The sequence below is a fragment of the Vicugna pacos genome, chromosome 16 (assembly GCF_048564905.1).
Source record: "Vicugna pacos chromosome 16, VicPac4, whole genome shotgun sequence".
NCBI lineage: Eukaryota > Metazoa > Chordata > Mammalia > Artiodactyla > Camelidae > Vicugna > Vicugna pacos.
In genome coordinates this window covers 35003876-35275338 of record NC_133002.1, presented here as the reverse complement: position 1 = coordinate 35275338, position 271463 = coordinate 35003876, and the positions used below count along the sequence as shown (strand labels likewise).

Genomic DNA, 271463 nt, shown 5'->3' with positions numbered 1-271463 from the left:
AGTGAGGAAAGAACGTTGAGTGAATTCATTACATGAGCCACTTAAACGGACTGAGCCCAAGAGCTTAAAGGCACATTCCTCAAATATGTGCATACCACAAAACTGTCACTTAGTGTTGGGAAATCAGGCTGGAGAACATTCTTGAGCCAAAGAATCTAAACAAGGAAGAAATGCTCTCCAAGTATGCATTGGCCAAGTATTACTTTGTTCTCAAGTCACCTTTGGTGGTGAGCCTCATGATTTAGAGCATGATATCAGGGGTCACAGGTTTGATCCTGGCGCACTTAGCTTCATAAGGCAAAGACTGAAAATGTGTGGCACTGGTTACAAAGGGGAGCAGGCCAAGGGGGCACAGCCTGTCTTCGTTACTAAAAATAATTAAATGCGTAAACTAGAGTATGAGAACATAGCTGGAAGCATATGCCCCAGACTTACCTGTTACCCATAATTGTCTGTAGGAGGTGGGTTTATAAAAAGGGATAGTCACTTTCTGTGGGTTTTTTTTTTTCCTTCAAAATTTGGAAAATGGATATGTATTACATTTGTGAACAGAATTAAAATTTTAAGTGGTAGGGGTTAGTGATACAGCATTCTTAGATGAATAGCAGATTGTTACAATGAAGTTGGTAGAGAAAAGCTTATAGACTGTGTAAGTATTTTCTACTATACACAAAAAAAATGCACTTGGATCTACTAGATGTAGAACAGGGTGGTTGAGTAGAACTTTCTTTGGTGATGGAGAAAATCTTTATCTGTGGTGCCCAGGACAGTAGCCACTAGCCATGTGTGGCTGGTGAGCGCTTGAAATGTGGCTAGTGCAACTGAGGAACTTAATTTTAATTTAAACTTAAATAGCTGCATATGGCTAGTGGCTACTGTATTTAGACACGCAGATGTAGAATCTTCCATTTATAGGGAAAAAGAGTGTCAGCAGAAGCAGGGAGAAAAGACCAGATTTGGTAGTTTGAAGATCTTATGTAAGTCATGTACTGTTGTGTTGTCTTATGAGGGGTAGGTAATTAGGTTTCTTCATTGATTTCCACTTGGAAGAGGTACTGGGGATTGAACCCCTGACCTCTTGAGTGCTGAGCATGCGCTCTACAACTTGAGCTATACCCTTCCCCTACTGTTATGTTGTCTATCCAGTAGAGAGTGTTCATGTACTCTTTTATTTGTATAAGAATGAAGTGAGAGGAGGAACCTCTTTGCACTTGTAAAGGCCAAAGCATTAACTTCATCATACCACACCCCTCCACATATGCCTGACTTTCAAGTGCTCCACTGATAGACAAGGAGCTGACCTTTTGGAAAAGCAGCAATCATCTCATCCATCCTTATCTATCTCAAGCATTTTAAATGTTTTGTACTTTTTCTCATACCTTTTTCTCCATCTCTTCTCCATTATCTTGTATTCTGTGTTGTCTGGAGATTACTCCCATTAAACCATCAGCCATTCAGTATACTGTTTTCTTCTTAATTTCTTTAGAAGTTGTCTAACTAATAAGCATTAGGAAGAGTATATCCAGTCTGTGGCCATACCACCCTGAATGGGCCCGATCTTATCTGATCCCAGAAGCTAAGCAGGGGCGGGCCTGATTAGTACTTGGTTGGGAGTATATCCATAAGATTAATATATATATAAAAGAAGGTAGATAATCAGTCGCCTAATAGAGTGGATTAAAATTGCAGCATAATGTAATATACCTGCACAATTTGTCAAATTTATGATAAAGGTTGGTTGAGGATGAGAGGAGGCAGATGTGTCAGAGGACTATACTGGTATGATCAGCCAAACCATGGCAAGATTTAATTTCTTTTTCTTCCTGGTTGTCATTTTAATTGGTGTATAGTATGTCTGCTGTCAGCTGCTGGCAACTTCCTAAGAAGGCACAGATTATGATACTAAGCTATGTTATGTTCGTTCTTTATTGCCAATTCCATCCCAGTGTTGGAACCAGAAGCTCAGTAGTGAAAGTTACCACTGCCAGATACCAGCAATGAAATCGCAGAAGCAGAGTTCTTTACAAATGGCAGTAAAAACCCAGTCGTCTTTCCTTCCTGACACTGCCACCTCTCACAAACTTTGCCATCAGTTGTACTATTACAACAACCAATCCTCTGATTTGGTTTCCTCAGGAAAGCGGTTTAGTCAAAATGTTTCATTAACATCAAGGTCGCCTGTCTCACTCTTGGATTTGAAACCAAACACCTTGACCACTTTGCTGGTACTAGGGTTAATAGAAGGTATGGTCATCTTGGGTGGGTATTTTGCATTACCACAAAAGATAAGCGAGCTTTATTAAAACATCATCAACAACAATTCTGAGATCCTAAAACAAGTATCTAGTAAGAGGAAACTCAGTTCTCGGCACCTAATTTATTATTTAGACAAAAATGCTGCTGTAAGTATAGATTCAACATTATAAATGTATCAATAAAAGCTTGTTTTTATTTCCTTGCTGAGAAAAAAAAGTACTAATCCTACAAATGTGGCTCCAAGTCCAGGACTCATTTGGATAGGGTTGAAATATTCAATTTAAACCTGTAATGGGGGAAGGGTGTATACCTCAGTGGTAGAGCACATGCTTAGCGTGCACAAGGTCCTGGATTCAATCCCAAGTACCTCCATTAAATTGTTTTTTAAAAGTGCAAAATAAAATATAAAATTCTCTATAAAGGAAATATCAACACATTCATCTTTCTTTCTAACCTTCTGATTTCCACTAAAAATTTTAACCAAAGGCTTTTAGGGAAAAGGAAACCATTAAATATCTTAAATATCTTCAAAGCTATTGCCTGGGTCTAGTCTGACTGTATGATCTTCTAGTTCTGGAGACATGACAATTAGCTAGCTGGAGGAACAGATTTCTGCAGACTGGCAAGCTTGGGTTTGACTACTAGAACTGAGAGTTATTTGCTGTAAAACTACTTTACCTAACTTTTCTGAGCCTGTTTCCTCATCTATAAAATAAGTATATTACCTATGATAGGCAGCTATTTGGAATACAGTAAGTTAAAACATCTGACACGGAAAAGGCTGAATTAAGACCTTGAGGAACCCAAAGCATCAGAACTATGGTGCTCAAGTTAAAATATTAGTAAAAAACAGAATACACTCAAACTGGGTAATCTGAGAAAAGTTTTAATGGAGGGACTATTTACAAAGACATGGGCAGAGTTCAGAGAAACCAACAGGGAATAATGAATTATCCAGAGCTAGTAAAGGAATAGTCTTTTCTATCCCTAGATCTGAAGGGGCAAAGAGAAGGAGCTAGAAGCTAGAGTGGGCTGCTTGATAGGAGTTGCAGTCTTTGGTAGAGGGACACAACCTAGTGACACGGCAATTTAGAAGCCAGGGGAAAAATACCCTGACCATCTGTCCCTCAGCCTTTTGATCTTCCGAGGGTGTTACTGATTGGATCAACACAACCTGAAGTCAGAAGGCAAAGGAGCCTGTTGATGCAGTCCATGTGGGACAGCACCTCCCAGGGTGCAGAGCAGGATGGAGAGCAGTTCTGAAGGGGAAATGGAAGATATCCAGCACGACCTCTTCCCTGACATAATTCAAACTGCAAAACTGTTATATACAAAACTTACATGCCGAAACTAAAATAACTTCTTTCCAGAATTTGATTGTAAGATTCTGTGAGTTCTTTAATTAAGAAAGAATTTCTTTCAGTCTCTTTGGTGCCCCTGCTTTGCTGGTGCCTTAAGCACATGCTTCGAGAGCCTACAGGGCAGCCCTGAGCATGGCACCTGGACAGGCAAGCCTCCGTAAGTGGGAAGCTCACTGGTAGGCTCAAGTGAATTCCTAATGCTGACTCTGAGGAGCTGTAAGAGGCTTTTGAGAATCCAGAACTAATTTAGAAGGAAACTTAGGATTTTTCTAGTTAGGTGCTTAGTCATTAGGTATTCAGGAACTGGATTTTCTTAGACTCAGAAAATCCTATGGTAGTAAAACTCCTTATAATACTACTGAATGGTGGGGAAAGGTTTTAGTTGCTTATCAGAGAGAATAAAAGAAATCAGGACATCAGTTTCACATTGACATTTTTATTAACGCCAACTGTTTTTTAATTATTATTTTTTAAAACAATAGCACAAAAATGTTTCAAGGAAGCAGTCTCACAATCTGATGACCTTCTGAAATACAGTTAAGCCACACCAAATATGAATTCCTGTTAATAACACACAAAAATATTTTTTTTAAAGAAAAGGAAAAAGAAAAAAAAGGAAAGGAATGAGATTTAAGAGTTAAAACTCACTGGATTAGGTAGGTGAAGCTTGTTAGTAGGATACACTGTGGAAGCAGAGTGGCACACACAGGTTTTGAGTCTGTTGTTTTTTAACCAGTTACCACTAATATATAGGCCCTGCAGCAGTTACCACTGACTTCTTACATGCCCAGAATGAGCCAGGAGGAGCCAGTGTTGATACTGTCACAAAGAGGTTCAACAGTTGGCCTGTCAGACAACCAAGACCATTTTCAGCAGAGTAACTCCTTCAGAAAGGCCTGGCTGAAAACATTTAATTTCTATTATCTCACCTACATGCATTTCAGGGTTCTTAAAAGTCATCTTAAAAAAGAAAAAAAAATAATGTATATCAGTTTCTCTTATTTAATGTGGCTATAAAAGATGTTTCCTTATTATTTCTTTATCTCTAAGAAGGACACCGGGGTGGATGTTGGGGATGGAACTAAGGGGAGGAAAAAACCCAGACCAGGATAGGGTGTTTTTTTAAAACTTTTTTTTTTTTTTTTTTTTTTTTGCCAAGGGGTCACACAGAAGGGAAGGCAAAGAGGGAAAACTACAATCCTTGGTTCAGATTGAGTTATGCAGGAAAATACATCTTCCTGATCAGTCCCCATGCCAAAAAAAAAAAAACAACCCACTTGGGATTATGCACAGACTCTATGTTATACCAGCTATCAGCCTTTTATGTTTAACCATTCCCAGCAACGTACACTGCCCTTGGCTTGTAGGCTGCTTGCAGAATCCACTTCACAAAAATCCTCTTCACCCAGAAGCCTCTAGTTTCCTTTTGGTAGGTTATAAAAACAGAATCTGTCATTAACAGGAGAGTGTTAAATACTTTGAACCACTGACAAGGCTTCAGAAAGTTTCACAGTTTCGTTATGCTCTATTTTATTACTATCATATTTACATTTTTATTTTTTACTTTAATTTTTTTGCTGAATTGCTGATTTTCCTTTTTCAATAGAATTTAATTCTGGAGTGTGAGCAGGGGCCAGTTAACTACATTCATTGTCCAACCCCTACTGGTTTGAAAGAAGACTCCAAATTCTTGGCATATGAATCAGCTGTTCGGTTGCTCCCCGTTTTCCCTGCACGAGGCAGCAGAACTGCAGCGGCGGCGCGCTCTCAGGGTTCACGCTGTGGGGGGTGAGGCCTTTCGCTGAAGTAGGTACTGGTGGATGCTCTCAGCATCACGCTTTAGCCAAGCAGCATTCAGCAGGATATTTTCACAACACTGCTGGATGGTACGCTCAGCTGAAGGAGCTGGGTGACTCTCGAAGAAAGCCTGGTATAAAACAACCCAGAATGTGGCATCATTTACTAGCAATAGTAAGAAGTTAGTATCACAGGTCATGAAAAAATCCCCACTGGTCTGTAGAATTCATAAGCTTTACTCATGAAAATTTACCACTGCCCTTCCCAGGCTAAAAGGAAACAAGCAGGCAGCTCTTTGGACTTGCCTACAGGAATTCTCCCCCAAATACTATATGCTTAAAACCTAATCAAGAAAGTAAAAGAGAACTAATATCAAGGACCTACTCTGTTCCAAGGCCCCTATGTTGCTTCATCTCAATGACAATCTTATCACCTCATTTTACAGATAAGACAGGCTCACAGGGGTTAAAAAACCTGCTGGAAGCCTAGGCTTTGGAATCAATCTGGACTCCATCATGTACAGCCTGTGACTGAGTAAATTAACTGCTCTAAGTCTATTTTCTCATCTATGAGAAAATATTTACTACAGAAGATTAAAGAGATAACCCATTTAGTAGACAGCATAATACTTTGCACAGAGTAGTAAAGGACTCAACACATTTTGGCTGCTTCAAATAAAGACTAATTTGTAAGGGAAGATAAAACTAAGAAGCTTGGGTTTGGGGGAGGGTATAGCTCAGTGGTAGAGCACATGCTTAGCATGCATGCGGTCCTGGATTCAATTCCCAGTACCTCTATTAAAATAACCCACCAAAACTAAGAAGCTTAAATTGTAGCCACGCCCTAATAGTTTAATACTCCAAAGACACATTTTTCATACAATAAAACTAGTTCAGAGTTTATTATAATTATCACAATGCTTATTGGTATTGATTAAAGGTTGAATAAACCATTTTCTAATGAAGTACACCTGATTTCACAGAAAATGCCAACCAACAAAAGGATGGGGGTCTTTCCTTTGAACAAGTCATCAGAGGTATGTAAGAGAGAATGACTAATTCATCAGATTAAGCCTAGACCTTTTAGAAATCAGTAACTTTATTTACATGGAAGACAATGGCTCCTGCTTCAAGGCTCCTTATCACAGTTGGGTTCTTAGGGCCTGAGTGAGATGTAAGACTTCTTCTCATTCTGTCTCAACAAATAACACCACTACTTACATTTGAGGAACCTGGGGATTATCCTTGACTTGTCCTTCTTCCTCCCCCAGAGATGTTCACAACACAGAGAAGCCACTCAGTAAATATTGGTTGAATTAAAGATTAACAAAATCAAACCCCTGAATCTCTTTCATTACTCCATCATTTCTGCTGGAGAGTTAGCTTCCCGGCATCTTCTCTTCCCAATTTTTAATTATGTATTCTCCCCACTGCAGCCAGACAGAAAATTTCATAATATACACCAGATCAAGTCACTCCTTTATTTATAAGCCATTCGAGGGCTTCCCATTCTTAGGAAGATTTTTTAACATGTCCTACAAGACCCTCCTTGGTCTGGCCTCTATCTGCTTTACCAGCCCTAGCTTCGCCACTGCCCTCCCCTCAAAGTGATTAGATGAATTTCTCCTTCAGTGTACTTATTACCTTTACACTAAAGTAATTACTGATACAATACAATACACAATGTAAAGTAAATGAAGACAGAGATCAGTCTTTCACTGTTTTCTCAAGATGTGAAATCTTAAAATCTTACGTCTATAACAATGGCTCATAAAGTGAACCAAACATTATAGTTCTCAGAATTTCCAAATTCACACTTAAAAAATACTTTGCAGTTAGGTGCAGTGAAAGGCACCTTTAAGATTTTCCTCATCAGTGTAGATTTGTCCCTCAAATGCTGAACTTTACCACTGAACTGATCATCAGTTTTTGTAAGTCACCTTGTCTCTCTGCGTATACAAAAGACCTCTGAAGGTTATTAGAAAGGGAAAAAGAACTAGTATCAAGGACCTACTATGTTACAGGCCCCCTGTTTTACTTAATCTAAATAACAATCTTCTCACCTTATTTTATGGCTGAGGAGACAGGCACATAGGGGTTAAACTTGCTTGAAGTCACATAACTAACTAGGGGCATAGCACAGATTTATACCCATGTCAACTGACTTCAAGTTCCACATTCTTTCAACCACATTTCAGTGCTCTCAGAGATGATTCCAACTCTAAATATATTCTTCAGGCATCAAAGATAAAAGCTAACCTGTCTTTCTCCAAGCAAAAACATTACCCCAACACTCTATGATTATAGCTTGGTTAGTGTTTTTTACAGTTTGGTTAGTTACTAGATTGAAAAGTCAAAAGTAAACAGTACTTTCCTTACCTTAACCTCTCCGGCCATTTTATCAACTGCAAATCCCTCAACTGACAGCTGAAAAAACAATGGTTTATAAACAGTAAGTACAACTAAAAGGCTAGGAACAAACTTCCATTTACCCTAAAAACAAGTCATTCCATTCTCTCCCAACTTCAGTTTATTTCAGAGGGTGCAAGATGGGTGATGAAGGAACCCTTTAGTAAAGCTAATAACTACTTAAGGAAATTCTTAAAAAGCAAAGACCATAATAATCTATGAGTCTAGTGAATTATGGATGGCTCTCAATAATATCCATGATAAGCAAGCTACTGACAATAAACATCTTCACCTACCTTTATTAGTCTGGATATTAAGAATCCTCCCTGGTATCGATTATAAAGTTCTTCCCAGTTGTCCTTTATAAATTTCCAAGCAGCCTTCCGTCCATGCTTGCTGCCTCCAGCCACTCCACCAATTACTGATACAGTGTCCTGTGGACGTACCTCTTCCTAAGAAAAAGAAAATTAGAAGTCTGCTGTATCCAGAACATCTTCTGGTGCCAGGAAGGGCAAATGCTGTTGGGTCTTCAAGTAATCCCACTGAAGACACTCATTCATTGCTAGGAATAACTGGCACGAGAAGCTTCCAGCAAAGAGGAGAATGTTTAATCTGAATATCAGCCAAATTGAGAATGAAGCATTGGGATGGGTACAAACAGGCTGCTCAATACATACTTGCTCTAGGGTAGAGAAAGGAAAAGACAGAAAGCAGGCACAGGGATATGTCAGCTTTTCAGTTTATTTACTTTCCCAACTATTCTGATTCTCACCATTAGAGGGAGATACAGTGGTTAGTAACAAAAGCTCATTCCAGTTTTCCAGGAAAGAGGAAGTCTTTAGGGTTAAGGCAGATCAAGAGGATATTGAATGAAGGGACACTTGCTACAGATCAGTGGGTAAGAATGCCCTTTAAAAGCAGTTATCATTGTAACTTACTGAAAGTGCAAACGTGAGGACTTTTTGAATCAATTCAGGTGAAAGAGTAGCCCCAAGGACTCTTTCAATTCGGTTTTTCTCTTCCTGCATATCTGCCTGTTTGTGAAGCTATAGTGAAAAAATAAAGATAGAGATAGTTAACTTTCCCTGGAAGTTATGCATATCATTATATGAGCTTCTCCCCCAACAGGTGAAACTTCTGCTCTACATTCTTGTTGGCTAAGATTGCAGGATGTAAAATTAACAAAATATTTTTCAAGATGTTTGGGCACTAGGGGGAGGGTATAGCTCAAGTGGTAAAGTGCATACTTAGCATGCACAAAGTTCAATCCATTATAAATAAATAATTATAAATTAAATAAATAAATAAATCTAATTATCTCCCCTCCCCCCTCAAGTGATGTTTGGGCACTAACTTTGTCATTGTGCCATTATGGTAAGTCACTAGATGTTAAATGCATACTATATGACTAGCTTGTCATCAGTTCGGAGCAGTTCAACATCAAGATCTAAGGGTAAACCTGTTATTACCAAATTCTTTACTCACTGATGTCTGACTAATGTTAGATGAACAAGATAATCATTACTAATACCACTGAAGGTCATCAATTCAATTTTTAATAGGGGAAAATATATAAGAAGCATTACTGAAAGTAACATTTTAAGAATGATGACAAACATGCTCTTGATATATAAAGTGAAAAAAGACAATAAAATGATTCTACATTTAAAAAATTTAACATAAAGGGGAAAAAACCTGAAAACACATCAAAATGTTAATAATAATGGTCTCTGATCAATGGGGTTATGCATCATTACATTTCTTAACTGCAGAAGCAGCACATGATGAATGCAGAATATTAAGAAAATAGAAAAGCATAAAGAAAAAATCATTACTATATGTACATTACCAAATCAGATATACATCATATTATACATGCTGTATTTGTGTCCTTTTATAAATTACAGGTGAGTTTTATTTTCTTTATACTTTTCTAGTCTCTAAGTCTTCCATAGTGAGTATATAAAATTTTTTTCATAATTAGAAACAGAATGCTACACAAAAATTAGAACTACAAATGTATATGAGATACTTCTCTAAGACAACTTAATTTATAGACTCTCTTGACCTTTTTTCCCCTCTGAAGATTTAACACTGACCAGTGTCTGGAGACCCCTTCACAGCTCCCAGTTTCCTCTTCCTTTCCTTTGGACTCTTTTGAGCAGCAGTGTAGTAAAATAGATAGGAGGTCAGGCGACCTGGGTTCTAGTCCCAGTTTTGCCTCTAACTAGCTGTGTGATCTTGACTAAGTCCTTAACCTCTCCGGGTCTCAGTTTCCCCATCTGTAAAATGAGCGGGTTGGACAGATGATTTCTAAGGTCCTTTTTCAGCTCTAATACTCAAGGTCTGAACTCTGACTTTCAGGAAGCATTCCCATACCCCACCCCCAGGAGAACGTGTTACACTAGTCTGCTAGATGGCCCCATAATGCCAGATTTCAAATATACTTTAATTTAAAGTTATTTATTTATCCTTCCTCAGTATTCCTAAATTACCAACCGAAAACAATCCTTCTCATGTCTCAGCAACTGGTTTCTTAAAGAACCCTGATTCTGCCTGCCTTCATTAGAGCTCTTTCTATAGTAAAGGTGAATGATTGTGAGCTCCCTTGTGTTAAATGGATACAAACTCTTATTAAATAAACATATTAGTATAAAATCTTAAAGGTATGCCATGACATGAAGATGTCAAGGTATCTGTCATAAAATTTTCAGAACCCCTATTTTCCCCATACCTTTATGGAATAGACAAAAAAACAAACAAAAAACAAACCAAGCATGCCATTTCATATACAAAAAAACCCCACATGATTTCTCGTACACAGGTTCACAGAATATTAAGAATGAGAAGAGACCGTAATGTCATTTAGTTGAAAGGTAAAACCAAAATATAATTTTTATGTTATTAGAAAAGAAACTCTTGTACAAGATAGGTACTTGAAGCAGTATATTTTGTGATGCAGTTTCTTATATAAAGTTTATAATATATTTTTCAAAACATTCTAATCATTTATATAGGATTTGTTTCAAATACTAAAATACTAGAAATCAGATTTGCAATTCTGATCCACTTGGGATCAGAAAAGTATTCTGATTAAAGGTAGAAGTATTAAAAAAGCACATCCCATTCCTATCCTGTTTGTCTCCCTAAGTGTGGATCTTTTAATGAATGGGCTTTTTAGGTCTGATAGATGATTTGGGTATTTATGCATATTCTGCATGATTTATTTGATGGTAATAAGTAAAATCAGCTCCCTCCATCTCTAATGCAACCAGATTGTCAGATTATTTCTTAGATTTGTAAATGCATGGACAGGGACTGCAGATAGCACTGGTTCCACAGATCATTGCCATTATAAGGACATGGAAAGTTTTACCTATATTTTTTCTAAGCCAGAGTTTAATTACATGCCAACCACCTTGGGAAATTATAGAGGCTATAAAGGCAAATGAATTAATTCCCTGTCCATTCATAAGAGGCACTGGCATAGTCCAACCCTTGAGATGCCTAATCATCTCTCTCTTTTCTAAGCACAGAAACAAACCTTTTGTTTAAAATGGTTTTAAACCCATGTAAGTTTACATTGAAGGGAGAAATTTTAAGAACTTGACTTTTTAATCAAAATGAACATTTCAGTATTAAAATTTAAGATGCATAAACTTGTGAGAAAAAAAGTGAAAAAATTAGATGACTTTTGGCATTTTTATTGGTAGTACACACGAACAGATAAGATTTCTCCCATAGTTTCCTAATATTTGCATGTCTGCAATATGCATATCTGCATGTATTTCTTTTGCCAGGACTTTCTTTTTAACTAGTTAAGCTCATACTCTGTGTCAATCCAAGTTCAAAAGCAGAAAATGAGAGCCCTTTCCAAATTGACTCACCTTTAGCATAATGTCCAAGGTAGTGCCATCACCGTGCTTCAAAACAGTCAGATAGACCTACAAGGGAATACAGGAACAAAAAAGAAGGCATCTGGATAAATGTATCACATTCCGAATATTCTAATGTTAAGAAAAGACAAAGCAATTTTAAAAAGTTGTAAATAGTTGCATGTGGATGTTACATACAAATTGTGGCAAGGATCTAAGAGGCCACGTGAACAACCAGAAAGGCAGGTGACAGGTAGTAAGTAACAGCAGAGCATACCAGTCTCTCAGGAGAATGTGCCCAGATAATCAATTCCCTTTCAGCACCACAGTGCAGACTGAGAAACTGTAAACAAGTGAGAAGCTGGCTACAGACCCCCTAAATGGCATATATTAAAATAGAGTCAGACATGATTTGTGGGTCAGTACTGAGGTCATTTTTTTTTCTTACTATTAACTACATTCCACACTACACAGTCACCCAGAAATCACGGTACTTTATTATGAAAACCTACTGGACTCCTCAGATCAGCGGAGAGAATCTGTTTGCCTTCCACATGGTCTTTAAACCGACGACGGGCTTCTTCTAACGTTGCCTTATGTCCTGCTTTTCCTAGTTTACCCAGAACCAAGCCCCTTAGGAGTGCATCTAGATGACCTGATTAAGAAGAGATACAAAACTACTTTAAAAGCTTATTTTTACAAATATGCCACCTGGATATTTTATAATTGTGTTATACCACGTCCACAATCTTGAACAAGCATAACCACTTGCCTTAGTACTTGAGAGAACACTTGATGTAAATTTATCAAGTCATAAGAATGAAATAAAGTGCTTAAAAGACCAGATGAGCAAATATGCTGACTCTATCTGGATTTATTAAATGTTCACTCTATCTAGGTAATTACTAAGAATTATGTGTGAAAGGAACTGGCTTAGATCATGCAGTTTTGAGCGAAGATTCAGAGAAAAGTCACATACAGAACTAGTATGCTGGATATATTAATTTGAAATCTTTGATGTTTTTAAACCAAAATATGATGGATTACTCCTAAGATATGCAAATGTTCAATATGCACATGAAACCAGTATCACTGGCTATTAGGGAAATGCACCTCAAAACCACAATAAGATACTGCTTCACATCTTTTAAGATGTCTAGGATAAAAAAGACAGACAATAATAAATGTTGACAACCCTCATACATTGCTGGTAGGAATGTAAAATGGCATGGCCACTTTGAAAAACAGTCCAAACAGTCGTCCAGCAACTCCTCAAAAGGTTAAACACAGAGCTCCCATATGACTCATCAGTTCTACTCTTAGGTATATACCCAAGAGAAATGAAAGCATATGTCTACACAAAAACTTGTATTAAAAATGCTTATAACAGTATTCATAATAGTAAAAAAGTAGAAACATTCCAAACAGACATAAACTGATGAGTGAACTAAGAAAATGTGGTATATCCATTCAATACAATGGAATATTATTTGAGTGTAAAAAGGAATTAAGTACTGATACATGCTGCAATATGGATAAACCTTGAAAACATAAGTGAAAGAAGCCAAATACAAAAGGCCACAAAGGGCATGATTCCATTTATATGAAATGTCCAGACAATGAGACAGTAGATTCGTGGTTGCCTGGGACTGAGGATGCCAGGGAATAGGGAGCGTCTGCTAATGGGCATGGAATTTCTTTTAAGGGTAAAGAAAGTTTTCTGGAATTAGATAATGGTGATAGTTGTGCAACACTGTGAAAAAAAAGATTGAACTATATACTTTAAATGGGTGCATTTTATGGTATATTGATTATATCTTTTAAAAAAGTTAACACTCACGCACCGACTGACGGATTGCAGTAGCACAATGGACAAATAAATTGTGGTATATTCATACAATGAAATACTACTTAGTAATAAAAAGGAGTGAACAACCTAGGTGTAGCTTTAGAACATTATACTGAGAGAGAAGCCAGATATAAGAACAGAATATATATTATGATTCAATTTATATAAAGTTCTAGAAGAGACTATATTAATCTAGGGTGAAAGAAGTCAGAATAGTGTTTGCCTGTGGTGGGGGCAGGAGATTAGGGGGATGGGTAGAGTGCCAGGGATTGACTGGGAAGGGGCCTGAGGCAACCTCCTGTGGTGATGGAAATGTTGTATGCATTTGTCAAAGGTCACTGAACGGAACATTTAAACTGTGCACTTTGCTATATTTAAATCGTAATAAAAAAACAAGTTTAAGAAAACCACAGGAGGGGAGAGGGCACAGCTCAGTGGTGGAGTGCAGTGCTTAGTGTGCATGACATTCTGGGTTCAATCCCTGGTACCTCCATTAACATTTTTTTTTTAAATTAAAAAAATTTTTAAAAAAAGAAAGAAAACCACAGGAGATCAACAGATAACACAACTAGACACTAGTGAAGGTTTTTAGCAGAACCAATTTATAATTCTGATACTGATTTGCTGTGTTGATACAGGCAGTATTTTTATTATTTTGCTATGTTTGATTCTTTCATCTGTAAAGCTAGGACATTCTTCCTATTTCATAAAGGTGTTTTTAAGCCCACAAAGTTTCATATATTATCATCATGAAAGAAGAATGCATCCACCAGTTTACCTGCATCTGTGCCATATGCTTCCTGTCTGCTGTGTTCCTACCTAAAGTCAACTCCTCCACTTGTGCAGTAGATCCCAACTCCTCTCAGTTATCCAGCCATCACACCAGCAATTACCTTTCTCTTTCGCATCATGAATTTTTCTATTACTATTGCATCATTTTCATCAGCACAAAAACATGTTATAAAATCTCTCACCTTAAAAAAAAAATGCCTCCTTGACCCCACATCTCTCTCCTCACTATCTCCTTTTATCTGATCCTTTTTTCAGCAACTCTTTAAAAAAGTTCTCTAAATATGCTGCCTCCTTTTCCTGTCCTCCCACTCCAGAGAATCCACTGTTGTTCTTCACCACTCCATAGAACTTGGCAAATGCAATCATCTGTTCTCCATCATTCTATCTGACTTAAAGTAGCATTTGTCACAGTTCATCACTTCTCCCCTTCTACTGCTCTTTTAAGGCTTCTAGGACACCCTTCTCCCTCCTGACTCTCTCACCTCACTGGCCATCCTGACTCTCTCACCTCACTGGCCAATCTCCCTTGCTGATTCTCCTCTTCCACCCAATCTCTGAATGCTGGACTTACCTTAGGATCCAGTCCTCACACCTCTTTTCTCCACCTACACTCAAGACCTAGGTGATCTCATCCAATCCTATGGCTGTAAATATCATCTATACACTTAATTTATTTATTCAGCCTGCTCCTCTAGGCATGATACTCTCCACTTGGATGTCTAAAAGGAACTCAAATGTAGTATGTCCAAAACCAAACTCCTGATTCTCTTTTGCACCCAAACTTCCTTCTATAGCAGTCTTCCCCATTCCTGTATATGATTATTCTTTAGCTTTTTCAGGCCAAAGTTTGATGACTCCCTTTTCTCTCCATCACAGTCAGGCCACCACCAAATATTTTCAATTCTACCTTCAAAACATACCCAGAGTTTACTACCAACAAGTGCTAGTCGCAACCAGCACCTTATGTGTATTACCTCAGGTCTTTTATGTTTGTTGTTTCCTGTTTGGACCATTTTCCCCCTAGATATCCTCATAGCTCTCTCTTTCAGGTCTCTTTCTTATGCTCAAGTATCACTTGTGTTTCCCTGTCCACTTCTCTATGAAATAGTGGCTTACTACTCCTTCTACTCTTAACCTACCTTGCCTAACTTTAATTCTTCTTCATGATACTGGCTGCCACCTAAAATATTATCTACTGAATTGTTTGCTGTGTCTTCCATCAGAATGTAAGCCACACAGGGCAATTTTTTTGTTCACTGCTGTACCACCAGTTCCTGGCATATAACCTGGTATTTAATGGGTGCATAAATATTTGTTGAATCAATCAAAGAAAGACATAGAGCTCTAGATAATTGTTACTATTGTTCTTATTGCAAAAAGACTCCCAGAACAAGACTGGGCAGGAGGAAATACCACCTTTAGTTATTAGCATACAGTAGAAAATAATTATCTTTAAAGCCCTGAAATCACTGTTCTCAATATTTAAATGGCAGCAAAAGAATAAATATATGATTACAGAAATAAAGAGGTGAGAACAACATATGCAGAAAGCAAATACTTCCTTAATTCAGAAAACTGTTCTCTGTGTTTCTCAGTACTTTTTCAAGTTATATATAAGGCGCCCAGTATTTATGGTAACAATAAAAAAAAATCCAAAGTTCTCTTTAGCTTTTCTTTACTATCAAAGGGCTTTTAAACTCTGTAGAACACTTTTACTTCTACCATTTGCTCTGTGCATAAGTCATATTTAGCAATGAATATACATAACCACCGTTTTTATGTTGGTGACTCATGTAACTTCTCCAGGAGGCTTAAAAGACCTAAAGCTTAATTTCTAGTTAGCTGAATATACAGTAACCATAGCAGATGCAAAGATGATGCTCTTGTTAGTGTCAACCACAGCTGAGTGAAAAAGGACCAATTTCTAATCAATTCTTTCCCCATTCAGTACATCCATTACCTTCTCCAGGTTTGGGGTCCCAGCCCAGTCTCTCCCCTATAGGTGAAAAGACATCTTTCACAAACTCCTGGATCTCCTCATAGAAGTCTGTGTGGGACAAGAGAGTTGAGAGAATCCCCAGGTTACAGCTCAGGTCGCTCCATACAGTATAATTGGGCTCATTCACAAAAGCCTCCATGACTTTTAGAACCTCTACAGTGCTAATGATTCCAGCTCGAGCCTGGGATAGGAAAAAACATAAATTAATCTAGTCTTCAAACAAAAACAAAAGACACAAGCATGCATTTTTGGCATTATCTTCTGCTAGTTAGTCATCCCTTTGGTTTAAGGAAGAGACTAGACTACATAAGCTCAGAACACTATAGAATTTTACAAAATAAAAATCGTATCATGACAACATTCCTTATTTACTTTTTCACTATTTGTAAAAGAGCCACTTTAAAAAAACATGTTAAAATTCCACCAATTTAGAAAGAACAAAAAGAAAACAGTCAACTTCCTATTTCTATTCAGTTTCTGGGGTCTTGGCATTTTCTTTTGAAAATTTTCCTATTTTCAGAAAAGCTGAAAAAAATAGTTGGGGTTTTGGTTTTTGACAGAGGCGCTTTCAAAACTGGACCTGCAAACTGTGTCAACTTCAGCCTGTCCTTTACTCATTTCTAAAAGGAAGCAAACTGGAAGGTACTACAAATTCAGTCCTTTCAGAATTAACTAACAGAGTTAGGAAAAAGAACTTCTGTTACAGCAGCCAACTGTCCAAACACACCACTCTCCTGGGTCCAAACACACCACTCTCAGCAATGAGATCAGCAGATGTGAGGTTTTGTGCATCAGTGCTAATCTGTGTTTATGCAAAGGAGGAATCCAAAACCAGTTACTGCAGAGGGGAATGAAAATTTGAAGTCCAATTAAAGAAACACTAGGAGGAGTCTGACAATTTTATCACAAAGATATCTAGAAATTATCTAACCTATGTTTTGGAGTCATAAAGATAATACTAGTAATTGCTCCTTTAAATTTTTTCTGGAACAAAGCCAAATATAAATATAACTCTAAAGCTAATGAGCTATTATAATCTGAGTAGTAATGAAAGGCAAAAAATTCTAGACTTTCCCAGCGAAGTACAACCACTATTTTAGAAAAAATGTAAATCACTCTAAATTATTTTAAAAAACCACATCAGTAGAGAAATTTCTTCAAGGTTCATATCCATTTCTATTGAAAAGAATTTTTGTCTTACAAAGGGTAGTTAAGTATAGATGCCAAAAAAAAAGTGTAGGAATAGTGAAGTGGGATTTGTTTCTGGTAAATTATATAGGTTCAATTTTGTCATGTTAATTAATAGTCATTAGCTCTACTCCCAAAGGCATTTAACCTGCAGGAAAAACTGTATTCTCCTAATTATATTTCAGTCAGACACTCCAGGAAAAACAGAATCCTTTAATCAACAAAATCTATCATACTACTTGAGAGAGGCTCACCAAGGAGAAGAGGTCATTTTGTAATCCAAGTCGATCCACAGGGGGCAGAGAAAGGTCACGAATGCCTGGTAATAAACTTTCCAGCATGGCTGAACTGTATTGGGTCCGATAAAACCCAACTGTTCCCAGGTTTAACTAAAAAGATATCCAATAGGTATTATTAAACAGTTGAATTTATTTTTTTAAATCAATCTTTGTAGGTACGAAAGCACTAGTTTTAGTATATCTGGATGAAGAATAACAAAGATCATGCATGCTAACAGACAGGGATTAAAATGAAACAATATATACACATAGAAATCAGCTGTCAAAGATGAACACAGAAGCAAAAGAAAATAGAAACTTGACACAGTGGGAGCAAAAGCGAGCGCCAGTAGAAAGAACATGGCAGAGAGGGGAAATAATGTGGGTAAGCTTCTATTTCTAATCTCAGTAGATAGTTTTAAGTTTATGGAAAATATTTACTATATATAAAAACACTTGGACAATAAACCCTTACAGACACTGATCTATTGAGCCCAGAGTCTCAACAGAGTAACAATTGTCAGGTCCTATATTTTAAAATTACATGGACTTAAAAGGCAATTCCATATGCTTTTTGGAGAGAGGTAATCACTATCACTATTTGAGGCTATTTACCAACAGTCAAAAAAATATTTTTGGTAATGTTTATATATAAAATATTTTAATGACAAAATGACAGTCTGAGATATAAATATTTTACTATTTTTATATATTTAAAAATAACTTCACATTTCTAATACAATAATTATTTCATTGATTCCCTTTATCTTTTACTATAGGAATAACACCTTTATTTACCTAATTGCAATCATAGTGTACTTTTTCCTTATAAGAAAAATTTCATATTGCTACATATGCTCCAGGTTATAATTTCAAATGGTAATATAATATTCCACTAAGAATATTTTAAAAATATATTCAAAAAATGAAAACAGAGAGAGAAATGGTTTTGCAAGCGTAGAAGTCTGAGACAATGTATAATTCCTATTAGGAACCTATAATTGAGAGAAACGTTTGTAGTAGATACTTTCATTAAGAAAGGTGGAGTACAGAATAATGAAAAATAATATTTACCCACTGGTTTTTTTGTGTGTAAAATCGCTTTAAAACACCAGCCAAAAGAATTTCATAATTCAGGGACACAAACTGATTATTTTACACCTGACCTCATCTGATTATAGTTGTACACACATGATGACATCATTGAAGTTAACATGTCATTTCATAATGACAACAGGGCAGTTTGAAGTTTTAAGACTACAAATGTTTTGGTTAATGTGACTTTACCCATAGACTATTTTTTCCCTCTTTAATCCTATCCCTTTGTAACTGCTCATTGACTACTCCCTTACCTGACATAAAGGCAAATATCTAGACAATACTATTTGAAAATTGGCCCTAAATTTCACACAAGAAAGTTTAGAAATGTTTTTTTCTTTGCAAGTCCTAGCCCTAATTGAAGCAGGAGAATTTAGAGCCAGTCATAAAATGCATAAAGGAAATAAAAAAAATCAATTTATGTAAAATAAAAATGGCCATGCATTTCTGGACTCACCTTCACCCACTGGTCTGGTTTGACATCTTTCAAAACCACACTCATCTCTGGTTTGTCCATTAGAATTTTCAGTTTGGCATGGTTGGGATCTTCACTAGTAGAGATTGTGATAGGAACCATCCACTGGGGACAGTCTTCTCCTTAAGCAAGAAAACAAATACAAAACTTGAAAAGTAACTTCTCATTGGAAGAAATGGAAGGTAAGGTAAAGAGAGAGGAATGGTGTCCTATGCATGGGCTTGAGTCTAACTGCTAAGCCAATAGTTCATTTTTAATGGCATATGAACTGTTCCAGATAACCTGGATAATAATAAGAAAGAGAGAATTTACTAACAAAATCACAATAACCTATAAAAAAGTTTATTTACTTGTAGAATCGCAATAGAGATACTGATTTTACTTTTAAAAGAAATTCAAAGTAGGTGAAAGCTCTCACATAGCACTTAAAAACAAATTCTGAGCTATAGTCCTTAACAGGTATATACACTGCTAAAACACTGAAGGGTTGATTTAGACAGGATACACCTTGGGAGCTGTTGGATTCCATCACCAAGGAGGCATCTCTAAAAGCCAAAGCTTTTGTAAGGCAAATACACACACTCTCTTAAGTATCAGACAGCAAAATAGATTTTGCATTAAGATGCCAAACAAAAGTGAGTCATTGCCTAGTACATTAACCGACCTGTCTTAATAATATAGCTTTATGCTACCAGGCTAAACCACAAATGGAAATTTCCCCCTGACACTGGGATATTTCAGGTTTTAATACTGCCTATACTGGTCACAGAGTATTAGAAATACCTGTAAAACCTGTCAGTCCCACAGTACAGATTGCAGGTATATGTGGAAAACAGCAACTGTGACACCACTTAGATAACAAACCTGTCATCTGACTTGTCAGATATATTTATTAAAAAAGTAATTCTTAATGCTAAGGCAGGCTAAGAGGGGAAGGCCTTACCTCTTAAACCTAGCAGAGTGCATCACACTTTGGTGGATGGAACATGAAAAGGCATTGGTGATTCTGATATGCCCCTCCCCCTGCTGAGAACTACTATTTTAAAGGAATTGAGAAAGATGGAGCAAAACATCTTATTTCTTGATTTTTTCAATTAATCTTTAATTAATGTCATGTAGAAATATTTGAGAAAGCAGAGTTGAGTGGTAGTTAAGGGTATAAACGTAATTCAATCATTTTGTTTGAATTTCTACTCTTTAACTTATTGTATAGGTGATCTTGGTCAATTTAACTAGCCTAGCTATGCCTTATCTCCCCCATTTGTAAAATGGAAATAACACTACCTACCTAATAGGGGTGCTAAGAGTATAAAATAAGGGTCAGTTATAGTACTTAGCACAATGACTGGTACATAATAAATCTAATCATTGGGCTTTATTGTTTACCTCTTTACTTAGCCTGAGAATTAAAAAAAAAAAAGCCACTATGTATACACTTGGTACACAAGTGCATCAAATGTACTTAGTATAGAAGTGCATAAGACTTAATACACAAATGCATACCGAATCTTCTTTTAGGGATTAAGGCTAGAGACATTACTTATTGGGTGTTCCTATCCTTCTTGATTCATTATAATCTCCAATAGCAGAGACATGGAATTTCAAAAATCTAAGAATATGTCAGTACTACAAATACCCCATGAATCTCCTTTTTTGGTTTCCTAGATTTCACTTTTATTCTATTACCACTTCCTTGTTTTTATTTAATTCTATTAAAATATTTTAAAATGGATAATTATTTATTAGTTGGAACGCTATTGGTTCCAACTAATTTACTCGTCAGCTCCCACTTACACCCATTTGCTTACCAACATATGGTCCACTGGCACAGAACTTCCTTTGAGACAACCTCAGTAATCTGTCATCTTCTACCTAAAGAAGCAAAACAAAACAAAGGCTATAGTAGTAGCAATAGTTTTTTTTTGGATGGGACAACTTTTCTGTGACAAAGTAGAGGTGAAACCAGTACAGCCAAATGGCTCATGAATATACAAAATGCAATGGTGATAAAGACGATGATACTACAGAATGGGAGAAAAGTCATTATTTCTCATTAAGGCCTCAAAACAACAATACCCTAAATAAAAGGCTAGGATCTATGTAATATTGCCCGTGAGATGAGATGTGTTCCCAGATAAGAACTTTAAAGTATTAAAGTTTTTAAAAGAGAAAAATAGTTATTTTAACCATTATAGAGGAACCATTATAGATGTCTTTAGTCTCTTCCACTTCCAAAAAGTGGCAACATTAATTAGCATGTGGACTCAATATTCAGAATTCAAAATTCTACATTCAGAATTCAAAGTCATTTTTAGAATGATTGACAAACATGAAAGCAGCACACACCTTGTCTCAAAGGATGAACTTTGCAATGAAACACACAAAAAAGTGGGGGGAAACTGCAAAAAACTAAAAAGCCAGAAGCAACAAAGTATGTATTTTTTCAAATACTTCAATAATATGCAATCATTCATTTATCATTTGTTACTATGCCCTAGAACATTTTAAATAACACAAGATATAAAAGATTTAAGATCACCTAAATCAAATGTAAAATTAGGCCAATAACTTTTATGGATAAACTGACTATAAGAGACAGAATTGAAAAACTAAAAACTGAGTGAGGAAGCAATGGCCACTTTGATGTCATAAGAAACTAGAAATGAATTAATACTACATCACTGACTGTTATTTATCATATAAATTTCCCTGAAAAAGTTATTAGGTGACTTTTAAATTGATTCAGAAATAAAGCAAAAATATTTAAATTTAGGGAATATAAAGTGAGAAACAGGTAATAATCAAGATATGATGTTGCAGACCTTGTAAAAGAATTGAGTTGTAGACCAGCTTTTTATTGTAATGTTAAAATGGAGGATGAGTTTGGCTATGCTTGTAGACAAAAAACAATGCAAAGAGAGTAAGACCTTGAAAGTTAACTTTATGGAAAAGTTAACTGAGTCTCAATAACATTGGGAGGAAGGGGGTATTAGTATTCTCTCTTCTGATTAACTTACGCTCTTAAAAGTATGCTCTACTTGAAAAAATTATGGCCTAATAGTCTGCTTTATGTATAATCATTAAATTGTTTTAAATTTTGAGGTATTGATAGTTTTTGAGGGATAGAAATCCCCAGAAGTGAAAGCAACAATCATCTTTGTATATTATTCTTCATTCAGGTAAGATAAAAACCACCTGTCAGCCTACATAGAGTGTCAATGTCAAGTTTGGTCAGTTATCTCCTATAAAAGACTAGTCCAAAATGGAGAAAGAAGACTAGAAAGAAAGAGAATGGTCATAATGATAGGTCACTAAAGTTTTAGATATCCTTTTCCATCAAATATGATTAATTGTGTTCCTTAAATTGCCTTTTCAAATGCATGTAGAGGTCCTTCAATGTGTATGCTTTATTAAAAAAAATTATTTTTAATCTTAAAAATACAATCATGTTTAATGTTAAGATGTGGGTCTAATAAGTTAACTTGCAAGCACTGTAATGTACCATGTAAATTTGGGTGCATTTTGAGAGTACAAGGGTTGGTTTAAATGTCACCTAGAATTCTTTCTTTTTAAATTATTTTATTTTATTTTTAAAAATTATTTTTCTTTTCTTTTTTGGGGGGGGGGGATTAGGTTTACTTATTTATTTATTTTTAGAGGAGATCCTAGGGATTGAACCCAGGACCTTACATATGCTAAGCATGCACTCTACCACTTGAGCTATACCCACCCACCTAGAATTCTTAAAGTAGAGAAAAGCAAATTTACTAACTTAAATTAGATTGCCACATTGTGATAAGTCTTTGTAAGACATAGTTAGCTTTATGGACAATGCAGAACCACAAGAACAAACACATACCCCCAAAAAAGAATTATGAATCCTCCTCCCTAAAAGTGAATGGTAATAATTTCCTATGCAGCTCATAAAACCATAGCAATTTAAAAGAATAATTTCAAAATTTCATACAATTAAACTAAGTTAAGACAAACTTTCTGGTATGCCTTATAAGCTGATGTGTAATTTTCAGTCCTGCTGGAGGACAACTCATTTTGAACTACATCTCTCTGAATTCAGATTAACAGTTCAACTCTTAACAATTCTAAGCAAAATCACACTGCCACCCAAACAACTTTAAAAACTAATTTTAAAGAATGGTATTATAAATGGATGTTGAATTTAAATAAATCCTTTTTCTGTATCTACTGAGGTGATTATGAGGTTCTTCTAACTTGATTCTGTTAATGCAGTGATTATGACCCAATAACATGGATTGTTGTTTTAATATTAAACCAACCTCAGGTTCCCAGAAGAAACCTCGCTTGGTGATTTTAGAAGTATATCAACAAGTTTACAGTGTTTTCCTTGGGGACAGTAAGAGCAGACAATATTTTGTTTTTTTTTACCATAAGCACGTATAATTTTAATGATGTGGGGGGCAAACTGGTTAGTATAGAGAAAATCAATCACTGAGAAAAGAGCATAAGGGTTTAAATCTTACCTAGAATACTTAGAGTACAGAAAAGCAAATTTGGTAACACTTACTAAAATTTTATATAATATAATATCAGACAAACTGAAGGGCTTTCTATAAGTTTACCTGTTCTGCTTCCACATAAATGAGAGGGAATCCCATTTGTTTGGTCCATGTATTCATCACAGCTGCTATAGGTTTACCACTAGTATTTTCTAAACTTTCCCAGAGATCCTCTAGAAGATAAATACAAACAATGAAAATCTAAAATGTTTACATTTTCATTTTCCAAAACAAACCAGAAATTTTATATAAATCTTGCCATTGCATCATTGACCAATTCTGTGGTTCTTTCAGGTTCAGGAATCAGTGGGCCAAATTAATGTCCCCCTTGCCTCCCCATTAAGTGAACTCTATTACAAAAACTGATCTTATGTTCTAAGATGTTCTTAATTGTCCCAATTTATTTATTTTTTTAAAGTTACAATAAGCAAAAGACAAACAGGTGAGCTGAAACAAAACACAAACAAATGGAAACATAGTCAAGATCATTACTAAACAATCATTCACAAATTTAAAACTATTATACCCATTCAAATAACAAAAGTTAAAAAATACTCAATCCTGATGAGGCTGACGTAAAACCCATATGGTCAAACAGCTCTGGTGATAGAATAAGCAAAACAACAGTACAACGTGGTACATACTATAATGGGGGCATGAACAGATGAAAAGCACTTAAAGGAAAATCCAAAGAATAAAGGCTTCACAAGAGTTGGTTTTTGGTCTGCATCTGGAGGAAGAGTTATTCATTAGACAGACAGAGGGGAAAAAGGCACTCCAGGTAGACCATAAGTAGTCGATGTACAAAGAGGAAAGTGTAAAAGGCAGAGAATATCAACAACAGCAATATGTTCAATTAGCTGAAGACAAAGGCACATATGTCGGAATAACAGGCAACGAGGCTAACAATGTAGGCAGGGGCTGACGTGTTTAAGACTGTATGCCTTACAAAGATGTACAGACTTTATTGTGAAGGGAATGTGGCATCTCAAGTGTTTTTAATCAATAGGGTGTTGCAATTAGATATTCATTTTAGAAAGATAACCCTACCTAGCCTCAGAGTGAGAGATGAAACTGAATAGAGTGGGACAAGGCAAGTAGGGACTCAGAAGACAACTGTAGAATTCCAGTGGAGAGATCATGAAGGCATGAATTGACGGAGGGGCAAGAGAACCAACAGAGGGCACTAAAACTACCGCAAGAGGATAAAAACCATGCATGGCAACTGAAATGTATTTAACTGCCAGCTGTCTTTCACAAATAACAAAAACAAACCAAAAAACAGTTACACGGTATATATTCTGTACCAGTTACCCTTTGGTAGGCTAAAGTATGGCCCATGAATCAGTAGCACTGGCTTCACCTGGGAGTTTATTAGAACTACAGACTCTTGTGCCCCACCCCACACCTACTGAATTAGAAACATTTTAATAGACCTCAGGTGATTAGTTGTACATTAAAGAAGCACAAGGTTCTTTCCTCATGTATTATATACATGCATGCCAAAGTCTCATAAAGCTTGTAAGGGTACATTTTTCTGTAGCCCTGCTTTAAGGAACAGAAAGCATCTCTATTTTACAATCTAAGATGGAAATTTACAAGGGGTGGCAAGAGGAGTCAAGGCTAAAAATCATGTCCTGAACAGAGAGGCAAATAACTGTATTTTTAACACACAGGTCACAAACCTAAGGACAAGCCAACGGCCAAACCTCTCTGAACTTTTATCATTCTATTAGACACTAATGACATCACACAAATCTTTTTGTTTTTTAAATTATTCTTGTTCACTAAAGAACTTAACTTCATATTTAATCAACTGTTACACCTTTATTCTTCCATTTGACTCTGATATCCAACAAATTAGACACCATCATAAAATCTTAAGAATTTACTTCATTGAAAATCGATAGTTCCACAAGTTCACTCCTAAAAATGGTTCATTGGCAGCTATTTTAATAGCCAATGGTCAATTGAGGGCAATAAAACCACAAATCACCAAAAAGAACAAGCTCTGATAAGGTAAACAGAACTATTCAGACGCTTTAAAGTGGCAAAACATTGAGCTGTGGCAAGGAGACTACTGGAGAACAACCAAAAGGATAATGGGTCCTGATTATGTTGATCTATGACATAACACATGTCTTCAGATAAGTCGCTTTATTTCCTATCCATCACATGGAAAATTAAATATTTTGAGAAAAATAAAATGTCACACTCTGGATAGTATGCCAACACTTTCCATTTCTATCTCAAGCTATTAAAGATTACCTGTGGCAGCATTCTTTTGTTGGAACTTGGTTAAATACATGTTCATTCCTTTCTTAAAGTCCTGAGAAAACACAAGTTTTAAAATCCAGGATAGTCAAAACTCAGAATTAGAGGTTATTTGCATATTAGTACTCAAAAACTAATTTACTCAAATTACTTGTGTGTTAGACTTACTAAAATACATATATTCCTCTAATGTCTGCTGCCTTTTGTTTAAGAATGCATACTTTTGCCTTCTACTTTTGCTTTTAAGTTTTATACCAGACTTCTACGAACCCCTAAACATGTTTGCAAGATCATTCATCTAAGAGACCACAACAGTTAACATAAAAATAAATAAAGACAAACCAGAGTAATATCCTTCAAGATTCTAAAAAAGCTACTTAGGAACTTAATCTGAATAAAATCAAACTTTTTCTTCATGCAAAACTCTAGATTTTAAAAATTGCTTCTTTTTACCTTATCCCCAATGTAGTCATGTAGCATTCGGATGACAGATGCACCTTTGCTATATGATATAGCGTCAAATATCTCATCAACTTCAGACGGATGGCCCACACTGACCTGGCAGACAGTGTGATTCAGGGTTATGACAGGAAGCAGACAGCCTGTAATACTGAATTACATAAAAAGCTTTCTAGGAAAACCCTTCTAACTCATAAGATACTTTCTGCCTTTAGGTGACTCATAATGTATAATGATGATCATTAAAAAGGGTGTAATAACTAACACTAATAAAACAGAATATATAACATGATGCCCATCATTTCTTAGGGCTTGGGTTCCAGTCTTCACTCTGCTTTGCTGGGACGCAAGTCACTATCGATCTGTTTGGGGATAGGGAGGTGAGGGTGAGGAAGGGAGAGATGAAAAACATTTGACTTACATTTGACTTCTTGCCTTAATTGTAATGGCTTACAATTATATAGGACCCTGGTTAAATATGTCAAAATAGACTATAAGTCTAGTTCTTTGAAGGCAAAATTTATACATATAAAGTAGCTGAGATAAGGATAGGCTAAGTCAAAACAATTAAAGTATATACAGAAACAGACAATGACAATAAAAGAGTACGTTCAGAATTTTCTTTGAAACAAATAGAATCATAATATTTATTACCCAACAGACATGGTTCTCCCATACTATTCAATAAAAATCTATTTAGTGAATGCTTTTGCTTCTACAAAGATCACAGATGTTTTAAAAGAAACATAATTAGAACTTAGTCTTGCTAGATTTTCAAGAACAGAAATATGAACTATAAAAGCAAATGACATCACCCATGCAATTTTCTTTTCAGAGTCCTAAGTATCTCTATAAAAAATTAGTTATTTCCTTTGCTGTACACCTAAAACTAATACAATATTGTAAATCAACTATACTTCAATGTAAGAAAAAGTATTTGAAGAAAAAAATTACTTATTTCATTGAAAATGAGAGAAAAGGCCAATGAATGAAAATTAAGTCTCACTTCAATAGGATGGCTGTTATCTAAGGCGTCAAGCTCCTGGGCACGGGTGTAATCAGCAGAAACAAACTGAGTCCAGATATCATACTCTGGGAAGCAGTGGTCTACACACAGATATTCAATCCATGATGCAAAGCCTTCGTTTAACCAAAGATGAGTCCACCATTCCTAAAGACAAAAGATGGAAATACGTAAAGAAAACAAAACACTTGTCATTACACTAATTTGAAAAACTTGTATGTCCCTTCCACTATACGCTAAAACTCTTAATGAACTAAAATTCAGTTCCGAACACTGAGTAAATAACTCACATCTCTGAATAAAAGAGATGCCAACAAAGGCCAACTGGTGACACTAGCATTATCACCATTGCTAAGTAACTTTTTAGTACTAAAGGTAGAAAAGGAGGAAGAAGTAGGGGGATGAAAAACACCCCAGTATGGAAAAGGAGAAGAGAGTGGATAAATGTAGGCAAGAGCCTACACTGTCATATAAAATTTAGTTCAATAAAGATTTCCCTTAAAAAAAAAAAAAAAAAAACACTAGAAAGCTACCAGGACCAAACAAGGAAAACTTGAAACTATTTCCATGACTGGGAAAAATCATTGTTGACTGACAAGTTAAATTTTCTAGATAAACAGAAAAGCAGTTCTGCTTATATAAGGATTATGTAAAATTAACAGAAATGTCATGGCAGTAAGTAGTTCAGTAATGAATGGTGTTTAAACATTTATGGAATAGAAAATTCTCACTTGTTAATAAGAATTAATAGAGGAGTGACAAAGAATATAATGGGCCACAAATAAAATCAACTTTTTAAAAAAGAAATCAACTTTTTTGAAAGAGATTTCAATCTAATTTTCATTAAAGTTGATTAAATCTCTTATGAATAGAAAGTAATACTTTATAAATTTCAGATAGATGCTAAAGGATTAATGCAATGGTGAAAAACAAAAGGGTATTTTCAAGTTCTTAGAGAATCAAATATTTTCAGTATTAAATGATAAATGGCTATTTGTCTATGTGCACTTACTTAACTAACAGCCTCCACTAGGATAAGGTGGTACAAAGCTAGTTATTTTCTACCTATCTCTAAGCCCTTGAATTTCAGTTAAAGAAACAACTGACACCTAATAACTACAGGTTACTCAAATCCAGTAAAAAGTTATTTAAAAGCAAAATGAGAATGTGCCTATTTCCCCTACTAAAATTTATTGCTAGTTAAAAAATTGGTAGCAACAAACTTGCTGCATTAGGAGAAAAAAACATTTCTGTACACATTTGAATACTGGTACTAGTATACTTAATTCCACATAGAATTACATTAAAATTTTTTTTTACCCCTAAGTAAAATTTAAACATCTAAAGCAAAAAGTAAAGGATTTATGTTCAAGGGCTAATTTTTCTCTAGAAACTCTCTCAGACGTGTAATAGTTGCTAAATGTTTTACTTTTTTATTTCTGTGATATGCAAGACTAAAGTAACATCCAAGTTGGGCTCTGCTCTTTGGGGAATGCCATCAGGGAATTTGGCTGGCTCTAGAATCTCCAGTTCTTTGTAGAGGTATTTCTAGTTCACTTTTAAACCCTGTGCTCTAACATAGTTGGCTGCTATAGATAGTACTTATTTAGAGTAAGAGGGAAAGGTCAAGACTAGAGGACACTGCAAACACTACAGTAAACAAGGACTTCAAAAGGACAATTAGAAATTTCAATACACTTCACAGTTATTCAGTAGTTTCTTTGCTTTTATTTCTGTCAAATTTCAACTTAACACTTTAGGCAATGAAGAAAATGACCCCTAACACATCTTTACCTAATCAAAAATAGTTTGTTATTTATCAGGTTACTTTACAGCCGGTGAACCACATAATATATATGATCCAAGAAACTACAGTTAGCCCAGAATCCAACTGCATGGAATCTCTCTACCCAAGCGAAATCTCTTTCTTTTACCCAAATTAGTATCATGACTTCCCCCATTTGCAGAAGTATTTAAAACAGTGTAGGAAGTATTTTCTGTTGACTAAAGACTGTCTACATGCTCTTGATCAACATGGATATTCTGATAAACACTTTTCAAAGTGGACCTTTTAAAATAAAGTTTTTCCATCAAAAAATTACTTTTTTGGCACACTGTTCCAGCCAAACCTGAAATACTATGTAGCCAAAATATGGTGCAGCAAGATGAAGATAAATATATTTGAGCACTTAAAAATATTAAATACCATAGTAACAAGATTTCCAAACCATTGATGGGCGAGTTCATGTCCCACAACCAGAGCAACCCACTGGCGTGATGAAGAACAGGAGTTTTTTGGATCAATAAGCAATGCAGTCTCCCTGTGTTTAAAAAAAAATTTTTTTTAATAAAAGTGTTGCAATAAAAGCAGGCATGCATAAGTGAGGATAAACAGTAAATAAGATGGTCAAGTTAGGCTTTAGGGATGTCAAGAAAACATTTCCTTAGGGTACACAGGATAGAAAAGTTCCAAGAAGATTAAAGACTACTCCAACAGAATTCATACAACAGAAGACCAAAGATGCGACATAAGTTTAAGTATCAGTTTGTTTATAGCTGTCTGAAATTTTAGAAAAATTTTTTTCTAAGGAATTAGGGATTATTGTGCAAGACAGAGAAGACAGTCTTTCCATTAAAAGAAAGGGAGCAGCAAATGGGGGAAAGATGCATTCCACAGTCCCCAATAGAACACTGAGCATGCTGTCCAAAACTTGACTCATTGAAGAAGTCAATTGAAAGTAGAAGGCAAAAACTTGTTTATAGATGCTGCTTTTAAAATTATACAACCCACATGTTTGTATTGTGATGAAAGACATGTAAAAACTTGGCTAAAAGATTATTAAATCAGGGAAGGTTCTTCAAGCTGGATATGGAACTATGGAACTACTGGGAGGAAGAGAAGGCACTGAAATGAGAAACAGCCAAAAATACATCTACAAATGTTACTAATGCCAGATGCTCACTTTAAAATCTTACACTCTCCGACAGTAGCAACAGAGGGTGTCCATCTGCATTCCTAAAATGTTCATGGAAGTGGGAGGAGGTACTAAAATTTATGGCAGATCATAAAGCAGAAGCTACTCAACTGTACTTAGGAATGAAGCTCTCATGAAATCAGTGATTAAAAAGGTAAGGCAGGGTAATAGATCATTAACATACCTATAAGTAACAAGGCCCCAGTTCTCCATGGCACCTTCATAAAATAAATATAAACATTTATTGATATGTATAAATATATCTTCTTCAAAATCATAAAATTCAAAAAAGTTATTACAGTTCATCAATAAAATGAAATTTACTTTACCAGCTGCAAAGTCTGCAATAGCAATGAGATCAATTTTAGGTAGAGGATAAGGAACATTGAAGTAGTCCTTATAAAAAGGCAGGGTTTTAGCAGCAACCTATAAAAGCATAAAGAAAAGAACCATCTGATAAATATTTTACCAATTCATATAGAAATCCACAAAGGAATCCGTTGCAAGCCAAATATCTCAAGTTACTAGAAATCAATCCTGGGGAGCCCCATTTCCAAAGACTGCCTTAGTCCTAAGCTTTATATACGTCAGCCAAACCTTAATCCATTTATAACTCAGTATGAAAAGTATAATCACATATTTTCCCACCTACTCTCTGGATAAACAAATTCTACTCTAGTATTTTCTGAATCACTATCTTGTAAAATATTAATACAACACCAAAGTTCCAAGATTCTACTAAAAGTAAAATCAAAGGTAGCATAACAAATTTCAGATTAAATTATAATAATTGCACTAATAATTGATCAGAAATGTAAATTCCCCAACCTGAAGTTATGGACTGTTGGAACAATCCTCTTCAAGTACATTTACCTCTAACGCAAATTTTCCTTGCTCTGCTTTGCCAACAGGGGTGTAAACACGGACACACACACCATCTTTTGACCTTGTTTCTACAAAGTCATATTCACCCACAACAAATGCCACCAGATATGTAGACATGACAGGTGTGCGAGCAAACTTCACTTCCACTACATTTTCATCATCAGGGTATGGTTTTCGCTCAATTACATTCTTAAAAAAGAAAAGAAAAGAAAAGAAAAAATTTAAACACACTGACATTAAACACCTTAGAGCAATCATTAGCCAAAAACTGTAGGCTTTGTTGCCTTTCCTACCCCCTTTCCAGCATTGCTTACTTCTCTATCCCAATTCATCCAGTGCTTTTTTGTAGTCAAGACCTTAACTATTAAGAAGGAAAGTGATCTGATAAAGCATTCACACTAAGAAGTTGGAGCCTAAAGTGTTAAAACTACCAAGGATTTACAAGAGAAAAGAAGCAACTTTTCCTGAATACCTATTAATATGCCAGGTACTGGGATGTTTTAAGTAAGATCTCAGTACTCTTCAAGTGAACTAAGAATAGGAGACAACAAATATTAATGAAAATAAAATATAATCGTGGAATCAGACACTTCAAAGGGTACAGATTTCTAGATTTAGAGCATTCTCTGTACCAAGGCTGGCTCTAAGCAAATTCATGACAAAGTCTCCGCTTTACCTTTGGAGTCCCTAATTTCCCTTTGGTGTTCTCCCTATTTTTCCTATTCAGGCTCTCAGTTTCCTTAAGTTCTCCCTGTTCTTTCTTCCAAGTGAGACTTATCCAAGAACTGATCTGATAAACTCATTCATACTACATTGTAAACAAACATTTATTTCAGTTTGAAATATAAGCCTCCTCTCTAAGAATATTTAAGAAGCGAATCTACGGAATTCTCTCCACCAATAAAGGAGGCAAAAGTCAGTTATTTTCAGGTACAGCAGGCATTCCAAGTTCCCTAGATTCATTATAGGCCACAGGGCACTTTATGTCTTAAATAAGGCAGTCTTAGACAGTACACGTCAAGTAGTGAATGTTTACCCTTATGGACGAGGATCAACGACAACAGTGAAGGGAGCATATTCCAATAATATAATCAGCCAAAAACCTAAATTCACTTCATTATGTGGCTATATTTTTTGGTGTTTAATAAGAATATCAGATTTTTTTTTCTTTCAGGTTATATTTGTTAGATTCATTGCTTATTTAGGTTTCCAAATTAAAGGAAGTAGATAATCTTGTTAATACAGTTTACAAGGAATTTCTTCCAGGAGAAGAGAAACTCCCCAAATAAGGCAATAAAGAAAAAGAGGGCTTATGGAATAGAGAAAACTAGCATTTGTGTCCCTGTTATGTGTCAAGCACTGTGCTGGGTGGTTTCATGCCATCCCATCTAATCAGCAAACCAAATATACTAAAGCTTATTCAAAATATAAATATATGCACAAGCACATACATACCATGTTTGATAAAGCTACTCTGTCTTTAGGAACAACCAATGAGATATCAAAAGTTGCTTTGATGGCAGGCTCATCCCAGCAAGGAAAAGCTCTCCGGGCATCAGTAGCCTTAAGAATAAGAAATACAGAGTATCACTGAATTAACCTACCAGAATATTTCATGAAGTAGCATCCATTTCTTTCTATCATTCATTCATTCCCTTGTTCAAATATTTACTTTCTACTCAGTGCCAGGCAATAAGCTAGGCACTGACTACAAAGAAAACACAAGGCTTACTCTCACTGCCACATCAGCAATTATCCAGGAACTAGGTCTGCTACAGAGCTTAACAATCTATAGTATTAGAATAACTGACAATTATATTTTTGTTTTTAATGAAACATTTCAATATTTCAAATTTAATGCAAATAGCTTCATTTATAATGTTAATACAACACAGAGCATAGGAAGGTCACCAAGTATACTACTATAAGGATTCAGAGTTGAGAAAATATGACTGGTTGCCTTTCTGGCTTTTATTTCAAAAATAAAAATGAAAATATTTTCAGAATCTTTGATATGCTTTGTTCTTTATCCATAATGGTAGCAATAGGAATAAAGACAGATGCTCTATCAATTCCAAACAGGTCATTTGTTTAAATGGCATTTCCATATACTACATATAAAACTGTCACCACTTGACCTACGTATTTTAAGAGACCTCATTCTTTCTTTAAAAAGAAAAAAAGAGCAAACTTGTTGAAGCACAATAAAATTTAGTAGTGCAGCAGAATATCAGTTATAAAAGAATCTTTAAAAAAACAGAAATAGAACCACTGACAAGATTCTGTATCTTAAAAAGAAGTAAAAAGTATGAAGAAGTAGAGGAGGCATGTACTTCTGAAAAAGGATTTCTCCAAGAAAAAATGTTAGACAGCTGACTGCACTCTCAAAATAATTAAATAAATTATTAATTCTGTTAAAGAATAAATAAGACATTTGGAAAAGTAGGCAGAGTATAAGGGAAAATATGGGAGCACAGAAAAATTTAAATTAGGAGCAGCAGCAGCAGCGGACAAATGAATTTATACCAGAGGAAATTAAATGAATGACACAAATAACAAGATTTAAGTTTCTAAAATATCCAGTGGACAAAGTGATAAAAGCAATTAAAGGTACATTTGGGGGACAGACACTAGAGCTAAACCTATTACTAACTGATGTTCTTGAAGAAGAGATCAGAACAGAAATCACAATGAAGATGCAATAGAAGAAAATACAGCTACACCGAAGACCTAAATCTGAATATCAACAGGGCTCACCAACTGCTAAAAGTTAATGAAAAGAGAACACTTGGTGAAATTTTTTAATTTTTATGTACAAAGAAACTGTTGAACAAGCAACCAGGAAGAAAATAAAGCAAAATTTTAAAATGTGCTACCCTACAAAGGGAGAAGAAACATTCTAGTCTGACTTCTCCCACTTGACAAAATGAAACGTGAATGACTCGATATTTAGGCACCTTTGAAAGAGAAAAATTATAAGTCAACTGTACCACTCTTATCATTGAAAAGCTGGGCTTATTACTCATTTTAGCAAGGGAAAACTCACATCAAAGGGAACAGAACCACAGGGTATCTCTTTAAGAGTGTAAGAAAGAACCTATTATGTGATTTGGCTGAATGATTTGGGGGAGAATTTAAGGAAGAAAAGATTCACTCTGTTTGTTTTTGTTTGTTTGTTTGTTTTTGGTGGGAGAGGTAACTGTTGTTCTTTTAACAGAGGTACCGAGGATTGAACCCAGGACCTCGTGCATGCTAAGCACACACTCTACCTCTGAGCTGTACCTGACCCCGGAAAGATTCACTCTGGAAAAAAAAAGATTCACTCTAAGTTGGGTGCTGTCAGAAAGTGGAGGCAATTTTATAAGTATCTCAATAAATCTTATCTATAGACAGGGCAGACTACAGTGAACCTAAAACTGCAATTGGTAAAGTAGTAGCAGTCACTCATTTTAACCAAAAGGGGGAGTTGTTTGCCTTTTGTGACCTTGTTTTTGCTTGGATGAAATTATGAAGTGCCCTTGTTTTGTTTCACTTTATCATGGTCTCGGAGTAGTAACCTTGTCTGATGTTGGTATTCTATGATACTATTTATGTCCAATAAGAAGATAACATGGGCTAGCTGTGAGTGCTAGGACTTCTGGATGTCAAGGGCTGTTCTTTATTATATGCTCAGTAAAAACTGGTCATGTATAAAGGCATATTTTTGGATGTGCAAAAAGACTCAAGAAGTATACTCCCCACATATCCGCCCTTAAAAAAAAAATCACTTGGAGACACACTCCAGCTAACTACTCCAGGATGAACAAGTGCTCAAAACGGCTAGAGATAAACACTGGAATCACACACACACACAGGTAACAAAATTATATCCAGCTAGATAGATCCATATATATCTATATATCTCTGTAATAGCTGCATAACATACATAGAGGTAACAAAATGTCAATACCTGAATTGCTTTTATACTTTGTACCTTTCTTAATTTGTATTATCCTCTTGGGAGATGACACCTGTGGCTTTTTCTACTAAATTAACAGTAATGCTGCTATAAATAAAATCATTCCCTAGCCCAAACCCCTAATTCTCTCCCTTCTATAACTGAGATAACTGGCTGAATATAAAATAAAAATTCCAAAATCATTAATATAATTATGGCCTAGCCTCAAATAATCACACAAATAATAGAACAGACCTTTGTCAGAATGTCTAATTTAAGATCATAATATTTTAGAGAATAACATACCTCAAACTGTGTGACAGCAGCATAGCGCACCTCTCCAGAAGGGGTAGTATATTTACTTCTATAGAAACCTTTCATTTTGTCATTCAGCTCCCCAACAAAATCTATCTTTAAGGTTCCTGTACCTGTGATTAAAGATAAATGAAAACACTTTTATGAAGATGTTAAGTACAAGTTATCAAAAATATGTCCTTAAGACACTAATTCAGCTGGCTATTTACAATGTTCAAATCATTCCTTCCTTTCTCAAATACTCCTGGCAATGGAGAGAATATAGTATTCACTAAAGTAAATGGCAGACTGATCTTAAAGTTAATCTTAAAGTCATGTTTTATGGTGACTGCTTAGACAGTACTTTAATTTTACTAACTTAGTCTCAAATTACCAATACATGAAGATAAAAGCAGGAAAAGAAATGAGCATTTATTATTAAATGCCTGAAAAGCTACTGTGCATTGGTGCTTTGAAAACATTTAGTTGGAGTAAGTACTGTCTCCATTTTTCCAGATGAAGAACCTGAGCCTGAAAAGTTAAATAACTTGCCCAAGGTCACACAATTACTAACAAGAATGAGATAAAAACTTAGGTCTGTTTAATCCAAAGTTTATGTTCTCTACCAATTATGCTATACAAATTGGTCCTTTTGGATGACTTCATGCCAATTATTCTATCATTAAGACAAGACACAGATTTTTCAATCCAAATGGAACACTGATTCCATACTTTGGTTAAGGAACTATAGGAATAACCAATGATTTGATCAGCAAAAGGGCATAAAATAAACTTTTATAGTCACCTCAGTCATTTGAAATCTGATAATATTAAAGAAATACATTTAATAAATAATTATTAAATGTAAATAAAAATGCAACCTGAATACATATTCTATGGTTATATAAGAGCAAAATCAATTTAGATAAAATGGGAGTTTTTATGAGTATATATACAGCTGACCCTTGAACAATACGAGTTAATACACCTATAACTCGTACTGGGCCCTGTATATCTGCAGTTCCTTCACATTCCCAGATTCAACCAATCTTGGATTGTGTGGTACTGTACTATTTACTATAAAAATATCTGAGTATAAGTGGGCCTGTGCAGCTCAAACCTGTGTTGTTTGAGCATCAACAGAAAAGATAATCACAATTATCTAGTAGTTATCTAGTAGTTATCTATTAAATTCAGGTGCATGACAAAACAATAATCCCATTCTACATTTTACAAATCCAGTCACAAAAAAACTCAGAAAAATGTTAACTTTGTAACTGATCCTTTTAAAGTACCTACTTATAAAAGGATCTAGAGCATGGAATTCCAACAAATCAAAGACACAGTATGACTATAAAGTAATTAGTCAACCATACCAAAACTTTTATATTCTAATGTTTCAAACTGTCATTTTGGAATGCTGTAAAACAATGACACTGACATTGTTCAAAATGTTCTTGACTTTCCCTCTGACATATCCTTTTGGATGTTCTCAAAGTCAAATCTTTACCTTCCAAAATTGAATTTGCTTTTTGGAAAATCACGAAGAGTTCAAGTCTACAAAATGTGATGACAAACTGCAATCTGTTTCTAGACAAAACACTAATTGTGTCTACGAAGTAATTAAACTGATTTTCTCATGTGCCTCAAACTGGTTCTGAAAGTAACTTCAAGTGAAAATTTCAGACCTTTGCAGCAAAGTCATCTCTAAAGAAAGTGCCACATGCTTAAAGAAATCATGCTGGGAAAACATAACAAAACAACACAACTCAATTGAAGCTCAACTGAACAGATGGTCATGATAGTAATCTTTTAAAAAACTATACATTTTGTCTGAAGGGGACAATAAAGACCTTTTTTCTTCTGAAGAGAATGACAGATCACTGGGACAGTAAATATGAATACAGTAAAAGAAACTGAAAGGATTCTAAATGATTGATACTAAGAAATTTAACTATAAATAATACAAAATATATGTCTATTTTCATTAGGAAATTACTGATTTTTTTAAAAGCAGATATGTTCACATTAATAAAGTTTACAAGGAATATCTATTAGATTATAAAAAACCCTTTAAAGACAACTGTTTGATGTAATTTTATGTTACAATTCCATAAGTGGAATTGGCCAGTCTGTTTTCACTAAGTCAACTGTTCAGACGTCTTTTCTGTAACTCATGTTCCATGGCAACTCTACTTTAAACTTTTCTTATTTGGAATAAAAGTGGATTTAAAACTCATAACTAAATAAGAAAGGCTGCTTACACTTTCACTTGGTTTTAAATCTCCCAGGTCATCAAACCATAACAAGATATTGACAGTGACTACTTCCAAAAAGTGGCATACTAAACAAAATACAAGTATTGGGAAGGGCTATTACCTGAAATTCAAACAAAACACAAGTTAAAGTTTTTTTAAATGTCTAATAAGTTTAATTAGTGTCACACTGTAGAATACTAATTACAAAAGTATTTGCTATTAATATAGTAGAATTTTAGGGCAAGAACAGGAGAAAAAAGGACTTCATGGTAATTTCATTTATCACATTTACACCATATTGAGGAATTAATTGCTAGAATGTCTGATTTTATACCTATTTTCACACATGATTGACATTACTTCCTCAAATTAGATACCTTATTTCAATAACCAATGTATGCAATATTTATATTCTTAGGGTGGTAAACCATTTAAAACCTATAATAAGCTCATTTATAAATTAAACAACTAAAAAATTAGGACTTCCTCCAAAAACCTTATTTGTTTAAAGCTTAGGAGAGTATAATACTTGTAAAATCTGAAGTAATAAAATTGCTAACAAATTATTAAAAATTTAATGAGTCTATCAAATGCCATGAAATTTAACACAGTTGTTTACATAAAAAGAGAATAAGTCTTTGCCTTTTTGTCACCATTTCTTATGATCCTGTTTTCCACTCTTCAAAATGTTAACATCTTCTAGTGTTTCTCCAAATAAACGTCACTCTCCAGGACCTTAATCACTGATTTTCAGGTTGTTAGGCCTTACAATGATTATAGTAACTTAACCACTATTCTAGAATGGTGTCAATTTCAGAAAAGAAGATGTTTTACTTAACAATATAATAACTGGCATGACTTTTAAGTTTGATGAGGCTAAACACAAAGGCTACGAATGTCCTTTTAATATATATTCAGTATCTACTTCATTACCAGAAGAGAGACTACTTAGTAAAATTTGAAAAAATAAGGACTTCATTCTTAAAGAAAAGAATGACCGACTGGGTAAGTCTGACCCAGACAATCTTGGGAAAATATGAAAGCCAATGATTTTCAAACATATTTATAGATATTCAATAATTTAACACAGTTATATTTGCAAATAAGATAATTTTTAAATTCTAATATTCATATCAGTTACTTAAATACATCATTATATTAGCTAAAAATCTCCAAAACTCTGTCAAATGATAGTATACTAATGGTCATAACTTTCACTGACTTGTTTCTGCTTTTATAAGAAATGACTTAACAATTTACCATGTCTGCTGTAAACAGTCCTTATCAAGAATGATGCAGCTCTTATATACTGAAAATAAATGACCTCTTATATATATAATGGGAAAAGAAGAAGGGTACAGAGTATTATGTATAACATACTAACTTCTGTGTTCTTAAATGGTATATACATAAATGCTTACAAAAGCATGGAATAGTTTTTAAAGGATACATGGGAAACTGATGGCTGTTGAAAGAGGAAGACAGGGATAGAATGACAAATTTTCAGTATATATCATTTGAATTTTAAACCACGTCCTAGTATTATATACTTTAAATATTAAATTAAAAAATAAAAAGAGCATAATGTGGTGGTTAGCAGTGCAAACTTTTGAGTTAAACTGCTTGGGTTCAAATCCAGGCTCTGCTACTTACTAGCTGTTGACCTTGGGCAATTTATTTAAGTTAAATAAACCATCTTGGTGCATTCGTTTCCTTATCTTGAAAGTGGAGATAATAGAATCTATTTCGGAAAGGATTAATACATTAGTATTTGTAATGCACATAAAACAATACCTGGCACAGATTGAGCAGTCAACAGATACATGTATTCATATACATGTATACATCACACACATACACACACTTTCTAGGAATTTGTGTCTAATTTTACCTGGTGAATTCTAGCTAATACATTCTGGCTTCTTTGATAAATACAGTATTTCAGATTTTTTGATTTAATAAATTATACCGAATTTCCTGATGCTAAACAACTGAATCTACGTTACCTTTTTTTCCCTACACATACTAGGTTTATGTATCCTCTTGGACTATTTTAAACCACCTGTAAATGTCTTCTTCATTTTTTATTTCATTTATTTCTGCTCTTAAATATTTACTTCTCTCTTCTGCTTCCTTCAAGTTACCTATTCTCTTTGTCTAACTTTGATCTTGATGTATCTCAGCTAATTAATTTTCAGTCTTTCTTCTTAACTAAATATCTTCTCTGAAAGTAATGTTTTACCTGCATCTCATATGCTTTGATATGGAGTAGTTTCATTATTCAGTTCTAAATATTTTCTAATTTCCAAAACAAGTCTTCTCTGACTAATTAATTCTCAGAGGTACAATTTTTCCAAATATATGAGAAGGAATTTTTTTGTTTCTCTTTCACTACTGACTCTAATCTTTTCACAGTATGAACACAGAATATAGTCTAATGATACAGATTTTAAGTTTTTAAAGAATTTTATGTTATTTCTATCAAAGTAATAGTTCATAGTTTAAAACCTCACATAGTTCTATAGGCTTACATACAGAAACTACAGGCACCTACCCAATGCTACCTTACTCCCTATACTGGCCCCAGCCACAACTCTGTGATTTCTAATAACCTTGCTTATTTAGCTATTTTTTCATTTTTCAAATTTACACATTATTTTCTTTTTACTATGAAAAGTGAAGTTTTAGCTAAACCACATCTCCACTCCTACATCTTTTACAAAGAATTAAATTTTCTATAACCAAGCATAGAATTCTATGCTTGAAAATCAGATTTACTCATGATTTTGAAGGAATGGCTTCATACACGTCTAGTTTCTATTGCTCCTGATGATAAATCTACTGTGATTCTGATCCCTGAATTTTGAAGGTAATCTGCCAGCCTTCCCTCCTTCTTCCCCACTCCCTCATCTAGGGTAGAAATCCTGACAGCCTCACTTTGTCCCTAAAAGTTTTAAAATTTGCTTTGGTGTGGGGCTTTTTACATTTATTGAGTTAGTCCCTCTCAATGTTATATTTTTTCAAACTTAAGGCTCCTGCCCCATGAGTTCAAAGGTATTTTCATGTTTTGTATCTTTAATAATTTCCTCTTCCCATTTTCTCTGTCCTCTCTTTTACCAGATGGATGTTGAGTCTACTAGATTGGCCTCAAATCTTCCTGTATGGAAGATGCCTCTATTTCACCTTCCAAACTTCTTTTGGTTTTTTATTTCTAATGTATTATAATTTCCAAAAGTTTTCTTACTCTAGTTCTTTCTGTTTGATGGTAGTCTATCCTGTCTTTGTTTAATGGGTGTAATATTAACAACATCTCTAAGAATATTATCTGTTTGGGTTTTTTTTTTTTTGAGGCTTTCTTTTCATTTTTTCATTTCTTTTTCATTTTCTTTTTTTTCTTCCAAGTTCTTATATTTCTATTATACTTATTGTTTTGCTTTTTGCTTTATCTTTCATATTAGAAGTTTTTTCAAATGTCTGGTAATTACTGCCCCAGTGACTTTGGGCTTGGCCATGCTATTTGCTTCCACCAATGAAATGTGCGTGGACATCACCATCCATGCATAAGTTTTAAATGTGTCTCTGTGGTTTGACTCTGTCCCTATTCTTGAGCTTTTCTGCCCTCTGCCAATGTGAAAGAACAACATACTGCAGGTAGTAGCTGTTCACTACAGATCCTAAAATGAGAAGACTTGTGAGCATAGTGGAGCTCAGTGAAGTTGATGAAATGGCTGCAGATGATCAGCAGTCCTCAGAGTCACGTGTAAGCAAGAAATATTTGTTGTAAGCTACTGACACTTGTGATCCATTTGTGGGTTAAAATGTACACATACACTTATTATACATAGAATATTTCTGGAAGGATTCACTAGACAATGGAAATAGAAGGGGTCAGAGAGAGGGAATCTCAATTTTCATGTTACATTCTTCGGTATCTTTTAATACATGTTCATGGTAATCATTTACTTTTATAATAATTTCACACAAAACATCCCAGTTAGAAAAAGACAAAGTGAAAGATCTTTAGGAATACCAAAATGAAAGACAAAACTTCTCTAATTTAAAATTTTTCTAAAAATACTTTTATATTAAGGGAATATACTCTCAATATAAAAATTATGGAAACCACAAAAAAGTATAAATGAGAATAAAAATCATCAATGATGTTAAAAACCAGACATATAATTTCATTTGTACCATTTTAGAGATATGATTCATCACCCTGTATATGTAATTTTGTATTCTGCTTTTCAGTTTAATAATAAGCACCTTACAATGTTAAGAATTCACAACCTCACTTTTAATTGCTATATATATTCCACCATACAGATATGTCATAATTAGCTTAATTATTCCCTTAGTGTTGGACAAATGTATTAATTCTAATTTTTTACTACCTTAAGTAATATCTCAATAAACATGTGTAGACATAAAGCATTTCCTGTATTTATGATTTTTCTTTAGAATACATTCCTATTACCAGAATTGCGGGGTCAAAAGACATGAACATGTTTAGGCTTTTAATACATACTGCCAGACTGCTTTCCAAATAAATTACATGGATTTCCACTCCTACCAGTAATATCAAGACAGTCACATCACTGAGAATCTTTTTTTAACTTCAGCTCACATGACAGGCAAAAACTGGTATATCAGTAGCTGTTGTTTCAATATTTCTCATTACTAGGAGGCCAAATATCTTTTCACATGTTTATTAGTTATTTGTATTTTCATTCACACAAATTATCTGTACCTTTTCACGTGCTCATTAATAAAAGTCTTAGTGCTTTACCAATTGATTTGCATGTAATTTTTTCTATTTTATTAAGCTTTATTGTCCTTTTATACAGCACACTACATAATAACATATCAACAACTCTTTCCTTCCATGCCCTAACTAGCATAATATCCATCTAATTGCTGGTTGTACCTCAAAATCATCCAGATTCAATTAATAGAAGATGGACCTAGACAGATGTATTTTTTAAAAAAGGAAACTGAAAAGGTGAAAACAATGCATTATATTCTAGGATAGGATGATCATTTTTTATTTTCTTCTGGTGGCCCAAAAGTTGCAATGAACCTGACTGTTTCTTAAATTCTATCTTCACACTTAAAGGCGGGGGGTGGGGGGGGTCATACAATAAAGAATTTTTGAAATAAGATGTCACTATTCATTATGGGATTTTATAAAAGCCACATCTCTTACCTGGTTGGAGAGTACTAGGAAAAGACAAGGTGACTTTTTCATCTTCATTCTGATAGTTGAATCCTGTAGCATGTATTTCTGGAATGGAAAAAAAAAAGTTACTTCACAAACCTGACTGGACTGATAAGACCAAATCCAGAATGCAACAATTAACATTTTCAAGAGCAAAACGTCTACTAAAACTAAATATTCTTAAGTTAAGTTCCTATTAACAAGCATATCATTTCAAACTAGTCTACTTTAGGCTATGTAACCTAAATTAAATATGCTCCTTAAAAACAATTACACATCCTATATTAATTTACAAAACTTTTATGACATAAAGCTACTATAAATGAGAAAAGGTTTTCTACCAGATTCCTAGAAACACTTCATTCTCATCTTTGTGTGACTATGATACTGCTTTATATGTTGCAGTCTTACTTAGGAACACTGAAAGATTGAGCAGATTGCCAAGATTCGTATAAAAAGATAGTTCAATGAAAGTTCTGTCCCCTACCCAAACATAGGTAACAATTCCACCAAGGTATACTTAATTCCAGGGAAATTCTTTGTTGTTACATTTTACAGAAATAAAAAAGGTATTAGAGGTGTGTGGATTAAATGAAGGCTTTGATTTACTCCTTACCAGGAGTGAGAAGAGAATGATTATTTAATTGATACTTCAGAATGCTTAGTTGACACTTCAGGAAAAGAGCAAAACAGATCAACTCCCAACCACATCACATTACCATTCCGAAAGAAAAACAGCTCAAAGAGGTAGCCTCAATAAACATATGAAAAGATGTTCAAGATCTTTAACCATCAGGCAAGTCAAAACCACAGTGAGATACCACTTCATACCCACTAGGATGAGTATAACCAAATAGATAGATAATAGTAAGTTTAAGGGAGGATGCAGAGAATTTGGAACCTTCATACATTGCTGGTAGGAATGTAAAAATGTTTCCAAATGCTTTGGAAAACGGCCTAGCATTCTTTAAAAGATTAAATACAGAGTTACCATATAACCCAGAAATCTCACCGCTAGGTATATATCCAAGAGAAATTAAAACATACATCCATATAAAAATTTATACACAAATGTTGTTAGTAGCATTATTCACAACAGCCAAAAGGTAAAAACAACCCAAGTATCCATCAATTGATAAACAGATGAAATGTGGTATACAATGGAATATTATTCAACAACAAAAACAAATGAAGTGCTGACATATGCTACAATATGGATAAGCCTTGAAAGCATCATGCTAAGTGAAAGAAATCAGACACAAAGGCCACATATTTATATGAAACATCCAGAATAGGAAAATCTATAGAAACAGAAAGTAGATTAGTGGTTGCCTAGGGCTGGAAGGTTATGCAGAAATGGGAAGTGATTGCTCATGGGTACTTTCTTTTTGGGATGATGAAAATGTTGTAAAATTGATTCTGACAATGGCTGCACAACTCTGTGAATATACTAAAAAACACTAAATTGTACACTTTAAGTGAATGAATCATGTGATATGTGAATATAATGTCTCAATAAAGCTGTTACTAAAAGAGAGGTAGCCTTATTAGTCACAGGGTTAAGTTTGATATGAGTTAACAGTGATTCAGATTTAATAACATTCTGTGAGCCAGGCAAGATGCCCACAAATCACTCTTTTTTAAAAAAATGAATCACACAAAGATTAAATTTCCAATGTTTCTAATACAAACATGTCTGTATAAAGCCAAAATCTTTACAAAACCAAAAAGAAACCATGATTTCAGATTTAAAAAAACTTTAATTAATTATTTCTCATTTTACAGATGAAGAAATGAGGCATATAAAACTAATGATTTGCCTAAGGTCACACAAGTGGACTAGAACTCAGTTCCCTTCCTACTCCAATTGCCAAAATTCTTTGTACTATATCATAGGTTAACTCCTAAATTTGAACAGAAACTCAAGACTTGGTATACATATATTACTGATGAAATATCTACTGAAACAATGACTTTTGCTGGCAGAAATCTGAGATATGCTCTAACTTGATCCCCTAAGAATAGAATTTTAGCCTATAGGGAAGCAAGAAACACTTCAAGGGTTAAGAATGAAACAATCAGGAATTGTACCGCTAGATTATATTCTATAGCAAGTGCTTCTGAATGTACATATTAACTATATTACATGTGTACAAAAGAGAGCAAAATTTCCTCCAAAATTCTATCTTAGTAAACAGAGAGTAATCATATATTTGAATTCTTAAGAAGTCTCTTGTATTATGGCATACTCTTCCAATTACTTCATATTAGACAACATACTACTTGGCAAATGTACATTAGAGTTTGAAATAACCTTGGTCAATTGTAGTTTTGGATATTCTGTAAATGGCACCATCATTTATCTAGTGGCTCAAGCCAAAAATATGAATCATCCTAACTCCCTCCTCTCTTGTCTGTCTCTTATACCACAATCCAAAAAGCAAATTCAACAGCCTACACCTTTAATTCCAGACTTTTCAACGTCTCCACCACTAGAGTCTAGGCCAATGTACCATTATTTCTCTCCAAGACCACGACAATAGCCTCTTAACTGGTCTGTTTCCACTTTAACTGCCTTATTATCTGTTCTTCACACAGCAGCTAATCAGTGAAATCAAAGCCTCTAATGAAGTCCTAAAATATTCAGAATGAAAAACTAAATCTGCTTGAGATACGCAATTGTTTCTCGCAGAGGACAAAAGAAAAAATTTGATAAATCAGATTTCATTAATATTTAAAACTTGAGATTATCAAAAGACACTATTAAGAAAATGACTAGACAAACCACAGCTCAGAAAAAAAGTTTATATTTATGACAATATCTAGACTATACATAAAAACTACAACTCAATGATAAAAAGACAATTCAAAACATGGGCAAGAATCTGACACTGGACTTAGCAATCAATATAATTCTAGATATGTTTCCTTAGGCAAGGGAAACAAAAGCAAAAATAAACAAATGGGATTACACCAAACTAAAAAGGTTCAGCACAGCAAAGGAAACCATCAATAAAACAAAAAGACAACCTACCAAGTGGGAGAAGATATTTTCAAATGATATATCTGACAAGGGGTTAACATCCAAAATATACAAAGAACACATATAACTCAACAATAACACACATAACTCAACAACAAAAAACCAAAACTACCTGATTTTAAAATGGACAGAGGAACTAAACAGACATTTTTCCAAAGAAGACACACATATGGCCAACAGGCACATGAAAACATATTCAACATCACTATTAGGGAAATGCAAATCAAAACCACAATGAGATATCCCCTCAGGCCTATTAGACTGACTATTATAAAAAGATAAGAAATAGGGGGGAGGCTATAGCTCAATGGCAGAGTACATGCTAAGCATGCACAAGGTCCTGGGTTCAATACCCGGTACTTCCATTTAAAAACAAACAAACAAAACTATTTTGCCCGCCCCCACAAAAAACAATAATAAAATTTTTTTTTAAAGGTGAAAAGTAACAAATGTTGGCAAGGATTTGGAGAAAAGGGAATCTTTATCCACTGCTGGTGGGAACATAAATTGGTGCAGCCCCTGTATGGAGTATTCCTCAAAAAATGAACAGAACTACCATATAATCCAGCTATTCTACTTCTGAGTATTTATCCAAAGAATACAAAAACACTAACTCAAAAAGATATATTCATCCCTATGTTCATTACAGCATCATTTACAATAGCCAATATACGGAAACAACCTAAGCGCCCATCAACAGATAAATGAATAAAGATGTGGTATACATAACAATGGAATATTACTCAGCCATAAAAAGACGAAAGCTTGTCATTTGCAACAAAAGAGTGGATCGTGAGGTTATTAGATTAAACTAAGTAAAATAAATAAGATAGAAAATGACAAATACCATATGCTATCACTCGTATGTGGAATATAAAAAACTAGTAAATAAACAAACAAGGCCAAAATAAAGGAACAAACTAAATAAACCAAACATACAGATACGGAGAACAGAGTACTGGCTACCAGAGCTGGGGTGTAGGGGTGGGTGGTGTCTGGGAAAGGGCAAAATGAGTAAAGGAAATGAAATTTTTGGTGGTGAGCACACAGGGTATACAGAAGAAGAAATATAATGGTGTACACATGAAGCATATAACAAAATGTTGTCAAGGATGTGGAGCAATAACTAGAACTCATATTTTGCTGCTGGTGCCTCTTTGTTGTTCCTCAAAGACCACAGGCATTCTCCAACCTCAGGGTTTCTGCAACTTCCTAGAAAGTTCTTTCCCCAGTTATCTACACATTTTATGTCATTCAGGTCTCTGCTCAAATCACTTCTTTAGAGATCTGTTCCATCACCTTAAAGAACAGTCTTCATTTGACATCCTCTTATTGAGATTTCTGAGTACTTATCACTACTTTACATCACATATTTGTTATTATCCCTTTTCAAATTGAATATATATGAATCTGGAATGTTGATTCTTGGTTTTGTCCACCACTCTACTTCCAACGCCAGAACAGTTTCTGGCACATAGTATGTCCAGTAAATATCAGCATAATAGATCACTTCAAAAAGCAAGAGACTAAGCAATTACATCATAGAGATCAACAATACTATCCAAATGATATATTAATATAAAACCAACTTTATTAATGTTATATGAATGGGGATTTATGGCTAGGGAGAAAACTTCCAGTTACAACATAATTTAGTGATTCAAGAAGGGATCTGTGTCAAATACCTTAGAAGATAATATTTGCTCTAGAACAATTAGATTGTTCAAAGAGTAGAAAGCCACATATTAAAAGTCTGAATATTATGCTTCCTTGAAGTATAGAAGAAAAGACAGTATTTCTAAATTAACATTTATATTAATTTAATACTGATATCAATAAGTTTATATTAACATTTATAATTTAAAATGTATACATGTAAATTGAGCATTATAAGTAGACACTTTGCTATGTCATTTATAAATGATAAAATTAAACCTAACCAAACTTAAACCTTGACTAAAAAACTTTCTAAAAAAAATCTTTAAAATGGGAGAATAGGAATCTTGTAATTGGGCATACGTGGTTATTCAACTCTCTAAGCCTTCGTTTTCATACCTATAAAATTAAAATCATTGCCTGCTCCTTAGTTATTTGAAGTTTATAAATATACTTTATGTAACGTGCTTAGCATAGTGCCTGGTTATGTTATTAAAAAATAAAACACTTTTTTCTAGATCATAATATATCTAACAAAGCTCTGTATTAATTCAACTACAATTAATTCATTATACCTATATAAATAAGGAACATAAAAATAATTTGCTGAAATTACTTATCACAGAGAGCTACATTTCAGAAAGAAAATTAAATAAAAAATTAATTAAAAATTAAATATAATTGGCATTTTCAAATCTGTAGACATATACATATCTGGATATAAGTATGCATGCACTAAAGTGTGTATGTTAGTAATCTACTAAATAGAAGCAGAACTTGAATACAACCATAACATATGTAAAGCCATAACAAGAAAAATCTTACAATCAAAACTACTACAATATTCACTTTGACTATTAAACTTTACTAATGACACTAGATACCTACAGAGTTTATTACAAGACAGACCTACAAATTGGATTTTAAATGTCTTGTTTTAAAAAGCAATTGAGATAAACAAGTTTCTACTGTATAGCACAGGGAACTATATTCAATATCTTGTAGTAACCTATAATGAAAAGGAATATATGTACATATATGTATGACTGAAACATTATGCTGTACACCAGAAATTGACACAACATTGTAAACTGACTATATTTCAACAAAGAAATAAATTAAAAAATAAAGCAATTAAGATATAATTTTGACTTACAATTTTAAAAAATTCAGAACTGTGTACACAGTATGCTATCATTTATGACCACACACAATACATATGTATATATAGATATATACACAAACACACATATATATATTCATATATCTATAGATATATGTAGCTATATAGACACACACACATATGAACATAGGTATGTAAATGCACAGAACATCTGAGGAAGGATATATACAAAACTCTCCTGTCTCTCGTCAGGAGAGCTGGGAGGCTAGGAAGGGGGAAAGCAGGCTTAGTTAGTACTGTACACCTTTTGAATCTGGCATCATGTGTATATATTGACTATGAAAGCTTTACATATTTACAAAATCTTTTAAAAAATATTCCCTTGGACCCTGGTCAAATTTTTATGACAAGCCCATTTATCAAACAAATCTAATGACTAAGTGCTCTCATTCTGGGTTTTCCAAGTATGACTTATTGATATGGAGGCACTCTTGCCTAGGTCTTTAGGATTCCGACCAACCATAATTCAAAAACCAGACTCATCCTTAGAGAACACAAAAGGTGAAGTGGCTCATCTTGTTTGCACAATCAGCCAATGCAAAATGCTCTTAACTATTAAAAAAAAAAAAAGCAAACAGTCTTAATCATTGTACCACTTAGTCTCTGCCAAAATTTGTGAACCTCTCTCATGTAAGTTCTTCTAGAATATATAGAGTTTGTTTTCTGTTCAGCATCTGTGTAGGCATGCTATTTGGTCCAGCATTTTTCCTCTAAATTACCCTGCTCACTTCCACAAATACTAGGATCTTCAGGAAACAAATGCATCAGTTTCCCTGGCCCCTTCATGAATCTAGTTCACTCACCTCATTGTAATTTTCCCCCTCTCTGCTGGCCTTTCCCACTCTGTCACTTAATATGTTATTAACTCAGGTTCTCCCTTCTGCCTTAACGGGCCTCAAGGGGGATACAATGCCTTCTATTTAGTAAGCACATACCTCTGTGAGGGAACCTATTGTTGTTTAAACCGATTTGTATTATCAACGAATAACACAGTGAGTAATTATAAGGTAATTTCTGCTTTCCTTATTTAAAAATATCTAGGTCAAAGTTTCTAAATGAAAATTTGCTAAATACATCCACATGTGCTTAAATCCTATATTTCAATTTAACCTTTTATTCAATCTGTACTATGCTACGTAAAGCAATAAACATAAAAACTAAAAAACAAATAATAGCTTCCTTCCTGTGACCCACAGGCTTCCTGTAAGGTCTCACTGATTCTCTGATCTCCTGGATTAACAACATAAGCAAAATTACCTTACCTAGATACTGAAGTGTCTCACATTTTTTCAAATTTAAATAATACCAGTTGTTATAAAAATAGAATATATTTTAAAATACTACTAAACTTATAGACTGTTGACCAAAAACTTAATCAATAGAGACTAAAAGTATCATTTCTACCTGTGAACTACCAAATGAAAAACTACAGAGCAGTGGGGAAAGGATAATGTTCTAGTAAGTGGTATTGGGACAAAAGAATTTCCACTGAGGAATAAAAAAAACCAAGCTGAACCTGGATTCATACCACACCTAAGAAGTAGATTATGGAAGTCAAAACAATAAAGCTTTTAGAAGATAATACAGGAAGATATCTTCATGATGCTGGAATAGGGGAAAACATTTTAAGGTCATAAAAAGCAATGATCATAAAGGAAAAAAATGATAAATTTGACCCCATGAGAATTAAGAACTCTGCACATTAAGAGGCACCATTAAGAAAGTGAAGATGCAGAAGATATCTGTAACACACAAGTGGTAAAGAACTTATATCCAAAACATAAAAAGAACTCCTTTAAATTGTAAGAAAAAGACAAAGAACCCAGTAGAAAAATGGATAAAAAACTTTAGTAGACACATCACAAGAGGAAATACTTACATCCAATATACATATAAAAGGTAACCAATCTTATTAAAATTAGGAAATAAAAAATGAAAACCTCAATCAGATACCCAACAGGTTAGCTAACAGTAATAAATCTAAAAATATCAAGTGTTAAAGAGTACATGAAACAGCTGGAACTTACTTCTGAAGGCAGTATAACTGATATAGCCTGAAGATAGGTTATACCCTACAACCTAGCAACTCCACTCCTAGGCATACGCTTTATGGAAAAGTGTGCTTATGTGCACCAGGCTAAACATTAAGAATGTATATATAGCAGCATTGTGCACAGTAGCCCAAAATGAAACAACCCAGATGTTCATTAATGTCCACCAAAAGGAAAATGGATAAGTACATTTGGTATATTCCTATTATGGAATACAAGAGAGTGACAATAAAAAAGAATAAACTCCAGCTACACAAAACATAGATAAATCTTTAAAACTTAACAGTGAGTAAAAGTAACCACACAGTATTTACTATGTGATTCCATTTACATAAAGTACAAAAAAAGGGCAAATTTTAAGCTACATCATTCAGGGATTTACACTTACATTGTCACACTACAAAGCAAGCTAAGAAAAGTATTACCTCAAAAGTCAAAGTAATGTAATCTCCTGGGGGAAGGAGAGGATGTGATCAGAAAGGGGCATGAGAGGTTTTTAGGGTTACAGTACTAAGCTATGTAATTGCTATATGTACTTCTGTGCTTGCTTCAGTGGCACATATATTAAAATTGTTATACGTACTTTTTGTTGTACATGATAATTTTCACAATAAAGAGTTTAAAATTTTTAAGGAGAGGGAGTCATACTAAAAACAGATGGATAACTTCTACCCTAATCCCAAAACATTTCTTACAGTGTTTTAAACATGGCTGGACAGATTGAGGGATGAAAGCAGTTTACACCATAGATGCTAAAAACAAACAAAAAGTCCATTAATCACTCTCAATAGAAACTCCTAATAAATAGATATAGATAAAAGTTCAGTGCTTGCAAGTGATAAGACTACAGGTCAGGAAAATCCAAGACAGTCAACTGAGAAACTACTAGAAATGGTAAGAAAATTTAGAAAAGGTAGCATGATAGAGAAATCAAGAGCCTTGTATATCTTATAACTAAAAGATATAATGGAAGATAAGACCCCATTCATAATACCCATCTATCCCTTCCCACCCTCCGCCCCCTTGGCAACCACAAGTTTGTATTCTATGTCTATGAGTCTGTTTCTGTTTTGTATTCATGCTTTGCTTGTTTTTGTTTTTTTAGATTCCACATATGAGCGATCTCATACGGTATTTTTCTTTCTCTTTCTGGCTTACTTCACTTAGAACGACATTCTCCAGGAGCATCCGTGTTGGTGCAAATGGAGTTATGTTGTCGGTTTTTATGGCTGAGTAGTATTCCATTGTATAAATATACCACCTCTTCTTTATCCAGTCATCTGTTGATGGACATTTAGGCTGTCTCCATGTCTTGGCTATTGTAAATAGTGCTGCTATTTGAACATTGGGATGCAGGTGTCATCCTGAAGTAGGGTTCCTTCTGGGTATATGCCCAGGAACAGGATTCCTGGGTCATACGGTTAAGTCTATTCCTAGTCTTTTGAGGAATCTCCATACTGTTTTCCACAGTGGCTGCACCAAATTGCATTCCCACCAGCAGTGTAGGAGGGCTCCCTTTTCTCCACAGCCTCTCCAGCATTTGTCATTTGTGGATTTTTGAATGATGGCCATTCTGACTGGTGTGAGGTGATACCTCATTGTAGTTTTGATTTGCATTTCTCTGACAATTAGTGATATTGAGCATTTTTTCATGTGCCTTTTGATCATCTGTATGTCTTCCTTGGAGAATTCCTTGTTTAGGTCTTTTGCCCATTTTTGGATTAGGTTGTTTGGTTGTTTCTTATTAAGTCGTATGAGCTGCTTATATATTCTGGAGATCAAGCCTTTGTCGGTTTCATTTGTAAAAATTTTCTCCCATTCCGTAGGTTGTCTTTTTGTTTTACTTATGGTTTCCTTTACTGTGCAGAAGCTTGTAAGTTTCATTAGGTCCCATTTGTTTATTCTTGCTTTTATTTCTATTGCTTGAGTAGACTGTTCTAGGAGAACATTTTTGAGATGTATGTCAGATAACGTTTTGCCTGTATTTTCTTCTAGGAGGTTTATTGTATCTTGTCTTATGTTTAAGTCTTTGATCCATTTTGAGCTGATTTTTGGGTATGGTGTAAGGGAGTGTTCTAGCTTCATTGCTTTACATGCTGCTGTCCAGTTTTCCCAACAGCATTTGCTGAAGAGACTGTCTTCATTCCATTGTATATTCTTGCCTCCTTTGTCGAAGATTAGTTGACCAAAAGTTTGTGGGTTCATTTCTGGGCTCTCTGTTCTGTTCCATTGGTCTATATGTCTGTTTTTGTACCAATACTATGCTGTCTTGATGACTGTAGCTCTGTAGTATTGGCTGAAGTCTGGGAGAGTTATTCCTCCAGCCTCTTTCTTTCTCTTCAGTAATGCTTTGGCAATTCTAGGTCTTTGATGATTCCATATAAATTTTATTATGATTTGTTCTAGTTCTGTGAAATATGTCCTGGGTAATTTGATAGGGATTGCCTTAAAGCTGTAGATTGCCTTGGGCAGTGTGACCATTTTAACAATACTGATTCTTCCAATCCAAGAGCATTGGATATCTTCACATTTTTTTTAAAGTCTTCTTTAATTTCCTTCATCAGTGGTTTATAGCTTTCTGTGTATAATTCTTTCACCTCCTTGGTTAGATTTATTCCTAGGTATTTTATTACTTTGGGTGCTATTTTAAAGGGGATTGTTTCTTTACTTTCTTTTTCTGTTGATTCATCGTTAGTGTAAAGAAATGCAACTGATTTTTGAATGTTAATCTTGTAACCTGCTACCTTGCTGAATTCTTCAATCGGCTCTAGTTTTTATGTGGACCTTTTAGGGTTTTCTGTATATAGTAACATGTCATCAGCATACGGTGACACTTTTACCTCTTCTTTTCCAATTTGGATATCTTTTATTTCTCTCTCGTCTGATTGTTGTGGCTAGGACTTCCAAGACTTCCAAGACTATGTTGAATAGGAGTGGTGATAGTGGGCATCCTTGTCTTGTCCCAGATTTTAGTGGGAAGCTTTTGAGTTTTTCACTGTTGAGTACTATGCTGGCTGTAGGTTTGTCATATATAGCTTTTATTATGTTGAGATATGTCCCCTCTATGCCCACTTTGGTGAGTTTTTATCATAAATGGGTATTGAATTTTATCAAATGCTTTTTCTGCATCTATTGAGATGATCATGTGGTTTTTGTCCTTTCTCTTGTTGATGTGATGTATTACATTGATTGATTTGCATATGTTGAACCACCCTTGTGTCCTAGGGATGAACCCCACTTGGTCATGATGTATAATCTTTTTTATGTGCTGTTGGATTCTATTTGCTAATATTTTGGTGAGGATTTTGGCATCTGTGTTCATCAGTGATATTGGCCTATAATACTCTTTTTTGGTAGTGTCTTTGCCTGATTTTGGTATCAGTATAAATCATCTGGGAATATATTTAATAAGTGTATAAAATCTTTATAAAGAAAATTTTAAACATTACTTACAGACACAAAAGACAGACAATGGAAAGGTAAATAATATTCTTAGGGATAATATCTTAGTGTTGTTAATTCTCTTTAAGTTACATATTATATGCAGCAACGTAAATGGACCTAAAGAATATTATGCCTAGTGAAATGTCAGACAGAGAAATAACAAAAACATTAATTTGAAAAGATACATGCACCCCAGTGTTCACAGCAGCACTATTTCCAATAGCCAAGACAAGGAAGCAACCCAAGTGCCCATCAACAGACGAACAGGTAAAGATGTGGTATATACACACAAAATAGAAAATTACTAAGACATAAAGAAGAAATTCTGCCATTTGCAGCAATGTAGATGGCCCTAAAGAATATTATGCTTGGTGAAATAAGTCAGACAGAGAAAGACAAATACCAGATGATATCACTTATATATGGTATCTTAAAAATAATACAATTGAATGTATATGCAAAACAGAAACAGACTCACAGATATAGAAAACAAACTAGTGGTTACCAAAGGGGAGAAGGAAGGTAAGAGGAGCAATATAGGGGTACGGGATTAATAGATACAAACTACTATGTATAAAATAGATAAGCAACAAAGATATACTGTATAGCACAGGGAATTATAACCATTATCTTGTAATAACTTTTAATGGAGTATAATCTGAAAAAATACTAAATCACTGCTGTATACCTGAATCCAATACAATATTGTAAATCAACTCTACTTCAATTAAATAAAGCTTTAAAAACGTTTAATAAATAAATATGCCTTAAGATCTATAAGTTACAAAAGAAACAAATACATTTAATGCAAAAATACTTCGGAATTACAAAAATAACCATAAACAAAAATCAAAAGATCAGTAAGAAATTAGGGAAATGATTATAAATCAATAAAAAATGTTAAAAAAAAAGAAATTAGGGGAAAAAATACTACAACTCATATTATGGAAAAAGTAGTATCAGTGAAAAAGGGCAGCATCCAATCAAAATGGGCAATGATATGAACAGACAGATAACAGAAAAATAAAATACAAATGGTTTTTTAAACATATGAAAAGATTTAAATTTTACTATAAAAAGAAATGCAAAGTAAAGGCACTGCAAAATACCCATTTTTTTTAACCTATCAGATCAACAAAGATAAAAAATTGAGAAGATATGCTGCTGAGCAGGGTGTTTGATTAACAAGCTGGTAGATATTGGTACAATATGACAACATAATCTGACAGTACAATTTGACAATATCAATCAAAATTAATGATTTACGATAAATATATTCCGTGGAATACTATTTCACCATAAAAAAGAGGAAGCTCTTTATGTACTGATTTATAACAAGCTTCAAGATAAGCAAAGAAAAAACAATTCTTCAGAAGATGCTACATTTATATTAAAAACAAAGTTCACAATCAACTAAAGTTGGTATTTCACAAGGAAAATTTAGCAGAAGCAGTAAGTTTTAAATTGAGAACAACTGCTCCTCTTCCTCACTCCATTTAACTTTTTAATGTTAGCTCTCAACACATATACTCTCTTTCTCCCTCTTCTCTGCATCAAAAAAGGCTTCCTATATTAATATTTGAGCATGATGATCTTGGACTGAAAGGTAATCATTAGTTGAGCTGTGAAACACTTTTTTCCCCTGAATGTTTAAATATGATGAAATTTCATCACAGAAAAGGAAATACAAAGAGAGAACTACAAGATGGTACACTCAGGAGGCCACATTTTTTAAAAGACTGAAACAGAAAAAATACATAAAGTCAGCCAAAGTTGTTATTGCTTAAGTCATCTAAAAAGACCTGTATTGGATTCTGCCCTTGTATTATATTGAGATACAAATGTAAAATCTTCTAAAAACTCCAATATTAGAAGTTCCAATTCAACTGTACTTCAAAAGTTTCTTTATAAACTGTCTGTTTGGAGCTCAGAATGTCATTTCCTCCAAGGCACTGCTGTATGTGTGTAATAGGAAACCTAGTCCACATAATTCTATACAGCCCACATATGCCTGTATAATTCAGTACTACATTAAACATGTGATGAGGTTTTATTTTGTTTTTTTTTAAATTGTTTTGTTAATTTAATTTTGCTTTTTAATTGAATATGGTAGGCCTACCTACCATACTGTTTCTATGGTTTTAGGAGCCATTCTGGTGTATGCACATAGTTCAAGCAGTACCTATATTCACAGTTCCATATTTTGAAATGGATTTATATAATGTAGTGATGATCCTATCCCATTAGGCTATCCAGAAAGTCTAAAGAGAATTAGCCACTTCCAAATATGAATCAGGTCCAAGAGAACAAAGAAATTCCATTTAGAATATGCCTATTTTTAACAAATGACTGTTGTGTATTTAGTTAAATGACTCATCAGCAGTACAAACATTAGAGTAACACAAAGACATGGATTCTAGACCTTCTCTTACACTATTACTTAATCTATCTGGATCTTAGTTTCCTCATCTGTAAAACAATTAGAAACTTTATTTCAAGTAATGTTACAGTATATAATTTAAACAAATTCTCCTTCTCTCTTAGTCAACTCCCTCAAAACTCAAAAAGCTAGATGGGGGAAAAATCCCTTCTTAAAAGCATAAAGAAGCAACAAGATAAGGAAGTCAGGATGAAGAAGAAACAGGATTTTAGAAAGAGGAAGCTTCTGCATGCCAGGCAACTTTTGTTCTGGAGTCATTTGTTGATCTGGCAGACATGCCTTAGAGGCTGAGTCTTGTGGGCCCCTGGGACAAAAGTTGGAATTCAGGGCCCATCAAGACTGGAGGGGTCTTGGTAAATCATTTCCTTCTCTGAATTCGAATCTCAAAAGGTGATAACCTCATCATAAAAGTGACTATGAAGAAAACTAGTCCACACACAGACTGCAATAAAACTTTAGAAAATGTGAAGCCCTGATATTAGAAAAAGATTATATCTGAGTACTAGTGACCCCTAGATGAACTCAACAAAAATCTCCAGATGAAGAAGAGGATCATCTTATTTTGACGATACAATTTTCCTAATTTAACATCCAACACTGGGTGAATGCTATACCAGAGTTATTTAACTAGTTTAGGAACTTTTGTAATATTCAAATTATTTCATAATCAAAAGTTAAAAAAAAATTTTTTAATAATCAAATAAACCCTGGCACACCAGAGAACAAGACAAATTAAATCAAACCACTTAAAACAATGGGCAATAAAATAAAACAGGAGCCCCTAGATATTAGCAGATATTTTTACACATTTTCTATGCTCAAGAAGATAAAAGCCTAAGCTTGAAAAACTTGACAGGGAATGAGAAACTACCAAACAAAAAAATAACCAAACAACCTGTGCACTTGGAAAAATAAATTACAGAACAAAAACATACAATAACAAAAAAATGAAACAAAACACCTTCAATGGACAATCTTAAAAGCAGATTAGACACAGCTGAGGAAAAGAATTAGTGAGTTAGAAGACAAGCCAAAATAAAAGATCCAAAGCAAAGCACATAATGACAAAAGGATAAAAAATACAGGGAAGGATAAAAAAGATGGAGGATACTGTTAGGAGAACAAACACACATTTAACTGGAATCCCAGGAGAGCAGATGAGAGGGCAGAATGAAGTAAAAGCAGTAGCTGAAGAGGTAATGACTGAGACCATTCTAAAACCAATTAAAAGATATTAAGTCATAGATTCACCAAGCCCTTCAAATCCCAAGCAGGCTACATTAAAAAGAAAGCCAACTAGGGGAAGTGGGGGGTAGGGGAGAGGGACAGATTAGGAGTTTGGGATTAACAGATATACATTACTATAAACAAATAAACAACAAGGGCCTACTGTACAGCAGAGAGAACTATATTCAATTTCTTGTCATGAGCTGTAATGGAAAAGAAACTAAAAATATACGTATGTATGTATATACATGTATGTATGTATATTCTGTACACCTGAAACTAACATTGTAAATCAACTACACTTCAATAAAATATAAGAATTTTTAAAAAAGGAAAAAAAAAAAGCCAACTACGTACAGTATAGTTAAACTGCAGAAAACCAAAGACTAAGAGCAGCTAGGGTAGGGAGGTTTGGGGGAGGACTAGTGTTAAAGAAATAACAGCCTGAAAGCTGACTTCTTAAGATTAGCAATGGAAGAAAGATGAAAGTGGAATAAGCCAATGTACTGGAAGAAAATAATTGCCAATCTAGAGTTTTACAGCCAGCAAAAATTAATCCTCAAAAATGAATGTTATAACCCAGGCATTTGTGGTTAATTAATTTATGACAAAGGAGGGAAGAATATACAGTGGAGAAAGGACAGTCTATTCAGTAAGTAATGCTGGGAAAACTGGACAGCTACATGTCACACAATGAGATTAGAACATTTCCTCACACCATACACAAAAATAAACTAAAAATGGATTAAGGACTTAAATATAAGACCTGAAACCATAAAACTTCTAGAGGAGAACACTGGCAGAACACTATTTGACATAAATCACAGCAATAATTTGGGGGGGGGGTCTGTCTCCTAAGGCAAAAGAAATAAAAGCAAATGTAAACAAATGGGACCTAATTAAACTTAAAAGCTTTTGCACAGCAAAGGAAACCATTGACAAAACAAAAGACAACCTATGGAATGAGAGAAAATATTTGAAAATGACATGACTGACAAGGGATTAATATCCAAAATATATAAATAGCTCATACAACTCAATATCAAAAGAACAAACAGCCCAATCAAAAAATGGGCAGAAGACCTGAACAGACAGGTCTTCAAAAAAGACATACAGTGGCTAGCAGGCACATGGGAAAAAATGCTCAAAATCTCTCATTATTAAAGAAACACAAATCAAAACAACAATGAGATATCACTTCACACCTATGTCAGAATGGCTATCATCAAAAAGTCTACAAATAATAAATGTTGGTGAGGATGTGGAGAAAAGGGAAACTTGCACACCACTGGTAGAAATGTAGGTTGGTGTAGCCACTATGGAAAACAGTATGGAGGTTCCTCAAAAAACTAAAAATACAACTACCATATGACCTGCAATTCCACTCCTGACTACTGATTTGAAAAAAATGAAAACACTAATTTGGAAAGATAATGTGCTCCAATGTTCAGAGCAGAATTATTTACAATAGTGAAGATATGGGAGCAACTCCAGTGTTCATCAACAGATGATGGAAAACTACTCAGCCACAAAAAGAATAAAATTCTGCTACTTGCAATAATATGGATGAGTCAGAGAAACACTGTAGGCTATCACTTATAGGTGAAATCTAAAAAATAAGACAAGTGAATGTATATAGCAAAACAGAAACAGACTCATAAATACAGAGAACAAACTAGTGGTTACCAGTGGGGAAAGAGAAGGGGGAGGAGCAAGATAGGGGTAGGAGATTAAGAGATACAAACTATTATGTATAAAATAGACTGTCAAAACTCATTGAATTGCAAAATGGACACTAAAAATTAATACATCTTACTGTAAATAAATTATACTTCAATAAACTAGGAATCAAAACGAAGGTTAAGAAAATAAAGATACTCTCAAAGAAACAAAAACAGACTTTGCCATCAGCAGACCCATATTAAACATTACAAATTGTATTCTTGAAACAAAAAAAACAATGATTCCAGAAGGATTGCTGGAATAAAGAACAACAAAAACAGTAAATATTTGGGTAAAGCTAAATGACCATTATACCACATAACAACAATAACATCTTTATTATTTAATAACATTTACTAACTAAATATATTTAAACTATACCACAACAATAGCATGTAATTCAGAGGGGGATAAATGGTGATTAAGTGCTCTAAGATCCTTGTATTACCAAGGAGAAGGGTAAAATGATCATTAACACTGGATTTTTTTTATAAGTAAGAGATGGCTCTTGTAATTCTTGAGGGTACTGACACATCCATAAAACAACAACAACAACAAAACAATCTTTTTAACTTGTCTAACTAAGAGAATGTGAGAAAGCACATAAGAAAATGGTAGGTTTAAAGCCAAATAACAGTAATCACTTTGAATGTAAATGGATTAAATGCTTTATTCAGATGGTAAAAATTCTCAGACTAGAATTATGAAGAAAAAGAAAGAACAATGAGCTGTTTATGTAAGATACCTAAAACATAAAGATTCAAAAAGAGTGAAGGTAAGGAATGAGGAAAAAATAGCATGTAAACATTAACCAGTAATTCTTAAAACAAGTAGGAAAAAATCAGTAAAAATGAAGATTTAAACAAAATTAACAAACAAACATGACTTCATAAGACATACATAAACTATTACATCCAAAAACTATACCTTTTTGAAGCACACAAAAGGATTTTAAAAGTTGACCATATCTTGGGCTATAAAACAAGTCTTAAAGTCCAAAGGACTGAAATATATAGTATATTTCCTGAATATATATTTCATTCAGGAAATATACTATATATGAAACTAGAAAATCTCCAGGTACACCTAAACATCCTATAGATCAAAAATCTGAAAATATTTTGAACTGAATGATAAAAATACAACACATCAAAAAATGTAGAGGCAGATCAGTGGCTACCTGGAGATGGAGGAGAAGGGGACAAATGGATTACAAAGGAGCACAAGAAAACATTGTGGGGGTAACAGATATGTTCATTATCCTTGTTATAGTCACAGATCAAAAAGTATCAAACTATACATTTTAATATGTGCAGTTTGTTATATGTCAATACTGCATATACCCTCATAAAACTATTTTTAAAAAAAAAAGAGGGAGGAAGAAGAGGAGGAAAGGAGGAAGAGGAGCAGCAGCAGCAGGCAAAAGCTACAGTCACTGCTTGAAAAATTTTCCTCCAAACAAACAAGCCAAAGGAAGTGGGGGATGCAGCTAAAAGCAGTATATTTTTAGGAGGAAAATTTATAGCTTTAAATGAATATACTAGAAAAGCAATTAATAAGCCAAGCATCCATCTCAAGAAGTCTTTTAAAAAAAAAAAAACTTAAAACAAACCCAAAGAAAGTAGAAGGAAATAATAAAGAGAAGTTAAGGAAATAAAAAATAAACATTCAATTGAAGATTTTAAAAAAATCAAAAGTTGGTTCTTTGAAAAGACTAATAAAATCAACAAAGATCTGAGGATTAAGGGGAGAAAAAGTGGAGGCATAAATAAATAAAATATATCAATAAATATGATAAATTTTAAAAATTATTTATATAGAATATATACATAGATAAATAAAATGATATTTTATTATAAGGTTTCTGGAAGCTAAGATCCTCTGTAATTCTACAATTTTGAAACTATATACAAGAGAGCTTTTCCAAACAATGTCCTGTGGCAGTTCTAAATATGAATTACTGGTTTACCAAGATACTGATTTCCTTGGCCTTTGGGTCAACCAATAGGTCTTGAGAAATGAAAGATCTCTGACTCCCTCCTCGTGTGAGCCTCTTCTTTCTGATGTACCAAGAAAACATTATTATTTTCTGCTAATGTCTTCGGAAAAAACTTAAGAAGCACTGATTTGGAGAACAAATAACTCTTCCAACTTAGCATTTAAGATCAGCATATATTTAATGAAAAAAGACAAAAGATGCTAATCAAGTGATGGCAAGGATGTAAAGAAAAGGGAACCCTTGCAATACTGTTGGTGAGAATGTAAACTGGTAGAGCCATTATGGAAAATAGTATGGAGGTTCTTCAAAAGAGTGAAAATAGAACTACTTTGTTATCCAGCAATCCCACCTCTGGGTATACATATAAAGGAAAGGAAATCATTATCTCCCATGTTCATTGCAGCATTATTCACAACAGCCATGGATATGGAAACAACCTGAATGTCCATCGATGACAGATGAATGGATAAAGAAAATATGCTGTTTTGTGTGTGTGTATATTATTCAGCCTTAAAAAGGAAAGTCCTGCCATGTGTGACAACATGGATGAAACTGGAGGACATTATGCTAAGTGAAACAGACACTGAAAGACATATACTGCATGGTATCATACATACGGAATCTGAAATAAATTCACAGAAGCAGAAAGTAGAATACTGGTTGCCAGGAGCATGGGGAAATGGGGAGACATTGGTCAAAGGGAACAAAGTTTCAGTTATGCAAGATGCCTAAGTTCTAGGAATCTGCTGTACATTTAATATGACTATAGTTAACAATACTGTATTATGTACTTGAATTTTGCTAAGAGGGTAGATCTTAAAGTGTTCTAACCATAAAAAACAAAATAAAACAAGATAAAGAAAATGGTAACTATGTGAGGTGATGGATATGTTAATTAGCTTGTGATAGTTACTTCACAATGTATCTGTACACCAAAATATCAAGTTGCATACTGTAAATATACATTTTTATTAATTATACTTCAATAAAACTGGAAAAAAGTATATAATACAATATTATATAATATTATGGAATCAGTTTTTCTCTCCATTTAATCTAAAAAGTACATAATTTACCATTTTTATGTTCATTTCCTTAATATTTAAAACACTGTACAGAACCGTACAATTAGTAAATATCTTGACTGTAAAATACAAATTAAAGCTAATGAAAAGTAATGCCAAATGTAATTTTGTTTGTTATACATAATAGAATAAGCATATGAAGAAATTCAGGCCTAACAAATATGACAGACTTACTCCATTTCTTCAGATTTTTGCCTCAGTTCACTCAATAAGTATTTACTGAACACCTACTATATGTCAGATACCATGGAAGACCATAAGTGAAAAAGAATGAGTCACGGCTCTTGATCCTTAAGTAACTTAGATTCTAATAGGAAGTAGTATAGACACAAACTAATAGTTAAATTATGGAGTGTTTACTCCTACACTGCTGGTGGGAATGTAAATTGGTGCAGCCACTATGGAGAACAGTATGGAGGTTCCTTAAAAAACTAAAAATAGTTACCATATGATCCAGCAATCCTATTCTTGGGCATATATCTGGAGAAAACTCAAATTCAAAAAGATACATGCACCCCAATGTTCACAGCAGCACTATTTACAGTAGCCAAGATATGGAAGTAACCTAAATGTCCACTGACTGATGAATGGATAAAGAAAATGTAACATAAATGTGTATATATATGACTATTACTCAGGCATAAAAAAGAATGAAATAATGCCACTTGCAGCAACATGGATGGACCTACACATTATCATATTAAGAGAAGTAAGTCAGACAAAGAAAGACAAACATCATATGATATCACTGATATGTGGAATCTAAAAAAAAATGATACAAATGAACTTATTTACAAACCAGAAATAGACTCACAGACAGAAAACAAATTATGGTTACCAAAGGGGAAAGTGGGGGAGGGATAAATTACAAGTCTGAGATTAACATATACAGCCTACTGTATATAAAATAGAAAAACAACAAGGACCTAGCACAGGGAATTATATTCAATATCTTATAATAAACTATAATGGAAAAGAATCTGAAAAAGAATACACACACACACACAAACACACACACACACAACTGAGTCACTTTGCTGTATACCTGAAACTAACACATTGTAAATCAACTATACTTCAATTTAAAAAAATTTTTAATACGATATGGTTAAGTTGACGACAGGAAGTAGACTGTGGTAATAAGTGCATGGACCTTAGGAGTCAAACTGCCTAGGTTTGAATCAGTTGCCAATTTTATGACCCATAGTAAGTTATATAACCTCTCAGTACCCAGGAATGTCTATATGATTATGTAATGCATTTAGTGCCTAGCACAGAATAAACAATGAATTCTTCATTATTTTTATTATTGTTATTATTAACATAATCATTATTATGAAAAATGGTACCCTTTGTTGGGCATCTAACCTGTTCTAAAGGTTAGGAAACCTAACTTAGGAAGACAAATACTGCCTTCTATGATCAAACCATAAGTCATCTAAATTCTTAAAACAACAGTCACTAAAGCAATCCATATCACTTTAAAGCTGTTGGAATAGTGTTTTAAAAGTTGCCAAATACAAATAAAAATTTAAAACTATAATATACTCATACATTCTATATTTGTACATAGCCATATGGAAACTTGGACTATTCCTCATCAGAGAGTCTTTGGCTATCATTCAAAAGCAACTAAAGCGAAAGTGAAAGAATGTAAATATGTGCAATTGCAAACTTCGTGTTCTTTATCTCTGACTTGTACTAAAAAGGAATAAAAGGGTTGACTAGTGGTATCATTTGGAAAGTTCCTTCTAATGGAAGGATTTATTTAATCTGACTCCAGTCTGAGCTAACAGTACTTAAAGATTACTTATTTTAAAATGGATCCTTTCTGCGTGGAAAGCAGAACACGGTTCACAGATAAACTCAGAAATCCCAACAAGATCAGGAATTAAAAGTATAAGATTTTATCTTAATTTTAATACTGTATAAATTTTTCCCTTTAAAAAATATGTCTTCGGTTTGTCTCTATTGTCTTTGCAATTGGTTTTAAATTTCTTGTAGATAAAGGATATTTCAGACATGCTTTCACACTTAACAAACTACTGCTTATAAATGGATATTAAATAAAATCTCCTTGAAAGACTACACAAATGACCATCTAAGCAAAAAGAAAAATCTTTCATATGGGGGGGAAGGGAAGGCCTCAAATAAACAATAAACTTCCTACAGCTAATTTTAATCTGAAAAGTGAGCAGACAGGCAGAATCTGGGAGATAGAAGGGGACTTTCTGCACAATATTACCTGAAGTTCCACAATAACTAAAGGTACTTGCTTCTAGCATAATTATGATGCTTACATAAATAACACAATTATTTCTGTATACACCAACAAGACGTAAATAAGCCAAAATGATAAATGTTTATAAGGCAGCCACATAATGTAGGTTAGGAATCAGTGCTTAAATGTTAGAACCATATATACCCTCAGAGCAAAGTTCCATTAAAATGGGAAATAGGAGAATGTAAGAAGGAAAAAAAAACCTACTCTCCAAAATTGTCCCTGAATTGCTTGTGGTTGTCAAAGCATGTCAAGATAGGACCTGCAGGGGGGAAGGGTATGGCTCAGTGTTAGAACACATGCTTCGCATGCACAAGGTCCTGTGTTCAATCCCCAATACCTCCATTAATAAATAAATAAAACTAATTACCTCCCTCACAAAAAAAAGAACCCAAAAATTAAAAAAAAGATATATATATAATTAAAAAGATAAGACCTATAAAAAATGGTGCAGTTCTAGTAAGAAACTGATACCAACTTCCATAATAAAGCTATATAGCCTCTTTTTTTAACATTTTTTTCATTGAGTTATAGTCACTTTACAATGTTGTGTCAAATTCCAGTGCAGAGCACAATTTTTCAGTTACACACGAACATACATATATTGTCACATTTTTTTTCGCTGTGAGCTACCACAAGATCTTGTATATACTTCCCTGTGCTATACAGTATAATCTTGTTTATCTATTCAACGTTTTGAAATCCCAGTCTGTCTCTTCCCACCCCCCACCCCCTTGGCAACCACAAGTTTGTATTCTATGTCTATGAGTCTGTTTCTGTTTTGTATTTATGTTGTTTTTGTTGTGTCTTTTTTAGATTCCACATATGAGTGATCTCATATGGTATTTTTCTTTCTCTTTCTGGCTTACTTCACTTAGAATGACATTCTCCAGGAATATCCGTGTTGCTGAAAATGGCATTACTTTGTCAGTTTTTATGGCTGAATAGTATTCCACTGTATAAACATAACACATCTTCTTTATCCAGTCATCTGTTGATGGACATTTAGGCTGTTTCCAATGTCTTGGCTATTGTAACTAGTGCTGCTATGAACATTGGGGTGCAGGTGTCTTTCTGAAGTAGGTTTCCTTCTGGACATATGCCAAGGAGCAGGATTCCTGGGTCATATGGTAAACCTATTCCTAGTCTTTTGAATACTCTCCATAGCCTCTTCATGTATAGTTGCCACAATTTCAGAAATCTAATCTACTGACAAGTTTCCTTACACCCAATATGGATCAATCATTAATATATCTGGACTAAACATATGAGAAAGTTTTAGTTTCCATTTAAAATGGTCTCAGTTTCATCTTTCTAAGGAAGAAAGGGTGGATAAGCAGACAAGTCATACTCAATATAATTAGTATAAATCCTATTAAGAATTATTTTAAGACAAGTTCTAATATTTCTGGAATAAGTCCCAAGATGACTCAGTAACCAAATGGTCAAAGAATATTACTTAGGAATTCTAATTTGTAGACTCATAACACCACATACTGAATCAAATCCAGAAAACATTAACTGGAATATGAAAATACAGAAAGACATCACAAAAGAGAATTCTAACTCAAAATGCAAAATCAAAATAGCCTTTCAGTAAGATGCGGATTATCATGGAGGGAGAAAGCTAATTTTAAAAATTCATTCAATTGACAGATTGAACTAGTATGGCAAAAGATATTATAAAAAAATTAAAACACAAAAGACAGACCTGATGAAACACTTGTAATATAGACAACAAAGGATGTATCTACTATATATCATGTATCTTCAAAGCAATACAAAAATAGGCCCAAAAGAATTACAAATGTACAACTGTTACCAAAAGATATTCAACCCTATTAATTAAAAGTTCAAATAAAACAATTTATTTTTCATTTCTCAGATTAGAAAAGAATAGAAAGACTGATAATAACATCCAGTGTTAATGGCAATATAGACACCCAATGTCAAAGAAATGAATATTCTCATATTCTTGATAGGAATGTATAATGATGCAACTTTTTAGGGGGGATATTTGATCATCTATAACAGATAATTTGATATCTATTAAAAATTCAACACAGTCCTTAGTTTTGACACAATTTACAGGTATAATCACAGTGGTGCACAAAGATGTCCTCTGCACTACTGTTTAATAGCCAAAATAGTGAGGGCTAACCAAAATGTGCAACATAAAGAAATGGCTTAACATTGTAAATCAACTATATTTAATAAAAAAAAAGTTTTTAAAAAATGGCTCTGTAAAATAATACATCTATACAGAAGAATACCAAACCTTTATGAAACAGATCTATACATGTTGCCATAAAAGATGTACAAACATTAGGTTAAAAAAAGCAAGCTGCAAAACATTATATATATATCATAATCTAACTTCTATAATTAACGGAAAAAAACTTGCATGTCTAAAAGAATTCATTTCAGATTATTAACAGTGGTTACTTCTGAGACTGGTGGGGTAGGAGGTATAATGAAGGGAGGGAAGAAGATTTTCACATTTCATATTCTATATTTTTTTATTTTATTATAACAAGTATGTACTCCTTTTATAATTTTAAAAGATAAGCAAAACAATATATTAAATACCATGTGACGAAGATAACCTATAACTGTTTTAACTGTTCATTTTAAAAATTATTTCTGTGTAATGTTTACAAAATATTTTAAACTTTAATAACAATCTTCAGATCATTAAATCATCATCTTAATACTTGCTAATAATGATAACTTATATCTAGCCAGTAACTTTTGTACCTATAAACAGCTGAATGAAAATCATCTCCTGCTACAGATTTCACAATGAAATACGTTTCACATTTTAAAATGATGTGTCTAGACTTCCAATTTGGCTATGACAGCTTAGCTGGTATCAGAACAACTATAAATACTAGAGTTTTTAAATGTTTTATGTGTTTGAATGAGAATCACACAAAGATCAACTCTAGATTCATGGGCTCTTTATTTCCTTGATGCATTTTGCTGACTTCTAAGCAGAACACAGAGGCCAATGAAGAAAACAGTCATAAGGCTTGCAACAGTCTCACTAGGCTGGGGATTCAAAAACTGGAATTCAGGACTACCAAGGCAGTCAGCCTTCATATGGCCAAGATCCCAGAAAAATGAAATAACAGATAAAATCTAACATTCTTCATTCAATTTCCCCACAAGGCATCTGCTGGCTCCTATATTTCAGCAGTTTTATGATGGCAGAGAACTAGAAATTGTATTTTAGGGCTCAGAAAGGAAGGGAAAACCTTAGCTAAGACCTCTAACAGGGCTATAAACCAGAAATAAGGGCAAATAGGGGGGTGAGGGAGAGATTCAACAGGATCAAGATGATCTTCCTTAATGAAAGACTGAAAGCTTTCTCCCTAAGATAGAGAACAAGACAAGGATGCTTGCTTTTGCCATTTCTATTCAACACTATACTTGAGGTTCTAGCTAGGGTAATTAAGAAAAAAAAAAAGAAATAAGAGGCATCCAAATTAGAAAGGAAGAAATATAATTATTTCTGTTCACAGATTAAATGATCTTATATGTAGAAAACCCTAAAGCTTACACACACACACACACACACACACACACACAGTTAGAACTAATAAATGAATTCAGCAAAGTTGAAAGATACAAAACCAACATACAAAAAAATTAGTTGTATTTCTATACACTAACAATGAACAATCTCAAAAGAAAATTAATAAAACCATTCCATTTATACTAGCATCAAAAATAATATAAAATACTTAGGAAAAAATTTAACCAAGGAAGTGAAAGACTTGTATACTAAAAAATACAAAACATTGCTTAAAGAAGTTAAAGAAGATACAAATAAATGGAAAGACATTCCTTGTTCATGGATTACAAGACTTAATATTGTTAAGATGTCCATAATATCCAAAGTGATCCACATATAGATTCACTGCAATCTCTCTCAAAAGTCCAACAGTGGGGTTTTTTTTGCAGAAATTTAAAAAATCACCCAAAATGCACAAGGAATTTCAGAGTACCCCATACAGCCAAAACAATCTTGAAAAAAAGAACAAAGTTTAAAGTCTCACATTTCCTGATTTCAAAGCTACAGTAATCCCAAAAAGTATGGTACTGGTATTAAGAAGATATATAGATCAATGGACTAGAACAAAGAGCCCTGAAATAAACTCTTGCATATATGGTCAAATGACTTCCAACAAGGGTGCCAAGACCTTTCAATGGGGAAAGGGCAGTCTTCAAAAAATAGTATTTGGAAAACTGGATATCCACATGCAAAAGAATGAAGATGGACCCTTTACACCATATACAAAAATTATATACAAAAAATGGATCAAAGATCTAAATGTGGGAACTAACACTGTAAAAATCTTAGAAGAAAATGTAAGCGAAAAGTTTCATGACATTGGATTTGGCAATGATTTCTTGGATATTACATCAAAAGCACAGGCAGCAAAAGGAAAAATAGTCAAGTTGGATTTCATCAAAATTTAAAACTTCTATGTGTCAAAAGACACAATCAACAGAGTGAAAAGGCAGCCTACAGAAAAGGAAAAAATATCTGCATAATATATCTGATAAGGGGTTAATATCCAGAATACGTGAAGAACTCCTACACATAAACAACAAACAACCCAACCTAAAAATGGACAAAGGAGTTAAACAGACATTTCTCCTAAGATGTACAAATATTAAGTGTATGAAGATGCTTAGTATCACTAATCATTAGAGAAATACAAATCAAAACACAATGAGATACAACTTAATACCTATTAGGATGTTATTACCAAAAAAATAAAATAACAAGTGGTAGCAAGGATGTGGAGAAACTGGAACACTTGTGTACTACTTACTAGTAGGAATGTAAAATAGTACAGCCACTACAGAAAACAGTATGGCAAAAAAATTAAAAATAGAATTACCATATGTTCAAGTCATTCACTTTGGGGTACATATTCAAAAGAATCAAAACAGAGTCTCAAAGAGAAGTCTGTACACTTCTGTTCATAGCAGCATTATTTACAATAGCTAAAAGGTGGAAACCAACCAAATACCTACTGACAGATATACAGATAAACCAAATTTTATACATAAACACCACATTTCCTTAAAAAGGAAATTCTGAAACATGCTACAACATGGATGAACCCTAAAGATACTATGGTAAACGAAATCGGTCAGTCATAAAATGACAATTGCTATATGATTCCACTTATATGAGGTACCTAGAGTAGTCAAATTCATAAAAACAGGAAGTAGAATGGTGGCTGCCAAGGGCTGAAGGATGGAGAAAATGGGGAGTTATTGTTTCAGTGGGTACAGAGTTTGGTTTTGGGTACAGTTTGGTTTTGCAGTGTTAGGTTTTAAAGAGTTGTGGAGATGGACAGTAGTGATGATTGCTCAACAATGTAAGTGTGTACCAATGAACTGTACACTTATAAATGGTTAAGATGATAAATTATATGTTATGTGCTTTTTACCACAATTTAAAAAAAGATAAAAAGATCATCTGGCTATATTGTCTGCCAAAAAACACAAAAGAAGAAGAGTCAATTCTTCCCTAGAATGAGCTAAAATCTGCTGAGAGAAATTAAGGAAGATCTGCATAAATAGAGAAATATGTATTTTTCATGAAGTGGTAAAGCTCAATATTGCTCTCCCCAATGGAGTCAATGCAATCCCTATGACAATATCAACAGATTTTTGTAGAAATTGACAAGCTGATTCTAAAACTTATATGAAAATTAAAGGGTGTAAAATAGCCAAAATCACTTTTAAAAAGAACAGAAATGGAGCACTTACAATACCTTATTTCAAAACTTTAAACAGAACAAAACATAGAGTACAGAAATTCAAAGGGGAAAGAAAAACCTGTATAACAAATGGTCCTAGAGCAAGTAGACAGCCAATAATTAATTAATTAACTAATTACAGAATCTCTACCCTTACCTCATACCATATACAAAATTCAACTGAAAATACATCAAAGACCTAAACATAAAAGCTAAAATTATAAAACTTCTAGAAGAAAACACAGAAGACAATCTTAATGTCCCTGAATTTTCCAACATCTTAAATAGGTCATGGAGGGAGGGTATAGCTCAGTGGTAGAGTGCTTGCTTAGCATGTACAAGGTTCTGGGGTCAATAAATTAATGAATTAATTAATACATAAACCTAATTACCTTCTCCCTATCAAAAATTTTTAATTAAAAAAATTAAATAGGTCATAAAAAAACATGAACTGTAAAAGAAAAATTCAATAAACTATAGTTCACTGAAATTTAAAACTTATGCTCTTCAAAAAACATTGTAACAAAAATGACAAGGCAAGCCACAGGCTTGGAGAAAGTATTTCCAAAACATAAGTTCGAGGAAGGCTTGTATGTGAAATATATAAAGAACTCTTAAAATTCAATAAGAAGATAAACAACTCCCTCCAAATGGCAAAAGGTCTGAATAGATATTTCAGCAAGGATGATATATGAATGGCAAATGAGGACATGAAAAGAAGCTTGACATCATTAGCCATTAGGGAAATGTAAATTAAAACCACAAGATACCACTATTCAACCACTTGAATAGCTAAAATTTAAAAGTTGGAATAGAACAAGTGTTAGCAAGGATTTGGAGCAACTGGAATTCTCACACACAGCTGATGGGACTATAAAATGGTACAAGCATTTTGGAAAACTGGCAGTTTCTTTAACCTTATGATATGATACAGCCACTGTATTCCCAAGTATGTATCCAAGAGAAATGAAAGCATATGTCCACAAAAGGACACAGATTGCATTTACATTTTAAAAATGCAATCTTTTATACTGGAAATAAAAATAAAATCACCAGGAGTATTTCTGGTATCTGGTCTTGCATGTAAGGAGCTTAGAAGTTGCCACTCCATCCTAACAAGTAAAAAGCTGGCAAAACTGAAAAATCAACAATTCTCCTTAGTTCCACCAGACGATAAAGGGCAAACCACTGCTGAAAAAATTGGAAACAGGAAAATACACAAAATCATAACTTACCAGAGCAGAAACCCACAAGAAGAAACCACCCCTGGCAACCAGTGCTAGGGTAGGAAAACCTGAGCTGTAATTGATGAAGTGGTGGAGGTTCAGTTTTGAGAGTTTAAAATTCCAGGGGGACCCTCATGCCTTTGTTGAGTTTTACCTCCAAGAGCACTACCAGGTCCTAATGGTGAACATCACAGAAAAATCCCCTCATGCTTCTGGCAGGGGGGAAGAAAGGAAACCATTTCGAAATATGCTAGAGCATTCTGTTATTCTTAACAAAACCTGCCCTCAGGAGAAACTATTTACTACAGCTTAACCTACTGGAGTTTTATCAGAGCCTAACCTACTTGGTTAAAGGAAATACCCAATTCCAGCCCCTCCAGCCATCCTGTTCCATCTAAGAGAGTAAGAAAATCTGAGAAGCACCAACGAAGCTCACAGTCCAGGAGCATAAACTCAACAAAAGACTAAGACTTGATCATAGGACTAAAGAATGCTTCTCCTCCCCTTTTAGGTTACCATTGCATTATTAAAGGCCTATTAATTGCAGTTCCTTTTACCCAAACATCATGTCTGCCTTTCAACAAAAAAACTGCATGGCATACTAAAAGACAGAAAACACAATTTAAAGAGACTGAACATGCATCAAAACCAGAATCAGATATGGCAGGAAAGTTGGAATTATCAGACCAGTAATTCTTTTAAAACTATGGCCAATATCTAAGAAAGGATAATGCAAGCAGAGAGATGGAAATTCTAAGAAAGAATAAAAAGAAATGCTAGAGATCAAAAACTCTGCAACAGAAATGAAGAATGTCTTTGATGGGCTCATTATTAGACTGGACACAGCTGAGAAAAGAATCTCTGAGCCTCAGGACATGAGAACAGAAACTTCCAAAACTAAGAAGCAAAGAGAAAAAGACAGAAAGAAAGACAGAAAGAAGGAAGGGAGGGAGGGAGGAAAGGAAAGGAAAGGAAAGGAAAGGAAAGGAAAGGAAAGGAAAGGAAAGGAAAGGAAAGGAAGAGAAAGAGAAAGAAGGAAGGAAGGAAGGAAGAAGGAAGGAAGGAAGGAAGGAAGGAAGGGGAAAGGAAGGGGAAGGGAAGGGGGAGGGAAGGGGGAGGGGAGGGGAGGGGAGGGGAGGGGAGGGGAGGGAAGGGAAGGGAAGGGAAAGGAAAGGGAAGGAAAGGGAAGGAAAGGAAAGGAAGACACCCAAGAACTGTGGGAAAACTACAAAAGGTGTAACATACATATAACAGGACTACCAGAAGGAGAAAAGGGAAAAACAAAAACAAACAAACAAAAAACCAGAAGCAATATTTGAAGCAATAATGACTGAGAATTTCCTCAAATTAATGTCAGACACCAAACCAGATCCAGGAAGTTCAGAGAAGACTAAGCAGGATAATGGGGAAAACAAAACAAAACAAAAAAACAAAACACAACTACAGCTAGGCATATCATATTTAAAATTAAGAAAATCAAAGCTAGAGGGAAAAAAAATCTTGAAAGAAGTCAGAGGGAAAAAACACCTTTCCTATAAAGGAACAAAGATGAGAATTACATCTGACTTCTCAGAAGCCATGCTAGCAAGAAGAGAGTGAAATTAAATCTTTAAAGTACTGAGAGAAAAAATTCTACCTAGAATTCTGTACTTTTCAAAATTATTCTTCAAACTGAAGGAAAATCTTTCAATCTTTTTGTGAACCTAAACTGCTCTTAAAAATAAATTCTTTTTTAAAAGTGAGGAGAAATAGACTTCCCCAGACAAACAAAATTGAGGGAATCTGTTTCCAGTAGACATGCTTTACAAGAAATGTTAAAAGCACCTTAGAAGGAAAATTACATAGGTCAAAAACTGAGATCTACATAAAGAAAGGAAGGGCATCAGAGAATGAATAAGTGAGAGTAAAATTAAAATGTTTACTTTTCTTATTCCCAATTGATCTAAAAGGGGGAGAATATAGCTCAAGAGGTAGAGCTCATGCTTAGCATGCACAAGGTCCTGGGTTCAATCACCAGTAGGTCCTCTAAAAATAAATAAACCTAATTATCTCCTACCACAAAAAAGAAAAAAAAAGTCATCTTAATTGATCTAAAAGATAATCGTTTGTCAAAATAGTAATAGCAGCAATGTATTTGACTATATTGGCTCCTGTGTGGATGAGTATGTTTAAGTGAAATGAATGACAGCAATGATAAAAGGGATGGGAAGGAAGAACTAGGAATATTTTGTTATTATAAGGTATTCACATTGCCTGTGAAGCAGTATACTTTTATTTGAAAGTGGACTGGATCAGTAGTAAATGTATACTGCAAACTCTAAGGATATCACTAAAAACAACTCTAAAAGAAGTATAATTGATATGCTAAGAAAGGAGAGAAAATGGCAGCATATAAAATGTTCAGTTAAAACCACAAAAGGCAGAAAAAGTATGGAAGACAAAAACAGGAACAAAGTACAAATGCAACAAATAGAAAACAGTAACAAATAAGGTAGATACCAATCCAACAATATCAATAATCTCCTTAAACATCAATGGTCTAAATACACCAATGATAAAACAGAGGTTGTCAGAGTAGATCAAAAAATAAGACCCAACTACATGTTGTCTACAAGAAACCCACTTTAAATATAAAGACACATATAAATTAAAAATAAAGGGATGGAAAAGGGAACCCTCCTACACTGCCAGTGGTAATGTAGTTTGATGGAGCCATTATGGAAAACAGTATGGAGATTCCTCAAAAAACTAAAAATAGACTTACCATATGATCCAGCCATCCTACTCCTGGGTATATATCCGGAGGGAACTCTAATTAGAAAAGATATACACATTCCAATGTTCATAGCAGCACTGTATACAACAGCCAAGACATGGAAGCAACTTAAGTGTCCATCAACAGATGACTGGATAAGAAGTTGTGGAATATTTATATAATGGAATACTACTCAGCCATAAAAAAGAATAAAATAATGCCATTTATAGCAACACTGATGGACCTAGAGATCATCATTCTAAGTAAAGTAAGACAGAAAGAGAAAGAAAAATACCATATGATATCACTCATATGTGGAATCTAAAAAAAAAAAGAAAAAAAGGACACTATGAACTCATCTACAAAACAGAAACAGACTTACAGACATAGTAAACAATCTTATGGTTACTGGGGGAAAGGGAGTGGGAAGGGATAAATTTGGGAGTTTGAGATTTGCAAATGTTAGCTACTATATATAAAAACATAAAAAAAAGTTTCTTCTTCTGCCTAATGCAAAGCAAGATATGTGGGAAGGAAATGTACGATTCTTTGATAAAATTGTTTCCCACTGACCTAAACTCGGAGTGTTTCATGGAAAAAGTAAATAAATAAACGTTCTACACCAAGAAAATAAAAAAAAAAGTTTCTTCTGTATAGCACAGGGAGCCATATTTAGTATCTTGTAATAACCTTTAATAAAAAAGAATGTGAAAAATGAATGTATATGTATATGCATGACTGGGACACTGTGCTGTACACCAGACACTGACACACTGTAACTGACTGTACATCAATTCAAGAAAAAAATACATCTTGGAACCAAAAAATAAAAACAAAAATAAAGGGATGGAGAAAGATATACCACACTAACATTAATCAAAAGAAAGTGGGAGTAACTATACTGATTTCAATCAGAGAAGACTTCAGAACAAGTAACGTTGTCAAGGATAAAAAGGGGCATTATATAACGATAAAGGGGTCAATACTCCAAGAAGACATGACAATCCTTAATGTGTATGCCTCTAACAACAGAATGTCAAAAAACATGAGATAGAAACTGATAGAATAGCAAACAGAGATATATGAATCTACTACTATAGCTTGAGATTTTAACACCCTTCTATCAGAAACAGGCAAATCCAGCAGCAGTAAATCAAGACGATACAACTGAACCAAACAGCACCATCAATCAACTGGATATAATTGACATCTATAAACTATTTCATCAAACAACTGATTACACACTCTCCTCAACCTCTCATGGAACATTCACCAAGACAGACCACATTCTGGGTCATAAAACACACTTTAACTAATTTAAAAGAATAAAAAATCATTAACTGTTTGCCTCAGACCACAGTGGAATTAAACTAGAAATCAGTAACATAAAAATAGCTGGGAAAATCTCAAAATACTTGAAGAATTAAACAACACACTTCTAGATAAGACACAGGTCAAAGAAGAAATCTCAAGATAAATTAAAAAATATTTTGAACTAAACAAAAATGAAAATACATTTTTCAAATTTTGTGGGGTGTCATGAAAACAGTGCTAAGAGGAAAATTTGTAATATTGAAACCATGTTAGAAAAGAAGTACACCCTAAATCAACCACCTAAGCCTCCTCCTTAGGAAACTAGGAAGAGAAGAGCAAATTAAATCCAAAGAAGTAGAAGAAAAGAAATAATAAAAATCAGAGCAAAAATTAATGAAATTGTAAACAGAAAATCAGTAGAGAAAAATCAACAAAACCAAAAGCAGATACTTTGAAAAGATCAACAAAATCAACAAGCTTCTAGCCAGGCTAAAGGAAAAAGAGAGAAGACACAAATTACTAAAATCAGATTTGAAAGAGGGGATATCACTGCAGATTCCATGGACATCAAAAAGACAACAAAGGAGTATTATGAACAACTCCTTGCCCACAAATTCGATAACCTAGATGAAATGGAGTAATTCCTTGAAATACTATCTGTCATAACACACAACAAGAAACAGACAATCTGAATAGATCTATATCTATTAAAGAAATTGAGCCAATAATTAATAACCTTCCAAAACAGGAAGCACCAGGGCCAGATGGGTTCCCTCATGAATTCCAACAAAAATTTAAGAAAGAAATTATACCCATTTTCTATAATCTCTCCCAGAGGATAGAAGCAGAGGGAATACTTCCTAACTCATTCTATGAGACCAGCCGTTACCCTAAAAATCAGACAGAGATATTAAAAGAAAACTACAGACCAATATCTCTTATGAAATAGATGCAAAAATTCTCAACAATATATTAGCAAATCAAATCCAACAATGTATTTTTTAAAAATTATATATCATGACCAAGCGGAATTCATCCTAGTATGCAAGGCTGCTTTAATATTCAAAGATCAATTAATGTCCTCCATCACATCAATAAGCTAAAGAAGAAAAAAATTACACAATCATATGAACAGATGCAGAAAAACATTTGACAAAATCCAAAATATCCCTTCATGACAAAAAACTCTCAGCCAGCTAGGAATAAGGATAAACTTTTTTTAAACAAATTTTTGTGGTATAGTTCCTGTACAGTAAACTACACATATTTCAGATATACAATTTGATTATTTTTGATAGATGTATACACCAATGAAACCACTACCATAATCAAGATAGCTAACATTTCCATCACTCCCCAAGTGATAAACTTCTTCAACTTGATAAAGAACATCTATAAAAACCCTACAGCTAACATCATATTTAATGATGAGACTCCAAGCTGTCCAGCTAAGATGAGGAACAAGTAGAGATGTCCCCTCTCACCTCTGCTTTTCAACATCATACTGGAAGTTCAACCAAATGCAGTAAGACAAGGAAAAGAGAAGGAAATAAAAGGTATACATACTGGAAAGGTAGAAATAAAAGTGTTTTTGTTGACATGGTCACGTAGAAAATTCAAAAGAATCAACAGAAAACTCCTGCAACTAATAAGCAATTAAAGCAAGGTTGTAGGATACAAGGATAACACACTAAAGTCAACTGCTTTCCTATATACTAGCAATGAGTAAGTGGTATCTGAAATTTTAAAAAACTTATCATTTACATTATGACCCATTAAAATGAAACACTTAGGTATAAATCTAACAAAATATGTACAACATTCATACAAGTTAAACTACAAAACTCTGATGAAAGATACCAAAGAAGAACTAAACAAATGAAAAGATACTCCATTTTCATGGATAATGAAGACTCAATATTGTCAATACAGCAGTTCTTCCCAACTAGATCTACTGATTAAATACCAACCCAATCAAAATCCCAGCAAGTTAGTCTGTGCATATTTTAAAATTGATTCTAAAGTTAAACAGAGAGGCAAACAATCCAACCAAATATTGAAGGAGAAGAACAAAGGCAGAGGACTGACACTACCCAACTTCAAGACTTACTATAAAGCCAGTAACCAAGATGGTGTGAAAATAGAGAAACAAGTGAAAAATATATCAATGGAACATAACACACAGCCTACAAATAGACCCACATAAAAACAGTCAACTGTGACAAAGAAGTAAATGCAATACAATAGAGTTATCTTTTCAACATATGGTGCTGGAAACTGGACATCCACATGCAAAAAAAAATTAATCTAGACAGACTCTACCCTTTTTATAAAAGTTAACTCAAAATGGATTACAGACCTAAATGTAAAATGTAAAACTATGATTCCTGGAAGATAAAATAGGAGAAAACCATTTGATCTTGGGTATGGTGAAGACTTTTTACATACACCACCACCAAAGGCACAATCTATGAAAGAAATAAATGATAACTTGGACATCCTTAAAAGTAAAAACTTCTGCTCTGAGAAGGACAATGTTAAGAGAATAAGAAGACAAGCCACAAAGTAGGAGGAAATATTTGCAAAAGACTTATCTGATAAAGGACTAATAGCCAAAATACACAAAAATTCTTAAAAATCAACAATAAGAAAAAGAACAATCCAACTAATATTGTGCAAAAGACCTGAACAGACACCTCACCAAAGAAGATATACAGATGGCAAGTAAGTATATGAAAAGATGTTCAACATCAAGTCATTAGGGTCCTGCATGTTAAAATAATAATAGCATACCACTACACACCTATTAGAATAGCCAAATCCAAAATACAACAAATGCTGGGGAGCATGTGGAACAGCAGGAACTCTCATTCATTGCTGGTTGGAATGCAGGATGATACAGTCACTTGGAGGACAGTTTGGCGGTTTCTTACAAAACTAAACACACTCTTAGCATAGAATCCAGCAATCATGCTCCTTGGTATTTAGCCAAAGGAGTTGAAAACTTATGTCCTCACAAAAACCTACACAAGGATATTTCAATACTTCTGTTCATAACTGCCAAAACTTAGAAGTAACCAAGAAGTCCAATAAGTGAATGGATAAATAAACTGGTACATACAGAAAAGGGAGCATTAATTCAGAGCTAAAAGAAATGAGCTAAGCAATGAAAACTCATGGAAGAAATGCATAAATGAAAAGACAACTACTGACTCCAACTAATGACATTCTGCAAAAGACAAAACTATAGTAAAAAGATGAGCGGTTGCCAGGGGGAAGGGAGAGGGATGAATAAACAGGCAGAGCACAGAAGACTTTTAGGGTAGTGAAAAGATTCTATATGATACTATAATGATACATTTGTTGAAACCCACAGAATGTATAACACCAAGGGTGAACTCTAATATTAAACTATGAACTTTAGGTGATAATGAGGTGTTAACGTAGGCTGTAACAAATGCACCACTCTGGTCTGGGATGTTGATAGTGGAAGAGGCTGGGGGGGGGGGGTGGCGTTGAAGACAGGGCTATATGAGAAATCTCTGTACTTTCTACTCAACTTTGCAGTGAACTTAAAACCCTAAAAAAAATAGTCTCTAAATTTAAAAAAGTCAACATTTAATTCAGAAAACAGGATGCTCTGATAGTTACCAAAGAACTGGAAAAATATTTGGTTCCTCTTTGTAGCACAGACACTATGATTAGCTTATGCATTAATTTACCCATTCTTCAGAAGAGTAATAGTACATATAATAGGCTTAAAATAGTGTCATTTGGGTGCTTGATAAACTCTAAAAGCTACCTAAAAAGGGGTTATCATGCTAGAGTCTGAATTTTTTTTAAGTACATACCATTGGAACTCACAGAATAAACTAAAACAATTTGCTTAATATATTTAATAGTAATATGGCAAATTATACATTACTTATATCAGTTTCAATTAAGAACCTAGAAGAATCTCATAAGGGTTTTTCCGCTTTTTAATGATACAGCTGTGCTAAAGTCTTATCTTCATGTTCAAGTGACAAAGACTATCCATAACACACCACAGTTCTCTGGAATCCTTCTTCAGAGGTTGCAAAATCAACACAACTCAATATGGCCCACAAAAATGTTCTGTTTGGCCAGAAAAGTTTTTTAAAATTTGAATATATTTATGGACTCTGCTTCAGACTCTGCCCCAGCATTCTTACTTTCCTATCTCCAGCCCAATTCATCCAAGTCTGTTATTTGCTTAACTGCGCCAATAATTTTGGTTTTAGGTCCCTAGCTTATATTGTTACATGTGTAACTAAAGTTATACACAGATTTCTTTCATTTAAAATTTCCTTATGAAATGTTATATCATATTTCAACACATTTGTTTCAGAAATGGGTATTTCCTTTCTCTTTCAATCTTCCTGATTTGAGAGTTAGCACTTAATTAGTCATGTATATATTTTCAGAATAACATAAACAACTTTATTGTAAAGAGATGGTGATTTATTAATGTTTTTGCCAATCCATACATAATTGTGTCACAGAATATAGATTACTAATAGTTGGACAAAAGCTTATGATCAAGGAACCATTCCTTTTTTCAAGTGAACGGTTTTGCTCAAAATTAGTATTTGGCAGTATTTCTAAGCTGTTTGTTTTACTTCATTAAACACACACACACACACACATATGTACACGCTGAAAAATACAACCCTACTTCAAGAATAAACGCGTTAAAATTTACATGCCCTATATGGAGAAACTAAAATGATGCTGGTGGATCTGAAACTATACATAAGAACTTTGTATGAAATATTATGTAACTGATGGAAAAACTTTCTTAGACAGCTAATTCTACAAACACACACCTGACAGAGTATACTAAGGAAAAAATTGGTACAAAACTTTCAAGTGATCATTCTATGTGTGGTTATACCCAAACCATCATCTATTAATGATAAATTAAAAGACTCTTTACCTGTCAGGACCTGAGTTCAGGCACTCAAAAGTTTCGTATTTCTCTTGCAGAAGCTGATGACAATACTAATCCCTGCACTGTGTAGGGAGGTGCATTCCTTGCACTGGCTTAAGTGCTAGTGATTTCACCAACCCTTGAAGTGCAGAACAGTAAAAAAACAGTTTTCAGCCGTTTTTCTTACTGACTTCTCTTTTTTTTTAAATATTACAAAATAAGATTTCAAATAGGTTTTTAAATAAATTATTTGTTTAAAGGGCACTGCCTTAGTTTAAAGAGACACATGCCAGTAGATGTTTCTGAGTTACTGCACGTATCACAAGATGGACTTTTCTATCAATTAAAAACTTACACAAGGAAGCAACAACTTCATGCCTTCAAATAATTTTCTGATTCTACCTTAAAGCACCAAGATTTTGGCTACAGATATGTAAAGCAGTCTTGCAAAAGGCGATAATAAATATTAATAGGTACTAGATCAGATTAGGTGGGTCAAAAAATTATCTCTCTCCTATTGACTCATTTATTTCCCCTGCCACCAGCATACATCCCTGGAAGAAGCTCACAGTCAAGTCCACAACCACTAGTTTCTAAAGAAACATACTCTGCCATAAGATAAAAATTAAGAAATACTACTATATTTAAGGGCAAATTTAAGCTAAGTATATATCTGAAAGGCTAAATCTATCTGTTTCTGACTCCTTAAAATACCAAATTAACATAACCTCCCATTCTCTTATACTCTAAAATTAAATGGACTTAAACATGACTCCAGGTATTTCCTACTGCTATAGGAGAAAGGAGTTGAGAAATGTACCTTAGCTAGTTCTGAAGAAAATCTTTTATATATCTAAAAAAGTTTAATGTTTTTTATACATCTCTCTCCAAGTCCTCTCTACATCCTATAAATTTTCATTGAGAATACTAACACTGCTTCCTTAAGATTCAGATCGTTATGAGTTTGGCACCATTCAGTATGCATATTCAAACATTTAAATTCTCTAAATTCTTTTCTGGCATTTTAGCAGAGGAGGATAAAAATCAAACCAGATCTGAAACCATGACAGCTGGAGGGTACACATTTATTTTACTAAATCTACCTTTTAAACTAGACAACATTTTAAAACCCTGCACTGAATTGAAATGTTCTCTACCTACAACAAAGAAAGCTTGGCCTTGAAATGCTTGGCTAAGGTGCTTCCATTTTTCTTCAGTTAAAGAAATTAAATAATCTCTCTTTCATTTACCAAACAATTTTTTTTTAAGTTGGCACTCAATCAAAGTCCATTTGAAAGATCTGTTCCTCTAACTTAAAATCGCAGCAGCTGATCTCATTTACAATCAATTGAAATAAGTACTTCCCGGCAATAATATGCTCAACTGCTACATAACATTTTTTTGCCTTTCTATGGATAAGATAATTTATGAAAAATCTATGAAATAAATATTTCCAGGCCTTAAAATGTTACTTGTATGCGTATTTTCAGTACAATGTAAAGAAGGGAAATAGCAATACAAAATATAAATTAAAAGGTCAAATTTCTAACTTACTTTGTATCAAATGAAAAGACTTTCTAAGAGGAAAAGTCTCAGAGCAGTAGAGACTAACCAATAAGCCATTTTGACAAAGAATGTCAAGAAGTCAAGAGTAAAATGCAATTCAGATCAGTATTAATATACTTGTGAGTTTATGCCAAACTTGATAACGTTTTAAAGTGTAGCTTTTGTGGGAATAAGAATTCAGGCCAAAACTAATTACTCAATGTAATCCTTTTTGTAATCACAAGGGCTAAAATATTTCTCATTTTAAAGATGCTAATTGAGTTCCTACATATTCTACACCATATGTTTTTTTAATATATTCTTCCCCTGTAACTAACTCCATCATCTAGTTTCTAACCTTCACACTCAATCTCATAAAGCAATTATTTTTCTCCCAATTATAAGACTTACTATTTCAAGTTTAATCTATTATTCAAAAGGAAAAAAAAAAACTTGAAGAAAACTAAGCCCCTTGATAAACCTTTCATGTTCAAAGTACTTAATTTTTAAAATAAATCTTCAGCTTTGTATGAATGGTATTACTCATTTTACACTTACGAAAATGCGATCTGCCTAGGGTCACAAAATAAGCTAATGTTTCAAGTAGAATTAAAATTGTTACATTTCATCTCATAGCACAGTCAGATTATATTATGAACACCTAAAAAATTTCCCAACTCTAAAAGTAACATTGATACCTTACTCTGAAAATGTATGTATTATACACACACACACACACAAGCACACACAAATACATATTAGACACACACAGAGAGCTCAAATTAAAACAGAAAACAGCTCTTACCTTCATCTCCTTCTGGTGCATATGAAGCTGTAATAATGTCAATATCAGCACAATTCATCACAATCTGATTGGTTGCCTGCCTCACCTAAGGTGAAAAAAGAAAACCAACAGTGTTAAAAATAGCTTAGATTCACAGAGAAAAAAAAAAATAGCTTAGATTAATATGTACATGTTTATCTTGGCCTAATGTATGTCATAGGAAATTTTTCAAAAACCCAGACGTCACTATAACCTACACTAAGTATTTACACATCAATGGTAGAAATAAATGATTAATTTTTAAATATCCAAAGCAGTTCACATTTTCCAACTTATATTAAAAGCAATAATAAATACTTAAGTATTTCATAGAATTTAAATATCTGACCGGGGGAGGGTATAGCTCAGTGGTAGAGCACATGCTTAGCACACATGAGGTCCTGGGTTCAATCCCCAGTACCTTCATTATATATAAATAAATAAATAAATAAATAAATAAATAAATAAATAAATAAATAAATAAATAAATAAATAAAATTCTAAAAATAAATAAATATCTGACCAATGAGCAAAATAAAACCCATCTTTCCTACTTAAACCTTGACTTAACACCACCTCTTAAATTTTTTTAATTAAAAACATTTTAATTAGAAAACATGTCTTATATGTTGCAACTAATTATGCATTTCAACCTGCACATCATATCCATCGTAAGGCCTTTCTGTAAGGATAGAGGAAGAAACATGGTATCATAGATTATGTCAAAACTTCATAAAACACACCTGAAATTTTTTCTTTTCCCAAGGAAACATTTTGAATATAACAGACACTAATGACTCATCACGAAGATTAAATAAACTTTTAAGACTTTGCCTTATTTGATTTAGATCCAAAAAAATAAAATACAAGCATAATGAAAGGCCTGTCCTCTTTTCCTTATTCCCTATCTTAATAACCACTATCCTAACCTTTTTCATGTATGTTTAGTACTTTTACTACATGTATAACGATCAGCAATGTTTTTAATCTTATACAAATGGTATCAAAGTGTTTATAACCTTTTGCAATCTGTTTTTTTTCTTCACTTAACATTGTTTCTGAGATGGATAAGATGGGTAAATGATGATACATGCAGATCTAATTCATTAATTTTACTTCTGCATAGTAGTATCCCATTCTATAAATTAACCACAGTTATTTATCCATTTCCTCCCTTCCTAAAGGAAGTTAGCTTATTCCCACTTTTTTGATGTAAAACAGTACTATAATAAAGACCTTGGTACGTGATTTCTTTACCAAGAATCGCCAAATTAGCCTCCAGAGTAGTTTCAACTGGCATTGCCATAAGCAAAGAATAAAGAAATCCCACTTTTAGCAACCTCCAAAAAACTTAAAAATTTTTGACAATCTAGTGGGTATTAAATGGAATTCCACTGTTGTTTTAATTAGAATGTTCCTGATTACTTGTAAAATTGGTAACTAAGCCTCTTTTCTTTCTTCCTTTTTTTTTCTCTTTCTTTCTTTTTTTTTTTTTTGGCCATTAAGTTTTCCCTCTGCAAAATGCTCATCCATAACCCTTGCCCATTTTCCAACCTGGCTGTATCTTGTTTTTATATACTTGCCGTGTTAAACAAAACCTCAAATTCATTTTCAGATATTGGGTCTAAATCAAAAATAACAAAAATACAGATGTCCTAAATCATAAACAAATGCTTACAGAGGCCAATGAAATAGATGAGAGCAGGAGGCAAAGTGGAGTCTATGCATAAAGGAAGGCAATACGTAAAGGAAGAAGTAGACATTTCTTGGAACCAACCAATTATTGCTGTGTATTAAAAAAAACAGACTTTGTGTTGACAGATCCTCCAATAAAAAAAAAAAAGCCACAAATTCAGATTTCTTGTTCAATGTCCCAATTTTTAATTGATGGCAACTAATTCAAACTTTTCAAAAACATGGTGTAGACCAAACAAAACCCTGTGTAGGACAATAAAGCCTTGAGATCACTGAACAGACCACAGAAATAGGTAAGAACACAGTAATATAAAATCTGTATGAAAAAGCTATACCTAAGAGTAATCATTTTATTAATAACAAACCATAAACTCTAAAACTACCTGGCCTAAATTATAGGTAGTGTGTTACTAAGCCTGTAACAGATTGTCCCAAAGTCTCTAACACATAAAGTGAAACTATCTTGGCTCATTAAAAAAAAAAAATTCTCATAAATCTTCTTGTTTCTAAACAAAAATGTCATTTAGTGAACAGTATTTTTATTTTGTAAGTGCTAATATTTCTTCACACTGTTTATTTCGCCAGAACATACCTAAACAGCACTAAAACTTTTATGTCCCAACTGGCTGTTTATAGCACTACATTTGAACAAAAAGAAAAAATAACTCTTTGCCTATTCACAAATCGACTTAAAAAATTCAGAAACACAGAACTGAAGCATTTACTGGGGTGTGCTCCAAAAGGTTAAATGAATAAAAATCTTCCAGAGTTTGAAGTTTATGCCAACAGAATAACAACAGTGGCTTAGTTACACATCTCAATCTTTACCTAGACAACCCTATTTTCATCCATCAGCATCTACAGTGAATTTCATAATGGTAGCCAAGCAGTTAATCTACCAATGTCAAGATACCTGTACAACACTACATATGCCAAATGACATTTATCTCACTACTACTATATCATTTTGAGGGGAAGTGTTTGTGTACCTTGGAAAGGCACAGAGCGTAACATCCAGTTACAAGTACATTATAATTCCTCCTGTGTTTAGGGAAAACCCACTTGTTTATACTAATAAATTAAGCTGCTTGTTGAACAGCAACTAACTTTTTTTTCAGGGTCCTGCCATTTCTGGAAGGGTGGGAGGGAAGAACCAAAGGAGAAAAAAAACTTAGTAACAGAACTCTACTCAAATTTTAAAAATCAGATTGTCTCATATTAGAGATGTTCTTAAACAACAGGATAATCCATAGAAAGTGTGTATCAGACACTGATACACAGTAATTACTTAATAGATGTTGTTACTATTAAGACACACGCACAGAGACCAAGATTAAATGTGCTCTAATCATAGAGATGTTACTCAGAATATCATTTAAACAGCATTCACCTAACAGTTTATAAAGTACCTGATCAGAATGATATAAAATTTAAGAACTATGTGCTATATTATATAGCACATACTATACATTACATTGGATATCCGCATGTTCTATGTATGTCCAAGGAATGTAATTTAAAATATCTGTGTAAACTTACACATATGCTTAAGTGCTCAACTACTACACTGCTCTTTTTGATGCTTTCCCAACAATAGCAATGATCTGATGATTCAGTATGATTTCTCATGCATTCACATCATCATGTTAGTGAACACAACCTGTAAGTCCCACTATCAAAAACACAGGTAATAATGTAAGTCAACACTACTTCAGATACAAGTAATAAATCAAAGGAATTTTAACATTAAGGTCTTCAGTTTCCAAGTCTAAAATAGAAGCAAAATGTGAAGGTTGGCATTTAAATTGTGTTGCTAACAAGCTCATTTTCAACTTTTCCATTTGATGCTATTAACTAATGGAATGTTTGTGTAGCCTTTGATTCAAACCTAGGGTTGGTTAAGGCTTCTTGGAGTCTTACACAGCCTGCACTTCAACTGAACCAAATGCTAAGTAATGGTGCTACTGAAGAAGCAGCTTGACCATTAGCAACAATTTTACAATGGAAGTTTCCTAAGGGTTAGGAAGACAGCAATTTTTTCCCCCAAATGAGTCTTTACTACAATTACTCAGGAATACACCGTACATGTACTAGTAAGACTCAAAAGGTTTTCTTCTGATTGCTATAGTTCTGAGATTTTAGTAAAAGGAAATCTCCACTGTGACAATTCTAAATACCAGTCAGTCTAAAGCCTGAGTCACTCTGCCTAACAAGCGATTTCACCTTTAATATTTTGTAATAATCACTGCCTTCGTGGAATAGGGTTCTAATTTCTAAAGACAGTAAGGAGCAAATAATTAGTAAACACATATTGAGCCAAGTTTTCTAACAAAGGAGACACTGAAAAGAGCAACTTGCAGAAAGTCAAACATAATATGTAAACATACAGAACATTACTATTCATAGTCTGTGGCTACTTTTATATACCATAAAACTTTAAAACTATACACAGGAATAATAAGAAAGAAGAGAGGAGTCACCCTTGGGGGTGAGGGTGTGAAGAGATGGAAATGGACTTTAATGGTATCTGTGACATTTTATTTTCCAAAAAACATTATGCACAATCTAAAGCAAATGGAGCAAAACATCAGTATCTGCTAAAACTGCATAGTAGGTTACTTCTCTGTATTTCTAAAATATTTCCTAACTTAAAATAAAATTTTAAAGCAATTACAAGTGGCCAGACAAACTGAGAACTACATATTCGTATGGTTTTCAAAATGGAATCTCCAAGACCTGGAGAACTAATCTCAGTTAACAAAACAGCTATCAGAAGACTCAGTCCTTTGCCACTAATGCATATACAGATTAGAGAAAGATTTACTTTACAATAAGAACAGGTTCATTTATGTAGCAAAGTTCAGAGAAGTTTCACAATTTACTACTCAGGACCACATTTATCCAGGTTGTATTGGACAATATCAATTATCAAGAACCAGGAAGTTAAAAAAAAAAAAAAGCCTGTATGGAAGCCAGAATGGATGATACAAAGTTCATACAATAAAGCTCATACCCTTCACTCAGAACAGGATCCATCAAACCCTCACTTAGAAAAAAATTTAAGCTCAAAAAAGGTTGTTTATTTGGTTACTCAGACCTCTTCAGATCAAGTTCAGTAAAATAGAAGAGGGAAAAAATTGCATGACAGGAAGCAACAGGCACAATAAGCAAGTAATAACCTGAGAGTAAGGAAAACAAAGAAACTTTAAAGAACAGGTATGAAACTAATAAATCATAGTACACAGTTTTGGGTAATCTATGGCTATAAGTATCAATGACATGTTCAGAATGCTGTTCAGTATTTAGAAAAACAAGAAGAAAAGAAACAAACCTAGATTATGAGGAACTACGGAGTTTAAAAAGATAAATATTTCCATCAGATCAGTAAATATTTTTTAAATTCTAAGTGCCTCAAAAGATAAGATTCATTTATCTGGAAAACTCACTGCAGAATTCATTGCCAGGTGATACTGGATAAAGCTTACCATAAAACAGTTTCTCATATGCAGGTGTTTTCTCATAGATTTCAAGAAACAGAATAGAAATTCTGAACAAATTCAATTTCTTATGACCAATCTTCAAATTTAATTCTTAAGATCATTTAGTGACCCAGCACAATACTGGACAAATTAATTTTATGATTTTAAAGTAATTTAAAAACTACCAAAATGTATAGAAAATACGCAAAATTTGGGCAGAAAATTCCATGACATGGAGCTGACAATAACATCCATTTAGGTGCCAAGGTTCAGCCTGCCAAACAATCTACCGTATCTGTAACTCTCCTCTAAGTGCCAATTTAGTCATCACCAACATGAATATTTTGTTGGTAGAGGCCAGGGATTGTTTAGTACATCCTGACTTCTGGCCTTGAAGGATGAAATTAATTTCTTTGGCTCAGGTAAAATATTCCCAAAAGAGAATTTCTGTATAAACCACTATAAGCTAATAACCAGAAACTGTAGCCACTCACATAAACTTGTAATCTATTTTTTAATTAATTATCCACAAAACAAGAGAGTCAGAATTTGAAACAGCTACAAAAATCTGTTGCTCTCAAATATCATAATGTTAAGGGAGAGGAAACGGAATGTCCCATTTCTGTAGGCCCATGATAACACACTTTCAAAACCTGCTGAATTAGACCACACTCACTTACGTAAAAGACAACTACTTTTTAAATCAGTGCACACTGAGTAATTTTCATCTTTCCCAGGAGTCCACACCCCAGGCTAGGTTAAAAATCCACTAGGTTTCTAATATGTAACCTGTACAAACACTCTGGGCTTATCATAAAATTTTGCAACTAAAGCAACCAAGCAACTTGCATACTTTGTGCAATGTAATTCCAAATTGTTAGGGAACTGACCCAAAACCAGTTATAAATCTAGGTTTCTAGAAATATAATTCTGCCCACATTTTGAGATTTCCACAGATACTACCTAATACCACAAGTTTAAATTTATTGCTCCAATCTATGGATTTAAAAAATATCAACATACGCTCTTCACTAGTTATATTAACTTTTTACTAATGTTAACTCCTGTTTACACTTCCAAAGGTAGTAATGTGTATAATTAAAAAGTCCAACCATCCTTTAATAAAACTTGTTAGAATCCATTATCATGCTATCTTTCATCTGTGTTGCCAACTAGCCTCAAAAAATTTTCTAAAAAGAAAGGCTTTGAAAACTTCATGTTACTAAAAAAAAAAAAAAAAAAAGCTTTATTCCCTTGTATCAAATTAAAAAGTCCCTGATAATACATTACCATGTGCTCCCTTAATGGCCCAAAACAGTCTTCCACCTATCTCTCATTTCTTTCGAAAAGCAAGCAGAAAAGGGGTAAGGAGGAGCATGTCACTGCTTATTGTTCTACTCTAACACTTAAATAAAACTGTCACTTCCCAATAAAATAATCATTTGAAAATCTTCATTCACAATTTTTTTCTGAAGTTTTTCTCTAGATACGTATACCTCTCAAAATTATGAACCCATTATGACAACTATTGGGGTAGAGAAACACATGATTTTTTTTAATGTTAATCTTTTCACACAATGAGAACTCATTCATTGCTAGGCCCTTCTTCCCGCAGGTTTGCCAAGTCACAAGACACACTACTGTTTACAATCCCTCCCATCTGCCCCTAGCCAATATATATCAAACACTCCAGTCACTTGGCTTAAATAGTCTCCCAAATAACCCTCTCAAATTCTAAATTAGACCCAAGATGCACTCATTCTGATTCATATTCTTCATGGAAAAATTTTAAATCACCTGACTTTCACAGGGATAAGTTTTGCCTTTTGATGGAGCCAAACCATAGGGTCCTCATGCTTTCACACAAGTGCCCCAAATCTGACAGCATACTTTTTAATTCTACACTTTAAGATATATTTTCAATCTGAGTACTCGGCTTTCAAAACCAACTGCCAACTTTCAATTCATTCGAACATTACGGTAGTCTACATTTCTTTCATTTCGTTGCTACATACACCCTGTTCTTTAAGGTTGAGTTCTACTGATTTTTTCTCCTTGACTGCAGGGGGAAAAGAAATGAAACAAAATACATTTACCATCATTCTTTCTGAAGATAACTACTAAACAGTTTTCATTTTTCATTACAGACTTCACGTAATACATCATATAACACGGTACCACAAATGTCTATTGTTTGGGACCTTCGCAGGCATCAATACTAATGATCTCCAGAATCAAACAATACTTTAGATAATCTGCGGGGGGAGGGGAGGGGAGGAGCATGATTCACCAAAAACTGCAATGAAGAGTAATGGAATATTTTCACCAGTGGTATGCTAAAACTACTAGCTTCTTTCAGAGGAGGGTACTGCTAAGCAACCATCGCTGTAGCAATAAATCCACCTGCTTCAAAGGCTGCAAAGCTAGGAAGATAGGAGGAAACGCGGAGATGGGGTCCTCCCTCAGCTTCTCCAGAGGTTAGGAGAGAACAAAGTCACTGCTGCACTGTCACTTGAGGGGAAGGGGGAGGAGGGCGGATCATCTTGGAAACCCAGCTTCTGGGCCAGAGCAGGCAAGGAGAATACAGCGAGACTGCCCGGGATTAACATTCTCCTTCTCACCCTCTTCCCCGTTCTAGAATCTCCCCTCCTCGCTAACGCGCGGCAGACTGAGTCCCAGATGACCGCCCCTTCCAATGTGTCCTCCGTGCGGCGTAGGGAGAACAGAAGAACTGAGTCCGCAGGTTGAACGTGGACTGCGATGACCCCTCCGGCTTCCCCAACACCCTCCAGTCTTCCAGAACACTACCAAGCCCGGAAGGGCCGCGTCGGGGGGAAGCCCCACACAGGTGTGCTCCACCCGGAGGGACGCACGGGCCGGGCCCGCCAGTTCCCCTGGCGCTCCCCGCAGTGCGACCCCGGCCCCAGCCCAGCAGGGCAGAGCACACCCCCCCGGGCGCCCCGCAGCTGCACCAGAGGAGCGCGCCAGTTCCCGAGACGGCCTCCCCAGTCCCAGGCCCGCCCTCTCGGCCGGGCCCCCAGCCCAGCCCGCGGGCGCGGCCTAACTGCTTGCCCGGCAGCTCGCCCCCGGCGCCCGAGGGTCGCCGTACCTGGGCGGCGGCCTCCAGCTTGCCCTCGAAGGTGAAGTCCAGCAAGTCGGGCTTGAGGCAAAGGCTGTAGTTGATGGGGGAGACATCGGTAGGCAGCCGCTCGAAGGGCCTCTTCTCTGGCATCGCGGCGAGGCCCAGGCTGTGGAGGCGGCGGCTGCGAGAGAAGCGGCTGAGGAGAAGGAGGAGGGGAGGAGGCGGAGGGCCGAGGAAGAGCAGGCGGCGAGCAAGGGAGGGGGCGGCGGCTGCTGCCAGCCACATCCACCGAGCGCGGGCGACCGCCTGAGGAGAGCGACCCGGGAAGCCTGGGGGCGGGAGAGAGACCCAGCCCGAGCGCCAGGGGCCAGGAGGGAGGCAGTAAGGGCGGGCGGGCTGGCTGCCTACGGGGAAGGGGGCGGAGGGGAGGGAAGGGGAGGAGGGCCAGCAGGGAGGGAAGGAGGCGGCGGCGGCAGCTGCGTGCGCGGCCCCGCCGGACGGGCGCGGCCCCGCCGGGTGTGCGCGCGCGCGCCGGGGCAGGGGGCGGAGCGGCGAGGGCGCGGCCGGCGGGGCGGGAGGGTGCGGGGTCGCAGGCGCGCCCTGGGGGCGGGAGGCGGCTCTCCGTGCTGCACCTGTCGGCGCCGCTGCCGAGCTGGGGCAGCGTGCGAGCCAGAAGGAGCCCGGAAAGGTTTGAGAAACGGAGCAAAGGCTTGAGGAGCTCGCCCCGATCTGTCTTTGGAAATTGAAGCCTATGCAGTTGGTCAGTGCAGTCAGGGCAAAATGTTAAAATATTAAGTCAGAGCAAAACCCCAAACTAGATTTTTACCTCCAGATCACGGAAAGCCTGACTGGGGTCTCTTTGTTCATAATCATTCCTGCTATTTTAAGTAGCAACTTCAAGGGATGATATGAAGAATTTTGTCAGAAAACCTTTAATAATCCAGGTTACTTAAACCAATGCAATTTGGACCTTTGAAGGAGTGATTTCAAAAGTTACAAGATTTTTGTTTCCATGATTTAATGTTCAAAATAAGATATGTTTCACCTTTTTAAAAATAAAAGACACTTTACCAGTTGTGGCCTTTTTAAAGGTAAATTAGCCGTGGCTTCCTCAATTCTGTAGCTATACAGCAAATTGAACTATGTATATATTAATATAAATACATATTAATCATATATAAATGTGTATAAATTTAAATATACATTTTAAAGTGTCAAGGACAAGATTTTATCTATAATCCCCATGCTCCTTTATAGAACCTTCTCATGTACAGCCCCTTAATTTCCAAAACTCAGTGCTGAAAGTGGTATTGGACTAGCATTGTCTAATAGAAATATAATGTGAACCAACTAAGTAACTTAAATTTTCTAGTAGTCACACCAAAAAAAAAAAAGAAAGAAAAAAGCTGAAATTGATACATCTTATTTAACGCAATATATCCAAAACATTATCATTTCAACATGTAATCGATATAAAAATATTAATGAGGTTTTTTTTTCCCTGTAGGAAGGCTTTGAAATCCAGTGTATATTTTACATTTAAAGCACATCTCAATTCTGACTAGCCAGGTTTGGGGTGCTTAAAAGCCCCATGTGACTAGTGGCTATTGTATTGGACAGTATAGTCCTATAGACTGGGCCTGCCCTCTTATCCCCCGAATCCTACACACGTTTTAGGAGAGACTGAAAAGCTGTCCTCAATTTTGTCCATTCAAGTCTTTGCAAACTAAGATGTGAGATGGGGCCTTTTGTTATATGGATGCATTTCTATGACTACTACTTGGTCATAGAAATAATCATCATCTAATAATTATTATTACATATTAATAATCTAATTAACTAGTAATCAAATAATAATGTATTGAGTGCTTACTAAACACTTTTCATGTGTAAATTCATTTAACCCATTCAACAATTCTGTTAGGTGGACACCATTATCCCCATTTTACAGATGAGAAAACACACACAGAGATTCAGTGACTTGTAGCTGGCTGGCATTAGGACCCAGCCTTTTTTTTTCTCTCCTGGAAAATTTTGCAGCAGCTCCTCTATTTTTTAATTTTCCAGTTTTGTGTTATTGTAATCCATCTGTATCTCAGCTTCTTGAAAAGTTATCTTCATTATGCAAGAATCCCTAAGGCTCCCTTTTCTCTGTTGAAGCAAATTTGATATATAACCTTTTAAGGCTCTCTGTGAACTGTCCTTACCTTTTTCTCAGATTTGTTTCTCCTAACCTTTTAACATAGATTCTCCAGTCTTAGCAAGCTAACCTGTTTACCATTTGGCCCTTAGAGTTTGCTCATTCTGTCTTGCTCATGCATTGTTGCTGGAAAGGCCTCCTCATTCTTTTTGACAAACCCAGGCCCCTCCCTTCAAAACTCACCTCTTCCAGAAAGTCCTCACAGACTGACTCCACCCAAGTCTAAACCACTTCCCATCAGTTTCCAAGCACTGGCTTTTGTGGACTTATTTGCTCTTATTTGTTCTGCAACTGTATTTAATTTGTCTTATATGAATATCTTTTCAAGATGTACTACCACCAAGAGCTTGACTTCTTATTCTTTTGTAACTATTGGTACTGAGCTCTGCAAAAGGACATCCCAAATGTTATTGACACAACTAACCAACTGGCCAAGAGAGAATATTTTACCCAGTCTGTAGCCTTTCCTTTGTGTATAAAGTGTATGCCCCATAAAGAAATTACATGAACCTAAGGCTAGAGGCAACTTTCTTTTATAAAATCACAGAAGTGATTCTAAAAACAAAAAACTTACTGGGGCCATAGACTCCATGGGCAGCAGTAATTTTGACCCTGCTGAGGATAAAGGGGAGAACCTTACTTGGTCCTCGTACCATGACCCAGGAGGTTCCAATGCAGCAAGTCAAGAGTGAACCCAAGCCTACTTGGGATAGAGGAATAGAAGGTAGCATATAGTTCCCATAAAGACTAACAATCTAACATATGCTCCAGGGAGGCTTCTCTGGAATAACTTAAATGAAGAACACAGGGCTGTTGGAAATTCATTTTCCTCCATGGGGCTTTAGGCCTCTCAGGAGAGGGGAAGGAGTGGGGAAGTCAGTAATATCTCAAAGTCATTAGCACTACTTCTAACATATTTCTAGGCTTTTCTGTTTAACGAAGCCCTTGAAAATCTGCAAATGAAGACTATGCAAGTTGTATACCTCAATAAAAAGTTAAGAAAGAAAAAAGCTAATCAAAGTCATTCTAACCTTAGTCACTTTTGTCTTTAGTTTTAAAGCAGTAGTCTGAGATTCTGAGGACATAGTCCCAATCTTTATCTATGACCTAGAGCAAGTCTTATAATTTCTCTGCTTCAGTTTCCCCTATTGGAAAGCAGATAAGTGCATAATGCATAGTTTTCTGAAAGAAAAGTATTATTATTTCACTTGTTGTTTGGGAATTTCTTTTTTAAAAAGTCTGTCCTGTTCATCATATCAAAATAATCTTGATACAAGTTGTACATAAAGAGTTAGCGTAAAAGATATACAGTCGGTCCTTGAATAACACAGGTTTGAACTGCATGAGTCCACTTACACATGGGATTTTTTTCAATAAATACAAACCATAGTACTACATAATCCATGGCTGATTGAATCCTCAGATGCAGAGGACAGACTGTATAGTTTTACACGAATTTTTTTTGACTGGAGGGAATGGTTAGCCTCCCTAAACCTCCGTGTTGTTCAAGGGTCAACTGTGTAGAGCAAATTGTAAGTCATTGAAAGAGATGTTTCAAAGCAAAGAGAATATAAAGGAATTGGATTAGGGAGCCAAAATATTCAGGCAGAAGGGCAAGACACACTGGCCATGAACCATTGAAAGGGGAAGAGAAAGATATGGAAGAATCTGAGAGGCCATTACAAAACCCACCATATTAGATGAAAACAAAGCATTACTGTTACTATTTAGCTGCACTTAGAAACTTTAGCCTCCGGTGTCAGTTTCAGGCATGTAACTCTAATTCCACTAATATGAGTCTTACCTCCAGAAGATGGTAAAGGGGTTCCAAAAACCAGGGAAGCAATAAGTTGGAGAGCAATCCATAGGCAGCTGATGCCATGAGATTCCAGCCTGGACTCTTCTGTAATTTAAAATGGCTGTTGGAAAGACCGTTGGAAATGTGGGGAGGGGATGGAATGTTGCCTGCCCAGCCTATGCTCTTCATGAAAGGGAGGTAGATTAATTCCATATGCTTCATTTAAAATGTATATTATATGGATGGTTAATAACTATATAGGATATAACGGTGATGTGTGTGTATATCTGTGTGTGTTTGTTTGTTTGAGGGTGGCCATATGACATTATATACATCCAAATATGGCCAAAGAAAGGTCCTCAGAGTCAGAAAGAGTTTCATTTCTCATGGTATCTTTCCAGCAGGAAGTTAGAAAAGTCATACATTTCTACCTATCTTACTTCCTTTCTAGCCCCTCCCCTTTTTCATTACTACTACTCCAGGATTATTTACCAATCCCAAGTGACTGGGCAACTACATGACTAAACCCAGGCTCTTTGTTGGTGATCTTCAAGTTGAAATGATTCTGTTTGACCTGGTCTTCTTATGAAGGGTTAGCCATCAGTGCCTTGCAGAACATGAGTCAGGGAGTAAGGCCAACACTCTCTGCTGTAGGGAAGAATGCATATGTCTGTGTCTGATGCGTGGGTCTCTGGAATGCTGCTACAACATTTCCCATGGAATCCCAAGTCTTTAAAGGTTACAGTGTTCTGGAGCCGGCATGCTGGAATTGACTTAGCAATGTTGTTGCCTTGATTTCAAATTCAAAAACTAACTGAGGGCTCCGGTTGAACCAGACTGGTGAAATGTCCAGGAGGATTAGTCTCAGCAGCTTGGCAATAGTCAGATAGCCTCAGTTTCTCCACCTGTGCCTCTATTTCTGTTTGTTTTTTAAATCCCTGACAAGAAGAATTTACATCAGAATTAGTTCTCCCTTAAGACCTGATTCCTTGCTTTGCAAAGAGTATAATCTCAACCTCTGTCCAACCCTAGGTTAAGGGTAGGGTGAAGAAGAGACCCAAGACATTAAGGCCTGCCAGCCTGGTGGATGTGATTTTATGAGAGCAATTTGCCTTTGAAGTTTTAGCCACATCTTAAATAACTGAAGATGACAATCTTCTGCTGCCAGCCTCCCTACAGAATTTACATAGGAGTCAAGATTAATAAACACTTCAAAAGTATAGGGAGAACTAGAAATTAGCTTGTGGCCTGCTTACACACAGGACTGAACTGAAAGTTATCTTGTCCTCAATTAAAAAATAATGCCAGAGCTGAAGAAAGACCAGAAGGTAAGCATCTAGGACCCTTTCATTTTCAGATAGTCTGCATTTTCTAGGCAAATAGTCTCGGTATGGAGACTAGCCTTGGGGCTCTGGTGCCTTATTTTTTCCCAAATAAAATCTAGATGGTAACATCTCTGTATTGTGAATTGACTCAAGAAGAAGCCAGAGAGACAAAAAGCAATTCAAACTGCTCGTATTCTTTAGTCCTTGGAAAGCCGTACCAGCAGTTTCTAGATATGGTCTATTTTAGTTCAAAGTGCGATCACACTGTATAAAATATACATTCACTGAGAATGAGGCAGAACACAGATACCCTAGGGACCTGACATCAGGAATTAGGGCAGGCCAAATAAAAAAAAAAAAGAGAGAGACAAAACTCTTTAGGCAAAAAGGCATAATTCAAACATTCAAGAGAGATTTATATTTTTCTTGCCCCAAACCTAGATTAGCTACAAAGTGGGACCCACAGTTTTAGGAACTCTGCATCAGGAAACCCTGAAGCCTCCCTACACTGTCCTGATGTGTCTCCATACCAAGAGATGCTGAAATATGACATATTTGTCTGACCCTATGTACTTTGCTAAGGTGATTCATTACTGTCTTATCTCAATTTAAGAGGATATCACATGTGGAAGGAAGGCTGACAGGATTAAAGGAACCAAAAAGGTGGAAGAGAGAAAAAGAAGTCACTATATTACAGATAGTGCTATTCTTACTGTCTGACAGGGTAAATCACTTTACTTTAAAGCCTCTTTTATTTTTTCTCTGGGAATTAGAACACTATAGTTCTATCCAGGTTGGGTTCAGACTTGAAGTTTACAAATTGCAGACCTGAGAGCAGACACTTGTTTTATCCTCCTGAACAAGAAATTTTAAATGGTAAAATCTTTATGGTTTTTGTTCTCCCTAACTTTCCCCAACTTCATGGGAAAGGGACGGAGAAGCTCAATATGCCATATTACAACACTAGGATTCAAACTTAAATCTTAAGGATAGGCAAAGTAAGTTGAAAATAAGTTCCTTTGGGTTTGTTCTTTTTTATTATTTTTATGAGACTTCAACTAAAAAGGATCACAGAGTGACAGAGATAGATGCAGTAATTAGCCCAAAATTAACCATAAAGCAGTGACAAAAGCTATGAAGACAATTTCTGACTCCCAGTCCTGTCTCCTTTCCAAGTATCCATGCCATCAAAGTTAACTGTCACAGGACAAGTGTTGAAATATTAGAGGGAACTACATGCCCTAGATTTTATTAGACAGTTCTGATTTCACTTATTCTCCACTGTTGTCATAGTCATGTAAATGTCCTAGAAATTGCAATATTCTGTCATTTGAGTTTAAAGAAAGTGAAAGAATTGTGTGCCTGGGATTCAAGGGGAAGAGGGCACATGATAGCTGGTGTAAAGGCCGGGTAGTAGGAAGGAGACAGAAAGATCTGATTGCTAGAATAACTGGGCAGCTCAAATGAGGGTAATAGAATCCCGTGCTGCAGAGCATCAGCTGATGCTAAAAAGAATGCTTCTCTTACATGAGTGCTCACAACAGACTCAGAGCAACATTGCTGTTTTCAGCCCACCTCTGGAGTGCTAGTATTCTAGCCTCCCTTAAAGAGGATGAGATCCGACAAATAAGGATATCTGCACAGTACAGGTCCTATTAAAAAGGGCAAATGGGGTTGGGTGGAGGGTATAGCACATGCTTAGCATGCAAGAGGTCCTGGATTCAATTCCCTGTACCTCCATTAAAAAAATAAATAAATAAACCTAATTATCTCCCCTGAAAAAAAATAAAAATAGATTTTAAGAAAAAGCAGGACAGTGGGTGTAATCCTTTAGTGAAAGAGGTAAAAAGAATAACTTCACTAGAAAGTTATTTTCATGTAGCAGTTTTGAAGTCCTCAAACTGCTTTACAAAATCAGGTTTGTTCATTCCGCACTAGGAAGAGCAAACCTAGCAAGAGAAACAAGTTCTCTAGGTTCATAAATCCATACAGTTAATCCTAGGCTCTTGGCCCCTATATAAACAAACCCTAGAGAGTCAATTGAAGTATACCCTTTATTTAGTGTAACTAAATATTCCATTGCCACTAGAAATAATCGGAAATACCTTTAAATGCTTTTCAAGTATTTTTCAGTGTGAAAGAGAGCAGAAAAAAGGTTCAAATCTTTTCCTTTTTTTTTTTTTTTAAATGAAGGTTCTGGGGATTGAATCCAGGATCTCGTGAACACTACACATGGGCTCTACCACTGAGCTACGCCCGGTTCCTTAATTCTTTTCCTTCGACCATGACGATCGCAAACCTCATAGTAATCCTAAAGCACATTTGCATCAGCCAGGTGGGGCCTCTTGTTCTGCAGAGTAGGACAAGTAACTCTCCCTAGTACTAGGATTGCCAGATAAAGAACAGAACACCTAGTTAAAAGTGATTTTCAGATAAACAATAAATTGTTTTTTAGTATAAATGCTTCAAATATTTCATGGGACATGCTCATACTAAAAATGCAATATTTGGGGGGAATACTTATTCTAAAAACTCTTCATTATTTATCTGAAATTCAAATTTAATTGAACATTCTGTATTTTTTATTTGCTAAATCTGGCAACACCACCAGAGTCTGCTTTCAGATTTTGAAGGTGGCAGCCAATGGCTTTTGAACTGTTTGATTTTATTAAAGGGAATTTTAAAATAGCTTTGCATGTTTGCAAAAATCTTTCTCTTGAGAGTCATTGGCATGCTGTTGTGTTTAGTTTTTTAGGCTATGAAACCCCTAAAAGGATTCTCTGACTCTCTTTTAATTTTTATATACCCCAGAGTATTAACGTTAGTGGAAAACAGCATAGGTTGATATCAACTGGCTCTGTAAAAATCAACTTGTCTCTTCAAATATTTCAAATATTGTAAATACTTTTTCTGAGATTAAATACCCATGTTCAAAATAGAGTGGTGGTTGTGCCATATTTTATAAGAGAAATTGCCTTGAGAGTGATGTTGGCAAGATTATGTGGAATAGCAGCCAAATGCTGATCTACCATACTGGGAAACCAATGATGGTTTTTGATTTCCTTCTCTTACCACCATTACTATCTTAATATCCTTTTAACATTTCCACTCACCTGCAAATGATACAGGCAGACATTATAGACCTGATTCTGCCACTTCTGTAAATATCAAAGCTTAAACATTTTAATGTGCGGGAGGAAAAAAAACACTGTGAAGAATAAATATTCACAGGGTTTTAATCAAGGAATATCCCAAGAGAATCACATTTTACCATAACCCAGAAGAGGGAAGTCTTTTCCATAATATTAATAATTTGGTTCTTTAGGAAAATCATCTCCTCCTCACTTGTTTATTAAGTATTTATTGAGTGCCTAGTGTATGCTACTCGTGTGTGTATATAAGTTTTGATGGAAATATAATTTTCATACAATAAAATGGACAAATCTCAAATGTTCATGTCAATGCCCACTGACATTTGTAACCACTGATAACTACCAGTCAAAACAATATATAGAATATTTTCATCACCGTGGAAAGTTTCCCCATGGCCTTTCATTCAGTCCTTACCCCTGCCCTGCCCTTCCTCAAGTAACTCACCTACTTTCTGATTTTTATCACCGTGTATTTGTTTTACTTGTTCTTGTACTTCATTCACATCAATGCAGTCATTTAGGATGTGTTTGGGGTGTGTGTGTAAGAGTGTCTTTATACAATATAACGTTTTTGATCTCTACATGTTATGTATATCAGTGCTCCATTCCTATATATTACTGAGTAATATTGTAGGCCATACTGCAATTTATTTATTCATTCTCTTATTGATAGACTTATTTGGGTTCTTTCCAGTTTGGGGCCATTATAACTAAGGCTACCTATGAGCATTCTTTTACAGTTGTATGCATATATGTCTTCATTTCTCTTGGTCACATACTTAAGAATGGAATTACTGGGTCATGGGTTAAATGTATACTTAATCTTATAAGAAACTGCCAACAATTCTCCAACATGGTGGTACATTTTTACACTCTCACCAGCACTGTGTGAGCGTTCCAGTTTTTTCACATCTTCACCAACATTTGGTGTCGTCAGTCTTTTTTCAGCACTTTAGTGGATGTGAAGTAGCATCTCCTTATGGTTTTAATTTGCATTTTCCTGATGATTTCTGATGTTGGGCATTGTCACAGGCTGGATTCCTTTGGAAGCAGACTCATCAGGAGATTAGTCGGCAGGAGGTTTTTTAGGGAGTGCCCTTGGGCTTAACATTGGTGGAAGGGAAGAGTTAGAAGCATGACTGGACAGAGGAAGAAGCTGAGCTACAATGAAGTCTCAGAGGCCTCCGCTGACCCTACAGAGAGCACTGAAACTGGGATGACCCTTCAGAAATTCTGAGTTTGAGGGGTAGGGTATAGCTCAATGGTAGAGTGTATGTTTAGCATGCACAAGGTACTGGGTTCAATCCCATTACCTCCATCAAAATAAATAAATAAAAACCTAATTACCTCCCCTCAAAATATTTTTTAACGTGAAATTGTGAAAAAGAAAAAAGAAAAAGAAAAAGACAATTTATTGTTTCTTATTATAAAAGTATTATTTGATCAATATAGGGAATTCAGAAAATTTACATCAGCATTAAGAAAAATCATAATTCAGAAATATCACCATTAATATTTAGTATACTGACTTCTTGTCTTTTTTATGCATATATACATAACACATGCACACATATACACACATATATACACACTTATGTTAGAATCATAACCTATTTGACTTAATATATCACTCAAGTATTCATGTTATTAAATATTCTTCAGTATGACTTAATGGCTATAGATAGGTATTAACTTATTTAATTAACTTATAAATTAGTTAACATCTTTATCTAATTTCCTATTCTTGGCTGTTTAGAGTATTTCTAATTATTTTTGCTGTTTTAAGTACAACTCAAATAAAACCAAGCTGACGGGTAGCCCAACCTAAGATTTTAAAGAAGCATCATTTCAGCATTTAAAAATAAAAGGAAGAATCAAAGAAAAAGAGGAGGAGAATGAAAATAAAGAAAAAGAAATGTAAGACTTTACTCCCTCAAGATAAAACCAAAGGGAAATTCCATTAATAACACATAGCAAAGTTTTTCAAAATCCTCTCTTCTCTTTTCCCTCTTTCTCCTAATACTTCACACAGAGGTCAGTTATTTGAAACTTCTCTCCCCACTAGCCCCTCTTTTCCTGGTTCCTCCCTTCCCATCTTTCCTTTTCCCATCATCTCTTCGTCTCCCTACTCCAAACATTCTGATAAAATTCTTTTCAATTTCTTGTAAATATCTGCCCTTTTCAATGTAAATTAAATTTAAGCTGTATTTCATTTCCCTTGGGACCTGATACCCTCATTTTACCAATCTAGCAGCAAAAGATTCTTTCTGCCTTCTGGGAGCGAGGAAGGTTGTGAAAATTCATACCTTATGTTTTCTATCATATAAAGAACCTATATGAACAAACTTATAGACATATAAATTAATATATATCTTTTTTTCCCCTACATGTGACTGTTTCCTTAGGCTAAATATCAAGAACTAAAGTCCCAGATCAAAGAGCATGAACTTTTTTTAAGGCTCTTAATGCATGTTCCCAAACTGACCTCCAATTTACATTCTTTGGAGCAAAATTGAGAATATCTGCTTCCACAGCCTCCAGCATTATGTTATTAATTTCGCTTTCTTTTAATCTTTGCCAGTTTGGTAGGTGAAAGTGGTATGCCATTGTTCTTTATTTGAATTTCTTTGACTCCTGGTTAGGAACAACTTTTTTTTTTTTTTTTAAGTTGGCCATTCTTATTGCTTTGGTGAATTGCTATGCACTTTATACCATGTATACTTTCATTTATTTCTCCAAGTACCATATGAAGCAAATGTTGTTTATTCTCATTTTGGAAGACTGGCAAATGCATGAACTAATTGACTTGCCTGGGATCTCGGTAGCTAATAACTGGCAGAACCACTCAGAACTAGAACTGAGTGCAAGAACTCAGGTCAACTTGACTCAGAACAGGCACTCTTTCCTCTTCATCACTGAGTCTTCCCATGATCTCTTTCTGTAAACTCCAGAACTGATGTTATTTAACCCAAAGAATGGCTAGAACAAGACAAGCCTAGAGTTTGAGTTCCCGTTTAATTCTTCCCTAACAGATGGTGCACAAATTGGCCCACTCAGGAGTGGATGAGTTTCCATCACCTGTTTCATTTAAATATTGAGAACTGTGAAAAGACATGATTTTCTCTTGATGGTCATTAGAATCTCCCGCCTTTCCAACAGTGCCACCCAAATCGTTTATCTGTCTCTAGAATCTCTCAGTACCTTGATTTCTTCATTTGTAAAATTAAGTGTTGGACTAGAGAATCCTTGAAGTTCTTTGTAGCTCTTAAATTATATTTTTCCACTAATTTTCTCTAGGGAAAGTGTGCTCACATCCATCAGCTGTGGCTAACGAAGGCTGCATTCAACAGTCTATGAAGTTTAGGAAATTCCCCTTAAGAATGCAATGATTTTTTTTCTGGCGGGGGGAGGGTATAGCTCAAGTGGTAGAGTGCATGCTTAGCATGCACAAGGTCCTGGGTTCAACTCCAGTACCTACATCGAAAAGCCAAATAAATAAATAAACCCACTTCCCCCTACAAAAAAAAAAAAAAAAAGAATGCTTTTTCCTTTCTGACCTGACTATTCTCACTGTCATCTCCCCTAGATACACTGCACTATTTTCAAGAGGATCTCTCCCCTATGTCTCTCTGTCTCTCTCTGTTCCCTGGATTTGGATACTTCCCACCAGTTTTGTGTGAAGGATCACACTGTATGTTTCTACTTTTTTACCCTCTTTTTTCTCTAGACTCTTTACTGTTTTCTTTGTATCTATTCTCTATGTCCATCTCTGTAGGAGCTACAAGATAGCCATAAAGCCTGGAAACATATATAACAGCTTTTTTTTTTTTAACAGATGGAACCCCCTTGATTACTTCTTCTGGAGTATGTTTGTGTATTCAGTGAAAATGAAAACCAAAGATAAATTATATGAGACAAGGCTCACAGACTCATTTGCAAGGAATGGTAGAAACTGCATTAGCACTGCATGCAGTGGCCCATCACGTTGAACTAAGCATCCCCGAATGAGGAACATTTCAAGTAATGTTACTGAATATAGCATGTATTTTATTATAATAGTCATAAACCTTTTATTATTATATTCACCCATGATTCCAGGCTTTATGCCCACCAGTGGATTTTTGTCCTTGCCTTTTCTCTATGTTATCCATATTTCTTCATAAGTATGCTCTTCATTAGAACTGACTTATGTTTGAATTACTTAACTTTGAAGATAGAACCAAGGAGGGAGGGGATAGCTCAGTGAAGACTAGCTATGTCTAGCATATACAAGGTCCTGGGTTCAATCCCCAGTACCTCTACATAAATAAACCTAATCACCTCCTCCCCTGAAAAACAAAAACAAAAACAAAAATGCTTAAGTGGAGTCTATTGAGAACCAGAAGTTGTTTAACAGTGGAGTTCATTTTGACACTTCTATGTTTCTGTCAATGGTCAGAATATCTGTCCCAATTAAGAAGAGGAGGTTACTCGAGAGAGGCCTCTTAGCAACACTCAGCATCCATTTAATAAAATAGCCTATCAACATGGCCTTTTTACTTTACTGAAACAATCTGAGAAATTACTAAAAACAATAAAATAGATCTCTATTGAGTACTATTTCCTGAGGCCTTAAAATGTTTACCTATTATTCCTTTCTTTCCTTTTCCACAATATCACTGAGAGACAAGAACTTCTTATTCTCACAACACAAACGAGAAATGAAAGTACAGATAGGTTGTGAATTCCAAAAGCTCACAGTAAATTAAACCAGATCTGAAACCAGAAACTGGGTCTCTCTGCTGAGTCTCTTGGCCAGGCCTTTTTATCCTACAAGAAGCTGTCTAGTTAACGGAGAGGAGCTTGCTTATTCATTGCTCTTGGAAAATAGACCTCTTTCTTCCTTCCTCCCTTCTTCCTACAAAGAAAGAAAGAAACAGGGAGGATGGGTGGGAAGGAGGGAGAGAGAGACAAAGAGAAAGAAAGAAAGAATGAAAGAAAGAAAGAAAAAAAGGGGAGGGTCTAGCTCACGTGGTAGAGTGCCTGCTTAGCATGCATGAGGTGGTCCTGGGTTCAGTCCCAACTACCTCCTCTAAAAATAAAGAAACCGAATTATCTCCCCCCGCTGGCCAAAATACAATAATAAAATAATAAATAAATAAAATATTTTTTTAAAAAAGGAAGAGAGAAAGACTTCCTTCACAGCAGACTGCCACCATCTGGAATGGCTCAGGTAGTAGCCAGCCACTGAGAGGCAGGGAAATGGCTGTGGTCAGTGGTGATTTCAGTGATTTTTCCCACCACCAGCTGTCATCACAATTTCCAGAAAAGCTGCCAAGGAAAAGCAGGAATTAGCATTTCACAAAACCCTGTCCCTGCCCCAGTATGGATCTTGGAAATTTTTCCTGACTGCTCTTTGCCCTCATACCTTCCTTCTCAAATCCAGATAAACAGGCCAAGGTATTTGACCTCACCTGCATTTGAAGACTGCACGACTCATGAAGGTGCCTCCCTTCTGCCAGACATCCCTACTGAGACTGAGTTATGATTTCTTTCCCCAACTGGGATTGTTTCCTTAAAATCAAAGCCCCCAGGGATTTGCACTTTATCAGTGCTTTCCCTTTTCCCTTTCTCTTCTTGCCCTCTCTCCAAACAATGCACTCAAGGCTCTAGCTATTGAGACACTTATCACACTGTCGGTATCTGGTAATTGAAGTGCTTATCGTCACCTCTAGAACACGTGACTTATGTATGTTGCACCCTTACCCAGCAAAGTGCCTAGTCCATTGTTGGGACTCAGTGAAGTTTTGTTGAATAGAACTTGCCTAAATTGGCCTCAGGCACCTCCTGAATTTCACAGTGTGCTGAGTTTCAGGGAAAATTGGACTGACTAAGCCAACTGCTCCCTTCCTGTCTGGAGAGACCCACCCAGAGACCAGAACCCGGAGGCCACACCTCTGCAGAGAGGGCTTGACTGATGCCCCCTCTGCCTGTGATCCCACCCCACACTTTTCCCTCTGTTGCAGGCTAAATAAGGCAGTCCTGAAATTTGCTTTTTCCAGATACATTTGCAGGGTAGAGCTGCTAATTGAACATGCTGTGTGCTAGATAGGGATCAGGGTGGAGACCAGAGCCTGAATTGTATCAAAGAATCACTAAGAAAATTGTTAGAATTGGATAGGGACCTAAGTAGACTAGTCTCTCAAGAGAGGTATCTGTCTATAGGGGTGAAGAGTGTGATCTTTAGAGACCTACTATCTAGGTTCAAATAGTATTTGTGCAATTTTTAAACTGTGTGTCTTTGGACAAGCTACTTAACCTCTCTATATCTCAATTTCCTTACCTATGATGTAGGGATAATAATGATACCTGTGTCATAATTTTGTTGAAGGATTAAATCGGTTAATACATATTAGTGCTCAATATTGTTATCACTAAGGACGGCTTTGGATGGCAGCAGATTTACATGCTGAGGTTTGTATGTGCAAATGCAGGGCTGGGCAGAGTTAATTATTAGGGTGTGGAGATCGTAGTGGAATTACTTTGTACCAATGAGTGAGAAGAATTTGCAGTTCAGGGTGGGGGAGCAATCAGAGAGGGTAAGGAGGAGAAATGAGAGATAAGGGAAAAATTAAAAACAATTTCAAATTTACAATAGCATAATAGCAACATATCTTTAAGAACAGGTATATTTAATTCAAAATTGCTTATGTCACTGAGATCTAAACTACCACTAAAGGCACATGGTACAACTCCTTGGAGAGTAATTTAGCACTATCAAAATAAAAAGGTACATATCTTTTGAACCTTCAATTCTATTTCCAGGAATTTATCCTACCTTGGTACTTGCAAACAGACTCATGGCCTCTTTGTAATACCAAAAATTTGAGAACTACCTAGCTTTCCATCAGCATAGTATATCTATGCAGTGGAATATTATGTAGCCATTAAAAAGATTAAGGCAAAGTTATACATATTATTCATGGAATGATAGCCAAGCTTTAAAAAAGAGAGCTGTATGGTAGGCACAGGGAGAGCACCAGGAGCCAACTGGAGAAGCGATACCAAAGTCCAGGCTAGAGTCTACATCCTAGTAGAATATAGAGACACCATGTATGGAGTGGCTGGTGGGGGCAATGAGAGTTAGGAATCACAAAGCCTCCACAGAGTTGCACGGATATCAGCATGACAGCAGGTGGAAACTAGCAAAGGGGAAGGTGCTTGATGATTCCTTTAAAAACAGCTGGTGTTTGTAGGCCCTATACAAATATCTGTAGTTGTGTGGTGCCTGAGTCTGACTTGCTTAATGGGCCAGGAACAGATCAGAGCAAGGCAGTAAGGGAGCAGGAAGATGGGGCTAAGAAAATGAACCTGGGGAGTTGTGGGTGAACAATCACAGTTGTGTAGATTTTTAACTAGCTTTTCAACTGAACTCAATGGATATTGATTTTTAAATTGACATTAATAAAGAAAGAGGCCTCACTGTCCTATTAAATATTTTTTAAATCAATAGCTTAGATGATGACTAGCTGGGAAGGATAATAGAATGGATGATAGAAGCAAAATTTAAAATCATCTTGACAGAACTAACTGCCAGAATCAACAAGGTGACGTTTGACAGGGATAAAGTGAAGACCCATAGACCCACATTTAGGTTAAAAAAAAATCAATTGTAGAGGAAGGAGTAGGATTGGCTTGACAGCATTTTATGTGAAAAACGTCTAGGACTCACCAAACACAGTGCAGTCACAGTTTCATGAAAAGACACAATGTCAGATCAAAAGAATAGTCTCGCTATGTGAGGATTTTGGGAGGGGGGGATTAGGTTTATTTATTTATTTCTAGAGGAGGTACTGGGAATTGAACCCAGGACCTCATGCATGCTTAACATGCACTCTACTGCTTGAGGAAGAATGTGGTAAATATTGGGAAAAGAAGACTAAGATACTTAAATAATAGCTGTCCCCAAGTGGCTGGTTTTTTCCAAGTACAAGGCTAACAACATGAAATTGCCAATATCCAATCATTTTGATCTATAAAAATGCAATTTTGTTTGGTTCAATCTAATAGAAAATGATGTGGACTCATTTTGTAATGCTGCAGAGGGCAAATGAGAATCACTGGTTGAAAAAGAGAAGCAAATATTACATCAGTGTAGGAAAGAATTTGTCACAATCAGATGCTCAAGAACAGAATAAAGCTGCCTTACAAAGTTCTAGGTTCTTTCTCATTGAAAGAACCCAGGCAGAGTTGGGTGACAGTCTGCTAGAGAAATTTAGAATTTTCTGCATTCATTGGGAGAATCCATGACCTGGCCTGAGTATCCAACCTCTTGGCAGAAGAGAAGCAACACTAGACCTCTGTGAGCATCTTGGTCAACCTGTGTTGTCTCGCACTGCTGTGTCTTTGTGCTTGTCAGTCCCCTTGCCTAGAATTTCACATCTCCTTCCCATGCACCCTGCAAATTCCTACTCATCTCCCCAGATGCAACTCAAATGTGGCCATACCTGAACTCCCTAATGGTATGTCATAGTTTTTTTTATACCTTGGACCTTGTGCCTACTTCTTCAGTGGCATTTAACGTTCCTTTGCAGTTTGGGACATACTTCTCTATTTCCTACTAAATGTGAGCTGCTCATGGGCCAGAAATATTCATCTTCCATATTCCCAGTAATTAGAGCAATAACTGTAGATACTCAAGAAATATTCATTAAATGAATGTGGTTAATTAAAATTGTTATTCATACGCATTTCGGTTTTTTGTTTTGTTTTGGTTTTGGGTTTTTTTGGGGGAGGGAGATAATTAGGGTTTTGTTTTTTTTTTTAATGGAGGTACTGGGGATTGAACCCAGGACCTTGTGCATGCTAAGCACAACACTCTACCACTCAGCTATACCCTCCCCCACTACATATGCATTTTGAATCAAATGTTAATCAAAACTAATATCCTTACTATGTGTGATACATATTGATATTTTCTATTCTATTTTATTAATTTTTTAAAATGGAAGTCATGATCTATTTTCCAAAATTAACTTGGGTTCTCAGCCTTACACTGAAACACACAGAACTGCATGGTCAAGAGCAAGAGATCTGAATGGAAGGTGTGAGAACTTGATAGAAGCTATGGGCCTTCTTGCCAGAAAGATGCATAGATGCACTAAACTGACACTCAATTTCAGAGGCTCCCTGGACCCACTTAAGTCCTGTACATCACAGGTGATGGGAAAGTTCTTCCTAACTCTGCAATCCCATTTTTGTGAGATACACTAAGAAAGATGTCTAGGAACCTCTCAGAGTTGTCCAAAGGGAGAGCACCAAATTGGAAGGAAGGTACATAAAGAACAAAGAATAGAGGGAAAATTCTGGGATGGGATAGGCAGGATGGATAAAGACAAGTGAAAGATAAAGGACTGGGGAGCAAAATAAGTCCTGGCTAAGGGTTAGGATGAAGGGAGAGGTGTGGTGCTGTTAGGCCTGCGGAATCTGATACTCTTCCCAGACAAAGGAGCTTGGGGTTCCAACCCTGTAACTTTCTTCTTCCCTCCCTATGGCTCACTCTTCCTTCCTCCCCTCTTTTTTAGGCAGCCCTTATGGAAACTTTGAAACTCTTTTTCTCTTTTCTTCCAGATGGGGAGCTCTGGCAGAAAGAATGTTCTGGCCTGTGTGCAATGACTCCATTCTCTCTGCCAAGGGATAAAGCTAAAATCTGCTTTCTTGGAAACCAGCTAATGTCTTTAGGAAGCATGACCTTAGTTAAGGGCAGATTGGGACCTTTGAGTAAAGGGGAGAAAAGAAAACAATTTTCAGCATCTACTGGTAGGTACAGTGACTTACGAGGATAGCAGGATGAGAACACCAACAAATGATTTAAAAATGGAATCTCCTGTCTCTAAGATCGAAGCTCACACAGACTACTACACTAGTCTTCTTTGAATCTTAAATAACTCTAAAATGTTTTCAACAATCTGTCAAGGAGGCAACAGACATACATCTCATATTTCCACAGGACAAACAGTGAAAGGGACATATATGAAGCCCAGGAACATAATACAACTGAGTTCCTATTGAGTCCTCAGGAATTTGGAGATTTCAAGAATTTCTGTGAGGTCCAGAGAGCCCAGAACATTACTATAGTCCCTAAGTAACTAGGCTGAGGCAAAGAGAATGGAATTTGGGGTGGGGTTAGGAAACCTGAGTTCTGTCCCTAGATGGGCCCCTGACTCACTACGTGATAATGGCCAGTCACTTCCTGGCTCAATGTTCCAGGGCCCGTCCATCCTCTCCCCAGCCCCTTCCCCTGCCCAAGTAAAATCAAATCACAATTTTATTCTTTCTTGAGAAACTTAAGCATGCTTCTTTCTATCAACCAATCTGCAAAATAGCCGATCTCTTAGTGTAGCGTTAGGAGACAATGTCATTCATTTTATAACCAATGGAATCTCCTGGGTGGTATATAAAGCCAGGAGGACTGTAAACTTATTTGTTGTGGGGATCCTCGGGTGGGGATGGAATAAATAGGTGGTCAGCTTTTCTTTCCTACCTCTTCTGTCTCCTGGGATGACACTGGTGTGTTGCTAACAGAGGCCTCTGGAGAGAGATTTGGGAGATAACTGGGTAAAACCCAACTAGGTCAGGGAATGAGTCAGGGCTCAAAGACTCGATACCAACCTCTCCCACTCCTGCCAGGAAACCTCTGGGTGAGACAGATGAGAGAGGAGCCGAGGGGCGGGCCTCACGGCCGCCTGCCCTGGGGCCTCTGGCTTGTGGTTTCACCCTGGTTTGCCCTGCAGCTGTAACGTGTCTGCTGACACGCAAGCCCTGACACGCTCGCCCTCCCCCTTTCCCAAACTCCTGCTCAGTCTCAGAAACAGATGGCACATTCCACCCTAGACGGGACTACAGGAGAGACGAGGGGAAAAGGAAGGAACAGAACCAGGCAGAGAGGTGGCTCTTCAGAAAACACAGGACAAAATACAAGGGACTTTTTGTCAAGGAGGGGAGGAGGAAGTAGAAACTAAACTCACCTCCAAGGAAACCAGGACAAGAAAAGAGCAGAGGAGTGCCATAGCTGGGCTGGGACAGAGAAGAAAATAGGGCCAAGGGCTAAGGCTGAGCAGGACCAAGCAGCACTAGCCTGGAAACCTGTAAGACTCAAAAGCAAAATGGCAGAATGGAGGTACTTGGCTCTGCCAAATCCATCTCTCTTTCCTCAACACTGTTTCCAATCTGTGGCAATTCTGAACACTCTCCTCTGACACAAAAACAGTTTTAGGCATCTACTGGGTACTAGTCACATGTTTGCAATATATGACTTCACTTAGTGCTCACAACAGCCCTACAAGGTAAGTAAGTTTTATTGTCCCCATTTCACAGGTGGGTACACTGGGACTCACAAGATTTAAGTAATTTGCCCATAGATTTTGGAAGTAGTAGACCTGGCCAGAGCCTAGGTGGATTACACTATACCAAACTGCCTTTGATTTGAAGTCAAATCAAATCAAAATAATGTTAAAACAGTAGAGACTTCTTAAGCCTTCCAGGAGTACTGAGGAGCACACCAGATAAGGAACAATGAATGGAGATCTCTAAATCTCTGAATGTAGGGATTCAAAGACCCTGGAATTATTGGGTTTGCATAGGCCTCCCTGCAATCTGAGATCCCAGTGCAACCTTGGTACCCTCTAGTGGAAGTTTCCTGTATTCACACAGATTTCCTGCCATCAGCCCCCAGGAGCTGGGAAGTCCTCATCCAGCCACTGGAGAGCATCCTCCAAAGAATGGTCAACTGGAAGATACATGTTTGTATGGCAGGGTCCATGGGGTTGGGGGTAGAGGAAAGAATACAGACCAGAGGGGAGATGTGCTGAGTATTTGGTTCACAAGTGTCCCCAAAGGGAGTCCTTGTCAGGCCTTTGTGCATTATTAATAGGAACTCAATACATATCACATGGGCTGTAGGTTTTTGGGCTCTAGAGAGTGACTTCTTTTTTCCATGGGGAAAATAAGTAATCAGAGATGCAAAGTGACTCCCAAGGTCACAGGGAAGTCAACGTGAGCAATGGTGAAACTAGAACCCATATGTCTCCTGCCTCCCAACCCAGAGTTCTTTCTGCTATATCACACTTCCCATTTGTTAGCTGATTGATTTTAGCCATAAATTTGTGTGCTTATAAGGACAGGAGGTTGTAGGTATATCCAGGGAACTGTTTTTGCCTTCATCTGCCCACAGTCTATACACTTCTCATTTCTTTTGTTCAACACATTTATAGAGTGCCTACTACTACCAAATGCTACTCTAAGCATTGCTTTTCAAGTTTGGGGACCCTTTTACATGGTACCCCAGCCTATGAGAACCAGCTCCCAGGCTCCCGAAACCCCATGCCTACAGCCATGCAGGCACTCCTAAAGCTTCTTCTCCAAGTTCCTAGTGCCAAGATGTCAGATTTATTTCTGTCACCCTCCTCCTGCAGACATAATCCTTGGGAATGGAAGTGGGTTAGAAACAGATTAATCTGATCCAGGGGCTTTGCTCTCTCCTCCCTGAACGTGGCACGGAGGGGGGAGAGGGGAAGTCACAAATAGCCTGAAATTCCCTTTTAGGATTATCGCTTGATTTAGCCAGCTGGGGAGAAAGTGGAGCAAGAAGAGGGGAGGGATTAATTCTAGACCTAGCTTGAGCAGCGGGATGCATGGGCTTCTTTTCTGGCTGAGCCAGGGTAAGCAATATCTCTTCCTAAACATACCTTTAGAAAAAGAATCTGAGGTAGGCAGCAAAAGATAAAGGAAAAGGCCTTTGTCTTCAGCAGCAGGGATGACTGGAAGGATGGATGAGAAAGAAGAGCAGCTAGGAGAAGAAAGTCATGCAGCACAGAAATAAGGAATCACTTTTGAGAATGAAAAACAACCTACATTTCAATGGTTTTAGCTTCAAGAGAAGTGAGACTTGCTCCTGAGGGGAAGAGAGCTAACCCTCTCTTCCTGGGCTTCCTGAGGATTTCCAATTCATATTCAGGTTATGGGTTCTTTTGCTTTAGGGGCACTGCACTGGGGTAGACTCTGGGGCCAGGGATGTTATCTGTGCCTAGCACAAAGAGCAGTTACACATACTAGCACTCGGCTAGGCTCCATGTATCCCTTCCAGGGCTATCATGGGGCTTAGAAGCAGTTACCGCAATTAACCTGAGTAGGAGAATGTAATTAACTCACTTAATGAGCTAATAACAATTCTGTGAGTTGGCTACTTAATTATCCCTTTTCTACTGTAAGGAAAAGAGGTGGAGCTAAGATGTAAATTCAGGCACTATGATATTCTTACCCACCACGTGGGAACCATAGATAGTCAATTTGCCAAGTGACAAAGAAGCTCTGCTAACATTGTTAGCTAAAAATCAGTTCAGAACATTTCTCAGAAAGTCAGAATTCTTGGCTTCTTCTATGTCACCTTATCTTGGACAATTCACTTCCCTTCCTCTTCATGCTCTCACTCAAGGAGGGAAGTATAAAACAAACACATGGCAAGCCTATTATTTGCTTCAATTCAAGTTATCATATTGTTTATTGGAATCACTAACATATTGTTAACAGATTCTTTCAATTCTCCAGAAGGATTTTTCTTGTTCAAATCAACTGTGTTTCTCCTAGAAGGTAAGTTAGGCAGAAGTTCCAATCTTTCATGTCATCTGCCACTGGGAGAAAAAAAAAATGCAAGTACAGTACTTACCCCACTGCTCGCGGGATATCCCATCCTCTTTGGATCCATTCAGAAATTTCAGTAAGACAAAGAGAGATTCCAGGAGCCCCCTGTATTTGGAGAAATAGGAAATCAACTTTGCTTTCTGCCTCATCATATTTAACCTGGGATTCTACTCATTCATTTATTGAATGAATATTTGAGTGTCTACTATGTGCAAGACTGTTCTTGGTAAGTCTGAGCCACTAATCACCTTATTCCTTCCTCTAATTACACAGTGAGCTCCCTTCTCTTGCTCTATGTTTATTTATTTGTTTATTTTTGATAGGTCTTTTTTTTTTTAGGGGGGTAATAAGGTTTCTATTTACTTATTTTAATGGAGGTACTGGGAATTGAACTCAGGAACTTGTGCATGCATAGCATGTGCACCACCACCACTGAGCTATACCCTCCCCACTCCTTCTCTTGCTCTTTTCTTGCTTTTTCTGAAATGTGAACTACTAGGGTTGTAGGATTAAGAAATATCGTTTTGGTGTTACTTTCCCAGCAGACAGTTCCCAATTTTCCATGGAGTAGTGAGATAGGAAGGTAATACGAATTTTCCAAAGAGCAGCTAATAAAGCCCACTTACAATTCATCTCAGAATGAATTAAACGAGATTACTTCCGTTGTTATTTCATCCAGGTTGATATGGAACAAGTTTGCATTCCCTGAGAAACTGATCAGTGGGCAGGCAGAGATGATGTGTGATGAGCTGGCTGCCATGTGAGGCAAATACAAAACTCAACAGTGAAGCAGAGAATCCCAGATAGACTATATCAATGTTCTGTATTCATAACCACTCATCATGGAGTGGGGATTCCTCACTTTGTCAGGAAGACCAGTTAAAAAAATTCACGTTTTATTTCTTGGGGGCATAGAGTAGATAGGACTCAATTATTAAGAAATAATTAAATACATCCCATTTAAATGCTTAATAATATTCTTTAATTAGCACTATACATATAGCACCTAATTTCAGGTCACTATCAGTGTGTCATGCAATAGGTTCAATGCTGTGGGTGGGACTTGTAGGGGAATTCTTATTCTTGAAGAATATACAGTATACTTGAAAAGTCAAGATTCAAGACAGTTCGTGTAATCCCCAAACCCAAAAGTAATCTCTCTCTCTTCTTTGATAGTCCCTAGCATTTTACCTGGACCTTTGTAGCAGTTCCATTCCAGCCTTTATGAACTGAATATGAAGCCATACAGCAGAGTAGTCAGTTTGCATGGGTTCTGGAATTAGACTGCTTGGAATCTGAATTCCAGTTCTGCCAGTGAGACCTTAAATAAATTATGTACTTATTTCCTATGCGGCCCAACTTCATATGAAAAAGGAAAATATTTCTCGTTTGTGGTGAGAATTGAGTTAATATATGTAAAATGCTTAGAAAATTACCTGGCACTCGGTAAACAATTTCTAAGTATAAGCTAATATTATTAATATTAAACTTGTGCCACTTTCCCCAAATGGCAAACAAATAAATGTTTTTGTCAGTCCACGTGTCTTCTGTTTCAATAAACATATTAGTCATTAATTACCCTAATTTGACACCAAGAAAGAATATTTTTCACCTGGTATAGACTGGGAAAACCAGGTCTCCGGCTTAAGTTGTGAGGTCGCACACAGATAACCAAACTAGTAATTTTTACCCTTTCCAGCATCCAAGTAGGCACTGAAGAAAAACACTTGTCTCAAGAGGAAAACACCTTTCCATTCTTCATGGAATGGAAACAAGGTGCAGCAATGTCCCAACCTCACAGGAATGCAGAAACTCCTGGCCACCAGACAACCCTGGCCACCAGAACCCTACTGCGCAGGCGCGGTTCCGGCTCCAAGTTCTCCGCCGGGCGCGTGACAACCGTGCTTCCACCCTGCCCCCAATGCCGTATAACTGCGCGTGCGCAGTTTGCACTCCCTTCACCCACCTACCCCCCTCCCCGACGGGCACGTGCGCGTTCTCGCCACTCACACTCCGGCGGAGGGCGCGCGCCCTGGAAAATTCCACACCCGAGCTAGCTCCGCCCAATGCGCCTTTTTCCCTGCCCCCGGCTCTTTCACTCTTAGTCCCATCCCGGCGGCCTTTGCGTGAGCAAAATGGCAGCCCCCATGCCGCGGGGCTTGTCTTGCTTATCCAGGGCTTTAGGATGGTGGTCTTGGCAGGTGGGTAGGGACGGGGTGAGTAGAACTCTAGGGACTGGAGGAGGAGGACGGAGTAGAGGGAAATACTTGCTTGGTGAACTTGGACGAAACGAGTCGTGCCTTGGCTGGGGAAGAGTTGAGGTAGATGGGACACAGCTATTGAGCTAAGGGACTGAGTGCGAGAGCTTGGGTAGGGCCATCAGGGCAAGCAGGTTCTCAGGGATTAAGTTTTTTTCGGTTGGTCTGAGTCTGCCTGGCGTGGAGGTGTTAAAGGGGAAAGAAGTAATGGTTTGGATGATGGGCTTGCTCCGTTTGATTTTTATAAATGTCCTAAATTGAACAGTAGCTGGAAAAAAGGGAGTCCTGTGCCTGCCTGAACAAACCTTATGGTAAGAGAGAAAAGAGACCTGGTCTCTGAAGAGCTTATTGATCACTTGGGAAGTAGAACGACAGAATAGTTTACAGTGAGGCTTCCAATAGAATGAGCAGAATGAAATCCGAGTAAATGTATAGGAGATGCCAAGAAGAGGACTTTTCTTTCGTTCATTTCAGTATTCGATTGGTGTTTAAGTTCCTCATCAGACTGAACGTTCTTTGAAAGCAGAAGACTTGCTATCGTCAACTGTGCCTCCCTAGGAGATGGCATAGTCCCGTACTAGAGAAAGTGCTAAGGGAGACCCTTTAGTGAATATTGAGTGATGTTAGTGAGAGTTGCTTGCTGGCTTAGTAAGAGTCTTCCATAATTGTTAAAATAGTGCATTTCACCTTGTGGTAAGTGGGTGGCTGTGATAAGATAAATCGCTTTATAATTGTTATAAGTCATTCTTTGGGTGGTGCACTTTCTATCTTTGCTTAGTTTGTACAGAATAGATTTTTCCCTCCAGATTACCTAACCTTTTCCTGCTGTTTTCCAGCCAGTCCTGGTGACTCAGTCAACAACAGTAGTTCCAGTGAGAACCAAAAAACGTTTCACACCCCCTGCTTATAAACCCAAATACAAATCAGAAAAGGAGTTTATAGAATATGCACGGAAAGCAGGACTGGTGATTCCTCCCGAACGTTTGGAGCGTCCTATACATCTGGCCTGTACAGGTGAGGCATGGTATTTCTGAGACCTTGATCCAATATCCTTCTGACAGAGATCTTCTTGGAAAGAGGAATGATTTGGACTATGATTGATAGCATTTAATTAACCACAAAATCAGTTCAGCCTCAGTAATTTACTTTATATACACTGTATGTATTTCATGAGGTCATCTTTGATCTTGTTTTCACACTTTCTAGAAGGCAAAGGTAAAATTTCTCCATTTTGTACAAGAAGCTGAGACTCTGAAAGAAGACTAAAATTATCTTATTCTACTTTTTATAACACAATAAAGTTCCCTCTACATGAAAGTCTATTTCATTAGTCTATTTTGTATCCAGGAGCCCTGTTGATTTTTTATGGTCTCAAGATGATTTCTTTTTCTCAGTCTTTCAATGCTTTCTTAGTTTTCTCCTTCTCTCATTACAGCTGGTATCTTTGATGCCTATGTTCCTCCTGAGGGTGATGCCCGAATATCGTCTCTTTCTAAGGAAGGACTGGCACAGAGAACTGAGCGGTTAAAGAAGAATGTGGCATCACAATTGTCGTAGGTTTCTGAGACAGCTGGGAGTCAATATTAGAATAAAAATTTCTGGTTGCTGCTTTATTCCAGAGAGGCCATCTTGGGCTAATTAGTTGGATCTAACTCCCTTGACAATATTTGCTTTCTCTGTAATAGAGTCTGTAGTTAATGTGTAATAATGTGGACATTCTGAATCTTAGCATCTTAGCCTTGATTGGTAGTTTTTGTCACATCGTTTAGAGAGTTGACATTGAAGTTCGTAGGACACTTTTTTGATCACATATTTTAAAATTTAAAGTAATAATAAGAGAGAGCATAGTTATGTGAGAAATATCTTAGAGTTCAAACCGAAGAGAGTAAGAAAATGCTTAAGAAGACAGACCTGTTCTAGGGAACTGGCTGGGCCTTAGTTAAGCAGCAGAAGCCAAAACCTTCATAGACTTTTAATGTCTGTCACTCTAGCTCTGACTGTATGTAAATTATAGGTTCTTTAGGGTCATATGTCGATTTGTATGCACAAGTATATTGAGTCAGTGTTAATTCTTCATGTGGCCATAACATATTTATCTAAATACAGATCTTCTCACATCAGTTCTTCTACCTCAAACTCCTTTGTGGCTCCCTAGTCCTGAAGGATAAAATCGAGATTTCTTCAGTGGTATTCGGGGCTTTTTATAATTTGAGTTTTGCCTTACCCTCCACCATCATCTTCTCCTTATTCCATTTTTCTCATCCTAAACTTCAGCATTTCCAAACTAATTGCTGGTTCCTTGACAATTGTTGTGTTATGTCTTTGTGTCTTTGCACGTCCTTTCCTTTGCCTGAAAGTGTCTTTCTCTCAAGGACTGTATCTGTTTTTTGTTTTTTTTTTTAATTTTTTTTTATTTTTAGGGGAGGGAGGAGGGAGGTAATTAGGTTTATTTATTTATTTTTAGAGAAGTACTGGGGATCGAACCTAGGACCTCGTGCATGCTAAGTATGCACTCTACTGCTTGAGCTATGCTCTCCCCTCTTGTATCTGCTTTTAAGCCTCCCCTGACTCTTTTTGGAGCTGCCTTTGTTATAATTGTAACTGTGCACTTATTATTACTACTTCTAATAACTATATACTGTGATGATTTCCTCTTGTGTATTTCTCTCCTGGCCTGTGAGCTCTTTGGTGGAAGGGTTCATGATGATGAACAGAATACATGTGGTTTTATCATGGAGTTCACATCTAGGGGAGGAAAACAGTCGTTAAATCCTGATTGTTCATAAATAATTATAGGTATGATGGAGTATAGGTGCTGTGGGAACATATGACAGGGAAAGATAACTTGGTCTGGGAGTTCAAGGAAGGTTTCCCTGAGGAAATGACATTTAAAGCTGGGACCTGAGGGGTTGCTTAGAGTTAGCTGAGTAGAGGAGTGTAGTGAGGAATAGCATTCGAGGGAGACGAAACAGTGTAAGCAAAGCTCTGAGGTGAAAAGAGTGTGAAGGAGGTGTTGGATTTTGTCAAATGCCTTTTCTTTTTGATCATGTGATATTTGTGTTTGATTCTATTAATATGGTGTATTACATTAATTGATTTTTTAGTGTTAAACCAACTCTGCATTCCTGAGATAAATTGCACTGGGTCATGGTGTCCCTCATCTTCTTAATATATTTACATTAACCATTGATTACATCGGAAATCCCTGTTTACATTATTATAACTATGAGAATACTATTGACAGCTGAGTCATGCAGCACATTATCATCACTTTTCTTTTCCTATGTAATATTTTTTTTCTGGCATTGTGTCTTTTTTCTCATTTGCTAACAGAATCCCTGGTTGTATTAATTTTCTCTCAGTAGGTGGAAAACATTTAAGTATTTTATCAATGTCATCTTCAAGAAGAAAGCCCTGTGGAGCCTTGATACCTATTTCAATCTGGATTACTTACTCTTTAGGCTCACTGTATATCTTGGGATCTACTTTTTATAATCATCCTCATACTCCTTTTGTCTTGCTCTTATGTTGTATTCCCCATTTCCTGGACTTTATGTCTTTCTCTTTCATGAATAACTTTTTATTCAGTTATTTTGGTGGTGCACATTCCCCAGCAGCTTCCTGAGAAAGGTTGGATAGTTGGTAAATGAGATCTTGCAAGGCTAAGAAAAAGTCTTTTACTTTCCCTTCTCATTTATAATTTTCCCAGGTATAGGATTCTGGGCTCGAAATCATTATTTTTTCAATTAAACGCACTACTCTATTTTGTCTAACTTCTAATGTTGGTAGTTAGAAGCCCTGTGTCCTTCTGACTCAAGTCTGTGTATGAAACCTGTGTTTTCTTTCATAATGCTTATAGGATGTTTTCTTTAATGCCAAAATTCTGAAATTTCACTATGAGAAATCCTGGTCCGTCTTTCGAATGACTGAAGTACGAGTTAGAAGGTTGAATTTATAGGACTTGGCACATTCAAAAAACGATTATTGAATAAGTGGACAGACATTAATGGAGGTTAATATAAGCTGTAAGTTATGGAAATTGTATAAAGTCTTCTTTAGAAATGGTTCTCATGCTTAATTTTACAGAATCCGGAAGATAAAAGAAAGTGATCCTAATTTTAAAATAAAGGACTTCCCTGAAAAAGCCAAGGATATCTTCATTGAAGCTCACTTGTGTTTAAACAAGTAAGTGATTTCCTTGTCTTAAACTCATTATGCTCTCAGCAGCTCTCAGTTATTCTACGCACAGATTTTTTTTTTTTTTTCTCTTCAGATAAGAGTTCTAGAGTGAGAGAACTCCTGTGTGGGAAGTAATTGGAGCCTGGAGCTGTTCTTGACTCCTCTCCGTGATTCAGGGGGTTTTTACCATTTGGTCTGTCTCAGCTCCACCAGCTAGTGTTGGGACTCTGCTGAATGGCTGCTGCTTTCACCCCGCCTGATCCCTGATTCACCCTGACCCTTTTTATGTGTTTGTCTTATGTATGTACATTTCTTTTCCTTAATTATTTTGAGTAAGTTTCTTTTAAAAATTTTCCAGCATTTTCTTGATCCAACCAAGGGAAAAGTCAGGGCTGCTAGGGAGATGAAAAATCAACATGAGGGGCCTGGAATAATCTTAAGTATCAGACTTGTTGCTGACATTCATTGAGCTGTGGCTGCTATGGCTCAGCTTCAAGTAGGACCCCAGACTTGAACTCTAAAATCCATTAATTTTATTTCTCTAAAAAAATGATTTTTGGGAGGGTATAGCTCAATGGTACCTAGCATGCACGAGGTCCTGTGTTCAATCCTCAATACCTCCATCAAAAATAAATAAATAAACCTAATTACCTCCGCCCTACAAATAAATAAGATAAGATAAAATAAAATAAACAAATAAAATTAATTTAAAAAAATTTTAATTGTAAAATATTTCAAACATATTAAAAAGTACCATTCAAGGTAATAGATGTTTACATTCTGCCAAATTTGCTTCTGGATGCCCGTTGGGGGAAGAGATAGTGATGAAGCATCATAGATACAGCTAATGCCCCACCTCACTATTCTTTTCCTTCCCAGAGGTAACCACTCCTCCCTGTCATTCCCATGCATGTCTTCATACTTCCACCAAGTGTACACATTTACGAACAGTGTACAGTATTGTTTTATGTACTGTGAAAATTTACATAAATAATGTTTTTTTGACACCTATTTATTGTCCAACGTCATTTTTTGTGTGTTTGATTTTTTCCTGTCATGTTATTTCGTGCATTCTATTTACCATGATTTTTCTTTGCTTCTTTTTCTCCTTTCATTTGTGGGATTGATATAATTTCCTTCTTCCTTTTTTTTTCTTCCACTTGTTTGGAAGTATTATGTTCTACTTCTATTCTTGTAGTAGTTATTGTTAAAATGTTTAACATGTATTGTTGACAATATCATGAGAAGCATCAAACACTTGAATTCCAATCACTGCCTCATATGTCTTCCATGTTATTATTACTTAGTGTTTTTAGTTCTGCCTTGTTTTTATTTCACTTGCATTTTTTGTCTGTGGTTCCCCACCAGCCCCCACTTCATTTTTAAAGGATGCTTTCTTTGGGTGGAGAATTCTAGGTTGGTAGTTAGATTCTGTCAGCATTTTGAAGATGTCATCTTTCTGGTTTCTCTTGGTTATGTTGAGAAGTTAGCTGTTTTTTCCTTGTTGTTCCTTTGAAGTTAGAATTTTTTTCTTCGGCTGCTTCTAAGATTTTTTTCCTCTACCTTTAGTGTTCAACAGTTTACTATGATGGATGTGTGTGTGTGTGTGTGTGTGTGTGTGTGTGTGTCTTTATCCTGCTCTGGGTTCCTATCCTTTAGTCTGCCTTCTTTTTTTAGTAGTGTTGAAAAAAATTCTTAGAACATCTCTTCAAATGTTGCTTCTGCTCCACTTTTCTGTCTCCATGTATAGCTCTGGATACACAGAACATTTTATCTTTTCACTGTGTGCCAAATGTCTCTTGTCTCTTTTCTATATTTTCCAGTCTTTTTTTTCCCCCTCCAGCTTCAGTCTGGATATTTTGCCATCTATCTTCCTGTCCTCTTTTCAGTTGTATCGAATCTGCTATTGAACTTATCTATTGAGTTCTTATTTCTATACTTATTTTCTGTTTTTCACTTTGAGAATTTTCATTTGATTTTGTTTGTGTGTGTGTGTCCCCCATTCTTTGCTAAAATTATCCATTCTGTCATCTGATTTCTTGAACATACTAATTACACTTATTTTGAAGTCTGTGTCTGATAAAAATCTGTATTTCTGTACATCTGTCTTATTTTTTTTGCTTCTTGCTTTGGTTAGTTCTTGTCTTTTTTACATGCCTGCATTTTTTTTACAATAGATTTCTTAAAAAAATAAAAAATGTAACTTTATTTGAAAATCATCAGTTTAATAAGGGCTTTTATTGATTGTGGTAAAATACACATAAAATTTACCACTTTAACCATTTGAAAGTATAGTTCAGTGGCATTTAAGTACATTCAGGATGTTACACAGTCATCACGGACTATCTATTTCCCAAACTTGTTCATCATCCCTAACAGGAACTCTGTACCCATTAAGCAGTGATTTGCCGTTGCTCTTTCCTCCCAGCACATGGTAATATATATTCTACTTTCTGTCTCTATGAGACTTTTAAATACCACATGTAAGTGGAATCTTACAGTATTTGTCCTTTTGTGACTGTCTTATTTCTCTTGGTATAATGTCTTCAGAGTCCACCCATGTGGTAACGTGTCAGAATTTCCTTCCTTTTTAAGGCCAAATAGTATTTCACTGTATGTATATACCACATTTTGTATCTGTTCATCTGTTGGTGGACATTTGGGTTGTTTCCACTTTTTGGCTATTGTGAATAATGCTTTTATGAACACTGGAGTATAGGTTTCAATTCTTTCACCTAGAATATGCACCTAGGAGTGGTACTGCTGGATTGTATTGTAATTGTGTTTAATTTATTGAGAAACCACCAACTGTTTTCCACAGTTTTCACCATTTTACATTCCCAGAAATGTTTTATCAGCAATGCCCAAGGGTTCCTCACATCCTCACCAACATTAGTTATTTTTCATTTTTTGGATAATAGCCATCCTGATGAATTTGACGTGGTATCTCACTGTGGCTTTGCGTTTCCCTAGTGGCTAGTGATGTTGAGCATCTTTTCATGTGCTTGTTGGCTATTTAGTATATCTTCTTCGAAGAAAGATCTATTCAGTTCTTTGTCCATTTTTCAGTTGGGCTGGTATTTTTAATTGTAGGAGTTCTTTATGTGTTCTGGACATTAATCCCATATTAGATATATGCGTTGCAAATATTTTCTCCCGTTTTGTAGGTTGTCTTTTCACTCTCTTGATAGTGTACTTAGATGCACAAAAGTTTTAATTTTGATGAAGTCCAGTTTATATGTTTTTTCTTTTGTTGCTTGTGCTTTTAGTATCAAATCCTACAAATCATTTCTAAATCCAATGTCCCCCTGTGTTTTCTTCTAAGAGTTTTATAGTTTTGGCTCTCACAATTACATCTTTGATCCACTGAGTTAATTTTTGTATATAATATAAAGTAAGGGTCCAACTTAATTCTTTTGTGTATAGATATCCAGCTTTCTCAGCACCATTTGTTGAAGAGGCTTTCCTTTCCTGTTGGAGTGGTCTTAGAGCCTTGTTGAAAATCAATTGATCATTTATGTGAAAGTTTATTTCTGGCCTTTCCATTCTATCCCATTGGTCTGTATGTCTGTCCTTACATCAATACCACACTGTAATGGGATTGTTTTCTTAATTTCCTTCTCTGGTTATTCATTTGCTAGTATATAGAAATAAAACTGATTTTTGTATGTTGATTTTTGTATCCTGCAACTATGCTGAATTTTTTTATTAGCCCTACTTTTTTGTGGAATCTAGGATTTTCTGCACATAAGATCATGTCATCTGCAATCAGATAATTTTTTACTTCTTCCTTTCCAATTTGAATACCTTTTATTTCTTTTTCTTGCCTAATTACTCTGGTTAGAAGTTCCAGTATTCTTAAATAGAAATAGTAAAAGCAGGCATCCTTGTCTTGTTTCTGATCTAGGAGGAAAGGCTTTCACTCTTTCACCATTGAGAATGATATTAGCTATGGATTTTTCTTATAAGGCCTTTATCATTTTGAGGAAGTTTCCTTCTATTCCTAGTTCATTGAGTCTTTTTATCACGAAAAGATCTACTGGTGATGAACTTTCTCAGTTTTTGTTTATCTAGAAATGTCTACAGTTCTTCATTCCTGAAGGATAGTTTTTCCATCATAGAATTCTTGGTTGACAGTTTTTCCTTCAGGGCTTTAAATACATCTTCCCACTGCCTTTTCACCTTCATAGTTTCTGATAAGAAATCAATTAGAATCTTATTGAGGATCCTTTGTATGTGACGAGTCACTTCTGTTTTGCTGCTTTTAAGATTCTCTTTGTCTTTTGGTTTTGACACTTGCACTGTAGTATGTCTCAGTGTGGATTTCTTTGAGTTTATTCTGCTTGGAGTTTGTTGAATTTCTTGGATGAGAATATTCATGTCTTTTATCAGATTGGGGTGTTTCCAGCTGTTATTTCTCTGAATGTTTTTTCTGCCCCCTCTCTCTTCTTCTGTGACTCCTACGATACGTATGTTACTGTACTTGACGTTGTCCCACATGTCCCTCAGGCTCTACTCATTTTTCTTCATTCTTTTTTCTTTTTGCTCCTCAGACTGGATAATTTCAATTGATGCATCCTCACGTTAGCTGATCGTTTTCTACCTGCTCAGATCTGCCATTCAACTCCTGAATTTTTTATTTCATTTACTATACTTTTTAGCTCCAGTATTTGTTTGGTTCCTTTGCATAATTTCTCTCTCTTTATCAATGTTTTTATTTTGTTCATGCATTGCTTCCTGATTTCCTTCAGTTCTTTGTCCATAGTTTCCTTTATCTCATTGAGAATAATTAGGACAATTGATTTAACATCTTTGACTAATAATTCCAACTTCTGGGCTTCCTCAAGGGTGGTTTCTGTCAAATTTTTTCCTGTGAATGGGCCATACATTCATGTTTTTTGTATACTTTGTAATTTCTTGTTGAGAACTGGACATTCTACATATTATAATGTGGTGACTCTGGAAATCAGATTCCTATACTCCTCCGGAATTGCTGACTTTGCTCATTAGTGCCATTGCCATCCATTTGTGAGTTTTCCAAATTAGTATTGGAAAGGGTGTATTCTTTATTGTGTGTAGTCATTGAAGTTTCTGTTCCATTATCTCTGCAGTCAGCCAGTGACCTGGCAAAGATTTCCTAAATTGTCTGGCTGAATAAAAACAAAACAGGTGTTCTTGTCCCTTTATCCCTTTAAATCTTCTGATTGATGTCAGTGGGAGAAGCTGCTGCAGCCAGCAGGGCCAAAACTGTGGCATCGTTTGCTCTGCCCTCTCTGCGATCCACCAGACTGACCAAAATATGCAGCCCCAAAGTTTTGGAGGGCAGGGTCCCCACTGCCTGGCCTTGCACCACCTGTCCACTCCAGGAACACAGGCCACTATCCCCACAGTCATGGCAAGGCTGAGGGAGGGAGGGTGGTAGATGGTTTGCATATGTTCTTAAATCCAAGATCACTGGCTTTGCCCTTCATCAAGCACTCCCTTGGTTGTTAAAAGTGTGCAGTCAATGTCAAGAGTTTTGAAACTGTTGTTCTGATCACTTTTTCTAATTTATCAGTTGTTTCAGTGGAGGGACCCATTCCTAGTGCCTCCTGTTCCATCATTCTGCTTGATATCTGTGTCTGTTGATTTTGTTAGATAGATTCCAGGTATGTTTTGTAATGTTTCATTGTAAGCTCGTCTTCAGTGGCGAGTGTTCTTCTGAGGGAATTCTAAACAACCTAAGTTGTGAATATGCTCCCAGAGAGGTTTTGTGTGTGTTTCTGCCAGATACTCTAGGAATATCATTGGCCAGGTGTCAGTTTCTGTGTTAATTTCTTAGCTTAGGAATTCTTGCACCATCCAGATACCATAAATTCCGTGTCTACATCTGAATATAATGTAAGCTTAGGGCTTTAGTTTTTTAGTTTCTGTGGGATTTTTTTGTATTTAAGATCCCCCCGCCACCCCACCCACTCAGAGCCCTAGACAGAGGGAAGCTTTATCTCTAGATTGGTGGACTCTTTTTCTAGTCTCCCTTTCCTGCAGGTACAGGACTCTTTTGAGGGTCATAGCTTTATGCAGGAATCTCAGTTCCAACTCCCTGTCCTTCCAGTGTCCAAGGTTTGGGGAAAAGTCAAACTCTAGCCTTCAGATCCTATTTCTGGATCCCTTAATCATCTCTTATGCTGTTGTGGTATCAGGTTGTATTCTTTCCATTCTAGTTTTAATTCCTTCTTCTTTTCTGGCATCTAGGGACTTAACCTTTCTTTCCTGTAAATGAGGCTAGAGATTTTTAAATGTATGTGTGTGTGTGTATTATATTCTCTCCATCCTTTCTAGATGTTTATAGTGGGAGTGGTTTCACATAAGCTCAGTTGATTTTGTTGCCAGAAGCAGATGTCTTCCTTTTATTTTTCAGGGTAAGTTCTCTTGCAAAATAGTAAATGAACTTGCAGAAGGGGGGATTTATTTCTACTGAAGATTTCTAGGCCAGGATAGTGATGAGGAAGAATTCATTCAGAGGTGCCAGGCCTGGTGGTCATGGTAGCTGTCAATACAACTCAGTCTAGTCTAGCGCTACAGTTGGGGAAATGACTAAGAATCTTTTGTATTAGAAATAGAGGTGAAAGGGAAGCAGATAGACAGATGTAATCCATTACCTACTCTGAGATTAGAGACCCAGTTTTTCAAAGGGCAAAGTCTTAAACTGCCCAGAAAGTATTAAATTGTGGGGAAAAGTCATGAATGTGTATCTGAAAGAAACTAATCTGTGTTCTTAGGTTGATTTGAAGCCTTTCAGTTAGGAACCTTCCTGAGGTCTTGTATGTACAGGAGCTGAGGTTTGCTGTCTGTTTTCTTACTATTACTGCATACAGTCAGCATGACTAGGTCACTCTGGCAGCAACAGAGATGGGGTGGGGGGTTGTGTGGAAAGGACCAGAAAAGACAGATGATTATCTTCTGGCTGTGTTCAAAGATAAGAGTGTAAGATACAAGGCCAAACAGTTGGTGTTGATGGTGTGTCTGTAGTAAGAGGAAATAAGGTGAACTTTTGGTTGATATTTATGTTGGATTTTGTCCCGGTAGCAGCTTAGAACAAAAATCAGTCCCCGTGTCCTAGTAAGGATCACTTGCCCATCTCAAGGATGTACAGTAATTTCAGAGAATTTCCTTCTGCTGCTGCGATTCAAAAATAACTTTACACTACTATTAGTTCTCAGGATTTTCTGGTAAATCATATTGTTCATTTTGTGTCCTTAGGACTGAGTATATTACCTGGCTTATAGTAGGTGTGCAGAATATGTTGGTAAAAATGAATGAAATTGTTTTCCATTTTCAGGGCCATTTTCAGCTTTCATACAGGGTGTCATAAAAGCAGGAGTCAATGATATGTATGTCTTTCCTTTTTAGCTCAGACCATGATCGACTTCATACTTTGGTAACTGAAAACTGTTTTCCGGTAGGTTCTCATCCTCCTCAGAACTGTGGGATGCCTGACTAGACAGATTCTAGATAGCACCTCTGGTTTTGAAAGTATAGGAAGTTTAAGGCAAAAAACTGAAGTTCCATTAGTTTTGGTTGAATGACAGTGATTTGAAATGGACTCTGGCAATGGCCATTCAAATGAGAAAAGAGAGGGTCCCTCAACAAGCAGTACTGAGACTACAGATCCTAAAATCAGGGGATGGGCCACATGAGGGCCGCCCTACACATGCCTGCAGTATAATAAAGGATTTAACAAGTGTTCATGAGGCTTACATTGTGTGGTAACAGGGGTACTAGATACTGTTGGAGATCCCCAAGAATAAAGACTTTGTGGTTCCGTTAGGGGTTCAAGAACAAGAACTTTAGTTTCTGTCAGTTTTGCCTCATCTCCCCAGGGGCAAGCATAGCTAACCTAGTCTTAGCAGTTTAGCCCTTGTAGCCCTGTAAGATCTCACCCATCACTGCCAAAAGGTGAGAGGAAAAAAAAGCGCAGTCAACAGAAATGCACGCAGTCATGATTATGCAGGTGTACTGGAGGGATAATGGTATTAGCTGGCAGTTTGAAGTGTAGCCTTCGTTGATTTGGAGAAGGGTCCTCAAGGAGGTAGGTGGGCTTCAAGTTGTGATTTAAAAATGAAAAGAGTTGTAAAGTGAGCTTGAGCAGTAGCTTAAGCAAATCTTGGAAAGGTAAGAGGAAAGAAAGGACAAAAAGCATTTGGTGGGAAATGTTGCATGTTGCCTACAGTATCACAAGAAATGAGATCAGATGGGGAAAGAAGTACCAACTGCCCTACATGGATGGGAAAATACAGTTGAACTTATTCTCTTCTGCCCTCAGGACATGGTCTGGGACATCAAATATAAGACTGTCCGCTGGAGCTTCGTAGAGTCTTTAGAGCCACCCCAGGTGGTACAGGTTCGCTGTTCAAATCTGCTGAACCAGGGCAACGCGTATGGCCAGATCACTGTCCGCATGCACACCCGGCAGGTAGAGGCACCAGTCTGCTTTCCTCCCAGCTTTTATTCACTCCCAGGTTGGGCACCTAACGCTGAGTCCTGGGTACAGCAGCCCAGGACTGTGAGTTCTAAGGGAAGGTTCTCCATGGTCTTTCTTGCCCTATCACTGCACCCTTCCCACTGCTGGATGTTAGCTCTGCTACTACGGGTGTGAGAATATTCTTTCTCACCCTTCCTGGACTACATCCCCACTCCACCCCGCCCCACCCTCACCCCAGTCAGAACCCTCTAAATGTAAATTGTTAGTGGTTCATCAGTCTACATTCAGAATTCTGGATACTTTGTTTCTCCCCATTAAGGTTTTTTGTTCTAGTTTCAAAAATGTTTCAAAAATGGTTGTGTGGTTACAAAAAAAAAAAGAAAAGGAGGAGGAAAAAACAACTCTGAGGACTAACAGACCAGATTTGCTTTCACCCGTGCAGACTCTGGCCATCTATGACCGGTTTGGCCGGTTGATGTATGGACAGGAAGATGTGCCCAGGGATGTCCTGGAGTATGTTGTCTTTGAAAAGCACCTGGTGAACCCCTATGGGAGCTGGAGAATGCATGGCAAGATCATTCCCCCATGGGCACCGCCTAAGCAGCCCATCCTTCAGGTGAAGCAGCTTGTATGGTTTAAGACATGGCATCTTAAGCCACTCCTGTTGGGCTCCACCTAGTGGAGAGAGGGGGTGATGCAGCACCAGGGAAGGGGAATCCTCCTTTTAGGGGTGGGCCTGGAGGGGAGGGTGATCTCTCCTGAATAAGCCATGGACTTGGATGGTAGATAACTCAGTTTCCTGCTCTTTCAGACGGTGATGATCCCTGGCCCCCAGCTGAAACCCTGGGAAGAGTATGAAGATCCACAGGGAGAGGCCCGTAAGCCTCAGCTAGCCTGATGGCAAAAATGACTCCAGGGGTGAAGCGTGGGTGGTCAGGTGGCTGGAAGCTGTGAAGTCTGGGAGTCTGGGAGCTGTGAAATCATCCATCTTCCTCATGCTCTAGGAAGAACTGCCTTTGTTCTCTCTTGACCTGCTTGGGTCTTTTTAGCAGTCTTGTCCTCAATAACCACTGCTGGTGGCTGGGCCCTGGTGGGTGGCTGCTATGCACAGCCATAGACCCACTTCTTTTTTAAATCTTATATCTAGTTTCTGAGTCCAGATAAAAGAAGCATGTTTCAGAGAATATCTGATAGCTTTTCCCACAGCAAGAAGTGTTGGGAGCAAACTGGTAGAATTTTCTTTATAATTACAGGGCAGTGATCAGAGTTTGAAATAAAGCTCTGTGGGGTGTTGGACAAATTATGGTGGATTCTGTGCATTTCTCCTGGTTCAGGCTGGAAGTAGACCAGCCTTCAAATGGCAGAAATGGAAGTTGTCTTAATTGTGAGTGATGTGATTTCCAGGAAATCCAGACTTGGGAAAAAGAATGTTTATAAAAGATGATGTCATTTAAGAGTGTCTTTTCTCATACACTGGCTCACTGAATCAACATTTGTATTTCAGAGAAGAATGTAAATCCAAAGAAATCATTTAACCCTCAGCCTTTGGATTTTGTTCTTAATTACCAGCTGCATCCTGGTGTGATCTCAGGAAAGGTCAGGGAGGTAAGGGCCATGGAAGTATTGATATATTTGGGAAATCTATAAGTAAGTCTTGGTTCCCTGATTTCTAGCACCTTTTGGAGATGGTGACCATTCTTTCCAGCCCACATTGGAGGCAAAGGTACCAGAATATGGACCTGTGCAGAGTAAAACAGCCCAGCCCCTCCTTATTCATTCCTTAGCTCCACTTGGGAGGACTGGAGGGAGGACGATGTGGGACTTCACATGCAGGTGTGTCCTGTGTCGTCTGAGGTATACAGGGGAAATCGCTCTGTCCCAGCAGCAAGCCTGGCTTATGGTACTATTACCTTGATCAGTCCATTTAGGTTCCCTTTAAAAATCAGGACCTTAATTCTCATATTTGTTTTTCAAGCCTAGCATTTTCTTTTAAGGAATTTATCACTTGGGTTAAGGATTAAGTACTGTTCTGACCTTGTCTTGAGAATAGAGTCCAAATAAACTAGAATCAGGTTGACAATAACCTGACTCTTTAGTCTCTGTAAAGCTACCATCTCAGCAAAGCAGCAGACAGACCAGGCCTCACTCGGGAAAACTGATGTTTTAATAACAGCTGCCGGGTGCTGACCATAGAAACAAGACATGTATGCTTAGGGAAGCGGCAGCACTGGTGGGTTAATCCAAGCAGCCACTCTCATCATACTACTTAGTCTCAACCCTTTTGGCTTAAAAATGTACATCAGTTTGCAGCATCACTGCCCAAGTGAGGTTTGGTCATATCCTATTTGCCTGAGCCCTGGATTAAGGCAAAATGAGAAGGGAAGTGCTCTGAGTAGGATCCACAGCTGGGGAGTATGAAGCAACGGGAGGCAGAGAAACCAAAAAAAAAAGGCACACTTTATGACCAAACGATACCTTGATTCCTCTGAATATGTAAAAAACACTGTCTCAAATAAGCTGTTTCACCTCGCTCCCCTAGATCTGTCTCAGGGGTCTCTAGATAATCCTAAATAGCAGCTAAGCACTAGCTGCCACCAGGAAGTCAGAGGATAAGTACAGTTTTCATTTCCCCTGGGAATCAAATCCAGCTGCGCGAATGGCCCAGATCTAAAGGATTGGCTCCAAAGGCCGGGCAGAGACCTTCTGCGGTGCCAGCCACGTAATGGGGCTTTGGCTGAGAATTACCAGACTGTCCCCACGGCCCTGAAGGCTGCAGTGTGGCCACCTGGGCTTTAGAGCGGGCATTGTTCTTATCTACTGTGAATGTTTAGAAATGTCAAAAATTACCATAATGAATAAGCTAGAACCAACTGCAGTGGTCAAGAAAAAGCATTCTTTATTCCACCTCCTCCCTGGTTTATTTTACAGCAGTGGGTAGAGGGACAACTTCTCTGTTCCCAGCCAGTCCAGACCCAATGGAATTGTTCTGGGTGCAGAATTTGCATTGGCTCAGAAGCTGTGGGGCCAACTAGCCAGAGCCCAGAGCAACGCACACACTTCAGCTACTGCTCTGAAAGCCTAGGGCAGGGGACCTCCATGAGAGGGAGGGCCTATATATGGGAACATGGGCATCTGGTCTCTGAAAGTGGGTTACTCCATCCCTTCTCCTCCTTTTTGGAAATGGAGCACTTAGCTACTTTTTCTGTGAAAACTTACGGCTGCCCAGAGTATATGCAGAATCATTTTGCCCCCCATTGGGTATTTGGTCCCCTTCTTTTGCCTTTTCTCTCCCTGTGAATGGGATCAGTACCTGTCAAGTTAGAAGGTGGGCCCCCTGCCCAGCTCTACCATGTTTAGTCTGCCTATTTCCACCCCCATCTCACCCCTGCCAATCCTTGGACTTCTGTGACCAATATTTCCCTCCTTCCTCAGTTCCATCTGGTAGTATCACCTAATTCCAGCTCTTTCTTATCTACGACCACTTAAACTAAGAGTAGCCTGAACTGACTTGAGAGAATAGAGCCAAGCTAAGAATGAGAGAGAGCTCCCTAAGAAAGGAGGCTTTGTATTTACACGATGCCCTTTCCCTGACCCTCAGGCCTCTAACCTGTCCTACAGCACTATTTCTGAGGGCTGTTAAAGTGTTGGCTCTAAACAGGACCACCTTTTTTCCTCAGGCTTCTCAAGATGTGGGCCTCTTGTTACTGAGCAAGTGATTTGGAGCTGTTCTTGCATCAGAACCAGAAACTCCCCAACTCCAGTTGCACTTGACAATGGAGAAGGGTCCCTTTGATGACAGCACTGAAAGGCCAGGAGGAGGAAGAGAATGAGCCAGTGGGATGAACTCTGGACTGGCAAAAGATGGGGCAGGAAGAAGGGAAGACCATCTGAAAAAGTTAGCAAGGGGAAGACTTCTTAAATCATGAGAGGGTGTCTGGAAGGGAGAATTCTCCCTTGGCCAGCATGGGAAGGATCCAGAGTGACTGCCTTGCCTTCTCTGCTCTCTGTCTCTGATGTAGCAGATGTTGACATGGACATAAGTGTGCTTGACTGGCTCTCCTTCAGTAGTCACGCAGGGCAGGTGTGAGGATCAAGAAAGCAGAAACTGGAGATCCAAAGGCAAAATTACAAGGTCTTTCAGGCATTTCAGGCACCTCTTGAGTCATTTAAGTTTTCCCCCTGATTTATCTTTGAACTTGAATTAAGTGGCTTCTAAGTTCCCATGGCAACCTTTATAACCTATAATCCTCAGTCCCTATGTTACCAATGCCTTGTGTGGTTTAGTTTCTTCTCAAAAAATGTCCTTTGTAGACTAGAGAAGAATGGGTCTCCCTTTGAGAAAATATGGGCTGGGCGCAGCTGACTTCCTTTTGTCACTAACATTGGCTTTACAAGTGAGTGTCCTGTAACAGATGGCTTGTGTTGAGTATTCTAGCTGGATGGGAGGATTTGTTAGAAGTAGAAGGTCTGGCCCTTGTTCTCTGGGACAGGAAGAACATGTGGAAGTAAAGAGACATGAGACTTCCTGTTGGGGGTCAGAGCTGCACTTTTCTTGTATAGTTTGTCTTTGGAATGAGTTGACTTCTTACTTTCTTGGAGAGGGAAAGTGGCCAAGTGTGTTTGATTCAATTTTTTGGGAACACCTAGGACTTGGAAAGGACCTTGGCTTCTAAAGCTAGCCACTCCTCCCCTGGTGGAGTTGTTACTCCCAGTCCCAAGGATAGACAGTTGGAAAGCTGAGTTCTTCGTGTTGAGCTTTAGAAGCTGCTTCTCCTTGGTTTTTAATTAAGGAGGAAGACTTCTGAGTCTCAGCTTCTTGGACACTTGGCTCTGGGACTAAGCTGGTCCTTGGCCCAAGTTCTGAAGGTACTTGGAGTTCTTTGACACCTTCCAGAGTGAAAGTACCAGTTGGTTTGCTGACTTCAGGGCAGGGGCTTTTGCTTTGTGGAAGGAGGTCACCTGGAGGTCTGTGGACTAAAAGGCATGGTGGGTTCTCAGGTGCTGCAGGGAAAAGTATTTCTGACCGAGTTGCTGTTAAAGCCAGGAGGCCAGGTTCCTCAGATGGGGCTGCAGTTCCCTCCCAAAGACAGATGTCAATGTCTGCCATGGTCCCCTTTATTTTATTTCCTTCTGGATCTGTGACTTCCCATTGACACAGCTCTGCCATCCTGCTCCCCACACTGCGTGCTCCGTAGGGGCTGACTTCGGCTTGGTCCGTGTCAGGAGCATCTGGCTGCGGGGAGAGCCTGCTCTCTGCTGTTTCCTGCTCTCTGTTGACTTTTGCTGCTGCTTTTGAAAAGTGTTCTTCAGTCCCTCCAGATCCTGCCTGTGGAAGGAACATCTCTCCTTGCCCTTGGGATTCTCTGTCCACCTCTTGTCCCAGTCGCTCTTTCTCTGCCGCTTCTTGACTTACCTCCCCAGGGCAGATTTCTGTTTTCTTATCAGATGGAGTCTCTTCTGCTTCCCATGGACACACTTCTGCTCCCCTGGCCCCGACACTGTCTGCTGCCTCAGAACTGCCTTTGCTCCCATCAGAAGCTTGTGGGGCTGGTTGTGGAGACAGATTCCCACCATCTTGACTCTCCTGGAGACACACAGCCTCCGGCTTCCCATCTGCCCTCTCTGGCTTTTTCTGAATCGCTGCAGCACTGGGCTCTGGTTTTCCTAGGGCTTTCCCCTTCTCCTCTCCAGGCTCCCCGTCTCCATCCTGTCTTGACACCCCTTCCTCAGGAATTCTTTCAGTCACCTCCCAGGAATAAGTCTCAGCTTTGGTATTGCTGTCAGGCTTGAGAGTGTCTGAGGCAGGAGCATCGCATGGGCAGACCTCAGCCAGCCTGCCCTCAACACTGGGCAGCATCTGCGGGCTGGCTTTAGGTTGGTCAGGGCACTGACTGTCTGGGTGGGAGACAGAGCCCGCCATGGCCATGGTCTCCTGTAGATAGATCCGTTGTAGCTCGCTGCTTGCTCTTTCCTCATCTTCAGCAGTGAACTCTCCTGTTTTTGAAGGTGGAGTTTTTTCTGGGGTTATGTGTTCTGGGAAGGAAACCGTCTTTAGGTCTTGTGCCACGTCCCCTTTCTCTGCTGCCTCATGGCTCACTTCCAAGGAGTGCCCCTCTGCCACTCTGCTACTCCTGCTGCTGGACAAGTCCGGGACCTCAGGGGCCTGAGCAGAGGGTGCCCTCAAGTCCTTCTCCCAAGGACAAAGAGCTTCCTGCTCTTGACTCAGTTTTGTCTCCCATTTTGATATGTCTTCTCCCAGGGAGGTGAGTCTCCCCTTTTCTGGAGTTTTCTCCCTCTGCCCTGCTGAGTCAATCCCCATGTCTTGTTCCAATCCATTCCTAGTGTCTCCTTCATTCACCTCCCAGGGACAGATTTTGGCTTTTTTACTGGTAGACACTTCCTCCGCTTCCCAGGGACACAACTCATCTGACCTGCACCCGACACGGTCCAGTCCCTGGAACCCAGCTTTTGGTCTGTCACTGCTCAGAATGTCTGAATGCTGAGAGGAGCCCCCTAGATCCAGGCTTTCCCAGGGACAGGCTGCCTCCCGCTTCTGGGCAGGGCCCTCTGGCTTCTTTGAATCAGTAACTGCTCTCTTGCCAGGTCCAGAATCTACGGAAGCCTTTCCTGTATCATTTGGAAGTTGCCTAATGGCCGCAACCCCCAAAGCCTTTTCCTCCCCTGCTCCAGCACTCACCGCCCAGGGACAGATCTCTGCCTTCCCAGCAGGCAGGGTTTCCTCTGCGTCCCATGGACAGATCTCAGCAGTTTTGCTTCCCGCACTGCCTGAGGTCTGCAAACTGGTTTTGGGTCTGTCTGTGTCTCGAGGACCAGGCTGTGAGGAGGAGCTGCCGGGGTCCACACTCTCCCAGGGGCAGACTGCTTCCTGCTTTTGGAGCCGTCCCTCAGGCTTTTCCCAAGTTGTGGGATCTTTGATTCCTGATGTTCCAGGCATCTCCTCCTTGTCCTTCTGAGATTCTCTTCCTTTTGGTGCCTGTCCCAATGTCCAGTCCTCTGTTGTTCTTTCACTCACCTCCCAGGGACAGATTTCTGCCTTGGCAGGTGTTTCATTTACCTCTGACCTGAGATCTTCCTGCGGACATACCTGCGCTGCTCTGCTTCCTCCGCTGCTGGGGAGTTGGCCTCCGGCTTTTGATGAGGAATTGTCTAGACATGGGCTGGAGTGCCCAGGGGCTGTGCTGTCCCAGGGACACACTGACTCCTGCTGTTGACTAAATGTCTGCACTGCTTTCCCAGTTTGTTCCCTCCTCTCTCCAAAGCTCCCTTTTCTGGAGGTTTTTCCCTTTTCCTGGAGAGATTCTCCACCTGTCCCCTGACTCAGCATGTCCCTCCCCATCACCTCATCACTCAACTCCCAGGGACAGAGCTCTGCTTTCCCGACGACAGCGGGAGCTGCTCCTGCCTCCCATGGACACACCTCAGCGACGCTGCTGCCCAAACTCCCCAAACTCCCGGGGGGTCCTGGGGCCTGAATAGACATTGCTGAGGGGCCACGGAAATCTGTCCTCTCCCACTGACAGAGAGACTCCAAGCCTTCACCCAGTTTCTGTTCTCTCCAGAAGGCTGCTTTCTTGGGAGTTTTCTGCTTTTCCTGGGGTAGCTTTTTTTCCCCCTCCTGGGACGGTTTCTTATTCTCTCCTCCTTCACTTGCCTCCCAGGGACAGAGCTCTGTCCTGGCAATGTCGAATGTACAAGCTCCCGGGCCAGCAGCTTCCCCCTGAGGCATCTCCATCTCTCGAGGCTCCCCAGTTCCCACTGCCTCAGACCTGCCCTTGGTTCTGTCAGAGTCCTGAGGGGCTGAGTGAGGGGACAGGCCCCCGGGATCAGCACTCTCCCAGGGACACACTGCCTCCTGCCCCCTGACCAGCCTCTCTGGCTTTTTCCGAGCAACAGCAACCACATCTTTGGACTCTGGTTTTTTTGAGGCTTTCCCTCTCTCTTTCTGGGAGTCATCTAGATCTTGCCTCAATGCCCCCTCCTCAGGAACTCCTTCACTCACCTCCCAGGGGCAGATTTCGGCCTTGTTGCTACTGTCAGGCTGACACGTTTCTGACTCGGTGACTTCCCAGGGGCATACCTGTGTCAGCCTATGGTCAGCACTGCCCAGGGGCTGGAGGCCGGCTTTGGGCAGTTCCTGCCACCCCACAGGGGCTTCTTTTGCTTGCTTAGCATTTTTGTCCCCAACTGTGCTCTGCCTGACTTGCCTCAGTGTGGCAGTTCCTGTTTTACCTGCTCTCTCGAGCCTCCCGTCCCCTAGACTCCGGGACGCCCTCCTGCCTCTGTCTTCTTGTTCCCTGCTGCCCTCCTGGTGACAGACCTGGAGTATTCTGCTGGTGTGAGCATTCTGTTGGTTCTGGAGGGACTCCTCATCATCACAGGGGGTGAGCGCGGCCTGCTTACTCACTGCCTTGGGCCGGCCTGGCCTGGGAGATCTGGGGCACACCCGCACACCCTCCCCTGAAGCTCGGCCCTTCTCCTCCTTCTCAGGACTCCCTTCCCCACTCTCCTTCTCACTGTATGTGCTCCGAGAACGGGTCAGAGCTTTGATAGCCAGTCCCAGACTGCGCATGGAACCCTGCTGAACAGGGGTCTTGAGGCTGTGAGATTTAGATAAGATCTTGGGCCTGTTGTCATCCACGTCATCAGCTTCCCCCTGGAGATGCCCTTCCTCTGTGTCCATCCCATTCTCCCTGGCCCCCCTTTTCTCTACTGCCACAGAGAGGGCCCTCCAGAGCCTGGCCCGAGCTGGGGCAGGGGAGTGGTTGCCTCCCTGGGGCCCCAAGGGGCTTTCTTGAGCCACATTTTCTTTCTTCACTGGCAGTTCTGCATTCTCCCAAGGGCAGATGAAGGTGAGTAGGCTGGGGCTTTGTGGGGGTACTGGGACAGGTGCCAGGGCAGGAGGCGGGGCCAGAGCTGGTATCAGAGCTGGAGCCAAGGTGGAGGTGGGAGACAGCATCCCTGGCTCCCCCAGGCCAGCCCCAGATAGGCCCATGATGGGTGTGGAGACCTGGTGCCGGATGGGCGGGTGGTGCAGCCTTCTAGCAGCCTCCTCATGCAGCTTTCCAGAGGCTTGGGAGCTGTCCAGGCTGCTGCTCTTGGCTGGGGAAGGTGGGGCCGACAGGGGGGCCGCCTGCGCTCTCTCCGGCCTCCTGGCCGACAGTCTCCGTGCCGGGCTCGCCAAGGCCGCCTCTGCCTTCCTTCTCTCCTCCCGCTCCCTCGCCTGCCGGTAGGTCTCCTCCAGGTAGGCCTGGCTGGCCACGAGCAGGGCCTTTTCCCTGGAGCCAGCCACGACGCTGAGCGACTTGTGCAGGGAGGCGGGCCGGGCCCGGGGGAGCCGCTCTCCCACCGTCAGGTTGTGGGCGCTGGCCGACCTGAAGCCCAGCGCCGGCGGCCCCGCTGCCGCCGACTCCTGGCTGTCTGATCGCGGGCCCTTCCTGGCCAGCTTCCTCCTCAGCAGTGAGTCAAAGACTGGGGGGTCCTGCTCCCCACGGGAATTGCGGTCCTGCTCGCAGATGCTGCGGGCCTTGCGCAGGCCCGGCGGCCCGGTGGGCTCCTCCTGGAGGCTGGTGCTGAGCAGCCGGCGGCGGGAGGAGCCGGGCAGGCTGCTGCGGCCCTGGGAGCCCGAGTCCCGGGAGTGCTGGCGGGCCAGGGCCTCGGGGAACTCTGCCAGGTACTTCATGAAGGAGCGGCCCAGGCCCTGGCGCCAGCTGGCCCGCTTCTTGGGCAGGTGGGGGTTGTTAGCGGCCATTTCCTTGGTCTTGTGGACCTCGAGCTGGGCGTAGAGTTTCTTTAGCTCATCCTGGGGCAGGGAGGAGAGGGCAGGGCAGAGCTGATGGTGAGAGCTAAGCCTCTCCATCCCCTGGCTGTGCTGTTCTTCCCCTCCACCCTTGTTTAGACCATTTTCTCAGGGGGATCTCTTTACCCACCAAGTCGTGTCCCTTCCCTGCTTTTTTTTTTAAAAATTATTTATTTTTTATTTTATTTTGGTGGGAGAGGGGAGGTAATTAGGTTTGTTTATTTTTAGTGGAGGTACTGGGGATTGAACCCAAGACCTTGTGCATGCTAAACACATGTTCTATCACTTGAGCTATACCCTCCTCCCTCCTTCCCTGCTTTTAAAACTCTCAGAATTCACCTCTCCATTCCTGTAGGCCCAGCACCAACCTAGTTGCAAGCCAGACCCACTCATCTCTGAGGATGCAGCATACACTGCCTTCTCTGTGGTCTGGTGCAAAGTCATCAGCTTGGCAGGGCAGGCACAGCTCAGGGGTTTAGAAGGACACAGGGGAAGACAGGAAACCTGGGTTTGAGGCTGCTGACCCACCATGTGCCTCGAGGCTTTTTTCTTGTTCTCTCTGAACTTCTATAAAGTAAGGAAAACTGGCTGCCTAGCATTCACTTTCTTAAGAGGATTATATGGTGGGAACAGACGGCATGAAGGCTGCCATTTTCAGGTGTAAGTGACGGAATGGGGCTTTGAAAGTCTTTTGTACTTTTGATCTTTCCCCACAGCCAGCATAGGGAGAGTACATTGGCTGCTGCTCCCCAAACTGGAGGGTCAAGATGGCATCACCATGGCAACGCGCCTCCATCTCTGGCCTGCCTGCTGGATCATGGTCTCAGTTCAGCCTAACTCCAGGGGGCAGGCGGCAGGGTAGGCACAGCTCAGGGGTTTAGGAGGACACAGGGGAAGAGACAGGCCTTTGAGACAAGGAAGGAATTAGGGGATGGAAACAAGTCAGGTGTGGAGGGGGCCCCAACAGAGGTGGAGGGATGGACAAAATGACTTCCTGGGATTGTTCCCATACCATAGGTTCTATAAAACAATGGGCTCTACCACCAGGTCTCCTTATTTCCTACCCACTGAGGTTCTCATTAGGGTTCCTGTGACTATAATGGTATCCTTAAGCAGAAAAATAAGGTAAGGATGCTCTCCTGATGTAAGACTCAGGAAAAACTTCCTTTCTCTAAGACTGCTGGGGTCAGGGAAAGGGGATCCAGGTGTGAAAATCTCTCATAGCCTGACCCTGCCAGCCCCATCTGCCCTAGGGTCTAGCTGTCCTGGTGTGCTGGGGACCAAGAGCCTTCTTAGCCCACGCCTCATGATGCCCCTCCTGTGTGGGTGGGAATGGAGGACACAGAGCGTTGGTGCTCCACTCATGGTTCTGCCTTGAACTTGCCCAGTGGCCTGGGCCTCAGGAATCTCGGTTCTGGGGCTTTGGGGGTCTTTCCACTTGTGTGGCCTCCTTTGAATAGAGTCAGGGGAAGCAGCTTAGGGCAGTGGTGGAGAAGAGAGGGAGGCAGGTCTGAGAGAGAGGAAAAGCTAGGGGAAGGGAGGGGGCCTGCAGTGGCACAGCCCAGGGGCAGGGCAGCACTGCCCCTGCACAGTTCCTAAGCCAGCATCAAGAGGAGGAGGGAGGGCAGCACCTACCCGGATGTCTCCAGGGTCCAGGCTGCGCTCGCTCCAGGCTGAGGCGATGCTGCTGTTGAGGTAGGAGCCTGAGCGCTGCAGGTCCAGCTCATCCTCATACACCTCGTCCAAGATCTCCTCTCGGGGAGGAGCCCCCGGCTTCCGGAACTGGCCAGGGTGGGCATGATTGGGAAAAAGACTCACCTTGGCTCCTTGCCCCAGGCATACATATTTACTCCATAAATCTTTACACCCCCCACCCTGATTTGGAATTCTAGGGGTCCAAGGACTTTTGTTCCCTCTCGTCCTGATTTTCTCTAGTTCAGAGACCTAGTTGGGGGGGTTCTCAACTCCCTGTCCCCACAATTCCTAGCCATGTCTTTCAGCTCCCCCTCCTATCTTTCTGTAACTGCTTCCGAATTGATTTTCAGAGTCACCAACCTTCCAATTGTGTTGTTACAAGGACCACTCCCGGCTCTAGCTCTTATTTCCCTTGCTCAAGGATGGGAGAGAGAGAAATAGTAGCTTCCTTCCCCTATACTCCTAAGTGGGCTTCTTGCTTAGGGCCCACTCACCCCAGGGTGTCATTCTCACCCTGGCCTAGGGAGGGCACTGCAGTGACAGTAGATCCACATTGCCCCTGGCAAAGGGGTGGGGTCTGCCTCACCTTGAGGATGGAGAAGACCTCACCTTAGGGATGAAGATCAGAGCCAGTGTGGTGGTGACCGTGCTGTGGGTGTGAAAGAAGAAGAGGAGGAGCGTCCAGTCTGGGTGCAGAGAGGGAACCAGCACAAACCTGAGGGTTGGTGAGGGGATCATTAGCTGTGGGTGGGAGTGGCCTCTTCCCTCTCACCTGTATCACTGGCTCTCCTCCCCAGCCCCAGCCCTAGCCCTGATTGCCTGGAGTGGAGTGAGGAGGGCACTCCTCCTTCTTCCTGCCCCCTCTAGGATGTAGGTCCCACCTCAGGGCTCATGTTAATTCCCCACCTCCAAGAAGCCCTCCCAGACTACTCCAGCTCGCCTTCTCTGGCTGCTTGTATAGCATATAACTGTTACGGACCACCCTGTTGGTTGTCTACCTTCACCACAGGGCCAGGTCCTTGTGGACTCTCATAGCAGGCCTGCTGCTGGGAGGGCTGAGGTATGAGAATGGAGCCTGTGTGGGGAGGAGGGTGGTGGGGTGTGGAGTGGGAGAGGAATTAGGAGTGGGGCGTGCTTCCTCTTCTCAGGTGTTGGGTGGGACATGGGGTACAAGAAGATCTGTGGGGTACAGGGAGAGCTGCGGGGGGCCTTCCTCACCTGGCTGAGGTGCAGCAGGTGCTGCAAGGAGGACTGTGGGATGGCAGTGCCCTCACCTGGGTGGCATTAGGGTCGGAGGAGTTGTGGGTAGGAGGGCCTGTCCTCACCTGGCTGCGTGGAAGGCAGCAGAAAGCAGCAGCTCATTGTGCAGGGCGATGCCCAGGTACCGCGGCTCGTGGAAGGCTGAGGGGACAGCCCGGGTGGCATAGCAGAGGAAGCTGCCCCAGCACAGGAGCAGCATCTCGGCTGTGGAGGAATCAGGAGGGTCAGAGCTGGGCACCACCTCAGCAGCCATGCCACTGCTTTCTCTGTAGGCTGTGCCAGGGAGGGGAGGGGGAGCCAGGGCCAGCGATCTGGGTCCAGGGCAGGGGTACCCCTGGAGGTACAGAGCCGGGGATCAGCTGAAGCAACTCACCCACAACCATGATGTAGTCCCAGCGGTCATGGTGGCAGAGGTAGAAGTGGCGGCCTGTGGGAGTGTGGCCTCGGGTCACCAGAGGTGTGTGCTGAATGCCCTGCTCCAGGACCCCCGCCGTCCACACAGCCAGGAAGCCCAGCACGAGCAGCAGGAGCAGCCCCAGACGCCGCAGCAGCCGCCCGCTGCTCAGGTGGGGGCCCCGCTGGGCCGACCGAGACAGAAACAGCTGGAGCACTCTACAAGGGTTAGAGTGTGGGTGCTGGGTGCATCCATCGCTTCCTGTCCATCACTTCCCTCCCCTCCACACATACCTGTCCTCCCATCCCTCCCCTGGTTCACTGCCTCCTCTTACCCCCAAAACAGTTACATAGAGGGGAGGCCATAGTGCTGGGGCCGGGCCTTGGGGGCACAGAGGAGTAGGGCTCACAGGGGTCTGGCTGTGAAGAACTACATTCCATAAATGAGCTGGGGTGGCCTGGAGTGAGCAGCGTCAGAGCAAGGTATGCCCCAGACCCTACCTATAAAGCTTGAGTATAACGGTGCCGTAGACAATGGCAAAACCCAGCAGCCGGACCCAGCGGAGAGCAATGCAGCGGAATACACTGGGCTTGAAGTACAGGATGAAGACCTGGTGGGGAGGGGGCAAAAACAGCTGCTCTCTACTGCACTTCCACTATGCGCCAGGCCTATGCTAAGCACATTGCCGATCCTCCTAACAGCTTTGTCATAGAGGCATCATCGCCTCCACTGTGCAAAGGAGGAGCTTAAGTATCAGAGAGGTTAGGTAACTTGTCCTAAGTCACACAGCGAGTCATAGAGCTCTTTTAAGCCTGGAGTGTTTGGCTCCAGAGCTCACTAGGCTGGCCTGTCATTTGTGGATATGAGTAGGGGGATTTTGAGGTCTCTGAATCTACCCAACAGGGCAGAGAAGAAGGATTCTGGGGTTTGGAGGGTGCCAGGTTGGGACTGTGGAGGATCCTGGGAGGTGGAATCAGCCTCTGGCCACAAACTCACAGGGAAGTAGAGCAGCAGGGATCCAAAAAGGATGGCTTCCAGCAGTACAACCCCAGATGCCCGGATCCTCTGTGAACCCAGGAAAGAGAGAGGCATGTAAACAGGGCAGCAAGAGGACAGAGCCTGCATGATGGTGCAGGAGGGTCTCAGGCCTGTTGGAGGGGTCACACTGTGGCCCTGGGCTAAAGCTTCACCCTGTAACATTAACTCTGCCCTCTCCATCCACAGCCACTCCGACCATGGGCTGGCTCTTAGCTCCATTGGCACTAGGCCTGGCTAAGTCCAAGGTTTCCCATAGCCCCTACCACCCCAGCCCCATGCTCCTCCCAATCCTGGGCCTTGCTGCAGATCTGGGCTAGAATCAGAGATTGCTAGAAACAGAAGAGATCTCATGCTTTCCTCCCAGCTTTGGGTCCAGCTGCTTCCTTGTCTAGATATTCCTTTCTCTGTCAGTTGACCTTTAAGCATGGCTCTAATGTCACATTCTCCAGTAAGTCTTACCACACCATCTCAGGCAGGATACTCGGTTTCCTCTCTGAGCTACCGCTGCAACTGACACCTCCATCCTTACCCCTATCTTGCTGCTCTGTCCTTTCATTTACATGTCTGCTTCCCCTATTCAGCTGGGAACTCCATGAGGGTCCAGATCACTTCCCCTAGTGCCTTCACAGTATTCTGAATCAAGTCCAATGCTTTCATTTTACAGGTGAGGAAACAGGTCTAAGGCGGTGAGGCCATTTGCTTAATGTCACATCATGAGTTAGATTAAGAATCAGGACCAGAACCCATTTCTCCCAAGTTTTAGTCTCATGTGGTCTCTGGTCTCCAGTTGGTGCTGGAGACCCCAGATGGGTAGGACACATGTGTAGAAGAGAACTGTGGGCCCTCCTTGCCTTGCTCTGGCGGCAGCGGTAGGAGACCAGCATGCTCAGGAAGACGGCCAGCATGCAGCAGGTCTGACAGGCCAGCACCACCGCCCGTAGTGCCAGGGCTTCCTCCACCAGGCACGGTGTGGCATCCAGGCAGCTGGTGCAGCCCTCAGCACATGGCTGGCACCGCAGCAGCCTCCCGGAGCTGCCTTGAGGGAACCCGAATTGCCCGATAGGTTGGGCAGCACTCTCCTCTGAGCCTGTAAAGAACAAGATGGGTGCAGAGAGAGTGTCATGGCTGGGGCATCCTGAGACCCCAGCCTTCTCTCCCAGTGGTCACCACAGTGATCTCCCTGTGTTCCTATGGTCTGTGACCCCTGGGGTAGGATTGAGAGGGGTAGGAATGAGGAAGTGTGTACTTTCAGAGGAGGTCAGGGTAACAGGAAGAGGTGGTGCCAGGCTAGGACACACTGCAGGGTCAGACTGACATGTTACAGGCTCATTCTCAGAAGGCACAGACACCTCCAAATTGGCCGCGCCTACCTCTCTTGCTTCTCTCAACCTTCTGCCCTTGCCCCACAAGTTTTCTCCCAGTGTCTCACAGCAACCTGCCTTTCTTCCCCAGATGCCCCCCTCTAATCAGCCCAGCCTGTAAAACACCAGCCTGGCCCTCACCATGCTTACATACCCCCAGAGCTGCTTGCCCCGTAGAAGCCGGGTCGGCAGCGGCAGAGGTAGCGGCCAAGGACAAAGCCCTGACTCTCCAGGGGGACACACTGTGGGACGACAAACACAATAGGTATTTATAGGGGGCTTTCCGTCCTGGGAAGAGACGGAGGCTCTGTCTACCTTCCTGTCCACAGCTCCTGGGTCTGCACTAGGAGCCCCACCAGAAAACTTGCCCAGTCCTTGGGGAGGTTTTCCTCTCGGGAAACTCTACTCTGCGCCTCCCCCTTGCCATATCCTCTCTTCTCAATGAGACCACCAAGCAGAGTATGGGGATGATTCACCCTTTTATTCAGACTGGCAGTGACAGGAGCCTCCCAGGTCCCATTACTCAGTGCCCAGCTTTTGCTTGAGCAAGGTGCTGGGGGAGGTGGAAGCAGGGAGAACTTTGAGCTCAACCATACCTGTGTGCCTATGTCCTGTTTCAAAGGGTCCCTATCAGTTGCCTTCTTTGGCACACAGGTGAGTTGAAAAGGCCCCCTAGAGGAGCAGCTTCCTGCATTGGGGCCATCTGACTTAGGTGCAGGACTGCTCTCCCCAGCCCTAATGCCAGGCTAACGCCAGGCTGGTGGGATGCCAAGGTCAGCTCTTTATTCCACCTCCGCCCATTGATGTTTGCCCAGCAGGGGATAGAGAAAACCTCAGAGCCAGGCAGGGAAGATGAACATGTGGATGAGGTCAGATCTACTGTGGGGAGTGGCTAGGAACAGAGAGCAGTGGGACAAAGGAAGGGAGATTCCATATCCAGTCCCTGACTTCACCTAGAAGGTGCTTCTGAAATCGCAGCCCAGCTTCTCCTTTCACTCGGACCACTGGAAAGGGCTCTGTTCCTGCCACAGTCTGCACAATCAGATGAATGCATGCCCAGAGACATGAATATGGCTGGGTTTAAAAGTGCACTGGACAATGGGAGTCCTTGTCCATCTCTGGACTTACAGCTCCAAACACATGTGCCCTGAAGAGCAACAGATGCCCAAACCCACCCCACCTCCCAGCAGGCTGCAGGGCTTGCCTTGGCTTTGGTTCAGCTCAGGAACAAGTATGCAGTCAGTGTAACTGTGGAGCGGATTAGTTCACTGGCCTCCCAGTTTCCCAGTACTGGGCTTGCAGGATTACCAGCCATTGCTTTCCATTATCTGGATTCTCCTGCATCCACAGCTTCTTTGATTTTGCCAGCATCTGGATTAGGTTCCATCACCTTCACCAGTCCCAGAACCCTTCAAGCTCCTTCTTTGGCTAGTTCTCCTACACCCTGACCAGCAATTCCATTTATTTCAACAAACACCCAACAGAGCATCTTCTATGGGTCAGAAGGAAACCAGATCTCTGTTGACATGGAAACTGTGGTTCAGGAGAAAGAAAGGGGATGATTAACAGTGGCTCAGGAGGTGGTCCTGGGAAGGAATCCTGGAGCACGCAATACCAGAAGGGAGAGCAGCCAGGGAGGCACACTGAGATTTCAAAGGCGTGAGGGTGGCTATCTCAGGTGGAGGTGGGGGTAGGCTGTAAGTGTCTTCACTTATAAAGCCTGGTATCTCATCTCTACTTATCTCATCATTAAGGACTCCCCTGAAGCCTTGAGAGGTTGGTGTGCCTTTGTCAGCTGCTCCTAAGAGCTGAGTGATGGCAGTGATGGGAAAGGGAGAGGGAGGCAAGACCCCAGGGCTCCCTCCCATCCTCCTTATCCTTACCTGGGTGCTGTTGAGGTCACACAGGTGTGTGTTAGAGTACCAGCCCGGGCTGTTGGCACACTGATTGATGTCCACGCTCTGAAGATCTACGTCCATCTGCACCTGCCCCCTAGGGCAGTGAATTGGCAGTTAGGGGAAAAGTGAAGGATGCCAAGGGGAACATGTGTCCTTGGACCCCAGATGAGGGGGCAAGGCAAGCTTTATAAACTTCAGCACGTTGGCCACAGAGTGCCAGGAGAGAGGGCACACTTGCATTCCATTTTTCAGTGCTATTAACCCTCACTGTCTCTGCACTGATAATCCTCCCCCTAGGTTTTTCCCCACCCCCACCCCCATCCTTCCAGCTTTTCAACATCTTAGCATTTCCTGGTTTCTATCAATGGGTGAAGGGAGGGGGCAAGACATACAGGAGGCTGTGGCTCTGATGATTTGTCTGAAATGGATCTTCACACTTCCCCACTGCATATATATATATATACACTCGCACACATGCAGACAAAGCTCAGCTATTAACCACCTCCTCACTCTGCCCAAACCAAGTCTGAATTGATCACAGCAAAGAAGATAGGGAATGGAGGAGTCCAGGATCAGAGGTGCTTGGCCCAAGGGCTCATAACCCCTGCTCTGGGCTGAGTGGGAGAGAGCTGGCAAGGAGCCAGGCTGCCTGCAGCCAGGAGAGGAACTCTGCTGGGGACAATGAATGGAGATACATAGCTGGGAAAACAACACTGACTGCTGAATGCACAGTACCTGTTTGTTCCCTCCTTCCAGTCAGGGCTCCCAAGCACCTCTTGGGTAGAGGGAGGAGGTCTGTTATTTGAGGAGTATCATCATCTCCTGGGTCAGGACTTGATGTGAGAATATAGCCACTGGGAGGGACCCCAGGGACCCAGCCAGCTCTTCAACAGAAAGGGCAATTGTTCAAAACTTCCCCTCAAGTGTTTCCTTCCCTTGGAGAATCTCCCTTTTTCAGTTCTAGATTGCTCGAGAGCAGCGGATTTCACTCCTGGGGTGCCCACCTGGCTCCTCTGAGAAGCCGGTGCATGGATTGTCACTGTCATCCACACCAAGCCCTCTCCTGCCTTGTACCCACTACCCAGATCTAGGGGCCAGGACCTATGCTCAGCTACATCCCCACATCTGTACAAACACACATGTGTATATAACGACATGTAAATGGATTGATTCATATATAGTGTGTACACACACCTGTATGTTTTAACATGCAGTTACAGATTCCCAGAGTCAACTGCAAATACATACAACCGAATGCAAATACAAACAGCTGAATGCAGACGCACACATCTGTGCCCCCCAGACACACATGTGCATGCCAAATGGCCTAAGCACAGCTGGCTGGACTTGGAGCCCCTGCCCCCACAAACTCACAAGAGCATCAAATCCTGCACAAACCCACTTACCTGACCTCCGGGCTGAGGTCTGGCTTAAGTCCATAGAAGGTGGCTGAGAGTGTGACAAGCCAGCCGGGACGGAGCCAGCCCTCTTGGCACTCCAGGAAGGGAGGGGACAGCCTCACGTGCTGCATGTCCCCCACGTATCCATCACCCTGTGGCCACTTGGGACTGCCAAGGCTCCCTAGGTCATTGGTCAGCACCCGCTTCTGCAGATCAGGGGTGTCCAGGACCCCGGTTGGGCTCTCCTCCTGCACCCTGTTCCCCGACAAATCCTGAAGGACAGTCTCCTCCCCAATCCGGGTGGCCTGCAGGGCCAGCTGCAGGTGGCTGGCCCCTGGTGAAGGATTAAAGGTCAGCAAAGCCCGGTAGGCCCTTGGGTCCCCCTCCGCCACGCTACGGACCAGTGCCTGGTACCACTCCACATCCTCCTCCACACTGGACTCCCGGATGTCGTTGGCTTGCAGCAGCATGTTGAGGAAATTGGCGGCCTGGGTAACGGTGCCCGCTGCCCTCCACAGGACTGGGGGGAGCCCTGGTCTGGCTCCTGCCCCATGGGCTTCATAGCGCTCACTGCAATTAGCCCCCGACAGCTGTTTGGCGTCTCCAGAGTAGAGAAAAACCAGGGCTGCCTCAGCTCCCTCCGAGGGCACCCACATGGGTTCAGATCCTGGCTCGACTTGTGAGGACAGTGCGGGCAGAGAGCGGAGGGGCCTCGGACCCCCTACAGCCCAGTCAAAAAGGAAACAGCAGCCCAGCAGCCCCCACACAGGAGGAGGCATGACCACTAATCCAGTGCCCATCCTCAGGGCAGCTCTCAGGGACCCTGGGGTCCAGGCTGCCTGGGGGATTTGGTGGCTCAGGAGATCCCAGGCAGAAGCTGGCTGCAGTCTGGGGCTACCTGCTTCCAAGCCTCCTATCCTCGCTTTCTCTCTTCCTCTCTCTCTCACACCCGCCCTCCGCTGTCTTGCCTGTTTTTCCTCCTCTCTAACGTCATAGGCACGAGGGCTCTGCTCCCTCCTCTCTCAGTGTGGCCCTCCATCACAAAACCTCTTAATCCGGGGCACACCACTCTTCCCTCCTGCTTTATCCAGTTTCCCTCCCCCACTCCCCATCCCACATCTGTTCCAAAGAGAGATAGATGGGAGGGGAGAGGAAGGGACCAGTCATTCTCTCTCTTCCTCCCTCCCTCCCTCTGCCCTTTGCTCCATTAGGAGAGATGGGCAAATCCAGGATGGGGTGCCATAGCAACCACATATGAGCCTGTGCCCCTCTCTCCACCCCTCTGCTCCACTCAGCCTCCTGGCAGCAATTTCGATGGGCATGATAAAGGGCCAAGCTGCAGCTCCTGGCAATCTGTTCTGGCTGCCTGTGCCCCCTGACACCATGCTGCTGAACTGGAATTTGAGACTGGGGACAGCTAGGGTGGGCAAGAGAGCCTGAGAACCATAATCGCTATTTGTACAGACTGTGCCAGATTATAAAGTGTTTTTCATGTGCATTATTTGAATGAATCTTCCCCACCCCTACCTATGCTGCATATTCTTATCCCCATTTCACAGATGCAGACAATGAGGCTCAGAGACTCACCCAAGATCACACAGCTGCTGACTTTGAGACTCAAACCCAGAACTCTGACTCCCCTGCACTGCCCTGTCAAACCCCTACAATCACCCTGTTATTCAACCTTAGAGACCTTAAAAAAGCCTCATTACAGAGGAGTAAATGGAGGCCCAGAGAGGTGAAGAGACTTCCCTAGGACCACACTGTTGCTCGTGACAAAGCAGGAGCCTCCGCCAGGTCTCCACCTCCCCACCCAGGGGAGACTTCCTTCTCCTGCACCACAGAGCCTGGAGGGGTTAGGAATGGTGGGGGCAGGGCAGGGGTGCAGGGAAGAGAGTAAACAGTTTTGCCTCTGCTTCTTCCACCTTCACTTTGACTAACCTCTCATCTCTTCCCGGTCTTCCTACCCCTCACATCTTTCCCTCTGTTGGACACAGTAACAGGGGAGCCCAGGGTTAGCCCTGAGTGAGGCAGCCTCCTTGGATCCAGAAGTGGGTGGATTCTTGAAGTCAGCCACACAACAAAGCCCCTGTTTTCCTCTCCCTCCTTCTTACACGACTTTCGCATCACTGATGTGCTCCCCACACACCCAGCGATTTAGCCCCACATGAGCATGCTACTTGTTGGTTTCTTCCCTTCTCACTTAAAGCTGAATGTCAGCTAAGTGACTTCCTGAAGGCCACAAAGCCAGTGCGTGGTCCCCGGGGACAGACCTGTGTCCCATGACCATAGTTCCCTCCCTTGCCCTCTGATTCTGTGTGCCAACAGAGAGAGGGAGGGAGGGGGCAAGTGCCCCACTCCACACTCTTGGTATTACTGATTACCATTAGTTGAGGGCCAACAGAACACCTTGGGTGAAGACATAATAGTAAGTTGTTTATCCCCCAAGAAGCCTTTCATAATGATCACTAATGCTTGCCTAGTGCTGTAGCATTTGCATGTAAATTTTTATTTAATCCCGACAATAGACCCATCAATGGCGGATTATTATTGACCTATTTTTACAAATGAAACACAGGTTCAAAATTGTTTAATTATTGACTCTTGGTAATATGAGTTGTTCTTTGCAAACTTTTAAAACTAGGGGCCTACTGCTGCAGGGACCACTTATATACCCCTCAGGAAAGAGGTACGTATAGACACAAAACCCACCCAACACACACACACAAATCCAGCTCACGCAAAGATAGACTTCATTTACTTGGAGCTTAATTTTCAATATTTTTTCCAGGAATTAGGCTACAGGCCTGGACACTTAAGGAAATGGAGAAAGGCAGCATTCCTCGCCCTGCCTTAGAAAGAGCCTGTGTGCGTTCCCCTGTGCCTCTGTCCTCTGGGCAGGTGGAGATATCCCATGTGGTGGACATGGTCAGCCTCCCTCTGGGGCCAAGAAAATGGCTGAACAGCAGAGGGCGCTGTGGAGCTACAGGCCTTGCATTCATGGAGGGTAATCTGTTCTGGAGCCAGTGGTTTTCCAGAGACAGCCAGAGATCTTGGGTGATCTTCTTAGGCCTCTGGTGTCCTGTGATCCTACAGCAGATTCTTTTCTTTTCTCCAAAAACCTAAGTGACACCAAAGAGGTAGCTGAGGGAGAGAGGGTAGAAAACATAATCTTCAGAGTCAGAGTTGGTTTTGAATTCCACTGCACCTTTTTGAACAGTTAGGTAAATAAATCTGAGCATCAGTTTCTTCATAGGCAAGGAAGGTTATTAATTCTGTTGTGCAGAATTAGAGGTGAATTTGTATCAGGAGCCTCTTACAAGTATGGAACAACTGTTCCACACTTGTGTATTAAGGGCTTCCTCTCTGCCAGGCAGTCCTTGGCACTGTGGTCCATGATGGACAAAAAGCAAATGTGGCCCCTGCCCTCATGGGGCTAAAAGCTTAGCAGGGAAGACAGACTAATCGGATAACCCTATAGATAGAATGACAAATCACACTCGTGCAATTCAGTGCAACAAAGGAGTGGGCTTGTGGCTGGGTGAGGAGGAAGTACCTGGGCAGGGAGATGTCCTCGAGGTAGAGGAGTGAGTTTAATTTGAAGGATGCGTAAGAGTTTATGAAGCAAAAAAAAAGGTAGGGACAAAGCCTTTTAAGAAAAGGGAATCGCTTATGTAATGGCCATCTGTGCGTGAACCTGACACAGGGCTAGTGGAACTGCAGGGCAGAGAGAACAAAGTGGAGTTTGGTGGGATATGAGGCCAGAGAGGTAGGGGTCAGATCACATAGGAACCCAAAGGCCTCCTTAAGGAGTTTTGTCTTTGGCCTAAGAACAATTATAACCATGAAGGGTTATAATCACAGGCTATCGTCGAATACGCACTTTAAAAAGGTCTTTCCAGCTGTAGACGTCATAGCAGACCCTTGACCATCTTCCCCTCACTGCACCCTCAGGTACTAAAGTTGCTAAATTCTGCTGGCTGATCCTTTCCCGTTATCCTTTGCATCCCTCAGCATCTCTTCATCAGATGATTGCAATGGTTTCCTAACAGGTCTCCCTGCCTCCAATCATACCTCCTCTACACAAGGTTGATCTTATTTGGTCTTCACCACATGCCTGCAAGAAAGCAAAGCAAAATCCTTATCCCTATTTTGCAGATGAGAAAACTGAGGTCTAATGGTTCTGTGGAGCTGGCTCATACAGGCTTATGGAAGTTAATTGTTAAAATTTCAGGAATTTTGCAAACCAGTTGTTAAACACAACCAACTATTAAAAATTAAATTATACAAATTTGTAATTAAATTGTATTAAAAACAAAGGTAATAAATTCTCAAAACTCATCACTTCCTAATAATTTTACTATTATTATTCACCTATGCTTGTGAGGTTACTTGTGTTATTGTATCTGCATGATGAAACTACTACATAATAGTACACTCTGTGTTCAGTAAAGTCAAGATGGCAGACTGAAATCAGCCTCGGTGGGAGTATTTACACTGCAGAAATTGGCAAATGCTACAAATTGGGGCTTGATTTTTTGCTCTGTTGATTACCTAGATTTAAGAAAGTGATGGAGAAAACGTTAATAATTCAGATTTAAAATTAATGTGTTATGTCTATAGCCATTACATTGTGTATAGCACAAATGTTGAGGAAATATTCTCTCAGTATTTGGAAACTGTTATCCGATTTAGCAAAGAAGTTGCTCCCATAACTGACTGTTAAGGTGTCTTTGTGTTTTCACTTTCTTCTTACATTGACACAGAAGAACATCAACCAATATTCACCTTGCAATTACATTTCCCAGTTAACTTAAACTACAGGTTGGCTACCCATACAGGAGTTTGGCAAAAATCAGTGAAAGCATTCTGTGAAAATCAATTGGTTATAAGGGATTTGCAATTTTACATTATTATTTGTAAATTCTGTGCTACACATCCTTTACATCAGTACAATTTATGATAAACTTATGTATATATATATATATACGTGTATATATATATGTGCGTACAGTCCCCTTTCCACCCAACAGTCGTCTGTTTAACATTTAACAGCACATCACTGGGTCTAGAACATGTTATCCACGTATCATTCCATAAATATTCCCTGGATGCCAAGATAGGGTACAGTTAGTCAATGAAGAAACGACTCGGTCAAGATCACACATCACAAGCAGCATAGGAGGGACCAGAGCCAGAGGTACTGTACTCCCAAGGCCAGCAGCTGTCTCCCAGGACTAGACCAGGCTTTCCAGGGCCACTCCCTCTCACCGTGGCAGAGGGGGAAGGGGGTTGTCTTCGACCTGAGCGCCCGGGAAGTGAAAAACCAAGGTCCCAGCAGGGTACCAAGCACCAGGCGAGAAGCAGCTCACCGCCAATAGCGTACCAGGCTGCGCGCAACGTCACGCTTTGTAGAGGCCGGCGCGAGCACGCCCCGGGAAGGGGGCGTGGCCACCATCTCCAGGAAGTGACGCCGTCCGGGGGCGGTACTCGGCGGCGGCGGCGGCGCGCGGCCTGGGCTCGCGCTGGGCTCCGCGCGCCCCCCGCCCCCTCTATGAAGCAGAGGCCGCGGCGGCCGTTAGCGCTGTTGCTCCGGGGGCCGCGGCGGGCGGGGCTCTGGCGGGGCCCGGCCTAGTCCCCACCCCAGCCCGGCTCCCAGCCGCCCGCCCTCCCTCCCTCTCCCCGATGCAGGGGGCCGAGCTCCGGGATGGCGAGGCGGCGGCGGCGGCCGCTTCGTACCGCGTCCTGAGCCGCCTGCTCGGTTACGGAGAGGCGGCCCCCGAGCCAGGCCCGCCGCCGCCGCCGCCGCCCCCGGGCCATGGCCCGGCGCCGCCACCCTTCCTCGCGCGGCCCGGCCCGCGGGGCTCCCGGCCGCCGCAGCTGATGGTGTTCCGCAACGTGGGTCGGCCGCCAGAGGAGGAGGACGCGGAGGCGGCCCCGGAGCCAGGACCCTCGGAACTACTGTGTCCCCGGCACCGCTGTGCCCTGGACCCCAAGGCCCTGCCGCCGGGGTTGGCGCTCGAGCGGACCTGGGGCCCGGCGGCTGGACTGGAGGCGCAGTTGGCGGCTCTGGGGCTCGGGCAGCCGGCAGGGCCGGGGGTCAAGACGGTCGGCGGGGGTTGCTGCCCGTGCCCGTGCCCCCCGCAGCCTCCTCCTCCGCAGCCCATGCCGCCTGCTGCCGCCCCGCAGGCCGGGGAGGACCCCACAGAAACGAGCGACGCGCTGCTGGTCTTGGAGGGCTTGGAGTCGGAGGCCGAGAGCCTGGAGACTAACAGCTGCTCGGAAGAGGAGCTCAGCAGCCCGGGCCGTGGGGGAGGAGGAGGCGGCCGGCTTCTGCTGCAGCCCCCAGGCCCTGAATTACCCCCGGTGCCCTTCCCGATGCAGGACTTGGTCCCTCCAGGGCGCTCGAGTAGAGGGGAGCAGCAACAGCAACCTCCCCCGCCCCCTCCTCCTCCTGGGCCCCTCCGGCCGCTCTCGGGCCCTTCTCGGAAGGGCTCGCTCAAAATCCGCCTCAGTCGCCTCTTTCGCACGAAGAGCTGCAACGGTGGCTCCGGCGGTGGTGATGGGGCCGGCAAGAGGCCTTCTGGAGAGCTGGCTGCTTCAGCTGCGAGCCTGACAGACATGGGAGGCTCTACGGGCCGGGAGCTGGACTCGGGGAGGTGAGACCGGCTGTGGGGCGGTGGGGCTGGCTGCAAACTTCCTTTTCTTGTTTCATTTCCCTTTTTTTCCCCCTGCTGCTAACACGATCCTGACAGTTCTTAAGATATAGCCTTCATAAGGAGAAACAGAGACTTGGGACTAAAGATGGTGACTTCGCCCTTTAGGCCAGAGCTAATTGTGGGAGCAGCCTTTGCTCTAAAAATCCAGTCCCCCTTGCCCCCTGCTCCGTGATACTTCTTAGCTGGTTAGCATCTCTCTAGTTGGGAGGTGATTTGAAACCATACCCTCATACCCCAACCCTGGCTCAGGTTTTAAAGTTTTTCCAAGTTGTTTGTCTCCTGTTACCCCTGGCAGGGAGCTTGCTGGAAATGTGTGGCCTTTAGGCAAAAAGTTGATGCTGCATTTTTGCTTATTCTTTCTGTGTATCAACACCTCACCCCCTTCACACTAACGCATACAAATGATGTGACAGACTTGTGCAGTATGCCAGCAGTCAATTGGGCATCTCTATTCAGTTTTAATGTTCTCTTAGTTGGTCTCTTACATATACTTGTTATCTCAAGACTGTGTACTGACCACTGTGAAAATAGAAAAAAGCTTTGCTCTCAAGCCCATATGAGAATTACGAGGTATGGACATGTGAGCTCTAGGCCAAATGATGAAAATTCCAAACTTAGCATTGAGTTTTTCCCTGCATCTCTGAAGGGTGGACTGCTCTCTGACATCCAGTGTTAGATCTGTATATCAGTTTAGAAAGCTGTCAAGTTTTGTGTCAGTGAAATGAAACCTCCCTTGTGGTACCAACCATCGTGGTTTGCGCTGTTGAATGGGTTCTTAGAACCACTGGAGTTGGTTTTGGTGCAGTTCATGTGATGGATTCTTGAGACACACTGATGGGTAGCCACAACCCAAGGCTGAAGAACAGGTAGACAAATAAGTTGAGAACTTTACTGTGCACCAGAAGCACATGGGGAGATTTGAGAAAAGATCAGAGGACCCAAGAATATGAATTTTTGAAAAGCTCCCCTGTTGATCCAGAGATGTGGCCTGGATGGGGAACCATTCATCCATGAACATTTCTTTTCAAGGGAACTTATACTCCAAGAGGAAAGTGTGGGGTCCCATTGACTTTGTTGCCTTTTCTGAACAGCTGTGCCAGGGGCTCATCCTGGGGATCAGACCAAACCCAGATTCCCAAAAAAATCAGTAGGTTGATGCATGTTGCCCCTTCAGGTAGGTGTATGTTTCTGCATTTGCCTCCCAATGAACTCATGCTGGGAGCTCAGGTCTGGAAAAGTGTGTGGCTGCTGAAACAGCTTATTTGTGGTAGGCTCTGCGTTTCGATGCTCCACTTAGCAGTGTAGATGAAATTTTCATCAGTTGGGGGAGGGCAGGATTGAAGCGGTGGGTAATTACATAGGATAGATGACTAATTTTCTTGTGGTTTGTCTTACCTTTGTTGCATATTGACCAGGACTTGGTCTAAGATTTCAGAGACACCAAATAAGAGGTGTGGCGTGAAATTAGCTGGTATGTCTAATAGATTAGGAAGAGGAAGAGGCGAATAACATTGTATGGTTTTTTGCCTTTGGAAGCAGAATTTAATGGTCATTGGCTGCTCTGTCACCAACCCTCACACTAAGCACAATACAGATTTCTGCTGCAGAGCAAATTGGGCTGTAGCTCTGCAAAGAAGCTTAGTTCAGGGCACTGGAGAATTACATTTTTTGGTCCAAGAGCTTTTTCTGATGATTTGGAGAAGAGCTAGGTATTCATGTATGAACGTTTGCTTGACTGCTGTTAAGAGGCAGCATGTTGTACAGAGAATGTGAACATCTAGATTGCTTTTGGGCTCCAACACCAGCTGTAGGGTGCAGACCAATTTTGTCTTCTTCATGCTTCCCCCCTTTTTTTTTCAGTCTGTAAAATGGGAGTGCTTCCGATCTTGTTCCTGTCCTTACGAATAGAGAATGAAGACAAGAGAAATTGAGATGCAATATTTTGTGCTTTTGGAGAAGTAATAAGATTGAACTGGTGATTTTTTTTTAAATGCTTAGGATTTGGTGCTGTTAGATTTGCTTGTTAGCTTTCCCACAGCTTACTATGTGCCAGTCTTGCTGGCAGCCTCGCAGCTGTGAGAATCTTGGGAAGTCTGGCCGGGGTAGTTGTGATTGCTATGGATCTGCACCTCCTTACTAAGTCCGCCCTATTGGGAGGAAGGCTAAGTTTGGATTTTTAGCTTGTTCTCTTATTTTGATTGGTAGGACCTAGAAGCCATGAGAAATGTCTATCTTTTGCCAGAAGGTATATGCCTGCCTTCTTATTGTTGGTTGGAGTTAATTACTAGTCTCTGCAGTCTTTGCTGTATAATTTTTGGCTTTTACAATAACCTCTGGGCATGATTCTCTTTGCTCTTCTCAGCATCTGCCTTTTCTACAGCTATCACTAGAAAATCCCTCATTCAGTCATTTTTATAAGGCTTAACAGTTTCCATATTTTAACATTAAGCAAAACTAGTTTATTTCAGATGCGTTAGAGTCTGCTAAGTTGACCTTCCTGGTTATACTGAGTCTTAGAGAACTCTTTTGAAGTGAAGGAAGAAATAGGCCCACCAGCTAATCAGGTTTCTGTTCTGGAGAACTGGGCGAGACCATGTAACACACATATGTTGGAATTCAAAGAGCTGGGCTTGATGCCTATGGGCTTCAGTGTTATATAGAACTGCTATTTCAGGAAAACCAGTGAAGTTCCCTTGTCTGTTTCACATATGCTGAGCTGATTGTCTTCCTTTGTATTTGATGAGAAATCACATTTGATCTGACTTTTTGGAATCATCACATAATACGTACTTGGTTGGAAATGGGTACCTTGTTTGTTTCTCAAGGTTTGCTTTTTTCCTACTTAACAGTTGAGGCTATTACTGGCAGTCTTCATAGTTGTGAGGTGGAAAAATGGAGAACAGTTCTGTAGTGGTTTCCTATCTGTTTGTTTGGGGAAGAAGATACAATTCTGGAAAGAGAGGCAGGCTGCCTTGGCATCAGTTTGGGGCCCTGCTGTCGTGGACAGACCTGGCAGTTACGAAAAACCCTTTTCTCTTTTTCTTGGGTCTTCACGTCTAAGGGGGTCTTTTTGAGAAAGAGCAGGACATGCTGAGAGCAAAATGATTTTATGGTATGGGGAGGAGTGTCTGACTTTATGTTTGTATTTTGGGCCCATGCTCCGTTGATCTTTTTGACTATTTTTCCATAAAGTGGTTGTGGTTGGCAGCTTTCTTTTGGAATAAGCAGCCTGGCTTCAGAAATCTCTGTCCGTTTGAGTCTTGTGTCTTTTACTCTAACATTTTGCCCACTAACATAATTTCTAAGGTTAGACCTTGAGCTGTGCCTCTGGGCTTTTCCCTGGAAGTTCGCTCCATAGGTTCTTTAGTTGGTTTACGATGGAGTTTTGGATCTGACCTTGTTGCACAGATGTCTGTGTATTGGAACTAAAAATGAACACATGGTTTTTGTGCCTGTAGCACATGAACAGACACTGGCTTATGGTATGTTGGAAATGGCACAGGCTGGCTGACTTGGCACTGTGTGCTTTAGCAGGGGCAGAGGTAAATTGTGGCTGCAAAACCTGATATTTGGACCTCCTACTTTAGAAGTTAGAAAAGGACATGTGTAAATCTTAGGACACCGTAAAGGAGATTAATGGATGAGAGAGAGAGCATTACTAATTCATTGTTTATATTTTAGGTTTCAAGGTATTTGAAAAGTGGCCAATGGATATATCAATGTGTTGTCAGCCTGTCTAGTCTAATGCTTTTAACTCCTTTTATCCCGCAGATCTGTTGCTGAACAATTAATTTGCAGAGTGGAAGTGGATAGAGGCCTCCTCTCTCTTTGTTGCTTGCAGCACAAGCAATGCATAGCTGACACAAAGGACTATTAGCCTCAAAGATGGCCTTTGCATAAGGTCTTCTCCTGCCTCTGTCCTGTTCTGCTACCTGAGGCATAGCCCACCAAATCCAACCCCACCCTACCCCTCAGGTCCTTCTGCTGCTGATGCAAGTGGCCTACTGGCAGAGTTACAGTGACTTAACTTTGTATTCTAATGCTTGTCAGGGTGATCTGGGGAGGAATAAAATGACATGGGAATGTAGTATAGAAGGGTTAGTTAAAAATGTTATCCAGAGCTGTAGCTTTCGCGTTGCTCTCCAAAAAACAGCACATCCAGCTTAGAATGGTTATCATTTAAAATGTTTCATATATTTATATATGGTGATATATGAAGTATATGTAGTGTAATAATAATGAAATGTATACGTAGGTATCCATCTCTAAACTTAACAAATAGAATGGTACCTTTGAAGACCCCTGTGTGTTACCTCCTGATTACATCTCCCCTCCCCCAATGTAACTGCTATCCTCAATTTTTTGTTAATCATTCCCTTGCTATGTTTTTTTATAGTTGTCTAGATTGGTCTTTTTATGAATGACTGCCATTAGAATGCTCTCAGGATCCTTGAGACAGAAACTGTTTTGGATTTTTAGTTATACAATGTCTCCCCAAAGAGTGAGGGAAGCACTCATATTTATTGTTAGCCTTTCAGCCTCTTAGACCTTCTATCTCTCTAAGCTTCCAGCTCTGAGACCCCCTTATTTGCCAGAAGAAGCCATTCCAGGGCTCTTAAACGGCTCTGCCTGGGTTTAGAATCAGATGCATTTCTTTTTCTAGATTCTGGAAACTATGATTTTCTCCTTCAGAATGCCGGGGGTGGGGAGAAGATGAGCTGGAGCGAGAAGGCCTCCGCAGGATGTGTGCATTTGGGTACTGCTGTTCTTCAGTGCTTGGCACTGAGGAGGCTCGTCCTCAGCATGGGCAGATGGCAGAGTAATGCAGCTTCCTTTGAAAAGAGGCAAACGGCCAAATGGCTGAGGTGTGAACCCTTTGAAAGGCCAGTGCTTTAGGTTTCTGCTTGCTGAGTTTAATGTTGTACCCACAAGTTATCGAATAAAAATCAGCTTGGAATCTCTTCAGTCTTAAAGCTCATGTCCAGTGAAATTAACTTTCCATTCCAGCCCTCTGGAGTGTTGGGACTAAGCTGCAGACGGCCATGAGCGACTTTTATAAATAGACTGTGTGTGCTTGTGTCTTGTTCTGATGCAGTCCCTCTCCTGTGTGTGCTGTGGGTGGGGCGTTCATGGTGGGCACCATCATTAGACTTCTCAAGTCGCAGCATGGAGGCGGCTGCAGAGGGAGTGTGATAGGTCAGGAGAGGGAATCCAGCATCTCGGCTATTTCTGAGGAAGGTCTTCACAGTATGGTTGTGAAATTCTGTTTGAAGTGAGTTTGAGAAGCACAGACTTCTTTTTTAAAACATAAACACATAAAGATCTTCCAAAATTAAATAATTTTAAATAGGATTTCATTTTGGATTTTCTTTGCTTCTGCCCCCGTCTACTGGTGCAGCTGAAGTTTTATTTAGTCCTTTGGGTGAAAGTACTTTTGGAAAGTGAACCAGCTACAAGGTGTAGAGTCAGGCACTTAATTTGGTGGTGGAATTTTTTTTGTTTGATTCATTGAGATATAATTTATATACCACCTAAAATACACCTTTTTCAGTTGTTCAGTTCTATTAATTTTGACAAATGCCTTTAGTCATCATAACCTCTAGTGCAGTCAAGGTATAGCATATTTTCATCACCTCCACAAGTTCTTTCCCTTGTAGTCAATTCAGTCATCCTGAGGTGAGTTTTTTGGTCTTAGCACGTTTCTAACTAGAAAGTCTTCGTCAGAGTCTTTTGGATTTCTTTCATTTCGCACTGAAAAGCCAGTTGAAATTGATGCAAAGTGAAGTTACTTCTGGTGTATCTTTTCACAGGAGATCTGGGTTTCCCAGCTGGTTTAGGGGAGGAGCATCAGGGAGAAGTCACGGGGCGAGTACTATGACTGGCAGCTCAGAGAGGGGAAGGTGCCACCTTCTTTGGGTGCCAGACAGAGCCCCTAACTGGAAGGGACCCCCTTGTTAGCTGATGGCTTTGACCCATGGCTTGGGGACATTTGTGCAGAAATCCGAGGTCTTATTAGTTGTAAATTGCAGGTGCATCCTGTAGTGCTGCTCTCAAGTCCCAGAGTTGTGCCTGGTTCACGGCCTCCTGCTCCTAAGGGTGGGCCCAGAGGGAAAGCTGTTGCCCTGAGATGGCACCTGTTTAGGTCAAGAACCTTTTTCTTGGCTCCTATATGAAAATCAACTCTGCATCTGACTTCCTCCCTCTAGAAATGGACATGCTAATTACCACTCAAGGTGTTTAATTTTTTTAATATGCTGGGTATGGGAAGATCTAAAGGGCTTTCTTATTGCTTTGTAGGCTGGTGAATTCTGTAGCCAAATCTATTTAAGGGATTGCCTTAATTATTTAATTCTCCCCCTTTAAATTTTAGGCTTTATTACAAAAGTGTGGCTGACAATGACTAGGGTTTGCTTTGTTTTTCGGTGCATCTGGAATTGAGTGTTGCAGTGATTTAAATGCATGTGTATTCATTCCCCGACTCATTCTCTCTGTGTGCTTTCTCACCCCTCCCCACCAGGAAACCCAGGTTGACAAGAACTCAAAGTGCCTTTTCTCCAGTCTCCTTCAGCCCCCTGTTCACAGGTAAGGGTGATCGCTTTCTTTTTCTTCTGACATCTGAAAGCAGGAGTGTTCTAAGACCTGTCAGTAAATACTTGCAGATGCATCACACAGGGAGCTTCAGGCATGTCTGCAGTTTTCTTCATTCCGTGCCTGCTGGGTTTGGGGTGAGGCTATTTTTGTGGTGTGGAATGTGTTCCTGACTTTGGATGCTGTATAGTTTGAGGTAGAGACTGCTTGCTGATAATTAGTGACCCTGGCAGTTAAGCAGTGCTTTAGTTCAGGGTCATCACGTATAAATTAAAAGTAGGAATTACAAATTTATAGGCTCATAATGCATAAAGGACTCTCTAGAAGTCATGCAATTTCTGTCCCAGCTTCCCAGGGAGTGGGAGTTCATGGATTATCTAATAAATACGATCCATGATGAGCTGGTCTATTTTTAAAGACTTTGGGCAAGGGGGATCACATGAACTCTTGTCCTACCCATTTTAGGGGCAGGCAGTTCTTGCAGCTGTTAAGAGTTCTTCATTGTATCTAATTTAAGACTCCTCTTGCAGCAGGGAACCCAGTTGCTAAAGTAGGAAAGCCTCAGACATCTTTTTGCCTTCTCCTTTAAAGGGGAGCTTTTTCTGAGAGGGAGGCCTTTTGTTATGTGAGTCAGGTGTGAAGCTCCTGCTGGAATGAGCTGTGGAGAAGGAGGTCTGGAGTGCGCAGCCTCAAGTCCCAGAAACTGAGTGCTCCTCGCTGGTCATGGCTGAGAAGCCTTTAAACCAAATCCCAATTTCAAACTCTTTTAGATATTGTGTCCCTCAAAAAGATGACTGCAAGAATTATGATCTGGGAATGGATATTTCCAGGAAAATGTTAAGCAGGCTAGTGGGAACCCCCCGTTACTGGGTAGATTGCCATGAGCTGTCAGAACAAATAGGCACAAATGGAGAAGGAGGTCCTCTGTTCTTACCCCAAGCAAAGAATTAAAGGATCTTATTCTGTAGCAGAATGTCTTTCTAGTTAGTAGTTGTTTCCTTTTTAAAGTAATGAAAACCACATTTGTAGTTTCAGGTTCGGTATTCTTGTTTCAAAGAGCCTTAGCTGTCTTAAATTATATTCTTTAAGTGCTGTGCTACCTGCAATCTAGACCTCTCTGACCCTCTGGGACACACAGTTGCCTGGGCTCATTGCATTGCTCTGGGCAGTTAGGCCCTCAGTTATTAAGCTATGTAATGAGTTCCTAGAACTCCCCCTGATGACTTTTGGAAGAGCTTTTCTGCTTATCTTAATTAATATTCAAGGCCTTTGCTAAAAAAAAAACTGTATTAGATTCTGAAAGCCGAGCTCCTGGCCTTTTTAGAGATATTTGTTACCTTGTTTTCTTAACTGAGAAATCTTAAAATTCTAGCTGAGGGGCTAATTCAGCTTCCTAAACAAGAAAAGGGTGTTGGAAATAACATCCTAAGGGCTAAATTAGAGAAATCCCAGGTTCTGACTTGTGGATCAGACCTACCAAAACAAACCAATTTTTGAATATGAACCTTTTGTTGATAAAATACCCTTCACTTTGGTGATTCAAATTTGAGAGAGGGTAAATGGGGTTGGGTGGCAAGAAGAACTGTATATGGCAGAGGATAGAACTGCATGACATGCTGGGAAGAGAAACCACATGCCACCCCCACTGAGTTCCTGTTGCGACTAGGCTTACCTGACTTTTGGCTGACTGTGGAAGTAGTTCATTATTAGAGTTGTAAATAGACTTTTCAGCCTTTGTAGCCTCAGTTATTAGGAATTAGTTGATATATGAAATAGTTCTCTTATGAGTGAATATTCTGGAAAATCTAGGTGTGGAAAGCCATTTAGAAAGAAATTGGGGCTAACGTTGGCACCTTTAAGCATTCAGCTAAGCAGTTCTTACATTTTTCTGGCACTTGCTTTCCATGTCCATTTGGGTTTGTAACAAGCTGCTTGCCTTGCTCCCCGAGGCAGAAATTGATATTCAAGTCTGTAAAAATAAATGTTGTGGGTTCCATTTGAATAAAGACTTCTTGTTCAAGGTTATATCCTCAGTGGCAGAGCCAACATTAGTTGGCTTTTCCAGTCAATCCCATGTTTTTGTTCTGAAGATCCTTGATCTTTAGCAAGGTAAAGGAGCAATAGAGTTTAAAATTGACCTCAGAATTTCTAATTGACTTCCCAGGTGTTCGGACTGGTGCCTGGGCTGGGAGGCTGGGGGGTACTCCAGCCGTGGGAGCATTGGATTTGAGCTTTCTGAGAGCCGTGGACCTCTAGCTTCCCTTGCTTGCCCTCTGCTTCCCCGCCTTGGCTTTGGGCAAGGTGCTTCTATAACATGCTCGCTCCATGAATCCCTCAGGTGAAACAGTGTCACTTGTGGATGTGGACATCTCTCAGCGGGGCATGACCTCTCCACACCCTCCAACTCCCCCTCCTCCTCCACGAAGAAGCCTCAGCCTCCTAGGTACAGTCTCCTCCCCTCTCTGCCTTCTTACCCTGGTGGGAGGGTGAACTCTCTGGACTTGTTGTTCTTTGCCAGGAGCCAAACAAGCTCCTGGGTTTCTAATGCTGACCCAGTTATTTCCTGTCCCTTTCTGAGCACCCCTGTCTCTCCTGAAACTTACCTGCGTACATAACATTTCCTGTCCATATGTTGACCAGATCTGTATTTATCTTGCCCTGAATCTACTGCTGGTGGGCAGCTTTAGGAATATGCTTAGTTGCCTACTTTTGAGCAGAGGAAACCAGATTAAGATGATTGTTGCCCTGTGTGCAAAAAGACCGGGTGAAAGTCAGGCCATCTTGCCTCAGCAGGCAGCCTGATCCTTCTCATCTCCACTACCTTCACCCTGCTCATTCTGCGCTCATATTTCTGAACCTCTTGCTTTTGTTCTCTCTTCTAGATGATATCAGTGGGACGCTGCCTACATCTGTCCTTGTGGCTCCGATGGGGTCTTCCCTGCAGTCTTTCCCCCTACCTCCGCCTCCTCCACCCCATGCCCCAGGTTAGCTTAGTTTAGCAGCAAGACTTGAAGCGTTGGGAGTACAAAGTGAGAAACTTTTGAAGGATGGGAGAAATCTATTCATGGAAATAACAGAACTTATGAGAAAGCTTAAATTTTATCCCTTTGGCAGGACCAGAACTCTTGGAAATGAGGCCGAGAACTGGTTTTTTTAACCCATTTTTTTTATGGAGGTGAATCTGATTTTTGTTAGAGATAACAGACCATTGGAATTTTTGTCTCTTTACTGCTGAGACTGTTTTGCAGTCCTTGAGTAGATGTCACTTAGGAAACTGCCTTAGTTTCAGCAGAGTGAGGTTTAATGTGTTGCTGTTTTTCAAAGTCCTGTGGTTTTTCTAAGCTTTTAGTATTTATTGCAGCCTTGTAAATAAGTACCAAGCATTTAGCCCATACCTGCTTTGCCAGCCTCCAGTACCCAAGGAATAAAACGAATGAAATCGACATTCTTTTCTACTTGCCTGGCAAAATCTACTTGCCGATACTCTTCCTGGGCAAGTAAACAAGTCACTATTTCCAAGGCTGCTTTACCGGCACTTCACCTCGTGGTGGGAGAAGTTGGAATCGATCTAGGCTGGTGAAGGCCCCGAAGTAGTCACCTTAGTCAGGTTAGTGAGCAGCTCCCGACCCCTTTCCTGGGGTTAAACGCCCCCACCCATCCTTCACAGCTTACACAAGCCCACACAGCTTTTTGTCCCAGCCCATCCAGCTCTTTCCACTGCTTTGGCTTCCCCCCTTTCCAGCTTAGCTTCTAATGCCTTGCCCGTCTTCAGTTAGCATCTCTGTTTTGGGGGGAGGGTCTGCTTGAGGTTGGGAACAATGACCACCACTCTCGCCCTGCAGATGCATTTCCCCGGATTGCTCCCATCCGAGCAGCTGAATCCCTACACAGCCAGCCCCCGCAACACCTCCAGTGTCCCCTCTACCGGCCCGACTCGAGCAGCTTTGCGGCCAGCCTTCGAGAGTTGGAGAAGGTAGGTGGTATCCAAGGACTGGTGGTTTGCCTCCTCTCCCACTCTCTTAATTCTGTACCAGGCTCCCCTTTTATTATTTTTAGAGGAAGAGTGGTTTCCTTGCCTCTGTATTTATAGTGAGAAAGCAATATATATGCTGCTATTATTAGTTCTATAAGAGATGTCATAAAATTGAGTCTGAAAAAAAATCTGAATGTGATGAAGAAAGTTTATGGAGAAGTGTTTACGTAGTCTAAGCTGATGGTGATACATTAAGTGACTCAAGTACCCCTCCTTTTCTTTGCAGGGCCTTGGTAATGGAATTGTAGAGTTATTCTGCTGTTGTTTTACAGGGCTGAGAGTATGATGAGCCTGATGTTCATTGCTAATGGTTGAGACACCCTTAGTGGCTTTTACATTCTGAAATGTTTCAGAAATGAGGAGTTTTTGTGGTAAGATAAATTGTGCTGCAGACTTTGACATTTCTCTGTTAAGTGCTTGACCGCTTCTTCTTTCATAGTGTGGTTGGTATTGGGGGCCGATGAATTGGGAAGATGCAGAGATGAAGCTGAAAGGCAAGCCCGATGGTTCTTTCCTGGTACGAGACAGCTCTGATCCTCGTTATATCCTGAGCCTCAGTTTCCGATCACAGGGTATCACCCACCACACTAGAATGGAGCACTACAGAGGTGAGAGGTGCTGGCATCTGAAGGAAGCCTTCTTCCCGCTTTGCCTTTCTCTACCTTTGCTATCTGACTGTTTCATTGGAAGGATTCATAGAAATGGAACTATGAATAGGGGGTGGAATCTCATAGACTCAGTTGAATGTTGATATGGCACTGGTTTCGATCACCAGAAGCAATATTGGCAGAAGTGGGGAGGAGAGTAAGGGCTCTATTTAAAAATATTCTTAGCATATTGTCTCCTAAATAGGAGAGTCTGAACAAGACTGTTGAACAAAGCCAGTAAAACTCCCTTGGTAGAAGGAGGAAGTAACCTAGGACCATTGGACAAATTCTCCCAAGCTTTGGTTCATAATTAAACCTTACCATCTAGAGAGATTTACTGCTAAATCATATATACAAAGAAGACAATTTCGTGTTGATCCTGTGTCTCGTCTGTTCTGGATGTCTTTGCCTGATAGTCACATCAGCTTTTCCTGTCAGGCAGCGTGGTGATGACTTCTTGTCAGTCCTGTAGTCTCATAGGAAATAGTCATCAGAGTTCTGAGAGTTCTCAGGATCGACGTGCTTTAGACCGTCTGCCTTCCTCCCTGGCAGTACCTCCTGCTCTGTGGTCAGGTAGTGCTTAATGTTCCAGTCACGTCTGGAAGCTGACTTGTTCAGCACTGCTCTCTGGATTGACTTAGCATCGGGGCATTCTGTGACTTGTGATGGTCATTGGTGTAGGGCTGGGTAATACATCCTGTGTCAAAATACCTGTGATATCTACAAATTTAAAAATTGTGAAGAACTCTGGAGTTTCAGGGACTTGCCCCTTCTGTCCCTCATTCTCTTCCCGCAGGTGATCCACCTTGAATGGGCTGTAATAGTTACTGCATTTCAAGTAAGAGTGTTTCATGCTCTTCTCAGGAACCACCATGTCTTTCCTGCTCTCAGTCATGTTCTGCTGTATTTATTTGGTTTGCTTCTCCTATGAGGCAGGAAGTAGCTGTTTAGGTCAGCATAGCTTTGTCCATAGTTCCCTCTGCCCCCACCTCTCCCTTAGAGATGCATGAAAAGAAAGGAACTTCAGTCCAAAGACCTGAGAATTACTTAGCTACCTATTTTCCTGCTGTTCCTAAAAGCAAAAATCAAACAAAGTGGGGAGGGATATAGCTCAGGGGTAGAGCACATGCTTAGCAAGTACAAGGTCCTTGGTTCAATCCCCAGTACCTCCATTAAAAAAGAAAAAGAAAAAATATTAATAAATTAAAAATGAAAAGGAAGGTTAAAAAAAAAAGACAAAAAAAATCAAACAAACGAAAAACCCAAAATGCAAAACAAAGCATTTCAGAGTGAAGTGCTTTTATAAATCTACTAAAATGATAAATGATGAGGCCAGGGGAATGATGAATAAATGCTTGACCTCTAGGTTCCTGAGGTGAGATGACAGGAATGAGGGAGCTCTTCCAGATGGTTCTCCAGTTACTTTTTGTTCAAAGGGACCTTTCTTCCTTGAATAAATGGAATTTTTAATAGAAGCCTCTGGGCCTTTCAGTTGCTAGTTTGCAGTGGAACATTTGTCTTCATCTTTTTAAGTAATCCTGTAAGAGGAGCTAGGGAGACTCAAATTCTGCAGTTCTCTTGAGTGATGAGTATCCCTTTTGTGACTCTCGGATTCAGCGGGGAGTTTTTTGTTGTTTTTTTAAGCCATGGGAGTTCAGATTCCCTTTTGCCTGTGGGATTCTAAAGTTTGGGGTGGGATCTTTGTAACATGTTGAGGCATGGGATTTTAGCAATTAAAGAAGAAAAGACTTAGAATTTAATTTTTTGTGCCTAACACACATGAATGAGTGGTGCCCACAAAACTGCTTCTATTTTTCCTTGGCTAGCCCAGGCATCCTTGAAGACTTAGATCTTCTTGAGGGGATGTCATTTAAATTCGCTTTTGCTATAGTAGTCTTTTCTTTATGGTTTATGGTCTAAAGATTAGTGTTCACGGTCAACAAAATCTTTTTGTATCTTTTTTTCTGACATTAATTTATTATTTACTTGTTTAACAAAAACCTTATGTCTTACTTAAAGGCAACATCTTTCTATTAGTTGTGGAATAAGCAGGAACAGGGACCTTTGTCTGACTCAGCTTGACCACAAACTACCCTCCCAGAAGTGAGAATCATTAAAATGTTCAAGCCAGCTTCTCAGATCTTTTTGAAGGAAGTTTTGCATTTTTATCTCTCCTTACTTTCCATGGCAGGAACCTTCAGCCTGTGGTGTCATCCCAAATTTGAGGATCGCTGTCAGTCAGTGGTGGAGTTCATTAAGAGAGCCATCATGCACTCCAAGAATGGGAAGTTTCTCTATTTCTTGAGATCCAGGGTTCCAGGTAAGGCTATAGTTACATTAATTATTTAACATACTTGGGTACGAGCCAGTATAGGATCTCCACCCCCACCCTACAAAAAACCCACACTTACCTGAAGTTTTTTTTCCTGGCTCCTATAGCAATCACTCTTCCTGCAGCCCAGTGCTTAATCTCTTGCCCTTGTACGTTAATCCCTCAACATGCTGAGAAGGAATCTTTGCTTCTCTGACCACATGAATGAAAAAACTGATTCCGCCTCTGATGTTCAGGCATCATGTGAATGTTTAACATTCAGAGGTATCTCCTTGTCCCTGATTTGGGCATCTCACACTTACATATGAAACAGGGAGCTCTCGGGTCATTTCCATGGGAATAGGGAAAGTAAAAGAGTGTTCACTGGAAAGGCAGTGGTGAGTGTCAGGGAGGCTGAGTTTAGAAGCAGTCTGCTCTGGATTCTAGCTATTTGTACTAAACTTACTATTGAAAAGTAGATATTTTTGTTGTCCTGTATCCCTGCCAGTGTTGAATACAGAGACTACTCTCTACTTGGAAACACTGGGCAGTTCTCATCCTTGCTGGTGTGGTTATATAGTCTTCCTGCCCACTAAGTAGGAAGATATCTGTGCAATCTCTGTTGAAGGGTGGGGAACGGGGATGGTTTGGAGAAATCTGCTTTTATGGGGTTGGAAAAACTGAAGAATTTGTAAGATCAAAACAGAATTAAAATGGGGGAGGGTATAGCTCAGTGGTAGAGTGTCTGCTTAGCATGCATGAGGTCCTGAGTTCAATCCCCAGTACTTCCATTAAAAAATAAACCTAATTACCTCCCCCTACTAAATAAATAAACAAACAAACAAACAATTGAAATGAGAACTTCATGCTTTTCCATTGAATCAAATTAAGATTCTTAAACAAGCTGGATGCCAAGAAATTGCTCTAAAAAGAAGTTATAGGGGAGCCCCCAGAAGAACATCAGTAACAGGATTGAGCTGGGATATAGGAATGTGTTTTATAATCTTAGTGTTTTAAATAAGGCATGACAGTGTGTGAACTGTATTAATTCTCACTTATTTAGTATTTGCCTCAGTGCTGTCAACACAGTTGGGTCTCATGCTGTTGACTTGGTTAAAGGAAAAAGTTAGAATCCTATTTTATAGGAATTGACTCTGCTTAGCAATTTTTAAAGTTTGTGGCTTTTGAGGAGTATTTATTTAACAAAGAAACACTCACTTTTTTAAAACTCAGAATCAAAAATAAGTCACATCTCTACTCTCAGAGAGCTCATAGCTTCAAAAAGGGGACAGGTAGGAAGATAAAGGCAAGAGCACATGTTAAATTCAGTACAAAGCATGGCAGTGATTGACAAGGACGGGGTGGGCAATCAGCTCTGAGGGCGAACCAGGGAAGTCCTCTCAAGGACTCTGGAGCATGTATCTACTTGTAGAGTATTGAGAGACTTCGTGGACTCTTGGACTCCTTAGGTATAGCTCATTTCATTCCACAAATATGCTCTGTCTTTAGAAATTTTAACTAAGATTCTTAACATTGTTAAGGGTTAGAGCTTGTAGGATTGCTGCGTATCATGTGCTTATCATGTGCCAGGTACTTTGTCAGGTTCTTTATTTTAAATATGTCTTATTTCTTGCAACAACCCCCATAGTTAGCTAATAGATTGGTCTATTTAAACAAACAAACAACAAAAAAAGACAAGACTATTTTTATTTTGCCAGTGAGGAAACTGAGGCCGAGGCTCAAAAGTAAAGCCACTTTTGGCTCTAAAGGTCACTCAGCTGATCAGTGCTGAAGCCAGGATTCAAACCAGGCCCAGCTAACTCCCCCCAAATTTTGTATTTTATTTCCCAGCCTGTTACAGGGAAAAGTAGCGGTATGCAAATAGAAGATTCAGTTTGCTGGGATTCGTGGAAACATAAAGAAGACAGAATTGTGTTTATTAGTGGAGGGTGTCTTTGTAGGACCTGTGGGGAATGCTACAGGTAGAATACCTATTTGCACTTAAAATCATAATCAAGTTGAGGAGTCAAAGCGAATTAGTATTTGCCCCTAGACCATAAGTGACCTCTCTTTGAAGGCTTGGGACAAAGAAGTCAAGGCCAAGTGTTCTCCTTTACCATTGCTGGCTTTCTTCCTTATCACAGAGGTCTAGGCATTCTGTGAGGCTGACTTTATTGGGGGAGAGGATTCCTGTGAGGAAGTAGTAGTTATTGGCATTTAGGTTCAGCTCTGTAAGCCTACATCAAGGATTTTAATTCAGTAAATTCTAAAAGGAGCCTTTTGGTTTAGACTTTGGGATGAATGCCTTCCAGGGGCCCAGTATTATTTCATTTAGCCCTTATGAAATCTTTTGAAGGGATGTTAAAGCCCATCCCCCCACCTTTTCTTTTTTTTAATACAGATGAAGAAACTGATGTATAGTGAGTTGCAGAGTCAGGATGCAAAGTCAGGTTTTTCTGGCTCAAATCTAGAGCTGGATGCACTAGCAGGCATGTCCAGACTGGTGTAAAAGGATGCCAGGGATCATAGGAATTGTAAAGCTAGGACTAATGGGAAAGTTCTGGATGGTGGCAAATAAGGAGCAGAAGGAAATTAATTAGAGCAAATGGAATAAATAGCATCTAGGGGAGGAATCCTTAGTAAAAGTGATGGTGCCTGAGCTTGGTTTGCCTCTTTTCTTATGGCAATGTTGGGTCATGGTCATGACCAATCTGAGATTGTTTGATTACATCTTAGTCTGGTCCATTTCACATTTGTAAACTAAACCCCTAAGACCAAGCAGCAGTCTCAAATGGAGAATGTGATTGGATTAGCACAAAATCTCTGATGCTCTGAGAGCTAGAACTCAAAGTGAATGTGTCCTCCTTAGCAAGGAGAATCGCCACCATTTGTGAAGTGCATGATGAAAAAATACTTTTTGTTTTTTTAATCACATTTTGAATTGGACAACTCTAAGGAATTTGGTATCTTTCTCTTTTGTAACCATCATTAACACTATAATTACTTGTTCAATAATATGTCTTCCTTGTATCGTAGGGTTTTTCAATTCAGCCCTATTGACAGATATTTTGGACTGGATAATTCTGGTCTTCAGGGAACAGTTTAGTGTGGGAGAAGGACCTGGGTGTTTGGGTGCTCAGACCTGGAAGAGATGTGTCATCTCCAACCTGGCCCTTTTTAAGGGAAGAGAAAATAGTGAAGTGGCTGGAAGCTGGATTTGTGTCCAGTACCCCGGCATGAGGACCAGGGGAAAGTTCTTGTTGATCACTGTTCCACCTTGTCTTTCCCTTTTAGCTACACTGGTGTCCTGTGTTGGATTTATTTCCATTTCTGAACTCTGCTTTTAACACTGGATATGACAACTCCAGTCTTTTTATGTGTTTGGGAGCAAACAGTAAATGATCATGTTGACATAGCGAATATCAGAGAGTTAACAGGTTTCAAATAGCTATTTGTGAACTTAAGGCTAAAAGTAACACAATTAAATAGGCAAGTTTATATGGTCATTAAAATTCAAGTAGGCAAACAATCAGATAATTGTATGCTACTTATTATCCTGACCTGTTTAAGCACAAGTCCTGTAATACTGTCTTTGGGAACAAATCATTAGATACATAAATTACTTTTATTTCTGAAACGTCATGTTGAGTAGCAGTATTACAGCCAACCCCCAAAGCTTATTGTTTGTTACATTTAATTGACCAAAGACTATTTTTAAAACATATGAAAGAAAGGGTAAATTCGAAGAGCCCTTTAAACCCCAAATCATTGTAAGAGCACTTGAGTTTAAATATATTCAAGAGAGAAATCCAGGTGTGAATTCTTTTTTTTTAAACGATGTGTGAGGAGAGGACCAGCCAGTGGTATGTGTGAGTGGAGGAGGGCTACAGTGCTTCAAAATACAGGCCTTAGGCTTGAAAGGATGGGAGTGAGAGGTGGGGACTGAGAGGCTGATCCTAAGTCAAGATGCTGTGGCTGTCCTGGACAGTGTCCCTGTCAGCCAGCCAGAGGGACAGAAGCTCTGGGAGGACTCCTGGAGAACCCTCCTTTGAGGTTCCCTGGTTAAACTTCCTCAGACAGAGCAGGTCTTTAAGGCAGGCCGGCTTTGTTGGTTGTGTGCCATAAGCAAATTCTCTAAGCCCAACAGGCCTCAGTTTCTTCATATGTGAAATGGGGATAATAGTGGTATCTGTCTCAGAGTACAGTTTGAAGACTAAATGAGTTAAATGATTTAAGATAAGCTGGCTTGTTTAGTAACAGCATAATATGTATTTCATTTTTTTTTTTAGAAAGTCAGTTGTTAACAACCGTGAAAAGGCTTTGGGAGGCAATCTGCAAGCCTTAATTTTTTTCATCTCACACTTTCAAACAAAATTTGAAAACCATTTGAAATTAAATTCCAAAAATAGTAGGTATTTTATTTTCCAACAAGTTGTGTCTACAGAATTTCTTTTGATAGGACAATGGCTGAGAAAAGAATTCTTTCAAAGGTCTTGCAACTCATATTCTTTCTGAGAGCAGTTTGCTAGTTTACCTTCCATGGGCCCTTTGTTTATTGAAACTAGAATATTCTTTGTTCCCTTGAACCTGTTTCAGTGTCCTTGCCATTCTGGGTGTCTCCATTTTGTGGCATTGACCCTTGTGGGGGTTGGAATTTCCAGCACAGAGCCTGCTGATACCATGATGAAACATAAGATTGTGGGGCTCCCACTGGGCCTGGCTGGCATCGTCAGCAGGCATTGTGCACTGAGTAGTGCTAATTCCAGCTTGCCCAACCTCCTGTAGTTGTTTTTCTTTTTAAAAGTATCCTCTTTTTTTTTCCTTTTTCTTTTTCCCCTTTCACCCAGTCTAAAATTTCAACATGAAAGAAGGGTGGTTGGTGGGAATGGAGGGTTGGGGAAGGCTAAGAGGTAGCTCAACTTGACTGTCCCAGATTGAAGTAAATGGCAGGAGTGAGTGGCTTGTAAACTTTGATCCCAGCTGTTGCCTTCAGCCTCTCCTTGGTGGGGACCCTTCTGAGCAGCCTTTGGGGACCTTTCTGAACAGTCCTCACCTTCAGGATACTCTAGATGTGCTAAACAAGTATGTCCCATCCTCAGTAGGGATGCCTTTGATTCCTGCCCTTCACTGAGGGCCTTGGGCCTGGGATTGGCTACTTGGCTGCAGGCAGTCTCTAGCTTGGCATTTTTCATTGAACCATTCTGAAGAGCAGGACTCAGCTGTTAAGAGTGATGCCGGGGAGGTCCTCAGCAGGGGAGGATAGATTTCCTTGAGTATGAAATATGGTATTGGTGCTTCTGCAGATGGAAATCAGCAGTCCTTTGTGGAGGGAGCTTTTGCACAGAACACATATATGAACTATAAAGAAGTCCCATTTCCCTTCCCTCGACTCTCTTTGTAAAGGAAATAATAGTTAGCTGCTTTTGTTTCCTTTGAATATTTCTCTCCATTTCATTCTTGAAGGACTGCCACCAACTCCAGTGCAGCTGCTCTATCCAGTGTCCCGATTCAGCAATGTCAAATCCCTCCAGCACCTTTGCCGATTCCGAATCCGACAGCTCGTCCGGATAGATCACATCCCGGATCTCCCACTGCCTAAGTACAATGGGGTCTTTAGGGTTGGGACAGGAGTGGAGGGTTAGTTACAGCTGTTAGTGAGGCCTGCAAGCCGAGTGCACAGGCAGAGCCTGACAGTACTCACAGGTGTCTTCCCATTACGTGTCCTGTGTCTTAGCACCTGACTTAGAAATGTCAGATCGCAGCCAGGAATGAGGAAGGTGTGTGTGTGTCGGCTTCCCTTCTGCAGACTCTGTGAAGGGTAGAGTGGAGGTGGTAAAAGGGGAGGGAGACAGAACTATAATAAGTGAGAAAGCAGGAAAGTCAGGGCAGCAGAGAGTCTTTGGTGTCTTCCCAACCATAGAGGGTTTGAAAAGAAGGGAGGGTTGAACAAAGGTGGGCTTTCTTTTATAATCTATGTAAATAACATCTTGTGTGTATCCCTCTTGTATTTTTCATAGGCCTCTGATTTCTTATATCCGAAAGTTCTACTACTATGATCCTCAGGAAGAGGTATACCTGTCTCTAAAGGAAGCTCAGCTCATTTCCAAACAGAAGCAAGAGGTGTTGGAACCCTCCACGTAGCGAGGGGCCCCCTGCTGGTCACCACTGAGGGTATGTGCTCTCTGCCTCACCATCCAGCGTAGTCTCTTCCTGGGCAGTTATCATCATGCACTGGGCCTCATCCCCCTGCCTCCCACCCCATGTATATGCCCCTGATCCAGGCATCTGTCCAGAGAGTTGCCAGATCTGATCATGGAGTCCCAAGGGGACACATACCCCAACAGGGAGAAGGGCAGATAGACACGAGAGGCTTAAAGAGTACTTGCCAAGCAACATGCAAGCTAATCACTGAATATAGAGACACACAAGAGCAGCTAAGTGTGCACCCTTCTCTCCTCTGGCTGATCACCCAATATTGCACAAATAACATAAAGCAGGAAACCAGGGAGAAAGGAAACTTCATCAAAGGGAACATGAAATGCCTTTGATTGCAGTAGGTGTGCACTTCAGTAAGAACTACACTGTGTCCCACGGCTTGGACTATGAGGATGAGGAAAAACAACTCACTCTTTTCTTTGGAATTCCATCTGGACCACTGAAAAGTAAATTGTTGAAAAGAAGAAATGAATTAACTAACGAATTCATTTATCTAAGAGGCTATTCTCCCATTGCTTCACTGAATTCTACTCATTTATTTTCCCATAAAATATCTTGGAATACTGGTTTGTGCAGATGAATTCTAATTAGTCATCTTAAACTGCATTAATATGAACATTGAAAGGTAGAGGTGAGTAAGGAACAAAATTGGCAGAGTAGTGATTTTGGTAGTGTGATTACATGCAAGATCTCACATTCTAGTGATCTACTTTGGGAGGCAAAGATCACCCCCATCCCCATCTTTCCTCTTAGTATGGAGTGTCCTTCTTAAGCACTGAATACTTCTACTCCTCTTCTAACCTGCTCTGTTCTGCATAGGGGTGGCCCCATTCAAAACAAACCAAGGGGAAAAACCCCTAGGAGGGACAGCCTTGGAAGTGAAAAGGGAGCTTTAGTCTCCCCACATTCTCAGCTCTCTTCATAAGGGGAGAGAGTGGCAGCTAGGGTTTATGTTCCCTGGGGTTTTCTTGATGAAAACCCAGCTGTGTGTCTCCTCTTGGCTGTGGAAGTCTCTGATCCCTTTGCCATTGGAGGGAAACATGTGAGCTAGGTTAATAAGGATTACCCAGGGGAGAAGGCATGAAGAAGAGAAATCAAGAAATAGTAACCCTGGTGGGGGAGGGTATAGCTCAAGTGGCAGAGCATGTGCTCGGCACCTATAGAGGTCCTGGGTTCAATCCCCAGCTACCTCCTCTGAGTGGAAATCAATGAAGAAACCTGACTACCTCCCCCTCATAAAAAACAAACAACACAAGCCAAGAAATGGTAACTGGGAGGCTCTGAAGTTTTACTGTAAAGGATCCTTACAGTGTCTATCACGTCTTCAGTTTCAAGCATACCTTGGTGATACTTGGGTTCAGTTTCAGACCACCATGTAAAAGCAAATGTCACCATAAAGCAAGTCACATGACTTTTTTGGTTTCCCAGAGCATAAAAGTTATATTTACACTGTACTGTAGTCTATTAAGTGAGCTGTAGCTGCATTCTGTCTATAAAAACCATCTACATACCTTAATTTTAAAATATTTTATTGCTAAAAAATGCTAATCATCATCTGACAGTGCTTCGTTGCCACAAGCCTTCAGTCTGTAAAAACACAGTCTCTGCGAAGCACAGTGCAGCGAAGTGAGTTGAATGAGGTACGCCCGTGTCTGCAGGTTGTGTGCCCTCTGAAGTGGGTGCTGAGACATCTGAGTTTCGGGGGGTTTCTCTGCTCAGTAGCTTCACAGTGTTTGTGGTGGGGCACTAGGGAGGCCCCCCTCCCCAACTACTGTTGAGTCATTGGGACCGTTCAGTGAGAGCACTGCTTCTGTGGGTGCTGTGGCCTAGAAGGAGCCCCCGTGCACACAAGCACATTCAGAGAAAGGCTCAGGATGGTGGAGGGCTCCACACTTCATCATGTGGCAAATAAATGTCATGGAGCAGAGAAGTTTTAGGGTGAGGGGATTGGTAGACAAAAGACGGAAAGTGTATTTAATAGGTTTTCCTAAGGAAGAGTGATTAAATTTATTCTTTGTGATTCCCAGGGGAGCAGAACAAGGACTACAGTGGGTGAAAGTTACAAGCAGTTAGATTTCAGTCCAACTTTAGAAGAACATTTTTAACAGATCCAAGCATGGAATGGTTTTCTGTAAGAGTTAATAATGAGTTCCCCCATTTGTTTATTCATTCAGCAGATATCTGTATATTAAGTAGCCAGTGTGATTTGGGGAGAGAGTGCTGAGAAAGATAGTTAAAGGCCCTGTTCTCCGTGAGCTGCAGTTCTCCTAAGGAGAGACAGACAGCAACCTGTAAATTAGGGAATAGGCTAATTTCAGTTGACTGTACATGTTACAAGGAAAATAAAACTATGAAATTTAGTAGTTGGATACTACTCGAGTTTAAAGATCAGAGAAGGCTCTTGTTGAGGCAGTGACATTTCAGCTCAGATTTGAATGTCAGGGAGTTAACCATAAGAGGATCTGGGAGTGGGCATTCTAGGCAAAGGGTCCTCTAAGTATAGCTATGGCCATGAGACAGGAAGGGGCACAATATGATCAGGTATAGGTTGGCAGGAGTCATTTGTCTTGGGGAGAGACAGTCATGTGTTGGCAAAGGATTGAACTGACCTCCTAGGGTCTCTTTTTGCTGTGACACTGGGATTATTGCCTGTGGCAAAGAATAAACATTAGGCTGTACTGTTTCCTAGGGACCCTTTGAAAAAGGAGAAAGGCTTTTAAGTTGTGAAATTTGGTCATTATGATGTCTTGTTGGTGAGGCTGGTTTTATTTTCGGAGTTCTGAGTGGGCCACTTGGTCCGTGCATGCTGTTACCTGGGGAATTTCATGCCAGGCTGCTTGGAGTTAGGGGACAGGGTAACACCTGGAGCAGTGCCCATCTTAAACCAGAAAGTAGAAGCTGCACTAGGCTTTGTGATTATGTGTCAGCCCTCTCCAGGAGCCAGAAGCTGCAGAGCCTACAGCTATGTCTAGCCTGGCTCGCAGTGGTTACCCCAGGGGCTCAGTTCCTTTTTCAGTTCCTAGAGCAGCAGGTGGGCCTTAGAGAAGAAGTAGGGGGGCGGGGGTGGAAAATGAAGGGGAAAGAAGAGAAGAGAGGCAGCATGACCTTTTTTTGGCATCCAGGTTGTAGGCTGCTCTGGCCCCCTGGCAAGGCTGTTGCTACATCCCCAGCCAGCGGCAGTGTTTGTGGAAGCACCTGGCTCTCCAGGCTCCATTCTCCTTTTGAGCTGTACTTCTCCACCTTCCAGAGGCTAAGCCGCTCTTTTACTCCATTTTGATTCCGCTCTGTTGAGCCACTAATTTTCGCCCTTTTTCACCTAGGCATTTGGTTGCCAAGCTCCGGTTTTGAAGAACCAAATGAAGCTACCGTGAAAAGGGGAATGAGGAAAAACAGGGAGTAGGAAGGGTTGGGATCCTCTGTGCAAAGACTTTGGTTCCCCTCTCAGCCCTGGGGCTTGGAAGAAGCACACACCATACTCTCCCAAGTGGGGCTCCACCTTGTCACAATCCAGCCCTGTGCTGTCCTGGAACTGGATGAGCTCCTTGGAAAACTGGAAGAAGTCTCAACACTGTTCCTTTTTCAGAAGTTTTGTTTTGGATATTTGCATTTCCCGGATTGGAAAACTCACCCTAAAGGCAGCTGGGGTTTATGCCCATTGGACTGGAAGTGGTGCCAAGGGTGAGCAGCTCCGAAGGAGGGGAGGGGAGGGGAGCGAGGGGAGGGGGTTGCCAGCGATGGCCATTCCGCTGGGGCCAAAGGCAGAATTCGAGTCTTCACCATTGACCTTGAAGAAAGGAGGAGTCAGAAGTGCGGATCAAGTCGGGAGTTTCTGAGGGATGAGAATCTGCTTCTCTTTCAGCATGGGTAGCTTCAGTAGGAGCAAGAAAGAAAGGAGGGTGGGTCGTCTGGAATAGAAAATTACTGGACAAAAGCTGGCAAATGGCCTTTGCTGGGGCAAGTAGTGATTCCTCATATCCTTTCATTTGAAGGTTTAAGAGCCTGATTTCAGAATCACCTCCCGTTGAAGCTGTGTTCATTTTGTTTTTCTGAATTCCTAAATTCTGTGACCTCACGTTAGCCCCGTTCGTCCTCTGCCCTCAACCCATCCCCTCGAGATAAGTGTGCATTTCACTCTGGTTATGGTAACATCATTCCTATTGCTTCCGCCAGCTGTCAGGGCAATAGTTTTCCTCATCACCTGAGCTGTTCAGAGCCCAGTCCCAGGCTGCTGAAGTTAATGGAGCGTGCTTCCAGATTCTTAATGGCAAATCGAACCCATGGCTTAGGAGTCGGTGTTACTTACCTCCGTGTGTCTGTCAGCCAGTGAGAGGGAACGTGGAGGAAAGTGAGAAAGGAAGCTCTTGTGCTCGTCTTCAAGAAAGCTCCCTGGTTTCTCAGCCTTACTGGAATGTCTTAGATAGAAAGGAAGAGCATTACAGCTCATGTTTTTAGACTTATCTGGTACAGGAGGTAGCAAGGGCTTTATTTTCCTGTGTTCCTCCTAGCAACCTATTTTCCTGAGTTAGAGCCTGTTCGCCTTCCTTTGGTTAAGTCTGTCAGATGCCGATTTGAGAGTTGCATGCTTTCCAGATGGAAGTGGAAGAGGAGGGAGAAAAACTCCAGTGCTTTTCAGTAGCCTTTAATTTTTTTCTGAACTGGGCCATTGTCAAATCATATAATCTTATGAGCTTGCATTTCTATAGAGTTACTCTGGGGAGAGGTTTGCTATTAAGATGTGAAGATTGAACTGTTTGATTTTTTTTTTTTAGTCTTTTGCAGCAAGTGTTCGAACAGACTGCTTCTTTTGGTTCCCCTGTGCTTATATCTGCCTCATCTCGTGAGATAATGTCAGGTTTGTGGTTTCTTGGTGGTTTGGGGTGAGGCCCAGTGTCTTGGTAATTTATAGGACTGACTCATCTGGAAGTGTTGGCCTTCTGCCTTACATCCTGCATGGAATGACCATTCTTCCTCCTTATAGCCGAAAAGGGAGGAAACTTGCATTGCTACCTGGCTGTAAAGAGGTGGCCCAGAAAATGAGTTTCATAGCATAAGCATAGCCCATCTCTCATTTGTTGTGAGATACCTCTTCTCTCTTTGGCTTCCATGGTAGTGTTAAGAACCAGTTAAGATTGTGATCCTAGAAATTGGTTTAACCTGTGTGTCTTGCCATCTTGCAGAAAGTGTCACCCAACTGTAGGGCCCGCCATCTGAAATCCATTGAGATGCTCAAGTGGCTGTTATACAGCTTCATGGGATCTTTATTTTTTAAATTACTTTTTAGTGTGTGTTTGTCTGGCTCTGGGCTAGCTACTGTGGAAAACACAAGGGGTGAAAGATGTGATATCTGGCCTAAAGGAGCTTTTAGGTGACTGCCACACAAAAAGCAATTAGAGAATAACTCAGCTTGCAGGCAGAATCAAGGGCTGTTTTTAGGAAAATTCAGAGTGGGTAAGAGCAGAGTAGGGTAGACCAGATGGTCAAGGACAGCTCTGGGGCTGTGAGGCTTTGGGTTGTAGGTGAGGGCAGGACAGTGAGATGAGAAACGCATAAACATGAGATGAGATCAGAACAGGAGCTTAGAAGCAGAAATGTACATGATGAGTCCTGAACAAGCCTCAAGTTAGACTGATGGCATCGAAGAGTCCTTTTCCCATGCAGTCGTCTAGACTGAAACTTTCCAGTCATCGTTAGGTCTGAATTGTGTGGCTCTGATGGTGAAGTGGAGCCCAGAGCCAGAAGTCAGCCAGGTTCCTGCCTGTGGCCAGGGACTTCACCGTTCTCAGGCCAGCCTGGGTGAGGAAGGCAGAACCCCCGGGCCCCTTGTGGTACCAGGGGTTTCCATCAGAGAACCTATACTCTCAGGTACAAAACCAAACCAGCTGAGGAGGTGAGACGCAACCTCACCACCATCCTTCTTTCTTCTCCCAGGAGGGGCAGCGTTTACCTGTGTCCATGATCTGTCTGTGCGTTAGTCACAGCCCAGGCTGGCGCCTGGTCCTTCCTCAGTAGAGGGGGCTTCAGGACAGTTGCATAAGAGGAGACAGGCTCCATTGGGAGGTGAGGAGGAAGGGCTGTTGGCTGAGGTACCAGCCAGGTCCGAGTAAACAGAGGGAGCAGGAGCAGCTGGCTGCATCTCTCCCGGCTGCGCCCCCGCCCCCCCACCAGTTCTGTGTAGTGCTAATTGAAATGCAGTCTGCAGAGGGAATTCAATCTTTTGGTTGTTGTATTTTTCAGGTCACAAACTGGAAAAGGTTCTCACTTCTAGGGACCTGTTGTTGATTCTAAGATGTGATGGGTGATGTCATTACCCTCAGGCCCAGGCTGTGGAACCCTCACTTGGTTAGGATTGATCTGCTGTAACCTCCTCAGGACAGGTGTGACTCACTGTGCGCTGGGGCAGCTACTGCTACAACTTGCTATTACTTGAAATTCGTGTGCTATGGTTGCACAGGAGGAGGAGGGTGGGGGCTTTGGTGCAGGGCCTAGCTAAGTGGGTGACAGCTAGGAGTTTAGGACAGTTGGTGATGGCCTTGGCCTGGTTGCCTGCCTGTGCCTGGCTACAGTGAGTGTGACACCCTGGAAGGCCAGCCCTGGGCGGCAGCACTCAGCCTCCTGAGGGGAGAGGGATGGTGGGGAGCTCACCGCTGTGGTTTCTCCTCCTCTCCTGCTTGTCACTGGGGCTGATTATGCAGGCCCCTGCTGAGGTTGGGAGTGACGCAGAGATAGCTGCAAACACCCCTCCAATGCACATCCAGGAAGTACTGGGAAGAGGGAGGGTGGTTAGTGTTCCCAGATCTAGGTGTGAGAGGCCTGTGTAGAGCCCAATGCTCTGGGTGCCAGCCTTTTTAGCCTCCACCTGGGCCCCTGGAAGAGCATGGCCGGCTGGAAGCCCTCGGCCCTAGTGGGAAATGGAAATAAGAGGAACTTATCCCTTAGGTTGGATCCTTTCCTGCCCTGCATCCTCTACCTTGGCTTTGAGCCCTGAAGTTGGAGGACTAGCCCTGGGATATATAGCGCTCTGGCTGCTGGAAGGAGGTCTGATAGTCACTGTATGTGTGTATGTGTGTGTGTGTGTGTGTTCATTTGCAGAAGTCTTGGTACCAGTTGGGGTGTTGAGAGCATCTCCACTGGGGAGAGACCTGCCATTTGTTTTTAGAGAATGACATGCCCCCTGTCCCTAAGGGAGGAGCTTTTGAGTTAGACATTTTCCCTATGGGAATCCTCTTGGTTTGGTTTGTGGGAAAGGGGGAATGGATAAATGATTTTTATCTCTGATTGTCAACACAGCTGTTCTTACACTGAATTTGTGCTATTGCATACATGTAGCCATCTTTCTTTTCACTGCAGCAGTGTTTATCAGTAGTTGAAAATGATTTATTTGCTCCTGGGGAGTAAAACCTTTTTTATTAAAAAAGAAAAAGAAAAAAAAGCATGACCCCCTTCCCTCCATTATAGTTATAGGGTTATTGGTCCCCAAAGCTCAAGAAGGCAAAGTCAAGTCCACCAGTCCTTGTGATCTGTCCTGTTTTGACATTGGAGCCTAATGCTCAGCACAAAATGACAGGAGGCCTTGAGAAGATAGAAAGCAAAGCCTTGGGAAGAGTGAGATGGGGGTCGGACCGTAGAGACTGGGGACTCAGATGCTGCAGTTAGAAAAATAGTCATGAACTGTATTTAAAATATCGATTCTCTAATCTGCCAGGGAAAGACCTTTCTTTACATGCAGATTCCTTATTGTCTTTGTCCTTTTCATGCTTTTGACCTTCCTGGTAGGTGCCACCCACTTTCTTCCTGTTTCCCATCCTGTCCCCTACCCCTTCTCCCAGTCCTTCCCACTCCCGGCTACCTCCCAGGAAGCCAGTCTTGCATGCTGAGTCTGTGACATGCCTTCACGCCCATTTCATCTCATTTAGAGGATACCTGGAACTGCTCCCTCCTCCCCAACCGCTTCTCTGAAACGCCACATTGAGGGGCAGGCAAAAAGCAGCCAGTTAGGGCGGAAGACCTGAATGTCTGGTCGCAGCTGGACTGCGATCGTAATTGCTCCTGGAGATGGAGTGTAAGGTGAACTTAGGACACTCTTGATCAGAACCCAGGACATCACAAACCACACAGCCCCACTCAGAGCTGTGTCCCAAGCCCCCTACCCAGCTCAGGTGGAGCGGGAAGGCTGGTCTGACCACTCCATCCCTGGTGCTTCCTTGAACAGGGACCTGCCCCTCACCGTTAGGCCCAGAACCTTCTCCAAGAGACAAACATAATCCAGGCACTGCTCTGGACAGGCCGGTTGTTGGAATGCCCAAACTGGTGCTGCCCGTGGCACAGCCACTGCTAGACATTTTTTTGGTTGTTTTTAAGAAATTTAATGAAGAGGGGTGTCGTTCTGGGCTCGGGGTGGTTGCCAATTCTTCACCAGAAGGGGAGCCACACCCCCTCCGCAACCACTTCCGTCCTCTTCAGCCACCCCACCCTCCTCCAAGCCAAAGCGTGGCCTGGCTTTTGTCTTCCCATTTAGTTTTTCTCCTTTCCTCTACCTTTTTGTGCTTAATTTATTAAAATAGTTGCTGTATAATTTATTTTCATAAACTATAAAAATTACTAAATGGTTAAAATAGACTTGCAGGCCAATCTTAAATGGGGTGGGAGGGTCTGAGGGTGGGGTGGGGAAAGGGAAAGATGTTTTGATATAAACAAAACAAATGCACTTTGGGTGTGTTTTGGTATTTTTCTGGGAATAGATGGGTGGGTGTTGGGATGTCCCTGTAGATTAGTTCCAGAGTGGGGTGTCTGTACATACTGTATTAATAGGCATGTTTGACTCTTGTAAAGGGACATTAGTAGCTGCTGCAGGTCCTGTTTGGAAACCCCATGTACAATTCCCAGTTTTTTGTAAGTGTCAGTGCGGGAGACATTTGACTCTTGTGTTTGTACCTCCTTTTTATGATTGCTGTACTGACCCATGTCTTTTTGCGGAAGGGGTGAAAAGAGATTTGAAATAAAAATGTTTAGAAATTATTTCATGTTATTTGGGTTTTCAGTCCCTCTCCTGTCTCGTATGACTCCTCACACCATCACTGCCCTCTTAGGGTCCACCCCCTGGCAATTAGGGAATCCATGTGATGTCAGCCAAGCAGAGCGTCCAGAACTGGTCTTGTCAGAGTAAGAGATGTTGGAAAACTCCTGAGGCTGATGGCCATCAAAGCTCGAAGCTGCTCTTCTTCCCCAGGAAATGCGGGAGAATTCCAGAGAGCTTTCTGGGGTGGAGTGTCTGGCTTTTTTGCTCTATTTAGGGAGAGTTCCTATTTTACCATAGTGTCTGTCATTCCTAGTATTTACCTAGGCTGGCAGCTTTTCTCATAAGTTTAACCTGTGTCCCTCCTGCCTTTCTAGCCCATTTCCTCTCCAGCTGTCCTCTTTGGAGAGGAAAGGACCAGAAATGTTTTTCTGATTGACAACTGTGTATACTTCAAACCATGCAAATCTCTCTTCATTTTCCAACCCAAACCCTCTCCAAGTTCCCCACTGAGAGGGCCAGTGTATCCCCTTGGCACATTTTAGAGAATTTTCTATAGTTTCTTTGCATCCTCAGAGAGGGAAGCATGTTGGGTGAGATGAAGCCCTATTTCTCAGCAGCTGTATTTTCATAGGACTGATTTCAAGTGCCCCAGGAGGGAGTCTTGGAATCCCCCTTACACCATCCAGTTCATTCACAAGTCACAGGTCCATGTTAGGATGAATCAGTGTCTTACCAAGTCTGATAGCTGTTCTATGAAGGTATGAACTCTTTATTAAAGTTTTCTTCCCGTTTGAAAGAAAAAGTGCTCCAAGCTATGATGTGTGAACGTTACAAAGGAAAATGCTTAACTTGGAATCAGCAATTCAAATGGCCACCATTTGGGCACACTTGTCAGTCATAAGGAATCTTTGCCTAGTTATAGTCTCCTCTGGCTTGGGTTACAAATGCCATAGAAGAAAAGGCATTCTTTGGGAAATAGCTGAGTCCAAAATAAATAAAACAACCCCCTCCCACCCTCTTTGCCTCCAAGCCTGGAGCCATCTCCTTCATCTCTTGTGTTTCCTGTCCACTTTCAGCTACCACTTTCATTCCATCTCACCTCTCAGTGGTGTCTCATGCATGTACCTAACTTAACTTGAATTCAATCATAAGCACATAACATATAGTAATAGTGCAGGAGATTCCCTCCTCCATTCACTCGTGTTCCCCTGATTAAGGATGAGATGGGAAAAGTGAATCTTCTATCCTAGTTCCCTCCAGCCTCTTAGAGTGAGAGCATTTTGTCCGTAAGGATTCTAGCACCTGTTTGCACCATGTAGATTCTGAAGACCAGCCGTTTTCCTCTGGTGCTCAGCCAAAGGCACATAAGTTGAATCCAGCTTGGAAGAAGTGCTAGCTGGGTTGTTGACCTCTAATGCAACCCCTTCCCAAGAGATTCTCAAGAGGAATTCTGACGGTGGTTTTATCCTAAATCTGGGTCGCTATTTAAGCTATGACATGCCTTCTCCTCAGTAGTCAAGTCTTAGTATAGGCGTCCCCCCTTTTACCTGGACGAATTCCCAGCGGGTCATCCTGCTTCCTGTTTTCCCTCTCCAGTCCTTCCAATTGTCCTTTCAAAATAAAGATGTGCTCAAGTCACTTTCTTAGTTTAAAATCATCTATCACCTTTAACTTTGAAAAGAAAATCTTAACTTGATGTTCAAGGTGGTTTCTCCTTCCCCTGCAACACAGGTTGCCCTCTGGTCACAATGCATGATTCAAAGTCCCCAGATCATGGCATCCCTTCTGCCATTCCACCTTCCTTCGTGCTGTCCCCTCTGCCTGGAGGACACATACTTCTCACCCCCTTCACCTGCAGAACTACTCATCCTTCAAGATTTTCCTCCAGGATCACCTCTGGAATTTTCACCAGCCACTCTTGGCCAAATGCTCCTTCTTCTGTTAAAATGTTTGGTCATTGCCTGCCAGTTACTTGACTATAACCACTGGTCTGTGTGGGACAGAACCTGTGTCCTTTTGAGCTCTCTCCCTGCCCTCAGGACTGGCAAAGTTGAGTAGATGTGCCATCTTGGTGGTGGCTGAGGAAATGTGAGATCAGGCCCCTTCTCAGGAGTGCTGCTTATTTTTCTAGTCAGGCAGCCTTGAACCTGGCTTTTGCCCAAGACAACTTGATCGTTTGGAAGTATGGTTTGTTTGTTTGTTTGTTTGTTTGTTTGTTTTGTCACTAAGTGTCAGTCTTCAGAATTTTCTTGAGGTGTTGAACTTCTGATGGTTGGAGTAACAGCATGAACTACGTGACATAGCTGTAACTCAAGATATTCCAAAGTAGGGGACATGGACCATTTCCTCCTGGTGCCAATGGCATCAGAGAGAATGACAGAAAGAATAACAGAGCTGTTGCTGCCCTTTGGATGGAAGATGCTGCCAATGTAGGGTCAGCAGCTGTGTCCAGTGACCAGAGGTGACACTGAACTACTGACTCCCCCTGCATTTCTCACTTAACAGAAGCCCTGCATTTTAAGAGCTCAGCTAAGGGGCCCTTCTTCACATCCTGGGCTTATCATCTCATTCCTGTCTCTCCCTGTTCCCCTTTCTGAGGAAGTTCACTTTGATTCTGGGCCTTTATTCTGCAGACCGGAGGGTGATGGGATGGGTGGGAGAATAGGAGAGGCTAGCTAAGTTTATCCTGGGGGAGAAAAATAAGTGTGGGAAGGTAACAGCTGAGCCTGGGGGGAGTTTGGAAGGTTAGGAATGGGATGGGAGTCTGGCAGCAGTTGTCTTATGTGAGAGATGGGTAAAGTTAAAGAAGATACCAGGTTGTTTCACTGTCCACTGGGTATCATCTTCTGGTTCCCCTTCCCTGCAGCTGCCACCTTCTCCAATACCCTGATATTGTGAAGAACACAGCAATAAAGACAGACATCCTTTTCTTCTGGATATGGGGCTATTTCTTTGAATGGGACACCATATGCAGCAGTGACTGCAAGCCTAGCTTCAGTCATGTGAAACTCTTGTTGGAAGCGGGTTCTGTGTCTTATTCATCTTCTGCTCTGTCCCCCACCCGCACCCTAGTGCTGTGCCGGCACACCAAGACATGGCCCCATGCATGTTTGCTGAAAACCGTGCAGAAGGTCAATGACAGCCAAGCCAGAAGTGGAAGTGGCCGTGGAGGAAGGTCCTCTGGGCTGGAATCACCTTTGAGCCTGAATGGGGGGCAACCATACTGGAATAAGAATTCACATGGGGAGCAGTACCGGCGAGGGGAGAACCCAGAATGCCTTGTGGAGGCTGAAGGAGAGGCCGCAGTGTAAGATGCAGTGGTTCTCAGCCAGAGCCGGAGTTTTGTGAGCCTGAATCACTTGGGTAAACTTTTTAAACCTCACACTCACCCCAAGACTAAGATATCCTCCTAAAATCTCGAGGGCTTTGGTAGGGGAGAGGGGGTGGTAAAGATGGTGGACAAAACTGAGATGCATCTGATGGGTCCTTGCCCTCCTCCTCAGGCCTACACCCACTTAATACCACTCCCAAGCAAGGACCCTGGGTTTGAGTAAAATCTGTTTATGCTTTCTGTCTCCTTGAAAAGAGGGAGAGGATTTTTTTTTTTTAATTTACTTCATGTAGGAATAGATGAGATAATGCATGGAAAATGCCTGGGACCTCTTCAGCACTCAATAAACAGCCATGGGCACTAATTATTATCATCATTATTAGTGGCATTTTGAGGATGACTGAGAGCTTTTTGTCTTCCCAAAGGCAGAATGAAAAGACTACAGGGGCCCTGTCACTGGAGGCTCAGAGAGGGCTGGGCTGGAGGGAGGAGGGACGTGGGAGGAAGGAGGGGGGTTGGGGGAGGGCAGGGCTCCGGGGCGGGTGATGGGGTGGGTGATGGAGCAGGTGGAGCTGAGGGAGTTGCTGGGCTTTTCCTGCCACCTAGTGGCTCCTCTGGGCTAGGCCACCCAGCTGTCCCCTTGGGTCTGGGTGGCAGCGGGGCGAGGCTGGGCTTAAATATTCCTGAACACAGTATCTCTAGTCCTCTTCGGCTGCCCCCAATTAATGCCCTGCGCCCTTGGGGACCCTGACCCGGGATACATCCTCCGCATGGCCTTCGTGTGTGGGACAAGCCCCCTTTCTCCAGGTGGAATTTAGGGAAGCCTTTGTTCTCTTGGCTCTCAGGCAGAGTGGGGGAGCTGAGGCAGACACCCTAGGGGGGCCATTCTAAGGCACCATCCCCACCTCCACTGGCTTGATGGCTGCTAATGGTACACTTGCCCCAGGGGGATGCTGGGGCCCCCTGGCACTGGGGGCCCAGACCTGTCTCAGTGACTGCCTTGGGTTTTTATTTAATTCTATAAATATGTACTATTTTGTGCAAGTCCTGGGTGACGGTTCCCTCGAGCCTTCCAATCCCACCTTCTCCAGAGGATTTTGCCTTTGGTTCCCAAGATGAAAGGAAGGGGGCACAGAGGCCTGCTGGTGAAGGACCCAGTGGGGCATCCGAGTCACCTTGGTGTCTGGATCTCTCATCATCTCCCTCCCTCTGTGAGGCAGTGCCCTCCCCTCTGGGAGGCTGCCTGGAATGATGTCCCAGTTGCATCATGTTTGCCTTCTATTTCGAAGGCAGCTGTGACTATTTGGGGAGGGGTCTGATTCTGGGTGAGGGGCTTCAGGAGGTGGCCAGGAGCCACAGGAAGGAGTCACATGTTGGGCTGGGAATCCAAGGTCCAGTATCCACAGGCCCCTCGCATCTGCCCTGCTGCCCCTGCCTTCCCCACCCCCAACACCCACTTTTCCTTTCCAGGGCCTTGCAGCCTCAGCTGCACCAGGCCAGGATTGCATCATTCTTGGCTTTGTTCACAGAGCAGCAGGTGGAGGAGTGGGGCCCGCTGCCCACCACCCCCCTTCCCTCTCATCTCCTTCTACTCCCTCCTGTAATCCTCCTCCTTCCTCTCTTCTCAGGCTCTCAGCAGGCACCCAGGGAGTTGTCTGCCTTACCCAGTGGCTCTCAGCTCCCTTTCCACCTTCTCCTGCTCCCCAGGGAGCCCCAGAGGCTACAGAGGAAAAGGGAAGGAGGCTGGAGGGTGGAGCAGGGATCAGCACTAGGCTGAAAACTGCTCTTCATTTCTGCTCCTGGTACAGCTGAAGGCAGGTACCACCCTGGAAAGGAGCACCTGGTTGGAGCCAGGGTATTACCTCCCAGAATTTGGAAACAAGGTCAGAAATTGTCACCTATTGAACTAAAGCTAATAATAATTGACAGAAGATGAATTCATTCAATTCTGTGTTGAAAGTACTTAACTTTTATTGATCATTTATAGACCTGTCAGTGAACCAAACATTTTATACTCACATTTCAATTAATCTTTCATCACCTCTGTGACATGGTCCTATTATCATTCCTGGTTTACTGATGCAGATGCTGGAGCTCAGAGAGGTGAGAATACCTGCCCAGGTCCACAGAGCTGAATGGCAGCTCTGGGATTTAAATCTTGGTCTGTCTCCCTCCAGCGTGACTCCAAGCATCTCAATGAGATGGAAAATATAATGCTGACCAGACTTCAACATTTTTTTACCCCCCAAAAGGAGACTTTTGCCCAAGACACTGTTCAGGAGGTAAGACTGTCCTCTTTTAATCTTATGAAGAAGGTAAAATAAGACACCTGCTGAATGACCTGAGCTGGGCCCTGCCCCCATCCCCACTGCTGCCCCTCTGAGGTACTGCTTTTGCTGAAGGTTCTGACCCATGTCAGGTGTAGAAACTGGAGGCAGAGTAGGAGCTGGTCATAGAGGCAGCGTGTCAGGGAAGAGGGACCTCCCCCCCACAGGTTGCAGAGATGGTGGGCAGGACCATTCCTTCCATTCACTGGGATTTTCTGTTTGTGAAGCTTCCTGTAGTGTGCAGGGTGTGTTGATAAAATTGCTTTGGGGTCTAGAAATCTAGCAACCATAACTTGGGCTAGTAGGAGTCAACTCCTCAGGGCCAGATCAACATCTCTGGGGACAGACAGTTCTCAACCTTGCAAAGCCCAAGCCTAGACCTTAGGCCTGGCCAAGCAGCAGTGGTTTCAGAGGCCAGCATGGGTGCCACTACCCCTGGGCCACTTCCTCCTCCTTGTTTTCACTTCCCAGTGGCTGTTTCAGCCCTGAAAGGGAACCAGGGGGAAACCAACCGGGAAGAATGGAGCCCAAGGCCCAGCTCCCCCACAGCCTGGGAGAGGGCAGGTCAGGCTCTGGGGGACATTTTTGCTTGCTAACACTCTTCTCTGTCTCCTGTCTATTTAGCCCAGGACAGACTCCGTCTGAAGGGACAAAGAGCTCCATTGACCCCACAGCCTTGTGACCCCACCCAAGTCTGTCCCTTCCCTCCCTGGGCAGCCAGCAGGGCACTCACTCGGGTAGCAGACAGAGGCCATGAGGCCGCTGAGAGGGCATGGCAGGGAAGCCAAGAGAGGCGGCAGCCAGCTGGGCGGGGAAGACTGGGAGCATTTGGGTAGTGCCCTCCAGATCCCTGAGAGGAGTGGTGGCCAAGGATGAGGGGCTGCCGGGACTCCTGGTGGCAGTCTCAGGAGCAAAGCAGCAAGTACCCTGAGGGACCAAAGCATGGGATGGCTGGGGGAGTCCAACCTCAGCCCCAAATTGGGCTGCCCGGGAGCTCAGGGCCTCCCCAGCCTGCATTCCTGCCTTTCTCCCTCTAGCATGCCCCCTACACCCAGCCTATAAAGCCCCCTTTGTCTGGGCCCCACTGAGGATCTTAACTCTTCCCATGTCAGCTTCCAGCCCCCTGCCCCCTTACACTCTGGTGCCTGACAAAGAGGCCAGCGTGCAGTGAGAAGTGTGAAATCCCTTCATGCCGCCTGGGCAATGGCCCCAGGGGGTTTGGACAGCCAGCCCTGCTTACCGATGTCCCTACCCCACTGCCTGCCTCAGGACAGGTTAATTCCCACCTCTGTCCACTCCAGGACTCTACACGCCTGCCCTGGGCAGCATGCCTGCCTCTCACTTGCCTGCTCATGTGATAGTCCCCTCAGTTTGGCCCTGCCCTGACAGGGGCAGAACAGACAGGCGCCACCCACAGTGGAGGAGGGGTTGTCAGTGAAGGAGGCAGTCTTTTTGTCACCTCCTTGATCATCACCAGAGTTGGCTCTACCGCCCACAAGTCAGGTTCTCAGCTGGTATCTGGAGCTTCAGGTGACCCTTTTCTGGCAATGGACAAACAGTTCAGCCCCTCCTCCTGCTTGGCACATGCCTGGGGCATAGCACACCGTGGGCGACAGGAATCTCCATTCCTGCTCCCCACACCCACTGAAGGGCCTCAGAACACATTTGAAGAGAGACTGGATCCTGGCAACAAAGAGTGGCCCCTCCCCACTAGCTCGGGGTGCCCTTGGGGTCACAGGGCTCAGACCCCTACTCAGAAGGGTGGAGTCTTCCTGTGGTCAAGGCTCTATCGGCACATTTGTCCCGCTTTCAGGCAATCGCAGTGGTCTGGGCCATGGAGTCGGCTCTGTCACCAAGCTGCTGTGTGACCGTGGGCAAGTCCCTTTGTGGCCTCTGTAAAATAAGCGTGGGGGGGGTTGGGGTTGGGAGGCAGGGTGGTGCTTCAGGTCAGATAACCTCAGAAATCAGGAGAGGGGCTGCCCTTGCAGGGGATCTTCTCTAGACTAACAGTGCTCCCAGGACAGGCAGAACAGGGGGTGCTGGCAATGTATGGATGTGTGAGGAATGTGTGAGTGTGAGGTTCGATGTGTGTGTGTGGTTGAGTGTATGTGAGCGCGGTGTCTCTAACCGCGGGTGGAGTGGGGAGGGGAGTAAGGGGCGGGGCGGGGGCGGGGCCTGCGGGGCGGGGCGGGGCGGGGGTCCGGGCGGCTGACACCAGGCGCTCCTCGCCCGCGGCGGTGCCCGGGTGCTAACACCGACCCGGCCCGGCGCATGGAGAGGCCGCCGCCCCCGGCGCCCCCCGGGGCTGGCGAGGCGAGGACCGCATAGCGGGCGGCAGCATGGAGCAGGTCAGCCGGCGGGGGCGTGGGACGAGTCTGGGAGGGAAGGGCGGGGGGCGTGAGGACGGATGAGGGTGGGCGCGCCTAGAAGGGGGTGCTGGCCACCGTGGGAGGGGTTGGGGCTCTGGAGCTCCGGGCGGGGCCAGAGCTCTGGGGAAGGGGTAGGGCTGCTGTGACACAGAGCTGGTGTGTACACACACACACACACACACACACAAACATGAGTACTCCCCCACGACTGATATAGAGGGAGGCGCTCACCGAGTGCTCACACGCTCCCTCTCTCCCCACCCCAGCTCCAGAAGGGGAGCGTTTAGAAACCCCCCTCCCCACTCGATGTTTCAGCCCCTTCCAGGATCCTAGCAAGCTCTGCATTATGAAGGAGTGACAGGAGGTGGGGGTGGCTCTCTGAGGCCATGTAACTACCGCTGACCCTCCAGACACCCCCCTGGTGGGACCTCGGGATACAGCCGCCCCTCCCCCCCATATCAAGGGGCTTCTCCCCGCCAGGCTCCCCCTCCTTTCCCAGTTACAGCAGCTGCAGCAGCTGCTGCCACCATTTCATGGCAGTGAAAAGATGGGGTGGGCTGGGCAGCTTCTCCACATGCTCCCCAAATACAGACCTGCAGCCCCAGCCAGGCCCGAGGGGCTGTCTTTCTTTCACCCAGGCTCCATGAGAGGGAGTAGGAGTGATGGCTCCCTCTGGTCAAAGCTCCTCACTCCCTCCACAGAGCTTAGCAAATTCTGGACAAGAGGAACCAGTCCCCCTAAGTGAGTGGGGGGGCCCTCTATCCTGACTTGCAGCCCCCTGCTTTACAAGGGGCAACAACCTCATGTGGGCTGGAGAGAGGGGGGCTGCTTTGCTCCCTCCCTAATGCCCACTTGGTGAGAGTCTTGAGGGGTTTTCTGTCCCTGGGTGTGCCTTTAAGTGCTGAGCTTGTCTGCACTCCCAGGCTCTGCCTAAAGCAGCAGCCTGGGGCCCTGGGCTCTGAGACCCCTCGGTTCCGAGAACAACCCCCACCCCCACCCCTGGCTCTGTGGCAGACAGGTTCTTATGTTGCTAGTGATGGTTGGTGAGGAGAAGCCTGGGGAGGGGTGGAGTTGGGGGATGGGTGATCCTGAGTTCTGAGGGTTGGAGAGGAGCTCTGAGGAAGCATGAAGTGCTCTGGGCATCTTCCCTGGGCTGGGCATGTTGTTTGGGGAGGGCTGTGGGCTGGTCTAGTCTCCAGGCCTGTTGGGCATCTTGGCTGTTAATTTAACTGGCCAGTGGCAGTTCCCTGGAGCACCAGCGCTGGCAGGGGGAAGGGGATTCCATTCATCCTTCTCTACTGTTGTTGTCATTGCTGACTCTACCCTTAACTCCACTCTGAGCACAAAAAGGGGAGGTTCGGGGGACAGTACTAAATGCCACTGAATTACTCACATTAAAATAATTAAATTTATATTATGTGAATTTCACCTCCATTAAAAAAAAAGGGAGGGACAGGGCTTGGGGACACCACTACTTTCTGCCTAGAGGGCCCTAAACACATCTCACTGGGCCTGCAGCTCTGGCTGAGTTGCTCCTCCATCAGATTTGGGTACTTCTTCTGGAGGTCAGGTGTTTCCCCTTTCCCAGGGGCACAGCCTGGCTCCCCTGTGCCCTGGCATCCTGCAAGGGAGGACAGACCACGGAGGAGAGTCAGGACATTAGGCTCCTGCCCTGGCCACATCAAAGGGACGCTGGGAGGTCTTAGACATCTGTCTTCTCTCCAGGCTGCTGTGAAACCCCAGTCAGCTGTGCTGAGTGGTGGCTTTCCAGGTCCTTTCTAGATGTCCTAAGACACCTCTGCTGAGAAGCACAGCAGCCAGCCTGTCCCCTGGACTGTGAGGCAGTGAGACAACCCCCCTCACCCCACAAGGGGACTCTGATGATCAGCACAACCACAGAGTTGCCTGGGCTGATGTCAGCGCCTTAAGGCATCCACACCCCTGCCCGCCCTGTGGGTGTTGCCAGCCTTCTGGATATGCTGGATGCATGGTGTGTATGGGGTGCTTCTGAAATCAGAGCTTCTTTCACCACAATGGGGGAAGCTCCTATTTTAAGTTTCCCATGTGCCGAGCCCTCTTGTAAAAGCAAAGAATCCTTTTATAGTGCAAAGACCGCCCTGTTGTGTCTGTTTGGTATGTGTGGATTTCGGCATGTAGGGTTTCCTTAAAGGGGAGCATGCCTGGAATCCCTCGCAGGGGCTGGAATGGCGGGGCGGGGTGGGTGCCAGGACTGAGGGGCTTGCCCCACTGTGGTCAGTGCCCTGCCCCTCTTTCTCTCCATTTCACTCCCCTCACTCCCTCCCAGGGCTGGCTCAGGGCCAGACAGGAGAGGGGAGCAGCTGCTGGGGATTTCCAGAGCTTCCATGGGGGAGATGGGAGCCACCCCTCCCTTCCTCTTTTCACCCCTCCTCTCTGATCCCCTCCTGCCTCCTTCTCTTCCCCTCTTCTATGTTCCCCTCCTCTCTCCTCGTCTTCTTTATCCTCCTCTCCCCACCCCCACTCTCCTGGAAGGGCAGGGAGGCCTGGAGAGCAGAACAACCCCTCCTCTGTGCAGGGATGTGTGGGAAGTTGGCGGGGAGGCGGGCAGGTGGCACTAGACAGGGTCTGTGGGACTGTTGCAGAGCAGGGCTGCAGGTCAGGTGCTGGCAGAATTTAAAAGCCCTTACATAGAACCATCGAATTTAGCATCTTGGAGCTAGAAAGGACTACCTGACTTAGCTCCTCCCAGAGGGATCATGCTTCATAGAAGAGTAAGGGCTTAGTGTCAGTCTTCAGCAAGTTACCTAACCTCTCTGAGCCTGTTTCCTCATTTATATAGGGAGGCTAATAATACCTAACTTGAGTAAATGTCGTCATGAGTAAATGAAATAATGCTTGTAAAGGGCTTGGCACGTAGGAGGTGCTCAACACATTTTAATTCATTTCCTCTCCATCTTGGTGTTTTCAAGCCCCTGCTAGGTGATGTCACAATCCTTAGAAGTCACTTGTTAGCCTTGCACACATGCTAACACACAGTCTGTGCCACCGAGTTTTCAGTTGCTGGGGTGTCACACAGTGGAGAGCCTGCGGGGCTGAGACCCTGGCCCAGAGCCTCTTCCTCTTCCCAAACTGTGACATAGGTTTCCCACACATGGTCCCCTGAGGGGCTGCCAGTTGAGAGCGGCAGTGGTGGGGCATCTCTCGTCCACCCCCTGTTTTGACACCAGGGTTTTGCTGGGTGTGGCTTGCTTGCCCTGCTGCCAGCCCAGAGAAGCTGCAGCCTCTCGCTCCAATCCCAAGGTTGCCGGGCTGGGGCCCTAGCTGTTTGGCAGGTGGCTGATGCCCCTCAGCCCCAGCCTGGCCAGGGGTCTGTAGCCTCCCTCTTCAAGGAGTGTTCAGGTGGGATTCCTCAGGGACGTGGCAGCAGGGCTGAGGGTGGGGACAGGCATGGTCTTGAGTGGACCATTGCCCCACCCTTCATCGGTAAAGAAGCTTGACGAGGTCCCCTCAATGGGGTGCTTGGGGCCTTGCCAGAGCTGGGCCCCAGCCCCTCCTCAGCTCTCTGCCTCCTGCCTGTCGAAGGCCTTCAAAATCTAGGCCAAGCACTACCCACCAAGGCCCCTGCCTTCTCCCCTCGTTGTGGAAGTCTCCCTCCTGGCTTGCTTAGTGCTCTGCTTGTGGCCTCACCGCAGCCATCCCAGCCAGCCTTTGCTGTGCTTCTTGCCCTCCCTGGGCTCCTTGAGGACAAGCACACCGCTTGGTTCACTCCCGACTCCCCCACATAGCAGTTTGGGAGTAGCCAGCACTCAATAAACATCTTTTGACTTGACTGAACTGGGCCCCCCACCAGCTTTGGAGATGAAAACTTAGTTGGGCAGGGGTTGCTTTGAGGGTACAAGCAGAGGATCTGGGGATGGAAAGCCAGAGGCCGAGAACGGGTCAGGTCTCTCTCCTCCACCCTTCTCTCCAGTCCTCCCCTCCTGCCCTTCTCCACCAGGTGGTGCTCTTTTCCCTTCCGTGGAAGGATGGGAAGCTGTGGCCAGCTTTATAGCCACTTACATGGCCACCAGCCTTATAACCCACCTTCCATCCATTGCTTTGAATCCATTGTCAAATGTGAGCCCGCAGTTGAAGGCAGGCATAGGTGATTGTTTTCATCTTACAGAGGGTGAATCTGAGGTTCAGGGAATGTACTTTTCCTCAAAGACATTTGCTCCCAGGTAGGCAGGATGGGAAGTTGAACCCAGGTCCTTGGACTTTTGGTTCAGTGCTCCTTGGTGACATCATACAACTCCTTACCAGCTCCTGGGCTAAGCCTGATCCTGACCCTGGACTGTTCTGGTCTGGGAACTCCTTGACCTCCCTCCATTCCTCCCCTCCAGCCCTACCTCTGGGGAAGATGTGTTCTTCCTCTGGCACTCGAATCTGGGTTCTTTTCCCTCTACTCCACTCATCACCCCCTCAGGCTCTCTCTCCCTTGGCTTCCACTCCCCAGCCAAAAAGTCTGCTTAAGTATCCCCCACCCCAATGGAACCGTGCCCTCGCCCTGACTCACCTGTGCTGCTGGCCGTCCCTTCCTGCTAAGTCTCTCCGTGACTCAATTCTATTTCTTCACCCTTGATGCTCTTCCTCACTGCAGTCTGGTCTCTGCCACACCCATCCTCTGCCCAATTCAGGGTCACGTCCTCCGGCTCTCAGTCTCCCCAATCCTCCGTGCTGCCTCTTCCTTCCTCACCTGCCCCGAAAGGTGGGTGCTCCTCGGGTCTCGGCTCACATCTGGTCTCCTCTCTGCACGGTCCCTGGAGAGCCTGAACTACACTGCTGATCCACCGATGACTTCAAAGTCCTGTCTCTAGCTCAGGCCTCTCTTCAGGGAGATGGACCCTGGGTTTAAGTTGCCAATCACTACTCCTCCAGCAACACAGCATGGGGGCTAAATGTGTGGACTCTGAGCCCAAATGCCTGGGTTCACTTTCTACATGGACTTGAGTGAAATACTGAAGCTCTCTGGGCCTCAGTTTCCTTATCCATAAAAAGGGGATTATAGTATTTATTTCAAAACCCCTTTGTAAGGCTAAATTGGAATAAAATATGAAAAGATTACTTAGACCAGTGTCTGACATGTCCCCTCTCCTCTAGAACACTCTGCCTAATATTCTGAGCCAGAAACCTTGGAGTTATTCTAGACTCTTCCATCTCCTTCCTCCAACACCCAGTTGTTCACCAGGATCTGGGGGCTTCTGATGTTTGATGCCCCCTGCCCGGGTGCCATGCCCCCCACCCCTGTCTCCTTGCTCCCCCCAACGCACCCCGTTCTTTTCCACATCCTACCACAGTGGCCATGACACATCTCCGCTTACATCCCTGCCCCAAGCCAGGCTAGAATCTAAGTGCCTCAGGCCGAGTCACTTCACTCCACGGTGACATTCCCACCGGCATTTCCTTCCTTATCCCTCCGTGCTTCCTGCCCACGAACCTTCCGCTGGGCTCCGGCCACACTGCTGGAGTCTGCTCTCTCCTGCCTCCCTGCCTTTGTCCATGACAGTGTTTCTCCCTGGAGTGTTTTACCCCCATTGCCCATTCCCACCCCATCCACGAAACCCTCAAAAGCTCATGGCCACCTGCTTCTGGAAGCCTTCCTCTGCTTCTCCAGACTTCCATGACTCCTTTCCTGGGATTTCAGCTAGAGTCAGGATTGGTGAGACCAGGATCCCTCAAGGGAAGGAGCTAGACCTTATTTCCGTATCCCCAGGGGCAACCTCTGCTCTCCCTCCCAGTGGTATATTAGGGCTCCTGATAAACATTTGTGAACGAAGGAGGGTGATTGGGCTGGGAGAGATGAGAAAGAAGGAGGGTATAAAGAGAGGGTCTTCAGTGAGGGGCACCCTCCACCCCCCGTTGGGCTTTACTGCACTAAACCTCAGAGAGTGTGCCAGAAATTGAGTGGATTTGGGGGTGGATGGTGAAATGTGGGGAGTGAGACACCGGAGGCCAGAGGGGATAAGGAGCCAGGAGGAAAGGAAGGATGAAAGAGGTGCTGGAGGAGATGGATGAGGGAGGGCCGGGACAGGATGGGGGTGCAGGTCAAGGTGCAGGAAGAGGTGGGAAGGGCAGCAGGGTGGGGGAAGAGCGTACTTTCTGGGAAGTGGGAGAGGATGGGGGAGGTGAGTGCAGTGCATTGTGGAGGGAGGAATTGCCTGCCGGCCAGTGTGAGCTCATTTCCTCTCACTGCCTCCTGTGATGTCTGAGGGCATCAGGCTCTGGAAAAAGTGAGCCAGGGGCACCCCAGAGGCCACCACCCTCCTCCCCTCCCCCCTAGCCTCAATCCAGTCTGGATCTCAGATGCTACCACACCCCCCTTACACAGACAACCCATTTATTCTGAGAGGGAAGGACCCCGGAGCCAGGGTGGCAGCAAGCTTTGGACCATAGGAGCTACAGGGCTGAAAAAGTCAGAGGGAACTGGTTAAAGATTAGGCAAGAAAATACAGGCAGTATGAAGGATTACAGTTAGACAGCAGGAAGGACTTCTCAGAAGTGGGGGATAATTCTGGTTGCACATGACCTTGACAAAGAGAAGTGGGGAAGGAAGAGGAGTCATTAGCTGCCCCTCCATGATTACAAAAGCATCCCTTTCCATTGACTTCCAGGGGATTTAAACTAAAATAAGTTAAATAAAACATAAGATTTAAAAACAAGTCAGTATCTCCTTCCTCAGACTCACAAGAGTAGGGATGGTGTCCTTGGCGTCTGGGCCACACTGCCCCCTCCAGGGCCTGAGTCCCTGATCCTAATCAGAAGTGAAGGTGTGGAGAGCTTGGGGCCGATCCACCCTCAGGAGTAGGGGTGTTGGTGGTGAAGCAAATAGGTTTTATGAAGCTCATTGCCATGGAGTGGGTGGGCCATTCCAGGAGGCAGAGTCAGCCTTCCTATTTTCATTGCCCACCTTACCCAATTCATATTCCTGTTTACCTATGGCCTCTGCCTTCCTTTCTTCATACTCTGGGTGAAGGACTACAAGAGCCCTTTAAAACTACAAGAAGGCATGGGAAAGAGGTAACTATAGGATGTAGGAGATAGGAGGTAGGATGTTAGATATCAGAAAGAACTTTCTAGCAGAAAATGAAAGACTGAGTGACTATCCTTTTCTGGATCATCAGGGAATGGGTTGCAGGGGTTCTGCTTGGGAGCAGGGAAATGAGAAACTGATTCAGGACCCTGGTGGTAATTTGGGCCCCTGCTCAGAGTGAAGCTGGGAAGGGAGGCTGTGGGGAGCTTGTGACTGGGAGGCCTGGAGGGTCTCTGCTCTTACTGCCACCCACTGCAGAGCTGGTTTGTGGGCTGTCTAGAAGCCTGAGCCACAGGCTGGCTGGGTGGGGGGCTGGGGGGCTGGGGCACCTGCCAGCCTCTCTCTTACAGCCTCCATTCTCCTGCCTACTTGGGATCCTGGGCTGAGACTCATTTCCCAAACTGAGGGGCATGGAGGCATGGAGCCCCTGAAGGTTCCCCACTCACCCCCACCCTCTGCCCCTTTGGATATAACCATCTCTGCCCTTGTCTCAAGTTTCTGTGAGTCTCCAGATGGAAGACCCCTTAATCCTTTTTCTGTCTTCCCTTCTTTTCCAGATGGGTCTCTTCATCTTTTTCTCTGATTTTCTCTGCCTCTCTCTACCATCTCTGTTTTGTCTCTGCCTCTGTCATGCTTTCTGTGTCTCTCCATCTCTGTCTCTGACCATCTCCGTTTAGCTGTGTTTCTATCTGCTTGCCTTTTCTTTTTTTTCTCCTTTCCTCCCTCCCTTTCTTGGTACTAGTTCTGGTTTCAGTGCCCTGGCCTCTTTCCTTGGCCCGCCTATCTGGGCCAGTACCCTGGAGGCTGGCCCAAACTATCTCCCTGAGACCATCTCTCTTCCGCAAGCTGTGTTCTGCCCTCTAGCTCTGCTACCAGAGCGACTCCCTGTCTCAGTCCCCTGTACCAGTCTGCTACTCTAGCGACAGGCAGAGGGTGCGCCCCGTCGGGAACCCAGTGGGAGGAGCGAAGAGAGCCCCACCCCCGCCTTCGGCCCCGCCCTCCGCCCCCGCCCCTCCCGGGTCCCTGCCTGCGCCCCCAGCAGTGCCCTGGCCGCAGAGCCGCCGCTGCTGCCCGATGAATGGAGTCGCCTTCTGCCTGGTCGGGATCCCGCCCCGCCCGGAGCCCCGGCCCCCTCAGGTGAGAGCGCTGAGCTAGGAGAGGGGGCGGATCCAGGTGCTGCCAAGGAGCTGGCCGCAAGGCCGGGGTCGCGGCGCCCCCGCTCGGTGGGCACAGCCTGGAGCGCACGGCGCGGGCACCGCGGGCACGGCTGCAGGGAACATAATCTGGTGGCGGGCCGGGGAGGGGGGCAGAACCAGAGCTGCTCTGGGTAGCGGGGGCGGGAAAGAGAAAGGTAGACAGGGGTCGGGACGCGCACGGGGCTGCCAGGCCAGGGGGCACCGACCCCAGCGGCGATGCCAGGCCCCCGGCGGCCAGGCAGCGGGGGCGGGAGGCCCGCGCCTTTTGTCCGGGTTTTTCAGGCGGGGCGCCTGCCGCCGTTTCCTCTGCCCGAGTTTTCGTTTTCCGTTGGCGAGGCCCCGGCACAGCTGGAGGGAGAGGGAGTGGGGGAGGGGGTTCCCGGAGCGGGATGTCCTTGGCCACTGTGGCCGGACACCCCCTGCCTGCGGCACACTCCCCCCTTGCCGAGCCGGACCGCGCTACGAGCTGCCTGGCGCGGGTTCGCCACCCCCCTGACTCCTGGGGAAGAGAAACAGGCCCGGGACCCCGGTTCTGCTGGCGTGGTTGTCCTCCCCTCTGCCCCCTCGGGCTGGCTGTGGGTGGGTCTAGGCGCGGGGTGCCAGGGATATTACTCAGCGCTGGGCTGCTTTGCTTGGGTTCTTTCATCTGCCAGCTGCTGAGACTGGGGAGGGGCCAGCAGGGACCTCGGGGCCCCATTGGGGCCAGCCCCCTACCTCTGAGTCCCGCTGGAGCATCCCAACAACGCACACTCTCCCCAACCCCCTTTAGAGTTGAAGAGTTGAACACTGTCAAGCCACTCACATTTTCTGAGCTTGGAAGAGAAGTTCCCTAGGGGTCCAGGTTGGGATCAAGGCCTGGACTGAGGCCTCTTCCTCTTTTGACAGGGCTGGAGGATTTAGGGACACTCCTCCTCAACCCTTTCCCCAGTGCTGGAACTGGGGTCTGGTGCTATGCAAATTGAGACTGGTGTGTCTCTCAGGAGCTGGATGTACCCACAGTTCTCCCTCAGTCTGCATCTCTATCCTCGACTCCCCCTCCACATTTCAGCCAAAGTATTTCCTAATTACAAACTTGAATTTCAGGATGGACAGGGGGTAGAAGTAGAGGTCATTATCCTTGAGTCCCTTGGATTCTCCCCCCCAACCCACATCAACACATACTTCATCCCCCCGCCCTCCCACTATCTCCACCCCCAACCCCACCCTGTGGCCCATCTGGGGGTGGATGGCGTTTGATCCCATGGAGTTCTCCCCCTCTACCAGAGCAACAGCCCCATCTCCAAAAGCTGTGGCCTCTCAGTGAGAGGCGCTCATTGGCATGCAATTTGAATCCCAGTTACATAACCAGTCACTTCACCTCCAAATAATCCAAAGGCCCCCAGACCCAGCCTTTTCTTCCACTTGCTCATAAGGTGGTGGGTCCACCCTAGGTTACTGGGAGCTCCAAGTTCTCACATCTGAGGTCCCTCCCTCCCCTGGGAATGGTGAGAGCAGTAAATCTTTTGATGCTGGATTTGAGGGCCTCAGAAGCCCTGGGAGCAGGCAGAGTGAGTATTAGGGTCTGATAGGACATAGTGATAGCGCCAAGTCTTAAAACCTGGGTCTTTGGATGGGAGGCACAGCACAAGATGAAGCTTTGGGGAGGGGAGCATTATTAGGAAGGTGGCGTTGGGACACCGTGGGAATGGGTCAGGTTTTTGAGGATCCCAGCTCAAGCAGAGAGGGAGTGGACCCTGGGAATAGGCCTTGAGTTTGGACAGCCTGGATGGGGACCTCTGTGCCCCTGCATCAGGCCAACTCTGAGCTCACAGGCAAGGGAAGCAGGAGGCCCTCCTAGCCCCTGAGGGGTGCAGCATTTCTGGCATGGAGTAGGGAATGAGGGAGGGTGCTGGTTACAGAACGGGGCAGTGCAGTAGTGGGCACAGGCATTTATTGCTTCATCCTTTATTGAGGGGATACTGAGGACTTCATGATGTATTAGGTTAGAAGAGAGTCTACAAAGGAGAATGGAATGAGTTACAGTATGAGAGACTGCAGTTAGCTATTTGGGAGAACTTCTAGGGAGAGACTTGTAAGCTGCAGCATCCCAGACTAGCCTGGAGCATCACACAGGGAAGATCCTCCAGTAGAGTGGGTTAGGTAGATTCCTGTGATATTGGATTCCAGTGTAGAAATCTGGAGAGATTCACAGGGGATGCAAATATATTCAAATGAGCATATACATTAGTGCCTGGGGGGAAAAATGTGTTTTTAAGGATGGGGAGTTGCTTTCATAATATAGCTGATAGCTAAGATATCAATAGCAGTTACTCTGGGCTAGGATTTATGTAAGTTACCACATTTAATCCTCACAAAACCACCATGACATAGGTACCATTATTATTCCCATTTTACAGTCGAGGACCCTGAGGTACACAGACCTAATAGCTTGGCCAAAATCACATCACTAACAAGTGGCAGAGCCCAGGGTAGGAACCTGGCAGTCTGGCTCAAGTCCATGGTCTCACTTCACTACGCTGCTTCTCCTGACTTGCCTTGTCTACTGTCTCTCCTACTCTGAATCTGGGTCCATTTTGAACACAACCCAAGATCAAGGTCAACCTCTTGCTGGATTGGAGGCAGATTGCTTGTCTTTCAGCTGAGACAGGGATGGGGAAAAGAGACCTAGGGTGGCAAAGCTTCAGGTGTCCATCTGTGGTTGGTGGGTGGGGAATCAGCTCATACTCTTCCAAAACCCCCATCCCACCCTGTGCCAGCCCATCACACTTGGGCGGTGTCTTGGTTCATTGATGTTTTTCCTTCTAAAGGGGCATCAGCCCTGCTCTGTTGGCTGCAGGGGTTCAAAGGTGAGATATTGGCTTGGTCAGGGATTTGGACAAAGCCTGGTTTTAATTATCCTGCTCTCTCTCTCTCTCCCCAGAGAGAGCCATGAATAGGGCCTGTGGGAGCTGGCTCTGCCTTTCCCCTAGCACCCTCCACCCTCTTCAAACAACCCGCCTTTAGATCCAGACCCCCCTGTTTCATGTGAAATTGTGCCAGCTTGTCAGCAGGGCAGTGCCAGTCAGTACTAGGCATGCATCGCCTCCTCATTGCCTCAGTGGGACAGCAGGCTGGGCTGGCTTGGGGACTGGATTCTGGGGAGAAGTTAAAGCTCTGTTGGGTAGAGTATGTGGATCATCTGTCAGAGTGGGTTAGGACCAGAAGGGTCATCTTGTCCAGTAGTGGGGAAATGGAGGCCAGAGAGTGCCCAAGTTTGGATAGCCTGGGAGTGATGGACATGAACCTCGGACATGACTCCCAGGCTCCCAGACCATGCCTTTCCCCACACAGTTCTGTCCTGGGTGCTGCCCTCCAGTGCAGCCTTCTGAGACTGGGCCCTGGGAACAAAAGGGGAGGGCAGGGAGGAGCAGGAAGGAGTGGACAATGTGTCCTGTTCATCTCTGTGTCCCCAGTGACCAGCACAGCGCCTGGCACAAAGCGGTCCTCCATAAATGTTTGTTAAGTGCTGGCCGGGGCGCAGCCCCTCCCCTGGCCTCCCAGGGTGCCCTGTGCCCAGCTCTGCCCCAGCCTTGTAATGCTTGGTTTACACGTCATTCTCCCTTGCCAAACTGGAGTTATTTGAGGACAAGAAAAATAATCATAGCAGCTACTTCCATAGCACTTACCTTTAGGTACATTATCACCATCCCATTTGACAGATGAAGAAACTGGCACAATTATGTGGCTTCCTAAGGTCACACAGCTAGGAAGTGGCAGAGCTAAGGAGTGGACCATGCTTATTCCAAGCAGCCCCAAAGGTATTGTGTTTATCTTGGTATCCACAGAGCCTGGCATGCAACCAGGACTCAGAAAATGTTTGTTGACTGACTAACTGACAGTGTATGAAAAAACCACATAATCCTGTAGTCTAATCCTTTGGAAGTAGCTGGGTTGGGATCTTGGGAGGGTAGCCTAGAGGTACATCGCTGTGTTATCTGTACCACAAGTGCCCAAGCCAAACCTAGCGAGGAAAGGAAAGCTCACCCACACCTTGTCAGAACTGCCTTCCAAAGCTTAACAGGGGCCACCAGGGCCCCTCAGCTTTCTGGCTCCTCTCTTGCTCTCACTCTTTCCCTTCCTCCCCCAGAGTTCCAAGGGCACAGTGCTGAGCAATGGGCACGTGGGAAAAGACTACAGGGTGGATCAAAGAAGTCTGTTCCTTTTTCATCTCTGGTCCTGAGATGATGCATCACCTTGGTGGAAGATTCTGTACCTTTCAAGTTGAAGGGTGGACGGAGTGTCAGCTTTGAGACAGGGCATATCATAGCTACAATTTGCCAGCTCTCACTGGAAGGGGTGTTGGGTTTCCAGTCTCCTCCAGCCCTAAACACGAGGCCCAGGGTCACCTCCAATTTCCTCAAACCTGTATGTCCCTAGGTGGGTGACTTCTTCCCCTGTGACTCCCCTTGCTCCCCACTGGCTGATTTGAATTAACATCAGTCAGTCATTATCCCTCAGGCCACATTTCATCTGCCGACAAAGAGTGGTAGGAGTTAACTAGGGAAAAGAAGACTCAGTGTGGGAGTGTGGTCTACCTTCTGATACTGACAGGCAACCCCTGGAGACGGGAGGCCCAGGCCTGGTGTGGCCCCTGGTATGTTGGGAGGCACGCTGGGGGTCTGGGCCCTGCCTTCAGCCTGAGGAGGTTGAAATTTCAGCTTTATGTTACTCTGGCCAAGTCACTTAGTTGTTTTTAGCGTCAGTTTTCTTAACCCTGAAATAATCCCTCGAAATTGTTGAGAGGATTAAATGAGGTAATTCAGGTAAACTGGCTGACATTTGGTAATCTCCACTGTTAGAAGCAACTATTCTTAAACAAACAATAATCAATGGATGGAAATGTGAAAAACACCCTCTGGGCTCAATAAAGAGAACCTTTTATGGTCGGAGTAATCGGAAGAGGAAATGAGCTGCCCCTGGAGGTTATGAGGCCCCCGTCAGTGGAGGTGAGCAAGCACAGGCCAAACTGGAGAGAATTCAAGCATTGGGTGATGGGTTGACAGGGAAAACCTTAAGGACCTTGCTTTGGGATCGAAGCAGGTGAGACCTGTTTCCCTCTGGTGGGGCCTAGGGAGAGGAATGAGAGATTGGTTGCTGTGGTTTGGGTTGTGAGGCTCTTCTGAGGAGAGGGAGTCCTGAGATGCTGCCTGGACGAGGCCTGGAAGGATGGGTATGGTTCTGATGGGTGGGAGAAGTGGGGAGGCTATTGCACTCTCTGGATGGGTTTAGTGGCTGAGGGACAGTGAGGCGCCTGGACCAATGGTTTGGAAGTAGGCCCAAGGCTGCCTCCACAGTCTGGCTGCCCGAAGGGGTTGGGTGGATGGTGGGGGTGGGGAGCTGGTAGCTCCCTGACACCCCACCCCCAAGGCTCTCCTGGAAGAGGGGGACAGGGCTACTCCCTGTGGCAAAGAGCCTGGGTCTGTAAGGAACGGAACTGGGGAAAGAAAGACTTCTTATGCCCAGTGCATTTGGGGGCGTCCGGGGGTCGGGGGAACAGTGAGGCCTTTGTCCCCAGCCACCAGGAATCTGGCCGAGCAGCCAGTCCTGGGTCTGGCTGGGCCCTCTGCAGGCAGGTCCTCTTTGAAGTGACCCTTTCAAAGCTCAGCCTGAATCCCTGGGAGGAGAGAACTTGGGGCGGGGCATGTGGATGACTGAGACCCAAAAGCCAAGGATGGAAACAGACCCAGGGCCAGCCCCTTTGGGCGGGTGAGCGGGCGGGCAGGAGCTCTATGGGCAGGAGGAATGTGGCCAGGCTAGGGGGCATGTGGGAGGACCACTACTCCAGGGGGCTTGGCCCCCAAGTTGGGGTCAATATAGGGAAGGACAGAGTTCATTTGGGCCCCTTGCCTGGTTTCTAACAGTTCTTTGCTTGATTTCTGTCTGACTCTGGGCTCCTAAATCTGAGCTTCTTCCTTTTTAATTTCCTCAAAGAATGTGAGACGCTGTTTTCTGTTCATGCCTCGCCTCCCCATCTCCCACTGGCATCATGGCACTATCTGTATCTGAGAAGGTTCTTCTAAATCTCTCTTTCCTTTTCCAAGGGTATAGCCCTTGGTTCCTCCCCAAGAGAAGGGGAGGATGGAGCTGAGCACCCTAGGCCATGATGGGAGCCTGCGGGCGTTTCTGGTACTTTCCTATATCTTACCCTGGCATCTGCAGAGCTGAGCCCTCATTAGCTCTAATGAAGCCTTGGCGCTGTGCCGCCCCCCACCCCCTACCAGCCCTGCAGCACCTGGTGAGGGTGAGTGGGTGAGGGGGCAGCTGAGGTTGGACTCAGAGCCCAGGAGGGGGTGGGATATCTGCAAGAGGGGAGAGCGGGAGTCAGGAAATGGGGGTCACACAGCAAGGCTGGGACTACTGGTAGGATGAGACAGGCGCCCTCTTCTTTTCCCACTGGGACCTTTTCCTCCTCCAGTGGCTCCCAGATGCTTCAGTCCCTATAGTGCTAGGGAAAGCATTATCTGCGACTGGGTGTGGCCCAGGGTGCACATACTCCCAGGCCTGACTTCCATGAGAGTGTCCTTCTCTCTAACTTCAGGCTGGGGCAGGAGAAGGACTTGAATCCAGAAACTGGAGGCTCAGTGCCTGGGAAAATCAGGCAGCGGCTAGACCTTAATGCAAATAGAACTTTGTTCATTTGGTGATCATTTCCTGTGTGCCTTCTGTGTTCTAGGCTCTCTCTGTGGGTCTTGGGACCTGGATGAATATGACACAGCTCTGTCCTCAAGGGGTTCCTTGCCTGCTTTTCCCACCACCCACCCGAAACTCCACTAAGATTTTATAAGGGGTTCTGAGATGTGCATCTATACTCTCTGACAGTCTAGCACACCCATTGCCACTCCCCCCAAAATATTTCCATAAAAATTGGCCTAATCTAACTGGGGAGACAGACCCACAGCAGATACAAATGAGTGTCTCCACTGTGACATCATTTGAGTGTGACTGTGGTCACAAAAGTGATAACAGGTTTAGAGATTAGAACAGTGTCACTGGATGGAATTGCTATAGGGATTGGTTAAAAACCAATTGGTGATATGCTTGATATCCTCTCATCTCCTGTTTCCAAATCTATTGTTAATTCATGAATTCTTTAGTGAAGTTTCTTTTTTTTTTTTTTTTCAATTTCTTTTTTGGAGGAGGAGGTAATTAGGTTTCTTTACTACCCCTGAGATATACCCTCCCCTGCAAGTAAAACTTCTTTGATCAACTTTCAAGGACAATCATGAAGTGGCTGTACATTGACTGATTCAAGAACCAAGACCCTGAGAGGGTAAATTACTCCACCAAAGGTCACTCAGTATCCGAGTTGAAATCTGGGTCTTTCTGAATCCCAGGCTATCCTGCGTCACTGCTACATTCCCTGACAAAGAAGAGCCTGGGAGCACAGCCCCCACCCTGGGAAGGTGGACCCTTCCCACTGCCCTCAGCTGGGCCTTGACATCAAAGTAGGTGTTGGCATAATGAGGGAAAGGTGGGAGATGCCGACAGTATGATTATGTTCTGTTTCTCCGTGACTCTGCTGTGCATGGGGGTTCTCCCTGTGCCTTCCTGGGGTCTGGGTTTGCTCAAGAGTGGTATGGAGGACCCCAGGGCTCCGTCAATAAATTTGAGCTGAGCCCCTGCCTCCTCTAGAGATGCTCTAGCTCTGAGCAGAGGAGGGCTTCACCAAGGAGGTGAGGCTTGCCAAAGCTTGAAAGATGCTTGCTGGGACAAGATGGGTGGTAGAAAAGGGAGAGAAGTGCATTTCAGACAGAAGGATCTAGCATGAGCAAAGGCAAGGAGATGTGAAACAGCCTGGCCTCTTATGGAATCAATGAGTGCGAGATTGAGTAAAGAGAGATGAAATTGTCAAGACTAATGAGGGCCAGATCTGTCCCTCTCCTCCAACATCATGGCAGACCCTTCATGTCATATTAAGGAACTTGACTTGCTCCCATAGATACTGTGGAGCCAAGGAAAGGTGGCAGGAAGTGGAGGCAGCAGACCAGGGGAGAGATGATGAGGGCTAAATGTGGAACTGGAGATGGAGAGGACAGGATAGCAGTGGGATGATCACCTTCTTCCCCTTCCAGGAAAATTGCCATACCATCTCTTCCCCTTGTCTGATAGAGCCTTCTCTGCCTTCTCTGTTTCACAAACTCCTATTTATCCATCAATGCCCAGTTCAAATATTTGTCTCTGTAAATCCCCTTTGCCTCTCTCCCCCCCACCCCCCAGCCACCAATTCCTCAAATATAGGGATTTCCTCCTCTGGGCACTAGACTTTAAGCCCCATGAGGGTAGGGACTTTGATTTGTCCACTTCTCTATCTCTAGCTTCTAGACTAGGCCAAGCTGAATGAATATTGTTGACTGGTGAACTGAAAGTTCCCATAGCATTTTGCACTGCATTGTGAGAATCACATATAATAATAACAAAAGGAGGATTGGTTGCAACTAACATTTACTGAACATCTCAGTGCCAGGCACTGCTAGACTGACCACTTTATACACACTATCTTTCTTTTTTTTTTTTTAAATTGAAGTATAGTTGATTTACAATGTTAGTTTCTGGTGTACAGCATTGTGATTTAATTATACACATATATATTCTTTTTCATTATAGGTTATTAAAAGCTAGTGAATATAGTTCCCTGTGCTATACAGTAGGACCTTATTATTTATCTATTTTATATATAGTAGTTTGTGTCTGCTAATCCCAAACTCCTAATTTATCCCTCCCTGCTTTCCTCTTTGGTAACCATAAGCTTGTTTTCTATGTCTATGAGTCTGTTTCTGTTTTATAAATAAGTTCACTTGTGTCATTTTTTTATATTCTGCATGTAAGTGATATATGATATTTGTCTTTCTCTGACTTACTTCACTTAGTATGATAATCTCTAGGTCCATCCATGTTGCTACAAATGGCATTATTTCATTCTTTCTTATGGCTTAGTAGTATTCCATTGTGTATATATATATATATATATATATACTACATGTAGTATATATATATACTACAACTTCTTTATTCAATCATCTGTCAATGGACATTTAGGTTGCTTCCATTATACACACTGTCTCTTTAATCTTGACAGCACCCTCATGGGGAATAGATTATCTCTATTTTATAAATGCAGAAACAGAAGCCCAGAGAGGTTAGTAACTAGTCCAAGGACACATAGCTGGGAAGTGGGACCAAGTTGGGATTCAAAGCTAGATTCCTTTAAATCCTATTTAGCAGTATTTAAACACTGTGCTCTGCAGCCTCTTTATCTTGTCTCATGTCTGTCTCGTCATATGATCAGGAATTCTTTCATTAACTAAAAAAAATCCTTTGTGGACGACTGAACTAATATTTGTTGAACAACTCCTATGTGCCAGGCACTCCACACTGAGTCCTCTCAAGGACCCCAGTTACAGCTGAGGAGACTGAGGTGTGGAGAGGGAAGACACTTGACTGGGGTCACACAGCTGGGATCTGATCTTAGGTCTCTTTGACCCCTAGTACTCAGTGACACCTAGTCAATAGTGCCAGAATGAAAGAGGAGCTGGACTCTGAGGTTGACTGACTTGTTTAGGGGCACACAAGGGACAGGACTGGGCCAGGGACTGGGTCTCCTGCCCTTAGCCCAGTGTGCTCCCCATTTGGGTTACTGATGAGGCAAAGGGGTATGGGATAGGGATGGGACAGGCTGACCTGGGGCTGGGTGGGCAGGTATGGTGTCCTAGCAGCAGAGCCTTACCAGGGCCTTGACAGAAGACGGTGAGAAGCCTCCAGAGGCTGCACAGTATCAGTGCGACTTCATCCATGGGGGTGATCCGAAGACCCACAGGCTTGAGAACCAGGCAGCGGGATGGAAGCGGATGTGGGCAAGGGCCCTGCGAGGTGCTAGTGCCCATTCTGTGCACCTTCCCAGAAGGGCAGGGACTCACCAATCAGATTCGCCAGCTGGTCTCTATTTGCATGACCACACCTCTTCGCTCTTGCCACGCAGCCTCCGTCCCCAAGCGTGTCTCCTTTGCCGCCGCCCCATTTCTGGACCCTGTGCAGGGCTGGCGTGGAGGGCTGGCTTGTGGGGCTGCGGGGCGTGAAGGGCCGACTTGGTCTGCCACCCTGGCCGCCCTATTCATAGCTCAGGATCTGGCGTAGTTCGCATACTTGGCCTTACTCAAGTCTGGCTGGCCCAAGGCTGCCGCCCCTCCGCAATCCTCCCTCCCTCTACTCCTCTCTCCTCGCCTCCTCCGTCCTTCGTCCTCCCTCCTCCCTCCGTCTCCTCCCCCACCTTCTATCTCTGCCAATTTTCCTGATATCTAGGTGGCCAAACCCGCAGGAGGAAACTGAGGCCTGGAGTGGGGGCGTGTTTTTCGGCCGGGCCTCCAGGGAGAAACTGGTGGTAATGAGGCGTGTAATGAGGTGGCTGAGAGCCTGGACTCTGCCGGCCTACAGACTTGGGCTTGAATCTGAGCTGCCGCTAGCTGTGGCACCCTGACAAGTTCCTTAGCCTGCAGAACGGGAAGCTTTTCAGAAACAGTCAAGCTGAGACCTGGAGGATAAGGGATCAGTTAAGGGAAGATAGGGGAGGGAGGGAGGCAAATGTTATATTCCAGGGAGAGGAAACTGAATGTGGTGGGACAGCCCTGAGTGAATAAGGGCTTGGCCAACTAGGGTGAAAGGACAGAGGATACTGCAAAGGGGATTGAAGCGGCTTCCCTTTTCTCCCCACCCTTACTCCCTTATTCCAGCACCCCTACTTTCTGGATCTGGTTCCCACTGAGGAAGGAGTTGAGGTACAAAAAGATGGACAAAGATGTGAAGGAGCCTCTGCCCCAGGTAGACCTCTCCTGGGAACGGGAGTCTGCCAACCATCTGCTCTCTCTGAGGAGAAGCTCATTCATTCTCGTGCATTCAGAAGCAGCGTGCTGAGCCCAACCTCTGCGCCAGGTCCCATGCCAGGAGCTGGGGACTTGACTGCCAACAAAGCAGAGATGGTCCCAGCTTTACAGAACTCACAGCCCAAAGGGGGAGATGTTGGTCAAAATAACCTCATAAGTATATAGACACCAATTCAAGAGTGCTGTGAGAGGGACCTGACCTGGTCTGGGAGCCAGAGGAGGTATCTCTGGGGAGTGACCTTTTGCTGAGAACTACAGGGTGGGTAGGAGTTAATTAGGGTGTGGGTTGGTGAGGCAGGGAGGGAGGTAGGGAAGAGAGAACAGCATTCCAGAAACAGCACGTGCAAAGGACCTAAGGCTGGAAAGGTGCCTGATCCTCAAAGGAACTGGAAGGAAGCCAGGATAACCAGAGCCTAGAGTAAGGGGGTGTGGTGGGCGTGGAACCCAGACTCACGTCCCACAATGCCTAGCTGTCATAATGTTAAAACAATTAGTCTGGACATCAGGGGCGAGAGGAGTGATGGAGACTCGGAGCAGAGTGGTGGGCATGGTGAAGTGGGTGGACTCAGGAGACATTTCGGAAGCAGAGTCCGTTGTTGGATGGGTGGGATGTAGGGCTGGGGCCATAATGCCTCCCGCTTATCAGTTCCCAGAATGCTTTCCCAGAAACTTTGTCAGGCTGCTGTCCCGAGCTTCATTTTGTAGCTGAAGAAATAAGAAAACCCACTGGCAAGTGTAACCCTTTCTCCAGATCAGCCTTCTCGATGCTGGGCCATTGGTCTCTGGCTCACAAGCCTTCTATTCCTCACCCTAGTGCCCTGTGGGTTAGCTCAGCTTTTCCCACCTAGCACCAGACTGTGGGTAGGGGGCACCCAAGAGGCCAAGGTGATGTGTGGGTGTGTGTCACACTTATCCCAAGAGGCTGCTCTGCTCTTAAATGAAGTAATGCATGTTAAGCATGCCTGGCCTATAGTAAGGGCTGAACAAATACTAATTACTGCTGTGACTGTTACTACGTCCCCCAGTGTAAGGCCAGACCCATGGTGGGGGAGGATCTGGGGCCAAAGGCAATGGCATCTGTCCTCTTCTGACCACAGAAGCCCAGCCCAGAAACCATCCCAGCTCCCCCATGGACAGAAGCCAGGGGAGGTGGTTTGTCCCCGCAGAGCCACCATCCCCTCCACCCTTCTAGCTGCCTCTGGGGCATCATGGGCTGGATTAGGGAGAGGTTCAACTCTTAGGCAGGGTGAAGGGATGACCTGGGTAGGTTGAACAGGGCCTGGGGTGAGGGGGTGGGTGGTTTCAGGGGTGGAGCTGAGAACCTCTCCCTGCAGGGAGCCCCATGTGCCCTTGGGGAGACTTTCGGAATCTGCCAAGACCTGCCCTGGGAGGGGACATGGTCTCAGCTTGACTGGGACTGTGCACTCCCCTGAAAGAAACCAATGAGTGCACCTGTTGTCTCTGCTCAGGTGGTCAGACAACAGGAAGGACTTTCGGAGAGCCATGCCCAAAGTTCTCCCCCTGTCTCCTCTGAAATGAGGAGTGCAGAGTCAGAGGATGGATATGATGATTTTGGAGAGGAGTCATTGTAAGCATTCTCTTGCCTTTAAGAATCACTGCCTCTAACACAATCTAGTCTGAAAAGGGGCTCTGGCCTCGGTCTAGAACTCCTTGAACAACCAAAGCGAGACTCTTCCTAAGGTCCCACAATTGCTCTGTCCTGCAGAAGAGCCTGCTCGTCTATAGGAGATGAGGAGGGTGATCTTGGGGCCTGGTTGGGGGCATGGAGAATGCAGTGAGGGAGGCTAGGTGGAGGAAATGAGGGCACCCTGCCCCCTCTGGGGCTGTGAGGGAGATAAATGTGCCAAACCTGGGCCAGCAGGGGGCTCTGCCGCACGCGGGAGCTGCCTGTGTCTCTGACAAGACTGTGCATCCTTCAGGGTGCAGGCATGATTTCCTTGGAGTATGTGCACGAGAGAGCATGCAAAAACAGAGGCTTACCTCCATGTGCACACCGTTGTGTGTGTGTGTATATGTTATGGGTGGTGTGTAAGCATATATAGGCATGGAAAAGATGTGTGCTGAGGGGGGTTGGGCCTCAGGAGTCAGGAACCCCTCCCACGTAGCCTAGCTTTGGCTAGGAAAACTCTTCCAAGGTCCTGACACCTTGGGATGTGGCATCTCAAGAAACCGTGCATTCATAGTCCAGCCACTGATAGATGGTAGGTCCTCATGCCGAGGACCTACTGTGTGCAAGATTTAGACATCCCTGGCAGCCTGAGAGCTCCCCCTGTGTGGGGACTACTAGGGTCCCAAAGATGACAACAGGGGCTCTGAGAAGGCACAATGGAGAAGGGTGGGAGGGAAAGGGCTTCCTGGCAGGAGGTACCCAGCTGTCCTGGGCAACCTCTGTGGGCAGGGCCTGCTCCTGGGCCCCAAGGGAAGACCTGTACATTTGTTCCATCTTCTTTCAACAATATTTATATTTTCTCATTTGAATTCTGACTCTGCCATTATTTTTAGTACGTAGTAAAATATACACAACTTAAAATTTATCATTTTTTGAGGGAGGAATAACTCAGTGATAGAGTGTGTACTTAGCATGCACGAGGTCCTGTGTTCAATCCCTGGTACCTCCATCAAAAAATAAAAAAGGAAAAGAATAAATACACTTTAAAAAATGCTCTCTGGTTAATATTCAATAAAAAAATAAAATTTATCATTTTTAAGTGTGCAGTTCAGTGGCGTTAAGTACATTCACATTGCTGTGTGACCATCACCACTGCACACCTCCAGAACTTTTTCATCTTCCCAAACTGAAACTCTATACCCACTAAACAATAACTTACATTCCCCTTTCCCCCAGCCCTTGGCAGCCACCATTCTGTTTCTTGTCTCTGTGAATCTAGGTATCTCATATCAGTAGAAACATACAATATTTGTACTTTTGCGTCTGGCTTATTTCACTTAGCATGTCTTCAAGGTTCATCCATGTTGTACTGTGTGTTAGAATTTCCTTGCTTTTTAAAACCGAATAAAATTCCATTATATGTGTATACCACATTTTGTTTATCCATGTCCAACCCAATGGATATTTGGGTTGTTTCCACCTTTTGGCTATTATGAATAATGCTGCTATGAACATCATTGTAGAAATATCTATTTGAGTCTCTGCTTTCACTTCTTTTGGGTACATGGCCAGAAGGGAAATTGCTGGACCATATTATAATTCTATGTTTAATTTTTTGAGTAACCATCATATTGTTTTCCACCATTCTGCAGTCCCACCAGCAAGGCACAAGAGTTCCAATTTCTCCATATTCTTGCCATCAGCAAGTCATTTTTGAGAGCATACTATGTACAAAGCACTCTAGCGGTACAGATGCATTTCCGAAAATTCAGTAGATGTTGTCCTTAGGAAGCTCTCAGTCTAACAAGGAGACTCGGGTCAGGCCCTTGAGCAGTCTCCAGTCTGAGGGTAAAGACACAGGCCGAGATGTCTCGGAGACTCTGGACTAACACAGGCAAACAACCACCACAGCCAAAAAAGCAAACCCCTGCTCTCAGGGAGCCCAATCTGATAGAGGAAGCATAGCTTCTTCCTTCTGGGGAACAGACAGACCCAGAGCCCAGAATGGATACACGGAGGGTGGTATTGAGACAGCTGAGGGGCTGCAGAGTGGAGTAAATCCGGGGGCGGAGAGGGCTTGTGGTGGGCCCTGGCCCACACTGGCGCGCTATTGCCTGGGCAGTGGCCCCGCTGTTTACTTTGTGGCCGGTTCCAGACTCACCCTTTTCTGCAAGTGCTTATTTCCCACCATGAGGAAAGATATTCATCTGTAGTTTCCCCTCCCTCTGGTGTCCCCAAGGAGGGACTTGGCTCTCCTGCTGGGAGAGGGCCCTGCCAGCCTGGCACCTTCGCCTTGTTCCCTGTTAGCTGGGAGCAGGCTCCATCCTGGGGTCTCATGTCGCCCACCCCTTCCCCACTCCCAAAGGGCCTACGGACAAGGCTCTGGGCCTGTGGAAGTTCTGCTGTGTAAGTGGGGGCTCCTGATGACTCCTCCCTGCTTGAGGGGAGGTGGGCATGTGGGAGCCCCTGGGGGGCCAGCAATGGGAGGTGGTGGTGGTGCCCACGAGATTAGGTCCTCCTGGATCTGTATAGACCTCTGTGAGTGTCTGCATGTGTCACAGTGTCTCTGTGTACACATGGCTGAATTGTCTGCACATCTGACTGTAAGTGGTTGGGTGTGTGAGAGTATGAATATCCAAAAGACAAGGAAAACATTTTGCATTAACCTTGAGGGCATTTTGCTAAGTGAAATAAGTCAGACAGAGAAAGACACTGTATGTATCTCACTTGTATGTGGAATCGAAAACAAACAAACAGAAACCCCCAAACCCCAAGCTCTCAGATACAGAGAACACATTGGTGGTTCCCAGAAGTGGGGGTGGGTGGGTGAAATGGGTGAAGGGAGTCAAAAGGTACAAACTTCAGTTATAAAATAAATAAGTTCTGGGGGTGTAATGAACAGCATGGCAATGACAGTTAGTAATAGAGTATTGCATATTTGAAAGTTGCTAAGAGGGTAGATCTTCAAAGTTCTCATCACAAGGAAAAAAATTCCGTAAACTATGTATGGTGACAGGTATTTAGACTTATTGTGATGATCATTTCCAAATATATATAAATACCTAATCATTGTGCTGTACACCCGAAACTAATACGTCATATGCCAGTGTTACTGCAATAAAAATTTTTGTAAAAGAAAAAGAAAGAAAAAACAAAAGCTTGCATTGATTGAACCCCGACTACGTGCTCAGGATTGTCTTTAATTTACTTAACTCTCCCAACAACCCATGAGGTGGAACTTGGTGTTTTTCTCATTTTATTTGTGAGGAACCAAGGCTCAAAGAGGTTAAGTAGCTCACCCGAGGTCTCACAGCCAGAAAGAGGTAGAGGCAGAGCTCGGACCCAGGAGTCCTGGACTTCTAGAGGACCCCAGAGCCCATGTGCTAACCTCTGAGCCATACTGCCACTGGAGGATCTAGGGGACTCTGTGCCGTGTGGGGTTGTGTTGGTCCCTCCTTGAGATGGCAGTGGGATTCCTGGCCTCACAAGTGCTTCCTCCTCTGTATTCTCTCACCCTCCCCTCCTCCAGCCTTTCTTGGCTCTGACCCAGTTTCAGAGTGGGAGGGGAGTGTCACAGCACCCCAACTCAGAGCAAGACTGGCCCTAAATGGGGGGAGCACAGGGACTGGAGGGACCCTCTGGACCACCCCGCCCCTGCCATGGGCCAGACCGAGTGTGGGGTCCCCAGGTTCCCAGTGACACAGGGTTATTTGCACATAGAGGGTGCTGGGGAGACTCATGCCTGCTTGGCCGGCTCGTCAGCTTGGCCTGTTGGGGCATGTCTGGACTGCACACAAGTAGTGCTGGGAAGCAGGCATCTGAGTGGAGCTAAAGGGTGGAGGAGGACGGAGGGGGCGGCCGCCCTTGAGCGAGGAGACTGGGGCAGGGGTCAGAGGCCCGGGCGTGGGCGGGGCGAGCGGGCATGCCTCGGGTATCGCATTGCCTGCATGCCTGGGATGGACAGGCTGGCAGAGGATTTGCTTTGTCTGTGTGTCAGGTTGCAGGGTGGTTATGGGTCCCAGTTTGGTGCTGCACGAGTGTATGGAACCAGTTGGAGCTTTAGAAATGCCGGATGGTTTTCTTGGGGTGGGGGCATTGTTTGTCCTGTGGTTTGGAGTCTACATGCTGGGAGGAGGCACTAAGCAAGTAAGAGGAAGGAAAGGCAGGCGGATTGCCCTGAGTCCCTCTGTCTCTCACTTCCTGAACCACACGCCCTTCAGTGGTATCAGTTTCCCTCCTTCTCATACCATGTGTCCCTTGGGCCCCAGGATGCTCTCTTCTTCCTGGATTCCTGGTTGTCAGGCTGGCCCCCTGCTGTCTTCCGCTTCTCCATCCCAGGCCACCCTCTTGTTCAAAAGCTAACCTGGGAGGGCCCTAACAGCATCCTCAAATAAAGTGTCCCCTTCCAGAGGGAAGAGGCCCCGAACCCCTGACGCAGGGTCTCCTTTGGAGCAGACATTCAAGACGCAATTGTTGACTAGATGAATGAGAGGATAATGGAAAGAGATCTATTGGAGTTAGGAAGGCCTTGAACCAGTTACTTGTCCTCATCAAGCCTCTACTTACGCATCTAAAAAATGGGTATAAAACAATCTCAACTAGCCAATTCTTAGGGTAAGGATCAAATGAGATAAAGTGAAAGGGCTTTCAAACAGTTAAGGATGATGATCTCATTTGGAGAGAGGAAGACTGGATGCCCTCCCTTTGGGGGTGCAACCCTCAAGCCCTCCCCCAGGGACCTTGGGGAAGATAAGGTTGAATGGATTTTGCAAGCTGGTCAAACTAGAGGATGATGGGAGGGACTACTCAGCGGGGTAATTCCTGATTTGGGGGGAGGAAGCTGGGGAGGGTGTAGGGGAGGAGGACTCACACCAGGCAGGAAGGCTTGGAATAGAATCTCAGCTACGCCTGGTATTTCCCAGCCCTTGGCCCCCTCCCCCCACTGCAATCTGGGGCCCACCCCACATTCCTTTCCCAGAGGAAATGGGGGAGGGGGCTGAGAGGCTCCCCAGGCCTGGAAGATCATTTATTCAAACTATGTATAAGCTTCTAGGTCCTACTGTGTGTCCCCTGGTCCTGACATCCTGTAGAGGCAGCTGGGATAGAGGTGTGGAGTGGGGCGGGGAGGTGTGCATTTGCGTTAGAGGAGGCTGTTACCTCCTTTTTAGGGCCTTGTTGCTCCTCCCAGGTTAGAGGGCAGGAGATGGGCGGCATATGTGGCTTATCGTTTCCCAGGTCTCTGCGGCCCTGGATACAGAAACCCCAGGCTGCTTCTCCACCCAGCCTCTCCCTGCGACCCTCAGGGCTGTCAGCAGTTTCAAGGGAGGGAGGTGGATCCTTGATCCAGACACACAGAAGCACCTGTTGGCCGTGAGTGGGGAGGGTCAGTCCATTTCCTCGGAACCAGGAACTGGATTTGCAGCAAGAAGAAAGAAAGTTAGGCATCAGGAGGGACTAACTGGCTGCTTCCTGGGAGAGCAGGTCAGACTCTGTGCGGGACATCCCTATGGTCATTGCCCTCTGTTTGGGGCAGCAGAGTCTGACATGGCTGAGGACATCTTGGCGGTGCTTCCAGCTGGTCTGAGGGCCTGGCCTTTGGAGGGGATGACAGGGAGGCGCAGGGCAGGCTAGGGCAGGAGTGGTCCTGACCCAGAAGCCTTGGTCTTCTAGTGACTGGAGATGGAGGGAGGTGCTGATGGGGATGCTCCGAGTCCTGCTCCCCCTAACTGCAGTCCTTTCCCGCTCAGCCCCAAGCTCTCCTGACTCAGCCCTGGTGGCAGCCTCGCTCTTCCCGTCTGGCTTCCGCCAGGGTGGGGGTGGGGGTCCAGCTCCAGCACAGGGGGCCCAGCAAGCGGCAAACAGGAAACAGGAGAACAAAACCGCTCCCTGGTCCCCACAGGCCTCACCCTCACCCTTCCTCCTCCCTCCCTTGCTCCTGCCCACCCCCACCGTCCTCTGTTTCTCCTCCTCTCCATGCCCTCCATCTTTCTCCTCTACCTCCCACAAGTACCTCCATCCTGGCTGAGGACAGCAGGTGATGGGACAAGGGAGGGAAAGGGACGCTCACTCTTCTGCTTGGCTCTCCCTTCTGGTAACTGCACCCACAAGGGCCCAACCCTATGACTCTACCTCCCCCAACTCCTAGATTTGGGAGCAGAGTTGGGCTGGATCTGCTCCTCCCGTCCCCAATGCTGGTTAGAATTTAGGTATAAGATCCAAAGATGGAATGAGGGGCTCTGGGCTTGGAGTCCCAGTGTGGCTGTGGTAAGTGGGGTGCTCTTTGACTTCCACTGCTTCCTTCTCTGAAAATTGGGTCAGAGCAGTGGCCCCAGACCCCAGTGAGAAGCTGTAGGGGGAAGCACACTGTTTGTGAACAGCCAAGTGGGATAGAAACGTTGGTGGCGATGACACACCTATTAGCCAAGGCCTCTGCGGGCCCCACCCGGGAAGGGGCCTGGGAAGAGAGAGAGCCAGGAAGGGGAGGAGGGCAAGGACTGCCATCCACTTGGGCTTCCTGTCTGACTCACATGCTGAGGGTGAGGCGGGGGCCAGCTTGGAGCCCATTGTCAGCTTGGTGATGGCCCCTCTGGGTAGAGCTAATGGGCAGTGGGTCCTGGGAAAGAGGGTCAGTCACATGTTTCCACGGTGGATGGTTGGAAGGGTAGAGCATGACTCTGATGTGGGATGATATGAGGGCTCTGCTCTCTGTGCAGGGCAGCATGTGTGTGCGTGTGCACGTGTGCACGTCCATGAGTATGAGAGCTGAGGGGGCATGGTGGCCATGGACATGGAGCAGGTGTGATGGGGAGTGTGTGCACATCCTGCATCTAATTTCATGGGGTTTGTGGATTTCTCTGTGGGGTGTGTGTGTATTGTACGGGTGCGTATGTGGGGGGCTTGGTGTGCTTTTAGGGGCACAGTGGGTATGCTTGCAAATAGGTCTCTGTGGGGATTTTGAGCCATTGTATACATGGGAGAGTGTCCAAAGTGTGTGCACACACAGAAGGGTATCCACCTGCAATGAATATGTATGTGAGGGGAATAGTGTGTGTGTGTTTCTGTGTGGCACGTGGACAGAGGGAGAGTGTGTGTGTGTAGGTTGGTGTATGGGTGTGGGGTGGGTAGGGTGTGGGGGGGTGTCTAGATGTGTGTGGTGTGGGTCTGTAAGGGTGGGTAAGGTGTGTTTACACGTGTAGCGTGGAAATGTGTATTTCTCTGGGGCGCAGGAAGCTGGATGAGCTTTGGCTGGGAGGAGTATAGCGTGCGGGAGGGTACAGTGAGTTTTTGTCTGAGTAGGGGGTGAGGGGTGTGTGCGCGCCCATATGGGGTGTGCAGTGTGACTGCGGGGACGCTATGTAGGGAGGGCCTCTCGTGTGTGGGTGTGTGAGTGTGGGATGGGGCGGCCGCGGACAGGGGCCGCCCCGAAGGGGGAGGCGTCTGCCCTGCGCGACTCGTCGGCGTGTCCGGGTTCAGGCGCCTTCGGCCGGGAGGCGCGGGAGGCGCGGAGCCGCTCCAGCCGTCCTGCCGCCGTCCGCGCGGGCCGTCCGTCCCCTCGGAGCCCCAGGGCCCCGGGCCCGCGGCTCCGGGGGGCGGGCGAGGACCCCCAGGGCCCGCCCGCCGCCTCCCGGGGGGCCGAGGATGCCGCCCGCCAGACGCCGAGGAACGGCCGCCAGCCCCCTCGCGGCGCGCCCCGCTCCGGAAGCCGGGCCCGCGGCGCGCTGGGGCCGGGGTGGCGGCGGGGCCCGGGGCCCCCCGCCGGCCGCGGCGCTCGTAGGTAGCGCCCTGTGGCGCGTGGAGCGCGCGGGGGCCGGGGGCTGGCGCTGGGAGCGCGCCGTCGGCGTGGACTGCAGCGCCCCAGAGCCGCGCTGCCTCTGGCTGCCCTGCCTCAGCCACAGCGACCGCCGCGCGCCGGGGCCGCGCCCGGCCAGGGTGAGCGCTGCGGGGCTGACGGAGACGGGGTCGGGGTCGGGGGTCGGGGGCAGGGCCCGGGCCAGGCCTTGCCCGGGTGGGTGGGACAGGGCCACCAACTCCCTGAGATCTTTGAGCTGTGTTGGCTTTGCATTCCGGGACCGATGCTCCAGAGTCCAGAGTGACTGAGGAGCTGGAAAGCTGCGGGTGAGGGCGACAGGGCTGTGGCCTAGAGCTTTTCCAGGGATGCTGGATGACAATCCCTAGTCTGAGTGGTGGCCTCCAGTGGGCTCAAGCCTCTTGGTTTACAAGTGGTGGAAGGCTGGAAGGGACCAGGGTTGTTTGAAGAGATGCCTGGGCATGGAATCCTGGAGAGTTTGGGCTGAGAGTGACCCTGAGTCAGAGCCAGGCAGGGGTACCACTAATGGAGTAGAGGGCATCACTCTGCCCTCTCCCTGGTAGGGAACCTGGGCACAGGGGCACAAGGGTTTTCAAGCGCGCCAGGGAAGCTGAGGTGGCAGAATGGGCCCCAGCAGGTAGTGAGTGATCTCAGGGTGAGGACTGACAGGGCTGGAGAGGGGGTGGGGACAATGTTTCTGATGTCCGGGATCGACCAGGCTGGTAGGGTGTGAGTCACAGTGGGCACCATGCCCAGCGTGAATGCTGTGCTCCCTGCAATGACCTCTTTATACTCCTGGGGAGGGGAGGGGCGCAGGACTCCTGGGTTCTAATTCCTGGTCTTGCCAACCCACCACGTACCAGTTCTTGTCTAATTTATGACCCTGGGGCCATCTGCCCTTCTCCCACCATTGGTATTTCTGGATATCTTTCTTTCCTGACATGAGGGTGGGCGCATTTGGAAATAGATCTGGACCAGAGAGCATTCATCAGTGATGTCCCCGTGTCCCCCAAGCCTCTCTCCATCCTCTTGTCTCTGTGCCTATCTCGGAGAGCAGGGTTAGGGATGTTTGTACCCTTTCTCAATCTAATTACCTTCCATTGCTGGCTCCTTCTCCATTTCTGCATCTTCCCCTCTGCTTCTGCACTTCCCTCCCTCTCAAGATGAGAGCAAGATCCAGTGTGGTCCCAGATCAGAGGGGAGGAGAGGAAGAGAAACATACATGTATAACAGCATGAAGGACTGAGGTTAAATCTAAGGTAGAAATTCCCACAGTGGAGCCGCAAAATCTGGCCGTTGATGGGGGCTGCGGTGTCTCCTCTTCAAGCAGGGGTGTGGTAGCTGTGGCAGGGGGATTACCACACTGACATTCTCAAGAGCCTTGTTGGCAGGGATGGGGGAAGGGAGACTGGAAGGAAGGCAAAGAGGAAAGGGAGAGGCAGAGATAAGGGAGGAGGCGCCAGGGGTGCCTGGGTGAGGAGAGGACCTGAGAGAGAAAGGCCTGCCCACTGCACTGGATTACAGCCCCCCCACCCCCATCCCCCGGGAGTGGCACCCCCAGGCAGCTGGCAGCTCCAGGCAGGATGTGTACTGGGGGAGGGGTGGGGGGCGTGCGGGGACCTGTCCTAGCCACTTCTCATCACTGGGGCAGCTGGTGGCTTAAACCTTAATCCAGGACACCAGCCAAACAATAGGCCCTGCAAACAGCCTCAGCTCAGCCTGGGTGGAGGGCATGTTGGGGAGGCAGCCCACACTGGGGAGGAATAGGGCTCCTGGTAGGAGGGGGCAGTGGAAGGTCCCCCGAGGCCCTCTTCTCTTTCTGATCAGTTCCTTGCCCAGTCAGCAGAGATAGGAAAGCCAGGGGATTTCAGACCTCAGCAGAATTCCCAGAGAATTTTCTCCTCTGGCCTCCTCAGACCCCCATGGGGTGTGGGGCTCAGTGGGTGAGTCCAGACTATAGCCACAAGTGGGAGGAGCTGAGGGGCCATCACTGGACCTCTGGCCTGATGCCAGAATCCCAGCTAAAGCCTCTTGGACTGAGGGTCATCCAGCTTTTGCTTGGACCCTTGCAAGGGCAGAGTTCATGACCTCATCCGGGTAGCGTTCCAGACATGTATGACTAGAATGGTCTCCTTGGCCCAGAGATGCACTCAGCCTCTTCCACCTGACTGTCTTCTGGGACTATACGAAGCAAGCCTGTTGCCTCTGTCACATTTTTCTTAAATCTTCTGAGATCTGTCCCCTTTCCAAACCTCCTACTTCATGCAGAAGTCCCTAGCCTATGCCTGGACATGGGGCTGGCTCCTTCCACCAGATGTGTAAATGGGAGGGTGGGTGGATGCGGGTAGGAACTTCTTAGTATCAGGACATCTGAGTGGCAGACTCGAGATGGTGAAGGAAGGGGAACTTCGTAGTGAAGTCAGACCTCTTCACCCCAGAACTGGTGGGCTTCTTCGCTCTGTGCCCTACCATGCCTTTCTTCCCACCGCTGAAGGCTCCTGCCTGGTGTCAAGGAGGAGTGAGGGGGTGAGGATTGTTGAGGGTTGGAGGGGGTTCTTGCCCTCTGAGGGGTTTGGATTAGGGGCACCAGGCAGATGCGGCTGCCCGAGGTCAGGGGTTAACGAACCCCCAAGGGCGCCCTCCTGACTTCTCACTGGGCAGCCTGCCCTTGACTCTCATCTCCTCTGATCTGCCTCTGCCTCTCTGTGCACCCATCTCCCTGAGATCCTCCTGTCCCCTACTTTCCCTCTCTGTCTGAGCAGGGCATCTGAAGGGCACCCGTCCCCGTCTCAGGCACTGACTTCCTCTTCTCCCTCTTGCCCGAAAACAGAGCTGTGTGCCCCTAAACCCTTGTCTTCAGACCCTCTGCCCTGTCATCTTGGGGAATCTCAAGTATTCCAGTGGGTCGGCCAGAGGGCAGCTGAGTGCCCCTCTACCCTCACCCAGTTGGTTCCCTGCTCAGTTCTGGTGAACCAGCCAGGCCTTGGAGCTGGGCTTTGAACCTGAGTCCCATCAGTCGTCTGAGGTCCGGTTGGCTCCCTTGTAGCTCTTAGTTCCCCACCTGTGCCTGCTGCTGCTTCTGCAGGATGCACGTGTGTGCTGCTCTGTCTGTGCATGTATGTGTCTGTGTGCGCGTGTCTCATGTCTACATAAGTGTGCGTATGTATGCTCACCTGTGTGTCTGTGGGCACATGAGTGTGCTTCTCTGGGTGTTTGTGGTGTGTTCTGTCTGGGTGAGTGTGTGTGCACGTGTCTGTGTCTGCATATCTGTGTGTGCGTGTGTGAGGTTGTGTAGCCGGCAGGGATGAGCTCAGACAGCAGCCCGCACTTCCCGGACAGGAAGGCTGTGTGTCCAGTGCCCGGCACAGAGGAGGTGCTCCGTCAAAGTTGGCTGAACTGAACCGAATGAAAACCTGGCTCGCTGCACTGTAATTTCCCTGGACACAAAGCTCTCATGAGGGGACTGAGGAAAGAAAGAAGGGAGAAGCTGTTGGGCTGGTGATGGTGGGAGAGGAAGGAAGGGGAGAGGAGGGGGTCAGGGCAGAGGAGGGTCTTTGGACCCTGGCAGTCCGCCTCAGGTCTGTAGGAGGCCGTGTGCAGACCAGCCTCTCACCCTTGCTCCCTGTGCTCCCACAGCTGCCACTGGGCCCGAGAGATGGGTGCTCGCCTGGGCGGCCCCTCCCCTGGCAGAGCCCTCGGACGCTCTTGCTACACAAAAGCCTCCAGGATGGCTTTGGCTTCACCCTGCGCCACTTCATCGTGTACCCGCCCGAGTCGGCTGTGCACTGCAGCCTGAAGGTACGCCCTGTGCCCTGCCGGCCTGGCCTCAGCGAGCTTTTGGGGGTGGGGGGATTCCTTTGTACTGTCCTCTCCAGGGCGCTACTGTGGTCTGGGAAGAGGGTCACTGGAAGGCGGGACAGCCCTGGCTGGGCCATTTGCATGGTGTGATCATGGACAAGCCCCCTCCCTGCTCTGGGCTCAGCCTTCTCAGGAGCAGGGGCACGTGGCTGGCTGGGGCAAGGAGCTAGAGGTGGGGGAGCCAGGGTGCTGACCCCCACCCTGGACTCTGGAAGGTGAACAACTTCTTGGAGAGATGGAGTTCTGGGGGCCACCTGTCTGCTGGCCACTTCTGAGCTGGATTTCTTGGTCACTCTCCCCTGGGAGAAGGTGGAAGGGTCAGGAAGGAGGCCTGAGTTCTCAGGAAGTCTGTCCTCACACACCCTTGGGACCGCTCCTGGAGCACCCCAGGCTCAGGCTGGCCTTGCTCTGTGCCCTGGAAAGAGCCCTGGGCTGGGCTGGAGCCCCGGGTTCTAGTCCTGGTACAACTCCTAACTCACTGTGGGTCTTGGGGTGGCCTCACTCTCCCTGGGCTCCATTGCTCCTGCTGTCACCTGAGGGCATTCATCTATTTGGCCCTTAAGAGTCCTTCCAGCCCTAATGTAAATATTAAGTTCTTTGAGTCCAGGAACCAGGGCTATTCAGCCCAAGCCATGGAATGAGCTGGAGGAGGGGGTCCCTGACAGTGAAGTAGGTGTGCAGGAAGACATGAGGAGGGCAGGCACCAGGGCTCCCCAAGAGGGCCCAGCTCCCTTCCCCCACCTCTCTCCCAGCAGGAGAGGGAGAAAGATTTATTTTGGAGTCTATGAACCTGTTTCTCCCCTCCCCCAGGGCTGGGACCAGGCTGCACAGCTGTTGGGGGACTCTCCCTTGGGGAGCTTAGTCCCACCTGCCAGAGAATCAAGAATCTCTGCCCGTGTCTGTGTGCTTGCACGTGTCTCTTTGTATGCACACGTGCGTGCATGGTATGCTAGTCATGTCCAAGCACGGGTGTCTATCTAGACGTGTGCATAGGGGTGTCAGTATATACGCTTCATGTGTACATGTCGCTGTGCAGCTCTTCCACCCATGTCTGAATCTGGGGGCCCCTGCATAAACTCTTCTCCTTGGGTGCAGCTTTGCCTAAGGGTGTAAGTGGGGGCTGAAGGTGTTTGGGAGCAGTGCCTCACTCCTTATGCCCAAGGACAGCAGCCCCCTGTTCCCTGGACCCTTCCAGTCCTTCCTTCCCTCCTTCTCCAGAATGCCCCTCCTTCCTGACCCTTCCACCTTCTCTCAGGGGAGGGTGACCAGGGCAGAAGCAGCCTGAGCGGTCTAGGCTGGGTGGGGAACCTGGCTCAGAGAGACATCGCTCACATGGGGCACTGGAAGACCCAGGGGCAGGGCAAGCCAGGGATGAGCTCCATCCCTTTCCAGAACCTGCCCAGGGCTGGGAGCCTGCAGGGAGCTCAGCCGTCTAGATGCATCTGTCTGCCTCTGCCACCCGCTCACTGTGCTGTCAGCTCACATCAGCGGGCAGCACCCCTCATGGGAGGGCAGGCCCAGAGGGACCGCTCTCCAGCAGAGCCCAGCAGCCTTCCGGTCCTGGCTGTGGTGCCCAGGAGTCCTGGGTTCCAAGCACTGGCTTTGCTACTGTCTCTGAGTGGCCCCGGACAAGTCACACCCTGTCATCTGTTAAATGGGTGATCTTTGGAGACCATTAGACAAGATAACCCCAAAGGTCTTATCTGGCTCTAAAATGCCACAGCCTGCTGCCCCATCCCCTCCCCACCAGGATGATCCCAAAGGCCTCCCTAGTGGGTCTCCTCGACTCCATTCTTAGCCCTGCACCTCGATGCCAGAATCCTCTTCACTAACTGGTATTTTCACGTCCACTCTCTCCCACTCAAGAACCTTCACTGGCTCCTTCTTTTTCTCCTATCAAACCTGAAAGCTTTAGTCTGACTTTTGTCCCTTGTTGGTGTTGACTCCTTTCTCCTTCAGCTCAGCTGACCCAGTCCTCCGTGAGCTTGTGTATTTCTGCCACCCAGGGCCTCCACACTCCCCTCGCCTCACCCAGGACACCTTCTCCCAGCCATCCTCAAACTTGCCTTAAAATCCCCTCCCCCAGAGGGACGCTAATCAGGCCTTCCCTCCCCATTCTCTCGGGGCTGATAGCCACTGTTTGCACTTGTCTTGCCTGCTTATCTGTGTCTGCCTGGGTTCTGTCTGTGCTAGTGTGTTTGGTCTCTTCCCAACTGGGCTTCGAGCTCCCCAAGAAAAGGGGTCGGGAGTCCCCCATTGGATTGGGGGTTTTCAGGTGGCTGAGATGCTGACAGGCATGAGAGAGGGCTGCAGTTCTTGGGGAACCTTGCCTGGGACTTGACCCCCTCTCATCAACACCCCTCCCACCCCATCTGGCTGCAGGGCTAGCGAAGGATGATAAGAGGGGAGGCTGCTGGGTGGGGGAACTTGAGGGGCCCACCCAGGAGGAGCTGGGCCTCCCTCTGTGCTGCTGAGGGCCCACGTCCCTCTCTTTCCCGCAGGAGGAAGAGAATGGAGGCCGAGGAGGAGGTAAGGAGTGGCTGGGTGGGGGTGGGGTGGGGTGGCTGGACACCAGGGGCTTGGGACCATCTGGGACTTGCCCTATGGCTTCTATGTCACTCCCTGTCCACCACATCGGCCTGGATTCTGCTGCACCCCGACCCTTGACGGCTGCTCTTGTCTTTGCTTTTCCCTGCGTGTCCACTCTGGACATCTGCTCCCTCTGTCCTTTTCTCACATTTGTTTTCCCCTGGGCCTGTTCATTCTGAGCTAGGGATGGCGTTCTGGGAGTGGATGGGTTAGTTTCTAAGGCCCTCCCAGCCTCGATGGAGGCACAAGCAGGGTCTGCAGAGCCTAGGGGCTGGTGGTTGTGCACCGCTGATCAAGGGCTGTCCTTGGGGTTAGAGACACTGGGGTTCTCAGGCATAAGGGGGGACTCTCAGATGTGAGTCTAACTCCCCTGGCTGTCACCCTTACTCTCCCAGAGGGCCCCCTCCTGGCACCCAGGCTCCCCTGGGTATTCAAGCAGACCTTCTTACACAGGCAGACATCCTTCTCTGCCACCGGGGCATCTGCTGACAACCATGGGGACACTGTCTTCCTGAATCCCCATAGCAGAGGCCCGTGGTGTAGGAGAAGCCAGCAGACCTAGGACAGGCCCATTTCTCAGATGGGGACAGCAGCAGAACTGGGGTGGCATGTGATGTCACGAAGGGACAAGTGCCTGTCCCAGTATCCTCAGGCCTCTGGGTGGAGCCCCTTGACCCTGGGGAAGGGAGTGGGGTGGCCGGTGCAGCTGTCTCTCCCTGCTGTGTATCTTCAGGACTTTTAGGACATCCTTCCTTGTCTTGTGACTTGTGTGTGTGCATCTGTCTGTCTGTCTCACTAGACAGTGAGCTTGGGACGGGCAAGGGCCACGTCTGACTACTTTCTAGCACAGTGCCGGGATGCAGAAGCCATTGAAGGAGTGACTCTGTGTCCCTGTAGATATTCATTCTCCCAGCCGTGTGCTTTTGTCTGATCCTGTGCATCCATGTCTGTGTTTGTGTCCGTGTGAGTGCGATTGTTTTCTGAGCGCGTGTCCCCTGTGTGTGTAGCTGTGCATGGGTGTGACCTTCAGCAGCCACCCCCAGCTAACCTGGCTGATGCTCACCAGGACCCTCCCCTCGGCACCGCCTGGAGCCCATGGATACCATCTTTGTCAAGAATGTGAAGGATGATGGCCCTGCCCATAGGGCAGGGCTTCGCACAGGTGAGCCGTGCCAGTTACCTGGATCCTCGGACCCCTCTGGATCTCTTCTCTGTACCCTTTGGTTAGGAGGGAATTCTGGGATCCGGGTGTCGGGGAAGCTCACGTCCCCCATTGTCATCCGTATGTGGTGCAGGGGTTCTCAGGTGGGGCCATTGACACCCTTTGGCCGGCTCACCTGTGGCCCTGTCCCTTGTCCCCAGGAGATCGGCTGGTGAAGGTGAATGGGGAGAGTGTCATCGGGAAGACCTACTCCCAGGTCATAGCTCTGATCCAGAATAGGTGAGCGCCCCTGCCTCCTCTCTCCCTCGGGAGCCCCCAGCCCGCTCCCGAGTGCCTGCACACCCCACCCCCTTGCCCCTGGTGGTGTCCTGGGCGACCAGGATCCCTGTTCTCCCAGACCCTGTTGCCTCAGCCTGGCCTGACCCCCTGCCCTGTCTCTGTAGCGATGATACGCTGGAACTCTCCATCATGCCCAAGGACGAGGACATCCTCCAGCTGGTGAGTCCTGCCCTGCTGTCTGAGGTGGAGGACACTGGGTGCTGTGGGCAGGATACAGCCCTTCTCCTTGGGCCTCCCTCCTGTGTCAGCCCCTCTGGGAGGCAGAGAAGAGAGTGTAGGGGGCAGCACCCGCCCAGCATTGCCCAACAAGGAATGCCAGGCCCATTCCTGGGCTGGGGCTGCTTGTTGCTTCATTCAGGGCTGTGCTGTCCTGAGGGAGGGGGGTGCGCTGGCCTTGGCCGGCAGGATTCCTGCCAGGGTATCGGGAAGGAGGGTGGCCCAGCGGGCCCTGCCAGACTGGCACGTTCCTGTGGCTCCCAAGAGATGCCTGTTCCCTGCTCCCCTCCCTGCCTGGCCAAGAGTGAGCGTGTCTCCTGTAGATGTGTCCCCATACATGCACACACGCGCGCGCACACACACGACACTCCCCACCCCACTATCATGTGCTTCCATTCACACAACATACCACAGACCACCCGATGCACAAGCAGAGCACACTAGATACACAGCCACACAACACAACCTGCAGCCCCACCCTTCGTCTAGCATAAAACACACCGTAGGGTGTGATAATGCACACAGCACACCGGACACACCACACCAGGCACATGCCACCATCCATATCACCCCTCAGTGCTGCACACAGGCACACACTACCCCACACACATCACAGAGCACCACAAACATCAAAACTGCACATCACACTCCTCAGCTTCTCAAATTCCTGCAACGCCACACACCTACACCCGGTTGTCTTACCACCACGACACGAACACTTATGACCTCAGAAGTGCTTGCTGTTGTCAGAGCACGAATGCCCACAAACATCACAGCCACGCTCACCAATGTCCCGACAACTCCGACTTACACAGTCACGATGCTCTGTGCTGACGCCCCTTCCTCCACACCTAGAACTTGGCATTCAGCCCACCACTCACAGAGCAGGTACCACAGACGTTGCATGCAGCATTCCCTGTGCTTGCACGTGTCCCTGTTTACCCTGCACACTCTGTGTGCATGCACAAAGGGGCACACACGCGCACACACGCACACATGCTGCCTTTCTCTCTGTTTTCCCCCATCTCTGACCCAGAGCCCAGGGCAGCCCTGTCTGCCCAGTACCCTGTCTCATGGTTGCCAGCCAGATGCCAGCTTGCTGGCCCCCAAGGTCACTGCCCCCCATGAGAGGGCTGAGGGCCAAGCCTGGGCGGCCCTGGGAGCCGCCGTGCTGGCTTCTGCCCTGGCTGTGCTCTCATAATCACTGTAATCACAGTGCCATGCTTGGCATCATGCCCCTCTGGGAACCTCCACCCTATGACCTCGATTGTCCCCTTGCCCTTCCTGGGGAGGGGTAGGCAAGGATGGGGGCCCAGAGAGATGGACAGCTCCCCCCAGGTCTCAAAGGCCCTGCCTGTACACCTCCTGGAGGCTGAGGAAGGCACGCTGTGGGAGGGGGTAACAGGGTGGAACCTAGGGCGTTGCTCGCTCTCCTGCCGGAGGGGGGCAGGGTGGGGCAGTGGCCACGGGCTCTGCGGCCCAGGCCAGGGGTGGGCAGGCAGCCCTAGATGTCAGCATCTGGGGGCCTCTGCTGGCCCCCTTCTCCCTGGCTGGCCAGAGGGTGGGGCCCAGGCATTCCTGTGGTTGGGAGCCAAGGCTGGAGGCCAATGGGGCCGAGGCAGCTGCTGACGCCACCGCCGACGCGGCGAGGCCCCTCCACACCCAGCCTCCCCTCCCTCCTCCTCCCGCCAGCCAGCGAGAGAGCCGGAGGGGGCCGAGGGCAGCGGCAGGGAGGGCAGACTGGGGCGACTGAGGCCAGGGCCTGCACGGTGGTCAGCAGGGGCCAGCAGGGGGCGGGGGGAGGGTGGAGGTGGGACAGGATGCTGCCGCCACCAGCGTGATGCAGGGAGTCCGGGGAGCCGGCAGGATGGCAGGAGGGAGAGGTACGTGAGTGTCCCTGGTGGGGCATGTGGGTCCGAAGGGGGCTGAGTATGGGGGTGTGGTTTAGCTTATCCCTGTCACATGATGTGTGTGCCGAGGGCTAGAGGTGTAGTTATTTGTGTGTGTGTATATGTCTCATTGTGTTTCTCTGTGTGTGTGTGTCTGGGTGTGTATTTTCCTATGCCTCCTTGTGGCATGTGTGTGTGTTTGATTTTACCCTCCCTCTTTGATACTTCACTCTGAAATACAAACCCCGCCCCGGGCAACCCATCGAGGGCCAGGCTAGGCTAGGGCCACAAGGCCGTTGTCCCTGGGGGCCGCCTCCTTTTTTGGCCTGGCCTGGGTGCTGTCACTCCTCAGCAATGCAGCGTCAGCCTCAGCTCCCAGAGCCAAATTCCAGGCTTGGGGTGGCAGAAAGTGGCCCAAGGCCCCTCAGCCAGTCTGGCCTCTCCCGCAAGCCTGGCTCAGAGGAACAGAGGGTGGGCAAAGTTTCTCCTCACCCCAGTGGCCCAGGAGCCAGGCCCTCAGCTTCCCATCCAGAGGACAGAGGGACAGCTGGGCTCTCCCAGCCCCTCACCCACCCCCAGCCCACCCCACCCTGGACACACCCCTGAGGCGGCTTCCTTCCCTGTCGTCTGCCACCTTGACTGGTCTCTGGTGGAGTTTCCCAGCTCCACCCTAGGGTCTCTAGTCACCACTGGACGGAAGAAGGCAGGGAGGCAGCCGAAGCCAGCATAGGGGGAGGACCCCAGAAAACAGATGTTAGAATGTTTGTGGCTAAAGGCAGTCCTTGTCATACATCTTAGAAAAATCCTGGCTCTTTCTTCAGCGAGTGTGTGTGTGAGTGAGAGAGACTCTTAAAGGCCTCATTTCTTTGTCCTCCCCACCTACTCTCTTTGGCGCGTGCCCTCTCACTCCCACCCACTTAGGACCCCCCTGCTTGGTCCTCTCCCTTCAGTCTCCTTCTCTGGAGGCCTTGACCCCCCAGGGCTGCTGCAGTCCTGCCCTGTGGGGCCCATTCAGCCCTGCTCACCTGCCTCTGTGTCCTCGGCCAGGCCTACTCGCAGGACGCGTACCTGAAGGGGAACGAGCCATATTCTGGAGAGGCCCGGAGCATCCCAGAGCCACCCCCAATCTGCTACCCTCGAAAGACCTACGCCCCGCCAGCCCGGGTCTCCACCTGGGCCACTATGGTGCCTGAGCCCCTCTCAGCACTGCCCAGTGACCCCCGGAGTCCAGCTGCCTGGAGTGACCCGGGACCCCGCATCCCGTCTGCGGCCCGCAACCATCCGGACAACCCTTCCTTGGGGATGAGCCAGCCCCGCCCCAGCCCTGGTGCCTTCCCCCACCTCCCCTCGGAGCCCCGGACGCCTCGTGCCTTCCCAGAGCCTGGCAGCCGGGTGCCCCCCAGCAGACTGGAGTGCCAGCAGGCCTTGTCACACTGGCTGTCGAACCAAGTACCCCGCAGGGCGGGGGAGAGACGGTGCCCCGCCATGCCCCCTCGGGCCCGCAGTGCCTCCCAGGACCGGCTGGAGGATGTGACTGCCCACCGCCCGTGGCCCTGCTCCACCTCCCAGGGTGCCTTGAGCCAGCTGGGCCAGGAGGGCTGGCACCGTGCTCGCTCGGACGACTACTTGAGCCGGGCCACCCGCTCAGCCGAGGCGCTGGGGCCAGGGGCACTGGTGTCGCCCCGCTTCGAGCGCTGTGGCTGGGCTTCTCAGCGTCCATCTGCCCGCACCTCTGCCTGCCCACCCAGGGACATGCCCGGGCCCCAGGCCCCACCCCCGCCTGGCCTGCAGGGCCTGGACGACATTGGGTATATCGGGTATCGGAGCTATAGCCCGTCATTCCAGCGCCGGACTGGCCTCCTGCATGCACTCTCCTTCCGGGACTCACCCTTTGGGGGGCTGCCCACTTTCAACTTGGCCCAGTCCCCTGCACTGTTCCCACCGGAGGCCTCTGAACCACCGAGAGTTGTCCGGCCAGAACCCGGCCCCCGGGCCCTGGAGCCTCCCACCGAGGATCGCCGTGATGAGGTGGTCCTGAGGCAGAAACCTCCAACGGGCCGCAAGGTCCAGCTGCCCCCTGCAAGACAGATGAACCTTGGGTTTGGTGACGAGTCCCCAGAGCCAGAGGCCAGTGGACGTGGGGAACGCCTAGGCAGGAAAGTAGCCCCTTTGGCCACTACCGAAGACTCTCTGGCTTCCATTCCCTTCATTGGTGAGTGATGGTGCAGGTGGCTGTCTTGGGAAACTTGGATTTCTGTGCCCTTTTGCACGCCACCCACCTGTCACCATGGGCAAAACTCTGGGTTGGCTGCTGACGAGATTAACCCATTCATCCTTCTGTCTCCCTCCCATCCTCCTGTCATCCTTCCTCCCATTCATTTACCTTCCAGCCATCTTTCTATCCACCTTCACTTCCCCCTCCCTCCCTCTCTCCTTCCTTCTCACCTTCCCTCCCTCCTCCTTCTCCTTCCTTCCTTCCACTCTTCCATTATTCTTTCCTTCCACCCTTCCATTCTTTCTTTTTCTGCCCTTCCTTTGTTTCTTTCACTCTCTGTTCTTTCTATCCATCCCCCATCCCTTCATCCATCCAACAAATTTTTATGTCAGGCACTGTGCTAGGCTGCATGCTGACCTGGAGTGGGTGGTCCCACCATAGGGAGACAGTGAGTCAAGAACTGTTCGCTCAGAGGAGTGTGGGATAGCAGTAGGGGAAACTCCAGGAGACAGACAAGGGCTATGCCTAGACTGGGGCTTGGTGGCCAAAGAGAGAGAATCTCAGAGAAAGGAGATTTCAGCTAAGACTTGAAGGAGTTAGTCAGCGGGAGAATGCTCAGGAAGAGAGTAGACTATGCAAAGGCCCTGATGTGAAAGAGGTAGGATGCCCTTCCAGGTCATTGGAACAGGTCTGGAGGGGACTTGTCAGTCGCTGGGGAATTTGGCCTTCATCCCGAGAGCAGAGGGGATACTGAAAATCTGCTGCCTTTAGAATAGGTGTTGGGTAAGGGACAGACAAGAGTGGAGAGGTTGGTGATTCCCAGGTTTCTGGCTTAGCTGGAGGGTGGTGCCTCATCTCTGTATTGGGAAAGAGAGGGAGTAAGGCATGAGAAGGTTTCAGGTTTGCTGAGTAAGAGGCACCCATGAGGGAGCAAGATGAGCTGGGCTGGGTCTAGGGACTTGGAGAAAAACTGGGATGCAAGATCATGGGACTGGGAACCAGGAACCGGGACATGGTAACTGCTGCTGAGAGTGGTGAGCTCACCCTAGGGCAGCCAGGGGAGTGGCGGTGAGAGGCCAGGGCCAAGGAGAGGAGACACAGCCTGGACTCCATCAGTCAGCCTTCGGTCTAAGAGGGGAGACACAGCCTCTGTCTTAGTAAGCACCTTGTCTGAGGGCAGGAGACAAAATCTTTTGTTGTGAGATACTTCCAGTCTGAGAGGAAGACATGGTACCCACCCTCAAGGAGCCCCCCCCCGCTGATGAGGGAGATGGTCCTTATCCTCAAGAAGCTCCCAGTCTGGTGGGGGAGACACAGTCCATGCCCTCAGAAGCCCCGTCTCAATGGGGTGGTTCAGCTGTATTCCTGGGTGCCCTCAGTGTGATGGGGGAGGCAGGGGCTGAGCCTCCGTGATCAGTTTGGTGAGTCGGTTCCCTTGGCAGTGAGCATGTTGCCAGCAGGGCCGTGGAGGGCTTTTGGAGCCTTGGGGATGTGGTCTGGGGGTGGGGGGCATGCAGGTTCAGCCTTCTGGCACCTTCACCCATCCCTCCCTCTGCTCTCGCAGACGAGCCCACCAGCCCCAGCATTGACCTCCAAGCCAAGCACGTCCCTGCTTCTGCTGTGGTCTCCAGTGCCATGAACTCAGCCCCTGTCCTGGGCACCAGCCCGTCCTCCCCAACCTTCACCTTTGCCCTCGGCCGCCATTACTCCCAGGACTGCAGTGAGTGCTTCCCGCAACCCCAGCCCCACCCGCTCCCTTGCTGCCTGGTCCCAGGGGTCTCTGTTGGGCCCGCTGCCTGCTGTCTAGCCTCTTCCGACTGGCTTCTGCTCCTCCTGGGGGCCCACGGGGAGAGTCACCTCCTTGCCCTGCCCAGATGGGAGGGCTTCGGGAAAGCCTGCGCCTGCTGCCCCGCTGACCGTGGGGCCCGATGTGGGCGGCTTTACAGGCAGCATCAAGGCCGGCCGCCGCTCCTCCTACCTGCTGGCCATCACCACGGAACGCTCCAAGTCCTGCGATGACGGGCTCAACACCTTCCGAGACGAGGGCAGGGCTCTGCGGTGAGGACCTCGGCAGCAGCGCGCTCCCTCCCCGGAGGGCCATTGAGCCTGGGGGCTTGTGGGAGGTCCTAGCTGTGCTGCCCACACCCCTCATCCCCTGTCCTCACTCTGCAGGCGCCTGCCGAACCGCGTACCCAGCCTGCGGATGCTTCGAAGCTTCTTCACTGATGGGGTGAGTGGCATGTGTGCGTGGATGCGGGTGTGGGAGGGGTGGGGAGGGATGGGGACTTCAGCCGTGGAGCCCAGCCTTGGCATAGGGACACGGCCTGGGACTTCCGTGACCCGAAATGGGCCACGGCAGCTCCCATCCCCTTCCTCCGTTGTGTCACTCTATACTCAGCTTGTTTCAGCCACGTGACCCACCCTCTTCCGTGGCTTCTGTCAGCACCTAAATACACCATGAGCCCTCCCTCCCAAGGCCTGTGCACTGTCTTTCCCTCTCCCATCTCCTGTCTAGAAGACCCATTTTTGTGCCCCACCCTAGTAGCCACATGACTCACTTTTTCACTTTCTTCAGATTTTTTTTAATAATTGGATTTATTTTTATTTTAGCGGAGGTACTAGGGATTGAAGCCAGAACCCTGTACATGCTAAGCACGTGCTCTACCACTGAGCTATACCACCTGCCTGCCTCATCAGATTTTTTTAGCCTTCCCTATAATTTCAGACTTCACCCCTGAAATTTCCCGCCTCCCTTCACTACTTTCTTTTCCTCCTAGCACGTCTCATGTTATACTGTTTATGCATCCATCTCCTTTCTTGCCTGTCTCACCAGCTAGAATGTCAGCTCCATGAGGGCAGGGACTTCATTTGTTTGTTCGCGGCTTGACCCCTCTGGGTACCTAAAACAGTGCCTGCACTGGGGAGGCCCTGGGTCAGTATTTGTGTTGTGTCATCAGGGGACAGGGGACACACTGGAAAAGGAGGAACATAGGGTTGAGAGTGATGGCCTCTCCATTAGTGTCCAGCCTCAGGACCTGGGGAGACACAGGATCAGTTCTGAAATGGCCTGAAGTATTTTTGATTATGGATGGGCTGGAAAAGTCATCTTGATTTCAAGCTCTTGATATCTTTGGTTCATTTAACACCTGGATACTGTCACTTGGGTTATTCCTTATCATTTCCTCTGCTTACTCAACTCTCCTTGACCTTCATCTCTATTGTTGGAGTCCTGCTGACACTCTCACTTCCTCTGTTTAACTCCTTGTGGACATGACAACGGCTCCACTAACTCAGTCTTTGTTGATGGTCCCACTTCCCCTGTTTATGTAACTTCATGTGGACACAGTCACTTCCTCTGTTTCCTTAATTCCTTCAAGTCTATAAACTTAAGCGTGGTGAGGCATGTGGTCTGCAGGTCATAGCTTTTCCTCCTTTCTGGCTTCCCATTACATCTGTCTGTCTCATGACCTCAACACAAGTGGTTCAGAGAGGGCAAGCAAGGCCCATGAGGCCACACAGCACAGCAGAGTGTCGCACAGGCATACGCCAGGCCTGTGTGGCTGCAAGTGTTCCATGGGGCTTCTGAGATGCTGGTACTGTGGGAGCCACCCTAAATTTCCCTCTGTTGTCTCTCTGCAGTCCTTGGATAGCTGGGGCACTTCTGAAGATGCTGACGCTCCTTCCAAGCGACATTCAACCTCCGACCTCTCGGACGCGACCTTCAGCGATATCAGGAGAGAAGGCTGGTTGTATTATAAGCAGGTCCTCACCAAGAAGGGGAAGGTAAGATGGCTGGAGGAATGAGGTGGAGGTGGATGGAAGCTGGCTCCAGCAGAATTCTCCAGTTTTCCTACACCCACCCCACAGCCTCTGGAGCTAAGGAGAACCAGCTGAGGCTGCAGCCTGTTGGGCAGAGATTAGATGCTAGGAAGAAATTCCTGGGGGACCTAAAGAATTCGTGAAAAAGAGGTTAACCAGAGAGACGGCCTTTGCTGTGGGATGGATCTGATAAGTTGTGCTTCGAATTCTGACAAAACCATCCCACAGTGATCCTTGGTTGGCAGATCACCCTCAAAAAGGCCACTGGGGCTCCTGGAAAATGAGAGAGCAAGGCTGGTGTGATTCTCTTAGGGGAGCTGAGGCCCCAGAGGAAAGCAGAAGTCAGCTTTTCTTTTTTCCTTTTTTTCTTATTGAAGTATAGTTGATTTACAATGCTGTGTCAGTTTCTGGTGTACAGCATAGTGATTCAGTTATAAGGTCAGCCTTTTTAAGGCCAGCAAAGGTTTTAGGCATTATCCTAAGGGCAACTAAAAGCCCCTGGGGCCTTTTCCAGTTGGCTTCCTGGGGAGTGAATCAGAGAGGGCCAAAATGAGGTAGAAAGACAAGTTAAGGGCCGCCACAGAGCTCCAGGTGAGAGATGAAGGGGGCTGGGCCTGGGGCAGGGAGGCAAGCAGGATCCCAGGGGGAGAAGGCAGGGCCCCTGTGTCCATGGAGTATGAATCCCTGGTACCAGGCAGCACCATGGGCCGAGGAAGAGGGTGGAGGAGGCAGCCAGCCAATGCTGAGCAGAGCGGTTAGCATAAACCTGGGCGTGGCTCTTGACTGTGGCACAAATTACTGGGGGAGCCTGGGTGGCTCACTTACCTGTGACTCAGTTTCCTTGTCTGTAAATGGAGCTAATAATAATCCCCAGCTCGCACAGCTTTGCTGAGGATGAAATCAGATGATCTAAACAAAAGAATTTTCCCAGAGCCTGGCACTGAGGAGCTGCTATTCTGTTTACTGCTATTATTTGAATTTTCTACCTGCCTTCTAAGGGGCCTTGTACATGAACAGAACAGAAGCTTTGAAGTCACACAGACTTGGACTTCCTGCCCAGCCACTTATCAAGCATAAGGCTTTGGGAAACCCCTTTAACCTCTGAGCCTCACTCTTTTGATCTGTAAGATGGGGCCAGTGTGAGGGTGACATGAGATGTATAGCCCAGGCTAGGCTGTCACTCATCTGTGCCCTGGTCCAGCCCGCGGATGGTGACTTACGGCCTGCCTGGCTCCAGTTCTCGGTGGAGGTTCCAGGGATTTAGTGACAAGGGAGCCAGGCCAGCTCTGCCCTGCTGGGGCTTGTGCTGAGCAGAGAAAGCACATGTTGTGTAACAGTCACCAGTGCTCAACCGTGCTGACGGGGAGGTCAGGGGAGCAGCCTAGAGTAGCAGCACATGACCCTGACCTCAGCGGGGTGGGAGAGGGTGTTTGGAAGGTTGAGACGTGAGGCATGTATGGGAGGGAGCCGGATGGGCTGATGGGGAGATGCCCTCCTGGACAGTCTAGGAGAAAGGTGGGAAAGGGTGCTGGGCAGCTGGGAACCAGGGCAAGAGATGGAAGCCGAGGTGGGGAGCTTGGCGCCTGCATGGAGGCCTCGTCACTCAGGGTCAGCCTTTGCGGGGGTTTAAAGGAGGGTGGGTGGTGGGAGGTGTGTGAGCCCAGGAGGCAAGTGTTGCATCTGTGACAGGAGGAGACAATGCCATTGCCGTTGTCCAGGTGAGCGAGGCGGGTGGGGCCTGTCCTGGGTTGTGGTGTGGTGCCAAGGGGAGGGGATGATTAGAGAGATTCAAGGGGGAAGCAAAGCCTGGGCCGGCCAATGGCTGGGAGGTGAGGGAGGATGGAGGCAGTGGTGGGACCCTCCCCTGAGCCACAGAGCACTGGAGGGGCAGGTTCGGGGAGAGGAAGCCAAGTGGTTCCTCTGAGGCCTTGTGGAGTCCAAGGGCACTGGGACGTACCCTGGTGGAGGTGTCCTAGTGACAGAGGCTCCAGGGGTGTGGCACTGGGAGGGAATCCCACCTGGGAAGGGTATTTGTCCATCAGAGTGGACCCAAGCACCCGCAGCCATGGGTGGGTGGCAGGAGACAGGGAGGAAGTGGGGAGATGGAGCCCAAGGAGGAGAGCTGGCAAGATGGCAGCCAATCAGGACGGGGGAGGCAGGAAGGGTGGCGGGGCCAGCTGTGTGAGTGGAGGAGGGGGGGCCAGGTGAGGACAAACCCTTATACCCAAGGTTTAAGCCCTTCAGGGGGCCTGTGAGAACTGCTGACTCCTGCCTGCCACGTAGCCTGTCCTCCAGCATTGGGGGGGCCTTGGGCAGCCCAGCTGCAGTGTCTCCTGGGCAGGGGGAGAGCTGGCCCTTTCCCTTCCTGCTCACTCACCAGTTCTGGAGGAGAGGGCCTTCCTGTCCCATCTTGGTCCCTTGGTGTCGGGGCCTGGGAGTTAGTGGGGGAGCCTCAAGTCACCCTCAGGCCCTGAGTCTACCCAGGGTCCTGATCGCCAGCTAGATGTCTGTTCCTGCAAGGCCAGCCTCCTCCCACCCTCAAGCGCCTGGCCTCTTTCAGAGGCCACTGACTGTATGGCAGAGGAGGGGGTGTGTGGGTGTGACATGTCCCTGCAGCCACAGACCCAGCATTTGAGCTGAATGTGACCTCAGAGATCAGCTAGCTCACCTCTCATTTTACCAACAGGGAACACTGATGCTGGGGACGGGGACTAAACTTGTCCAAGGTCATCTGGCTGGTTCAGTCTCAAATGGGTGTCCTTTTCACCACCTCACTGTGACACTAAACCTCTCCTGGAGGGCTCTGCTGTCTCCTGCTCTGAACATCCCTGCCAGGGTCCAGCAGGTCTGTGGTGGCGGTGCTCACCTGCCAGTCATGAAGTTTCCTCATCCGGTTTGCTCTGACGACTGAGGCTCATGCTGGGTGTGGAGTAGTAGGGGGGCCATCAGCCAGAGGAGAGGAGCCTCGATCTGACAGGGGTAATGGAGCTCTTGCCTGCAGGGTGTTCTGAGGATGATTGATTCATTTATTCAGTAAATATTGATGAGCACTTACCTGTGCCAGCGGGGCTCTAGGCTCTGGAATATGGAAGGGAGAGGGCAGACAAGCTCCCTGCCCCAGGAGCTTCCTAGATACTGGAGAAATCCACCCACAACCAGGAACTTGAGGTTGCAGTGAGCACTCAGGGAAGATGAACAGAGTGATGTAATTGCCTTTAAGTTGGGAGAAAGTGGGGAGCTGCCACTGGGGGAAAAATGCTTAGAGAAGGCCTCGCTGAGGAAGTGATGTTGGTGACACTTGAGCTCAGACCTTAAGGGCAAGAAGGAGGCAACCACACGAAGCAGTGGGAAAAGGGGCTCTAGGCAGAAGGAACAGCAAGTGCAAAGGCCCGGGGAAAGGAAAGGCTTGACTTGTTCGCAGAAAAAGGCCCCTGTGGCTTGATGTAGTGAGAAAGAAAGAGGGAGAGAAGGTGGAGGAGGGAGGGACCTGATCACAAAAGACCGTAGATTTGACTCCAGGGGCAGTGGGAAGCCATGAGAGATTCCAAGCAGGGGAGAGACGGAACCTCGTTTACATTTTTTAAATGGTCGCTGCAGCTGCTGCGTGGAGAATGGATTGTGGGAGGGAGAGCGGAGACTGGGAAGGTATGTGCAGTTGTCCAGGCAAGAGGTGTGGATGGTGTGGGCAAGGTGGTAGCAGGAAAGATGGAGACAAGTGATATTTTGGAAGCAGAACAGCTGTGATTTCCTGATGGGTTGGATGTCAAGGATGAGGAACAGGGAGGAGTCAAGGGCAACTCCCAGGTTCCTGGGCAACTGGGTGGATTTACTGAACTGGCAAAGATGAGGGTGGGGGTAGAGCACAGGTTTGATGGTGAAAATCAAGTGCCCCGTAGTGAGCAAGTAGCATCTGATGTGCCCATGGGACCTACAAGTGGAGACACTGAGGAGACAACGGGAGGTACTGGAGTGTAGCTCGGGGGAGATTCTGGGCCAGGGGTACATTTGGGTCACCATCAGCAAACAGAAGGATTTAAAGGCACGAGTGTGGATGGTGTCATGGGGGAGGCATGCAGGGAGACAGGGGCCCAGGACAAAATTCTGGAGCTCTGTCTCCTTTAGGGCAGGGACTCTTGGCCTCAGCTCTGTTGACATTTTGGGCCAGGTGATTCTCAGCTATGGGACTGTCCTGGGTATCGGGCACGTTTAGCAGCATCCTCAGCCTTCACCTACTAGCTGTCATAGCACTTCCCCAGGTGTGATGACCGAAAATGTCTCCAGACAAATGTCCCCTGGCTGTGCTTTGCCCTGGTTGAGAACTACTGGTGGAGAGGATGTTGGGAGAGGCGGGACCAGAGGAGGAGCCAGTGGAATTAGGAGGAAAACCAGGACCAGAAGGTCCTGGATGCTAAAAGAGAGTTTTGGAGAGGGAAGGAATGACCACTGGCTGGCTCAGATGCCAAGAGGCTAAACAAAGGGTGGAGGAGGGTCTAGAAGCCGCCATTGGCTTTGACAAAATGGGGGCTGGGTGACCTGGTGAGCCACTTCCGGGGAAGGGGATACTGAGGAGAGTCTTGAGTGAGAGGCAGCTTTTGACCAGTTTTGCCATGAAGGGGAACAGTACCGTGGACCAGGAATGGCTTAGGAGGATTTTATTTCTGTAAGGTGGGTGGTGCTTGGAGGGCAGCCCAACTGGCCTCCCAGTGCCCATCTCCCGACTGATTCTCTAGGGCATTACCAAGGCCAGAGGAGTGGTGATGCTAGTATTTAAAGAGAAGCCGGGGAAGAGGGGCAGGTATAGCTCAGTGGTAGAGCACATAGCATGCACGGGGTCCTGAGTTCAGTTCCCAGTCCCTCCATTAAAATAAATAAACAAACAAACAAACAAACAAACAAACAAACAAACTTAATTACCTTCCCCCAAACAAAAACAAACAAACAAACAAAAAACAAAATAAAGAGAAGGCTGGGGACCCTCTCGGGGTACTGAGAACAATGGGGAGGGGTGTCCAGGCCGGTTAGGGGCGGAGAGAGTTGGGGGACTGTGGGGAGGAGGCTGCCCCACGTGCCAGAGGGTGCGGAGCAGGGGCTCCTGGTCGGCGGCAGGGTGGAGTCCCCACTGCTGTCCACTGTCTGCAGCTTCGAGGGCCCCCTTGTGGGGCGGGGAGGGCAGGCCTGGCCTCTCACCCCCTCCCTCTCCCCTCTCTCCCCCTCCCCGTGTCTCCCTGCAGAAAGCGGGCGGCGGCCTGCGCCAGTGGAAGCGGGTGTACGCCGCGCTGCGGGCGCGCTCCCTCTCGCTGAGCAAGGAGCGGCGGGAGCCCGGGCCGGCGGCGGCGGGGGCGGCGGCGGCCGTCGCAGGTGAGGACGAGGCGGCGCCCGTCTGCATCGGCTCCTGCCTGGTGGACATCTCCTACAGCGAGACCAAGAGGAGGCACGTGTTCCGGCTGACCACCGCTGACTTCTGTGAATATCTCTTTCAGGCTGAGGACCGGGATGACATGCTGGGCTGGATCAGAGCGATCCGAGAGAACAGCAGGGCCGAGGGCGAGGTGAGGGCCCGGCCCAGCCCCAGCCGGGCCAGGGAGGGCGGGGCAGGCCCCGGGCGCCTCTCACCTGCCGGGCTCCTCCCTTCACCGCTCTGAGCCTCAGTCCCCGATTGCATAAAGTGGGCTGACAAGTGTACACCTTGCAGCTGTGCCCACGTAGGGTTTGGTGTGAAAAGAAGATGCAGGGACAATGGCTCACAGAGGGCCTGGCGTCCTTAGTGTCCCATGCCTGGCAGTAACAGTAACAGCTGTAGGAATGGCAGTAATTATTATTGTGGTTGTTATGACTGCCTTGGGCAGGCTCTGGCACAGAGAGGTCAGCTCTAGGCCGGCCTCAGCCTCTTGCTGGAGGTTTGGGAGGCGGGGGTCTCTTATGGAATGTATTACAGAGCGAGGTGCCCCTGGGCCAGAACTGTGGCTGGCCCTTCTGACGGGGCTGGCCTGTTTGCAGGGGCACAAACACATTGACCTTGGGAAGGGGCCAAAAGGATTGGCCTTTGGCAGCAGGCAGCGATGGCTGAGCCAAGGGCTTTGGCAGGGACTTCAGGAGAATTTTTAAATGGCGCCCCCTCCTGGGCAGATGCAGCTGCACACCAAGGGCCTGGGCTGGAATTTCTACTTCCACTCACCCCCTCTGCCAGGTGCCTGCGCCAAGGCACCTCAGCACACCTGCAGTTATGCGAGGGTCCTGGATATGGGGGCTGGTCCAGATGTGCACCTGCTCTGGCCACGGGGAGAGGGGTGCCAGGGCACAGCCTCTGGGGACACCATCTCGCTGAACCAGGCTCTGCTCTCCCCAAGACATTGTCTTTTTCACTACAGGGAGGATAATACCTGGAATTTGGGCCCTTTTCTGATGGGACTGGCTGGATTGCCCCCAACAGGGCACAGTCAGGGGGTCCCCAGTCACCTTTGTTACTGCAGTAGCTGCCTTTCATGGGGCACCTCTCCTGTGCCTTGTCAGGTCTCTGATGAGTGCTACGTGCATAATTCTGCACCCAAACCCTGAAGTTGCCATATTATCTCCCTACGTTACGCTGAGGAGACTGAGGCTCAAAGAGGCTAAGTGGATTACCCAAGTCACCCAGCTGGTGAGGGGGTGCTCGGGAGTCCAGCCCTGGTCTTTCTCGCTCCAGGGTCTGTACCCTCCAGCTGGCAGATGGAGGAGAGGGGAGGCGAGGCCGAGGCAGGGGCTAGAGATAAGCCCTGTGTGGGCTGGCCGTGGGCACTGATGGGGTCTGCTTTCTCTTCCCCCTCCTCCAGGACCCCGGCTGTGCCAACCAAGCTCTGATCAGCAAGAAGCTTAATGATTACCGCAAAGTGAGGTGAGGCCCAGCCCTCATGGAGCAGTCCTGGCCTTGGGGTGGGGGACACTGGCCCACTTCCAGGCCTGAGGGCAGCCCCCGAATCGCCCTCTGCTGGGAGCAGGGAGGGCAGCAGGGGCATTGAGGCCTCCAGTCCTCAGAAGGGCATGGAGAGATGGCCCCTGGGGGTGGAGGGGAGGTCCGAACTGGTGGGAGGCCAGGACAGGTGGCATGCCAGGTCACCCCGGATGAAGAACTCTCCTGTCCTCTTTTCCTACACAGCCATAGTTCTGGGCCCAAAGCTGATTCCTCCCCAAAAGGCTCTCGTGGCCTGGGGGGCCTCAAGTCTGAGTTCCTCAAACAGAGTACGGCACGTGGCCTCAGGCCTCAGGACCAGCCTGTAGGAAGCAAGGGTAGGAAGGTGGCTGCGAAAGGGGTGGGGTATGCGCATGCATGTGGGAGGGTGGGTGGTCAGCCCTGCGGGTCTGCGTGGGAGCAGAGGGCCTCTGTGTGTGTGTGTGTGTGTGTGTGTGTGTGTTGAGCAGTGAGTGTACCTGTGGGTGTGTGCCAGGGTTACCCTTGTGTGTCTGCTCATGTGTGCATGCTTTTGAGGGTCTGGGGGATCTCAGGGTCTCAGGGCTGAAGGGACCTGGACCCTAATTTCTCTCTGTGACATCCCAGCTGGGTGGTCCTCCAGTCCCTGCTTGTGTCCCTTCAGAAGCAGGAGGCTTATCCTCTCTGCAGGCAGCCTTTTCCATTTTCACACACTTTTGGCTATTAGAAAGTTCTTCCTTTGGTTATACCAGAATCTTTGGCGCCCACCTTGTTATTTTAGCCCTTGAGGCCATATAGAAGCCTTTACATTACTCTGAGGCCTCTCACCTCCAGGTAAACACCCTCATCCCTTGGGCCTTCTCTCTTGGGATATAATTTCCCATCCTCCCTCAGCATCCCAGTTGCTTCTCTGGAGTCCCCACATATCCAATGTGTGAATGTGGTGTGTAAGTGTGTGTGACCAAGTGTGGTTACTGTCCCTCCCTGGGCCTCCAGCTCACCCTGGCTCTCTCTGCCTCCTCCAACTCCAGATGACAGTACCACCACCCCCAAAACCCCCTGGGGCATCAACATCATCAAGAAGAACAAGAAGGCGGCCCCCCGGGCGTTTGGGGTCCGGCTGGAGGAGTGCCAGCCAGCCACAGAGAACCAGGTGGGTTCCTGCCATACTCCAGAGCCAGCAGGGAAGCGGGGAGACTGAGGCATAGAGGGTCAGAGCTGCAAGGGACTTTGGAGCTAGCTCTCCACCTCATCTTATGGACATAGCTGGGGAAACAGCCCAGGGAGGGAGCAGTAGAGCCAAGACAGAGCCCAGAATCCTGACCCCCAGCCTGTACTCCGGCTCAGACCCGGCGAGGCTTTGGTGTTATCTCTGGCCACCAGACAGGAGGCACCTAGAGCCTTTAGACCCTCCCCCGATACTGTTCTGGCCTTGCACTGCCTCCATCCTCCAACCCACTGCTGGAGAATGTTGTTCTTTTTTTTTCTTTTATTGAAGTATAGTTGCTGTACAGTATTATATAAGTTACAGTGTACAATATGATTCATAATTTTTAAAAGTTGTACTCCATTTATAATTATTATAAAATATTCTGCATATTCCCCGTGTTGTCCCCGTATATGTCCTTGTAGCTTATATGTATATATATATGTACAATTTTACCCATTCCTCTGTTGATGGACACTTAGGTTGCTTCCATATCTTGGCAATTGTAAATAATTCTGTTATAAACATTGGGGTACATGTATCTTTTCGAATTAGAGTTTATTTTTTTGGGGATATATACCCACAAGCAGAATTGCTGGATCTATTTTTAGTTTTTTGAGAAACCTTCATTCTGTTTTCCACAGTGGCTGCACCAATTTACATTCCCACCAACAGTGTACGAGGGTTCCCTTTGCTCTACATCCTCGCCAGCGTTAGTTATTTGTGGTCTGTTTGATGATAGCCATTCTGACAGGTGTGAAGTGATCTCTCATTATGGTTTTGATGTGCATTTCCCTGATGATTAGCGATGCTGAGCATCTTTTCATCTGCCTCTTGGCCATCTGCATCTCCTGTTGGGAAAAATGTCTATTCAGTTCTTCTGCCGATTTTTCAATGGGGTTGTTTGCATTTTTGATGTTGACTTGTATGAGCCGTTATATATGCTGGGTATGACTCCCTTTTTGGTCATATCATTTGCAAATAGTTTCTCCCAGAGAATGCTGCTCCTACCATAACACCCCTGCCCTGCCTGTGTCCCCAGCGCGTGCCCCTGATCGTGGCTGCATGCTGTCGCATTGTGGAGGCTCGGGGGCTGGAGTCCACAGGCATTTATCGAGTGCCAGGCAACAATGCAGTGGTGTCCAGCCTGCAGGAGCAGCTCAACCGTGGCCCTGGGGACATCAACCTGCAGGATGAGGTGAGTGCAGCTAGGGGTTCGGTCTGTGGAAGGGGGGCCAGTGTGCTGTGTGTGTCTATTGTATGCATTGTACCCTGTGATGTGCCTGGCATTGGGCCAGGGCACCAGGATGGACAAGACGGGGCCTGCCTTTGCAGGCCAGCCCTGGGAATGGTCATCCCCCAGCTGCCTAACAGATGGATACAGTCATGGCCTGAGAGCCAAGAGGCAGAGGCTGGCGGGCAGTAGTGTTTTGGGTCTTGCGGATGAGTAGGGTTCACTAAAAGCCAGTGGAAGCCAGGAAAGGGCACCCAAGACAGAGCGAATGGCCTGAGTAATAAAGGCTTGGGTCCCAAAGTTTTGCCAGCAGTCACCACGCCTTCTCCGTAAAGGGCCAGGTAGCAAGTATTCCAGGCTTTGATTACCGCATGTTTGTTGCAAACCCTCCTCCTCCTTGTCCTCTCCTTTCTTTTCTTCACAACCCTTTAAAAATGTAAAGACCATTCTTAGCTCAAGGGTCACACAAAAACAGCTCACTGGCTGGATTTGACCTGCGGGTCACGATTTGCAGACCCCTGATTAGAAGGAGAGTGTATGGTGTCTGCTGGAGCAGCCAGCAACGTGGGTGGCTGCAAAAAGGAAATGTTTAAAGCAGGAAAATAAATTACATAGAGGGGCTCTGGTTCCAGTTAAGCGCAGGCACACTCCCTCCAATCTTTCCTACTGATTACAACTAAAAACCCTGGACAGAAGATATAAAATAACCGTCAAATAACTGAAAGGTGGATAACAGCAGACCCAAGACGTAGAGAATGCAGCGTTCCCAAGAAGATCGAGGCCATCTGATGCAAACTCCCGGAACGTCTGTCCTGTCTAAAAATGTTTCTGCGTTTTCATTACAACACGCCCTCTTCTGCTGTAGAGAGAAGTGTTAATGTCTCTAACCAATATTCCCAATCCTTTTTTTGGTATTTCCTCTAGAATTCTGCTCCATCAATCATCTCCCCTTTCTCTTGTGTTGTGAACTGAATTGTGTCCTCCTCAAATTCATATATTGAAGCCCTAACTCACAAGATGACTATTTTTGGAGATAAGGTCCTTAAGGAAGTAATGAAGTCCGAGGGTCAGGGCCCTGATATGACAGGATTAGTGACCTTTGAGACACCAGAGAGCTCCCTCCCTCTCTCTCTGTACCTCAAGAAGACACAGTCAGAAGATAACTACCTGCAAACTGGGAAGAGAGCCCTCCCCCAAAACTGAATGGGCCAGCACCTGGATCTAAGATTTCCCGGCCTCCAGAGTTGTGAGAAAACAAATTTGTTCTTTAGGCCAAAAAAAAAAAAAAAAAAAAAAGATGGTAAAAGGGTTTTGCAACAGGTTATATATCAAATTATAGCTAAAAAAAAGCTGGGGAAAATACCCAAATAAATATTTCAGTTAAAAAAAAAAAGAGTTTACAGCAGGGCCAGTGGTTCTCAAACTGTGTTGCCCAGAATCCTAAGGTTCCCCAGGGGTGCTGTGGGAGGCCAGGGGCAGGTCAGGCCCCCTCCTAATCCTTGCTTGAACTAGAATAACCTGCTTTGCTCTGTTTTTTCATGTCTGTTGGGTTACATGTATGATTTTACTTGACAAAAGGGGCTCTGCTGGAAAAGAGGTTTTGGAGAACTACAAATCTGGGCAGTAAAGTCCCATAAGTCACATACTCTGAATACTCTATGTGATTCTGTAAGACAGTCTTCCTGCCCTCAGGAAGGAAGTAGGGAGACAAGACAAGTGTGTGTAAAACAGTGGACACGAGAAAAGGCTGGTTCTCATCAAGGCCCAGATTGTGTGCTGAGGGAGAGGATGCTGGGGGCTGGAGCAGGCGGCGGGCTTGAGTGTTTGAATCTTTGAAGGATGAATAAGAAGGGTCAGGTGAACAAGAAGGCAGCCCAGGCAGGAGGTGATGGTATTTTGCAGAATCCCAGAGAAGTGTCTGAGTGTCAGGATAGAGAATGGACCCACCTCCTGGGCTTGGCAGTTGAGGTGGGGGGTGAGGCCCAGGGCAGGGGACAGAGGGCTTTTGATGGCTTTACTAAAGCCTTGGACCTTGAGCCAGTGGACAGTAGGGAATCTTTGATGGTTCTTCAGCTACATGAGTGGGGGGTTTGAGAAAATAATGCTTTAGTTTAGCCTAATGGATATGAACGAGGGAGGCCCAGAGCAGTGTGTCTAGGGAAGAAATTTCTGATATGTTGGGTGTGGGAGGGGTCAGGAGGACTCAGTGGCCCCAGCAGGATAAGGAGGATGGGAGGAGTTGGCTGCAGGAGAGGGAGGAAGGAGGAGCCGGGAAGAGCCAAACGTTTGAGGTGGGGGCTAGTGGTATCTGTCCGAGGCAGAAGCTGGCGGGTAGGGCAGGAGAGGGAGGAGGCATCAGGTAGTGGCCCCATTGGATTTGGGGTGATGGTAAATCACCCATGTCAGGGTGATGGCTTAATCAGGCACTAGACTGAGAGTAGACTGGGGATGAGGGGCAGATGCTTGTACATAGCAGGGGTCAAGGCCAGGGCAAGGCCTTGGGTTTGGCATTTGAGAGAGAAGAGCCCACCCATCAGGGCCAGGAGGGAATGGAGGGAGGTGGGCAGGAGCTGCGCTGGGGTGGGGGTGGGTGTGCACATTAGCTGGGCCTCAGCCAGGGAGAAGAGGGACCAGGGTGGGGCGTGTCGTGTGTGTTGGGTGTGTGATTTTGTCTTAGACATCAGCTGTGATATTTGTCATGGGGAGTCCTGGAAATTAAGCATTGCTTGCTGGGTGAATTTAACTCCTGCTGAGCCTGAGCATTAAGCTGTGGACCCATTGCAATGAGTGTATTTACTGTTGAGTTGTGTGTCTTTGTTGAAGGTATCATGTTGCTTTTTGGACATGAGTTACTCTGAGCAGTTCCTATCAAGGGGAGTTATCCTTGACTCTGTGCAGGATGGTAGCGCCCTCTGGTGGACAGAAGGGACAATGACCCGGCCGTTCCTTATTCATCCTTGTCTTCAACAACCGTTTATTTAGACGAGGGTTTCTCAACCTTGACACCTAGGGCAGAATAATTCTTTGTTGCAGAAGGTTGTCCTGTGCACTGGAGGAAGTTTAGCAACATTCCTGGACTCTACCCACTACAGGCCAGTTGCACCCCCAAGTTGGGAAAATCAGTATGGTTCCAGACACAGCCAGACGTCCCTGAGGGGCAGAGTTGCCCTGGTTGAGAACTACTGATTTAGACCATTTAAGTGCCAGGCTAATAATACGGCTGGCTAGGTCATAGGATCACAGTGGGAAGTAAGACAGGATCCCTGCCCCTCATGTGGCTGGCTTACAATTCCTTCAAAGAAATAGGTAGGAATAGGGAAACTGATGCCTACAGTAATGATAAATTGATTCAAGGCTGTAATACAAATGACAGGCTATGGTGATGGTGGCTGCATTCACTGGGACAATCAGGGAAGGCCTCTCTGAAGATGTTTAGATGGGGTGAGGAGCTAGTCATGTGACGGTCAGGAGGAGGCGAATTTTAGTGGAGGACACTGGCAAGTGCAAAGGGCCTGACACAGGGAGGCACCAGGCATGGGCTCATTCTGTTCATGGATCAGGAGAGGGGTTGGAAGATGACTCCCCTAAAGGGGACGCCCAGTGGAAGGCCAGTGGGCAGGCTTGTTTCGGGTGGGTTTTGCCCACTTCTGTCCCCCATGGTGCCTGCACCAGGGGAGGTACCTGCTCCTTTCTACAGATGGGCAAATGTTGGAGCTCACTGGGCTGGCTGGAGCAGGGAGGGGCTGGGGCCAGGTGGTAGAGGAGCTAGGATCTAGCTGGGGACTCTTCTACTGTCCCCTGATGTGTGTTCTGAGTCCAGAGATCCCTGATCAGGGCAGAGCTTGGGATGAGCGGGTCCCAGGGAGGGCCCAGGCTGCACTGGATTGGGCTCTATGTGTGGACCAGCATGGCAGCGTGGGCACCTGGGCGGGTCTGAACCTGGGGCATGGGGGGGTTGGCACGTGGGCAGGGCCTTCCTGTGGCCTGACGTCTTTGCCCCTCCCCAGCGCTGGCAGGACCTCAATGTGATCAGCAGCCTGCTTAAGTCCTTCTTCCGAAAGCTACCTGAGCCTCTTTTCACCGATGGTGAGTAGGGAGTGTGAGTGGAGGATGGGAGGAGGAGGGAATACCTGTCCATATGGCATCCTGCCCACTTTTTAAATTCGGTGTGTTGGTTTTTCTTTTTGAGTTTTTGTTTTAATATGAAAGGAATGTGTGCTTGTAAAAAACTTAGGTGGTACAGATAGATAATACACAAACAAAGGTCCCTGTCATTCTTCCATCCCCCGTCCCCAGAGGTTATCCTAACGCTTTCTGAGCATTTGCTAAGTGCCAAGCACTACTCTTACAACTCCATGAGGTGGGTACTGTTATCTCCCCTCTACAGATGAGGACACTGAAGCACAGAGAGATTAAATAACTTGTCCAAGGCCACAGAGATTGTGTCAGAGCCAGGGTTCGGCCCCAGGCATCTGGCTCCTGAGCCCAGATCTTAACCGTTTGCCGAGCTGCTTATTAACAGTGCGTTGTGTTTCCTTCCAGACCCTCTTTCTTACACACATGACAGACACACACGCATTCATAGGACTTGAAGCTGGGTGAGTTCAGTGGTGTGCTGGTAAATGGTTCACATCCGGCTCTGAAGGGAAAAAAGGCTGTGATGTGTAGCATTTTCCAGTTTCCCTGGCATAAATGCTCCCACCACAGACTTATTTCAAGCCCCTGGTTTGCTGTCACCAACACGAGTTGGGAAGAGATGATCACAACCGGTTGTCAGGAGCCCGTGTGAGCCCTCTCCAGCACACCGCCAGCCGAGTTGTTCTTAACCGAAGGAGGCTTGTAATTTTGACATTCATTCATGTCAGTACAATGAGCTCTACCTCATTCTTCTTTTAAATCAACTGCATAGTATTTCCTAGTCTGAATAGACTATCATTTGTCTAATCACTCCCGTACTGATGGATATTTAGGTTGTCTTCAAATTTTTGCTCTTTTGCAATATGTTACAAAGACTCTCCTTGAATATGTCGCTGCACACCTGGACCAGGGTCCTCAAGGTAGATTCCCAGACATGGAATTGCTGGAAGATAGTTTTGAAAGCTAAAGTCAAATTGTACCCTGGGGAAGTGGCCCTAGTTCACGCTGCCATGAGCAGTGTAAGAGACTTTGTTTCCCTGCATCCCCATCTGCACTGGATGTTATTAATATTTTAAATTTTGCTGATTGGATTGGGGAAATGGCATCTCGTTATTTTTTCATTTTCATTTCTGTCATTACTAGGGAGATGAACTGTCTTTTCATTAGTTTATTGGCCTTTACTATTTCCCCTGTAACTGCCCGTTCAGCCTTTGTGCCCATCTGGCTGTTGAGTTCTTGGTCTTTTCTCGTATTGATTTGTAGGAGACAAACTCTTTGTATATTATGGATATTAACCCTTTATTAGTTTTTGCCAGTATCTGCCCTTGGTCTGCCATTTGTCGTTTAACTTTTCAGGGTAGAAGTTGAAAATCATTTTACATGTAGTCAAGCTGTTCGCCTTTAAGGGATTCTGTAGCTCATGTTTAGGAATGCCTTAAAAAGTATTTGCTTCTTTTGCTTGATGTTTTAACAACTTTTGTTTTTGGCTCTGTAATGCGATTAAATTTGTGTATTATGTGAGCTAGAAATGGATTTAGTTTCCCAACAAGATAGCTAATTGTCCCAGGGACATTATCAACGCCTCCCTCTTTCCCCGTGATCGGAAGTGCTGCCTTTATCACATAGTCACAATCACATGGCCTGTTTCCCTCCTTTCTGTCCTTGTCCTTCACCAGCTTTCCTGTCACTTCCACGCTGCCTCAGCTGTACTATCTTTTTAGTACATTGCAGTATCTAAGAGCACAAGTCCTCCCTCGTCACTCTTCCTTTAAAAAATATTCTTGGCTATCCCTGAGCATTCGCTCGTCACACGTCCCATTTTTTAAAAAATCCCCATAGTGGGAGGGTATAGCTCAGTGGTAAAGTGCATGCTAGCATGCACAAGGTCCTGGGTTCAATCCCCAGTCCTTCCCTTTACAAAATAAATAAATAAACAAACAAACCTAATTACCTCCATAAATAAAGAAACAAGTAAACCTAATTACCTCCCCACCCAAAATAAAATCTCCATGACTTCTTCTGAAAGGAATTGGGGGAATCCAGACACAGGTGGGGAGGGGTATCTGGAGGCTGAACGGCCCCTCCTTCTTTCTAGGTGACCTTCACTTCTGACCTGGGGATGCCCTTGCCCTGGAGGCTGAGGCAGGGACCCCTTTCCAGGATCAACATGTGGCTCAGGTCTTATTTCTTCCCAAATGGACGCACCTGGGCTACCCCAGGTCAGATGTACACGCGAGGACAGCTATGGTGGGTTTGGTCACATGAACACAAGGCCAGGGAGCCCCACAAAACCAGAGGGGCATGCGTGCAAAACACTGACCTCCTGGCAGGGCCTCTTCAGCCGGCAGGGCCTTCAGCCAGGAAGCTGTCTGCCTCTCTAAAGAGTCCTCACTGTGTTCTAGACAAATACAATGACTTCATCGAGGCCAATCGCATTGAAGACGCGAGGGAGCGGATGAAGACACTGCGGAAACTGGTAAGGGCAGAGACATTGTTAGGTAGACTTGACCAGGCGAGCACCATTGCCCCAGGAGCCCTGGCCGGGTGCCACCAGTTCCCCCTGTGACCTTGGAAAGCCCTTCTCCACCCAGGGCCTCAATTTCTCCATCTATACAAAAGGGGCATTCAGAAGGTGGATTCCAGACCCCAAAATATGGCAGTGGAGCCCCTTTGGGGTGTGATGGGGAGGTGGAAGCTATCACAGTCTGGTCCCATGCCCCTTCTTTCTCCCGCCAGATCCGGGATCTCCCAGGACACTACTATGAAACACTGAAGTTCCTTGTGGGCCATCTGAAGACCATTGCTGACCACTCAGAGAAAAACAAGGTGGGTGGGAGCTCCGGTGTGAAGTATGGGGAAGGGAAGCAATACTGGGGTCTCCTCAGCATATTCTAAGCTCCTCCAGGTCAGATAATCTGGCCATACCCTCCTCCTTAAAGATCATTCTGTCCCTACCACCTCCCTACATCCTGACCAGTGCTTTTCTCTGGAGAGCCATCTCCTGAATTTCTGAGGGTCTTCCAGAGGCAGAGAGCCTGTGTCTGATGGAAATCCATCCTCTGATCTAACTTGGACCCCTTGTGTTGCATTTTCCTAGGCAAACCTCTTATATCTTCTAATATTGCAGCGGAGGGAAGGAGGGGAGCTGTAGAATTTCTCCCAGTCCTAAAACACCCTTGGAACTTCCAATGGGTCCTCATCTAGGATCTCCCACTGTTAGCACAGGATGGGTGTGCAGATTGGGAACTGCCCATGACTGCCGGGTCTGGGGGTGAGTGGGGCTGAAATCTGGCCTGTTCTCTACTTACCAGGCATCTCTATGCCCTGCAAGGAAACATCTGGCCCCTCAGCTAGGGACAGCTCAGGATGTGGTGGGGCTGGGGGCCTGAGGGGCCCAGAGTGAGGGAAGCCCAGGGAGCCTGAGGAGTGGAGGCCAGAGCCCACCGAGTGTCGATGTTGACTCACCTCCCTCCCCTGCCCAGATGGAGCCCCGGAACCTGGCCCTGGTCTTCGGGCCAACGCTGGTGAGGACATCCGAGGACAACATGGCAGACATGGTGACCCACATGCCTGACCGCTACAAGATTGTGGAGACGCTGATCCAGCACGTAAGCAGCCACCCTGGCCTGGGCCATGTGCCCTTGGGCACCTGGCTCCTGCTTGCCTGGGTGATGTGCTCAGGGAAGGATGAGGCTACTGGGATGGTGGATGCCCTTCAGAAGCAGTAAGCTAGGAATGGATCCTGAATCTGTGTCTTTCTGGGATGTTGTATCCCCAGCAGGAGAATCAGGAGGGCCCTGAGCTTCCAAGATGCGTGAGAGTCAGAGGGAGGAGGAAGGTCAGGGACAGGTGCTGCTGAGTTAGACAGCAGAAGTGGCGAATGCAGGGGCACCTTCAGAAAGTGGCCCCCAGGAGAGTGTCCTGGCAGAAACGGGCAGAGGTGGGAGCAGAGCTCTGCCCTGCAGGCCCACTGAGACATCAGGGAGAAAACGATGATGCTCGGGGTAGGGGGAAGTGGGTGGGTCAGGATCCTGCACTCATGCTCAGTGTGTCTTGGTCACCTTCCTTCTCATGTGTTTCTAAGTATTCGTATTATTGTCCATCATGTGGTGAGAACCAAGAGCAGCCAGCAGAGGGCGCAGGAGGCTTTGGTTTTTCCAGAGCCAAAGCCGGGGAAGCACCGCCCCCTTCTGGGGCGCTCAGGGATGTTTTTATGAATCATAGATTTTCCATTTCCAAGTCTTGGTGTGGCCAGTGGTCCAGCCCACAAAGAATGAAACCAGAACCCTCCTGCCAGGAGAAATAAGATTGGCAGCTGGTCAATGGAAGGGAAACCTTAACCTTCCCCACCTCACAGACACTTTAGGGAAGGGAAACCAGGTCATGTTACTCCCATTATACAGATCAGGAAATGGCTCAGAGAGCCAAAATGATTTGCTCAAGGTCACACAGCTAATAAGTAGCAACCCCAGGATTTTAAGCCAGATCTGTCTGACCAAAGCTTTACTCCCCAACTGACTGGGAGGGCCGGCTCCGGGGTCCATCCTAGAGCCAGAGTGAGGGAGGTTGGTCAGAGTTAGCCAGGCAAGGCCATGGGTAGACTTTGGTCACGCTGACTGGCTTTGCTGGCTTGTTTCCTTCCTTCACCACATGGTCAGGGCTCTGAGCCATAAGTGGGTATGTCAAAGCCTGTTCTCATTCTAACATTGGGACCACCGTCCCAGAGGCTCACTCCAGAGCTGTCAGGGAGGCCAGGGCTGCTGGGCAGTGTCAGGGATCCTGGTCTGGGGAAACTTATCTTCCTTGGGAAAGTTCAGTTCCCCAAACAGGGAGCCCCTGGAGCCCCCATGAGTGTATGTTTAGAGGGGGCAGTGGGGAAGAGAGGGAGACTTCCCCCAGCTCCTAGGGAAACCCCAGGCAGCCCGAGGCCTGTGTCAGCTGGGGTGTCAGGAACAGCAGCCTTCAGGGAGAAGGGAGGCCCAAAGGGTGTCCACTTACCCTCCCCTAGGACCCTGGGGGTGTCCCCAGCCAGCGACAGCCCCTTCTCTGGGCTAGGTGGGGGAGGTGGAGCACATCTGTCTCCTTCACAGGTGTATCCTCAGCACCGAGCAAACACTCAGTGTTTGTTGAATGAATCAATGATGGCTATTGAGGTTATGCCAGTCTGGGCTTTCCCACTGAGGGATTCACTCCTGGGAACTAGCTGAGCTGGCGACTCTGCATCCTGTCCTCTGCCTCCTTGGCATTAGAATGTAATCAGCCCTGAATGAGTGTTGAGGGAATGAACTGCCCCCTCTGCAGGCCCCCGTGAGCCCGCCCACCTGAGTTGGCCAGCGTCTGTCTAGCCCAGAGGCTCTACAGCCAGGGGTTGGTGAAGTCAGGAGCCCAGGCAGGATGGGACTTGCGGCAGAGGCTGCTCTGGCTCTGGCTCTGAGCCCTTGGTTGAAGTTCATAGGTGACATGACCTCCTGCTGGGAGTTTCAGCTGCAACCATCACCTGGCTTCCCTACCTGAGGCTCCTATCTTCTGTGGAACTCTTGGACAGCAGAGCCGGAAGGGGTCTTAAGACATCAGACTCGACTTTGCATCGTACAGAGGGTGGGAACTGAGGCTTGAAGACAAATGGTGACTTGCCGAGGGTCACACAGTGAGATCATGACAGAGTGGGGATGAGTAAACCCAGGTGTTCAGCCCCTAGCAGCAAGCCGCCAACCAGCATTCCCCCGTTTGCTGAGTCAGTTGGAACTCAAACAAAGACCTTGTCAAAACATTTGTTCATTTATTCACTCAACAAATGTGGTAATTCCTACTATGCGTACACTGGGATTTCTCAACCAGGCACTAGTGAACTTTGGGGCCAGATCATTCTTCTTTGTTGGGGGAGCTGTCCTACATATGGTAGTGTGTTCAGCTAGTGGCATCTCTTGGCCAGATGCCAGGAGCATCCCTCCACTTGTGACAATTGAAAATGTCTCCAGACATTGCCAGATGCCCCCTTGGGGGGCAAAATAGGGCCAGTTGAGGGCCACTGGTGTAGAGGTTGAGGGTACTGCCTCTGGAGCCCACCTGCCTGAGGTTAAACCCTGGTTCTGCTCCTTCTATGCTGTGTGGCCTTGGACAAGTTACTTACCCTCTTTGTGCCTCCGTTTCCTCACCTGTAAAGTGAAGATAATAATAATACTTATTGCACAATGTCATTGTGAGAGTTACATGAATTATCTGTAAAGCACTGAAAATTGTGCCTGCCAGTGGGGGAGGGTATAGCTCAGTGGTAGAGCGCATGCTTAGCATGAACATGGTCCTGGGTTCAATCCCCAGGACCTCCATTAACATAAATAAATAAATAAACCTAATTACCTCCCCACCTCAAAAATAAAAAAATTGTTTTTAAATATAAGCCATTAAAAAAAATGGTGCCTGGTGGGTAGTAATTGTTATGAGTTAGCATCATTATTCCACGCCAGATACAAATGCAGGTGCCCAGCCCTGGGTGTGGGGCTGGGATCGTAATCAGGGGGTTCTTGAAAGATACATGGATTTTAGCCAGGCAGAGAAGAGAGATAGCATTCCAGGCAGAGGGAACAGCATGTGCAAAAGCAGGGTGGCATGAGTTAGCATGACCACCTGGAAGTTTCCTGTAGACTTCTGGGTTCCCAGAGCACTTTTAGATACCCTTAGAGGCTGGCTTCCTAGGGCTCCCTCTGGTCAGCCTGTCTCCAGGGACTGCACCTTTTAATAATAATAGCTAACAGTTATTGCACACTAATGTGTTGTACTAAATGTTTTACATACATACGGTTATTTCTTTTTTCGTTTGTTTTTTAAAATTGAGATGTAATTGACACATTATATTAGTTTCAGGTGTAAATAATGATTCAATATTTGTATGGATTGTGAAGTGATCAGCACAATAAGTCTAGTTAACATCCATCACCATACATAATTGCAAATTTTTTCTTGTGATGAGAACTTTTAAAATCTACTCTCTTAGCAACTTTTATATATACAATACAGTATTACTAGCTATAGTCACCATGCTGTACATTACATCTCCATGACTTACTTCTTTTATAATTGGAAGTTTGACTCCCTTCACCCTTTTCAACTACCCTCCACCCCCTTACCTCTGGCAACCACTAGTCTATTGTCTGTATCTATGAACTTGGATTATTTGTTTTTTTAAATTCCACACGAGAGACCATATGTATTTGTCTTTCTTTGTGTGACATTTCACTTAGCATAATGCCCGCAAGGTCCATCCATGTTGTTGCTAATGGCAAAATTTCCTGCTTTTTTATTTTTGATTAATATTCTACTGTGTGTGTGTATATATATTTACACATATATATCACACTTTATCCATTCATCTATTGATGGACACTTAGATTGCTTCTATGTCTTGGTGATTATAAATATTTCTACAGTGAACATGGGAGCGCATATATATTTTCAAGTTTTTTTTTTGTTTCCTTGAGATAAATACCCAAAAGTGGATTTGCTGGGTTATATGGAAGTTCTATTTTTAATTTTTTGAGGAGCCTCCATACTGTTCTCCACAGTGGCTTCCTATCAACAGTGCACAAGGGGTCCCTTTCTCCACATCTTCATCAACACTTGTTATTTCTTGCCTTTTAGATAACAGCCATACAGTATTTTAGTTTAATCCTCATCACAGTTCTAGAGGTAGATTCTCATATAGTATGCCCATTTGAAAGATAAATAAATAGACTCAGGTAATTAACCTGAGGTGAACTTGAGCTTGAACTTGAACGTGAGATGACTAACTCTGTATCTTAAGTTTCTTTCTTATCCTCTCTCACCCTTTTCTCTTCTGTCTCGTTGTTTCTCTTCGGTGCTGCTTATTTGAGTTAATCGTATGCCTGATTATGATGAATAATAACTGAGGTTCATGGCACATGGCCATAATCAACCTTGCAAATATCCTTGTTTTCCCCTTCATCCCTGACCCCACTCTGCCTGCTTCCCAAAATGACACATGTGTCTTTTCAATCCACCTTTTATAGGCTAATTTTAAGTATAAGGATAGCCTTAAATATGTGTAATATTCTGCGTTTTTAAACTTTCAATTAGTGAGCTTTGCTCATTTACTTTTATGTAATTTCTGTACCATTAAGACTGTTTACCACATTTTCATTTTATTTCCCTTTTTTGGTCTTTCCTACCTTGCTTTGGATGGATCGATTTTATTTTCTTGGTGTAAAACTTGCACAACTGATCAAACTCATAGTTATGTTTAATTATACAATTATAAAAGCTTGTATTTATGTTTAATTTTTACAATCAATTTCTGAACCTTCTCAGTGTCCTCATCTTCCTTCTGCCACATCTAAAAGCCATGTACCTTAATGTACTTTCACCTGTCACTGGTATTTCCTCTGCATTTGAATTCCAGGTTGTCATGGATATACTTTGTGTTTCTATACGTATGTGTGTGTGTGTGTGTGTATCACTGCTTAGTTTGATAACAGTGGACTTTTCCATCCTTACTTCTTAGGGCTTGTTGTTCTGTCTGGGATTCATTTTCTTTTTCACAGATTTTTTTTGGGGTAATTAAGTTTATTTTTATTTATTTATTTTTAAATGGAGGTACTGGGGATTGAACCCAGGACCTTGTGCACGGGAAACACGTGCTCTACCACTAACCCTTTCCCCCACCCCGGATTCATTTCTGTCCGTATTCATGGACTCAGTTAAGAGAGTCTTTATGTAGCAGACTTTCTGGTGTCTTGAAATAGTTTTATTTCACACTCAAATTTAACTCAGAGTTTAGCAGAGTATAACATTCTAGGTTCAAAATCCCTGCATTTGTAGTCCAGAAACACATCGCAAATGTTACTTCCATGTCTTCTTGTGTCTGTTGCTGCTAAAAGTTCTGTTAAAGCTGATCCTTGTTCACTTCTAAGCAATCTGGTTTTGTTTTTCAGAACACTTTTAGAGTTTTATCTTCAAGATTCTCAAATTTCACAAAATACATCTGAGTGGGATCTTTATTTTCTATTCTCTTTGGCATTTATGAGAAAACCCTTGCCTGCCAGTCCCTCAGGGGACCCCCAACACCTCCCTCTAGGCACTTCCCTTTTCTGGGAGTGGGGTGCCACCCCTGTTGTCAGTGTGGCGCCCAGGCTGGGGTGGGAGTACCCACAGCTACAGCCACAGCCACAGGGGTGGCCTTCTCCCTGCAGTGGACCCAGCCGGCACTAGATGGCGCTGCTGCCCCCGCTTCTGGTTTGCGGTTAGGAGCAAGCCAGTGATGTGCAGGGGACTGTGTTTAGTGAAAAACAGGCAAAGAGAAACTCTCCCTGGGTGGGTCATCTGTCTGTACTCGGCCTGCTCCCACTCCGGGCTGTGTTTCCTTCCCACACTGAGATCCAGACTTTTCTCTCCGCAACGGTTTCTCATAGTCTGTGGAGTCGGGTTCCAGGATCCATCAACCCCGCTCTGAGACCTTTCTAGTAACCAGGCGAGCCTGCGGTTTGTTGAGGAGGGGACACCCTCACCCTTTGGCTCCCCCGACCCCGCCGCCCCTGCTCTGCTCCATCAGGCGTCTGAGTGGGTCCTCTGAACTGAGCAGGTTGGGAGTCCGTGTCTCCCTGTCTTCCCTCAGCTCCTTCCCACGCTGATTCCATCACTTCCTTTTGTCTCTTCTGCAGTCAGACTGGTTCTTCAGTGACAGCGAGGACAAGGGAGAGAGAGTGAGTGATGCAGAGGGCCCGTGGGGTGGGGTCTGGTCTGATGTGGGCCCTCGTCCCAGGTGGGCGGGGTGGGTGGCAAGCCTCAAGCAGAGCAAGGTCCCTGTCCTTGGGGCATCCCCAGTCTGATGGTGGAAACAGAGTCCCTCTCCTCAGGAGCCTCCAATCTGATGGGAAACAGTCCTCGCCTTCATGAGCCCCCAGTCTAAGGGGGCGACAGAGGCCTTGCCCTAAGGAAATTGAGTCCAGTAGCAAAGGCAGACCCCGCCCTCCAGTCTTATGTGGAGGATAGAGATCTTAGGAAGGCCCAGTCTGATGGGGAGACACAGCTCCTGCCCTCAGCTGAGGGAGCAGCTTGGGCCTTTGGGGTTCAACCAAGATGTTGGGGAAGGCACAAAACAGTGTAAGGGGGACATGTAGGACCTGCCTTCAAGAGTGCGTGACTAATGAGGGAGACATCCCCTGCCCTGGTGAGCCCCCATCTGATGGAGGAGACATGTGCACTGTCTTCAGAGTTCCCCATTAAGGCTGTGCTGGCTGACCCTCCTCCTGTTTGCAGACCCCTGTGGATGACAAGGAGCCGCAGTCAGTGCCAAACATCGAGTACCTCCTGCCTAACATCGGCAGGACAGTGCCCCCTGGTGACCCAGGTTCAGGTGAGTGTGGAGGGTGGGGGCTGGGAAGGGGTGGAGGGGGGTGGGATCTGCATTCCTGAGGGCCCCAGATGCCTGGCCAGACACCCAGCTTCCCTGCTCCTGCCCCCACGGGGCCCTCCCTGTCCCCTGCCAGGGACTGGGCTGTGGCAGGGACTGGGCTGTGGTGGGGCCTCCTGCCTCTCTGGGGAGGGTCAACCCGCCGGTGTGTGGCCTCGTCTGCTCAGCTGCCCCCACCCCGGGCTGGGTAGGCGCTTTGTTTGCCCTCCTTCACTGGTTTCTTTCCTGAGCTTTTTATTTCTCGTGGGCCACGTCCTGAGCACGTTTCTCTTTTTAATTTTTCTTCCTTTTCTCCTTGCACCCCCTCTTCTCCCTGTGCTCTCCTTCCATTCCCTGGATCCTGCCCCTACTCCTCTCCTCCCCTTCCCTCCTCCAGCGGACCTGTTGGAGATTTAAAGGGTACAGTGTGGCATTGCGGTCTCGGTCACTAACAGTGGCGGGTGATTATAAGAAGGCTGGGCAGGCAGGAGGGGCAGGCAGAACCTTCTGGGGCTGTGAGGACTTCACCTTGACACATCAGCTATCCGTGCTTGTTAACAACTTACCACCACCTCTCCCATCTGAAAGCCCCTTCTCAGGAGGAAGGAGGCACTTGCTGGCTCAAAGTCCGGTCCCCCTTGCCAGGAAGTCTGGGCACTGCATGGCTGCCCTGCTGCAGTCCCCCAGACTCTGTGGCTTTCTCTATGTGCTGAGCCCGGCCACTTCTGGTTATCCGGGTGGCTGGTAGCAGGACCCAGCCTCTCCAGACACCAGTGAAGCCACCCAGAAGCCTCTGTGTATCTATAGCTCCTGTCTCGGCTACTCCAAGGGCTGGCTCTTCCTGCTCAAAAATCCAGAGACCCTGGTCACTCAGCCCCTAAGTCCTGCTTCCAAGCCTCTGGCCTTATCAGAGTAGCCCAGGGACAAAGGAATGACCAGTCCCTTCTTGGCTCGAGCCACTAACTTCTCCTACCCTGTGGATGACCTGTCCTTGGTATTTGGACCGCTTCTGTCTCTGACACAGGCACACCCCGAGCACCTCTAGTTATAAGAGGCAGGCTGGGGAGGGGGCCAGAGGACATCGGGGCGGGGGATGGCAGAGAGGAGCCCCCTGTCTCTTCTAATCACCTGCTGCCGCTCTCTGGCTCCATGTGTGTTGGTGTGTGATCAGCCCATCTGCTCTTCTCACTGTGTGCGGGGAGGGCTGGGGGGAGGCATCTAACTTGCTTGCCAGCGAGTGTGGATTAACCGCACCTGCCCGTGGCCTCTTGAGACCTCAGGAGATCCTTGGATCAGCTCCCTCTCAGTCCTGGAGACAGCACTGCCGGGACTTGTTTCTGGTTCCTTTTCTACCCCAGTGTTATTAAGGGAGTGGGACCCGAGTGCCTTCATAACTCTGGTTATTAACAGGGGCCTTGTGTGAGAACGGACTGACCCCAGGTCTGGAGGTCGGACCTCTCACGGCTGTAATCACCAGCCCTCCCTACCTCCCGCCCCACCCACTTCCTGTCTGCCCCTGTACTCCGCCATTCCTGGGGTCCCTTTTCTTTCTCGTGTCCTGGAGGTGGGGGGTGTGGGGTGAGAGTGGATACAGGGCACCCACCTCTCTGCACTGTGTGGTTTCCATTTCTTCAGAGCATCTGTGATTTGCTGTGTTTCATTGTTGTGGTTTCCGTGGATGCATCTGATATTTGACATTTTCTCTCCAGTGCTTCAGAGTAACAGGGACAGGAGGGGAAGGGAGAGGAACTAGACCAAAGAAAAGCCTCCGCTGCCCTTAACCCTGGGCAAATGAGGGTCCAGGGGTTGGCAGCCTGATGTCACTTCCTGCCCCCAAAGGAAGCGATGATTGACATCCTTCTCTGCTCCATCCCTGTTCCACAGGAAATGACATCAGAGGCTCATCACGCTCCCCGGGCCTGGGCGATCTCAGGGTTCTGAACTCCCTGGTTTCTGAAGCCTCTGAGGAGAGGGAATTGTGTTCACAAGACTCAGCCTTCTCTTAGCCAGTCCAACTTTCATTTGTCTTTCATTTCTCACCAACAGATTCCACCACCTGTAGTTCAGCCAAGTCCAAGGTAAGTGCCGAGGCAATTCTGAAAGTTTTATTCCTGTACAAGAAGGCCCACTTTGCTTTTTGGTCAAGGGAATTGAGAGGATTGTGGTTGGACGCTAAGGAAGATGGGTAGTCACTGGGAAGGAAGGTGGGACATACCAAGTGTCCAAGGTAAGCTGAGAAGTCTCTCACCTTAACAGTGCTTGAGAAGGTACCTGGTGCTGTAGAGGAGTTAGGTGGCCTGGAGGCAGTGTCACCCAGTGGTTAGAAGCACAGACAGCCCTGGGCCTGAGTCCTGGCTCCACCACTTAGTGGCTTGGGGACATTGAGCAAGTTACTTAACCTCTTCCTTCCTCTTTCTTTCTTCCTTCCTTCCTTTCTTCCTTCCTTTCTTTCTTTCTTTCTCTTTCTTTCTTTCTTTCCTTCCTTCCTTCCTTCCTTCCTTCCTTCCTGTTTTTTTTTGGGGGGGTTAACTAGGTTTATTCATTTATTTATTTTATGGGAGGCACTGGGGATTGAACCCAGGACCTCGTTACCTTGTGCATGCTAAGCATGTGTTCTTCCATTGAGCTATACCCTCCCCCCTTAACCTCTTTCTGATCCTCAGCTTTCTCAGTATTATTTATGGGGATAGTATTTATCCTCATAAATGGGGTTAACAACAAGCATGTCTGATATGCTAAGTAATTTTTAAGGTCTTTGCAGAGCCCAAAGCAAACAGAAGGAAGGAAATAATAAATATAAGAACAGAAATCAGTGAAATTGAAAACAAACGAGAAGATCAGTGAAACCCAAGCTGGCTCTTTGAACCGGGTCTCACCCGCAGCTAGTTGCCCGCTTCAGAGCCAGCCCTCTGAGACAGAAGCCGTAGGGCCAGGGTGCCTGCCCAGATGTGCCCTGCCCAACTGTTAGAGCCTGAAGGCCAGGGCCTGTCTTAGTTCTGGCTGCCATAAAAAAAATCATAGACTGGGTGGCTTAACAACAAAAATTAATTTTCTCAGAGTTTTGGAGGCTAGAAGTCCAAGATTAAGATGTTAGCATGGTCAGTTTCTGGTGAGGGCTCTCTTCCTGGCTTATAGATGGCTGCCTTCTCACTGTGTCCTCATATGCCAGAGAGAGAGACAGAGACAGAGCCGACAGAGCCAGAGCGCGCATGAGAGGGAAACAGCAGGCTCTCTGGTGCCTCTTGTTATAAGAGCAGTAATGCCAGCGTAAGGGCCACACCCTCATGACCCCATTTAACCCTAATTACCTCCCAAAGGCTCCAAATACTATCACGTTGAGGGGTTAGGGCTTCAACACATGTATTTGAGCAGGAAGAACAGTTCTGTCCATAGTAGTGGGTAAAATCAGCTGAATGTTGGCTCGTCCAACTGGGCTCCTTTCTGTCTGGGTCTCTAGGTACTGGCCTGGTCCCAGCAAGGCCAGCGTGCCTGACATCAAGTAGGTGCTCCTTATGTGTCAGATGAAAGCCTGGACAGAAAGAAAAAGGCTGCTCTAGTCTGGTGCAGGGGTCCCCTGTGACCTCTCCATGGAGCCTCTGCCTTGCAACTCTAGTGACGGGGAGCTCACTCCAACACAAGACTGCTATGGCGGGGAGCACATTCATTATGGGGACCTGAATCTAGTTCCCTGTCACCTCCACCCATTACTCCTGCTTGTCCCCTGGTTTCCGGTAGACTCTCCTGGATGACTTCTTGACCTTTATGTGAACCTGCTGACCTCTGCATTCCCTGGAAGTGACCATTCTGCTGACCTCATTGCTTCTGTAACTAGCCAGGATGAGAGGGTAATTTGATCAGATGATCCCAGCGGCCTCACAAATCTCTCAGAAAAAGCACAGGGCAGAAAAGAAAGCAGCACTGGCCACCACATGCCAGGTTGATCGTAGCAGTGCTGTGTGTCACACAGCTCTGGGTGGTGCCTTCTGGAGTCGTGCAGCGTGGGCAGCTGTGGCCCAGGAGCCCATATGCCTGTGAATCCTGAATCCCTGACACGCTCTGGCTTTCTCAGAACTAAGTGACATGAGAGATTGTGTAGGATGCGGTGGCCGAGGGAGGCATCTGTCTCCATCCCTTACAGGCAGACCTCATTTTCTTGTGCTTTCCTTTACATATTGGGTGGGTTTTTTTTTAAAAAACAAATTGAAGGTTTGTGGCAACCCTATCTTGAGCAAGTCTGTCAGCACCATTTTTCCAACAGCACTTGCGCACCTCATGTCTCTGTGAATATCGCATGATAATTCATGCGATATTTCAAACTTTTTCATTATAATTATATTTGTTATGGTCATCTGTGATCAGCGATCTTTGATGTTACTCTTGCAAAAAGATTACGACTCGCTGAAGATGATGGTTAGCAGTTTTTAGCAATAAAGTATTTTTAAATTAAGGTATGTACATTTTTTTTTAAGACACGATGCTAGTGCACGATAGACTACAGTGTAAACTTAACTTTTATATGCGCCGGGAAACCAGAAAATTCACGTGACTTGCTTTATTGCAGTACTTGCTTTATTGCTGTAGTCTGGAACCCAGCCTGCAGTATCTCCGTGGCAGGCCTGTATTAATTACACTGCGGCTGAGAAACAGGAGGTAGCCTGCGAGAAGGGATGGAAGGGCAGGTTGTTCCAGCCCAGCAGGGGACCAGTCCCAGCATCTGCTTCTACAGGGCTTCCTATGTTCAGGGGACTCCATTCACCCATTGGTTCATTCACTTAACATTTCTTGAGCGCCTGTTAAGTGCCAGGCACTGTACTAGGAGGCATGGATGCAAACACAAACAAGCCAACAACCTTCCTCTCAAGGAACTCAGGGTTTGATACAGATGATGTGGAAACAGAGCTATTCTGATGTGAGAAGAGCCGGTGCATCTGTATTTTCAAAGGCCTATCAGAACAGAGAATGGATTTCCGAGCTCATCCAAAGGAGGGCTGGGAAGTTGCTGCATAGAGGATGCCATGTTTGAGCTGGGCTTAGGAGGGGGAGTAAGAACCCATTACGTATCCTGTCCAGGGAAGGGGCAGTAGGTCGGCATCGCCAAGTGAAAGCTGTGTTGGGGTTGCAGTCAAGGCAGGAGGGGCACTAGGCAAGTTGTGAAGGGCCCTGTGTCTATGCTCTATCCTGGTGGGGGTGGGGTCCAGCAGAGACTGGAGGCGATCAGATTCCTGCCCTGCCTTAGAAGGACTAATTGCTCCGGAAGAGGCGGCGAGGGGGAGGGGGAGGCAGAGGCAAGGGAGGAGGCAGAGTCCTATTAGGAGAGGACAGAAATGCCTAGGAAAGGCAGAGTGATGGTCTGTCTGAACAGAGGATGATGAGGATGAACTGGCTTTGGGAGTCATTTGAGGAGAATTGAGAGGGAGGAGGGGAGGGGGAGGAGGCGGAGAATCACCTTAAGGTGGGGGGCACGCATGGAGCTGGTTTGGGGCAGGGGTTGGGAACATAAAGTGGTTCCAGATAGGTGAGTTTCAGGTGCCTGCAGATACCTCGGTAGAGACAGATTCGCAGTTGGAAAAAGAGTTCTGGAGCTCAAGAGATATCAAGTTTGGTGTTAGATGGAGGGATGTTTTCAGGGAGAGGGGCTGAGATCAGAGCCCTGGGAACACAGCTTCCTAAGGGATAAGAGAGGGAAATAGAGCCTCCCGAAAGAGAGGAGAGGCCAGAGAGGGAGAATTAAAAACCAGATTGGAGGAGGCAGTGATGGGCAGCTTGGGCTCTGCTGGGAGATCATGGAAGGCCAAGACCAAAAAACACCCATAGGGCTTGGCAGTGAGAACGTGGCAGAAAGTTGCCCACGTTGAGGTTGCAAGTCACAATTTGAGAGTGACTTCAATCCAAACCATTGGATTGTGCAGAATTTTTAGCCACTTTTGGCAGCAAAGCCAGTGGTTGGGTTGATCTGGGGTTGAGGATTGTCCGGGTAGGGAGGTGATGGGATGGCAGAGATGCATGGGGTGTGGTGGCAAGGGAAGTGAACTTGGGCAGGTTTCCCTGGAGAGGCCTGTACCTACTGAGTAGGTGGAAAGGCAGGTTTCCCAGGTGAGAGTGAGTGCAGAGGGTGGGAAAGAAAAGCTGTGGTCAGAGAAAGGTCCCTGTAGGCTCTGATGTTATAACCCAGGATAGTGTATGTGAAATGGGCTCAAACTGTCAAGTGTCATTAGCTGTTGAGAATCTGCTGTCACCAGAGCTGAGTCTAAAAGGATTTATCGAGCACTGGATGTGGAGAATGGAATGGAAGTTGGGGCGAGATGGGAACCCAGCCCCCAGCTCACAGGAAAGAGCTGAGAGTCTGGACTAAGACCAGAGGAGGTGCTGAGGAGGCTTTAGGATTGAGGGAGCTGGAAGGGGTAGTCTCTAGAGTGGATGGTGACACTTGGGCTGGGACAGCGGTCCAAGAGGAACGGTGGAGGGGGTGCTGGGCTTGGCTCGGACCTGTTGAGATTGAGTGCTGTCGTGCGGGGGTATATGGGTGGGAGCTTGGGGGCGCCGAGGCTCTCCGAACGGGTGCTGGGAGAAAGGGCGCCTCCGGCACACTGACCTGTCTCCCGCACAGGGCTCGTGGGCCTCCAAGAAGGAGCCGTACGCCCGGGAGATGCTGGCGATCTCCTTCATCTCGGCGGTCAACCGCAAGCGGAAGAAGCGGCGGGAGGCGCGGGGGCTGGGCAGCAGCACGGACGACGACTCGGAGCAGGAGGCTCACAAGCCCGAGGCGGGGGCGCCGGCGCCAGGGGGCCAGGACCGGCCGGAGGGGCGGCTGCCCGGCGCCGCCGCCCCCGAGGCCCCCGGACGCCTCAGCCCCCCAGCGGCACCGGAGGAGCGGCCGGCCGCGGACACGCGCTCCATCGTCTCGGGCTACTCCACCCTGTCCACCATGGACCGCAGCGTGTGCTCGGGCGCCGGAGGCCGGCGGGCGGGCGCCGGGGACGAGGCGGACGACGAGCGGAGCGAGCTGAGCCACGTGGAGACGGACACGGAGGGCGGCGCGGGGCCGGGGGGGCGCCCGGCGCGCCGGCCCTCGTTCACCTCGCACCACCTGATGCCCGGCGACACCCTGGCGCGGCGCCGCCTGGCCCGGAGCCGCGCGGACGGCGAGGGCGCGGGCGTGGGCGCGGTCCCCGGGCTTCCGGGCTCGGCGTCGTCCAGCAGCCAGGAGTCGCTGCGCCCTCCGGCGGCCGTGGCGGCGGCGGCGGCTGCGCTGGGCTCGCGGCCGTCACGCCTCGAGGCGCTGCGGCTGCGCCTCCGCGGCACCGCCGACGACATGCTGGCCGTGCGGCTGCGGCGGCCGCTGTCGCCCGAAACGCGGCGGCGCCGGAGCAGCTGGCGCCGGCACACGGTGGTGGTGCAGAGCCCGCTGACCGACCTCAACTTCAACGAGTGGAAGGAGCTGGGCGGAGGGGGCCCCCCGGAGCCGGCGGGCCAGCGGGCTCACAGTGACAACAAGGACTCGGGCCTCAGCAGCCTGGAGTCCACCAAGGCGCGGGCCCCGTCGTCCGCCGCCTCGCTGCCGCCCGCTCCCGGGGACCCGGGGACCCTGCAGAGCCAGCCCCCGCGCCGCTCCGCCGCCTCGCGCCTCCATCAGTGTCTGTGATCGCCACCCCTCCCCCGCCTCCAGGCCATTGACTGCCCCTCCCCCCTGCCCCTTGGTTTCCCAGAAGTCGCCTCTGCTTGCACCCCGTCTTGGGTTGCCCCTGGGAGCGTCGGGGTGCAGGTCGGAGACGCTGAGGCCGTGTATCTAGTTTGTGCGCAGAAATTGGTAGGAGGTGGGCAGAAGAGAAGGCCCGGGCTAGACAAAGAGTGTCGGTGGGAGGGAGGGGGCTTCGGGGGTGAGGAGAGGGCTAATGTTGCTGGGGCTCTGTGCAGGGCTACTGGGGGTCTCTGTCACCTGGATAAGTGACAGAGTGCGCCCTTCTGGGTCTTTCTGTGTCTGCACTTAGGGACCTTTGTTGGCCATGGGGCGTGGCTAGGGAACCTCCATGTCTCAAACTAAAGAAAAGACACTGGGTGATGCTGGCTCTTCATTTCCTCGGCCTACGCCCCCCCCCCCATTAGCTCCTAGCTGCCATCTAAGGGAGGGGGGTTGTGTATGTATGTCTCGGGGGAGGAGATGAAGGGAGATGGTGTCAACGGGGGAGGGGTTGCTGTGTGTAAGTGTGTGTAGTCACTGTCCAAAGGTGTTTCTAGTAGCAACTTATGCCACTCCTGCCCCCTTCGTCCCCCGCCCCCCACCAGAGCTCCCTGCCTTTGGTGCACCCAGGGATTCCCCCCACCCCTTGTCAGAGCCAGAGGAGGAGGTTGGGGCCCTTCCGCAGAGGCAGGACTGAGACTCTCACGAAGGTTACTCTCACCACCAACCTTTTCCCAACCTCTAAATCACCAGCCCCCAAATGCTTCCTATTCCCCAGACAGTTTGGGGAGGGTTCAAGGTCTGCCTCTGCTAGACCTTCCGTGTCCCACTCTTTTGTTCTTAAAGCTGTGCCTGTTTCTTCCATAGCTCAGACACACAGGCCCCCACCTTCTTCCCTTTAAGAGGGGATGTAGTAAGACATCCCTGGTGTCCCCCCTCACCCCTCTCTCACAGACACACACACACACACACACACACACACACACACACACACACACACACACTGATTTAGGGGATCTGAGCTGGGCTGTTCCTTCAGGAAGGGCGGGACCCAGCCCCCTCTTCTCCCCACACATTGTAAATAGTCCTCAGATCACAGGTCTCCCCCACACATGCCCTCACTCATTCCAGGGAAGCCCAGGTGAGCCCACTGCCACGTCTATCGGTCCTCTTGTTTTATGCAAAGATTTGCTGTAAGTAGATTTCTCTCTCCTCCCTGCCCCATCCTCTATTGTAAATATTGTCTCTAAATGTGTAACATATTATAAAGAATTTATAAGGATTTTTAAAGCTGTTTTGCTCATTTAAAAAAGTGTTGTAACAGTGTTGGATAAGCCTCCGGCCTCATGTCCGCATGTCTTCTTTCACCGTGTCCTTGCCACACCTCTCTAGGTGACAACTAAGAATTCCTGCTTCTGAAAAGTCCTGTCTGGAAAGTATAGTCTATATCTTGGAAATAAATGGCCTTCCTCGAGGCACGAGTCAGCTGTCTCGCTTGTTTTGGAGGGAGGAGAGGGCCAGAGCCGGGCTGGGATAGGGTGGGGAAGAGTGAGGCACCTGGCCCACAGAAGGGGGGCAGTGGGGGCTGGACCAGGTGGTGGCAGAACGGAGGCAAACCTCTGCTTCCTGGAAGCTCTAGGTGTCCTGGTGTCCTGGGAGACTGGTCTGAGCAATAACTTAGGCACAGAATACAGGATGGAAGGGCACTGACCCTTGATGCTGCAGGAGGTTTCATGTCCCTGTTCTCTCTTTTCCTGCAGAAGCAGGAAGGTGCACAGGCACCTGCCTTCTCAGGCCTGCCTGGACCTTCAGAATTGTCCATAGGTGCTGGCCAGCAGAGAGGAGGCTTGGGCAAAGCCCAGGCCACTGGCAGGTCCATCCTGGCCAGCTGTCATCATAAGCCCTCCAGATCCAGTCATATCCCAAGAGGGTGGTATGGAGTTTGCCCATTGTCTTACTCACTTGTGTAAGCTAAAACCTGGGATGGACTTCCTTTCACGTCATGGCTCTGTAGTTGTCCCTGCCAGCTTCAAGTCTGCCTCTGAGGAGCCCAGTAGCCATCTGTAGGAAAAACAGTTTTGGCAAAACTAAAAGCTAGTGTTATTGTGGGCTCACACTAGCCCCAAGGGCTTTATATGTCCTTAATCAATCCTCCAACACTTTTGAGATCTATCTGCACCATTGCTATCTCCATTTTATATATGCAGAAGCTAAGGCACAGAGAGTTGACATACTTGTCCGAGGTCACACAGCTAGAGGAAGTGGTGGAGCCAGGATAAATCTAAGCCCAGAGAAAGAACATAAGGGTTACTGTCCACTGGGCATGTTCAAGTTGTAGTAGGCTTTGGATGAAAATGGATCAAAACCCTGTGCTCTTCTTTAAAAACAAATGGAAATGAAGGTATCTTCAGTAAAGAAAAACAGACAATTTGTCATTAGGAGATCTGCCCTATGAGAAATACTGAAGGGAGTCTTACAAGCTGGAATGAAAACACTAGATGGTAACTTGAATCCACACAAAGAAATAAAAAAACAGCAGTAAAGACATTATGAAAGACTGTAAATATTTTTGTTATTCTTTTCTTTTTTGTCTTTAACTCTTTGTCTTTAAAAGACAGTTGTGTAAAGCAATAATTATGAAACTGGACTGACAGGCTTGTAACATACAATGGTGAAACTTGTATGACAATCATAGCATGAAGGAGGAAATGGAGCTATAATGAAACAAAGTTTTTGTACATTTATGAAAATTTAGTATTCATTGAACACTATTGTTTTTAAGTTAAGATGCTAATTGTAATCCCCAAGGCACACACTGAGAAAATATAAATGAAACAAGCAGGAAATTAAAAAGATACACTAGAAAATATCTATTTTACACAAAAGAAGGCAGGAATCAAGGACTAGAAGAAGAACAACAAAATAAGACATCTGAAAAAAGTAGCAAAATGACAGACGTAAAATCCTATCTTACCAGCAATTATATTGAATGTAAGTGGAATAAACATCCTAATCAAAAGGCAGAGATTGGCAGAAGAGATTAAAAAACATGATCCATCTACATGTTCAGAAAAAATTTACTGTAGATTAAAAGACACAAAAAGTTTAAAGTAAAAGGATGAGAAAAGATATGATGCAAAGGGTTACCAAAGAGAGCTAGAGTGGTTATACAGGTGTGAGAGAAAATAGACTTTAGAGGCAAAAATCATTCCTAGAGACAAGAAGGACATCTTATAATGATAAAAGGACCAATCTATCAAGATGAAAAGATTATAAATATATATGCTTCTAACAACAAAACCTGACGTAAAAACTAACAGAATTGAAAGGAAAGTAGGTAATTCAAAATAATAGTTGGAAATTGCCACTTTCAATATTGGATTGGGGGGAGTTAAAAAAAATAATGGGTAGAACAATTGGGCAGAAGATCAACAAGGAAATAGAAAACTTAAACAATGCTCTAAACCAAACTAGACCTAGCAGATTATCTAAAGAAGGCTTCACCCAACAACGGCAGGATACACATTTTTCTCAAGGACACGTGGAACATTCTCCAGGATAGACCAAATGCTAAGTCGTTAAATATGCTTCAATACATTTAAAAGGATTGAAATCATACAAAGTTTGTTCTCCAAACACAGTGTAATTAAATTAGAAATTAAGAACAAAAGAAATTTTGAGAAGTTCACCAATTTACCTTAAGAAACTGAAAAAGAAGAGCAAACTGA

At 44.2% G+C, this 271463-nt stretch overlaps 5 protein-coding genes and 3 long non-coding RNA genes across 24 annotated transcripts; 3 read left to right on the top strand and 5 right to left on the bottom strand.

Moving 5' to 3' along the window:
- Positions 1-4037: 4037 nt before the first annotated feature.
- Positions 4038-96105, bottom strand: NPEPPS (aminopeptidase puromycin sensitive). Of its 4 annotated transcripts, XM_072938852.1 has the most exons (24): positions 96024-96105; positions 92047-92215; positions 83746-83830; positions 43224-43301; positions 35772-35893; positions 32984-33091; positions 31517-31717; positions 30973-31069; positions 30828-30861; positions 29875-29989; positions 27651-27815; positions 26639-26743; positions 26180-26240; positions 23975-24084; positions 21185-21248; positions 19359-19498; positions 17780-17914; positions 16299-16518; positions 12210-12352; positions 11710-11766; positions 8761-8868; positions 8119-8274; positions 7793-7840; positions 4038-5544 (listed from the first exon to the last, which is right to left on the bottom strand). In XM_072938852.1, exons 1-24 carry the CDS (start codon positions 96083-96085, stop codon positions 5392-5394), a joined length of 2736 nt encoding a protein of 911 aa, XP_072794953.1. In that variant the 5' UTR covers positions 96086-96105; the 3' UTR covers positions 4038-5391. The 4 variants fall into 4 exon arrangements, with proteins under 4 accessions (XP_072794953.1, XP_072794952.1, XP_006214281.2 ...); XM_072938851.1 differs by lacking the exon at positions 92047-92215; XM_006214219.3 differs by lacking the exon at positions 96024-96105 and having other exon boundaries at positions 92047-92483.
- A 20079-nt stretch (positions 96106-116184) lies between these two features.
- Positions 116185-130375, top strand: MRPL45 (mitochondrial ribosomal protein L45). Of its 2 annotated transcripts, XM_006214221.4 has the most exons (8): positions 116185-116372; positions 117266-117443; positions 117865-117982; positions 120516-120614; positions 128001-128049; positions 128914-129063; positions 129515-129688; positions 129884-130375. In XM_006214221.4, exons 1-8 carry the CDS (start codon positions 116307-116309, stop codon positions 129968-129970), a joined length of 921 nt encoding a protein of 306 aa, XP_006214283.1. In that variant the 5' UTR covers positions 116185-116306; the 3' UTR covers positions 129971-130375. The 2 variants fall into 2 exon arrangements, with proteins under 2 accessions (XP_006214283.1, XP_072794951.1); XM_072938850.1 differs by lacking the exon at positions 129515-129688 and having other exon boundaries at positions 116225-116372; positions 129884-130230.
- A 3399-nt stretch (positions 130376-133774) lies between these two features.
- On the bottom strand, positions 133775-148735 carry GPR179 (G protein-coupled receptor 179). Its single transcript, XM_006214223.3, has 11 exons — positions 147942-148735; positions 146521-146629; positions 144792-144879; positions 144128-144363; positions 143235-143303; positions 142739-142848; positions 142218-142456; positions 141910-142048; positions 141194-141299; positions 140525-140671; positions 133775-138892 (listed from the first exon to the last, which is right to left on the bottom strand). The coding sequence occupies exons 1-11, from the start codon at positions 148733-148735 to the stop codon at positions 133775-133777; spliced, it is 7155 nt and encodes a 2384-aa protein (XP_006214285.1).
- A 1773-nt stretch (positions 148736-150508) lies between these two features.
- LOC140686108 (uncharacterized) lies at positions 150509-153306 on the bottom strand. The gene is made up of 3 exons (XR_012059616.1): positions 153207-153306; positions 151819-152052; positions 150509-151079 (listed from the first exon to the last, which is right to left on the bottom strand). It is a non-coding gene; the product is annotated as an uncharacterized lncRNA (long non-coding RNA).
- A 113-nt stretch (positions 153307-153419) lies between these two features.
- Positions 153420-183464, top strand: SOCS7 (suppressor of cytokine signaling 7). Of its 5 annotated transcripts, none has more exons than XM_015247938.3 (10): positions 153420-154594; positions 161172-161236; positions 163581-163685; positions 164125-164226; positions 165085-165215; positions 165715-165883; positions 168114-168242; positions 173697-173832; positions 174251-174404; positions 177770-183464. In XM_015247938.3, the coding sequence occupies exons 1-9, from the start codon at positions 153621-153623 to the stop codon at positions 174372-174374; spliced, it is 1935 nt and encodes a 644-aa protein (XP_015103424.2). In that variant the 5' UTR covers positions 153420-153620; the 3' UTR covers positions 174375-174404; positions 177770-183464. The 5 variants fall into 5 exon arrangements, with proteins under 5 accessions (XP_015103424.2, XP_072794950.1, XP_072794949.1 ...); XM_072938849.1 differs by lacking the exon at positions 177770-183464 and adding an exon at positions 174791-175015; XM_072938848.1 differs by lacking the exon at positions 177770-183464 and adding an exon at positions 174788-175015.
- Positions 183465-199561: 16097 nt separating this feature from the next.
- ARHGAP23 (Rho GTPase activating protein 23) lies at positions 199562-269210 on the top strand. Of its 9 annotated transcripts, none has more exons than XM_072938843.1 (25): positions 199562-199677; positions 223723-223884; positions 226446-226473; positions 227600-227695; positions 227896-227974; positions 228139-228193; positions 231187-232351; positions 233919-234074; positions 234301-234412; positions 234527-234584; positions 235994-236137; positions 238860-239018; positions 241405-241722; positions 242983-243044; positions 243306-243436; positions 244109-244230; positions 245270-245482; positions 249526-249604; positions 252058-252131; positions 252392-252481; positions 253138-253263; positions 259327-259368; positions 259925-260021; positions 262104-262135; positions 266665-269210. In XM_072938843.1, exons 1-25 carry the CDS (start codon positions 199615-199617, stop codon positions 267697-267699), a joined length of 4698 nt encoding a protein of 1565 aa, XP_072794944.1. In that variant the 5' UTR covers positions 199562-199614; the 3' UTR covers positions 267700-269210. The 9 variants fall into 9 exon arrangements, with proteins under 9 accessions (XP_072794944.1, XP_072794946.1, XP_072794945.1 ...); XM_072938847.1 differs by lacking the exons at positions 199562-199677; positions 266665-269210 and adding exons at positions 219728-220208; positions 263793-266631; XM_072938840.1 differs by lacking the exon at positions 199562-199677 and adding an exon at positions 219731-220208 and having other exon boundaries at positions 245327-245482.
- Positions 201650-203527, bottom strand: LOC140686304 (uncharacterized). Its single transcript, XR_012060025.1, has 2 exons — positions 203402-203527; positions 201650-201911 (listed from the first exon to the last, which is right to left on the bottom strand). It is a non-coding gene; the product is annotated as an uncharacterized lncRNA (long non-coding RNA).
- LOC140686107 (uncharacterized) lies at positions 263401-266886 on the bottom strand. The gene is made up of 2 exons (XR_012059615.1): positions 266650-266886; positions 263401-263586 (listed from the first exon to the last, which is right to left on the bottom strand). It is a non-coding gene; the product is annotated as an uncharacterized lncRNA (long non-coding RNA).
- Positions 269211-271463: the final 2253 nt, after the last annotated feature.

Excerpts from the sequence above, each read along its gene's own strand:
- SOCS7 (XM_015247938.3), top strand. The coding sequence starts at position 153,621 with ATGCAGGGGGCCGAGCTCCGGGATGGCGAGGCGGCGGCGGCGGCCGCT. Across the intron at positions 161,237-163,580 it reads CTTCAGCCCCCTGTTCACAG|GTGAAACAGTGTCACTTGTG; the intron begins GTAAGGGTGATC and ends TGAATCCCTCAG. Across the intron at positions 164,227-165,084 it reads TCCTCCACCCCATGCCCCAG|ATGCATTTCCCCGGATTGCT; the intron begins GTTAGCTTAGTT and ends CTCGCCCTGCAG.
- ARHGAP23 (XM_072938839.1), top strand. The coding sequence starts at position 219,918 with ATGCCGCCCGCCAGACGCCGAGGAACGGCCGCCAGCCCCCTCGCGGCG. Across the intron at positions 220,209-223,722 it reads CGGGGCCGCGCCCGGCCAGG|CTGCCACTGGGCCCGAGAGA; the intron begins GTGAGCGCTGCG and ends GTGCTCCCACAG. Across the intron at positions 245,483-249,525 it reads ACATCAACCTGCAGGATGAG|CGCTGGCAGGACCTCAATGT; the intron begins GTGAGTGCAGCT and ends GCCCCTCCCCAG.
- MRPL45 (XM_006214221.4), top strand. The coding sequence starts at position 116,307 with ATGGCAGCCCCCATGCCGCGGGGCTTGTCTTGCTTATCCAGGGCTTTA. Across the intron at positions 129,064-129,514 it reads TCCGCATGCACACCCGGCAG|ACTCTGGCCATCTATGACCG; the intron begins GTAGAGGCACCA and ends TCACCCGTGCAG. Across the intron at positions 129,689-129,883 it reads CTAAGCAGCCCATCCTTCAG|ACGGTGATGATCCCTGGCCC; the intron begins GTGAAGCAGCTT and ends CTGCTCTTTCAG.
- NPEPPS (XM_006214219.3), bottom strand. The coding sequence starts at position 92,304 with ATGTGGCTGGCAGCAGCCGCCGCCCCCTCCCTTGCTCGCCGCCTGCTC. Across the intron at positions 21,249-23,974 it reads TTTATGTGGAAGCAGAACAG|GTAGAAGATGACAGATTACT; the intron begins GTAAACTTATAG and ends TTGCTTCTTTAG. Across the intron at positions 7,841-8,118 it reads TAATATCCAGACTAATAAAG|CTGTCAGTTGAGGGATTTGC; the intron begins GTAGGTGAAGAT and ends TTGTTTTTTCAG.
- GPR179 (XM_006214223.3), bottom strand. The coding sequence starts at position 148,735 with ATGGGCACTGGATTAGTGGTCATGCCTCCTCCTGTGTGGGGGCTGCTG. Across the intron at positions 146,630-147,941 it reads GACCTCAGCCCGGAGGTCAG|GGGGCAGGTGCAGATGGACG; the intron begins GTAAGTGGGTTT and ends TCACTGCCCTAG. Across the intron at positions 144,880-146,520 it reads GTGACCTCAACAGCACCCAG|TGTGTCCCCCTGGAGAGTCA; the intron begins GTAAGGATAAGG and ends GTCGTCCCACAG.